Source organism: Chlorocebus sabaeus, chromosome 17, assembly GCF_047675955.1.
Source record: "Chlorocebus sabaeus isolate Y175 chromosome 17, mChlSab1.0.hap1, whole genome shotgun sequence".
Lineage (NCBI taxonomy): Eukaryota > Metazoa > Chordata > Mammalia > Primates > Cercopithecidae > Chlorocebus > Chlorocebus sabaeus.
In genome coordinates, this window is record NC_132920.1 from 11,136,654 (window position 1) to 11,425,011 (window position 288,358).

Here is a 288,358-nt window from a genome sequence, read left to right on the forward strand (position 1 = left end):
ATAACTACCAAAAATTCTCAAATGGCATTCAGTATCTAATTGTTAGTAGTAATATTGTCACTGTTGCTTGGAAACTGTTATATGAATATTCAAACTGTTACTTTGAGACTGTTACATGACAAATAATTATATTACTCTTAAAAGGAATCAAGGTTTTCAGTGTACAAGAAATGAGATCAAAGGATAAAATAAAAAAATAAGTAAAACTTTATTTTTTAATTTAAGTTAAAAATATAACTATGAAGTTGTGGCTTTTCCCTTTTATAAAATAACAACACCACCGTCTTATTTCCTAGCCTTGTCAAATATAGGATCTAGATGCAATAATTACTCATAGCACTGGTCACTTCTAATATCCAGATTGTGGTCTCTCAGTACTGTTTCCAACCTAAAGGAAATGAGTTTTTGGGAAACTGAATGATCCTAAATCTGGGGCAGGAAAACACTAGTTGGATCTAGGGGCACACTATTGTGCCAGAAAGTGAGGAAGCAATCAAAGACTGGTGTGATTACATTAAAAGACCATAGGAATTAAGTAGAAGCAGCTCCCACTGGCCAAAAAATGGGAGAATTTGAGGTCACAAAGAGAATAATGACTGCGATTGATAGAAATATATCAAATATCTAAAAATCAGTAAGTTCAGAAGAGGACAAGGATATCACTCTTTCCATTTCCACATTATACCATAGAACAAAAAAAAAAAAAAAAAAAAAAAAAAAAAAGGGAAGGAAGGAAGAGAAAGAAGGAAAGAAAGGAAGATTGACATTGGTAAGTAAGAAGTAAAATTATTTATATTCACAAATGACATGATCTTGTATATTAAAAAGATCAAAGAATCTACTAAAAAACAATTAGAACTGATACACAAGTTCAACAGATCAATATAAAAAATCAATTATATTTCTATACAGTAGTAATAAATAGTTTGAAAATGAAATTAAGAAAACAATTCTCTTTACATAAGTATCAAAATGAATAAACTACTTAGGAATAAATTTAACAAAGGAAGTACAGAACTCAAAACTTGTACACTGAAAACTACAAAATAGTATTGAAAAACATTAAAGAAGATTTAAATAAATGGAAAGATACTCCATATTAACAGATTGAAAGACAATATTGTTGGGATGGCAATATTCCAGTTCATCTACAGATTCAACACAATTTCTACCAAAATTCATATGTGCATGGAAGGAAACCAGAGTGGCCCAATAAATCTTTAAAAAGAACAAAATTGGTTACTCATATTTCCTGATTTCAAAACTTACTACAAAACTATAGAAATCAAGACTGTTTTTTACTGTTATAAGGATAGACATATTGACCAATAAAATATAATTGAGAATCCAAAAATAAGCTCATATGCTTTTGGTCAATTGATTTTTGGCAAAGCAGCCAAGACAATTTCATGGGAAAAGAATAGTCTTTTCAACAAATGCTGAAAGAACTGAATAACTGAATATCCACATGCAAAAAAATCAATTTGTACCCTGAAATCCTACCATACAGAATAAAGTGAATCATATGTTTACATATAAAAGCTAAAATCATTAAACTCAGAAGAAAACACAGGAGTAACTCTATGATCTTGAATTAGGCAATGATTTCTTAGTTATGGCAACAAAAGCACAAGTGATAAAAGAAAAGATTGATAAATTGAACTTCATCAACATTAAAAACTTCTGTGCTTCAAAGAATGCCATCAAGAAAGTGAAAAAAAAAAAACACACACAGAAAATGTTCTCAAATCACGTATCTGAAAAGGACTCATATCCAGACTATCTAAAGAATTCTTACAATAATAAAAGACACATAACCCAACTAAAAGATGGGAAAAAGGATTTGAATAGACATTTTTCCAAAGGAGATAATGAATGCATAATGAGCACATGAAAACATGCTCAGCATCATTGGTCATTAGAGAAGTACAACTAAAACCCCCAAGGAAATACTGCTACACACCCGCTGGAATGGCTGTAATAGAAAAAGACAGACAGTAACCAGTGTTAGTGAGGACGTGCAGAAAACTGGAACTTCATACCTTGCCAGTGTGAATGTAAAAGGTACAGTGCCTTTGGAAATGAGTTTGGCAGTTCCTCAAAACCTTAAACATAAAGTTACCATGTAACCTAGCAATTCCACTCCTAGGAATCTACCCAAGAGAAATGAAAACATGTCCACACAAAAATGTGTACATGAATGTTCATAACAGCATTACTCACAATAGGCAAAAAGTGGATCCAATCTAATGTCTATCAACTGATGAATAAACAAAATGTAGCATATCCACGCAATAGGATATTATTCAGCAATAAAAGAACTGAAGTACTTATATATGCTACAATATGGGTGAGTCCCAAAAACATGGTAAGTGTCACAAAAGTCCACCTATTGTGTGATATCATTTACATGAAATATCAGAAAAGATTAATCTTTTTTCTTTTTTTGCTAGACTTTTAAAAGCAAAAATCTTGGTTTTACTCATCAGTTCTACTTTTTGTTTGTTTTTAAATTCCTTTTGTTTTTATCTCTATTATTTCTACTTCGTTTTGGTTGTTTTTTGTTGTTTTTTCTTACTTTTGAGTGAAAATTAATTAACTGGGTTTAGTTTCAAGTTTCTAAATTTCCAGTTGCTTTTCGAAGGGTGCTGTCTTATTTTAAAATACAAATATGAAGACAGACACCTCCTTGAGAGACCTGAAAATGTTATTTCCAAATTCCAAATATGGCACTGTATTATGTTGTTCTATTGAAATAATCAATCTGAGATAATTCACATTAAAATATGAAGTTGGATCTGCAGGAGAGAATATTGTAGTTAGTCTTGTAAATTTAAAAGTTGTCTTTCCATGAAAACATTAAGAAAAGCAGATGGCCATGTTTTCTTTCTATTATTCCTGCTTAAGCCTAGGATTATCCAAATTCCAATTTCCCAAAACTGCTAATACAAAAAAGGTATGTGCCTTCAAGGAACATCTTTCCTTTAAAAACCTCATCCTACTCATCCAAAATCTTATTAAAGTCATTTGACAGCCTTCATTCTTTTTTGACCAACCAGTTCCCCAAGCTCAACCAACTTTGTTCAGGAACGTTTTACATTTCTTATAATGTGGGAAAATGATTCATTTTAATTGAAGAGAGCTTGTTCGGAATTTTCAAAATGAAATTTGAGCTCAGACAAAGAAAGCCTCAGAAAGAAAGCCTAATTTTTCATCAGCTGCTGAAACCAGGGGACATAAAACGAATGTCTGTCTATGCCCTCAGCATTCATGGTTTCTGCCACGGAACTGAATGCCCATTCTTCATTGTTGATCTGTGACTCAGCCCTTGTGCATGAATACTTGCGTAGAACAGAGACACACAGCAGGGTAATTCTTCACTAGTTTAAATTGTTTATGGTGCCTTTTGTACCTATAATTCACAATTTAAACATTCTTTTTAAGTGCATTTGTTTATATGCTACTCAGGCTTAACAATGGGGCTTTTGAAAAGCTCTTATGTACTATTACACTATGAAATGTCTCCTTACCATAGAAAAGAAGGTGATGGGGGAGTGGGGATGGGAATATGACCTTCTGCCCTGAGGACTTGTGCAAAGAACGCAGACTGATTGTGGGAATCTGGGGAAAGAAATGATTCCTCCAACAACTGAAGGAGGAGTGTGAAACAGGTGCTCCAGTATTGAGGCTGTACGGGAGGAAAGGGCCTGGGCTCAGGAATGATGCAGAGCATGAGGTGCTTCATGAATGATGTCGTAGAATCAGGCCGGTGAAGCAAAGGTAAATGTGTGCCAGGCAGGAGAAACAGCAGGAATGATTTAGGAAGGTATGGCAGGTCTTGTGTGTGTAGAGGGGTTTCATGCAAGACTGAAGCAGATGTGAACAATGAGATGCAGGAGATGACGTTCACTCAAGGAGGGTCTTGTAGGCCACACCAAGAGAGGGCATTGGGGTGCCCTTAGGGGGTGGCAGGATCATATCAGAATCGGGGGATGGTCTCCCTGAAGCAGGGTGGAGATCAGATGGGAAAGGGCAGGGTATGTGGAATCGGGGAGGTCAGTTAGGAGGCCCTTGCAGTTGCCCAGCTTGCAATGATGGTACCTGGCAGTAAGGAAACAGCCATGGGAATAATGAAAGTGAGCAGATTCTGTGATGTTAGAGGTTCACATCTATTACTCTTGGCCGTTGGTTGGATATGGGGCCTGAAGGAATGGAATGATTTTCATTTCTGGCTTCATAAGTTGGGTGGATGGTAGTGCCTTTTGCTAGGCCAGACCACACAAGCAGAGGTTGTCTGCAAAATGCAGGCAGAGTGGTTATGCATGCTGGAAGGTGTCGGAAAAGTGGACTAGGCTTGAGACAGATACATAAAACAAGGCAAGCTGATCAAAAGCATGCTCAGCAGTCTGGCTCTAACTGAATATGGAGACTGTGACTGGCATGGTCTGCATGGCTGTAGGATTTCTTCCTGGCTCATGAGAGAGGTGGGTGCTGACTGATGCCCTGGCTTGGGCAGATGTCCCTCAGATCAGAGCCGGACATACTTAGATGCCGAAGTGTCCCATTCAACCATAGTCAGGAGATGTCCACCAATGTAGGAATAGATAAACAAAACATGGTATAAACATATAATGGAATATTATTCAGTCTTAAAAAGGAAGGAAATTCTGACCCATGCTACAACATGAAGGGACCTTGAGGACATTATGCTACAACAGATAAGCTAGTCACGAAAAGACAAATACTGCATGACTTCAGAATTCATAAAGACAGAAGGTGGAATGATGGTTGCCAAGGGCTGGAGCAGCGGAGAGTGGGGAACTGTCTAACAGGTTCAGAGTTTCAGCTTTGCAAGATGAAAGTGTGCTGGAGGTCTGTGGCATAACAACGTGAATACAGTTAACACTACTGAACCGAACACTTAAAAATTTTTACCACAATTAAAAATTTAAAAAAAAAATTAAGAAATGCTCTAAGAAATAAAGAAGTTTTACTTGACTTACAACTATTCAGGAGGCTGAGGTGAGAGGATCTTTTGAAGCTGGGAGTCTGAGGCTGCAGTGAGCTCTGATTGTGCCACTGCACTCCAGTCTGGCGATAGAGGGAGACCAATCTCTAAAACGAATGAATGGGCTGGGTGCCGTGGCTCATGCCTGTAATCTCAGCACTTTGCGTGGCCGAAGCAGGTGGATCAACTGAGGTCAGGAGTTTGAGACCAGGCTGGCCAACAGGGCAAAACCCTGTCTCTACTAAAAATACAAAAATTAGCTGGGCATGGTGGCATGCACCTGCTGTCCCAGCTACTTAGGAGGCTGAGGCAGGAGAATCACTTGAAGCCGAAGGTGGAGGTTGCAGTGAGCAGAGATTGTACCACTGCACTCTAACCTGGGAGACAGAGTGAGACTCCATCTCAGAAAAATATAAAATTATAAATACATAAATAAATAAAACTTAAAAAATTTAAAAGTGTCCTATGGATGCCTCTGAGTGGATAGTCTGCTTCCTACTTGCCTTGTTTGTCTTTGCTGTGGTCCTGAGGCTGGCTCAGCCTGGTGTCTGCTCTCCTGTCACCTGTTGACCGACTTTACCTGGGACCTGGGAATTCACACCTGCCTCGTGCAGAAGACATGGTGTTTTCGGGGCCACTGCAGCACTGACTCAAATAGGGAGGGCATCTGAGTTTGCTCTCCCCACTTGTGGTTGGTGAATGACACCGAGGACTGATTCCTCTTGTTCCCTGCAGAAATCTATCTTGTGCTATTTAGCAAAAGCCAGCTGCCAACGTATTTACACAACACCACGTTTTATTAAGAGCTGAGAAAGGCTCAGTGATGCATTCAGCCTTTTGTAAGTATTTCTTAAGATGAACAAATCGGTACAAGAGGAACATAGGAGAGAAACATCAGGCCAGAGCTGCGATGGGTCCCTCAAATGCACATCGTCCCACATCGTAAGGTCTTGTGCAAGTAGAAGTGAGCCTTGCCTTTGACTCTGAGTGTCCTAGGGATCATAGCAATGAGAAAATCACACATGGAAATTAAATCTACCATGCTCATAAGACTCATTCAATAAACGCTTGTTAGCGGATATCCTATTCCAGGCATTTTTTGACTGTGAGAACACGGCAGTGGAGCAAGGTTTCTTCTCTCGTGAGATCACATGTTAGGTGGAAGTAGAAAGAGAGAAAAAGGCAAGCGATGAGCATTCTGAGACACTCTGGAGACCACAGTGTGCTGGGAGGTGGCTGGAGGGGACTTTGGAGGTGTAGGTGGCTGGGCTCTGGGTGACGATAAGGGGGCTCCTGAGTGTCCGGGAAGGGAGCCGCAGGGCGACAGGGTGGCTGGTGCAAAGGTCTTGAGTGGAATGGCTTTGGCTTATCTGAGAGACCAAGAAGATGCTCCCGTGGCTGGAATGTGGGAGGTGAGGTTGAGCTGAGGTCAGAGGTCAGCGAGGCAAAGGGCAAAGAGGAGGACTGGCCGGGGTTGAGCAGATGAGGTGTGGGATGTGGTTCTTGTTTGTAAAGGCTCTCCTGGCTGCTGTGTGGGACTTGCATTGTATCCGGTGAGTGGGGAAACAAGGAGGCCAGGTGAAAGGCCTTGGCTACTGTGAAGACAGAGACGCCTGCAGTTTGGAGCAGGCTGGTGGATTAGGTAAGCTCTCTTAGGGAGAACAGAAGGGGCCACAGAAGCAAGGCTTGGGCCCTGCAGCAACCAACACAGCCATTCAGGAGAGCTTGGCTTTAATTTCTCAAGGGGGTCCTTAGAAAGAGACACTGGTTTGGCCGGGCACGGTGGCTCACGCCTGTAATCCCAGCATTTTGGGAGGCTGAGGCGGGTGGATCACGAGGTCAGGAGATCGAGACCATCCTGGCTAACATGGTGAAACCCTGTCTCTACTAAAAATGCAAAAAATTAGCCGGGCGTGGCGGCAGGCACCTGTAGTCCCAGCTACTTGGGAGGCTGAGGCAGGAGAATGGCGTGAACCCGGGAGGCGGAGCTTGCAGTGAGCCGAGATCGCGCCACTGCTCTCCAGCCTGGGCGACACAGCGAGACTCCGTCTCAAAAAAAAAAAAAAAAAAAAAAAAAAGAGACACTGGTGTGTAGCTGAATACTTAGAAGCATCACTTCCTCTTCCCTTCTTCCTGCTGCACCTTCCTTGGCTTCTCCCATGCTTGTGGGGTGCAGACCTGGCATATCTTTTGTGGCGTGGTAACCAAGGAGGAGTCAGCCCCCACCACAGCTGATGCAAAACCCAAGGAGGGTCAAAACAGAAAATGACATCAAATTCATTTCAAGGAGGTAGGACAGGATCATTCTGTTGAAGAGCAGACACAGAGCACTAGTGACTGAATACAAACCTAGTGTGAAGGCCAGGATTTGTCACTGAGGCTGATCACATTCTAGTTTGATGGGCAGATAATCAATGAAACAGATGCACCTGCACAGTTGGAAATGAAGAATGAACATGCACATGATAGGCTGGGCACGGTAACTCACACCTGTAATCCCAGCACTTTGGGAGGCCGAGGCAGGTGGATCATTTGAGGTCAGGAGTTTGAGACCAGCCTGGCCAACATGGTGAAACCCCATTTCTACTAAAAATACAAAAATTAGCCAGGTGTAGTGGAGTGCACCTGTCATCCCAGCTACTTGGGAGGCTGAGACAGGAGAATCGCTTGAGCCTGGTAGGCGGAGGTTGCAGCAGTGAGCAGAGACTGCACCACTGCGCTCCAGCCTGGGCGACAGAGTGAGATTCCATCTCAAAAAAAGAAAAGAAAATGCACATGATGCACGATCTTACACCAGAACCCACAGACACGAAAACACTCTGAGTTAGCAAATTACTGTTGGAGCCCAGCCCATCCTGACTTGTACACATAATTCTCTCTATTCCATCATTTGTTCTCTCCCTTCACTGTACATCAAGTAACTGGCATAATGTGACCAGATCTATTGTATAAAGCTATTTTTTTTAACTAAATGGTTAGTGATATCGTTGAATGACAATAAAAGGAAATGAGGTAGAGAAAAGCCTTCTTATAAAATAACCCATTAGGCCGGGCGCACTGGCTCACGCCAGTAATCCCAACACTTTGGGAGGCCGAGGTGGGCAGATCACCTGAGGTCAGGAGTTTGAGACCAGCCTGGCCAACATGGTGAAACCCCGTCTCTACTAAAAATACAAAAACTAGCCAGGCATGGTGGCGTGCTCTTGTCATCCCAGCTTCTCAGGAGGCTGAGGCAGCAGAATCACTCGAACCCGGGAGGCAGAGGTTTCAGTAAGCCGAGATCGCACCACTCCAGGCTGGGTGACAGAGCAAGACTCTGTCTTGGAAGAAAAAAAACAAAAATGCATTAGTGGTGTGCTGGGTGTGCTTGCTCCACTTTTATTTTTGTTTACCATTAAGGTTTTTACTTTCATTGTTTGACAAACAACAGCAATGACAACAGACTCCTTTGCACACTTATTTGATTAGAGAATTCTAATATGTTTTAGTCATCATTGTGAAATCAAGGAGAATCTTACGACTTTTTTGTACATAGCTGTTGCATGTAGGACAATCAGTTTTTAAGGTGGGACAAATTTCTCTAAAGCAAATGAATCCTAGGTAGCTTTCCTTTTAAGTCAAGGGTCTTGCTGTTTAAATCCATTTCTTGTTTAAAATAATAATATAAAAAAGTTCATCACTTTATCAACAGAACAGTGAAGCTATTTCTTATAACAGGAGCAGGGCTGTCATATCATGTCAGAGAGTAAGAGGAGTTCTATGAGATATGAGAGGCCAAGACAGGGTGGTCCAGGTGCAAAGTCATGGGTGGATTAGCTTGATCAGGATAAAGCTTAGCATAGCTAGAGGGATGGATGACTTGTAAATCTTTGCAGAAACCTCTGTGAATGTTCATCACACTTCTTCAATGCAGTCACCTTGACCTGCCATCCACCTGGATGCTTTAGGTATTCATCTTCCTGGAACCTGGGGGATTAACCATGTGGCTTCCCAAAGATGCCTGCAGCTACTTATCCCTGGGAGGTGTGAAGACAGTGCTCACACGCGCCCTGCCGACATGAGGGCTTTCCCGGCCAAATGGCCAGAGACTTTGGGAGCTTTCTAAAGAGACTCTTATTTGCCACAACTCTGCTCTCCTCCAGGAAAAAAATTATTGTAGAGGCCAAAGATAGGCAGTTTTTGCCTTTCCTTTACCACATGTTTGGTATGTAACAAGTCATTCTCCTGTGATGTTTAATTACTTTGCACCCTATGACAAGGCTAGGCCATATAGGATATTATCATATTTCCCCCTTGATTTCCTGAAAGCTCAGTATTATACCAAAGATGTGTTTAGAAGATTACTGAGTAGTTATTTTATCTGTACTTAGTTTAGCTCATTATCTATTTAATATATCTCACGGCTTTTGCAAAAGTGAAATGTCGTGAGTAGCTTAAACTTGTCCACGTTTCCAACCCAGCTTGATCAACTGTACTTGATTCTGCTTGGTCACCCAACAATGAACACACGCTTCATGCTCAATCTATGAAAACGTTGACTTCACATTATTTTAGTCAGTCAGCGGATCCCAAGAGGAAATTCTTAGATTTGGAAAATTTTTGTGTGCTTCTTTTAGAAGTTTTCAATTTCAGAATGGTGGGAATATATTTGTTAAACATTTATATGAAGCTGACTCTGTGCCAGACCCTGTTCTCAATGCTTTGTAAATTTTAATTTGTAAGTTTCAGTCTTCTAACAAGCCTATGATATAGTGACTATGATTATGCCCATTTTATTGGTGAGGAGATCAAGACTTGCAGAGAGTGAAGTAGCTCATCAAAGAGCCAGAGATGAGATTTAAACCCAGGTTCTATTACTGAGGGCAGACTCTTCTAGATGAGAATGAAGTGTTGTTATTTTTTTGACTTTTCATTTGGAAATAATTCCAAATTTTCAGAAAAGCTTTGAGAGTAAAGCTAGCACACACCCTTTGCTGAGATCCACTTACTGTTAACACAGATAAAATTGCTTTTCTAAAACGCACATGCCTATATAGTGACCTTTACCCTAGAATACTTGAGTGCATCTTTGCTAAAAAGAAGAATATTCTCTTACAGAACCACCGAGTATTTATCCACTTGAGTATATTTAACATTGATTTAATTTATTCAACGGTAGTCTGTATTTCCATGATGACAGTTGACCCAGTAATGCCCTTTCTTATTTCCTCTGGGATGGGATCCAGTCCAGGGCCCGGCATTTGGATCTAGTTGTCATGTCTCTCCGGCCTCCTTTAATCAGAAACATTCCCACAGCCTTCCTTTATCTTTCATAACAATGAAAGGCAGCAGAGTAAGTTTCCCTGTGCCTTTTAAGGAGAGAACAAATGTTCTTCATTGTGTTTTTGTCTGACATTTCCTCCTGATGCGGCTAGAAAATGAAATACTGCGAAAGTCATCCTGTGTCTGTCTCAAAAAGTCTCATTTCTGGAGACACTGATGTCCTTTTCACCTCACTGGCGTCGTTGATTTTGATCATTCCTCCCCTCCAGGGCATTGATTTATTTCCCCATGGTGTAAATTACTGCTTTTCCCTTTTGCATCTAATAAGCAGCCTGTGGGGAGCCTGAAATATGTTTCTTGCCAGGTGGAGGCACCGTTATAAGGAGCAGTGTGTGTGTGTGAGGATGCAGAGAAGCCCTTCCCTTCTAGGGAAACGTGAGGAGAGTGGAGGGTGCACTTCCTCCACCTGCAACTGGGAAGTCTGTGTGCCTTTCAGTGATGAAGGCTTACGGATGATGTCGCAGGGCTTTGGGTTAGCGCCTAGACCAGGTTCCAGGTAAAGTATTTGGGGCTTGGATGTTTTCAGGCACCAATAAGTCAAGCTTGCATTGATGATATTACAAAGTGGCAGAGGTGCCTCCTGAACGAAAAAGAAATGGAATTCTAACCCTGACTGCTGTCTTTGAGGGTTAAACATATAAAAACATGTCTGAGGCTAGATTTCTGGGAAGGGCATTGGTCTCTGGAGGGGAGATTGATAATGGTAGAGATGGAAGTCTGGGCTGGTTTCACACCAGAGGCAGGGGGAAGTTGCAAGGAAAAGTTGATTTAGGGTGTGAAATTGCCAACAGACAAAGTTGTTCCACCTGGCACCCTGGTGGTGGATGCATATGGAAGAAAACTTGCTATGAGCCGCAATTCTGGAGCCCTTCTCTTTCTACTCTGGAACATCTTGGCTCAGCACAGGGAGGAGCAGAGCCCATGCTTCTTTATACATTCAGCGAGCATCAGAGCTCTCACATGTGGCTAATCACATGTGATCAAAGATAGTAGCTAAAGGCTAGGCGCAGTGGCTCATGCCTGTAATCCTAGCACTTTAGGAGGCTGAGGCGGGCAGATCACTTGAGGTCAGAAGCTCGAGACCAGCCTGGCCAACATGGCGAAGCCCCGTCTCTACTAAAAATACAAACATTAAGTGGACATGGTGGCAGCTGCGTGTAATCCAAGCTACTCGGGAGGCTGAGGCGGTGAGGAGGCGGAAGTTGGCGGAAGTTGCAGCGAGCCGAGATGGCACCACTGCACTCCAGTCTGGGCGACTGAGCGAGACTCCGTCTCAAAAAAAAAAAAAAAAAAAAAAGGGCTCCTCCAGTGTGGGATGGGTGCAGAGGGGCTTGGGGGTGGATTTATTCCTTTGGTCAGTTAGCCACTCAACAAACATGAATTGAGCTCCTTGTGTGAGCCAGACGGTGAGATGGGGAAGATGAACTCATGGTCCAAGATGCCCTAGATCTGAAACATACAATAGGCTAGGGAGATGTGCAGCAAGGAAGTAATCGTACTTCTACGTGTTTGTGGAGCACTGAAGAATTATTTTGAAAGCTTATTTTCACAACAGCGAGTCAGGTCTGCACTAGCATTCCTAGTTCCCAGGCACGTTAGAGATGAAATCAGTTATAAAAACCCAATTGTCCTCCTCCACCTTTCGTTTCCCATCAGACCACAAGGGGGCGCTGTGCGAGGCGGCTCCTTGAAGGCTCCAAGCGAGCACAGCTTTATATCTGCAAAATGCTGGGCACTGAATGAGGGGCTTCAAAACATCCTAGGCAGTGCCCAAAGACCTTGTTACCTGAGCTGAATGGGTGCTAGCTATTTGCACTGTCAGCGATATAAAGGATTCCTGGTGGCCCCCTTCCAAAGGGAGCCACCTGGGACATGTAAACACCCACAAGTTCACTCCCTTTTGCAAGCCACAGAGAACCCAGTAACTTTTCCCTAGAATGCTCTCCTCTGCACACAGGTGCCTACATGTCCCCTTCTCAGTGCTCCTTGCAGATCTTTTGTTTTCTTGCTTGTTGATTTTTCTTTTGCAAACAGGATTGGGGGACCCATTATTTAACTAAAACCTTCCTTTGTCAAATCATAGGTCCTTTCCAGTGTGGAGTGGATGTCTAGACAGAGAGGTAGAAATAATTGCCCAAGGGCAAGGACAACCTTCACTAAGTTGTCCATTTACATTTTTATATCCTCCTAAAAATACACCCATACCAGCCCTTTGTCTTGATATTTCAACAGTGGGCAAGACTGAAATAAGTTACTTCTTTGACCATTGTTAAAAATGTCTAATTCACAACCATTGTTCTTGGAGACTTCAACTTCTTTAATAGGAATTTAAGTCACAAAGGGCCCAGATGGTTCTGGAAAAAAACCCCGTTGGGCTGCCTGGGTCATAAAGAAGACTCATAAACTGCTCTTGGGTGATGACTGGGTGCGGGGGTGTGTGGGAGACAGACAATGTCTGGTGTCTGGTGGTCTCCTGAGTGCCAGGCAGGCCAGAGACAATTAGGGATATGTTTTCATTTAACATCATTCCCTGCTGACTCTTGTCTCTGGAAAATTGACAGTTAGTAGACAAAGTAAGGTGTCCTTTCTGTTAACTCAGTTTTCTTAATTATAGCTGTTGGGAGATGACTTAAATCACGCTGTGAGGCATGGTGGTGGTTCCTGCCCCTCAATGCCCCCTCCCAGGCTGCAGAGGAATTTGCCTTAGAGATTGGTAATAGTCAAGTCTGAGATGAAGGTCAGTCAGCGTGCTGAAGCTTTTCAGTTGCCCTTGTAGAGGTTTCTCCCCCTGCAGGTTGGCCTCCACTCATTAAAACCCTTTCTTTTTTTTCTTTTTCTTTCTTTCTTTTTTTTTTTTTTTTTTTTTTTGAGACAGGGTCTCACTCTGTTGCCCAGGCTGTAGTGTAGTGGTGTGATCTTGGCTCACTGCAACCTTCGCCTCCCAGGTTCAAGCGATCCTCCTGCCTCGGTCTCCTGAGTAGCTGGGACTACAAGCTCCTGCCACCATGCCTGGCTAATTTTTAATTTTTAGTAGAGACAGATTTCACCATGTTGGCCAGGCTGGTCTTGAACTCCTGACCTTGTGATCCCTCTGCTTTGGCCTCCCAAAGTGCTGGGATTATAGGCGTGAGCCACCGTGCCTGGCCTAGAACCCTTTCAAGGCTGTTTTTCTCTTTTCCTTCTTTTTTTCCAACCATAAAATAAGCATGTGCCTACACATCCACGCCCTAAGAGGAAGTAAAGTGGGCTTAACTCAGCCTCCTTCAGATAGTCTGGAGGTTCATGCCCAGTGTTGCTCCTCCTTCATGCACTTTGCTCAGTGCCAGGGAGGGGGAGTGCAGTCAGTGGGGATTGTGCCCCACGCTGGTTCTGTGGAGATGCAGATACCATTGGCACTTCCTAGCTCATGAATGGATCCACATCCATCCAGATGGTCAGGCAAGAAGCCCTTCCCCGGGCTTCTCATCATGATGCACCAGGTGCTGTTCATCACCTTTCCTACTGACTTGCCCTCCCACATCCCTGGAACCTATTCTCTTCTCTCCATCTCCGCTCCTCCATTCTAATCCAACCTGTCTTCATCGCTTCTCCTAGAACTGATTCAACGGCCTCCTAACTGAGCTGCCGGGATCCACATGGCCCCTCTTCATCACTCTCCACACTGCAGTCAGGGAGCTATTTTCAGAGCAAAAATATGATGATGTCATACAACTGTTTAAAATTCTTCAATTAGGTCAGGTGCAGGGACTCACATTTATAAGCCCAACATTTTGGGAGGCTGAAGGTGGAGGATCTCTCAAAGCTAGGAGTTTGAGACCAGCCTGGGCAACACAGCAAGACACCTGTCTCTCCAGAAAAAAAAAAAAATTAGCTGGGCATAGTGGCGTGCACCTGTAATACTAGCTACTTGGGAGGCTGAGATGGGAGGACTGCTTGAGCCCAGGAGTTCAGGCTGCTGTGAACTAGGGTCGTGCCACTGAACTCCAGCCTGGGCAATAGAGCAAGACTTGTCTCTTAAAGAATAAAAACAAGGCAGGGCATGCTGGCTCACTCCTGTAATCCCAGCACTTTGGGAGGCCGAGATGGCAGATCACGAGGTCAAGAGTTCAAGACAAGCCTGGCCAACATGGTGAAACCCTGTCTCTACTAAAAATACAAAAATTAGCTGGGCGTGGTGGCGCACGCCTGTGGTCACAGCTACTTGGGAGGCTGAGGCAGGAGAATTGCTGGAGCCTGGGAGGCAGAGGTTGCAGTGAGCCGAGATTGCGCCACTGCACTCCAGCCTGGGCAACAGAGCTTTTGTCTCTAAATAAATAAATAAATAAATAATCTTTCAATCACTTAATGTGGCCTTGAAGGCCTTGCATGGCCAGGTACCTGCCACTTCATTTCTCACCATTCTCCCACTTCCCTGCTGTGCTCAGGCACACTGGACTCTTCCTGGTCCTAGAACATAGCAGGATCCCGGGATTCTCAGGGCCTTTGCCCTTACTCCTACTTCTGCTTGGAATGTCCTTTCCCAGTTTTGCTTGGATAAAGTCCATTCACTCATCAGATCTCACATCAAACATCTTTTTCAGAAGAAAGCCATCCCTGCTCTCCACACTACATTAGGATGCGCCAATATTCCCTCTTACGGAGCTATGTATCTTGACTTCATGGTATTTCATAGAGTTGCACATTTCTTTTATTTTTTGACAAAACCAACATTTTTTTTTTTTCCACTCACCAGATTGGAAGTTTCATAAAGCAAGGAATGTATTAAATTTTTATTGCTTCCCCTTATACCCTCAGTGCCAGGTACATAATAGGTGTTCAATAAATATTTGCAGAACAAATCAATGATTGAAGTTGTATTGATAATAGTGCAAACTTGGAGGAAAGGCTAATAAAGCCTGTCCAAAAAATGCCACCCACCAGGTGTGTATAATTTACTCTCTGTCTTTCCTGACTTGTATTTTGAATGTTGGAGATTAAGGTGAATAACAGTGAGTAAATAGGGTGAAAGAAGAGAAAAATCAAAGGTACTCAGGAAAGACTGAGTGGCTCAGAGAGGCGGTTCAGGAGAATTCATGAAAGGATATAGTAGGAAATGAGAGTGAAAGGGCCATTTGGGGTTAGATCATGGTGGGCCTTAAAAACCACATCACGCACTTTAAACTGTTAGACTTTAGAGAAAAGAATAATAGCACATAAGGGATGGTGTACTAGAAACAAGCTGTGGTCTCACTATATTTACCATAAAGATGATATGGCATGATGCTGTATGAGTCACTGTGTTATAGTAACCCGTTATGAAGACCCTGGTGAGAAATCTTTCTGAGGTCTCAGTATGGGAAAGAGTGGGCTTGATTTCAATTTATGGATACTTATAAATCATATAATGGACCTGATGTTTTTTTTCTTTTTTGAGATGGAGCTTTGGCTTGAGTCGCCCAGGCTGGAGTGCGGTGGCGTGATCTCCGCTCACTGCAACCTCCGCCTCCCGGGTTCAAGGGATTCTTCTGCCTCAGCCTCGCGAGAGTAGCTGGGATTACAGGCGCCCACCACCACGCCCAGCTAATTTTTGTGTTTTTTAGTAGAGATGGGGTTTCACCATGTTGGCCAGGCTGGTCATGAACTCCTGACCTCAGGTGATCTGCCCACCTTGGCCTCCCAAAGTGTTGGGATTACAGGCGTGAGCCACCGCGCTTGGCCGGATCTCATTTTCTTTATGTCATGGGCTGTCCAGAAAACTCAAGGCCAAAGTTCACCGGCCTTTACAACATGCATTTTGTGTATGAACTACATTAGCAGTTACGTCTTAGTTTTTTACCTTTATTTTCTTTTTATTCAGTTGTCTTCTTCTAACACGAAAATATTGTATGCACCTTAGTCTTTGTGGGGAGAGAGACTAGTTATATGAATTAATAAACAATGTGAATATTTTACTGTTAGGAAAATTAATTGCAAAGAAGACCATATTCAAAATCACATACAAATGTCATAATATTTAAAATTGCATGCGAATATCTTTTGTCCATGCCTCTTACCTGATTTGGGGTAACACGACCAGCTAAACCCCCTTCAGGTCATGACTAAAATGCAATTACCCAGAGAATATCCTTTGTACACTTTCCTACCTGCAGCTCGTGGAATGCTTGTGTGGTGTAGGAAAAGGGCTACTTTCATTTGCCAGCCTTGAAACTTGGGCCAAGTTGTTTAATTCCCTTCTAGCTTCAGCCTCCTCCTCTGTAAAGTGAAAATAAGAACTATCTAAGAGGTTTGCTATGAGGGCAAAGATAATGTGCTTGATATAGTGTCTGCTGACTCAAACTAGACACCAATAAATGGTGGAGATTGATGTCATTTATACAGTAGCACATCTGTTGATCTTATGCCTTAACATAGCTGGGGTTTAACCACTTAATACATATTTTTTCAAAGTATGTATTTGTCCTTATCATTCTTGCCACCTTCAAAAGTCTTTCCATGCATCAAGCACCTCTTCTTAGATTAAATTTCTAGATGGGCCAGACAATGTGTCTCTGACTCTATTTATCTTCCCATTTATATGCATTTTATTTTTCTTCCACTTTTTTTGGTTCTCTTCTTGCGAGGTGAAGCCGCCTTCACCTTTGGTTCTCTTCTTGCGGCTTCTTGCGAGGTGAAGCCGGCTGGGCTTCTGGGTCGGGTGGGGACTTGGAGAACTTTTCTGTCTAGCTAAAGGATTGTAAACACACCAATCAGTGCTCTGTGTCTAGCTAAAGGTTTGTTAATGCATCAATCAGCACTCTGTAAAAACGGACCAATCTGCACTCTGTAAAGTAGACCAATCAGCACTCTGTAAAATGGACCAATCAGCAGGATGTGGGCAGGGCCAAATAAGGGAATAAAGGCTGGCCACCAGGGTCAGCAGTGGTAACTGTGGGGTTTTTCAGAGGTTGGGTTTGAGCGTATTTTGGTTATTTGCAGTAAATCTTGTTGCTAACTCTTTGGGTTCGATGTACTTTTATGAGCTGTGACACTCACTGTGAAGGTCTCTGGCTTCACTCTTGAAGTCAGGGAGACTAGGAACCCACTGGGATGCAGCCAACAACTCTGGACCTGCCACGTTTAAGAGTTGTAGCATTCGCAGTGAAGGTCAGCGGCCTCACTCCCAAAGTCAGTAAGACCACAAACCCACCAGAAGAAAGAAATTCTGGACACATCTTAACAGCTAAAAGAACACGGTCTGGACACGCCGTCTTTTAAGAACACTCACTGCAAGTGTTTGTGGTTTCATTCTTGAAATCAGCGAGCCCAAGAACCCACCGGAAGGAACCAATTCCGAACACATCCTGAGAAAGATTTTTATTTAAAAACTTTTCGTATAAAATTGGGCTTTCCAAAGCATTCGTACAAAAAAAAAAAAAAAAAAATTCTAGTCCCAAGTAGTCGATTATTTGGGAAAGCTCATGCATATTACTGACTTGTTTCATCCTTAGGCTAAGACAAACTCACATAACCAGAAATAAATAATAAATGGAGGAAATAATGGAGTATCTTAACATACTTATTTAGACGCTTTGTACGAATTCAGGGTAAGTATGGGTGCTAAAGGTCAGAACAGGTGCTGCCCCATAGTTTGTTGGTTCTAAAAGGTTAAGACAGGATTTGACTTTGATAAATGTAGTCAAGAACGATGAGTCTGTGAGCTGAGTCACAGTGGCAGTCCTCATCCTTTTGTTGGGGGAGGAAAACGAGAACCAGCTGAATATCCTAGACCAGGTTTTTATAAATGTTGAGAGAAAGCATTTCTTAGGGTCAAAATAATTTTATGAAATAGTAGACAAGGCAAGCTTTTATATTGTAAGACTTCTTGGTCCTGCCCGCATACCCCCCAGCTTCTTTTTTTTGGGGGACAGTGTCTCACTATCACCCAGCCTGGAGTGCAGTGGTGTGATCTCAGCTCACTGCAACTTCCGCCTCCCTAGTTCAAGTGATTCTGTTTCAGCCTTCCGAGTAGCTGAGACTACAGGCCCCCACTACCACGCCTGGCTAATTTTTGTATTTTTAGTAGATACGAGGTTTTGCCATGTTGGGCAGGCTGGTCTTGAACTCCTGACCTCAGGTGATCCACCCACCTCGGCCTCCCAAAGTGTTGGGGTTACAGGCGTGAACCAACGTGCCCGGCCTAGAGCCTTTTATAGTCTCACGAGTAGTAGGTCTCTCCGAGAGAGACACACGATGTGATATTTTCAAAATGACAGTGCCACCCTGTTTTCAAGTTATGTCTACTGACTGTTTCTGACTGTATCTTGAGAACATAGATGACCAAAGAATATAGCATTTTGCTTTAGCAATACTGTGTCTCTCTTGCAGTCTGTTACTTGTTTCACTGACTCTTTTGTAATAACCGTGTGTCAGGGTCTTTCTTGCTGCTTTTCTCTCTCTCTCTACTCTGCTCTTTCCTCTCCTCTGCTCTCCATCCCATCCCTTTTATCCTTTCATAGCTTCAGTGTCTTTATCATCTTTGTCTCATCCAGGCCCCTCCCCCACCTTCTCTCCTTTCTCTTCTTTGAAAGAATATGATGCCATCTAATGCCCAGTTTCGTTAGGCCGATGAATATTTGGTATGTCTATTCTGAATGAATTATCTGAAAGTACAAAATGCAAAGCTGAAGTCACTGTGGTGTGATTCTAGAGAGCCCCTCATCGCCCAACCTCTCTGCATCTCAGAGGCATGCCTTCCTGGCCACCAGCCTTTGCTAGGCTTTCCTCTGCCATCCAGTTAGCCTTTCTGGTATGGTCTGACTGTATCCCCCGAAAAGCATGTGCTGGAAACTTAATCTCCATTGCAACAGCGTTTGGAGGTGGGGCCTATTGGGAGGTATGGAGAGCTCCACCCTCATGCATGGTTAATGGGGATTATAAAATTTGGGGCTTGAGGCTGCCAGTTCAATCCCTTGCTCTCTCATGCTCTCTTGCCTTTCTACCTTCCGTCATGGGATGATGCAACAAGAATGCCCTCATTGGATATGAGCCCTCGACCTTAAACTTCTCAGGTTCCAGAACTGTGAGAAATAAATTTCTGTTCCTTATACATTACCCAATTTTTGGTATTCTGTGATAGCAGCACAGTATAGACAAAGACACCTTTCTTTATGATCAACCTCTTCAACCCCACCCCTGGCAAGAGGCTGTTTCTCACCTGCCAGATCACTTTGATTTTACTCATTCTCTCTAAAGTCTGCCTGTAAATGACATAAACATTTGTCTGTAATCTGCCTTAAATTGTTTAAAGGACATGTTTACTTTTTATTTCAAACAAAGAAAGGCAGAGTCCACGTCTCCTCTTCTTTTTCTGTCCCTTTGGTCCACAGCACGTTGCTGAGCACACACAGACACTGTCTGTGAGGTGGGGCCCACTCCTCTGGCAGAGACAGCTGGGGCCTTATTGATACGCTGGGCAGATTTGCCTGCTCTGGCTGGCCAGGCAGGAAATGTTCAATGAATAAGCGAATCCTTGTTTTTTACGTTCTTTGGTGAATGACAATATCTCTTTTGTCATAATCCCTTTGAATCACATTGAAAAAATATAAAGAATGTAGATGTGGTTGATGGGGAAGCATCTAAAACCCAGGCAGGCTTTCACTGACTCAGGGTTAGGAAACCACATTTGTCTTCCTGGTGGGACATGAACTAGCTCAATATCATTGACTCTAAAGCAATAGCCTGCTGTGGACTTAGAAGCTTGGCTTTTCAGTTTGTTCTCTTTCTATGGAACTGCAGATGTTTCTGTGAACTGATAATACTGACTTGAAAAATTGGAGCATTAAAGTTAGTTGGGAAATGCTTTGCCTCTTTTTAAAATCAACTTTATTCAGGTAAGGCTTATATACAATAAAATGCACCTATTTCAAATGTATTTTATAGTAAGTTTTGACAAATTTATGCATGCACACAGTTACTGCAACAATCAAGATATAGATACTGTGCTGTCCAGTAGAATAGCCACTAACCACATGTGGCTATTTCAAGTCTAATGAGTAAAATGAACTAAAATGAAAAACTTCCTCAGTTGTGCAAGGTGTGTTTCAAATCCTCAATAGCCACATGTGACTGATATTCAGTATATTGGACAGTGCAAATGAAGGACATTTTCACCATTGCGGAAAGTTCTGCAGTGTTGGACGTGATGAAATCAAATCTCTCCATGCTACCAAAAGGCTCCTTCGTGCTCTTTCCCAAAAAATCACCAACCCCTACCCCTGGCCTTAGGAAATCACAGGTCTAATTTTTGTCACTACAGATTAGATTCCTGCCTTCTGAAGGTTCATACAGAAGTCCTCCTTATTTGCCTGGCTTTCATTCAGCATGTTTCTGAGGTTGATCTGCTCATGTTGTTACATGTCTAATTTGTTCAATCATTTTCTTTGCTCAGTAGTATTCCGTTGTATAAATAGACCACAATTTACTTATCTACTCAGCTGTTGATGACATTTTGATTGTTTCTAGTTGGCACAATTACGAATAAAGAAATTAGCTTTTCATATGGATGTATGTTTTCATTTTTTGGGGGGGGGTAAATACCTGTTGCGGGAAGTCAGGGACCTCGAATGGAGGGACCGGCTAAAGCCGCGGCAGAAGAACATAAATTGTGAAGATTTCATGGACATTTGTTAGTTCCCCAAATTAATACTTTTATAATTTCTTTTGCCTGTCTTTACTGTAATCTCTGAACATAAATTGTGAAGATTTCATGGACACTTACCACTTCCCCAGTGAATATCCTTGTGATTTCCTATGCCTGTCTTTAATCTCTTAATCCTGTCATCATCTTTGTAAGCTGAGGAGGATGAATGTCGCCTCAGGACCCTGTGATTGTGTCAACTGCACAAATTGTTTGTAGAGCATGTGTGTTTGAATATGAAATCTGGGCATCTTTTAAGAACAGGATAACAGCGATGTTCAGGGAACAAGAGAGGTAACTTTGAACTGGCCACCGGTGAGCTGGACAGAACAGAGCTATATTCCTCCGCTTTCATAAGCAAATAGGAGAAACATCGCTGAATTCTTTTTCTCAGCAAGGAACATCCCTGAGAAAGAGAATGCGCCCTGAAGATAGGCCTATAGACAGCCCCTTTTAAGGCATCCCGTCTTTTAAAGCCTCGGTCTCCTATTCTGCTCCCAGGCTTACTAGGATAGGAAAATTCCCACCTAATAAACTGTGGTCAGACAGGTTACCTGCTCTCAAATACTGTTTCCTGATAAGATGTTATCAGTGACAATGTGTGCCCGAAACTTCATTAGCAGTTTTAATTTTGTCTCATCTGGTGGTCCTGTGATCTCGCCCTGCCTCCTTTGCTTTGTGATATTTTATTACCTTGTGAAGTATGTGATCTCTGTGACGCACACCCTATTCGTGCACTCCCTCCCCTTTTGAAAATCGCTAATAAAAACTTGCTGGTTTTGCAGCTTGGGGAACATCACAGATCCTGCCTCCATGTGATGTCTCCCCCGGACACCCAGCTTTAAATTTCTCTCTCATGCTCTTTCTCTTTATTTCTCAACCCAGCCGAGACACTTGGGAAATAGAAAAGAACCCACGTTAAACATCGGTAGCGGGTTCTTCCAATATTACCTATGATTGGGATTGCTGGGTTATGTTGAAAGCATATGTTTAACTTTATTAGAGGTTACTAAACCGTTTTCTAAAATGATTGTACCATTTTACACTCCTACCAGCAATGGAGGAGAGTTCCATTCTTACCGATTATTAGTGGTTTTGTTTTGTTTTGTTTGCTTGTTCTATTAATTACTGAGAGATGAGTGTTGAAATCTCTACCTATCATTATAGATTTTCTATTTGTCCTTTCAGTTATATCAGTTTCTGCTTCGTGTATTTTGAGACTTTGTGATTGGTACACACACATTTAGGAATGTTTGTTTTGTCTTTTTTATGAATTGATCCCTTTATCATGAAATGCCTCTCTTTGCCCTTGTTCTGAATTCTACTTTGTCTGTTAATAATATAGCTGCTCTGACTTTTTAAGGAAAAAAATTAGAATGTGCATAGTACATCTCTTTCTAGCCCTTTGTTTTTAATTTATCTGTGTATTTTTATTTAAAGTGAGCATCTTTTAAATAGCATATATTTGGTCTTGCATTTTAAAATCCAGGCTTGAGAATCTCTAACTTTTAATGGGAGTGCCTAGGCCATTTACTTTGAAAAAATTAATGAAGAATAAACTGCACATATTTAAAGTGTACAATCTGAAGAGGTTTGGCATGCATACACTTGTGAAACCATCACCACAATCAAGACGGTGGACATTGCTTTCATTCCCAAGTTTCCATGGACTCCTTTGGAATCCATTCTTTCCACCATTTCTCTCTAGAGAAGAACTTATGTACTTTTTGTCCCTATAGATTAGTTTGAATTTTGTAAAATTTTGTATAAATGGAAACATAGCATATGTATTCTTTTTGTCTTGTTTCTTTTTTGCATCAATAATGATTTTGAAGTTCATTCATGTTGGCTATTTGTTGCAATATTTTTCCTTTTGATTTCTGTGTAGTATTCCATTGTGTGGATATGCCACAGTGATTTTATTCATTCACATAGATGAACAAACATTTGGGTTCTTTCTAGCTTTTGCTATTACAAAAAGTGCTGCTATAAATATTTTTATGTAAGTCTTTGTATGGACATATGCTTTTATTTCTTTGGGGTAAATACCTAGAAGAGAAATTGTTAGGTCATAGGGTAGACATAGATATAACTTTTCAGGAAATTGCCAATCTGTTTTCCACAGTGTTTGTATCATTTAACATTCTTACCAGTAATGTACAAGAGCTACGTTTGCTCCCCTTTCTTGCACCAACACGGGGTATCATTAGTCTTTTTAATTTTAGTGATTCTATTTGGTGTGGTGTTTATTTACTTTTTCCATTTACCTACATATGTCTTCTTTTATGAAGTTTCTTCTCCAAATTTTTGCCATGTTAAAAAAATTTAGTTTTTTGTCTCCTAAGTCTGATATAAGTCCTTGGCTGATAGATGTGATGTATTTTCTTCCATTCTCTGGCTTGACTTTTGGTTTTTTAATGGTATCCTCAGAAGAATAAAAGTTTTAAATTCTGACGGAGTCCAATGTATCATATTTTTCTGAGTTAAGTTTTTAAAGTGTTTCAAATATGGAACTTTTGTCTACTTAAGATAACAAAGATTTTCTCCTATGTTTTCTTCTAGAAGTTTTAAGTTTTACATTTAGGTCTGTGATCCATTGGGGTTAATTTTTTGGGTAGAACGTAAGGCACGTATTCATTTTATTTCATAGATCTAGTTGTTCCAGCACCATTTTTTTTTCAGAAGACTTTCATTCCCTTATTGAAGTGCCTTGACATTTTGTCAAAAATAAGTTAATGCTTATATGTGTGGGCAAAATGGTACATGATACATTTAAAAAATGTGTCTGTAAATCTCAGTGGGATACCTGAATGAAAGAGTGAGCAACCATTAAAAATGATAATTACATGGTTACAAATCTCTTGTTTTCATTAAATACAGTTTGCTTTAAATTATTTCTTTATGACTATTCCAAAAAAAAAATAGAAACATTTTCTTATGGCCGGGCGCGGTGGCTCAAGCCTGTAATCCCAGCACTTTGGGAGGCCGAGACGAATGGGTCACAAGGTCAGGAGCTCAAGACCATCCTGGCTAACACAGTGAAACCCCATCTCTACTAAAAAATACAAAAAACTAGCTGGGCGAGGTGGTGGGCGCTTGTAGTCCCAGCTACTCGGGAGGCTGAGGCAGGAGAATGGCGTAAACCCAGGAGGCAGAGCTTGCAGTGAGCTGAGATCCGGCCACAGCACTCCAGCCTGGGCGACACAGCGAGACTCCGTCTCAAAAAAAAAAAAAAAAAAATTTTTTTCTTTGATTCTAAAAACCACATGACTGGTAACATCCATATTATGAAAACAAATCATCCTACACGTTACTGAATGTGTGGGTTTTTTGGGGGAACACAAGCCTTGTTCCAGATATTTGAATTAGATAGTGTTCACAGGTTCCAGAATTTTCTTTGAATGCAAATACACTTGGAAGAGACACATATACAAAAAAAAAAAAAAAACCCTCAATTTTCCTAAAAAAATCCAGACCTATAGCATTGCTAAAATAATCGTAATTTAACTTTTTATATTAGGAGTACCAAAGTAAGCCAATATTTAATTCTGTGACAGAGGAGTATGAAAAAGAAAACCCAGTGGCTATGAAAACAGAGATCTAAAAATTTAATGATTTAAAAATAGCCTCTACATACAAGATGGCAAAGAGTAATACAGATTGAACATTTTGGTTTTAAAAACGTGAAATGTCTCTACTTAGCGTAGATCAATCAAGTCAGCCATCTCCTAAGAAATACACATTATACAATGAAATCTACAAAGACGCACTTTAAACTTCAAGTGTTGTTGATTTTCAGCAACCCTCTTCTCACATAAACATTTCCTTGTCATGTAACTTATAACTTTTAGTCTTCTTTTGGCAGAGTAGGACTTTGAGAATTGTATTAGCAGTGGTTTTGAAAAGCACCTTCTATGATCATTTATTTCCACTGATTTTTTTTTAATCACTCTGAGATGCATTCTTGTTTTTTAAATCCTTTTCTGTTCCAATGATTTGGTTGTTTAAAACAAGCAAGCTTAATTCAGTCAGGCATATATTGCAATTAAAAACATGTTTCCAAATAGGCTGGAATAAAAATGCTAAATAAGAATTGGACCAAAAGATCATAGATAATGCGCTTCTTCTCTTGGTAATATGTAAATACGTTTACCCATGGGGTAGAAGTATTTCGCTTGCCCCATGAAGAACATGATGGCTTGTGGTGTTTGTGCTGTGTCAATACTAACAGGTGTGAGGAAACAGACTATAGAATGGATACTGTGACTACCTGTGAGATAGTGGTAGGGGTTATACACATCGGCCACAGGAAATTGTAAAAATTAGATGGACGCTGTGTGGCTAGCCACTCTTGAGTGTCAGGTCTGCATATGTGAGTTTTAAAGAAGGTGCAAGACAGCAATAAATTCCCTTAGAGAGCAGGATACATCCTGGTAGCTCTGTAGTTCCATGATCAAGGACCTGGCCAGTTTCCCTCAGGTAATGGGGGTAGTAGCACCAAAGTGAATATTAAGAGTCAGAAAGGCCTCTACTTGTAACTGGCGGATCAAAGCATTCCCCTGTTTTGGTGAACCATCATAGTCTGATATGCGTTTGTGAATCCTTGCTGCAAATATGGTTTTTACAACTCTAAAAACATCTTTTGGAAAACCTCATGACTGAATCACTCACAAATGCAGAAGATCGAACAGCCCCAGGGAGGCAATTGCCCTCCTTTTATTGTAGCTGTCTCTCAGTATTAAAACAATCCAATCCTAACTGTGGTCCTGGCCTCTAAACACACAGGTCTCTCCTCCCTCCAGCACCTGAACTGTCAGAGCTTAGATTCACATATATATTCTGAAATTTGCTCTGCAAAAGGGCTTTGGGGCACTTGGCCATCATGTGTTTAAGACGATCAATTTTGAAAAGAGTTTTCAAAACAAGAATAAGTCGTGCTATGTCTCATGATTTGGAAGGTGAACATTTGCAAATATACTATACTTCTCAGATTTGGGAGTGCCAGGCTCAGAATCACAAGGACATGGAGAACAATATTATAACCGGCTGGTATGTTTTTAACAACAAAAAAAAATGCAGCATTAGAAGGTGCTTACTAAGGTGCTTCTTAATTCATTTTTTTTTTAATGAAATGCATCAGACAAACATCTACAAACAAACATGAATACACAGGCATACAAAAGCACGTGGACAAGTCTCTGTACAGTTTATGTCTTAGATACTTCTATGTATACATAAGAACCACTCAGGGGGGAAAAAAAGATTTCCCTCTCCAGCTCCCTGAATTTCTGAAAGTTGTCTAACCCTTAAAATGTTAAAATATTCCATTTTCATATAAAATATCTACAAAAATAGATAATTTACAAAAACCAGATAGTATTTCCAGTTTTCCTTAGTAACCATTAACGCAGTCCCCTTCTTCTTTTTTTCTTCTCAGAACGTTGCCATCTCCAGCAAAGAGCGCTTGAACAGCTGGGCATTTCTAGAAAGGTCTGTCACTTGGTGCACCATTTCCTGCAGGGCCGTGGTACTCGGGTAATGGAGGGCGGCCATCTTGGTCGCCATGACTATAGTCTTGAGCTGCTCGCAGAGCTGGTTGCTGGAGTTCATGACTTTGTTGCGAATGTCCTGGGCAGTCACCTGCCGTGTCAGCGTGTCTCCAATGAACACCAGTTTGTGTGCACTAAGGATGACAAACTTGCTGTGTGCCACGAAGATTCGCGGGGGCTGGGCTGAGCTGACACAACTGAAGAGCGCGTCAATGGCGTTGAGAAGGGAAATGAAATGGGTCTCACATTGGTCATAGTAGAAGCACAGCAACTGTCGATCCTGTGCACTCACGCCGCCGTTTGTGGTGGGTAGGCTCTGAGAGGGCTTCCACTTCGAGATGTCATTCTCCACGGGCTTTGTAATCTCTTGTTCCAACAGCTGGAACTGGCTCAGCTGCAAGGAAGATGAAAGTAGATCTCATTAGAGCAAGGGAATGTGTTGCAATGGAAATTAACCAGGGCTTGGAGTTAAGAGACAGGGATTTTAGTCCCTAATAACTGTTAGATGCATGTGAACTGTGCAGCCTGGGTCAAGCTGCCGTGCTTTCCTAAATTGTAAAATGTACACGTTGGGAAGGATGATCCTCAAGCTTAGATCTTTTATGATTGGACCACTGGTCTCTTGTAACCTCTGGCTAGAAGGCAGCATAGGGTTTAAACCGCAGCCCTGTTACCTATACCTTTATGGAGGTAAAATAGTTAACATTTACAAAGTGCTTAGAATAGTTTGGTATGTAATAGGCTCTATGTAAATGTTTATTAATGTTGAGTGGTGGCAAGGGAAAACCTTATGTAGTGACCTCCTTGTCAAGTAAGTCCCTGACAGTTTGCTCCTTCTTGGAGAAAGCCTCGACTATCTCAGGATTCTCAGATGAAATGGCCATTCATGACCCCTTTCTGTTTATCCTACTCTTTCTGTCAAGATTGATAGACATGTTATGATCCAGCGCTACAGGAAGATTAATGCATATAAATATATGAGCACTTAAGGAAAAAAAAATTTCTAAAGGAGTCTGAATGGGAATTGTGCATCATAATATTTAGTCCCCCAGAGCTGTTAAAACAAGGGGGTCTCACCCAGAGTCAGATGCATCAGGTGCTGGCTTTCTTCCTTCTTTCCTCATTGCTCCCAAATGGTGTATTATTTAAATTGCAATATAATAATTTCTGGGGATTCCACTAAGACTCAGGAGAGACCTCTCTTCTGCAGGTAAGGACTATCTGTGACCTGAGCTTAGGACTCAGTTAATCTCCCACCTGGAGGTAGGGATGAGCTGGAGCAGTGATCACCTCACCCAGCTTCTCTGAGAAATGCATAGCCAGCTTTACTTTTCTAGAATCCATTTTCTTCTTAGGGATTGCTATGGTTTCAACAAGTTCCCCAAAGCCCTGCAGTCTTACCTTGCCAGATGCCATGGCAAACAAACAGGTACAAGGTGATATTCCAAGATATTTAATCATAATGGATTATATTTTATATATCTTAGGCTTTATGCAAATATGTTCATCAATATATCATGCCATTAGATGGGCAGGGGGTACTTTCCCATTTTATAGAGTAGTAACCGAAGCTTGGGGAGGTTACCTCACTTGACATAGTTGGTTGGCCAGAAATGATTAGAACTCAGATTTCCTAAATACAACATGCCATTTAATGTCATTACATGCCATTTCCCTTCATTTCATCTTGAAAGGCTTGTAAATAAATCCTCAGTCCATCTCTCTTTATTTTTATGCCCTTGTCCTACCAATACTCATCATTATCTGCCCTACTCATACCCAACTTTTGAATGAACATGCCCTGCCCAAAGTCCTCAGTAGATGGGCCTGGATATATGTTGAAAACATTGAATTCTGCTCTCGTACCCTTAGATTGGACCAAGGCCAGCCAAACCACAGGCTTGTGTTGTTGGCGAGAGAGAGGTAGAGACACACACACACACACACACACACACACACACACACACACAGAGAGAGAGAGAGAGAGAGAGAGAGAGAGAGAGAGAGAGAGAGAGAGAAATGGCCCAATCAAAATGGCCCAATCAGACTCTTCCTTAGGAATCTGATGAACAAGAGAAGGGAGCTAACCATCAGAAGGGGAAGCTGAGATGAGAAGCCATCTATAGAAGTTCTAAGTGGCCATTTATGGGTTCTACAAAGTTACAGGGGAGCCAAATGAGTAGATAAGCAGAGAAAACTAGAAAATAGGGGAGAGTGAACAGATTTATAGAAAAAAAGCAAAGGAAGTACAAGAAGGAGAGAGAATGTACAGTTCTAGTTCTCACCAGACCTGGCTATATCTTCATTTTCTGTTACTGAATTCGCCTCCTCTGACTTTACTGTAAACTTGCTTGCTTAGGCTAGCTTGAATGGGTCTTGTTTCTTGAGACCAAATGCCTTAACCCAAGTAGTCCTCATATGTTAGATACGCAGGTTTAGCCTTTAAAAAATTGCTGTTTAGATGTAACCCAGGTACACCCAGATGAACTAGCAAGGTCATAAACCTTCTCTTTGCTTTTAAACCCTATTCCGTGCTTTAGAGCTGATTCTGGCCAGTAAGCTGGAAGAATCGAAATCATAATCTCTTGAAGTTGCAACTCTCCTTAGTACTAGGTGGGAAATCTTTCCAACACCAAGCAGCTTTTGCTCTGATTGAACTTACTTGATGATGTTCCAGCTGCATCTTGTTTTGTTTCATGATATTCTCTTTTTCCAATAGCTCTTTCTGTTGCCTCTCGAACTCCTCCTTACCCTGTTAATTTTCAACATAAAGAACATATTATGTCATCACTGTGATTCACTTATGCTAACAATTTCATTGACAGATGAGTAAATACTCTTTATTTTCCACTGCCTTGGCAACATCTCAAATGCTCAGTGAGGCACTGTGAACCCTAGACAGGGGTGGCAGAAAAATAAAGCCCATTGCCATATAGGGTGCCAGCTTTCTGGAGCACCTTACAGTTTTCAGAGAGCTACTCATGATTCCCTTGAAATCTCCTATATAAATGTACTACTTCTCTGAGTTCTTTTCTCATAGATTATATGTGAACCTGTAAACCCCCAAATGCAGGTCTAAATGTGGTCCACCTCTCACTTCTAGTTCCCTCAAATCATCTATAGATTTCTGCTCCAAGGCAGTATTTCCCACTGTGCAGAGTCAGACAGTGAGTAAGGTGAATGTTCAATGCCTCCATCCTCTCTCTCCACTCCCTTCCTCAGCACCAGGTGAGGCTCAGTTCTCCTTGCCACACTTTCTTGCGCTCAAGGGAATTTGGCATAATAGTTACATAGTTCTCAGTATAATCTGTGACTCTCAGTCAAATTAAAAGAATGGCAGAATAAGGTAGTAAGCTAGTCCTAAATAATGGGTCTTGGTAGTTTTTTTTTTTTTTCTTTTTTTTTGAAATGGAATCTCACTGTGTCGCCCAGGCTGAAGTCTAGTGGCGCAATCTTAGCTCACTGCAACCTCCGCCTCCCAGGTTCAAGCGATTCTTCTGCCTCAGCCTCCCAAGTAGCTGAGACTACAGGCATGCACCACCATGCCTGGCTAATTTTTGTATTTTTAGCAGAGACGGGGTTTCACCATATTGGCCAGGCTGGTCTTGAACTCCTGACCTTGTGATCCACCTTCCTCAACCTCCCAAAGTGCTGGGATTACAGGTGTGAGCCACCACACCTGGGCCACCGCGCCTGGCCGGTAGAATGTTTTAATCCCTCAAAGTGGAAGGGAAAGCTGTTGGAATCCCAGGTCAGCTTGGAGCTTGGTGGAATTCCCAATTGTAGGAGGCCAACATTGATTGTCCAATGTCCCATACACAGATTAAGCTCCTAGGACAACTAGCTAATGCCCAGTGGTCCTCCAGGTAAGTCTGAGATGGGGCTAAGTTTTAAAGCAATTATACACACACACACACACACACACACACACACACACACAGAGTAGGGGTAGCAGGGGCCTTAGAAATTCTCCAGTGCAAAGGTTTTCTATTCTTTTTCTTAATGATGAAAACTTTTTTTTCAAATAAACTATTATATGGAACTATACCTAAAACACAAATAGAAGTGGAGGTGGTAATATCATTAGAGGGCCTATTATCCTACTTGGTGAGTCTCCTCTTACCTGAGGTATCAATGGGATCTAATCCAGCCCCTTATACCGTTCATTTTGCAAATGAGGAAATTAAGGCCCAAGGAGGTTGAATAAGTTGGTCACACAGTAAATGTCAGAGAAAGGGCTAGAACTGAGTGAGTACTCAGGACTCTCAGTCCAGCGTTCTTCCTACTCTACAACACTCCCTCCAATTTGTGAACCATGTGGATTAACATTAATCGTGTTCTCTCCTTTGGTAGTCCAACCCGACATCCTTACAGGCATCCATCTGTCTCAGGCTCCCTGCATGTGAGTGAGCGTAGGTGTTTTATGAGTTTGGCTGTTTTACCTGTAGGTGGACATAATCGTAGTCATCCATCCAGCTCCTCTCAGAACCATCACTGCTGCTACAGTCAGGGGCCTGCTCCTTGCTCAGACCTGGGGGCAGTGCCTTGTTGTGGGCCTGGGCCTTGTGGTCACCAGGATGCAGCAGCTGCCCCTGGGAGCCACCGTGTGGGTACTCCGTTGAGTTCATGATGCTCTCCGGCCCGTTCTTCAGATGCAAGCTGCCAGGGCCGGGTCTGAAGAGGGCCTCTGCGTTGGTGTTAATGGTTGTGGTGAGCTGCTTGGCGTCATCGGGCACCGTCTTTGCCACCATCACAAACCGGTCCAGATCGTCACACTTGTTCTGGGGCTTGTTGATGGCCAAGATATTCAGGGACCAGCTGCACTCATTTAAGTCGTGGCTGGTTTGACTCAGGATCTGGTGGGAATCTTCGACTCGCTGCAGCTCCCGCTTCATCTTGTTGTGGAGGATGAGTTCCGGGAGGCAGGCAGCATTTGCAACAGCTCCCTTAACAAAGTGGAGGTACTCCTTCAGGAACAGCTCCACCTTGTCCACCGCCGTGCGTATCTCGTTGATGTGTCTTTCCATATATCCGTAACACCGCCAGTCGGTGGTGACCAGTGCCATTAGGCTGGAGACACCCGTCTCCAGGGCCTGCTGAAGCCGCTGAAGTCTCTCGATAGCTGTGTCTGGATCCAGTAAGAGCCTTTTGTCCTGAGCTGGGGAGGCTGACAGTGAGGACTCCTTGGAGGAGGTGGAAGACGTGGACATGTTACTCCGGGTGCTGCCTGTACTGGAGAAAGACAGTCGGTTGATCCCATCCACCAAGTCCCGAGAGCCTTTAGCGTCTGGCGGGTTATGCAGAGGGACATCATAAACACCATCCCTTTCTTGGGCGTTTGCTTTCTCACTGGTTTCTGCTGGTGGCTCAAGAAACTGAACGCCTCGGGGGACATCATACGCGTCGTTGTGAGAGCCCACTGACTGTCCCAGTTGCGGGGGTGGGTGATTCGGGGACAGGCTCTGGTGCCGTCGAGCTACGGGTTCTGCAGCTCCTGGAATGTCACAGTTGTATTTTACATGAAGGTCCTTTCCTGCCGGCTTGGCACTGGTTGGGGGAATGTCATAAACCCCCTCAGGTCTGAGGTCTGCCCTTCCAGCTTGTCTCATGGGAGGGGGGAAGTCATAGTCCTTTTCCCTAAGCCCTGCTTCATCCCGGCAAGCAGAGGGTGGAATGGCATATACCTGAAAAGCGAGTAGAAAGCGAAATGCTATTTATTGAGTTGGCTCGTGGGAGCATGCGGTCCCATGTGCTCAGTCCTATTTGCTGGCACTTTTTCGGTCGCCTTCCCCCGCCCCCCATGTTAGGCACTTCCAAGGTTCCCCGCTATTCTGCTGCCACTTCCCTTGTCCTTTGACAAGTGTGTCCACCCACATGTTCTTGGTGTAGACATGTGCAACCCTGCTGGTTAAATTGCTCACCCCTGTGTTCCAGTCCTACATTTCTGACCACTTCCTGGGTGTCCTTTCTCTGCTGATCTGTGCCGAGCAGCAGAGTAAGACCGGAGGTCTCCCCTGGTCTCTTCGGTTATTACACCAGCTGTGTGATGCTGAATGAGCTGCATAGGTGTCTGAAACACAGTCCCCTTGTCTGTAAAGTAGGGATTACCGTGCTCTGTGCAGGCATACCCCAGAGGGTAACAGAGTGAGTCAAATGAGTTCACCCAAACATACAGACTGAGAAAACTGTCAAACCCTCTACAGGCCAGGCTTGGTGGCTCATGCCTGTAGTCCCAGCACTTTGGGAGGCCAAAGTAATAGGATCACTTAAGCCCATGTGTTCAAAAACAGCCTGGGCAGCATAGGGAGATGCTGTCTCCACAAAAAATAAAATTAGCCAGGCATGGTGGCATGCACCTGAGGTCACAGCTACTTGGGACACTGAGGTAAGAGGCAGCTACTTGGGAGACTGAGCTGGGAGGATTGCTTGAGCCTGGGAAGTCAAGGTTGCAATGAGCTGTGATTGCACCACTGCACTCCAGCCTGGGTGACAGAGCGACACCCTGTCTCAAACAAAGCATAACAAAACAAAACAAACCCTCTACAAATATATAGTAGTACTTGCCAAACTAATTATCTTCCCTGCCAAAGGGTTCTCCTTATTGGCCTCCCAGTGTTTTTTAGTTGCGGCTCCTCAATATGAAATCCCTAGAGCTATCTTTAATGGGCCTTTCCTTTTTGGCTTCCTTCCTTTACTCTCACCAAGACTACATTTTCCCCTTTTGGGTTTGCCTTTCTTGTTTTATTCCAATAAACTACTTACCCACCCTCCTCCCAACCCCATGCCCCTCGACACACAGACACACACACACTCACACTCACTCCTTTTTGCTGCTTTGTAGTCACTCACTTACCCCTTTTGTAGGCGGGATGTCATACACCCCTTGAGGTTTTATCTCTCCCACTGGAACTGAAAACACAGGGCCTTTCACTGATGAGGGAGGGATGTCGTATACCTGGAGAGAAACCCATGAGTTACCCAGAATGGAAATGTCTTATACTTGTCATTTTTTGTGCTCCTAAGCACTTAATTATGGATTTATTTACCAGGTTGTGTACAAGCTTGATCTTTAGCAGTGCTCCATGTTATAACAAATTGATTACCTTTTTTTCCTTTGTACATTTTGTGGTTTTTAACTTGGACTGAATATAAAAATGATTTTGGCCAGGCGTGGTGGCTCACATCTGTAATCCCAGCACTTTGGGAGGCTGAGGGGGGCAGATCACGAGGTCAAGAGATCGAGACCATCCTGGCCAACATGGTAAAACCCCATCTCTACTAAAAACACAAAAATTAGCTGGGTGTGGTGGCGCGCGCACCTATAGTCCCAGCTACTCAGGAGGCTGAGACAGGAGAATCGCTTGAACCCGGGAGGCGGAGGTTGCAGTGAGCCAAGATCGTGCCACTGTACTCCAGCCTGGTGACAGAACGAGACACTGTCTCAAAACAAAAAAAAAAAAGAAAAAAAAAAAAGATGATCTTATGTGAAATATCTACACTGCCTGTACTTTGAAGTGTAGTTTAAATTTTCTACTTTCCGGCTGGGCACGGTGGCTCACGCCTGTAATCCCAGCACTTTGGAAGGCTGAGGTGGGCAGAACACTTGCGGTCAGGAGTTCAAAACCAGCCTGGCCAACATGGTGAAACCCTGTCTCTACAAAAATACAAAAATTAGTCAGCTATGGTGGTGTGTGCACCTGTAGTCCCAGCTACTCGAGAGGCTGAGGCAGAGGCAGGAGAGTTGCTTGAGGCTGGGTGACAGAGGTTGCAGTGAGCTGAGATCGAGCCACTGCACTCCAGCCTGAGCAACAAAGAAAGATTTTGTCTTAAAAAAAAAATTCTACTTTCTGAAGTAAAATTGTAGAACATAAGCTTTCTTGGGTGAAATACTAGGATTTCCTGATAAAGCAAATCCAGAAAACATAAATAGCATTGGCTAAAGTGGCTACTGGATAGACAACCTAAATAAAGCTTTATATGACATATATTAATACATAATTTGTGAACTCCATTTTCTCTACAGCCCTGAAGGAACGCTACCCTTAGAAGCTCTTCTCCTCTTGTGACCTTGTTCTGGTACGCACCCCTTGAGTGGTATGGGAAGGAGGGATATCGTAGACGTCCTTTTGGTATCTGGATGGGTACTCGTATACGTAGCCATGGCCTGTCCTTATGGGGGTTATCACCTGTGGGAGAGAAGGCACAAAGATATAAATTTCCAAGCCTGAGTCATTGAATCTCCTTGCCTGCTAACCAAGTACTCATCCCTCAACTCTCCCTCATAAAAATATAGAAAGAAACAAGAAAGAAGACACAACAGGAAGACAAGTAGACACCAGGTCAGTAAACTTTTTTTTTTTTTTTTTTGAGATGGAATTTTGCTCTTGCTGCCCAGGCTAGAGTGCAGTGGCATGATCTCAGCTCACTGCAACAACCTCTGCCTCCCTGGTTCAAGTGATTTTCCTGCTTCAGTCTCCTGAGTAGTTGAGATTACAGGTGCGCGCCAACACGCCCAGCTAATTTTTTTGTATTTTTAGTAGAGACGGGGTTTCACCATGTTGGTCAGGCTGGTCTCGAACTCCTGACCTCAGGTGATCTGCCCACCTCGGCCTCCCAAAGTGCAGGGATTATAGGCGTGAGCCACTGCGTCTGGCCCAGGTTAGTAAAATTTTAAATCCCTCTTGAATCCCAATGAGAAACATATCCCTGAAATATCTCTGTCACCCTTCCTTGTGATCATCTCAGAGTTCGTCAGATAGAGTTGATGCACTGTAAGCATATTTCTAAAATATACTTTAAGGGATACTTGCGTGTAACTTATGAAAGTCCTACAGGAGCATTTTGCATGTAAAGTACTGCATACTGAAATTTGCTTTAAGATTCTGAAACGATTTGTAAAATGAATAATGCAAATAGAGTTCAGCCACTTAAAATTCCTCTCATGCCTTCCTCAGTCTGCCTCTTCATTGGACATTATGATGATGATTATAACTGTAATTCCACAGCTCACCAGAGTACTTTTACAAAGCCAATGCTCCAACTGTGCTATCCTTAGAAACCTCTGGGAGCTTTCGATCTAACTTATCAAACAAACAAAATACTGAGCCAGGGAGGCACCGGGAACAGAGTTCAGATCGCCTGACCTCTGGTCTCTAATCATTTTCCCATTTCCACCAGGAAAGAAAACATCCCCAACAGTACCTACGTCAAGGGATGTCAGAAGTCAAATAGCGTTCATCACAATGCTGGCATCTGGAACCAGTGCCAGTAAAATGAATCTTACCTAACAGCCTCCTGTTTTTCATATCTACATATTTCATTGGTGTGCTAAGCACCAGCAAAAAATTATTTGAACTTAACTCATTTTGAAACATATGTAATCCTCCAAGGGCTTCTAAATGTGCAGGGTCTTGTTTCTGCCTAACCCCCACCCCGTCAGGTCATTAACAGTGCCCATGTCAAGCATTGCCCACGACATCTTTGAGGAGACCAGACATTGCAAATTAGGAAGAGTTGGTTGTTCCCTAAGAAACCATCAACTTGTTATCCTTTCTCTGAAGTGAAAACTCTGGCGTCAGGCTGCCTACAAAACTATGTGAAAAATGCTCCACGTCCGTCTTATGCTGAAATGGGTGGAACTCAGCCAAATGCACCAGTGCCCTTCTCCCCAGGGGCTCTAAAAATGCCTGAGTTCAATTTGGCTTTAAATCCCTAGTGCTTACAACTGATTATTTCTTGCAGTGAAGGTAAAGGAGATTAGTATGCACTCAAAATTTCCATTAAGTCTCTCCACTGTCTTGGGTTTAAAAAAGGAACCTATTGCTTTGAGGTCTGTTGGCATGGACCTCATGGAGCATACAGAACCACTTTATAGAGTGGCCACTGTATTGTGCATAGCAAAGTTTCCTTTTTAAAGCAGGATGCCCTTTGCTAAAGAAAAACACACTGTGTTCCTAATGCCCTTATATGATTGGTTTTTTTTTTATACTCACTATTGTCCAGGAGAGAAATGAAGATCTCCCCTTAGTCTATTTCACCAGCCCCTCTACTTAGAGGACTGTTTTGGCTTTATCATAGCACCTGCTCATAGTGCAGCTTTTGTTCAGCTTAAAAGTTTCCAAGAGTGGATTTTATCCAACGTTGCCAACTTAGCAATAATGCTAATGGAAAACCAAGGCTGGTTATGCTGAAGTCCAGCTTAACTGTTCCTCTTTCGTTTAAAAAACAGAAGGGGGCATGTCGGGCGCAATGGCTCATGCCTGTAATCTCAGCACTTTGGGAGGCTGAGGCAGGAGAATCACTTGAATCCGAGAGGTGGAGGTTGCAGTGAGCTGAGATCGCGCCACTGCACTCCAGACCTGGGCAAATAGAGTGAAACTCCATCTCAATAAACAAACAAAACAAACAGACGAGGTGCGCTAGCTCACACCTGTAATCCCAGCACTTTGGGAGGCCAAGGCGCATGGATCACGAGGTCAGGAGATTGAGACCATCCTGGCTAGCACGGTGAAACCCCGTCTCTACTAAAAATACACAAAATTAGCCGGGTGTGGTGGCGGGCGCTTGTAGGGGAGGCTGAGGCAGGAGAATGGCATGAACCTGGGAGGCAGAGCTTGCAGTAAGCCAAGATTGCGCCACTGCACTCCAGCCTGGGCGACAGAGAGAGACTGTCTCAAAACAAAACAGAACAAACAAACAAAAAACCCAGAAGGGGGCTGGGAGCTAGAGTGGGTGGCATTGGTGTCTGAAAATAGCTCTAGGTGACATATAAACACATAGCACGACCTCAGAAAAGGAAGGCAGGGTCACCGCCAAAGTGTTTCCTTGCCTTTGTGGATCTTCCCTGGCAGAGAGCGCTAAAGCTTCCCGGTATTTAACATTTCACGTCCTGACAAATGTCACAGAACCCCAACTTGCTCTCTCTTTCTCATTTAGAGGATGCCTGTGGTCATCTGGTTTTTTAAAACTCTGCATTCCAAACCAGTCATTTTCCTTGTTTATGCATTCAAAGAAACAGATGGTGAAAACCACAGGGGGAAAAAGCCAACTAGATACAGCAGCCCCTGCCCCCCTCCAGCCTTCCTGACATTACCATCTAATTCACGTTGGTCCACAAATGGCATTTAAATGGGACCAGCATTTTGCATCTGGTCAGACAAGTCCAGTGCAGCAATCCGCATTGTGACGTATGGAAGATCAGGGAGCTGGAAGTTTTCTACTTTTGGACATTCTCTGCCTCGACCTGTTGCTTGGGTCACTTTCATGCCAATTGTGTGTTCTCTCCTCAGAGGAAAAGTGCTGACTGAGCTGTACCTTACAAAGTCTCCAGTTTTGTGGTTCATTAAGGCTTTTTCTTACTGCTTGACATAAGTACACAAAAACCTTCCTACAATCTCTCCTCATTCCACCTCCCAGAACTACCGAACTTCAGTCTAAGAGGCACGCCAAGGTCTGGTTAAGGGGACCTCAAGTTTGGAAGAATTCTCCTAGGCATTTGTTCGGTGAGGCATTAAAGGAATTGCTACACAAAGGGCATTTTTAAACTAATTTTCTCAATGAAATCAAGTCAGGTTTTCATTTCCTTTCCCCCTCTGTTTGCTTTTTTTTTTTTTTTTTTTCCTACATTCCTTTCATTCTATGTATTTATTTATAGTTACAAAGGCTTAGCCTTTGGAATTACCAAACTGACCTCTTAATTCATTAGTGTTGCCAGGAAGGGGGCTAAACTGTGAGGTCTCCTGGGGCTCTATGACCCAAAGCTACTGCAACTATTTTAGTGATTACTCGGCACAGGATTTGCACTTTCCATATGTGGATTTTCTGTCCCTACGAGGAATTCAACCTTTCTCAGATATTAGTATGCCATTCTCAGTAACTAACGGGAGGGTCCAAGACAGAGACTTTGAGAAGAGCTATGAAGTCAAGAAGGGCAGATTGCAAACATTTAATTGCAAACATTTAGAAAAGGAAGAATCCATTTAATACATCTCCAAGTCTGGGTCCCGGCAGGATAGGATCAAAAGCCCAAAGACTGGCGTTATGTTAGTTTTCTAATTAATCTGCTTACATAAAAACAAGAAAACAAACTCGGATTGCCCCGCCCCACACTTTGATGGTGTTTGATCCACACTGTTTTGAGTCTCAGATCCTGGCGGCATGAGTTTTTGGAGATGCTTTTGACACTTTCATGCCTCATAATTTTGAAAGCCAGGCGTGCTGAAATTTTAAAGAAGAGGGTCTGTGTTTGGGTAGCAGAGAGAGATAGGGAGGCCTGAGAACCAACATGATGACAGTCAGCAAGCTGGATGAGAGGCCCTTAGGGTTCTTTCTGATGTTTCTGCATCTGTGTTCCCTGAGCTGGTACCTATAGCAGAGCAAGGGTCCTATAGTCAGATGCTCGAGGACTGAGCAAGTAGAGTGTAGGGAAGAAACAAGCCAGGCTTGGGTGCTGGGGAGACAGAACCCCCTGCTACCGAAAGGAGGAAGTCATCGTGCCTTGTGTTGCCAGATCTTTCATGTTTTCAGGAGAAGCCAGAAATTTGGAATTTTATGTGAAACCTGGTTTTCAAAATTGGCTTAAATTTTAAAAACAGTGTCTTGGCCAAACTAAACATGTCTTTGGCCTCTGGGCTGCCAGTCTTTGCCTTCATCTGTGTATTTTTGCCCTCCTTCCTCTTGGAAATCCTCTGAAGGCAGGGTCCCCATGCTCTGCACCAACTCCCTTCCTCGGCGAGAACTGAGCTGTCCATTTCCACAGATGCCCTGCACGCCCACACCTCTGTGTCTTCATCCATGCCGTGTCCTTGTCTGAGACGCTCTTTTTTCTTTCCTCATATTCAAACTTTAATTGATTTTCAAGGCCTGGCTGAATGTCCTTCCCCCTATCAAGCCCTTCTCAAACAGATAATATGTCTCTGTCCTTGGAACTCCCTGAGCCAGTGATCCACACATCTCTAATGGCACTTAATCACTTGTGGTTTGACAGTCTCGATGCATCTCATCTCTTCTTCCAGCATTTTAAAGTCAAAGATCATTCCTCCTTCATTTAAATATAAACCACAGGGCCTAGTACAGTGTCTAGCACAGTAGATCTTGCATAACTCTATTGAGTGATACATTAATCAACTAAAGGAAAACTGAAGGCTATTAAGCAAGATGGTGTGAGGTCTGCCAGTATAGAATAAGCTTGGTTTCCAGGTAAGCCAGCTCTGGGTTAAGTAGAACCCATGGGATACGGGGCAGAACGGTGCCCTATCAGCCATGCATGGTAGTATTGGGCAAGAGAGGGAGCCAAGAAGGCAAGGGAATGTTAGGTGAAGCTGAGAAATCAGAAACTGTAGAAGAATGCACCTCAGATTGGGTGAAGCCACTATTGGAGGGCAAGGAGAGATGCTGGATGGTTTCCTTTTCCCCAGTTGAGCTCGTATGTGACATGAACACCTGGGTTCTTCTTAACCACAAGCCAGAAACATGTGGGGGAGTGTTTTGGAAAAGAAGAACCAAAACAAGCCCTGCTTTTTACCTTGACATCAGAAGGAACATACGCTTGCTTTAGTTCTGGGGATGTGTGATAGGCTCGTTCATGAGAAGCTGTGTGCCAGAGGCCATGGCCCCACTGGGTCTTTTTCTGTTGCTTATTGGAAGAATTAGGTCTGAAGAGGGAAGTGATTGACAAACAGAAGCTGGACTCAGGCAGAACTGGATCTAAATCCCGGTTCTACCACTCTCAAGCTATGAGAACCAAGGTTCCATTCTAAGCCTATTTTCTCATAAGTAAAATAGAAATTATACTTCCCTCATAGGCTATATGAGTATTAAATGAGATCAAGTACATAAAGTACCTGGCATAAAGCCATAATAAGCCTTAGCTATTGTTATTGTAGTCACCTAGGCTATATAGATTTTACCTTTCGACTTTGACTTCCAGAAATCATGAACTAGGTAATTGAATTAACCATCTTGCTGAAGACAATTTAGAAAAATGAAGAAAAGCTAGAAAAGATCTTCTTAATAGTGTCAAGAGTTAAAGGATAATAACTAGGTCAAACTTTGGGAGAAGAATTAATAGACGTTAGATTGCTTTTCCTTGGGGGCATGTGCTAATTTTTGCTGATCTGAAACAGGTGCCCGGGAGACTGTGTTGGGTTTTCTACAGCTGCTTTGGGTAAGGGGGAACATTGAACTATAGGGCTCACCAAAGTAGGGACCCCAAACCACCCCCGACTTTGGGTTGGAACCCTAAGGACCGTATCCAAAATAAGGATTAACTGGAAGTAAACCCACCCTTGCACAGGCTGAAGACATCAGGGTTGCCAGAACATCTCAAAGCATGGAATCAGATGTATGCTTGCCTATGAGACTGGCAGAAGGAAAGAAAATTCTCTCTGGAGGCAGAAAACATCTTTATAGGCTTCACGTTATTTCTACAAATGTATTAAAAATGCAATGTCCCACATACAATCAAAGATAAACAGGAATTCAGGGGACAAGACAAGAGGAACAAGAAAAGCAACAGTCAATTCTTGCTTTCTAATGCGATAAGAATGTTATGTATGTCTTAGTAATCACAGATCTCAAGGCTGTTTCCTTTCAAAATGTTTTATGATCAAATCATGGGAGAAAACATTAATCATGTTTTAATCATTCCTAAATTTAAGTCAGATAGAAAGAAATTAATCTTTAGGAATGTATAGTGCTCAAAGTGAGATCTAAGAGGCCATGAGAATTTCAAACCAAAGCAGCAAATGGTAAGAGACAGTGGTCCTTGATGATCATCTGTAGAGTTCTTTGGGTTACTGTTTTCTGCTATTCATATCAGTATTGGCATTATTATGGTTATCACCAGAGCAGCTCAAGATACACCAATGGGAAACCCTAGGAGAAAATGTGTTTTTCCAAGTCTAGGAGATAAAGATATTTATCTAAGAGAAAGATGGCAAGGCTTCAAACTCAGGACACTTTATTAAAATGCTCGTCAGATGAGATCTTTTCAGTGGAGGTTCACAAGCTGGGTTTGTTTAGAGGATCTCGCCAAGAAGTAGGACACTTGCCTATCTCTCTGGAATGCCTAGAAACAAAGCATTTTCTATCAAGAAAACTTCTGCTCACATTGTGTCACTTGTTCAAGGTCTCAGCAAGTCTCCTTGGGGGCACTTCTTTCCTTGGGCATCCACTTCACCTCCTTAATGCAGAGCTGGCTAGGTGCCTGGGATAGGGGCAGAGCAGTGGCAGCAAAGGCCATGTGGTCAGGAGAACTTCAACTTCTCAGCTGCGTGCTGCTAACTCAATGGAGCACTAAGGAAAGTTGGAAGGGAGCAGACGGCTGTCACTCACAAAGGCCAATCCTTCTCCCCACAGCAATCCTCATATCCACCATGTTTTGCTATGTTTCCTTCTGATGCCAGCCCTATGGGTCACCCACTTACTTATCATGACTTCTTATCACTCCCCTCCCAACACTGCCTTGTTTTAACTATTTCCCTCCTTCCATGTGCTTCCAGCAACCCTAAGTAAGAACAAAGCAGTAAAAAAATCAAGCAGAAAAATCCTAGTCTTTGAAAGGAAGAATTGGGTGGAGTGGATGAGAGACAGAGAGATGGGATGGAGAGGAGACTGGGTAACTTCGCTAGTTGATCATGCTCTAGTGACTTATTATTATTTATACTTCTACATTATCTATCTATCTGTGTCTATCTTTGTATGCATCAAAAATTTAAAAATTATAAAAATATATACATTTTGTCATTTTAACAAGATTTTAAAAAACAATAAGAAATAGTACTTGAAAGGTTTTCTTCTAAGAGAATGATGGAACACAGACCTGTTCTAGAGTCTATGTCCCATGATTCTCTAAGTCTCTACAATCCAAAGCAACATTACAAATAGCCTGAATTGTGCAATTGTTTGCCTCCAATATAGATAATGCCTTGATTATTGGCCAGTGGAGTTTACCCATGAATTTAGTAGAGCAGTAATGTGTGGAATCAGCTTCTTGTGTCCTTCCCTAAGGCCTAGTCAGGAGCTAGGTAACCCAAGAGGTGCTCAGGAAATAACAATGGGTAATTGGTGAGAAGTTAAAAAGTGTCCATATGCCATAATGATTACAGATTTATAACCTCACCATTCATAGTACCTACGATTCTCTGAATTTAAAAGTATGTTTTACTGATTAACAGCCATGTATTTGCACTTTTCTTGGCATATGTGTGAAGTAAAATTTGACTGCTTCCTGTCTATCTCTAATTCCTTCCCAGCCCCTGATTTATTTATATTATCTCTCTTTGTGTTTCATGAATTAACAAGAGTGTTTAGCTTTCCAAAACTGCCTGTTGGAAAGGACTTCTTTCACTTAAATGCCCTTGAAAAGCATTAACAGAGCTACCACAGTATTTATTAGACTTTATAATAACCTCTTTGTCTTAAATGAACTATTTGATCCCTTCCCTTTAAAGAAAACCCGAGGAAAAGAAACATTACCATTATCACTGCCTGCCCATAAGAACTGGGATCCAGTTTTCAGAAACTGTACATCTTCAGTGGTTTGCCTGATTAAAATCCAAGAGTACTGGTTGCTTTTCTATGACCAGAGGAAAAGCCACATGTTGCCTACCCTGGATTTATTAATTCTCTGTAAATTTGTTCTGCCCAGCTTGGGTGTAGCAGTGAGCTCATTTATTTACTTGCATAGCAACAATATAATGAAAACTGAGTCTGGCCTTAAAAATACACCCTCGTAAGCCGTGTCCGTGGTTAACCCTTCCAAATGCTTCCCTTGTGCTCATGAAGTTTTTTTCCTGTGTATTTTGGGGAGGTGATTTACTTTCTTTCGAAGTCGTTCTGATGCCTGATTTTATGCCAGAACCAAACCTTTTGCTAGCCACATCTAAATCACAGCCAGCTTCTTTCCCCAGCGAGGAAAAAGTCACCACTGGAAGCTCAGAAGTGGAGCAGTGGCGCTCTTGGGTCACTTTCATTTGACACAGCATTGGGCAGCAAACCCGCTCAATGGAAACAGTGCCCCGATTGTTAAGCCCCTAGCATGTCTCCCCTGCTGCTTTCAGGAAGCTTTTTGTGTAGCAAGTGCTAAAGCAATATTTAGTTATAGAGTGACCAAGCACCAGTGAGCAGCTAGGAGCATTTAACATGAAAGAACACGACGGGAAATGACGTCTGGGTTTCACAAGTGGTTGAGGTCTTTCTCAGAACAATGCCAAATACAAGCCTGTGACAAGCTGGATACAGCAAAGCCATTTTTTTTTTTTTCTGTCTCATGGACTGAAATGTTCTTTGAATGAAAACTGTAAAAAAGCAAAGGTATTTTGGCTCTTCTGATGTCCAAATAAATTCAACAGGACACTGAGCACTACATCTACACTGGGAAATGGATTTTAGAGAGATGCCCACAGACTGCCCTAAGGGGAATGGGACTACGGAGAGGAGGTGAGAGATGAGAATTTTGGGATCCAAATGCCGATTGGTATCATTTCCTCCTAAATAGGAGAACTCGCATGGTTTTGCTGGAAGAAGAGAGGCAGTAGCTGATGAGGCCAACCACTCACGAGGCAGAACTCGGTGCCTGCTCTGAAGGTGGTTGTCATGTCCAGAGACACCAGGCCTAAAATGTCTTCTGCAAAATCCAATAGGATTAAGTAGGGGAAAATGGGCAGAAAACAATGAGTTCCAGGATGAAGTGCTTTCTTAGCTCTTGGTAACAAAACAGGGATGAGAGTGCTCCTTAGTGGGGAACTCTGGAAGTTTTTTTGGGTACAAGACCTGGGTCTGTCAAAGACTGATTCTCACTGGCTCAGCAAACTCCAGCCCCTGCCTCCTTGTGTCCCTGCCCTCTCCTGCTGGCTTTTGACACAGCTCTGTCTTCCAAAGTGCACTGTGGTTCTGGATGGGATGGTGGGCTGGATCCTAAAGGAAGAGTGGGAAAAATCTGCAAAACCTTAAGGGTCAAGTTGAAATTTATAATCAATGCTTGAGTATCTTTTCTTTTAAAAAAAAAAAAAAAAGACTCTTGATGTCAGGCCATTTTTATTAAACTGTTAAAGTGATTCTGAGAAAGAATCAGATAAGGATATCTGCATCATAAAATTTTAGCAAAGATCATTAGAGATAATCGAGCGTCACTTGCCATTTCACAGTTGAGGGAACTCAAGTGGAGTTAGTTACTCAGGCTATTAATGACAGAGAAGTGAAGGAGACCGTTGGTTAGCTGGGCCAGCAGTGCAGCAGTATACCTTTCTCAATGCCCTGCGGCCTACACTAGCAATACATGTTAGACATTTTCCAGAAATCTACTACTTTTCTAATTTCACAAGTAAATTCTCTTTAAAAAATTTACTTCCTTATATGACAGCCACAACTTGAAAACTGGGTAACTTGTGTTTTGGGAGGTGCCCCCACCTGGTTAAATGAAGTTACCCATTTGGAGGAATTTGAAGTCATTTGGAAAGACAGTCTTAGACCAGGCGTGGTGGCTCACGCCTATAATCCCAACACTTTGGGAGGCCGACATGGGTAGATCACGAGGTCAGGAGTTCGAGACCAGCCTGGCCAACGTGGTGAAACTTCATCTCTCATAAAAATACAAAAATTAGCCAGGCATGGTGGTGCACATCCATAGTCCCAGCTACTCGGGAGGCTAAGGCAAGAGAATCACTTGAACCCAGGAGGTGGAGGTTGTGGTGAGCCAAGATTGCGCCACTGCACTCCAGCCTGGGCAACAGAGTGAGGCTCTGTCTCAAAAAGAAAAAAAAAGAAAAAAAAAAAAAAAGAAAAGACAGTCTTTCCACGTGGCAGAGAAAGCCAACATAGCAACGTTCTCAGTGGTACTGGAGTCTAGACATCACCCTAGTGACCTGCTCGGGACTCCTGGATCAGCCCACTCTGAAGCTGCCCACTACAGCTGGGTGGGAGGAACTTCCATGCTCCTTAATTCAGATTCCCTCAGCATTGAGGCTACTCCCTGGACCTGAGGTGGGAGCCCTGGGCAGCAACTTTAATTCATCCTGCCAACAGGGTATGACTTAGCACCCAAATTGCTAATGAGGTGTCCAAATACGCCCTCTTCTTTAAGGGCCTGGCAACATCATCCTTCAGCCGGGATGTAAAAATCATTAGCATTGGAGTCAGACAGACGTGGGCTCAAATATCAATCCTCTCACTGGAGGCAGCAAGTTAACTTCAGCAAGTGAATTTCCTTCTCAGACCTCAGTTCCCTCCTCTGAACAGTGAACGCTGTGAGGTGCACCGCACGAGGCTATGGAGAGGATCAGGTGGCAGTACCTCTCTAGGATCCCTGATATGGAGCCAAGGCTTGAGCTGCCTTGGGGTCACCCCCACTCTGGTTCTAAAACTATCTTGCAAAATGAGACAGAAGCATGGGGTAATGACACCAGTGAAGGCTGCACATTCAGTTGGTGGTGACTTTGAAAACAAAAACTCTTCCAATAAATAACTGGTTTAAGTGTGCCATGCTTTAAGAAAACCAAGTATTACAAAAATTAATCAAATAAATTAGAGGTGATTGTGGCATTGCTAAAGGCTTCTTTGCTTCAAAAAACTGATATACTATGGGATCCCTTTAAAGAGAGGACTCCTTGGTACTCTTCAAATGTTACTGGAGTTACATCCCACTTTTTTTTTTTTTTTTTTTTTTTTTTTTTGAGAAGGAGTTTTGCTCTTGCTGCCCAGGCTGGAGTGCAATGGCGTGATCTCAGCTCACTGCAACCTCTGCCTCCCAGGTACAAGAGATTCTCCTGTCTCATCTTCCCAAGTAACTTGGATTAACAGGCATGCACCACCATGCCCGGCTAATTTTTTTATATTTAGTGGAGACGGGGTTTCATGATATTGGTCAGGCTGGTTGCGAACTCCTGACCTCGGGTGATCCACCCACCTTGGCCTTCCAAAGTGCTGGAATTACAGGCATGCGCCACCGCGCCCGGCCTACATCCGACTTTTGAGGAACACACATTGTCCTATGTGAGTGGCACTGACACACTTTAAACAGGAGCAGCACGTCTCTCTAGAAGTTATCTTGACAATGTTTAAGGCACAGTTAGAATGAAGTGCTTTTGATTGCTGACAGTTTCTAGTTCTTCATTTTGCAGGATATATTCAAGCAAGTCTTTTTTTAAAGATTTGTACAACCAGGCCTGGCGCGGTGGCTCATGTCTGTAATCCCAGCACTTTGGGAGGCCGACGTGGGCAGATCACCTGAGGTCAGGAGTTCAAGACCAGCCTGACCAATATGATGAAACCCCATCTCCACTAAAAATACAAAAATTAGCCAGCATGGTGGTGGGCACCTGTAATCCCAGCTACTCAGGAGGCTAAGACAGGAGAATCACTTGAACCCGGGAGGCAGAAGTTGCAGTGAGCCGAGATTGCACCATTGCACTCCAGCCTGGACAACAAGAGTGAAACTTTGTCTCAAAAAAAAGATGTGTTCAACCAATATTGTTTGTTTTATCATGAAATTAAATAAATAAATTTATTCGGTTCTCTCCCTCTCTCACAAATACAGTGTTCTCCTACTTAGCCAGATGTCATATTAAAGCAGTCTCTTACCTCTTCACTCTGATAAGCACAGTCACTTAGCATGAAATCATTGAAAAAGGAGGGTTAACCTCTGTTTGCTTTGGTGTGGGTTTATAAGAAGTTACTAATGCACTCTTAGAAATATGCATTATCTATAAACTTTAGAACGAAGTGCAACTGAGTTTGAAGGCTTTGGCACTGGCCAAACAAAAAGGACCTTTGTTAATTTTTAAGGAGAGGTGTTACAGTTTGCTCATTGCTTTGGCTTTGGTGACTTGTCTGAGAAAAGATACTTCTCATTTTCAAAGTGAGCTCATAAAGTCCTGCCCTTCAAGTGCTGAATGACCTCCAGTTTTGTGTAGTATTAAAATGTATCTTGAAACTTCAGGGGTGACATTTAAATGGCAAGTCCAGTTCTCTGCATAGCCCCAAAAACCATGTATCGAGGCAAACAATTCATTTAAATTAGGATTATCTTTATGTAGAAACGTACAATTCTGGAACATAGTTGTATTTTATTGATTTATAAATGAAGAAACTGAAGTACCCTCTGCCCTAGAAGTATTTTTTGGGTGTGTATGTATTTTGTGTGTGTATAGGCAGGGAATAGGAGAAAGTGAGGTGAAGTCAGAGTTTAACTTTTCTGGAAGCTTTCATTTCCTCTAAACCTATTTTTTGCTTGTTGTTAGACAAGTCATGCTGCTAATATATAGTACTTAGTTGGCTAGTATCTGAGTGTCGCTCTGGGCAACCAGATTTCACAATGCCTCAAATTCCAATAAGGGAAGTCCTTGTTCCTTAGCCAACAGCTTATGGGTGTCTGCGTGTGTGTGTGTGTGTATGTGTATGTACGTGTATGTGTGTAATTTGTGATGACTCAGTGTCTAGGAAGGTACAAACATTGTAGCTAATCTATTTCTGTTTCTTACATTACCTTTCAGGAATGAGCCTGGAAGACCTGGCTAAAACCTTTGAATCATTTCCTACCAACATTTGGCTGTGACCCATTTTGGAAGGTAGAAAATGGTCCTTAAAGATGATGTCATAGGATCTTGGTAAATCTGAATATCACTTGAGTTTTCCAAGTGCCACCTCAAAGCAATACTTACCCCAGTCTAGACCATCACACGCATTGCTATGGCAGACCATTCCATTTTTAAGGAGGCCTTGAGATCAGTGAAATATACAACATATTCTGGGACCATAGAGAAGGGAGAAACTTCTGGGTTGCAGAGAGGAAGCTTCATGAAGGGGATGAACCTTGGAGTGGGTTTTAAAGAATGGATAGGAATTCACTGGGAGAATAGACAGGAAAGGCATTCTAGGTAAATCATAACATATGGAAAGGAAGTTCTGCTCCTCAGAGGAAAAAGTCAGGCCGGGCACAGTGGCTTATGCCTATTAATCCCAGCACTCTGGGAACCTGAAGCAGGCATATCACTTGAGGCCAGGAGTTCAAGAACAGCCTGGCCAACGTGGCAAAACCCCATCTCTACTAAAAGCGCAAAAATTAGCCAGGCTTGTAGCGCATGCCTGTAGTCCCAGCTACTGGGCAGGCTGAGGCATGAGAATCACTTGAACCCAGGAGCCGGAAGTTGCAGTAAGCCAAAATGGCGCCACCGCACTTCAGCCTGGGTGACAGAGCGAGACCCTGATTAAAAAAAAAAAAGGCTAGTTTTCCTCCTTAGGTGACCACAGAAGAGTTAACTAATCTCGTCTAAATTGGGCAAAATGCACAGAAGTTAAACTCTCAGATAAACCCAACTTTATATCACTCATGCTTTGCTTCAAGATACTCATTTATTGTGTATGAATAATTACGCTTAGAGTACACAGGCAGTGACATTCTGAAAGGTCCTTCAGCGAGGGAAGTGACTGTATATAATCTGACACCTCTCATACCAGATGGTAATGAGCTGGACCATGGGATTGGAGCAGCAGCGTGTGAGGGTGGATGTGTGATAAGATCAGAACCACCTTTCAGTTAATTAAAGGTTAACTCTAATTTAACACTTTGATTCTCGCTTCCACCTTGTTCATTGGTTCACTGGGCTGCTATCTGTGGGCTGATGCTCTACTAAGTGCTTAGCCTATAAGCAGTCAGGAGGCAGCCATGGCCCCTGCGTTGATGGAACTTGTAATTTAGCCCCAAACTGATCTTCAGAAAGAGGTACAACAAATAGTTCCAGCAGTTAGAATAAAAGCGACACATCCAAAGAATAATCAGAGAAGCACACATAATTTCCCTTGCAGACCAACCGTGAAATGAATGAGCTCAGGTGACAATTTCACTGATCTTTGAAGCAGAGAAATGAGACGATTTTAGATCTTTTTAGGCTTTTGGTTTTGAACATTTGTAGGTTTCATTTACCCCAAACCATAATCCCAGATTAAGTAGAACTTTTGCTGTTGAAAATTGGAAACTTTTTTCTTCTTTTTTAATTCAGCTTTTCAAATTATTCGACTATGAGTAACTCATTTAATTTAGGATTGCCTATGGGTTCTTGGCAATCACGATGCATATTTAGAAATCTTTGCAAAGTGAGAAAAATATAACCTACATATTGTTTTCTAATATGATGAAATAGTTATGAGCCCTAAATAAAACAATTAATGGGGTAGACATGATATGGTTTCCTAGACATTGGCCTAAATGTTTATTAATTTCTGTTTTGCAGTTTTTGTGTTTCATATTTTGGAGCCAAAAGATCTTTTATTCAGCTCTCAAACATTCTTATAGGCACTGGGCATGTTGCCTACAATGCCTAATGGATAAAACGGCCCTGTGCACAAAACCCAGAGTGAAAACGACCAATGAAATTAAGTAAAGGTGTCAACGTATATGGTTTTCAGATAACTTGGAGAGTTTTTTTTCCACCCTTTGCAGAATTCTTGTAGAACCAAAGAGAAAGCCACACACTCAAAAAGCACAGCATATGTGTTAGCAAGAAAGCACTTGTACCTTCGGTGTGTAGTAAGAAACACAACAGGGCTGATGTAGTAGAAAATAAACTCTGAGAAAGGAAACGCAAGGTGAGGGGAATGCATTCTTTTAAGTCCCTGCCATGCTAAGCACTGAGTCAGGGATTTTCTATGTATACTTCCATTTAATTCTCATGACAGCCCTATGAAGTAGTTAGGATCGTTCCCATAAAACAGATGAAGAAACCAAGGCCGGTAACTTACCAAAGGATATACAGCTATGGAGAAACAACCCGGCATCAGCTGAACCCTGAAGGCCTTACTCTCTCCACAGTTCTCATACTGTCTGCTTGTTTCCTGAAAGGGTGGGGATTTTATGACATATTTCTTTCTCTAAATGCTGATTTAATAAGTGATGAATGTCAGTTAGTGTGGAGGGGATAAAAGAGGGTGGGTAGAGGTTGGACTTCCAAGAGAGCAAAGTTGAAGTGATAGAAGGCAGAATTCACTGTCTCTTTTGTTTGTTTGTTTGTTTGTTTGTTTTTTCCTTAAGTGATTCATTAGTAGAACAAAACAGTGCTGGATAAAACTTCCCACAGTCTGTAGCAATATCAAGGGAATTTTGAACTATGGAAAGTCCCAAATCATAATCAGATTGGAACATGTCCCAGCTCCTTCATGGTCCCTTTACAGTGTTTCTCGAGATCTAGTCCTAGGCCACCACCCCAAAATTATGCCAGGAGCTCAATAAGATGCAGATTCCTGGGCCCCAAACCAGACCTACTGGATTAGCTTCTCTGAGGGAAAGACCTGGGAATCTTCATTTAAACTCACTGTCCCTACCTCTGGGGTGATTCTATGCCCATTAACATTTTTAAACCCCACCCCGGTGGTTCAGAATAAGATTCCACTGCCTCCTCATTTTCTTATTCAAGAGCTTTTAAAGACCGTAGCTTAAACTATCAAGCATATCTAGTTTTGGGCTCACCATTATCTTACAGATGAAAAATTTAAAGAGAAAATGAGCAAATTGCTTCATTAAGCAAGTCAGTAAAACTGCTAAAATGCAAACTCAGAAAAATGAATAAGCCACGCCTGATCCCCAGTGCGCTGGGATTATCGCTTAGGGCCTAGGCTTAAGTCATTAGAACGATTCCCACCCACTGAGAATATCCTATACCCAGGAAGATGTTGACAGATGTTTTTTAAAGCAGTTGCAATTGCCAGGAAGGCTAAAATCACCTCCTAGCAGATAAGCCATCTCCACTATGAAAGAAAGGAAGGAATGGAGGAAAGGAGGAAAGAAGGAAGAGGGAAGGAGGGAAGGAGGGCGGGGGGGGGGGGGAGAGAGAGAGAGAGAGAAGAGAAGTGCGGAAGAGAGTGAAAAGAAAGGAAGAGGCTACCACACTCCCACGGGTGTGAACCACTGGTCTAGAGTACATGGAGAGAGGCAGCCTAGAGACCCAGGATCAGGATACTGTGGAGAAGCCCTTGGTATTTGGCAGGGAAGGTGCCAGGGCCACCCTCTTGCCCTCCCCATCCTGGCCATGTCACTACCCCAGACCCTGACTGTGCGATGCTTCAGGCATGACCTACTCTTCAGCCCTGGCTGCAACTCTTGGAAGGGCTGGCACAGGGCATTTTCAGAAGCTGATTTCCTCCTGCAGGACTCATCTACCTTTTGCTAAACAGAAAATGTTCTACTGAGTGTAGACTTAAAAAAAGTAAAACAAAACATGGAATGTGAGTGCCTGAGGGTCACCCCAGCACCCAAGCCCTTTGACATCAATCCAAGGGAAGATGAGTCCAAATTTCTGCCCTCTGGAAGGACAGGGAGCCATGGGGGAAGCCTGTAGGGCAGTCCCAGCAGATGCAAGGGGAAGAAGTCTGAAGGCTTAGGCTTCTCCCACTTGGAGCTGAAAAGGTTGGGTCTAAAAAGGAAAACACGCTACGTTCCTGCCAAAGTCAACCGTGATGAAAGTTTAGAGCCCACCACCTCTCCGCCAAGCATTTCCTGTTCTGGCCTCCCCATCTGCCTCACTGGCTCAGATGTGGGAGAGCTATTTTTAAGGTGCAAACAACCAGTACTAAGAATGAGAGAAGTTATTTATTTATAGTTACACCTTTCAACTGTTTTTTTCCCCTCTGGAGATAGAGGCCAGGTTTCGTTTTCCCTTTGAATCTACAATTCCCAGGACAAGGAAGACTGAAAAGCCACAGGTCAGTTTATCACCTCTAGGCAGGCATCATTGTCATGGGCAGTACAAGTCTAAAAGCTGTGCACCACCCTTGAGGAATCCCTCTTAAGGAACATACACTCAGCTCATGCCACATGTGTGCTCTTGAGAAGGATTTTGTAAAACATGCTTTTTATATAAAAGGTGATTCAAAAATGCATTAGTGCTTTTGTTGTTTAAAGGAATCCACCCTCACAGTCAGGGTCTGGGGTGGTGACATGGCCAGGATGGGGAGGGCAGGAGGGTGACCCTGGCACATCCCCTGCCAAACACCAAGGGCTTTCGGCACTATCCTGATCCTGGGTCTCTAGGCTGCCTCTCTCCATGTACCCAAAAATGCATTAGTGCTTTCGTTGTTTAAAGGAATCCTTTGTTTTTTCAACCGAGGATTCTAATAGCATCAAATAGATACTCCCTAATTTACAGAGGTTTGTAAAATCAAACTTCATATTAGATTTACTTGGGACAGGGCAGATCTATAGCTAGTGTTCTAAGGGTCAACAAGCTCTTTCTGGTTATGTAATTGCATCTTTCCTCTTGTAATTCAGGGATATCTTCTTATCCAGTTAAATTGGTTCATTCCTAATACCAAACCTTGCAGGACCCATTGGAATTTGCCAGTAAATGAAAGAGGAAATCCCTCCCTTGTGATGTTCACATAAGCATCATCTTGGTTGTGGATATTACCCCGATCAGTCCACTGACATTATTTTCCTGATAGCACATGTCCCCACCTAACATTCTCTTGGTTGCTTCTGTCTCCCCCACGGCAATGTAAGTATCACCAGGGCTTTGTTTATCTTTAATTAATCACTGTATCACAAGCATCAAAAATATATTAGATGTTCAACATTCGTTGTTCAATTAGTGAATTTCTATTCACTAATTGAACAATGCTAAAGTGTTTTGGGATTATACGGGGTGTCGCAGAGCCCCCCCACCACTGTATTTTTAAATTAATTTCTTCTTAAATATCCAAGTTCCACTGTTTTCACCCACTGCCTCAGGCATTATTATAAGAATGACTTGAAGGACAGGAGGATGGCTTCATTCCAATTCCACTAGTATCTATGCATTTTAAATGAGTCAAACTAAGCTGACAACTCTACAGAATGAGTTGGTCAGCATGACCTACTCCCAGTTTCCTCACTCTCACTACTTTGGGTGGGTTCCTTGTTCAGCCAGGCCACCGAGGTCATGATTCAGCTTTTGGCCAAGGGAGGATCCTTGTTGCATCATCAGGCTTGTACGAGATTTGGTGTCTGTTCCACTCCATGAAGAAACAGAAAAGATAGGAAACTATTTGAGCACAGAATGAAGGCTTAGAAGCTAATGTATGAGAAAGATGGAAAGAAACAGTTTAACAACCCATGTAACCCAGGATGACACAGGAACTTAGGAGGGCTGGAAATCAACCATACTCAGCACGTGGTAGTTCAAAGAGGTTTTGCTGAATAGTGGATGAATGGCAAAATCATGCATACATGATACCTGAGCTAAGGTATTGGTTATATCTACTTCTTGGCAGCTTCAAGTTATTATTTTGGGAACATTTCCAAATGCTCCAAGTGCAATGGGAAAAAAAAATAAGTAGGAACAAAGATTTAGTTAGTCACTTACTCACCTTTTTACCCACGTGGGGCCCACTGGTTCCCCCAATGCTTCTCTGCACTGATGGTGGCACCTGATATACCTCTTGTTCTTGGGTGCCATGGCCAGTGGGGACTTGGTAAATTCCCTGATTTTGGTAGGAAGGTGGCACTTGGTAGATGGTGTCTCGGGGAGCAGCCTGTGGGTTTGGCACTTGATAGAGCTTCTGTTGGCCAAAGGTCTGCTGCATCAGTCCAGAGGCAGGCTGGTCGTGACTGGAGGTGGTCTCCTGCACAGGACCAATCAGAAGCTTCACCCGGTTGCCTGGGACAATGCCTTGTCGACCATGTAAGGAGCACAGCCACCATCCTTCCAGTCCCCCTGTGTTCTGCTCTATGACGGTCAGGATGTCTCCCTTGCGAAAGGCCAGTTCCTCGGCACACTCTGGGACATTGTCATATAAGGCCCTTGCCATAAGATTCTAGGAAAGAAGGAAGAGAAGGAAACCGTGTTAGAATATTGGGTCGATCCCTTTAGCACCTAAGGCCTGTGCTCTTATGGAAAGGCACACTTCCTGGAAAGAGAGAAGCATAAATCTGAACAATAGACTATAAGGAGAAAAACAGATGGTGCAGACAAAAGACAGATACATACACACTGCATCTGCCACCGGTGACATCAGACTGCCTCCTTGGAAAACTCAAAACACCAGAAGAGTTCTTTCCTCTAGCAGGAGATGCCATGCCAAGGAATTATGAGTAGCACTGTTACAGAGTTAGAGCATGGTTCACTATACAAAATGTTTTTCTTCCTTTTTTAAAGTGAGCTTAAGGAAAAAAAAAAATCCCAAGATATTCAGATGTACAACAATGAACATTTCTCAATATTATTCTATACTGGAGGTGAAAAGAGTAAAAGAAAAATCCCAAATAACACAGTACAAATAGCATTTATATTTGGAGTTGAAAAATCAACAGAAGTCCACATATATATGCCTTGGCAGGGCTTAGAAATTCTTGTTCTCAGATGACAGGAGCCTCGGATCCAGAGAGAATCCATAAGCAAGGCCTATAGACCTGCCATCAAGCATGGAGCACAGGCCGGCAGTCTTCTACATCTCCAGCTTTGACAACGAATTTATTAACACGTAGGATGATGCCAACTCCTCTCTTTCGGTCTTTTATGCATACCTTTCCTGAGGGCCCCTCCTCGCCCTCCCCTTTCGTCACCTACTTCTTGAATCTCGCCATTCACATTGGAAAAGCTGTGCCTTCCCTTTCATGGGTCCAACACACTCTCCGTCTTTGTATGAAGGCCTGTCTGGCACATTCAGTACTAAGCAGACAGCCAAAGTAGGCATTCAGCAGAGAGTGGGCAGGCGGTACGTGCTGACATTCTTGGAGGCCTTTCAAAGGCTGGGAAGATTTCATTTCTTGGCGTTAGTAAAGTTTCCCAGCACACGGGCAGCCATTCCCGCATGCCTGCCCCCTTCCCAGAGCACAGAGAAGTCGGGGACGTTGTTGATTCAGCACAAGCCCTCAGAACACTAAAAGTGATCTCTAGTGCTTTGTTAAGATGTTTGGATGCACTTAATGTCATTGAGGTGGGGCTCATTTATGGAAGAAGGGATTGCGGATTGGATGGGGCAGGTTCGTGACTTTATTTCATACCATGACATATTCGTGGGATTTTCGGCTGAGGTTGTCTGGACTTTTGCCCTCTGTTTTCTTCTCTAGCGACGTGGACTTGATCATTCAGCCTCGAGCTTTTCATTTCTTTGAGGCTGACTTGCACCACTCACGTCCCCCTGTGCCAGCCCCATTGCCACGGGTTGTGCGCATTTTCCACTCTGGAGGGCTGTGCAATGGAAGGGATCTGCCCTCTATTCAGTAGTTGGGAAGGTCCAGTTCTACTGCTGTGAGCCAGGTTCCTCTTAGCCAGGAGAATTAAAAGAGATAAACATAGAGGACAGTCCTCAGGAAGCTTTGTGATACTCTTCAAGAATAAGGTTGAAGTCCTTTTTCTTGATAGTTACGAGATCCAGGAAGTGTGGGACACAGAGAGGTGCGTGGCCAGGGAAGCTAAAGGGAAACTGAGGACTGTGTGTTTCAGGAAAAGGATTCACCGGGTAGTTAATATTCCAGGAGGTGTTGGGTTTCATCTAACAATTAAAAGTTCACATACATAAAGATAAAATCAGGCAGCAGTTTATCCTGTTTGTGGAACCACTTAAGGATGGTGTCATAATCCTAAAATTGCCTCTGTTTCTCTTCTCCCATCTTTTGGGTGTTGTGTATTTCACAAGAGAAATCATAGAGTTATAGAGGACAAGATTCTGGTCCTTTTACTAAAATGACCTCCAGGAAATGATTCCACCAGAGTTGTACTGAGATTATTAAGTGGGGAGAGAGCTGGCCACTCTGGCCTCTGTCTGCCCCTTTATTCTGGGCCCATTCAGCAATCGGGAAGCCCCTACATGAAATCAGAAGTAACAGAGTCGGGCCAGTTCTATGAGAGCTGGGGGTTGGTAGCTGTGCAATTATATTGGCTACAAAGAAGGGAAAGAAGAGAAACAGAAAACAGTAGAAAGGCAAAGGGCTACAGATCTAATCAGCATAAATCAGCTCAAAGCATTCGGAATTCGGCCACTTCCAACTCCAAGAGCACCATGAGGTACTGAAGTGGATCACCGGAGCATGACTGATCAGAGGCAGATAGAAATCCCCGTGCGAGAGTCGTCCTGGGCGTTCTTTGTCTCCTGTCCCAGTAACCTTCTTACCACCTGGTGAGCAGCCAGCTAATGTTTCTACACTGGCCCGTGAGCTGCTTTTCGGGGGAAACTCTCAGAGCCCCACAGTCTGGCGTCTGGCCTGATGTAGGCACCGCAGGTGAGTCCTCCGGACGGGTTGTCAGGACTTCCCAGCGGTCCTCCTCAGTGCCCATAGAGATTAGGTTTCAGGCACAGCTTGACACTGCTGTTAGTAGCCAGGACCCCGGCACTAGTCTCACACCTGTTCACACACTGATACATATTCTCGGCCTTGGCTGAACAGGAGTATGAGTTATTTAATATCTGTGCAAGCTACAGAGAGTCAATGTCTACATCCAACCACTCTGCTAAACTGAAGCTTACAGCTCCAGAGACCTTTAGAGACACCTGGACACAATGCCCTTGAGTCACAGATGATGAAATGGGGCTGGGGAGACCTATCATTTGCCCACGGCCACACTGTTGGCAGTGATGGAAAGAGAATTGCGCTCTTTCAGTTTAATCCTCTTTCCAGAACTTTAAGCCATCTTAGCTCAGCCACACAGCGTCCTTGTTACTGGGCTCAGTTCCATTATATGATAAAGTACTGAAGAGGACCGGTTCTTCTTTTCATGTCTATGGAATAAATTGGATATTTGGGGTCTTTGGTTCTAGCTGTGTTACTTTGCCAGGCAAAAGCTCCCCTTTGGGCCTTAGCTTCCTGGTCCTTGGTAAGCTATGGTGATGTTTTAATTAATTGCTAGATAGCCCTTGGGCTTCAGGCTCCCTCCCCGCCTTGCCTCCTCTCCATTCGCAGTCCAGGTTTGGTCCTATTCTAATGATGCTATTATGTATGTTTTATACCTATCTGATATTTATCTCACTCACGATTACATTTCAGAAGAACTGTTATCTCAAAGCAGTATATTTCTGAATTATGAATGAGTTCTTGTCACTGCAACCTCTTGTTGAGTATCTGCCTACAAACAGCAATAGTGAAACCATTGGTTGCATTCAAGGGAACTTCTAAGACAACATATTAATAATGATACTACTTGATAAATTATGGATAAATCTCATCAGATTCCAACACAGACAATACATAAGCAAGCAGGGAAAGGCATGGGGCAGGAGTTGGGCTTTTGAAAAGATATGGTGTTGGCGCAAGGTTTCAGTAAGACCTTAACAGTCAAATGAATTTCAGCTGGACCATAAACCATCTCATTCAAAAGTGCACATCACTCGTAAGTAGGAAAATCAAGAATGAATTCTTCTGGCAAGGAGGTGGAGGGACCCTCTCCTTCAGTGCAAAGGTGTGATTCTTTGAGGCCATAAAGTCAGAAACTGATGATCTGCTATCTTAGAAAAACCCCAGAGAAGCAGTTTCGTCTACTCAAGATCTACGCTTTCTCCTGCCTGCCCCACCACCTTGGATATTTATCTCCAGGGTAGGGAAGGTCAACACAGAAACAAATCAAGGAGAGATAAGAGAACTATGTAACTCTATATTCAGTTGGATGGTTAAGTCTCCAGCGGCTGGCAGTTAGCAGTGCAGCTAGAGCTTGGCAAAATGCCAAAACAGTTAGGGCACAGAACTTGAAAGCCAGAAGGAACTTTAAACAATTACCGTCCAACCCTTTTACTTTACAAAAGAAAAAAATGAGCCTCAAGAAGTTAATGATTTGCCAAGTCACCTGGCAAGAAAGTCTTAGAGCTGAGACAGGAATTCAGGCCTTTTGTCTTCAGGTCCAGAATTAGGACAGAATTTAGTCAAGTGAAATGCAGGTGCAACACAAGCTGTGGCTCTAATCAGGATTGGAAACCAGCATTTGGGATCATGAGCCCTATCTGAGGGAACGCTGATTGCAGCAGCCTCTAGCCTTGATCCCCACCCCAAGCTTCCTTGAAACTGTCTTCTTCTGACCTCCACGATACTACTTTTTAGTTCTCCCTCTTCTCTTGACCACTCTCATCCTTATTCTCCATCGGAGACTAAATCTTTTTCCCATCCCTAAAGTGATCATGTTCCAAAGAGATTTGTCCTTTGCACTTTCCTCTTCTCAACTATGTGCTTACTCTCTACAGGAAATCTCATCTATGGGATGGCATCTGAACACACAGATATTTCCTAAAGCCATAGTTTTTGCTGGATATTTCTTCTGCACTCCAGTCCCTTATATCCAGTCTAATGGGCCTCTTCCTCTCTAAAAGCAAGTGCAAACACCTTTTTCTCCTGCTTTGCTTTGCTTGGTTAACAGCATGCACACAGCTGCCCAGAAGGAGCCACAGAGGTTTGTTATGTCTCTTCATGACCTGCAACCCATCAGTGGGGCCCTGCTTTCCACCTCACTGCCACCCTTCATTCAGGTTCTTAGCAACTTTTTTTTTTTTTTTTTCTGTAGCACAGAGATTGCTTCCCAATTGGCTTTCCTGCATTAAACTTCTTCCTCCCTCAAAACCCATCTTCCATTTAACCAGACTGCGTATCTATCCAAAGGCTGTTTCCCTTCCCAGTTCTTGATCATACTATTTCTTTACAGTACAACTTGGATTGTCCTGTTCAAGACTGTGAACTCCTTAAGGTCAGAGATGCAAATTCCTTTTGCATTTCCAGAACTTTACCCCCGTATCCAAAACGAAATATAGACTCATTAAATGTTTACTAAGTTGAAATAGATTCTGGACTCTGATTTCCTCATTGTCTGCAGGGAGGGTGAAATTATTTTACTTAAAGAATTCAGCAAGACATTTGGTTAGAATTTTCAGATGGAAATGGGGAAAATGAATGAACCAGAAAGAGAAATGTCATATCCAAGTCACTCAAGCCTCACAGCCAGAGACTATGGGAGACAGACAGCAGGAAAGTGCCTGCCCCTCCCTATTAAAACAGGATAATGACGCAGATCGGTAGCCTGACCCCCCTGAAACTAGTGTTTGCAACTACGGAGCAAACAGGAAGGCCAAGAGGAACTGACCATCCCAGTGAGATTAAGCACAATGGTCTCTTTTAAGAGCTTTTCTCCCTTCAGTGTAGCAATCTGCTTTTGGCACTAGGTGACAGAGCACCATTCAGACACTTTGCCAGACCACTTGGGTTCTGCTGTTCCTGGTTCCCAAGCTATGCCTGAGGAGAAGGAAGAAAATACTGTACAGTTGACCAGAATGTGGGTACAGAGAGCTCTAGGTCACATGATGACTTCTACCCCTCACCCCACCTCCAACTGCTCCCTGCCTTTTTTTTCCTTCCCTCACTGCTATCAAAATGTCAAGAAAGCTTATTACTCCTATGTCAGAGAAACAATCTGCTTTTCCATATATGGAGAGGTGTGACTTATAGTTTCCATGACCACTCATGCGGTCCTTTTAAGAGAAATGAGACACTATGTCTGGTGTATCAGCCCACTAAGACCGATAGCATCATCAATGGCCTGGCTTCCTCTGATTATTTTTACTTCATTCTATATTTGTCATGCAGGAGATCCTGCCATGGCTTCAGGGTTGCCCCATTCTCAATGACATTATTTTCCTGTACCCAATCCCCCAGAATTTTAGCCTGGACTTTTGTGGGTTTGCGTGCCTGCACGCACAAATGCATGCAGAGGACAGACCCTGAGAAACAGACACGTTCAAGGAAATGGCCATCGTCAAGGAAGTCAATCCTAAGGCAGGCGGCTGAGGGATGAACATTGTCAAGGTCAGTCTCGGGGCACAACGGGGAAGAGAAAGGCTCACGTGCTTTTGTGCATACTGATGAAAACCAGCTTTGGTCTGAGGACTGCAAACCATTTTGGCTACATTTCTCCTCTCCTTCCCATCATCACCTTTGGGATAGAGGGGGATGTGGGCTTTCCCCAAAGAAGGAAACAGCCATAGTCAGAAAACATGGATATCTATAAGTATCAGGATTTTAATTCTCAGAATACTTGGTTTACACTTAGGTTCTTGCATCTGAAGATCTGGAATGTTGAATTTTTTGAGTTGGTTCCTGTTGAGATTATGAAGTTGCAGACATGAAACTTTCACATTCAGGAGACAGAAGATATGATAAGTTATGATATGATATAAGATATGCTATGATATGCTGATTTTTTTCCCAGTACTATTTGCTGACTGTGTTCTGACACACTTTTCATTAGGTGAGCTGAACGAGCTCACAGAAAGGCAAGAGCAGGACCCCACTTTGTCCCACTAATCCCCGTCATCCTTCTGCCCACTGGTGAGGGGTGCTCAGCATTTCCCACCAAGGACTCCTCTGTCACTCAGATTGCATTTCAGGCAGTAATTTTTATTTTCTGTAAAGTGCTTCTTTTAGACCCCTATGATGGTTACAAAGCTTACGTGAGTATCTTGGACCCTCTCTGAATCTTGACATCATTCACTTTGTCCTGAGTTCTCAAGTTTTCTTAGAGTTTCCAGCTTTGTGAACTTTAGCTATAGATTTCTCTTTTGAGCATGTCTGAGTGGGAGAAGGTTTGAGAAATGTGACATTAGATACCTGCCTCCCGAAGGTACTCTTTGGCATGGCAAGAGACGCTGTTAATACTCCCTGGATGTGCTATGGGACAGCGCCCTGTGTGTGGTTGTGGATCCAGGGTTTGGGAATCTTAACATCTCTTCCACACTGGCCAATCCAATCTAATGAGGGATCATTTGGAACCCAGCACTATTTTGGTGGCTGATATACCAAAGTGAAGGTACTTTTTGAGAGCTGATGAAAAGATCCGATGCTCATTGCAAATCTGGATATTTGGATCTCAGAAAGAAATCTCTATCTGACGAGATTTGGTAACGTGATATGGACAACATAGCTGTGCAATTAAAAAGGGTTTCCTCAAAAGCTGGGTTTCTCTCCTTCCCCACACTTGAATGAATGCCATGAATTCTTGCTTGATTTAGGGTTCATGCTGGACAGACGCATTCATATGCTAGGATTTGTTTACTATGTAACCAACAAAATCTTAGGGTAAAAAGTTAGTAGGCAGATTGCATATATGTGTGTATATGTGCAATGTTATAGTCAACTTCTATTATTTCCTGGCCCACAATGAAAGACGAATTTGACTGCTGAGTTCTATTTTTCACTCGTCTTTGGGTTTACCGAAGCAACTCCTGAGAGTCTTAAAGAAGGTGGAGGCCGGGCATGGTGGCTCACGCCTGTAATCCCAGCACTTTGGGAGGCCAAGGCAGGTAGATTGCCTGAGCTCAGGAGTTTGAGACCAGCCTGGGCAACATGGTGAAACCCCGTCTCTGCTAAAATACAAAAAATTAGCCAGGCATGGCGGCATGCACCTGTAATCTCAGTTACTTGGGAGGCTGAGGCAGGAGAATTGCTTGAACCCAGGCAGCAGAGGTTGCAGTGAGCCGAGATCGCACCATTGCACTCCAGCCTGGGTGACAGAGCGAGACTCCGTCTCAAAAAAAAAAAAAAAAAAAAAAAAAAAAAAAAAAAAAGAAGTTGGAAGAATACCTAGGTTTTTTACAGGTATTAGAACCAGAAGTCACCCATACCTTGAGCAGAGTTGATTAGTAAGAAGGAACCATTCTAACCCAGTCTCCTTATTTTACAGCCCAGAGGGTCTCTTATTAGATTAGCAGCAGAGCCAGAACTAGCATCTTGCTCACCTCTTAATCTAGAATTTTTTCCCACCAGACAAGGATGCCCTTCCTGAGAATCTTCTCCATCTTAGAAGTCAGCACTGTTGCTATGAAGCCTTGGAATTTTGAAGCATTTGTCCCAGGTTGCCCAGTTCTGATAGATTTCAGTACAGTATCTTGGCAAGGGGTCAAAAATGCAGGGCAGGCACAAGCTCTTTTCAGGGTTCCGTCCATAGATAAATCTGACAGGCACCATATAATGATGAAGGCCTGACACCCACCCACCCCCAAGATAGATTTTATTAACAATAAAACAACCATCTGGATTTCAGCCAGCATTACAGTGTTGGCACTGGATCATATCTATCTGCCTGTCTAGACAAATCCCTCTAACATCCAGGTACTAAGGGAAGAGAAATAAGAATTAAGTTTTAATGGAGTAGGAGACTGCAATCCACTATATTACAATATACTTCCAAAAATGATGTCATTTCTCAAAGTCAAAATGCACAAATTATAACATCTGATAAGGTGTTTGAAAGAAGAGAAGGAGGTTCCTATTTTCCATTCCCATCTCTCTTATCTTCCTTCACCAAGCTATGCAGCCCAAGGTTATACCTAAATCTACCAACACAGATGCATACACATCCTGGCAACTCTTGTCCATCTTCCAGCCAGAACCGAGCTGATGGAAATGGGATGCCACCCTCCCTGGAACTCTTTTAGATGTCACCTGACCTGGGTTTGGTGCCTGACTGGTATTATCTACTTCACTTGTGAGGTCCTCAGAGAGTTTTAGAAAATAGATTCACACACTTGGCTGAGAGGTGTGTACAGTCATACACTGTCAGCAATGTAGCCGCTAAGCTCTCTCCAGGAAGAATTTTCGAAGCTGCAGCTTCTCAGAACACAGGGGAAAGGTGGCAGGAGCAAAGGGAACAAAAAACCCTCACTGTGAAATTGTTCAGTGCCGAGGTGGAGAGACAAGCTCTTACACGCACATGTTTTACACCAGTTTATGAGAATAAAATAGCTTTCTTAAAGACCCAGCTCTAAATGCATGTTCCGTGATGAGGTACATATTGTAGAGAGAGATGCCAGAGAAATACTTTAAAGTTGCCTTAGAGATGGTTTGATGGGTTTTACATTTGACTTGAATGAAACTGTGCTTCTTAGTAGTTTGTGGTATTCGCTGAAACAAACTGGGGCTAGGCCCTGTATGAGGAAGTTGCTTGTTGGTTAGGACCTGTTACATTAAGCTCAACATCAGTAATGATAAAATTATGGCAATCAGTTCTATGGGGGTATTTTTGTTCTTCTGTCACATAAAACCAGTAGGGCAGTTATTTTTTAAGCAGAAGGAGTAGAAGAGATTAGACCACTGCTTCTCAACTAGGAGATTTTTGTCCCCTCTGGGTACAGGCAATGTTTAGTGGCATTTTTTGGTTGTCACCGTGTGTGTGTGAGTGCGTGTGCGTGTGCATGCACACGTGTGTTACTGGTATCTAGTGTGTAGAATGGCCAGGGATGTTGCTAAACATCCTACGGTGCACAGGACAGCCCCCACCACAAAGAATGACCTGGCCCTCAATATCAGTAGTGCCAAAGTTGAGAAACCCTGGAGAGAGGAATGGACACCAGACTGAATTAGGAGGGTCTAGCTTCAGACTTCACGTTTTAAGACTAATGGACCACCAAATCTCTACCTTTTGTGTCTCTGTTTCCCTGTCTGCAAAATAAATATTAATAGACACGTTCTTCTTTATACAAGTATGAGGAATCATGAAATTATATACTCCAAATGCTCTGATTTCTTCAAAAAAAAAGGGTCTCTGTGAAATCAAAGCACAGTTATTATTAGTATGCCAAGATGAGCTCATGAAATTGTGTCTTAAGAACTGTATTCCTCTCCCTGGAAAAAAAAATTCCTCCAGGAAAAACAAAAAAACAAAAAAACCAGAAATGATCTCATCATGATTACACCTGCCACACCAAAAAACAGACACACTTCAGAGAAATGAAATTCTTTCCCTTCAGCAATGAACTAAGCTGAGTCTGTAATTAAGATCTTAATAAGGGAGGCAGGAGGCTCGATTCAGGTGCCGCGGGCTATGAGGCAAGAGCGCCCATGCCAGGTTTAAAGCAAGAACAATTGGATGCAAATCCCCCGCACTGCTTGACACTCTCAGGTGTTCCAAACAAGTCCATATTTCAAAATGGACATGCCTTTATTTCTGAAGATGCCTATTTCTGTAAAGAAAAGGAAAGGGAGCACCTTGTTATTTACAAGTCAATGTTAAAAAAAAAAAAAACACAACATCTTAGATAGTTTCCCGCAAAAGGCTGCTGTAAGGGAGATGGGATAATGCCTTCGACAGTGGGCTAATCTCAGGAGCAGCTCTTGATGACGACAGTCTGTACAGTGACCATGTGTTTCCGGACTCTCCCAGGCAGTCCCCAGGTTCAAATATCCTTTCCTTTGTCAGACCATATGTCCCATTTTTTTTAGTTTGTAAAACATGGATACATACTCACAAAAAAGAAATAGTTTTGAAACCAACAACAAAGGATGGGAATGCAAGTATTTTTCTTGATTATGGATCTGCCATGGTTGAATTTCCGATTTGGGAGAAAAAGAGCTAGGCACTGATAAGAATCTTTGATTCAATCAACGTATGTGTTCTCTAATTGACAAGGTGATCTCTGTAAGGAAATGAGATCTATTCCAGGGCCTCTGGGCCTCTGTGAGATTGCCTAGAAGTCCAGCTCCACAGTGACAGGGGTTATTAAGAGAAAGGAGGCTATCCGGTTGCATGCATTTCTGCTATTCCCTTCCTCGAGACCATTTAAAGGTGTGCTTGTCATGCTAGGCTCTGAGTGGAGAGGGTCAGGGAAGCGGCAATAACACTGGACTTCTTCCCCAGGGGAGCACGCAAGGGAAAGAGGGCTTGACATGTTGCTAGGCCCACGCTGCTGTGCTAGCGCCGCCGCACTGAGGGTCCACGAACCCATTTCCTGCCAAACTCCTGGTCATGCCACAGTGACTCGTAACAAGAACCAAAGAATAAAAGGAGAAAAAAAACCTCATCGACAGATGACTGACGTGTCCTGACACTAAAGACTCAGAAGTAGCTGGAGTGTCTAGAAGTCCACTTTACTGCCATTTTCTGTGTGCTGGCTTTGCCTGTTATGGTTATTTTGGGAGGCAGAGGGTGTTGGGGGGCAGATAAGCCCAGCTCATTCTTAAAGAGTCCTCTAGCTGAGTCCTCAGTTAGCCTCATCTCCTGTGGGAGTAAGGCATTCAATTAAGGAAAACAAATGGACTGTTATGAATCATTGAGATTAAGGCTAACTCACAGTTACCAAGTGATAGCACAAGGTTTCTGCCTAACCAAAAAATACTAGGAAAAACATGAATGACACATCATGTTATCTAAATGCATAATGCCTTAATAAGTAGACAGGAGATCTGGTTCAAATGTGAACTTTACTTGTGTTTTGGTTACTGCAACTTTCTATTGGATTTCACAGATAATACATCCACCGCCCCCACGTCAACCACCCACACACAGTAAAAAAAGGAATTAAAATTAATTTCAAAATAGCTATCAAATATTTTTGTTGCTTGAAATGGTTTCACTTTTACATATTCATGGTTGCTCAATATTTGTTTCCGGTGGGCGTAAACAGAACATCTCACATGAGGGACGTTTTTGGCAACATCATGTAACTATTACCTTGACATGTGAGACATATCAGGGGAATTCTAATTCGCAAGACTGAGATTTGCCAACAATCGTGACACTTGCAAATCACTGGACCCAGGCTTTGACTGAGGCTCATGAACTACCTACCTAGACACCATTTAAGCACCAGTAGTGGTTAGGGAGGGGGTTTTTTTTTTTGTTTTTTTTAAAGAATAACTGGGATTTGGTAGTCCATTGTGGGGCCCAGGCATATGTATTGGACACTGGCGACTTTTAATATCTCCATGAGAGCTGCCTCCACTCCCTGCCTCAACCATGAAAAACTGCTCTCAACACCACCACTATCCATATTTCTGGAGTGCCTGTTCTATCTTCCTCACATTCACCTAGATCTCATTGTTTAGTCAAACTGTCTTCTAAGAGAGTCACCCTTTCCAGCGAAGGGTAGAAAAGGTCACCAACAAGGTCACTTATCTTAAAATGCAGATTGTTCTGGAAAATAGGCCTTTGCAGGCTGTCATGTTCCCTAGCTGTGTGGAGTCCTCATTAGCCAGCAGGAATTACTGCAGAGAGATGGCTGGAATGTTCAAAGTAAATAAGATGGAGGGGGTGTTGTTGGCAAAGTATAAACAGGGTTTTTTTTGTGTGTGTGTGTCCCCTTTTCATGCCCGTACTCTTTGCAATCATCTATCACCTAGGAAACCGTCAGTTACTCTCTGGCATTTTAAGTTAGAAATATAGTATTTCTTCCCAATGGTCCTGTTTTATTTGTCTTGGTGAGAAGTCCTGGTAATTCAGCCTGTATGTTCCTGCAGAGTATTGCCTTGGTCCTAGTGGTTGGCATTTCAAACCAATTTGTTTCGATTTCTTTCTGACCCTAAAATGATCTAAACAGACAACCAAGACCTCTTACTTTACATTTATGTCATTCTAATTGACCGCGGTTGGATAAGAGATTTTACCCTGAACTTCTGATCTACTCCCAACTTACATTCTTTGGATTTTACCTTTGGTTTTTCAAATTGATGCCTTTCTCTTTTCCTCACGGATACTTGTGTTATGGGTAAACAATTCTAGTGAATGTTTCCTCTTAAACTTTTATCTATATAAAACTTCCATATTTATGTATCTATATATCTTTGTGTGTATGTGTATATAACATCCTATAATAGCTGCCATTTATTAAATGCCTACTACCTGCTGGAAAGGACAATTGTCATATATCCTATAACTATCTGATAAGACAGGTATTATTCCCATTTTATAAATGAGGAAAAGGGGGTTTAAAGTAGCTTGCATAAAATTATACTGTTAGAAAGTAACAAAAGTGGGATTTGAAACAAAGTCCATTTTTTTTTTTTTTTACTATGCCATATAGTGTTAAGATCCTCTTAAATGGCTATTCGTGTATATATTTTGACTCCTGTGAGCAAAGGCTTATAATTTCAGGAATATTGAGTCCAATGAACAATAATGAAGGAACCAAGGCAAAAGAATTTTGGCAAGCGGGGCTATATGCTATTAGGGTCGTATGCTTACAATACACATCCAGGCCCAGGGAATACTCAACAATACTCAGCCATCACAAACTAGCAACTGGGATTTTGACATAATTCTGTCACCAAGTCTTGAGTACACACTATCCTTTCAACATGTATTGAGCATCTACTATACAAAGAGAACTGGAGCCAGCTAGCATTGTCTGCTTACTATACGCCAAGAGCCATAGTAAGTACTTCATTCATATATTATCTCAGGTCTTGGAACAATAGTATGAGGCAGTTATTCTTATCCCTATTTTACAGATAATGCTGTAAAATGAGGCTTAGAGAGCTTAACTTGCCTAAGGTCACAGAGCTATAAGCCATAAGGAACAGAAATGCCTTTCTCCAAAGCCCATGCGCTATCATGTCTCTAATACAAGAGCATAAAAGACCAAGTCTCAGCCCCCTCAAAACCTCACAGACCCTAGATCATGCTTTTTATTCAAGGACTTTTCGATCAATCTGCCTCTACATACAAATAAAGGGTGGGTCTCTCATATTCAGTGGGGTTTACTTAAAACTAAACAGGCCCAGTAGGCAACCTATCTGAGTTACATGTATCCTTTAGATAATGATTTGATTGAAAGAAGTTAATAAGTAAGGTAGTGCTAACAGAGTAGGGCAGAGGAAAAACATAACAGCCTATTTTAGGGATTATAGGACAGTCCAGGAGACAAAGGTTTCAGAGTTTGATTGTTTAAACAGAGTGGCTGGATGAGGAGACTTTACTAGCAGGACTGACAGGCCGCTCAAGTCATGCAAGCACAAAGAGACAGGCAAATGAATGCGGGCAGCGGACCAGGATTTCCCATAGCAGAGTCTAAGGAGAAGGAAAAATGAGGGCTACAGGATGTGCATTAAAGATGTCACATCCATGTGTTGGGGGCGAGGAGGCAGCAGTAGACAGGTGGGGGTGAGGGGCCTGGGGAGTACGGGGTTGGAAGTAAGACCTACTGAAGTCAGTATTAAAGAAGCATAAGGAAAGCCTGAAAAGAAGAAGCAGAAAAAAAGAAAAAAGAAGAAGAAGAACCAGTGAGGTTATAAAAGCACGAAAGAGGGAGGAAATTTGCGAAAAGGCCGGGCGTGGTGGCTCACACCTATAATCCCAGCACTTTGGGAGGCTGAGGCAGGTGGATCACCTGAGGTCAAGAGTTCGAGACCAGCCTGGCCAACACAGTGAAACCCGTCTCTGCTGAAAATACAAAAATTATCCGGGAATGGTGGCGGGCACTTGTAAACCCAGCTACTCAGGAGGCCGAGGCAGAGGAATCGCTTGAACCCAGGAGGCAGAGGTTGCAGTGAGCTGAGATGGTGCCACTGCACTCCAGCCTGGGCGACAGAGTGAGACTCAACATCAAAAAAAGAAAAAAAGAAAAGTGGAGAGGTAGGTGTTTTTTTCAGAAGACTGGAGTGAAGGGAGAGACAGGGAGTCACTGAATTCTGAGAACAGGACTGACGTGTATCCCAGCAAGGAAAGGATGCTAAAGGAATCCTTGGTATGTTACACACTGTGCAACTTGCTAAATTTGGTATTATCAGGCACCTTCAGTTCTCTAAAGGTTTTTATCTCTGTGCAGTTAAGCCATTTAGCTCTGCAAATGGGTTTGCTAAATAAATAAATAAATAAATAAATAACCAATTTGATATTTTTCAAAGCATGTTTTAGTGCTTTTAAATCCATAGATCTCATACAAGGTTTAAAAAGGAAAAGGGCAGGAGTCCTACATTTGGATGGGTTGCAAAAATCATACAGAGAAAAATAAAACATTTTAAACCAAAATATCAAAGCAAGGAAATAATTGGGAATTTTATAGGTTATACATGACCATATTGACTAAATCAAAGACCCTCTGTCACTATTTTCCTCAGTCTTGCTTAAGAAAATACGAATACTTTCAAAGTCCCTTCCAAAGCACACGGTTTCTCAGCACGCCGGTTCTCCTTTCCCTGACCTACTCCATTCAACCAGAACACAGGGCTCTGACTTTCAGAATGCAGCTTTCTTCATGGCATTGTAAGTTCCGTCTGTAATTTTTCTTCAGTCAAAACCTTAAAGAATGAATTTGTTGTATGGTAGACGAGATAACTAATTTAGAATTTTAATGTAGGCACGTAAGGGCTCAGAAATTTGGCAAAGCCACAAAAGCATCTCTGCTCAGCCATGAGCGGCCAGGCCAAGTGGGTGCTGAGCCCCCGCCAGGGCTGGGCCTGAGGTGGGCGGGGCTTCGGGCCTGGCAGGCACAAACGGGGCGGGTTCTCGGGGCTTCTGCTCAAACACAGCTGCTCAGAGACCCTTCCATCACCCTCCCACAAACAGCACAACCATCCACCTCCAGGCCCTAAGGAGCAGCCTTCACTGGGTAAGCAAACCAATGCCATCGAGGCAATCCCCTAACCCCCCAGCCCCTGCCCAATTCAGAACATGCTCTGTATATGAAGGGGATTTTGTAGAAAACTCTTAATAAATGAAGTCCCCATAATTTACTATCACATAACCACAGACTGAATCCCTTCTAAAAGAAATGGAAAATCAAGTACATATGACAGTGACTGCAACCTTCCTGTGGACAAATAAAAAACATATAGGGAAATAAAGACAGACTAGACACGTACTAACCAGAAATGTCTGTCCGGAGTAATAGCTTACGTTCCACAGTTCTCAGGATTGTTGCAAGTATGCTGCTGCCTGGCCTGAAGCTGTGTATGTTAAGTGCAAAATAAGTGAAGGTTTGTTGTTCCATAGTTGTGATCCCTGGGGCAACCAAACCAGATAATCAGGTTAACAACGAGAAAAAATCTTATAGGGCCTGTTTCATAAGTCTTTCAGTGAACATTTTAAGATCTGTGCTAAATTTACAGTGCATAGAGCAATGTGGTATTTTAAAGATAATTCTTGTCTCCGGGATTTTACAATCTAATAATTATCTGGTTTTATTACCTAAGCGGCTCAAGTTAAACAAATAACTGCCAAGCGTGCATTTCATTTTACTTTGTAGAGTTACTGTCTTAAAAAGAAATTATCCTGCAGGAATACTTGGGATGAAATAGTCTTAAACTTTCTGGGAAAAGAAAACACTAGCCATATTTTAGAGAGGTCAATGATGGTTCTTTCTCTTAATAGTGGTTCAAGTCGTGAGTTCTGGAGCCAGATCACCTTAGTTCTAATCCCAGCTCACCACTTTCTAGCTGTGTGGCATTAGATAAATTACTTAGCCTCTCTGTGTCATTTGAAATTGAGTATAAAAATAATGTCCACCTTATAGAGCTATTGAGAGAGTTGAATATGACAGTCTTGTATTGTCACAGTAAGTCTCAATTAATGTTACGTCATTACCTTTGTGTCTCTCCTCTACTTACAATAACAAAATCCTTTCCTGAAGTAAAGTTGTTCATTATTAAAGAGAGAGAAAGAAAACTTTATAAAAAAGGAAAGTGGATTTCTTCAGTTGTTGGTTGATACAATAGTCATCATAGGGCGTAAGTCATTTGACTGGTCAGAGAAGTTAGCTTCATTGCCGGTGAAGTTGCCCACAGGCTAATAAAAATCGTGTGTTTACATCATTTGGCGTAGTGTTCAGCACCAGTAAGGCCCAGTGGAGAAGCAGGTTTCTCCATGAATGCCAATTGCAGTTTACATTGTCAGTCACTTTATCAGTTGCCTTTAAATTTTCTTTCCATAAAGAGTAAAGCTAAACACGATGAGATCATTGAACAAAAGTGACTTGAGACTTTGTCACTTTCGTCACTTTCTAGATTACGGCACTCAATGTTAATTTCAGCCATTTATACTTTCCAATAATAGACACATGAACATACTTTCTCTTTTATTCTGCAAGCCAGTTCTTATTCAACAACAAGGAAAGGAGGAGCAAAAAAGTCACTCCAGGCTGAGTAATATCTGGTCCTATCATTGTTCTAAATAAGGAAATATGGGGTGACCCACTTTAAGAAAGATAACTTTCCTGCCAGGTAGAGGGATTTGTTTCTGGTTGCATCCTAAAGTCAAATATTAATAGCCTTCAGGATGACCCTTTCCTCTGATCTTCCCTACTGAAGAAGATAATAGCTGATAAAACAGATACCTGTGTCTTCAGACAGTGGTAACATAGGCATTACAATAAAGACTTTCGACATTTAGATTTAAAGTTTTTGAATAAGATTCACAGTTTTTGAACAAAAGCTTTATTATTAAGGCTAGTCAGTGGCTATCAGCTAGACCAAGTATTTACAACCTTACATCAAAAAAGGATGGACCAGAAAAATTTAGAAAAAAAGTGAAGTAGCTTCCAGCGAGTGTAAAGTTAATATAAATTGTCAATCCAAAAGCCTAGCACCCTTGCCCAAATCCATCTTAATAATAACACTTTTGTTTAAAATAGCATAAAATAAAATAGTAGCACTAGCACTCATGTCTATTCATCATTCAAGAAAAATCCATGCCCAATTCATTGCAGTCAGCTTTCTTTGTGTCCCCTGGAAGCTGCTTGCCTCCTTAGATGGGAGTGACTTAAAAAAAAAAGGTGGAGGGGGGGAATATATGGAGCAAGTCAAAAATCCTTTTGGCAAGAAAAATACACAAACAACGGTGTAAAATGCACTGGAAAATAACGCTGCTGAAGTACTATGACTGTGACACTCGGTAAGCTTTCAGGCACAGTGAGCCTGCCTGAACCTTCACACTCTCACCCCATTCAAACTCCAATAAAAATGTTTTCAAGAAATGGCTCATACTTATTTATTCCTACATCCAATATCACATAAGGATGTCAACCTTTTCCATCCTCAGCTGTGTAATCTGGGTTTTTAATTTCTCCCACCAAAAGTGCATATGGCATGCTCCTTCCAAGACCAAAGGATTAAAGGAAAGGCTGGAAAACTTTGCACTAAGAGCCAGTCTGAGAGAGACGACGCAGTCCTCATTCCTCCCTTATTACGGCTCCCCAGGGCAGTGGAAGCCAGGCCTGGGGAAGCTGAGGAGACTTGAGCCAATGCCTGCCGCGATTCAAGTCAGACACCCTCTGGTCTCCAGTGGCTGCTGTGAAGCGGCTCCAAGTCTTAACTTCTCACCGAGGTATTTCCCCGGCAACTTTCAGAGCAATTGGACTCGGGTGTACTGCGAACCCCTGGAGTGGGTCTCAAAGACCGGGTCTTTGCTTGCCTGCTTATATGCCAACCTCAGTGACCCAGACCCATCTTAGAACTCTCCGGGACACACAAGGGACTGTCACAGTAGGGAACACGCACACACACGCACACACCCGCAGACAGCCTTCAGCTTGCAAGGAAACCTGTAAAAGGCACTCTCTTACCTTATACTTCATTTCGGCGGCGTTGAGTTGAGCCGTTTTCCTACACTAGTTAGACAGCATTAAGCACTGCGGTGCCCGCCCCTCCATTGAGTGCAGCGCTAGAGGAAATCGAGAAGGTCCCGGGCAGCGCCGCTTGTCAGTCGCAGCGCCTCCCCAAAGTCTCTGAGCTCACTGTTGTGACTGAGGCAGGCTGATCGCGGACCTCATTTGCATGCCGCCCCGCCATTGGCTAGTGGGACAAGGTAATGCTCAGGCCCTGCCCACCCCTAATTCTGAAAAACTGACAAAGAACTTGTAATGTGATCTCTTCTTTTTGCTTTATCAGAGGGTGGAAAATAAAACAGAAAGTGGGGAGCCGTCTTGAACCTTAACTCTGTCCCCCCGCCGCCGCCAAAGGAGAAGACAGAAAGAAAGAGAAAGAACAGGAAAAGGAGATACATTCTTTTTAAGATTAACCCAAATTTTAAAGAAACTGAATTCACAAAAGCAGTCTGACAGTCGCGCTTCCTGTGATCTAGCAACTCCTTCATAAACCCATTTCGTTTCAAAGCCATTCACCTCACAATCTCTACATGAAACGAACTCCCGGAACAAAAGGTTTTCTGTCTCCGGGCCCCTTTTTACTAACCACCCCTGCTGATACCTCTCTCTCTCTCTCTCTCCTGTCCCTTTTTCTTTCCCCCTCCTCCCGCCTCCTTTTTGTGTGTGTGTGACTGTTTGCTTTTTTTGTTCTTTTCAACGTTCAAAGTACTTCGCGATGTCAGTCTACAAGGAGCTGGAAGACAATTCCCCCTTAGTGAAAAGGAACCCTCCAGCACACGCACCAGCGTTTTCCTGGACAGCTTCTCACCAGGGCCTCAGAGTTGCAGGTCACACATATTGAGCGACCTTCAGTGGCTTTGCTGAGGATAAAGTTAGATGTGACCTCTCAGATGGGGTTGGCCAGTGCACGCCCTATACATCATCACCGTCCACTGAGTTCTGTGTTTTTTGACGGCTGGCATTTCTAGCTCCAGCTTTGAACGCTGCAGTGTTTTTCCTTCTGACCTCTGTCCTGAGGATGACCCATTAACCCACCAACACTTCTTATCCAGGGAAACGAAAATGCCCACTGTTTGATGAGCCTGGTTTAAAAGACCAGTCTCTGTCCAGTGAAGCACAGAACATAGTTTCTATAAAGGTTCCACTTTAGGATTTCTATAGAGAAAGAGAATCACCCAGAAAACAGAAATGGTCACCTTCTGCAACTCTTCTCAAGGATAGAGCAGTGAGGCAAAAAATTCCTTTTTCCTGGGCAAGACTGAGACTTGGTGAATCCAGACAATAGCTGTCCCCGAGTGGGATGCACTCCAACCAGACTACATGACTTGGATGGAGAAATCAGCCCTTATTATTATTATTTTTTTTTGCTGACCAAGTTGGATCAGAATCTGATTCCCTTTGCCTGTAACACACAAATTCCCAATGGATGAAAACTCTACTTTTATGATCTAAGCAAAAGGAATGAGAGAGCAGCTGTCCTACAAAAGTGGTTTCCAGATGCAGGGTTGGCAAGTTCGTTTGCAGTTCAAAGTGGCACCGATTCCAGGGACGTGACCCCCCAGGCCATCCTAATGAGGTTGACATACCTGTTCCAACCTGTCTTAGGCCTTACTTTTCCTCTTTTGTCCTTAGAGCAAAAATAAGCCTGAGCAATTGTGCAAGGCCTTTCTGAACACATATTAAGCATGCAGCATGTTGCATTGTAAAGATCTCCCTAAGAATCCTGCAGGCTGACTGGAGAGTCATTAGTTTGCAGGAAATCGTTTTTGGTGTCTGCCTGGACAACGGAGGACAATGATTCAAAGCCCTTCCCATCTGTAAGATGAGTCTGGTGGCCTCCAAGAGATCTAGATAACATTCCTTTGGCTTCCTAAGTGGTCAAGCTGAATCCTCTTTCTGTTTTGTTTGATGAGTATCATTGAGTAAATGAGTGCTGTCCTATTCTATTTTAATGTTTTCAAACAGTTTCCAAAAGTCTGTGCTGTGGGTTTTTGTAATTTCATTCTCTAGCTAGAAGGCTTAGTTCCCAACAAGTGGCCCTCCTGCTCTCCTGTTTCTGTCCTGTAAGGTAATTAAGACATATGTCCCGACATTCATTTCAAGAAGGTTTGGGTCAGTATATAGTGAGTTGCATAAAGGAAAGCACAAGGGTGTTGGAATCAGGTAAACCTGTGCTGTGCTGGAACCTCAAAACATTTTTAATTTTTTTTTTTTTTGAAACAAAGTTTCGTTCTTGTTGCCTAGGCTGGAGTGCAGTGGTGCAGTATCGGCTCACTGCAACCTCCGCATCTCGGGTTCAAGCAATTCTCCTGCCTCAGTCTCCCAAGTAGCTGGGATTACATGTGTCTGCCACCACGCCTGGCTTATTTTTTGTACTTTTAGTAGAGACTGGGTTTCACCAGTTGGCCAGGATGGTCTCAAACTCCTGACCTCAGGTGATCCACCCGCCTCAGACTCCCAAAGTGCTGGAATTCCAGACATGAGCCACTGTGCCTGGCCAGTTGAACTTCTTAATTTTGATGTCCTTCACTATGAAACAGAGAAAATAATACCTGCTAGCCTCATAATGAGGATTAAATAAGATAATGTGGATAGAATTTAGTAGTACTTGTTACATTATAAGACTGTAAATGGTTGCTTATTCTTATTACTGCTATTAGTTATTTTAATATTAATATCAAATTTATGATATATTATTTTGTTAATATTTTATATGACAGTGTTATATTCTATTGTAGATTATTATTTAATTATTGTATTAATTATAGCTAGTATTACTACTAGACTACTGTTGATAAGTGTGGTAGGCATTGAGAAAAAGGTGGAGGAACCCCCTCCTCCGTGTGCCATTCTTTCATACAGCAGCTTTCTCATTGAACTATTATCACTAGAGCACCTAGCATGTGCCAGGTACCTTTCGAGAAGGGGAGGATACAGCAGTAGCCCAGACAAAGTTCCCATCTTCATGGAGCTTACTGTCTAGTGAGAGTTGAGGAAAATAATTAAATGAATGTATAATATGATTTGCAGTGATACATGCTATGAAGAAAAATTAAGCAGGGAAAATGGCTGGAGGAAAACAGACCCAGGTGGGACAGGATGTGTATTATTTTAGATAAAGTGGTCAGGGAAGCTCCTCTGAGGAGGTGATATTTAAGCAGAAATCTGAATAATTTGAGGGATCCAGCCTCTCAGAGATCTGGGGGATGAGCATTCGTGACAGAAGTGACCCAGGGAAAGGGCCCGCAGTAGGCATGAGCTTAGTGTGTCTGAGAGCAGCAAGCTGTCCGGTGTGTTTAGCATGGTGTACACAGGGCTGGATGGAGAGGATGAGCTCAGAGAGGTAGGTGGTAGGGAGCTTGGATTTTTTCCTGAGTGTGACATGAAGCCTCTGCGGTGTTTCGAGCAGGGAGTAATCTATTTCTCTCTGTTTTGTTAAACACTCAAGGACAGCAGGCTGTCTTAATGCAGCTTAAATAATGCAGATAGTTGTTACTTTATTCATGTCATTTAGTAGGTTTCCCTCAAAACTCTTCAGGGAAACACAAATTGTCTCAGTGAATACGGAAACAATTCCCTTCCTCATTGATTACTATCCGATGCAAAAATGATATTTAAACTGGGCTATGTAATTGATTTATGCAGCAGCCCTAGTATTCCCATAGAGACCCTCCTAAAATTGGCTAGAACTCTGGGGCTCCGGCTCCACCTCCTGCACTTGCCAGCACTCTGGCGGGCATCCCCGCCTGTCATCCTTGCCACCTGCTTGCTCCTCGACCAAGCACTCTTCCTTCCCGATGCTCGTGCAGGCAGGAGCCAGGGAAATGGCACCGGATGCCATTCTAGTGATTTTCCAGCTGCGACTAGACACTGGCATAAATACAGCAAAAAATCAAGAGGAAGCTAGAAGGAAGAAATATTTCTGTTGACAACTTGGAAGGAACCCATGTGACTGCTCTCTAAGAGTGAAGGGCAAAGAGTGAAGAGCATGTGAGGGCAGGAAGTGACTTTGGAAATCACCTAATCCAGTCACTCATAGAGAGGGCAGAGCTGTCGCTCAGAGAGGTTGAGTGCCTCACACAGGGCCCCACCAGCTTGAGTTATAACAGCAATCAGTGGTGAGGTCAGGTCCCTGAATCTCTTGGTCTGGTCTATTCTAATGATTTCTTTTTAGTGTCTGCCTAACTCCCTGCTGTCATCTATCTTCCACATTGATCACTACATGTTTAATTCCTAGAATACAGAGCCGATCACATTACTAGCATGTTTAAAAACCTCTAATGACACTTCAGTGGCTTAGCAAGCAAAATCCGGACACTTTGGTGTGGACCGCCATCTGAATCCACCCTTTCTTTCTCCCTCTACCCCCCACCCCCATCCCACACTCTAGCCATACTTGGGGGTGTGGGGCTGGGGGGAACTTACTGATTCCAAGACCGGCTTGCACCTTCCTGACTTGCACAGGCAGGTCCTTCTGCTGAGAATGACCCCCCTTCACTCTTCTGCTGTCAAGTTTGGCCTCAACACTAACTCTTTTGTGTATCCTTGTCTACAACCCCCACCCTACCCACCTCGCCCTTTCAGAACTAACTCCTCCCTCCCTTCACTATGCCCCCATTGTACTGGAACATGGCTCTATTATAAGGGCTTTCCACGTTGTCTCATGATGATTTGTTGATGTCTGTTTCCCCAGCTCTGATACGTGCTCCTGGGGAACAGGGTGGTATCTTGTTCATCTCCGTGTCCCCTGTCCTGTTGTATACCTTCCAGGTATATAAATGCTTGCAGCATCAATGAGTAAGAAGATAAATGTAACTTCAAAGAATGTATGTTTATCATGAGGTTCTGTTTGGTGCCCAGGAAGGGAACAGGGAAGACATACTCCCCTGTGTGTTTGAGTTTCGCTGTGAGTTTTCCATTTATTTAAAATGGTGTTAGGATGCACCTTTTCAGAGTCAACTCGAGGCCTGTTGCTAGTTCTGCATCTATGAGCCAAGAATAGCTTTTACATTTTTAAGTGGTTGGGAAAAAAACCAAAGATGAGACATGAAAATGATGTGAAATTCAAATTTCGATGTCTATAAATAAAGTTTTATTGGAACACAGCCATCCCTATTCATGTAGGGATGTCTTTTGAGCTGTAATGGCAGACTCTGAGCAGATGCCACAGAGATGGCAAAGCCCCCAAAGCCAAAGAAAAAGTATTATATGGTTGTCTCTAGAAGTTTGCCGACCCACACTCTAGATTAGTGCAAGGTACATCTATGCCTGAGTTCAGAATAAAGTACAGATCTTTCCACATCTACAGGGGAACAATCTGGAAGCTGAGTGAGTGCTAGACCAGAGGAACAAGTCCAGTCTTAAAAAGGAACCATTCTAGGGCCATGTTTTATTATTTCTAGTTTGACATTAGTTTTCAAAAATAATCTACATATACCAAAGTTATTTCAAAAATAATTAGAGGCAGCAACTTTTCCAGTCTTTTGCAAGTCTCCAGAAACCACCCCAAAGACCAGCCATTGAGAGTTTTCTCCTTCAATCCAACGGATCCTTGGTTTTCTCCTTTCATCTAACTGAGCCTTGGTTCATTCAGCCTTCACTGAAACCCTCCCAGGTGCCAGGCCCTGTGCCAGATGTTTACAAGCATGAGTCCATTTAATATTAATCTCACGTAACAGCCCTGTGAGGTAGGTTGTATTGCTCTTACTTTACACTTCACAAAACCAAGGCTGGAGAAGTTCTACAACATGTGCCAACTTACAGGGTGATGGCACGTTTGGTTTATGAACCCAGGTTTTCTGGTTTCTGAGTCTGTGTGGCCCTGACCATGGAGCCATACTGCTGCCAAAGGCTTCCTCTCTTCATATGAATGAATGAATTAATGCACTTCATTATCTGAGCACATGTTTGTCTGCTCAATAAGGTCAAGTCTCCACCCTAGTGGGACTAAGCTCAACTAAGAAACAGCAGGTATTGCTCTTGAGTTGTGAGGAGGGCTGATGGAGCAGTGTAAATACAAATACACACACCCCTTACTTGCACGTTCGAGCCTGTGTGTATGTAGTTCTTCTTTCATCACTCTGCCACCCTTTGTGGCTCTGCTTACCTACATCCCATTATGCCTCCCACTTGTACCCCATCTTCTTTATAGAAGCTTTCCTAGAAAAATCTCTCCATTGTTGCTCTTCTCCCTCCAATCTTCCTCTGTATCTCTGGACTCTCATCACCTGTGGCCTAAGTCAGTGCTTCCCAAATCCGATTTCCCTTAAGAAACAATAAGGAATGCCTAGGCCTCTCTCCTTTAAGTATGAGCCTTAGTAGGCTTAGTATGAGGCCATGGAATCTACCCATTTAAAGTGATCTTCATCCATACTGCACCCAGCGGTAGCTCACACTTTGTAATCCGCGCACTTTGGGTGGCCAAGGCAGGAGGATTGCTTGAGCCCAGGAGTTTGAGACCAGCCTGGGCAATATAGTGAGACACCATCTCTTCAAAAATAAAAATAAAAATAAAAATTAACCAGGTGTGGTGGTGCATGCCTATAGTCTCAGTTACTTAGGAGGCTGAGTGGGGAGGATCACTTGAGCCCAGGAGGTCGAGGCTGCAGTGTGACGTGTTTGTGCCACTGCACTGCAGCCTGGGAGACAGAGTGAGACCCTGTCTCTAAAAAAATAAAAATGAAAAAATCTGCATATGATCTCCAGTCAGCTTTATGTGTATGACACACCATTCAGTGCTTGGTATTATTGCCTTACGCGGTTTCCTTTGTGAGTTGCTTCTCCACAATGAGATTCTGAGCAATTTATAGAAGAGGGTTCTGTCTTTTCTTTTGTTGTATCCTGTTTTGCACCTATGTCGGTGACTGAATCCCATCTTTTGTCCTCTCAAAGCCCTGTGTCTTTTCTGTGCACACGGCCCTCACTGAATTCAACAGGGGGAAAAAATAAGCCACTTCTCAGACGGCAAGGGAAAGAGCTCTTCTCACTTCAAAGCAATAAACCTCTTTTATCTGCTGAACTGGTCAAGCTCTTGGAATGAATGAAAGCCTATTATTAGAGAAAAGCCTAAGAACAGTCTTAATGCTTGATTCCTTATATGCTGTGAAATGGGGCTTTCATTCACTTTCCCTCCACTAATATTTTGGCACAAGAGACCTCATGAAGGCTACCCGACCTTACCCTCAGCTACTTCTTTAGCAACAGTGTCCTAGGAACACATTCTATTTTCTGAAAGACTTGTTAAGGCAATATTAAAAAAAAAAATAATAGGCCAGGCACGGCAGCTCACACCTGTAATCCCAGCACTTTGGGAGGCCGAGGTGGGCAGATCACAGGGTAAGGAGATTGAGACCATCCTGGCCAACATGGTGAAACCCCATCTCCCCTAAAAATACAAAAATTAGTTGGGCGTGGTGGTGCACACCTGTAGTCCCAGCTATTCAGGAAGATAAGACAGGAGAATCGTTTGAACCCAGGAGGCGGAGGTTGCAGTGAGCCAAGATTGCGCCACTGCACTCCAGCCTGGGCGACAGAGTGAGACTCCGTCTCATTAAAAAAAAAAAAAAAAAGAAAGAAAAAAAAGAAAGAAATTTGTTTCTGCAGATGGAGGGTAGTGTTTTCTAAAAAGGCTCCTTGACTCATGATCCCTGAATTTCTTCTCATTTGGTTCCTTCCTAACTAATTTCGCTCTCAAGGACAGGCTGCCTGGGGAGGGTGGGGCACTAGGCAGCAGAGAATGGAAGCGGTTTCTCTAGATCTTCTAGGTTACAGCAATGTGGTGGATCTCCACGCTGTGAAGACTTGACGAGGGCCTGGTGCCTCTTACCACTCAGCCGAGCTTGAGCAGGCTATCGTTGTACAGCGCCTTACAACCACCACTCCTACTGAGTCCTCTTCCTGCTGCTCTCCGCCTTCTATCTCTTTGAGGTGGCTTTTAATTCTCCCAAGAGTGAAGTGCTAAAATGGGATGTCTTAGGCCCCTCCTAGCTCTTGATAAACCATGAAATAGTACATGTAAAACCGTGTCACTACCATGCTACTAAAAACCCAGTCAGACCACCTAAAGTGGAGGGATTATGGGTAATATCTTGACTTGATGTTTAAAAAACTGTGCGATTGTGAAGTTTTGATGTTTAGTGTTATTATAACTGTGGAATACTTAATTACTACCTTTTTTCTTCAAGGAATTGAAAAACGTTGACAGATTAAATTAGGTGTTAAATAGATGCACTCGACTCTAGTGAAATGTGACAAGCAATTGTGAAGCTCCATTTTAGCGTTTTCTTTATATGAAGGACTTGGAGAAATTAACTTAAAGGTGAAGTGATAAGAAAAATTAGAAACACATAAAGATTTAGGCTTATTTATCTCCATAAATGTGCAAGGTTCAGATTTCTACTATTTATGTACCCCCAGCTAGGTAAAGGCATAGAATTCAGTGGAAAACAAGGAGTTTAATAGTAAAATTTTGCAGACTGCCTGCACAGCGCCTCTCCTGTTTTCTCTAGCCGTGAGATGTTCTGTTATTACATGCTTTAGTGTGTCCAAATAAACAACTTGTTATATGAAACTGTCATGGAGATCTTTTCTGCTGATAGAAACTTCACACTGTGGATTTTTACAAAGGTTGAGGTGATCTGTCAATATCAAATAAACAGGAATTCCATGGCTGAAATGAGAGTGGCTGTCCCGTCTTTCCGGAAGCACTGCCCAACACAATCATCTTGGTGCAAAATACCTATTAAATGATGGGGAGCAAAGGCATCAGGTCTTCTTCTTGCTAACCCTTTGTGCTTCCTCTGTATGTTCTTATGTTTGAAAAGTCTTCCTGCCTTCTCTGGCATACATGTTAGCACTTTCTATGTGATGTCATGTGGCATAAGACATGATCTTCCCTTCTTGCCATGGCATGACGTCATGGGATATGATGGGACTTCGTAGCCCTCTTCCACTCTCCACGTCTTGCTATTGTCTAGTTGGACTAAGCAGAAAAGGCTTATGGATTGCGTGCCTAAGCTTCCTGGGTGGGTCGGATGTTCTGTTTTCAGTCTGCTTCTGAGCTTTGCCATTCTCCAGTGCACACTGGCCTCCGGAAGTCATCTTCCACACCAGGCATCTAGCATAGCACCAGGGGCGGAGGTAGGGACGGCATAGAGTGGGGGAGAAGGGAGTATTTTAAACACCGAATGACCACTAGTAATGCTCAGGGTACATCATTTCTTCAGGGGCTGGAGATGCATTTTCTCCCCTTCGTGCCCTAAAAAAGCCCAGCTGACCCAGCCCTCCAAGAAGATTTCCCTCCCATGCCCGGCTTCTCTCATTGGCTGAGGCCGGACAATCTCCAGCAGGCCCCGGGTCCTGGGCCTCTGGCCTGTCTGGCCAGCCCAAGCAGCCGCCAGCTGGCGCTCATGAGCGCATAAAAGGAATCCGGATAATACAAGGTCTGGTGGAGAGGCGGGTGAGAGGAATGTGGTGGGGAACACAGCACACCCTGCACAGTTCAAGCCAAGCTTTTGAAGAGTTTGACTCGTTTTAGAAAACAAAGTGCTCCAGCTATCAGCTGGATTTTGTCTGCTAGAGGAATGCCTTGCCAGAGTGGGCCGAGGACTGGGTGGTGGTAAAGACACCAGTGTCCACCCTTGACTTGCCGAACGGAATATGGACGGAGCATTGCTTTTTGCCCACTAAGCCCGGAAATAAAGAGCAGCTCTTTTCTTTATACAAAAAGCTGAAGGGGGGCCCGGCAAGGAGCATGCACAGGGCTTGAAGTCTTGCTCACTGGTACCCCTGAGCTTTACAGGCGCTAAGTGTAAGTTCTCTTAACTTGCTGAAGGCCTGGCACCCTGTGATTTCAGACTTGAGGATGTAGACAAGGGAGTGTCGCAAGGGTGCTTTTGAACCCAGGGCATGCAGTTCTCCTGATTCGTGCTCTAACCCGCTTTTGGAGCTTCTGGTCTTAGGAGGGGTGGAGAGTAGTGACAAGAAGCAATGCTGTACCCTCCTGGGCCTAGCTGACAGAGGCCATGTCTTCCCCCCAGTTTTCATTTTGTCATCTTAAAATTACTCTACGTTTTCAAAAGTCATCACCTGTGCAGTTCTGGTCACCAGGCAAACAAAAACAAACAAACAAAAAAAGTCCTTCCTTTTTATCCAGATAGCTCTGTGCATTTTTTTCTCTCCTCTCAAGCCCACTCTGGGACTCAGCTCCCCAACCATCCCCTCTCTCATGTGCCCCCTAATCTTTCCCACCCTTCTCTCTGCAAGTAAGTTCAGGTCTTCCTTACCCTGAAAACAGATTCACAGTTCCTTGTTCAAAAAGCTGGAGGCCAGACGAGCTTGTGGAATTCAGAATATTTCAGATTTTAGAAAGAGATTTAGAGCATATACCACATATTATAAGACACTCCCAGTGAAATCCATGGCTGCGTCCCATTAGCAAAAGCATGCATGTTTCAGCAATCGAATCTACAAAGAGTCATGCCAAGTGGGTAAAAGAATACACATCACCTCGGGCCAACTCCAGTCAGGCTGTGTTGCTGAGTGAGCTATCAAAATACTCCAGATTTTTACATTTTGTAATTGTGGATGAGTGAATATGAGCCACAAACAATGTTCCTCTGGGTCTTCAGGATCTTCCCTTTGCCATCTCTCCTTCCCCGACACTGACCAAGTGCCCTCTATCTTTCACTTGCCATGACCAGAGAGTGGGTGGTCCAGCATCCTGGCCTCCTGCTCAGTCCTCCAGGCATCTGCTTCTCACCCCTGTTCCACCAATAACCATCAAAGCCAGATGCACAGAATAGGAGTAGTGTTGGAATTACTAGAAAAAAGAAATGAAAAAGACTTGCAAAATACCAGCCTTGATGCTGCTGATGATGAGCATTATGATAATTGAATTCAGCTGATAAAAAATCACTCCTCTCTAACGGCTGTCAGAGCTTCTAAGCACTAGTTCGCCATTTCTGCACCTACCTGTTGGTGAGCCTGTCCAGTGTGTGGCCTGGTGCAGGTCTGCAGGTCACATTTGAGGAGTCCTGCTTGCCTCCCTTGTCTAAGCTGGGGACTGTTCTCTGCCTGCCAACTCTTTGATCTCCCCTCATCTCCTGAAACTCCCTGTTACTTCCCTTGTTATGAAATCAGCTCCTTTGGTTTCCACAGCAGTGGGCTCTTCTGATTCTTCTACTTCCCTTGCCAGTATGTTTCAGTCTTCTTTTCCGGAGCCTTTCTTCAAGGTTCCATTCTCAGCCCCTTTTCCTTGTGTATTTTCTCCCTCATCTATGTCATGCTCTCCAATGACTTTTACTCTGATGACAATCACATCTCCTAACCTGTGTTCTGAGTTCCAAACCCTCATTTTCTACTGCACCCAAATATTCCAGAGGCGTCTCATAAGCTCCTTGTAGTCAAATATTGGGATGATTAATTTTATATATTAACCTGGATAGGCCATGCATGCTACCCAGATATTTGATCAAACACTAGTCTAGATGTTAAATGTTGCTACAAAGGTATTTTATAGATGAGATAACATTTAAATCAGTAGACTTTGCATAAAGTAGATACCCTCTACCGTGTGGGTGGGCCTCATGTAATCAGATGAAGGCCTTCAGGGAAAAGAGACTGAGGTCCCCTGAGGAAGAGGGAATTCTGTTCCAGCAGCCTTCAGACTCAAGCTGCAACATCAACTCTTCCCAGGGTCCACATGCTATGGGTCTACCCTGCAGATTTTGGACTTGGAGCCAATTCCTTGAAAACAAACCAATCTTTTACTTTCTTTCTCTCCAGACACACACACACACACGTGCATGCACGCAAACACATGCATGCATGCAAACACATGCACACACACAGACACACACATGTCCTGGAGAACCCTGATTAATACACATGTGAATGGTAAATTCCCTTTGAAACAGTGTCTGTTTTAAACCATTCTCTTTCCATTTATGACCCTACCAGTCACCTAGAATCAAAACCTCAGACTGATCTTTTATTTTTTTCTCTCAACTACTTCCCACATCCAATCAGCTGCCAAGCCACATCAATATTTAAATATCAATATTTAAGACATAACTCACCTCCTTTTCATTCATCCACAAAGGGAGAGTCAACCACCACTCAGGCCTGGTTGGTCATAGAATACATCCTCTTTTCTATAGTGATTAATCCGAGAACTTGACATGTAACTCAGAGTCAATCCGAGCTCTTCTTTGAGATTTGTATATGAAGCCTGGGAGAGAGACAGCTTCTCTGTCTTTGGATCATAGACTGTAAATGCGTGTTTGGTGGTGAATATCTTTTTCCCCTTGTAGAGACAGTCAATAGCAAGAGAGAATGAGTCCATGTGCAAAAAGAAGCAAAGACATTTAGAGTGGAGAGATGGAGAGAACCCTAATCCTGTTGTCTGTGCCTCTGGATCCAGCCATGCCTGAAGTCTACTCTTAGACAACTCAATTTAGAAGGCCATAAATACACTTTCCTGACTAACCTAGTATGAGTTAGATTTCTTTCACCTGCAATGACAGCGTGCTGACTAACCCTCTACCAGGAAGTATTTTCCTAGAAGGCAAAGACTATACCTTATTCATTTGCATCCCCTGTGGCAGCACACACAGGGTCTTGGAGATTATAGGTACTCAGTCAATATGCTGTGTTGAACTCCCAGCTTGTCTTTAAGGTATTAGCCACATTGTGAACTTTGTGTGTGGGAGGAGAGGGAGACATGACCAAAAGGAGCATTTTCCATGGCTGCTATGATGGCAGAAATAGAAATGAGACTTATGTATTAGGAACATTCCAGGGTGATGGTGGTTTGGAGCACGGTGACCCAAAGGCGAAGCAGATCCAGCCTTTTATTTCAAGTTCATTGATTTTAATCCACAACTTTAACAATGAAAGGAAAAGCAACACATATTTTCACTATTATGTGTGGGACAGCAGCAGTGTTTTGTCTACCTGTAGATCTGTATAAATATTTATATTACATTTCCTTGCCAATTAACTAGTACTTGTTAATCCCTACTGAGATGTCATTCGCCCATCCACCAATACTTACTAATTGCCCAACATAATGCTAGGCACCTTGGGAGCTACAAAAATGAATAATACCTAGAGGCTGCCCTACTTCTTAAATACCTATTACAGTAGCAGCCAACGCGGCTGCAGGAAGATAAACTTGTGTTGGGGGAAAAAGAAACCACACCATAAAGTTATGTAAGTTTCTATTTTAAAATCATCTGGTTCTAATTTACTAAATTTAATGCTTTAGAGCCAATGCCAAAGTGCTACATTTGATTTGTGGAAATACTTTAGCACATTTTTCCATCGTGCTCTTGTACAATATATTTACCACCCTTTTGTTATGGTTAGAAAGATTATGGACCTTAAAAAAAGCCCTCTTTATGAGCTTGCTGATATTTTGTCATAAAATGCCGTAAGATGGAATAAGTCTAGTAAACAATAATATTCACTTAGGAGCATTCCACATGGTTTAGTTTTTTTTTTTTTTTTTTCTTTTTCTTTTTAAATTTAACAAGGATATCCATCTGGAAAATGGATATTTAAAAACTTTCACTATGCCAAACCACTTCTTTTCAGAGCAGACAGAATTTTTTTTTTTTTTTTTTTTGGGTGGGGGAACGGGCAGGGATGGAGATGGATATTTAAATAGCAGTCATACTGTGCTATACTGCTAACACAATAGTAATGTTAATATCAAAGGATAAAAGGATGTCATGGACCCAGACTTCCAAGAGGGGGCTTATAGAACATTCCAGCAAAATGAACTGAATGTAAGATATCAACCTAAGTGCCATTTCCGTACTGACTCGGGGCCTGGCACAGGGCAGCAGGGAAGAGGCACAACTTGCCTCAGGTTGAGGGAGTTCCTGGGCTGCTTCCATCTCTCTCGTCCTCCCTGACAGGCTCAGTCCACTGCTATCATGGGTTCCAGTGACAGGCAAAGGCAGATGGATCCCAGGTACCAGGAATGAACCATCATGATGTAGTGCCCCGGGCTTCACCAGTTACCTGGCAGGGCAGTACGGCCGCTATCCTGTGGCCTATTATAGAATAATCAAGATCTCATGCCAGCATTTTTTGCTGAAGCCTCCCTGACAGACTGCGGTTTAGCCAATGAAGCCTGCCTTGAATTTTCACAGTGGCATTTAAAGTTCGAGTGTGGACCCATTTTGCTCCTGCTTTCGGGCTTTGCTCAGCTTACCAAAAATGAGAGGTTTTTCACTTCACACCCACAGAAAACAAGATGGCAGCCTGGGAAACTCCCCCTCTGCCTTGCAGCATTCTATGTCCTTAAAACGAAGGAACCTCATTTGTTTCAAACAGAGCTTAGACATCTGTTACAAAGGAAAGGCTGCAAAGGCTGGGCCAGTCAACATGTTTCCTAGGCAACAGGCTCTCTTGGCCTCCAGTTACGTGACTTAGGATGCAGAAGTTCAGACGTATCAGAATGAACGATGTGTGACTGTTCATGGCTTCCGGGCTTCAGATGACTGTGTCCTGCAACCTCCTACATCAAGATAAGGGTTGCTTGTGAAGGGACATTCTAATGTCGCTCTTCCCTGCCCAGCCAAACAAGATTTGTGCTCCCAACTCCCTTGCCTAGAAGTCCAATCTTCCCATCTCCCCTTGAAAACATTGCAATATGAAATGAAAGTTTAAAACAGTAACCAAGTAAAGACAGCATCATGATCTCTCCCTCCTTCTGAATTCCTCTTTGGAATATCTCTTACTTTGCTCTTCCAGTCAATTCATTCCTCCCTGCATACTCAGCTCACGTCTGTAAGTCTGTCCTCCTAAAATTGACTCCAGCCTCTCTAGATGAGTCCTTTTTCCTGAATTTGTACTATGCTTGAAGTCAGTTCTACTGGTTCAACGCTGGGGTCATGGCACCACTGTCTGCCATGTATGAATCCCTAATGGTGCTCCGCCTTTCATAACACTTAACCTTAGAAGTAGGCAATCCTCTATTTGACCCAAGCAATAGAAACTTGTTTATATTGGGATATAATTCACCTACATAAAATTCACAATTTTAAAGTGTACTCTTCAGTGTTTTATAGGATAGTCACAGAGTTACAGCAACATCATCACTATCTACTTCTAGAACGTTTTCATCACTCCATAAAGAAACACCATGCCCAGCAGCCATCACTCCCCATTTCCCCCCATGCTCCCAGACCTCTGGCAAATAGTCATCTCATTTCTGTCTGGCAATAGCAATTTATAACTGACTTCATGCATTTTTATTTTCAGCCTGATTTCAAAGGCTAACACAAACATGAGATTGGCTGTTAACATTTTTGTATGTATTTCAAAAGATGACTTCAGTTGCATGAACACATGTATACATTTAACACATGCAAGGGAACATGGAGTGATAACAGCCAAAAAATGGTAATAAAATAGAAAAGAAAAGCAAAATTTGGGGTGTGTGTTGGTGATGATTTAGAAGGCTTTTGGAAAGAAAGGAGAAAGAAGGTCCCACGAAGACGGGAGATTATTCCTTTGTAGGCTTTCCATTGGGACACATCTAGTTTTCAGATTATTTTGATTTAGGCCAGGTATATTATCTTCATTTTTAAGAGTTTTTTTTTTTAACTCATAAAGAGTTAAAAAAAAAAAAACCTCTTCATTTTAAAGGGTGTTTTAACTCTTGAAAGACAATTTTTGGGATATAGAGCTGAAAGTTTCAGGGTGCCATTTTTTTTTCTATAAGATCTTCCCAAAAGAAACATTTAAAAAGATGATGTATATATATACCACTGCTTACTTAAAAAATATAAAAACAGTAGATTTGAGAAGGAAAAAAAAAGAAAGAAATAAAGGACAGCCTTTACCATGTAGAAGTCATGTGCCAGATACAGCTAAGTGCACCATCTCTTCTCTTCTCCATAACGATGAATCAGGGAGGGGTTAGTAATCCTACATATGGAACCTGACCCTCAGGGAGTGACTGCCTTGCCCAGGATCACAGCAAAGATCTAACCAAGGCCCATCTGGCTTCAGACCTCATGCTTATAACCTTGTTATTGGTTTTGAACAACATTGCAGTTCTATCTATTCTCAAACTGGTTCCCCAAAAGTATCATAATGAGAAAATTGATGTTGTACAGAAAACAGCAATAGGCATTATTACATCTTCTGGTCTTGGAGAACAGCTGGACAGGGAAGCGGCTTGGCTGTTCTGCTGGTTGTTCAGGGTCCTCCTGGCTTCTGTGGCCCTCTGTTCTTAATCGTAATATCAGAGCCTTTGACCTGACACATACCCAAGGCCGGGCCCATCCAGAATGGTCAAGTTCTGGTTGGCACTAAGCCCCCAGCACACCAGTGCTACCCTGATCTCACTTGGCTCTGAAAACTTGCTCGATGGGAGACTGAGGCCCCACCTTGGCCCTGGGATGGCCATGCTACCTGCACACAGCTCTCCCTACAGTATTGGTCTCTGAGGACTTGGTGAAGTGTCAGCCATCTCTTTTGCCAGCTACCTGCCCTCTCCTCCATCTGATCATTGAATAGTGATGCTCCTCAGTCCCTGCCTTCTTCTTTTCTCTCTCCTCAGTGTCCACAGTCATTCCAGCTATTCACATGCCAATGACTCACTAGTTTTCATCCCCATGATGGGTAGTTTTATATGTCAACATGACTGGGCTGCAGTGCCCACGTATTTGGTCAGACATTATTTTGGATATTTCTGTGAGGGTGTTTTGGGGTGAGATTTACATTTAAACCAATGAACTTTGAGTAAAGAAGATTGCCCTTCATAATGTTGGTGGGCCTCATCCAATTAGTTGAAGGCCTAAATAAAACAAATATATATTGAGTCCTATAGGGTTAAGTTTGACTGTGAGTAACAGAAAAACCATAGAAGAATGAGTTTAAAAAGACAGAAGTTAATTTTCTTCTTATTTATTAGAATTTCTGGGTTTGTTCAGGTCTCTATAAAGTCTGTAGAGACCCAGGTTTCTCCTCCCATGTGCTTTGAAATCCTCAGTACAAGGCCCAAGGCAGCTCAAATTCTAGACATCACTTCTAAATAACATCTTCCAGCCAGCAGGAAAGAAGGAGGTGAAAAAAAAGTGTCTCCTCCCTGAAAGGTGCTCCTAGAACCTCCATTCTCATCCCATTAGCTGGATCTTGGTCACATGGTCACAGCTAGTTGCAAGGGATGCTGGGAGGTGTAGTCTATATTCTAGGTGGTCATTTCATGACTAAGGAAGAGGAGACTGGGTATTAGAGGATGACTGCTAGTGTTGGCCACAAGTACCTACTAGGTAAATATGTACAGTAGATCCTCCATAACTGTTTGATACATGTACATGTGCCACGTTTTATCTGCCTGTTTGGATAGACCTCTGCTCATGGTAGGTAGTCATGCTAGGGCACTGGGTAATAGAGTGCATTTCCCTCTTTCTGCCTATAGGTTATGTTCTGTTGGCTCGCGTGGGCTTCCTTCTAGCCCCTGTGTCTGGATCTGCCCTCCTGGTACACACATGGTGAGTGTGGAGATCATGGTGAAGGCACCCAGAGATTCCTGCCACAGGCAGGTCTTTTCCAGCTTTCTCCAACCCACAGCAGTGCCTGGACCATAGCAGTCTGGGTCCTGAAGTGGGCGGTGAGCCCCCTCACTGCCTGTCACTCCATAGGAACAGATGTGCAAATGACTGGCTGTGGCCAAAGACGCAGTCAGACATCCACCCCAGGAGCACAAGTTCCAGAAAGAGGGAGGGGGAGAGAGGTTGAGACTAGAGGAGGAATGGGCCTCTGCTGGTCTTTCTCCCCACTGACCCCTGTCCTTGGAGGTCAAAGTCAGTGTAAAGTCATAAAATGTTGTGAGATGCTGGCCCTGGGTGAGAGGTAGAGCCCCCATGACAAGCACAGTAGCCAAAGCCTAAATCTAATTCGACATACCACGAAAATGAGGCAATTGTATGTTGGCCTTGCTGGAATCCCCATGTCACTGTCCATTAATTTCTTTGTCAAGGTAGTTTCCAAAATCTCTTTTCCTCAGCATCATAAATGCTAAGGGAAAACATCCTCAAGTGTTCTTAACACGCTACTGGGGAGAGAGGCTGCTAACTGCCCAGAATCATGTCCTGAATCTACCGAAGACCCTTTTGCTGCCTGTCCTATGACCAGAGAGTTCTCTGGCGTCCCTTCACCAGCATGCCATTCTCTGCTAACGTTCATCCAGTGGGAAACGTTCATCCAGTGGGAATCGCTCCTCCCCAGATCCCCAGGAGAGACCTGGAAGCTGAGTCCAGCCTTGGCTTTTGAGCTTGACAATGACTGTTCCTTTGGGATAAAGGAACTGGAAATGCACCGTGGCTTGGGCACAGCGCCCCACATCCCATCTCTCATTCCGTTACACTTTGCCATTCCAGGATGTTTCGAAGTTCCCATTTGCAAATCAATTTAACAAGGTTCCAGGCTGAACCCACTGGTTAACAACATTAAAATGATTCTTCTTACTAGACTGGGGGAAAAAACTACACACCTGCAAATTCCTTACTACTTTTAATCATGAACTTTGAGCCAGTGTTCCATATTTTAATTTCTCTAGGTACTGGGCCTGTATTTTCCACCTATGAAAATGTCTCCAAAATTTTGCTGCTGTAAGGAGATTTAAGGAGATGATGGGGTATAGGATAAGTGACTGTTTAATTTGAACTTTAAAGAAATATAACCTACAATGGAAAGAATACATCTTATCCTTTAAAAAATGTTGTTGTGTAAAAACTGGCTGGCTATTATTTCATTCTCTTGACCTTAATTCTCTCGACATGGAAAAGTCAGATCAAATGTAACCAATATGGTCAACCTCATACTAACATTTCAGGAAAGATAGTGGTTACAGGAATCAGTAAAGGTGTTTTGCTGTAGGGGTGGTGGCTGTTTTGATTAAATCACCTTTATCTCTTGTCCTCTACTAATGAGATACCTATGGTGGAGACATTTCAGAGAGCTTAATATTAAACAGATATGGATACTGGAGTCCAGGCTGGTTAAGTGAGGAGCATAAATCCGTACTGCAGAGGAAATTGACAACCTCCCCTGTGCGGAAGTTATGTCCTGAGGCATCTTCCTCCATGATGGTCATGGTTTTCTCTCTCCTCTCTAACGTGGGCAGGACTCACATCAGGATCTCAGTTTTGGAGGTGAGAAAGCTGAGGCCCACTCATTATCTGTAGGAGTGATTTGCCAAGGTGGCAGTCCAGTTCAGACCCAACTCCAGCTTTCCACGTTCCAGTCCAGTTCCTCCCCCTCACTAGGCTCTTTTCTAGTGACCCACGAAAGCTTCTGGCCTCAGACACGGTGCTCAACCACTTTAGGGGTTTAGGAACAGTGCTACAAGAGGAAAACAAAGCAAAACAAGGAGCAGGCAAGGTTTAGCTGGAGAATATGGTCCTTTCTCTGGTGTATCTAAAAAGAAATGACCCTTTGTGTTCTAGCTGCCCTCAGGGTCTTTGACTGATTTCTCTGTGTCTCAGTGCCAGGGGTGGCTGAATGCTGGGGTCTCTGTGCTGCTTCATGTCCTGCCATGACTCTGTATGTGTGTTGCGGGGGGCAGATGGTGAGCGATGGGCAAAATTCTCCCCTCACCTCCTGCTTGCACTTCCCATCAATGCAAAAGCATATCTGGGTGCTTTCGTTCCACCTCAGGGTTGAAGGCTGTGTCGATTCCTGTCAAACACAGATTATATTTTGCTGTTCCATGTGAATCAGAGCTTGTGTTAATATCTTCTAGCTGGGCGCTGTGGTGCTCTCTCAGCTAGATCTTCATTTCACGTCTGTCCTGGGGCTCTTAGCTATGCCAGCGGAGCCCTCTGGAGAGCCGACGGGTGTTCTCATTTTCTACCAGCCTGAGCATGTCATGAACTTTCTGGCTCACTGGGAGTTGAGAATACAGATGAACATAAAAATTGAGAAAAGCCATTGGAGGCTCTAAGAGGATGCCAGTCAAGCAAAAGAATAGTAGGTTCCTATTGCAATATTGGAACCAGCTCTCACATCCCAATTTCATAGTAACTCATGTATTATCTCTGTTTATTTTGAATGCTTCAGCAAAATCTATGTTAATAGAATTCTTTATGGATCTGAGTAGGCTATCCATCCTTTAAACAAATTAACACTGCCCACAGCCACCTCCCATGCCTCCTGGAAACACTCCCTTCCATGGTCAAAGAAACCCTGTAGACAGCAGAACAGAGCTGGTAGGAAATAGACATTTTAGGTCCATGTCACTTACACTATTGAGTTATATAGAGCCTTCTGCACAAGCAAAGCATTATTATCTTAATCAAAGCTGAAAATGACAAATAGAGGACAGAAACGAATTCCTAGCCTGTAGTTTCGTTTTCCCAGGGAAAAAAAAAAAAAAAATCTCTGTCTCTTAAATATAGGGTTTGTTTTTGAGTAAATTGGTTGTATGCCCCAGGGCCTAACTATTCTAAGAAAATACATATTTTACATATTCTAAAAATAAATAAATAAAAATTAGACACAGAGAAATGGAAGTGATAGGAATATATTTTTTTTCTCCTAAACTTCAAACAAGAAATCATTCTTTTGGGAAAATTGAGCTTGAGCTAGATGTTTTTAATGCTTTCCCAGCAGTTGCTTAAGAACAAAACATTATCTTGTGCGGGAACAGTAGGGGCACGAGAATGTTTGAGTATGTCTTAATGATCTAGGGGTCTTGCAAACATCTGAGTCATGAAGAAGTCAGGTCATAGTTTTTTAAGAACCTCTAGACAAGGATGAGGGTACAGTCAAAAGAAAACGCTTGGATTTTAGTCCTAACAGGTTCCCATCTCTTTGGCACTTTCATGAATGTGCGCCGTCATTGAACTTACAAAACGTTGTCAAATCAAGCGGAGTTTCAACCCCCATTGATAAAAAAGAGAAAGTATCACCTTGCAGGAATGTAAAGAGGAAAAGATATAATGAAATCAAACAAGGTCTCCCTGCTTGTAGGAATCTGGCCTCCTCCATTGAGGTTGCGGGGAGTAAGTGTCCTGTAACAGTGAATATTTCTGAAGGTAAAATTTGATCGGGGATATGTCTCATTCTTCACTTTTATTTCCTCTTACTTGAAAAGTCATATGTCTCCAGGAAAATTGCTGCAGAATATATACCTTTTCTTTCCCTGCACACCCCCGTGCCCTGGGACAAACGCATGCATACTGCATGGGAATGAAAACCTGAACTTTTTTGTTCACTTATTTCAAATGTTCAAAACTGGTTTCCACGTTTAAATTTTACGGTGTTTTTTGAAATGGGAAATTTTAAGTGTGGGAAACTCTGGTATCATTTTGGAATTTAAATCTTCTGTGGGAACATTATAAAAACTATTACCAAAGTCCATTCCTTCTTCTGGACATCACAAGCAGCAACACAAGTATGCTTTAATTGCGTATGTGAATGCAACATCAGGATTCTATAAAAAGAATAAAATAGATCCAACATCCACCCTCTAAGACAATAATGACTCAGGCAGTGATATTACAGACATGCAGACAAACAAGGATACAGTGAGAAGGAATTACACACATCAGGTCATTTTGTACTTTTTTTTTTTTTTTAATGACTTGTCGTTTGGAGTCACCAGCTTATGCTAAAAGCGTGACATTACAGTTGTCAGATAAAATACAGGATGGCCAATTACATTTGAATTTCAGATAAACTATGAAGAACTTTTTAGTAAAAGTACATCCCATGAAATATTTGGGTTATATTTGTGCAAAAATGTAGTTGTTGTTTATCTGAAATTTGTTTTTTTTTTTTGTTTTTTTTTTTTGTTTTTTTTTGAGATGGGGTCTCACTCTGTCACCCAGGCTGGAGTGCAGTGGCGTGATCTCAGCTCACTGCAATCTCTGCCTCCTGGGGTCAAGTGACCCTTCTGCCTCAAACTCCCGAGTAGCTGGATTACAGGTGCGCACCACCGTGCCTGGCTAATTTTTGTATTCTTAGTAGAGACAGGGTTTCACCATATTGGCCAGGCTGGTCTTGAACTCCTTACCTCGTGATCTGCCTACCTCGGCCTCCCAAAGTGTGGCATTACAGGCGTGAGCCACCATGCCTGGCTGTTTATCTGAAACTGAAGCTTAAATATAACTAGGAGCCCTGTATTTTAAAATATTAATTATTTATATTTTAAAAATTTTATTTCAATAGTTTTGGGGGACAGGTTGTGATTCTTTAGTGGGGATTTCTGAGATTTTGCTGCACCTGTCACCCAAGCAGTGTACACTGTGCTTAAAGCCCTGTATTTTTATTTGCTCGATCTGACCACCTTATATGCAGAGAAATAGTTACTGCCATGACAGCCATCTGGAGCAAGAGAAGAAATCCCACTGGGCCCCAGAGGTGGTGGTAACTTACTGCTAATTAGAAAACTCTCACAGCATTTCTAGCTTCTCTCTCCCCACAGAGAGAGACCCTCTTCCCAGCTACATTCTACATCCTCTCTTAGAAGTCGGAATGAGTGGATTGAAAGTGGCACTGGTATCTTGGTGTGATCTTAGAATTGTCCCCCGAGATTATTCCTATCACCTGAACTTTCACAAGTGGTATTTCAGTTTCACAAGTATTTATTAAGCACACGCTGCTTTGCAGAACAATATGTTGGGTTGGGTCTCTTTTCTCAAGAAGTTCAGACCCCCAAAGGGAAGACTAGCGTGTGTACAGCTGATGCTATTCAAGACAAAGTGTGGAAAAATAGAGAAAATGCAACAGGATTCATAGAGTGAGACAAGTAAGTTCTCTGAGGAGTGGGAGATGAGAGAAGAGTTCATGGAGAAATGAGTGGATGAATGGGATTGGCCAGAAAGGGAAAATCTTGCAGGCAGAGATACAAATCAACAGCTCCCCGTGCTGAAAGGACAGAATCACCAAAGAGATGGAAGAAGAATGTGTGGTCGGAGGGATTCTCTGTTCCACCCCAGGAGGGGGTGATTCATTCATTCATTTGCTTATTCAGTAGGTATTTATTGAATCCCAATGCATAAATTAATGTAAAATTGCAATCGTGTGAAGAACTATGTAAAAGAAATTCGTGTTGCCATGAAAGGTGGTGTAGGAGGCATGATCTGGTGAGGGAGGCTGGCCAAGGCCTTTGTGAGAGAGGTAAAGACTGAGGAGAATAGAATTAGTCCGGTGACAAGAGGTGGTGAGGGCCTGGGAGCAGGAGAACTAAGGCAGCTGAAACAGCATGTGTGAAGGCCCTGTGGCAGAAGGAAGCACAGGGCATCCAAGGAACTGAAAGCAAGCTTGGCGCACAGGGAGCATGGTGGGATTTTAGCTTGAGAGGCACACCATTCTTTAACAGATCCCAAAAGGCCTTGCATGGATCCACATAGCCACTGGAGCCATACAAGGCCTTTTGAGATCTGTTAAGGATTTTTCTCTTAATCCCTGAGCACTATGGAATCGTTTTATGTATTTAAGCAGGAGTGTAACATAACTAGCCTTCAGTGTGAAGGAATCCCTCTGGTTGCAGAGGAGGGGAGAGATTGGAAGGGAACCAGAGAGCTATAAGGAGACTGGTTAGGAGGCTACTACAGAAATTTGGGCAGAAGTTGAAGGGGCCCTGTATTCTCCTGCTCTCCCTGTGTCTCTCCTAATACTATTTTTTTTGCTATGGAGGAATGCAGGAGTAACACCACTAGGCCCCCATCCGCATGCCTACACAGCATCTGGGTTTTGGCCGAGCAAAGTGAAAAGAATTTCCCAGGTCACTACGTATGGTTTTTGCTAGAGGCTGGTAGGGCATGGGGTATCATAACTGAACAAGAGCAACTCTCTGGAGCTCTGAGGGGATATTTCAAGCCTCAAAGAGTTAGGGGAATGTAGGCAGATTCACAAGCCACCTGGCCTTGGCACTTCAGAACCACCTTTCCTATGCCAAGCACCTGCTAAGGCAGGGCCCTCATCTGGCTGGAATCTTCCCGGTGAGACCATCTCCCATTGGTTCCTCTCGTGCCAGGTGTATGTGCAGCAGGAGGGCAGAATATTTCTGTAATACTTGGCAAACTTGTGGAAACGCTCCGGCCCACTCTAGCACCACCACAGACGCACCTCTGCTCTTGTTGGCTGTATTCACCAAACCATTATCAAGAAGTGTAGGTGGTATCTCTTTCACAGTATTTATTAGTATTTAATTTTTTTTTGAGACAGATCTCACTCTGTCACTCAGGCTAGAGTGTGGATCTTCTGGCTCAAGTGATCCTCCCACCTCAGCCTCCTGAGTAGCTGGGACTATAGGTACGTGCCACCATACTTGGCTAATTCTTACATTTGTTTTTGTAGAGACAGGGTTTCGCCATGTTGCCCAGGTTGGTCTCAAACTCTTGGCCTCAAGCGATTCTCCTGCCTTGACCTCCCAAAGTGCTGGGATTACAGGCGTGAGCCACCCTGCCCGGTCGAATTCTGATATACTTATTACAAACCCTGGATTCAATAGAGCCTTTGCAGTAGGCTGTTTATATCAATAGATGTGAATTGATTTAGGTGACATTCTGTCTTTTGTGCAAACTCAGAGCAGCCCCACGTGGATGGCATATTTGCAGGCTGACCCACTCGCACTCATCTTTTAACTTGACTGCAGACCAAGCCTCTCTTGGAGAAGCATTTTTCAACCTCCCATGCTCATGAACGCCAGGAATCAGGGTGACAAAGTGACGATAAGGATAGTAGGTCACTTTGGCACTCAGGCCCTGGAGAAATGTAAAGTATGGCCATTGGACTCTTGGTTCCAGACCGATACTCTTCTGGGGGACCATCAGTCACCTGTATCAGATCCTTCAAACGGTGGAGCCAGGGTTCCTCAACTTTGGCATGATTGACATTCTGGGCTGGATAATTCTTTGTTGTTGGAGAGTATCCTGTGCATTTCAGGATGTTTCGCAACAGCCGTGGCCTGTACACATTAGATGCCAGTAGCATCCACCTCCTTCAGTTTTGACAGCCAAAAATATCTCTACACATTGGCCAATAACCCCTGGGAGGTAAAATTGCCCCTAGTTGGTTGCCCTGGTGTAGTCTTCCATCCTCATTGATCTAACAGGAAGACTAGGATCTGGAGAGGGAAGAGAGGGAAGAGTGCCTTCTGAGGGCCCATGAGTACATGGAGGCAACCTTGGAATTAGCCTAGTCCAGGTCTGTGTAACAGCCCCCGCAAATAGACCTTCTTTTGCTGAACTTTGCTTCTTTTGTCAATGTTCTCATTCTAGATACTGCTCCTTCCTTTTTCCTTTTTGTTCTAATTTTTTCTGGGGTCCCCTTTCTCCCAAGGTCTACCTGGAAACACTGAGATTTGCAAAGTTGAATTCCAATGCAGCAGAAGAGCCTGGCCCAGGGAAAACTCTAAACAAGATGAGCGCTGAGGCTTCTCATTTCTGTCTTACAGGTGCCCGGCAGAGTGACAGAAACAATGTAGATTCTTTGTGTGTGTGTGTGTGTGTGTGTGTGGTGTGCACCAAAGGGTATCTTGTCTTATATCTTGTCTCTTTTTATTTCTTGTCTCCAGTTATTTGTCCCCTACTCATAAGCACATGTCCTTATATCCATCTCTTGTTTTTTGAAACTGACTCTGAAGTCTTCATTTACAGCAAAATATAAATAGCTGATCATAATCACAAATGATCACCTTCCATAGAGTTGGAATATCCCCAAAGAGGCAAAGGCCAGAAGAAAGAGGGCTCAATTCTGTTACAGCCATGGAACTGCACTCTTGAAGTACACAATTACGGACTGTTTTCTAAATGAACCAAAGTGCAAACTGAAAGTAGAGAAACTCAAATTTTATCACAGCATCCCATAGCATACTTAAGAGTTGATTTCCCATCGTAGCTGCATTTTTACAGGGCTCAGAGCATTCAGCTATGGATGTTCTGAGCCTGGCATGTGCCTACCAGGGAGACTCAGGGGCTGAACCAGGCCAACAAGCCTTTCCCATCAGCATATTTCTCAAGAGCTGGGCCCCAGCACCCTGGCTGGCTGGCTCTTCTCTCAGAGGTGTGAATGCTCTTCTCTGAATTTTGCTTAGAGCAAGGTTCACTTAATACTGTAACATGTTCGCTATCAAGAATTTTAAAGGAAGTGGTTTTGTGGGTTTTAATGCATTTTTTTGCATTTAAATTTCAGGTCACTCAGCTATTGGGCTGAAAAAGCCTTTTCTTTTTTTTTTTTTTTTTTTTTCTATTTGGCCTTCTTTCGAAGCCAGTTCATCATCTGAGTTCTCCTGTAATCTCAACTAAAGCTTGCAGGTTCTGAACTACCTGAAGCCAGGCAAGTCATAACACATCATTACTGACTTCTGGCCCTTTCCTTCAAGCCAGTGTGAAGCTGAGAGGGGTCATTAAACTCCCCCAGAGGGTAATGTCTATTGGGTTGGAGGACACAAAGCCATAAACTTGTCAGAACTGATTGCACCTCAAAGCCAGGTAGTGCTTGTCAAGGACTGGGGGAAAGGTTGTTTATGACTTCACAGGTCTCTGGCATCGCAGATGTTGTTTCTGTCATCAGAAGAGCAAGAAGAGCTGCAATGTGAAACCAGAAAACAGACACACTTCGTCTCTCTCTGCTGTTGGTCTTTTCTGGGGAGACCAGTGGAGTCACTCTGGGCAGGACTGAGGGGCACCCGGGTATCGGGTATATGACCAAGCCCCGGACAGTTCACGTGAAGGGGAGGACCCAGCTCCAAGATCAGGAGGGAAATGTGCCTGACCTTTGTGCTGCTCTGCCAGGTGAGGTGTTCTTTCGCCTCCTCACCCGGTGGCTGCAGGCAGGCTGAGAAGCCTTGCAAAACAAGACACTCTGGCAACAGGAGGGCTCTTTCTACTGCCTTTTCTCTGATAACCTTGCAGGGAGTGTTGTTTTGGCAAGCGAAGGTATCTTGGAGTGTACCCTTCACCTGGAGCCTGCCTACTCAGAAATATTCTCCAGCTCACTTAGCCTAAAGACTTTTCGCTTCCAAAGGCCAACCTGGAAGGGGGCAGCAATGGCTAATCTCAAGTTTTTAAAACAGCAGATGATTTCAGATTCCTGCAAACTAAGCATTTGATTGTATCCTTGGAAACAGCAGGACCCTACAAAGGCTTGAAGTTACAGGGTTGACTTTGAAGATGGGTTCTGTCTGTACAGCATTACCAAGGAGTATCACTGTGAATAATTTTATTAGTATGTGTAATAATTTAATCTTAGTGCTTTAGGCATGTGTTATTATTAGCAAAATTGACTGCTTATACAGTGGAATTTTGTTCATATGCTCTCAATTCGAAGCAAAAGACAAAAACCACCTTACAAAACCAAATAATACAGAGACATGTATGGTCTGAAACATATTCCTTCACTTCCCTTGGAGTTAGAGAAACAAATTGTATCTTTAGGAACAATCGATATAATTTCTATTTTTCCTAATAACAGAAGTAGGTATTGTTTTAAGATAGAGTCACCAAATATTAATATTAATTAGCAATTTTAAAGTGTAGGATGAGGATATTGAGAATGATGCCAATACTATCAAACCTTTTGAGAGACCAGATTAGATGGCTGTCTGCATGGTATGGTATGAGTAGTGCTGTGCTTGACTGCACCCTTAACACACACACACACACACACACACACACACACACACACACACACACCCCACCAGAGAAACAAAGGTCCTTCTCCATCTGCTTGTCTCAATGTCAGAAATCGTACCATTAGGGATTCGTTCATTTGGCTTATAGCATATAGCCTTTCTTTTAAAATACAAATAACCCTAGAAAAAGGGAATTAAATAACTAGTAGTCACTTACATTATAGAAATAATTGTTTTTAATATTCCTCCAGGCCTAGCATCATTGGCCATATATAAAAAAGGGTTCAAAAATATATGTTGGTATATAGACAAAAATAAACAGAGTAGAGAATGTACATTGAGAAGCTCCCAGAAGGCCTTTCCAACCTCTGTCCTAGCACACCAAAAATTCTGTGATAAAAACACTCAGCATTACAGTGAGGTGGTTAAAAACATGGTCTTTAGAATCAGGTGGAATTGGTTTCAAATCCAGAGTCTGTCACATTAGGGTGTGTGCCTTTGGGAAAATGAATCATTCTGAGTCTCAACTTGCCCATCTGTAAAGTGGGGTTAATAGTATATGTTTCATAAGGTGTTGTCACGATAGACAGAGATAATGAATGTAAAGCCACATAGTAAATGTTCATGAAATGATGAAGATTATGCATAAAGATGGTGATGAAGAAGATGATGATTTCTCATCCCACCCATTGTCACTCCAGTTCTGGGCATTGAGTGAATGGGCTTGAATTAAATGACTTATAGAAGTGGTAGAAGTTGAGCAGCATGTATGCTGGGGCCTAAGTAACTTGAAGATCCTGGACATCTGGGGTAAGGATGGTATTGAAGAGGAAGATGATATAGAAAGTGTGTTAGTCACAGAAATAGTCACACACTATTTCTCAGTTTTCTGTGCATGAGTCTTCACACCTATTAACCATTCTCAGTGCTGAAAGGATGTGATACTGTGTGTGAGCATGTGTGTGTGAGCACACGTGTGACTGTGTGTGTGTGTGTGTGTTGCAAAAGAATTCTTTCTGGGGTTCATGCTCCATAATTCTCCGCATTTGATCATGTCCTGGTTGGCTTACTAGGGACAAAGAATGACAGGTTTTGTGTTATTTTTTAATGACTATAAAAATGAAGCCATTTTGGAAAGTAAGCTCACATGTGGCACGAGATGTTTTGTGGCTTCCAGCAGTTTTCTTTTTGCAAGATTTGAGATGACTGAGCATCCCTGAGTACCAGAGCAGTGATGATTAGCAATAATAACGATAATGATGAAAATGTACATTGGTTCGCATCTTTTCAGATTACCAATCGTTTCCACATTCAGTGTCTCAGGTGGTTTACATAACAACTCTATAACATAAGCTAAGTAAGGGAAGTTATTAACCCCATTTTCTATATGGCAAAACGAGTCTTTAGAGGATTAGTAACTTTCTCCCTGGTATTCTGCAGAATCACAATTAGAACCTATGTCTTTGCATTCTTGGTGTATGTTAAAATCAGTCATAGAGGTAAAACAATGATGCTTAATACAATAACTATCCTCCCACATTTCTGTTGATTTTCATTAGTATGTTTATGTTTCAATTCATTCATTCAACATAAATTGAGCTCTTTGTCATGTGCAAGTCATTAGAAACACAAAGATAAATAGGGCACAATCATTGCTCTCAAAGAACAATAAAGTTGTATCTTATCTGTTATAAACTATACCAAGTTTATGCTTTTAACTTTTCTAATTCAAAACTGGCGAGCATGACTGCCTTTATGGGAACAATCAGAAAGATTATATGGATGTGGATCATGGAAAATCCAGAATATATGACTGTTGTGACAACTTGTACCTTGTTTTTACCTTATTTTCTCTCTTCGCCTTGTTTTTGCTCTGCTAAAATCTCCAAACAACTGAAGTCTGTGTGCAGTGAAAGACCACTTCGACCCAGCGGTGAAGCTTGCAGACCACCAGACAGTCATTATTGCTATGATGTGTTAGATTCTTGTCTTACTCTGAGGATGTCAGATTTGGAACTCAGCTCCTTGGAATAATTATTCCTAGTGGAAACCTCCACCTTAAACACCTTTCAAATTCCTTAACTTTATCTGACTTTGGAGCATTTCTTTTAAAGAAAAAGAAAAATTGAAAGCCGTATGTATTTTGGAATATGCCCCAGTGGAGAAAATTGGTGCCAAACATGTGCCCGGACCTGACTTGCAAAGGGCTGTGGTTTAATGAGACCCTTTGCTTTGCAGTCTGCTGACCCAGCTTCTATTTGCTGAGAGTTGATGGTACAAAAGCTCTAGCTCTCAGATTGCCAGTGAAGCAGCAGAGCAAATTAGCAAGAAACTTCCAAAGAGAAGGCACAAAGAGGCTTTGCTTTAAAGACTTACTTTCTCGGCAATCTTAACATTTTGGCAGCTGCGTTGGTGACAGATTGTTAGCAACATTCTACTGGCCTAGCTGAACATTTGCTGTCCTTACCACCCTATACCCTCCCAGACTGTGCAATCAAGAGCATGCGGTCTAAATTCCCTCCCTGTCCTAAGGTGCCAACACACAACCCACCCTTCAGAGAGTAGAAGAGGGAAAACACAGGCTTTGTTCACTTCCCAGATTCTCTGTGTGAAGCGAGTTTAGGAATTTATGTGTGGTTGGAACGGGGAAATATGACTATTCTGGAAGCCGTATGCCAGTGTGGCTCTACATTTCCAATTTGGCTTCCCTATCCCAGAATAGGGTTCTTAGAGAAAAGCATTTCCATCCTCACATCTCAGAAAGCTAAAATAGAAAACTCTGAGTTAAACACAGTATACATTCACTAAAAGAATAAAACAAGTTAAAACCCAGTTAAATACATGGAAAATGGGTATGTGGATGAACAAAGAAGAGAGCTATTCATGGAATTCAGGTAAATTATGACATCTGGTTAATGTGAATGTCACAAATAAAATCAGGTGACATTTAAAATGCAAAATCCTACATTAAAGTGTAAATTCTGGGCCAAATTCTCACCCAATACAATTTGATGGAAATTGTCTTATAGAAAATGAGTTATTCAGTTTTTTTTCCGATTTCCTGATGGTGAAAATCTGGGGTAACCAATGTTTTAATAGGAAATCTAAAGGAAATGAACAGTATGACCTTGGCTAATTTTTAATTCTGATGATTTCATGATATGCATGGTAATTGCATTTTTGGTTTTGTTTGACTTCATTTCAAAGCTATTAAATATATGTTCGATGCAGGGGATATGTTCCAGATAAACCATTGTTTGAATGTTAAAATTCATGTAAATCATATAACCAGGCAGGATTTTGTAGCTTTTTTGTGTGTGTAAGGGGGAGGATTCTGATTAAATGTGAAACAACTCAAAGAGGTTCAAGAGTCTGGCGTTCATGATTAATAGTCTGCAGTAGATATTAGAAATCCAGACAGACTGAAGGCAAAATGCCTTCTCTTTGTAGACAGACTGTATTCTAACCTCCAAGGACTCTGCATATTTAGCCACTCTCAATTCAACTGCCTTTGCCAGCCCAGGCTTCACTGGATTAGAAAGTAGTGGAAAAAAACCCTCCCAGGAGTGATCGTCTCAAATTCCTTTAGTGTTTAATCTGTCTGGCGCATGGATGGCCCTCTTGAACTGCAGGGAGCACATGGCAGAGAGAAACGTCTTGGGCTGGCTGGCTTGTGCTTGGAAAGTGAAAGCAAGCTGTTATTTTCGCCTTCCCAATTCACATTCCTGGCCTTTGACATCATGAGGTCATTGTTTGGTTGGCTGGAAGGGTGTCACACGTGGATAGGTGCCATTAGGTCACATGTGCATAGGTGCCATTTTTGTCTGGGACATTTACACAGGGTACTTATAACCTCTTTTGGGAGACTGAGCCCTGTTGCTCTTAAGAAAGGAAGTTTTTTCTTAGTCCTAACCCACATTTTAATGTATGCTTCTGTAAGCCTACATCTTTGCAAACCTTAGTCAAGATAGAGTCCATTTCCCTCACAATAATCCATGTAGATATCAGAGCATCTCTTAGTCTTCTTAGGTTCAAGTTTAGACTTGAGGCTTATTAGCTATCTGACCATGAGCATAATCCTTAATTCCTCTATGTTTCAGTGTCCTCATCTTTAAAGTAGGGACAGTAGTAGAACCTCCTTCATATGGTGGTTGTAAAAATTGAACAAGACCACTTGTGTAAACAACTTAAAGCAGTGCCATTCACAGGGAAACACTCAGTTAACATTGATTATTATTATAATCTTTATCCTGATCTTACACTTATTTTTGGTATTTCCTTATGCATCCTTTTTTTCCCTGTAGCCCTGGAACACATTAATAGGGTTCTCAATATGGCCTCTTTATCAATAAATATTTACTGAAGACCTCTGTGGAGGATATTCTATTTTGAGAAGCTTTTTGTCACAATCTGTAACTATTCATTTGGTCCAGTCTTTTCATGTGCTAAGACGTGTAAAACTGACTAAAAATACAAGTAACATTTAGGAGACAGAGTAGGCAAGAGCACACTGGGTGATACTTCTTGAAAAAGTTCGAGATGTCCATGTCTAGAAGGGTATGTACTACTTAATCCATACTAGAATGTACATATGGAATCACGGGATAATTAATTCTGGGTTATTTGGTATGTGCTTTTTGGAATGAGTATACATTAAGAATATACAAAAGGACTTCTTTCGTACCCATGAAAGTCACTACAAGTGCGGTAGGAAGCAGGACTCTGGAGGTGGGGCTCAGACACCGGACCAAACTAAGGACTAGCTAAAACAAGGATGGGGCAACACTCCGTGGCAACACTCCAACCTTACCGCCCCTTTCCATGGTAAGGACTCGATGACCCAGAAGTTACTGCCCTTTTTCTAGAAATTTCTGCGTCATTTGCTCCTTAATTTGCGTGTAATTAGAAGTGGGTATGAATTTGACTCCAGAACTGCCTCTGAGCTGTTACTGTCAGCACACTGCCTATGGGGTAGCCCTTCTCTGCAGGACCAGCCATGGAGCTGTAACTGCCATCTCAATAACGCTATTTTCTTCTACCATCTTCTACTACCGCTTGCTCTTGAATTCTTTCCTTAGCAAAGCCAAGAACTCTCCCGGCCTAAGACCAGATTTGGAGCCCCCTGCCCTGCATCACAAGCACTCCATGGAAAGCGTGGAAGAAGGGAAGCGGCAGCCATCAGAGTTCCCCGGATCATGTCTGGGGCAAGGAAGGAGGGTCAGCCTCTGCTGCCATTCTTGTAGATGGAGAACGGACTTTGCAACCGGCTACCTCCCCGCCGGAAATGCAGATTGAGCCCAGGGGCTGAGGGGGCTGAGCCGTGGCGAGAGGGCGCCCAACAAGAGCTGGACCCCCATCGCCTCCTCGAGGTGACAGGAGCATGCCCAGGCTGCAGTCTGAGTGAGATGGCGCCCCCAGAGGAGGAATCAGGGCTCTGTAAGGAGCCACACGCCCCAGCATCCCGTGCTCATAGGTCACTGCTGGGGGAACCACCAGGGATGGTGGAGTAGTGTCTGTAAATATTGAGCATGAGAAAGGGTGATCAAGAATTTAATCTCTAGCCCAATTGTTTCTTGAGTAAGAAAGCAGGAGGCAGATAGTTAGGAACGAATCAAACCTCAAGAAATACAGCATCCATGGGTTCTTTTTGCAAAAAAAAGTGTGTCTTGAAAACCAATCCAGCCAAATAAAAAATGAATCAAAATAAAGAACTCAGAAACTGAGAGGCTATGGATTCGTTTAAAATAGAACTGAGACCAAACAATTTGGAGAGTAAGGCTGAAAAAGAGAATTTAAAGGTCACAAGTAAGTATTTTAGTATAACTAATCATACTGGTAATAGAAGAAAAAAGGTTGAAAAAAATATGTTAACTGACTTCCTCATCTTTCCTGTCAAAGAGTCAACAGTGAAAAGCACAGTTTAAAAATAACAATAAGTTCAGCTGTTTTAAGTTTTTCTGTTTGTTTCTTTAGAGATGGGGGTCTTACTATATTGCCCAGGCTGGTCTCAAACTCCTAGGCTCAAGTAATCCTCTAGCCTTGGCTTCCCAAAGTGCTGGGGTTACAGGCGTAAGCCACTGCTCCCAGCCAGCTCTATAGGTTTTGCACATTTTCTTAAATTATAGGGACCTTTTAAGAACTAGTATCTCTAGCAGTGAAGAAATGTAGAAAGTTCATCAGATTCTTCAGTTTTCAGTTTTTTTAAACCTGCTAATTCAAAGAAAATTAAATCAAACACTTCAAGTTTAAAATTGCACGAGTATCCTCTCATTGTTCTAAATGTCGATATGAAACTGCAGGATAATGAAACCTGGGTTATTTCGTAGAACTTCTGTGTATCTACCAGACTTTATATCTGTTATATGGACAAGGAGAGATAAGTGGAAAAATGTTCACCAAATATCAGCAATGGTTATTTCTGTGTGGTTTCAGGTGAAGATTTCAGATGAGTTTTAAATTTTCATTTTTTTTCTGGTTTTCTTGATGACTTGAATATTGCTATAGTATTTTCTGGACTTTAACTTATTTTATTCTTTCAATAAATCTATACTTAAAGCTTTCCAGCATGGATGGATGGAAGCACTTTTCTCTATCCTGAAATAACAATTGGATCAATTAATGTATTGTCCTTATGACTAGTAATATTGGCAGAAAAGTTGTTCAAACTAAGACTGGTCACCTTTTTACAGAAGAAAAAGGCAATTCTTTTGGAGGGAATCTCTTTTGGAGAGCAAGGAATCGGGGGAGAGGTGTCATTGGCCCAGATGAAATGTGTTTATTAAATATCGCCCTAAAGATAGCTGTACTTACATGTTTATCACAGCACTATTCACAATAAGAAGGATATGTGATAAACTTAAGTGTCTATCAGTGGAGGATTAGATAAAGAAAATGTGGTGTATAAATGCAATGGAACACTCTTTAGCCATACAAAAGGAATAAAATCATGTCTTTTGCAGCAACATGGATGGAACTGAGGCCATTATCTTAAGTGAAACAAGCCAGACACAGAGAGTCAAATACCACATGCTCTCACTCATAAGTGGGAGCTAAAAAACCATGTATGCATGAACAGAGAGAGTAGAATGATTGACAATGGAGACTTGGAAGGGAGAGGGGGTGGGAAAGGAGGGGACCAAGAGAAATTACTTAATGGGTACAATGTATAGTTTTCAAGTGATGGATAGGTTAAAGCCCTGACTTGACCTCAATGCAATGTATGCATGTAACAAATTTGCTCTTGGACCCCGTAAATTTATACAATAAATAAATAATGCCCTAAAGCAGTGGTTCTCACCTGTGGGTGATTTTGCACCCCCCTCCCTTACTCCAGGGAACGTTTTTCCATATCTGGAGACATTTTGGATTGTCATACTCAGGTGGATTTGGGGGAGGGGTGACATAGTGCTATTGGCCTCTAGTAGCATCTGGGAATGCTGACAAGCGTATTGCAATGCACAGGGAAACTCCACAACAAATAATTATTTGGCCCCAAATGTTAATAGTGCTGATGCTGAGAAACCCTGCCCTAAACTCTTTAAAAAGAAGCCATTATCTGCACAATTTCCTTCTAAGAGTGAGCCTGGAAGCAGATCCTATTTTAGCGATGAAAGCTGAGATGCTAAATTTATTCTATCTGGCCACTAGAATTTTTAGCCAGGTGTATTTATTATTATAAAAGCAACTTTTCTGCTTTTTATTGGTCCTTTGTCTTCAACTACTTTATGGGTTTATATTTGTCACCTAGGAATGGGAGGTTGTAACCAGTGGTTTAAGTCTAAGCTAGAATAGTTGTAGTTTCCAACGGTGCCTCCAGTGACCTTGATGTAGGGGTCTCTGATCTCAACCCTACTGGCTGAACAAGCCAAGTCAGGCTATTTGAAGTCTCTGGAAAACCAGCCAATGGTCCGGATCAATTGCATTCATCAAGAAGTTAATGCAAGAAAACTGGGTTCATCTTGGTGTGTGTGTGTAGGGAATGAATTATCCTCTTCTCATTCACTTTAAGGACCATTTATTGCTGTGAATCAGTAGCAAAGTATCAATAGATGGGAGTGAGGATTGCTTCTGTCAGGTGGAGATTTTGCTTTTAGCCCAACAGTTTTCATAGCACCATGTCAAAGAGAATCTGCACATGCTGGAATTACCTGCTGGCCTATGATTACAAACAGCCCTCATATGAAAATCTCAGCATTTCTGGCTGCAATTGCTTTTTCTGAAATTGGTATCCCTTGATGTCAACTATTTGATTTCAGTCAGTCATTTCTCTCTGGCAGCACTCCCTGCAAATGTGTCCTTTCAAGAAAACTAAACCTGCAAGTGGATTGTAATGTACCATGACCTTATCATGTGAAGGACAAGTGGCTCTTGTGTTATTAGATAGCAGATGAACTGATGAACTGAATTCTTGGTCTGAAGCTTTGATAAGGTCAGATGTCTTTGTAAAAAGAAGCCACCACTTCCTTGGCTGCAGGGATGTAGTTCCCAAGTATCTTTTCATAATACCTTATGATTTATACTTAGACTTTATTTTATATGGCTTAAGAAATGACTTATTAGTAAAATAGAATATTTTGATATTGGAAGAGAAAGCTGGGCTTTCAAGGCTCTTGGAGACATTGGTTTTCAACTAAATACATACGCTGATTGCTATATATATTAGTAATTTTCAACAACGATCCTAGGGAACAAGGGTATGGGCAATTCATTAGACATAGCACTAATCAGAAAAAAAAAAAATTAGGAAGCTATTGTCAATGCCTGTGGAGATATGAGTCTTATCTGGGGGAGAAAAACGGCCTTTCTCCAGTTCTCCAATAAACTATTTAGAAAATGGCCTTTCTCTAGTTCTCCAATAAACTAATTACCTTTGAATAGCATATCTAAGACTTATAATAGAAAGTTTATTTCTAAGTACTATGCCGTAAGAATAGATTGAATTTAAGTAGAGAAAGGTAAAAGGGGGCACCAAACTGACCCTAAGGCTTCACCCTACAACAGATTTAGACCGTAGCAGAGTTGGGCCTCAGCTTTGCAGGCTCTGAAACTGGATGTCAGTGAGTCAAAGTAAAAATGGCATCTATAATATACTTTTACTTTTTTCAGACAGGGCCCCAGTCTGTTGCCCAGGCTGGAGTGCAGTGGCGTGATCTCGGCTTGCTGCAGCCTCAACTTCCCAGGCTCAAGAGATTCTCCCTCCTTAGTCTCCCTAGTAGCTGGGACTACAGGCGTGCGCCACCACGACCGCATAACTTTTGTATGGTTTTTTAATAGAGTCGGGGTTTCACCATGTTACCTAGGCTGTTCTCAAATTCCTGGGCTCAATTGATCTTCTTATCTTGGCCTCCCAAAGCGCTGGGATTACAGGCGGGAGCCACCACTCCTGGCTGAAGTCAGTGTACTTATAGAAGCATTTATTGAAATACAAGAAGAATGAAAGAACAGATATATACAATAAGACTGAGTTAAAATTGTTGGCTTTTAATGATAATAAAGAATTTACCGACTGGGTGCAGTGGCTCGCGCCTGTAATCCCAGCAATTTGGGAGGCCGAAGTGGGCAGATCACCTGAGGTCAGGAGTTTGAGACCAGCCTGGCCACCATGGTGAAACCCTGTCTCTACTAAAAATACAAAAATTAGCCTGGCGTGGTGGTGGGCACCTGTAATCCTGGCTACTTGGGAGGCTGAGCCAGGAGAATCACTTGAACCCAGGAGGTGGAAGTTGCAGTGAGCTGAGATTGGGCCACTGCACTCTAGCCTGGGCAAAAAGAGCAAAACTTTGTCACACACACACACATGTGCACACACACGCACACACACACACGCACACACACTACCAATATTTGGGGAAAAAGGGCTAAATTTATATTTATTTCAACTGGCCCAAATGGGAGAATTATATTATATCATAGGTTTTAACCTAGTTTCAGAGGTATTTAAATCTGCTTGAAATTAGGAAGAGGGATTTTACTTATCTGTAAGAAATTTCAGTAAAGATGAAAATTAAAATGGGAATTTGTGAACTTAGAAAAAGGTCAAGTATCTGAAATTTCTCATTACATAAAAGTGGTATTTTCCTCTCGTCTTAAAACATTTAACAAAAAACCCAAACATCTGAGGTTAACTGCAATTCAGTGAAGTTAAGCCATTCACTACAAACAAAGTATCTGTTAAAGGTTTTGGGCTGGAAATGAGTGATGGCAGTGCAGGGTAGACCTTCTAAGAACTTCTGCTCCTCCAGCGCTGCTCTGGACTTTATCTGGTTAGGTGACAGGTCATTCTAGCTGCTGTGACAATAAATTTCTGACTTTCTCTGATGTCTTAGGCTATTTAGGGAGCTACAGAGAATTTGGGGATGAGGATTGACAGAATTATAGCTATGCTACTTGTTTTGGTCTTTTTTTTGTAGAGCGTGGAAAACCTTTATTTTACAACACTATTACCAGATTTATAGTCAATCTGGTTTATGGACTATTTCATTCACTAAACACTAATATCTAAGTTGAGATTGGCAGAGGGGATGTCACAGACCTCCTTGGGTGTCTGAATAAAGTATGACTTTTCTTTCCAGAAAATGCATACACAAAATTGCATACAAATTTAGTTAGAGGTTTCTGATAGCCCCAATGGGGCCATGCACTCAATTAAATAACTCTTTTTTTTCCCTTTCTTGTGATTTCTTTCCTTTTTAATTCATACATAATAGATATGTGTCGTTTCTGGGTTGTTTTGGTCTGTCTTTATTTCTAAAGATAAATTCAGTTTGTGATAGTAAAATGGATCACTTATTAATTGGGTTGTGCTGGGTTAAATACCCAAGGGTGTTCCGAAGAATAATCTCTTTGCTTCCTCTGAATTAAACCTAGAGTAAACCATTAAAAAACAACAACAACAAAAACCAACAAACTCTCTCGGGCAGATGCGGTGGCTCACACCTGTAATACCAGACTTTGGAAGGCCAAGACAGGTGGATCACCTGAGGTCAGGAGTTGTAGACCAGCCTGGCCAACTCTACTAAAAGTCCAAAAATTAGCCAGGTGTGGTGGCGTGTGCCTGTAATCTCTCAGCTACTCTGGAGGCTGAGGTGTAAGACTCGCTTGAACCCGGGAGGCAGAGGTTGCAGTGAGTCGAGCTTGCAGTGAGCCGAGATCGCATCACTGCACTCCAGTCTGGGCAACAGAGTGTGACTCTGTCTTAAAACAAGCAAACAACAAACCCACTCTCTTGTTGATAAACAAAGATAAAACACTCCCCTGATGAAAGGGGTTTGCCATGGGGCGCTTTCTCACATTCTGTCAACTTCAATTAGCGAGCAAAGCTACAGTGTTCATTACCTTAGATTACAAAATAGTAAGTAGTGATTAACTGTAATTAAAGGGAGCTAGAATTACAGTATCACCAAATGCGGACTATGTGGTTTCTCTCTCTCCCCCGCCTCTTTTTTTTTTTTTTTTTTTAAATGTTCCAGTGATCTCAATATATCCTCATACAGTGATTTCTTGCCCCAGGCTTTTCCTGCCATCCCAGGAATAATAGTAACACTTATCTACCTAAAATAAACAAGCAGGCACTTTTATGACAGCTGGAGACCTTGAACACACTTGGCCATGGCTTATCAGCCTCCAATGACGTAGTTGTGAAGCAAAGAACCTCTTGGGCCCTTAACTTTATCACTAATAGCAACATCCCCAGCAGCCTCACGTCCGCCTACAGGAGCTGGCAGAACCCTAGAGAGCAGCTGCTCTAATGCTCTCATCTGGTTCAGTGAAGTTACTTAACACAGCACTTAGGAAGGGTCCATTTCCATTCCACGCAGATACTCTCATTAGTTATTTGCATTCAGTCTAGCAGGACAGACAAACCCAAAGAGACAGTTGAGGCTCCAAAGAGGGAAGTCAAAGAAAGAGAACAGATTGAGGATTTCAGGGAAGGCTTCTAGGAGGAGGTAATGCCTTAGCTGAGTATTGGAGGAAGCAGAGGAGTTAGATGACTGGAGAAGGGAACTGGGGACGAGAAATGGGGCATTCCAATCCCAGGTGACGGCACAGGTAAAGAGGAATGACAGTCAAGCATCAATATTTTTTGGTCCATTCTTCAAGTTCAGATTCCTTTATTTACTTTTTTCGAGATAGGGTCTCACTCTGTCTTCCAGGCTGGAATGCAGTGGTGCTATCACAGCTCACTGCAGCCTCAAACTCCGGGGCTCAAGTGATTCTCCCGCTTTAGCATCTCAAGAGTTGGGACCGTAGTTGCCACCACACTTGATTAATTTTTTTAATCTTATTTTTTGTAGAAATGGGGTCTCATTTTGTTGCCCAGGCTGGTCTTGAACTCCTGGCCTAAAGTGTTCCTCCCATCTTGGTCTCTCAAAGTGCTGGGGTTAGAGTAGTGAGCCACTGCGCCTGGCCCAGATCCCTTTGCTGATCCATTTCCCCTGCTTCAGCTGCCTTTGGCAGAACAGAAAGGTCTGCTCAGGCAGTGTGAAGCTGGCCTTGTTGCAGAATGATTTGGTAGCATGGCTGAGTCTGGTCTTAACACTTAGCAGGTGCAATCTGAGCTCCTGCACTTCTTGGAGGGCAACTTTCCAGCAAGAGAAGGGCCAGTAGGTTCAGTCTAAGCAGCTACAAGGGCCCAGGGTGGGGAGGGGGTAAACATATCCAAGGAATTGAAGAAATCAAGATAAAGTCTTGGGCCTCAATGGCTTCATCTTCATAGTCCTGCTTTAAGCTTACCCCATACTTCTGTGTTTGGAAGGAAAAATGCAGTCTTGACATGGCGACATCAACTACATGTGGCTGAATCTGCAGCTTCATACATCAGGGAAGTTGTACGTCATCCATTCCAATGTTTTGACTTCCTCTCTACCTCTGCTCCCTCCTCTCCAATCTCAGCCATTTTCTCCAGCTGTTATTGGTAAAGAAATGATAAACATGCACATAACTAAAGTATGACAATATTATACAGAGCTGCATTTGGGCCCCTGCTATGTAAACTAGGCTCATGTATTGAAAAACCACAATAAGCAACAAGACGCATCCTTTCTCTGAAAGCATGTTTCTGTCTAGTTCTCCTATCAAGATCTTTTCCCAAGCACTTCTTAGGTGGCCCCACCACAGAAGACAGCTGTCACATCAAAGGACAGCCTGGTGCAGAACTGGTGTGCCAAATCAGAGGACTCTCTCCCTCTGCTCCTTTCCATGGGTGCTGAGCCTGAGGACTTGGTTTACCTTTTCTCTCAATGCTGCAGATGAGGATCTCTGTGTCTGAAGGATTACTCATTATGTGCAGAAAACAAATCAGGTCTTGTCACTCCCTCCACCTGCAAATCTTTCTTCGTCCATCACAAATGGTAGTTCCTCTTGCTTGCCAATGTCCCATAGAAGAGAGGGGCGACTGGGTACAAGATGTAGTATTCACAGTCAGGACCTGACAGATGTTATACTTTTTTAAAAATTCAAACAAAACAAAATGATCACCTTCTACTTTTAAGGTTTCTGGCCACATGCACATTTGAATGCAGCTTGGTCTGGATTTGCATTTTAAATTTCTCTTTCATTGTAATATTTTAAATTAAAGTAGGATGTGTGAGCAAAAGAAGGGGCAAAAGAACAAGGAGAACACTATTATCTGATGAATTTATTTCAAGATCGGTAACTGGGAAAATTCTCATTTTGCACTAATAGTAGAAGGTGTGTTTCCTTTCCTCCCGTAACCTCAGATTGCTCAGTTCCTTGCCTCCCCTTCCACTGGCCTTGGTGTGCACAGACCCTGGAGGTATAGGATGAGAATGGAGCTACAGAGGAATCTCCAAGGGGCAGAAAGAAAAGCCATGACTGCGAGCCACAGTTGGAAGGATCATTTCTTTGTTTTCAGCTTCATCCTGGTAACACTTCATTGCATTCTCCAGTGTGCAAAGCGAGCGTTGTATACTCATACAGATATTGGGTGGTGGTTGTTTTTATATGCTCTTCATGACTGTCTGCTGGATTTTCCTCTGTCTTCTTTCCAGTTGGATTAATCACTTCCCTCTTGACCCTGAAACCATCAGCCTATCTGTGCCAAAACACCACCTCCCACAGAGATAGGGCCTGGTGAGTATATCCGTTACGCAGCTCTGCTTGTCTTCCAGTCTCCATGATTAACGGGAACAAGTGGCTCTGTGCTGGCATCCGAAAAAAAGACACTCCTATTGCTTAACCGTTGCCCAATTTAACTCATTTGACGAAGTGATTTCTTGGGAATTGGCTAGGTGAAGGTTTATTGAAAGAAGTGTCCAAGATTATGATATTGGGAATTAAATAGCCATACAATTAACCATCTACTTTTCCTTATGTGAGTTTACTTTACCTAATAGCTACGTTCTTGAAAATGTCTATCCAAGTTGAAATTTAAAAAAATTATAACTAGCACAGAGGTGCTTAAGACTTAAGACTCTGGTTAAAATGAGCAATTCATTTGTAAATGAACAATCCCTTTCTAATTTAGTTTCTATAAGAACAAGTGTGCAAAAGGGTTGAATTTGCTAAAAGCAAGGACAACCTGAATCATGACAAGTGCCACACAGTGCCACCAATGCTGAGGTGCGAATGGTCGGGAACTGCGCCTATCTGTGTGCGTTCACCTGTGTTGCCCTCGACACAGTCCCCGCCTATGGTCAAGCCTTCTACTCCCTTTCCTGCCAGCAGATTCCATCCTGCCAGTGGCTTGATATGACTTCATTTATTTGAGGTTGTGAGTCAGTGTTATCAAGATCCAAATTACCCTGGGCATTGTTCATACAACGGAAGGCAGAAATGGACACCCATGACATGTAGGGCAACTGGGAGTAGAGCCTCACTCAATATGAAATTGTTCCCTGGAAAATTCCTCTGTTCACCCAGACAGCAAGTGATTCAGATGTCAAGATTAAGGAAAATGACTACGGGGGTGGACAGGCACTTTGACGTGCTCTGACCTCTTTTTATATGATTGGTTTCTTCTTCATTAGCATTTTCCTAAGTCGAGCAAAGACATGCTGCCTACCTGAATGTCACGTCAACATCCAAATGTGCTTTTCCTCTTTCTAATAATAGAAATCAGCCAAGGCTGCAATGAACATGCTTACGAGATACTGTTTCCAGGCAAACTCCAAAAGTTGTTTTGAGACCAAATCCTTTTTCCACTCTCTCTCCCTCTCTATGTCAAGCACAAGAACCAGATTAGAATTGGAGTTAGTATTTGTTAGGAGCTTTTCAGAACATACTTTCATTTGCACATATCCCAATTTCCAAGTTTTATGGAAGTAATAGTGGAGTATTTTGTTATAAAGGGGTATGAGATAGGGCTAAATGACCTGGGCTGTGTCCCTGTGGTCAGGGAGTGTCCATGTCTTATGTTCTGAAGGATGATGTGGGCCCCACTCTTCAGACCCTTCCTTGGACCTGGAAGGGGTACCCAGTCACATCTCACTCTCCTGGCCCTTGGTGCAGACAGGGCTGCAGCTGGTGCCACACTCCGGGCCCCTTTCACCAGGTTGTGAATGCTGTAGATCAACCTTGGTTTCTCACAAGCACCCCTAGGTCTATCCTTGCTCTCTGGGAGTATTAATGCCTTCCTTATTTCCCAGTAATCAGTATTCAACCAGCTCATTAATCCACTTCTGGGTCTGCTGGGCACAGAGCACTGTACTCTCTGTTGGGAACACCAAGCTGAATGATACCTACTGCATCACAATAATATATGACCTCAGACCTGTTAGAATGGCTATTACCAAAAAAATAAAACATGAAAAAACCAACGATGTATGTTGGTGAGGATGTGAATAAAAGAACCCTTATACACGACTGGGGAAAATGTACACTAGTACAGTCTAATGGAAAACAGTAGGGAAATTCCTCAAAAAATTAAAAATAGGACTACCATATGACCCAGCAATTCCACTCTGGTCTGGATATATACCCACTTCTAGGTACATATCTACAGGAAATGAAATCAGTGTGTCAAAGACCTCTCTGCACCCCCATGTTCATTGTAGCAGTATTGACAAGAGCCAAGTTACGGAATCAACCTAATGGATAATGGATAAATGAATAAATGTCGATGAATAGAGAAAATGCAGGACATACAGATAGTAGAATACGATTTATCCTCAAAAAAGGCCATCCTGGCATTTGTGACAACATGGGTGAACCTGGAGGACATTTTGCTCAGTGAAATACACCAGACACAGAAAGACAAATACAATATGATCTCACTTATTTGCGGGCTATAAAAAAGTGGAACTCATCGAAGTAAAGAGTAGAAATGTGGTTATGAGAGGCTAAGGTTGGGGACAGGAGGTACAGGGATTGAGGAGATGTTAGTAAAAGGATACAGAATTTCAGTTAGACAGGAGGAGTAAGTTCAGCGAGCCTATTGTGTATCATGGTGACTATAGTTAATAGTAAAGTATTGCACACTCAAAAATTGCTAAGAGAGCGGATTTTAAGTATTTTTACCTTAAAAAATGATATGTGAGCTAATGCATATGTTAATTAGCTTGATTTAGCCATTGCACAAACATTCAAAACATCATGCTATACATCATAAACATATGCAATTCTTATTTGTCATTTAAAATACATATATATACACACACACACACACACACACACAAAATTTTTTAACAGACCCCCTGCATGTTCTCAGCTAGTAAATGGTCTAGCAAGGAGGCCGACGTGCCCACAGGCAGCAAGCTCAGCACCTTGTCAAGGGTGCTAGGGTAGAAACAAGCACAGAGCAAACAGAGCAGGTGTGACTGATGAGTTAATGGTTTACTTGTATTAATGCTCGTCAGTATAAGCTGCAAGCCGGGAAATTCTTCCAAACCACTCAAATCACTCAGCATTGGACTTTTTCTTTCTTTCTTCCTTTTTTTTTTTTTGTATTTTTTTTTTTAGTAGAGACAGAGTTTCACCATGTTAGCCAGGATGGTCTCAATCTCCTGACCTCATGATCTGCCCGTCTCAGCCTCCCAGAGTGCTGGGATTCCCGGCTTGAACCACCGCGCCCAGCCGGACTTTTCCTTTTCTAGTGACACATCTACTCAAACTAGGGGAGGATGTTCTTGGAGTTATTGACTTTGCTAAAGCAGAACCCACATTTAAAAAAATGAGAACCGAAGATAGGAAGCACATATTTCAACCTCCCCAAACGGGAAGTTAGATTATACTTTAGATAATCACTACTTCAAAGTGTTTTGATCATAAGAAATAATCTCAAGACATCATTAGATACTGATGGATCAATCTATAGTAAATTGGTGGAGATGTCATAAATTCAAAATTTCAAACAATATGCTAGATTTGGAAGTGGGAGACATCTTTCCGCTGTGCAAATAGAAACAGAGATAGATTAAGAAATCTAATTTAAAAACCTCCACCAATACCGATTAAAATGGAAACTACCTGGGAGAAAATGAGTCTTGATTAAGAAAAATGCCTGTGTTATATATTTTTAAAGGCAAGTTAATTATTATTATTTAGCTACTACTTAATTGGCATTCATCATATGCTAGCCTGCATCATTGGCTCTGTATGTGTGTGTCTGTTGTGTGTGTGAGTGTTTGTGTGTGGGTTGTGTGTGTGTGTGTGCGTGTGTGTGTGGTGTGTGTGTGTGTGCGCGCGTGCGTGCATGCTGAGTTTTCTGTCCTTATCTAAAATGTAAGTTCCTTAAGGGACTAGAACAGGAGTTTCCAGGGAGTGGGTACACAGAGGGTGCTGCTGTTGCTGCTACTCACGCTTTTGGCCCACCTGAACCCAAATCAGTGCTTAAAATCCTACCAAGTCAAATCTCATTAGGGCTTTTTTAAACTTCAACACCAGCTGTTTCTGGAGGTCCTGGTTCTCTGATTCTGATGCTTTTGCAGAAGGGCATCTGAGCACTGAGGGGAACAGGATTGATTCCATCTTCTCTCTTTACTCAGGAGAGCACAGTAGGAACATGTGCCAGGCTTCCAAGAGAAAACAGAGCCAAATAGTGGCCATTACTATAGCATAATGCATATGTGATGGGAAAGAGGGATTCAAAGGAATTTGGAAGGAACATAATGGAGTGACAAGGATGAATAGTTCAATTAGATACTAGTAAAGGAATATGTCTCTGGTTATAGGATGATCTGGGAAAAAAAAAAAAAACTAATGATGAAAATGAAAATGAAGTCACTGCAGAGTTTCTAAGGCAGCAAAGCAAGTGTACCAGCACAGTACGAGAGGGCTCCAACGCCCAGGGGGTGCATCTGGAAGTGACTAATTTTCATTTGTAATATGGTGTAGTGGCAAAGCATGGGGCAGAACTAGCACACGGCATAGACATCCACTGGGAAAGCCAAGTCACTCAGCAATGCCTCTTGTCCTTACACTTAAAATGGAAGCTGCTGGAAGAAAAGGGTTTCTGCCTCTACTTGCACCACTGAGTACTTGATAGGTAATGAGACTGGTTTTGGAGAGCAAATGGAAAAGAATGGCTACTTAAGCCAATCGTGGGAGGTTGGAAGAATGAAGCTTTTATTAGACAAAAGGTCAACATTCATGAGTGAGGAGAGAGGGGTGGCGTTTGGGGGTGGGGAAGTGGTGGAGGAAGAAATTCCAAAGCATGCTGCAAATGGGACTCAGGAATGTGTTTCAATTAGCAAAGGAAGTGAGCTAGGAGGTCTGAGTTCTGACAGGCATGGGCAGGAGATGGAAAAGAGACAGAGGCAAGCTGGTGAGAAAAGGCTCAGAGAGCAGCATGAACCAGCCCACAGGGATGAGGCACGTTGCCTTCAGCCCTGAGATTCTCAAGGAGCCTAGGACATCTTTAAAAATTGGACTTTTGCCCATAGCAGTGTTGAACCATCTCAGTTTGGTGCTAAAGGTCTGTGGTGGAGGCACATTTCTTCCAGCATGTGGGGGCTTGAGGGGCAATTCTCTTTCTGATTCTACAGCGGATGTTGTGTAGCGTTCACCCACTCTAGGGCAATAGGGACTTTCTTTGGTGACTTCCCAGCTACAGAATGATTAGTAATAGCTAACTCAGCTGGTTCTTCTCCATTTGCCTCCCTGCCACCCACCCATATTCATTCTCTTTCTTCCCTTGCTTTGCTGTGGGAGTGCGTCTTGAGAAGCTGAGCCTGAGGACCACTTCTTTTCCACTCCCTGGCTTCTCACTGGGTCCAGCCAGGGGGAGAGAGGCTCCTGCAAGAGGTCAGAGGCTGGAGGGAGAATGAGAGTCAGGTGCTTCCTCTCTGCTCCCTCCCTGCTTCTCTCCACAGCCTCAGCTTTCCCTGGGATCTAATAACACAGCTTCTTCCCCTCCCCCTTCCTGCCCAGGCTAGTCAAGCTTCTCACTGTTGCCAGCCTCTGGGGACCACAACAGAATTGTGCTCTGTCCACACCTCTGCCTCTCCTCTTTGATCATCTGAAGTGAATTCTGTACCCTGCCAGACCCTGCTGGCTGTGCTGAGTGTTGTGATGTCCCCGGCCCTGTCCCCAGCCCTCTCTGTGCACTGACCCACTAAGTCCTTCCAACACCTATAGATGAGGTTGGGGTTCAAAAAGGTTAAGATACTTGCCCAAGGCCACAGAGTTGAGGTTTGAACCTAGGTAATTGAGCTCTAGACCCCAAGCACTTAACCACTGGTCCATCCTATCTCTCTCCTAGCTTGAGGTCACGTTGCTGAGGCACAGCTAAGAATGAGAAAGTTGAAGAGTCCAAGAGCTCAAAATACATGCCAAGAAGGTTTATACACTAAAGCTTATTTGTAGGAAAATCTCTCAGATCATATTAACTCTTATTTTGTGCATAATTCTAACAGATAAGATACTGGATTTCCCATCTCAGTGGTTCTCAGCCTTGGCTACTCAACACAGTCACCTGGGGAGTTGCAAACTGTCCTCATGCCCAGGCCATTCCCCAGGCCAGTGAAATCACAGTTCTGAAGATGGAACCCAGGAGATTTCAGCATGCTGCCAACATTCAGAACCACTGTCCTAGCCCATAGCAGCAATTACTAGAAGGCAGGGATTACAGACGGACAGGTTGGGAGATGTAAGTAGAGAGTAACAGCTGACAGCTATACAAAGGGAGGATAAAGAGTTAAAAAAAAAAAAAAAAAAGCAGGGGGAAAAGGGTCTGATCTGGGTTCATTTAATGTCTGGACAAACTATCCCTAGGTCTGCAGACATCTTATTATTTTTACTACAACATTGTACTCATTATTCTGAGCCAGTTAGAAAATAGAAATATTGCCAATAGACTTGATTGAAGTAAAGGCAATAGATACCTTTTGGAAAGTAGTCTTTATCCTAAAAGGCTACATCATTAAGGATATTCTTAAATAGGGTAAACTTGACCTATCTGGAAGATTCACTTAAAATATGATATTTCCAACTGATCTGTTGATGCCAAATAAATGAGGAATTACTGCGGGACTGCACATGTTTGTCGGAATACTCACACCTGCTGACTTTCAGCAGATGAGAAGTTCACTTGCTCCTGATTCATGCTCACAGATGACATTTTCATATTTCTTGGCCCTAATGTGGGTGCTTGGACAAACACGAGAGCTCCCCAGGCCATGGCAAAAGCAGAGGACGATGCCAGTGGCGCATTCTGCTGGAAATGGTCCGCGGCACCGGGAAAGGGAAGGCTTCGTGTGTCTCAGCGTGGGCTGCGGTCTCCCGGTTGTTATTGTTGGTTGTTCTTTTTGGACTGGGGTTGGAATATTCCAGCAATCTGTTCCTGACAGCAGACCAAACAACTTTTATTTCTTTCTTCTGTTTCTCGTGGCTGGTCTTCTTGTTTACATGCTTGCCTGCAAAAGCTGATGTTGTGATGTGAGGATGGCTCGCAGGATATCAAGGCTGGCTCAGGGCTCCCCCTTGCATTAGTTGAGAAGCCGGGGCCAGGCAAGGGGAAATTCAACAATCGCCATTCCCACTGCAAACAAATAGCTCTCGTTCTCCTCCTGCTCCCTGTACCCCTGAAACTCCACTGCTGCTTATTCCTTCCCTCCAGTTCTTCAAGGACTCTAGCACTGTTTTGCATTAGCTCACCTTGAAAACAAAGATGTTTCCAGAGGAACATTGGGGGTGGCTCCCGGGAAAGGTCTTGCAGCTACAGGCTTGTCCAGGCTCAACTCCTGCCTGGGCGGGATTCTCATCCTTGGCCTATTGACATTTGCGGCCAGATCGTTCTTCGTGGTGGGGGCTGCCCTGTGCATTATAGGATGGCAAGCATCATCCCTGGTCTCTACTCTCTAGATGTTAATTGCGTGCCTTCCCCCATTTTTGACAATAAAAAAAGGTCTCTATTCATTGCCAAAGTTTCGTGGGGGATACAATCACCTCCAGTTGAGGAACAACATGCCAAGGGGAAGATGTATGGAGACCTTAGCTTTTCAACTCCATCAGACACTGGGCACCCTGGGGCCAAGGAACTAAACTAACATCTCAAGGACGTTCACTCCACCACTTGACTGTGAGGTGTATGGGCTGCTGTCCTCTCTCTAAAGTATTTTCATATAAGTGAAGAGTTAGACCTGTTTTGTATGGACCCTGGATTGACCTGGAACTTTCCAGCAGTCAGAGCTGGCCAGGAAAAATGAGCAGCCTGAGGACTGGCTGGCCCCCACCATGGGGAGGACTGGGTGTCTTCCATTTGCTTCTCCAGGACCATCTTCACCCTCTTCTCCCCTGCTTTGCACCCCAGAGTCTGATCTGCAGGTATTCCATTAGGCGGCTCCTTTGCCCTTTGGCTTCCAGTTGGGTGAAGAAGGAAGTAAAGTCTGGATATTTTCCCCCGCCTCTCTCATCCCTACAAGGTCACTGTGGCCTGGCTGTGTCCCTCAACCAACGGTCTTGACTCTTGTTGGGGGCTCCATGCTTAGAGCCCTCTTCTGCCTCTTAGGCATGGTGAGGGAGGCTTCCCTGATACTAGCCCTGGCCACTGCATTGCCCTTTGGGTTTGCCGCACCCTGGCCTCACTTGTAGCTAGTCCTGGCATCAAATCCTCTGAGTTCCTGTTACATTAGGATAATCTGGGTGTGTCCTATATTTCTTTCTGGGTTCTTGTCTAATACAGGACGTCATGGGGATTTTATATTGAGGATACATGGATCTTCAAGGTCTCTTTGAACCCACAGATTCTATGACATGTATAAGTGTTCAATGGTTGCTCAAACACTAGCCTGAGAAGAAAAACCTTATCCTCTTGGCTGAGAGATAATGAATATTTATTCATAACTTCCTATATTTGTATCATTACTGTGGAGGAAAGACAGGCATGTTTATAATGCCAAATGCTTGTGTCACAGATAGTATCGGTTGTTGAACCAAGAACTACCCTTTTAACTCTTCTTTCTTGCTTACAGAACCCTGACTTCTTCCACCTTCCTCAGAGTAGCCATGTCCTTTGAGAAGCTCTGGGCTCTTCCCCAGCCCCGTGTAATATTGATTTCTATCATTCTCCCTTCCAGGACTGTTGCAGACATGGGTGCATGGTATAGTTCTGGGTTCGTTGAAAAGAGTATTATGCAGGAGGTTGCTGGTAAAGTTTTTTCACTCTTAGAAAGAGACACAATTAAAGGCTATTCCCTTTATTCCGCCTCTGGACATTGGTGTGAGAAGATGTGATATATGGAGCTACAGTAGTCACCCCTTATTTTCTTTTGCTTTTATCTTTTTAGAGACAGGGTCTCCCTGTGTTGCCCAGGCTGGGCTTGAACTCCTGGGCTCAAGAGATCCTCCTGCCTTGGCCTCCCAAAGTGCTAGGATTACAGGCATGAGCCACCATACCTGGCCAACAGGGAGGCAGAGCCCAAAGATGAAGAAACCTTGGTCCTTGATATGTTTGAGCCAATGACCTAACCAACCTCAGGCTTACTCTTTTTTTTTTTTAATTTTTTAATTTTAATTTTAATTTTAATTTTTTTTGAGACAGAGTCTCGCTCTGTCACCCAGGCTGGAGTGCAGTGGCATGATCTCGTCTCACTGCAAACTCTGCCTCCTGGGTTCAAATGATTCTCGTGCCTCAGCGTCCTGGGTAGTTGAGATTACAGACGCACACCACTACACCCAGCTAATTTTTGTAGAGACAGGGTTTCGCCATGTTGGCCGGGCTGGTCTAGATCTCTTGGCCCCAAGTGATCCACTCACCTTCGCCTCCCAAAGTGCTGGGATCACAGGGATGAGCCACTGTGCCTGGCCCTCAGAATTACTCTTCTCCAAGAATTATATTATGTGATATCATAAATGCTTTTACTGCTTAAGCTGTTTTTAGTCAAGATTTCTGGTACTTGACCTGTAGCACAAGGTACCCTAATACATGGCTTCAGGTGTTAATCTCCTTTAATTCAGTAATAAATTGTAGAGATTAAAAACATCATCTGAACCTCTCGGTGGCTTTTGCTCACTTCATCCTTGGAGCATTTTTACAGTTTGACTTCCATGTTACCATGTTTTCCAGATACTCTCTTGACATCCCTGGCTGTTCCCTCTCACTGTCTTTTCTCTGATGCTCCTCTTCTCTTTTCTAGCAAGTCACTACATGGATGACCTTATCCAGTGCCATGGCTTTAATGGCCATGCAGACAGTGATGACCACAAATGGAAATCTCTCTAGCCTTGACTCTTCCCCTGAAGCCTAGCTGTGTGTATACAACTGCCCACTCAACACGAACCCTGGATATCTCATAGACAATGCCAACTGCACATTTCCAGAATAGACTTGCTCTCCTTCCTGCAACCTTCGCCTTAGTTCTATATCTCAGTAAATGGCATTCTCCTTTGCTATACCCAATATTAGAGTCATTTTTTACTCTTTACGTCTTTCATGGCATGGAACCTAAACCCTACATCCCATCCTTCAACATAGATCACATATCTGTTTCTTGCCTGTTTCACTACTACCTTCTTTGTTCATCTAAGCCACCAATCTCTCTCTCCTGAGCTACGGCAACAGCTCCTCACTGGCTGTTCTGCTTTCCTCTGGCTCCCCTGCGATCTGTTCTGGGTATATCGGCCCAAGTGATTTTTCTAAACAAGGTCAGATCTTCACTTTCCCTCTGGAACTCTGCAGTGGTTTCATATCTCACTTGGAATATACAGAAAAGTCGTTATGATCACCTACAATGCCCTATATGGTTTGGCCTTTGGATGCCTCTCCAACGATCTCTTTATTGCAACCATATAGGCTTCTTTTATTTTCCTCAAACACCGTGAGCAAACTTCTACCTTATGACCTTGGCATTTGCCGCTCCCATACCTGGGATGTTCTACCAACTGGCCAGCTGTCGCCTCACTCACTGTTCTCAGGTCTCTAGACAACCATTGCAGCCTCAGAAAGAACTAGCATTCCCTGGCATTCTCCATCTCTATACCCTATTTTATTTCTTATTCTTGAAATCCCTTACTCCTTCACAATCTATTAGAACTTTTGTGTTTATTTGCTGATTACCCATCTCTTTGGCTTGGATATAAGCTCTGTGGAAGTAGGGATTTTGTTTTGTTCACTGTTGTGTCCGTTGTTCTTTTTTTTTTTTTTTTTTGGAGATGAAATCTCACTCTGTCACCCAGGCTGGAGTGCCATGGCGCAATCTCGGCTCACTGCAAGCTCTGCCCCCTGGATTCACACCATTCTGCTGCCTCAGCCTCCCAAGTAGCTGGGACTACAAGCGCCTGCCACCGCGCCCGACTAATTTCTTTTTGTATTTTCAGTAGATACGGGGTTTCACCGTGTTAGCCAGGATGGTCTCGATCTCCTGACCCCGTGATCCGCCCGCCTTGTCCTCGCAAAGTGCTGGGATTACAGGCATCCCCTGCTCTTAAAACAATACCTGACCATGGTGAGAGGGTGGTGAAGATTTGCTGAATGAATGAATGAATGACTCAAATGCCATCCTGTTATTGTAGATCACGGAACTTGAGGAGAATCTTGGTTCCCCTCAGAGGAGGGAAAAAGGCATTTGAGATGATTAGATTCCAGAGTTTTCCTCTCTAGCAATAGTTACCATATGGATGACCTCACCCAGTGCCATGACTTTAATGACCATGGCAACCTCCTCTTGCAAAAGAGGAAAGATTTAGGAGCTAATAATCTTGAATGCCTCTTTCTTGAATCTTGAATTCTTTTCTCTTTCTATTACTTTAATACTGTCTCCTATACACAAAGGTTAATGATTGTTTTTCCTTCAAAGGTAATTCATGTTTTTATAGGGAACAAAGTCAGCAAGCACAGAAATGGATTTCCAATTAGACAGTTTGTGTTACCAAGCCAGGAGGGAGAGTTCACGTGTGTGTGCAAGGGTGGAGGATAGTAGTGGTGAGTGATGAGAGGCACGCAGAGTGTTCCTGGGTTTGGAAATCATATCACAACATAAAACCAGTCTAGTTTATATGAGAGGTGATCTGGTCACTTCTTTACTCCAGAGCAAGGGCCAGGGTTAGTGTAGATGCATCCTTATGAAAATGTCAGCTCTCTAACGATTGCAGGAGGAATGAGGAAATATAATTCATACAATCTCCTCCAGGGTTTTAGACCCCAAGATAGGCCAGAGAGAGATTAAGGAAGCCAGTAGTAAAGCTAATTGTGGTGGAGATTTGCCTATCCTGGTGAGATCCTGCATAGAGATGTCTGCCATAGCATCTTAAATACAGCATCCAAAGAATGGAATGTTCCTGTTCAGGGTCAGGCCTTTTAAGAATAAACCTACTGGCCGGATGCAGTGGCTCATGCCTGTAATCCCAGCACTTTGGGAGGCCGAGGCAGGCAGATCACGAGGTCAGGAGATCGAGACCATCCTGGCTAACACGGTGAAACCCCGTCTCTACTAAAAATACAAAAAAAAAAAAAAAAAAAAAAAAAAAAAAATAGCTGGGCTTGGTGGTGGGCGCCTGTAGTCTCAGCTACTAGGGAGGCTGAGGCAGGAGAATGGCGTGAACCCGGGGGCGGAGGTTGTAGTGAGTTGAGATTGTGCCACTGCACTCCAGCCTGAGTGACAGAGCAAGACTCTGTCTCAAAAAAAAAAAAAAAAAAAAAAAAGAACAAACCTACTTCCAGCAAATTCAGTTCAGCCTTGGTTATTCAAAACAGTTGAGAAGCATACCTGAAGGTGTTAACCAGGTGGTCTAGTTTGCTACATAAGCAAATAATGTCTACCCTTTATTGGATACTCATTATGTTCCAAATGCTGTGTTAAGTGCTATGAAAATCAACAATGATTGCTAATATTTATATATTAATATAATATAAAAATTGCTAATATTTATACATTAATATAATAACTAATATATATTAGTTATTATATGACAAGAATGGTTCTAAGTCTTTAGTGAGCTTATTTTATTCTTATGAAGACTGTTCTGAGGGAGGTGCCTGTATTTTCTGCACTAAGCTGATCAGAAAACTGAGTTCTAGAGAGACTGTGAGTTTCCCAAGGCCATTCAGTTATAAGTGGTGCAGCTGGGATTTGAACACAGGCAGTTTGCCTTCACAACTGGTGCTATGTTAAACTGCATAAATGTTAAACTCACTTAACATTCATGACTTTAGGAAATAGGTGCTATCGTTTCCTTTTTATAGTCCCTGAACTGTGTTGCTGTAAGACGCCTAAGCCTCTGGTGCCTTTAGCTTGTCAGTCTTGAAGGGGAAATTGATCATTTTCCTGACAGTCTGATACTGAGAAATGTTTACAGTTCTCTGTACACCAAAAACCAGAAAACCGCTGTTGAGAAATATTAAAGAAGATATAAATAAATGGAGAGATATAATGTGTTCATGAATCCAAAGACTTAATATTGGTAAGATGTCAGTTCTTCCTAAATTGATTTATAGTTTTGATATCACCCCAATCAAAAGCCCAGTAGGCTTTTTTTTGTAGAAATGAACAAATCGATTCTGAATTTCATATAGAAACACAAAGGACCTAGAACAGCAAAAACAAAAAGCAAAACAAAAATCCTCAAAAGCAAAAATCTTTATTAAAGAAGAACAAATGTGGAGGATTAATATCGCTGGACTTCAAGAATTGCAAAACTATACTAATCAAGACAATGTGATATTGGCTTAAAGACTGACAAATAGATCAACAGAATAGAAATAGGCCTACACATCTATATGGACAACTGACTTTTGACAAAGGTACAAAGAAACTTTAGCAGATAAACAGTTCTTTCAACAAATGGTGCTAGTACATGTGGATATCAGTATACAAAATAGTGCATTTCAGTTCATACCTTTCATTATATAAATATTAATTCAAAGTGGATAAGAAATAAATATAAAACCTAAAACTATAAAAATATAAGAGAAAATGTTTGTGACTTTGGGTAGGCAAGGATTTCTTAGTTACCACACCAAAAGCATAATCCATAAAAGAGCAAACTAATAAATAGGACTTCATAAAATTTAAAAACACCTGCTCTTCTAAAGACATTGTTATTAGAATAAGGAGACAAGCCAGACACTGGAGGAAAATGTTTACAATATATAAATCTGACAATGTGATTGTAGCCAGAATAGATAAGAAACTCTTAATACTGAATAATAAGAAAACAAACAACCCAAATAGAAAATGGACAAAATATTTGACCAGACATTTTATTGACGAGGACATACACAGATGATAAATAAGCACATGAAAAGATGCCCAACATCATTAGGCATTAGAGAAATGCAACGTAAAGCTACTAGAAGGCACCACTACATACCTATTAGAAAGGCAAGAATTAGAAAGAAAATCTGACCATAAAATGTGTTGGCAAGGATGTGGAGGAACTGGAACTCTCAAACACTGGTGATGGGAACACAGTTAGGCAGTTTCTTAGGAAGTTAGGAATACACTGATCATATAATCTAGTCATTGATTCCTAGGTTTTTATATAAGAGAAAAGAAAGCCTGTGCCATACAAAACCTTTTACATAAATGTTTTTAGAATTTTATTTCTGATTGCCCCCAGTTGGGAATAAACCAAATATCTGTCAAAGGTGAATGGATAAACACACTGTTGATCCATCCATATGAAGAATACTACTCAGCCATAATGAAAATAAATGAACTATTGATACATATTACAACATAGATACAAATCAAAATAACTATTCTGAGTATAAGAAGCCAGAAAAAGGGTATATAAGAGATGCATCATTTATATAATTTTCTGGTATATCCAAACCGATGTATAGTGACAGAAAGCAGATTAATGGTTGCCTAGGAATGGGGATGCGGGTAGGAAGCAGCAGAGGTGGGATTACAAAGGGGCATGAGAAAACTTCTGGAGGTGATGGATGTGTTTGTTATCTTGGTTTTGGCGATGGTTCCACCAGTGTGTATATATGTCAATATTATCAAAATTTACTTTAAGTGGAGGCTTCTCTATTTAGTACAATTATCATTAATATAGAACTTTTCATGGTTATCTGGTTGGACTCACACAATTTTTTTTAAAAAATAAAGGTATAATTACAGATTAAAATAATTTATATTTTAAATATGTATAGTTTATTGTATGTCAGTTATGCCTCAATAAAGCTATTTAAAGAAGCCAAGTAGGCTGGGCATGGTGGCTCAAGCTTTTAGTCTCAGCACTTTTGGGAGGCTGAGGCGGGAGGATCCACTTGATATCAGGAGTTCAAGACCAGCCTGGCCAACATGGCAAAACCTTGTCTCTACTAAAAATACAAAAATCAGCCAGGCATGGTGACGTGCTCCTGTAATCCCAGCCACTCAAGAGGCTGAGGCAGAAGAATTGCTTGAACCTGGGAAGTGGAGGTTGGAGTGAGCTGAAATCGTGCCACTGTGCTCCAGCCTGGGTGACAGAGTGAGACTGTCTCAAAACAAAACAAAACAAAAAAGTAGTTAATGTCTATGGACATAGGTTTATACATTTCTGACAAGCTGGTATGAAGGCACAGTAGTGCACAAATCCACACACACACACACACACACAACACACAAATAAAAAGTGTTAGAGGGGCTACAGATAATGCTCTTGAATTTTTAGGCAATATTCTTCATCCCCTTCATCCATACTCCTCTACGTACTTTTCCTACACATTCCTATTTAACGTTCTGTTGTAAAGCCTTCTGACTTGGTTTTGTGTGAAATCTACTGCCTCAAGTGCACAAGCTTCCAGATGGGGTTGGAGTTGGGGGCAGAGAGTAGCAAAGGGATAAGGCTAAGACACTAACCCATCACCCAGCAGGTAAGAGGTGTCACTTAACCTTCCAGCTTCTGGAAGCTGAATTTTGTAATGAGCTGTCACTGTCTTTATCACCTAACAATTACTGCAACTAAGTAGGGTGGTATAAAACCTGGAAAACATTACTCTGTCAACAGTATTGATACCTTTGATGAAGCTGTCTATGGCAGGGTCCCAGGTACAACTGAAAATCAGCACATGGCCTGTTAAATGGTTTAGGTTCTTTCCATCCCTCCACTCTGCAGACTGCTCCTGGCTTGTGATATGCCAATTGTTTGGTCAGATCACTAGAGGTGGTCATGTTGTTAGAACATCCTGATCTTGACTTTACACGTGGCTCAGTCAAAATTACACAGGCTGGTTCAGCCACAGTTCAAGAGGGGTATGGCGTGTGGCCTGGGGTGTTGCTGGGCAACATTACTGCCTGTCTAGCTGCACGCCGTAGGGTGGTGTTTACCTTAAAGAGTACACCCTGGTCTAAGGTCTGTTAGGCTCACAAAAGTGATTTTGTTGGCATTCTTAGGGTGGAGTCAGCACACCACGTCAGATATAATTAAATTAGTTTAAAATACTCTATACAACTGACAAATAGACCAGAATGTGTTGAGGCAGAGCTGCCAATAGTTTCACTATATGAGGAGTCAAATTACCACAAGGTTGCTTGGTGTCCACAGGATCAGAACAAGTGCTCCTAATAGATCTTAGAATTGTGCTGTCAATGGCTTGAGGCTCACAACAGGGAACGAACGTCTCATAAAGGGAACCATAATACTTCTGATCAATACAGCCAAGACTACGTTTTTTTTAGATGCTTCCATGTCCAAGGGCTATGCCATCCAGAAGGCCTTTCTGACCCTCTGATTCTCCCTGTTTCCTGCTTCCTTGGCTGACCAACACCTTCTGTTCACATACCTTTCATTCAGTTAGGCACAATGCAGCCACTTGGCATTCTGCTCACTGACTTACAACCATATACTCATCTTCCTCATTACTACACCCTGGATCAGTAGGACTGAAGTTTAAGAAGTTCCCACACTCTTCTATTTTACAGATAGATGGATGATTTATTGGCTTACGTCCATAATTAGCTAATTGCAGCCATTTTGTTTCACAAGTGTGTAGGTATTGAATGTATGCATTTTGCTAATTTAACTGAAAGTTTCCTTACTTCCAAGTCCTTTGGAGGTATCTAACCAGCTTGCGTCTCCTCTCCTGCCATTGATTTGAGTCCAGATTTTGCCATAAACTAACCTATACTCAGTAAACCCATTCATCTTATTGGCTTCAAACAGGCTGTTAATAAAATGGGTACAATATTTCTGACTCACAAGAACAAACATTTTTTGAAGAGGCGGAACAGTTAGCTTGAAAAGAAGAGCTTGAGATGAAAAACTGAACAATAAAGGCACATGTCATTGAATTCTTCCGTTGTACTCTTTTGTATCTGATCTGTAAAATCTAGGAAGTGTGATTATATTTTGGGAAGACAGCCAAATTAAGTAATATAATTCTGGTACTGCTATAAATCTATTTTCTATTATTATTATTTGATTTTATGTGGTAATATTTAGGTTAAATCAGCACCATACTTTGCAGCCAAATGGCAGGTTTTATTTTATTAATTTACTAATTTATTTATTTTTTGAGACAGAGTCTTGCTTTGTCGCCCAGGCTGGAGTGTAGTGGCACGATCTCGGCTCACTGCAGCCTCCACCTCCCGGGTTCACGCCATTCTCCTGCCTCAGCCTCCCGAGCAGCTGGGACTATAGGCACCTGCCACCACGCCCAGCTAATCTTTTGTATTTTTAGTAGAGACGAGGTTTCACCGTGTTAGCCAGGATGGTCTTGATCTCCTGACCTCGTGATCCGCCCGCCTTGGCCTCCCAAAGTGCTGGGATTACGGGCGTCAACCACCACGCCCAGCCGGCAGATATTATTTGTATTTATTTTCTCTCCCTAGCTGTTATAGGTCAGGGGTGGGGAGGATAAGGAAGGAGAAAAGGAGATCTCAGACTATTAAATCATTTGTCCAAGATCCTTAAGAATAAGAGGAACAACACGCAGCCTTTAATTATTCAATGCCAGATCTCCAGGTGGAAATTTTAAAATTTAGGCAAAAAATCCTATCGGTATATAACCTCTGTAATGGTAAAATCAGAGTTAAAAAAAATAGGTATGTAACTAACTGCTCCATTAACACTGGTGTAGACGGTTCCACGGGGGCAAAGATGCATGAAGGTTTTCACACAGGAGTTCTTTCCACTAGCATTACCTCCTCCAGACAGCCTTAAGAATCCATTAAGGAGACTCCATTGGCCTATTTGCCTGTGTCCATTTCCTCATTCTTTAGCAGGTATTTGTTGGAAACCTCTGTTGTTTCTCACATTTGCTCGGAACTGCGAGGAGGACAACCTTTCAAGACATATGTTTTCATGAACCACAGAGACGCTTGCAAGTCAGGCTGATACCATCCAGACCTTCACTCCCCCGAAACGCTGTCTCCACCTTTTAAGCTATCTTGACAGAATCCAACACAAAATACAAGCCTTAGTAGGTGACTTCTGGCCTCCAAAGAAAGCATTATGGGGTATTCTGTTTCTATTTTCCTTGACTTTCCCCCAAGTAATTTTATATCCCTTAGGAGCCAAGAAGCATTTCCTGTAATTAGGGTTGGCTACTGGCACTTGCTCCTTGAAGTATTCATCTGTCCAGCTCCCCAGACCAAGAGGCATTGCCCTGGAACTGCTGGTTTTGCAGCAGAGTGGTCATATTCCTCCTCACCCTGGAGTCCTGGATAGAAGAGCAGGAAACAAAGCTCCAACTGTACCTTGAGACCATATGAATGCTTTTATCCATTAATTGGAATTAATAGGGATGGGCAACAGGCCCTTTGGTGAACACCGAGCTGGGCTGTCACTGACTAGCTGTGGGTAACATGTCTTCCGGGTCTCAGTTGCCTCAACTGCAAAACCTTAAAAGGGGGTTGAAAGAAAGGGGTAGCTAACGTCTCTCCAAGGCAGGCACTACCAGCAGCTGTGCTCTTCCCTCTATCTCCCTGCTTTCTTCAGATTTATATTGATGATGTGATTGAGTGCTGGATGATAGAGTGCCAGTGGAAGTGATGTACCCTGCTTTCTAACCTGCTCCCTAAAATGTCCCACACCCTCCCTCTTGAAGAAGAGGTAGTGTTTAACGTGCTGGAAGTGAAAGGCCCTGAGATACTGGAGCCCCATGATGGAAGAGACCCAGATCCCCGAGGTCAGCTGTCTGGGAGAGTCCCTGACTGGCCCACGAGTGAGAACAGTGTGTTGTGCTGAGATGCTGAGCTTGTATGATTTCCTTGCTACTGCGGTTCACTGCAGCACTATCCTCATGAAAGTGCTCTACTGCGTCCAGAATTCTGTGTATCTAGGGGATGGCAGAGCACAGGGCAGAAATAGAATGAGATTTTTAACACGAGCAGGAAGCATTCCATGTAAATCTGCTGTTTAATTGGATGTTGTACTCAAAGGTGCTTCTCTAAATAAGCCAGTGAAAACCCGAGTGGGCGTTGGATAATACTTAACGGATAGGGATGCGTAGTTTGGGCATAACAGTGCCTCTGTGGGTTACAGCACCCTGGTCAAACCTGGAAAAATAGTTCCTTAGAAAAGAATAAAGGCAAACTATGGGGAAATGGTCATGGAAGGCTCTCTCACTAAGAAGAGAACTCAGAATGTCTTGTTATTAGCAACATAGATCTCCGACTAAAGGGTTTACCCATCCCCGCACTTGTGATGTTTGCATAGAGATGGTGAGTACAGGGTTACCTTTGAGTTCTCTGTCATTGTCATATTTTTGCTGTGCTGCTTCCAGAATCTTTTTCGTCATGTAAAAAGTGATTAGGTCTGGGTGGCTATTGATCGTTTGGGGAAAATAGACTTACTTGAATCCTTCTTCAGAATGGATTCCCACAGATAAGGTTTTCATCTAGACTTATTTTTACTGAGTGAAAGTGCCATTTTCAAGAAACTCCCAAAACTTGATATTTTAGAATAAGTGAGGCCCATCTGTGGGAAAAGAAAGCCACAGAGGACACTGAAAAACCACATGACCCGGCGTTAAATCAAGAAAAGCGTCTGGTAGGCCTGGGAAAGCCTGTGTAAGCTTCGAGGTCGCTTTCCGCATCTCAGCTCCTGTTTATTTTCTGGACCTTGGTCAGTGTCGTCTTGACAGTGTAATTTCTGCAGTGCAGCTGGACTTCGTGACCCGTAATCAAAGCCAGAAAGCCTGCAGCAATCCCATCTGGGTGGGGGGCTCCATTTTATCTGGTTTAAATGAAAAAGTTAAATCTCCATCCAGACACGCCTGTTTGCAGGCCCAGTGACTCTTCCACCTGCAGGACACTTGGTCTTTGAATATGCTTCTGATTCTCCAGACAAGCTCAGGGGATCTGCATCCTCCAATAAAATTTCTGTCTGCACAAAATTGCCTTTTAGTGGTGATTTATAACTCAATAAAATGACATCTCAAAAAGGAGAATTGGTTTGAGTCTATAACTGATGTGATTGATGCATGTTTTGGCTTTGGAATACACAGTATTTACACAAGGGGCAGTGGTCTCTGTGATGTGATGTGGAGATGTACATCCACAGAACCCATGACAAGGAGCGAGGTGGGAATCTTCTAAGCACAGGCCTCCCTGGGCTCTAATATAAAGAATATTCTTACTGAGCTCAGCCTCAAGCAGAGGGCTTCATGGTTTTCTGGGTATCAGAAACATCCATGGAACTTGCTAAAATTATACATTCCTGGCCTCCACCCTAGAACCCATGAGCTAGATTCACTAAGAGCGGGGTGGGGTCCAGGGATCTGTAGTTTAACAATCTGTACAGGTGGTTCCAGTCACATACTTGAGAAACCACTTTAAGTTGAGAAACACTTCTAGTTTGTAATCAGTCACCGCAATGAACTATTTGCTGCAAAAAGGGGAAGGGAACAAATGCTTTTAAAATGCCTTCTTTGTGTCAAGGGTTGTTGCTAGACAATCTAAGTCTGTGGGGTTTTTTTGTTTAACTCTTGCAACAGTCCAATAAGATTGGTATTATTATATTCATTTTGGAGATTCAGAGAGGTTAAGGATTATTAGCAAACAGCAAGGTAGAGATTTGAACCCAGACCTTTCTGGCTCCACAGTGCACTTTTTCCACTAACCCATGTTAGCAGCCCAGGGTTGGGCCAAATATTTTCGAGTTCATAGTGTGTTACCCTTTGATCTACTGAGAGATATTATGAGAAATGTCTCTGTTTTCTATGCCCCCCACTCAGCTTTATCGAGGCATATTTGACAAATAAAAATTGTATATAGTTAAAGTGTACAACATAATGCTTTGATACACGTATACATTGTGAAATAATTACCACAACCAAGCTAATTGACATATCTGTCACCTCACACGGAGACCGTCTATGTGTGTGTGTGCTGAGAACATTTAAGATCTACTGTAGTAGCAGGTCTCAAGTATTTATTAAATACAGTGTTTTTAACCATATCACCATGTTATTTATTAGATTCCCAAAACTTGTTCATCTTGTAACTAAAAGTGTACTCTTTGACCAACATCTTTCCAATCCTCCCAGTCCCCCAACCCCTGGTGAGCACAGTTCTACTTCCTGCTTCCATGAGTCTGACTTTTTTAGATTCCATATGTAAAGTGAGGTCATGCAGTATTTGTCTTTCTGTGCCTGGCTTATTTCACTCAGCATAATGTCCTCCAGGTTCATCCATGTTGTCACAAATGACAGGACTTCCTTCTTCTTCAAGGCTGAATAGAATTCCATTGTGTGTGTGTGTGTGTGTGTGTGTGTATCACATTTTCTTTAACCATTCATGTACTAATGGAATCAACACTTAGGTTGACTCTATATCTTGGCTATTGTGAATAATGTTGCAATGAACATGGAGGTGCATAGAACTCTTTGAGGTACTGATTTCATTTCCTTTGGATGTATACCCAGAAGTGGAGTTACTGGTTCATATGACAATTGTATTTTTCAATTTTGAGGAACCTCCGTGCTGTGTTCCATAATGACTATAGCAGCGGATATGGTTTGGCCCTATGTCTCCACCCAAATCTCATGTTGAGTTGTGATCTTCAGTGTTGGAGGAGGGGTCTGGTGGAAGTGTGGATCATCGGGTGGATTTCCCTTTTGCTGTTCTCATGATAGTGAGTGAGTTCTCATGAGATCTGGTTGTTTGAGAGTGTGTAGCACTTCCCCCTTTGCTCTCTCCCTCTCCTGTTCCAGCCATATCGGATGTGCTGACTTCCCTTTTGTCTTCTGCCTTGATTCTAAGTTTCCTGAGGCCTCTGCAGTCATATTTCCTGTAACACCTGCAGAACTATGAGCCAATCAAACCTCTTTTCTTTATAAATTATCCAGTCTTAGGTAGTTCTTTATAGTGATGTGAGAACAAACTAATATACCAGTTTACATTCCTACCAACAGTATACAAGGGTTCCCTTTCCCCATATCCTCGACAACACTTGTTAGTGTTTTTGATGATAGCCAACTGGGGTAAGATGATATCTCTTTATGGTTTCGATCTGCATATCCCTGATGATTAGTGATATGGTTTGGCTGTGTCCCCACCCAAATCTCATCCTGAATTGTAGCTCCCATAATTCCCACCTGTTGTGAGAGGAACCTGGTGGGAGGTAATTGAATCATGGGGGCGGGTCTTTCCTGCACTGTTCTCGTGGCAGTGAATAAGTCTCACAAGATCTGATGGTTTTGTAAAGGGCAGTTCCCCTACACAAGCTCTCTTGCCTGCTGCTATGAAAGACATGCCTTTGCTTCTCCTTTGCCTTCTGCATTGGTTGTGAGGCCTCCCCAGTCATGTGGAACCATGAGTCCATTAAACCTCTTTTTCTACATACATTACCCAGTCTTGAGTAGGTTTTTATTAGAAGTGAGAACAGACTAATACAATTAGTGATGTTGCACATCTGTATATGTACTTTTTGGCCATTTTGTATGTCTTCTTTTGGCAAATGTCTATTCAGGTTCTCTGCCCGTTTTTTTTTTTTTTTTAGCCAGGTTATGTTTCCTTGCTTTTATTGTATGAGTGCATTATATTTTTCTGGCTATTAACCTATTATCAGATGAATGTTTTGCAAATATTTTCTCCCATTCTGTAGGGTGTGAGGAATTTCTTAAGAAGATAATGGTAAGTCCTTACACTCACTTGAGGAGAGTAAATTTCAGATTTGTAGTGGACACTGGGGTCCAAGACCTGAGACCAACTTCAGGCTGAGTAGTCAATCATTCTGTCAGCTATGGAAGGGTTGGCACCTAGCAGCTCACTGCAGAGTGCCCTCTTGAGATTGTCCCCAGCTGAGGCACAGCATGCCTCCTCCCTGGGGTGGCCTGCTTGCAGTGACTGTCCAGGAAGGGGCATAAACTTCCAACTACCTTGCCTCAGTTCAGACAACATGGAAGGACATCCCAGCTTTGGAGGGCCTCTGTGACTTGGTGGGACCTTTATCCTGATTTCAGCTTCTTCCTCTGCCTAGTCCTGCTTCCTCTGCTGCTTTAACAGTTTCCCAAGAGCACTCTCCACAAACTTCCGGCATACCAATCTCCATCTCAAAATTTGCTTCTCTGGGAATGCAACCTGTGGTGTTCAATCAAATTGTCCCTGTAGATGCATTACACTCACATTAGGCATATGATGGACTGAATTGCGACCTCCATCCCAAATTCATGTTGAAACTTTAACACCCAGGAACTCTGAATGTGACTGTGTTTAGAGATAGGGTCTTCGCAGAAGTAATTAAGTTAAAATGAGGTGGGCCCTAATCCAATATGACAGGAGTCCTTATAAGAAGAGGAGATGAGGGCACAGCCAAGCAGAGGGAAGACCACATGGGGAAAAGACGAAGGTCTACAATCCAAGGAGAGAAGTTTCGGGAGAAATCAACCCTGCAGACACCTTATCTTGGACTTCCAGCCTCCAGAACTGTGAGAGAATAAATTTCTGTTGTTTAAGCCCCCATTCTGTGATACCTTGTCATGGCAGCCGAAGTGGATACAATAGGCGGATTTAGAGGTTCTTTATTTTGATCCTGATTCTTTCATTTTTATAGTTAAGGAACAACTCAGAAATCTGAACAGGTTAAATTCTCTTTTAAGTATAATGAAACAGGATGGTAATTCTCACTAGATAGTGTTTCCATATTCTAGGGAATATGTCAGGATAATCATGTTTTTAGAGAGGTGATAAAGAGTATGCATTATCTCTCTTCATCACATCTCTCTGTTTACAGCATTTACCACAAACCTGGGGCAGACGTAAATACCCGGTGTGGATCAGTACTTTGGACCTGCAGTGAACTTGTATTTAGTGGGAAAGAATGACAAAATTTTCTTTCTTCCTTTCTTTCTTTTTTTTTTTTTTTTTTTGAGACAGTCTCGCTGTATCACCCAGGCTGGAGTGCAGTGGCATGATCTGGGCTCACTGCAACCTTCACTTCCTGGGTTCAAGCCATTCTTCTGCCTCAGCCTCCAGAGTAGCTGGGATTAAAGGTGCACATCACCATACTCGGCTAATTTTTGTATTTTAATAGAGACAGGGTTTCGCCATCTTGCGCAGGCTAGTCTCGAACTCCTGACCTCAGGTGATACTCCTGCCTCGGCCTCCCAAAGTGCTGGAATTACAGGCATGAGTCACCATGTCCGGCCTGAAATTTTTCAAATTCTGTCAGTCAACACTTTCTGGTCCTCTGCGAAGCAAGGATATGGTTTGGCATTTTTTCTTTTTCTTTTCTTTTCTTTTTTCTTTTTAGACGAAGTTTCAGTCTTTTTGCCAGGCTGGAGTGCAATGTCATGATCTCTGCTCACTGCAACATCCACCTCCCAAGTTCAAGTGATTCTTCTGCCTCAGCCTCCCGAGTAGTTGGGATTGCAGGTGCACACCACTATACCTGGCTAATTTTTGTATTTTCAGTAGAGACAGGGTTCCACCATGTTGGCCAGGCTGGTCTTGAACTCCTGACCTCAGGTGATCCACCCACCTCGGCCTCCCAAAGAGCTGGGATTATAGGCATGAGCCACCACGCCCAGTCAATTTAGCTTTTTTTCTTTAGATAAACTGTAACATGCCATGTCTGGCTGCCGGCTTCCTGCCCTAATTCAAAGGTGAAAAAGCTTTGTAGTTTAATTTTTTTTTTTAGGTTTTCATTTTTTCTGAGCCAGCTCCTTTATCCTTTATTGTCTCCAGTGGAACATTGGTAAATGTTTAACTACCAGCTCTTTGAAAATGAAATAAAACAGAGCCATCCTGGGAAAAGAATGCTGCAGGATGCCAGCCTCTCTGCAGCCAAGGACAGCTCTCCAGGTGTGAGGAGACCTCTCTGCCTTCCTCCTCACACTGATATTAGTGCAGTTCCCTCAGGGCTTGCTTTTATTTGCTGAGACTTCTTGTAAGGGGTTTAATTTTGAGAGTATTTATGAGTTTAGCACAGGCTTCCCCAGTGAATTTTTCTGTCCATGCCCTCACTCATGATGTCTTCATTGTCACCTCTGGAACCAGAAAAATCACAGCTTAAGGAAGCTCAGGTGAGCAACCAAGTCTAGCTCCATCCAGATTCTCAAGGCCTGTTCTCCCACCAGGCCTTTCCTTATGCTCTGCATCTCTCATCTTCTCCTTCAATGATTTCTTTTAGCTGCACTGACTTGATTTTTTATGTGCTATAAAACTCAGGAAGCTTCTACTGAGGGCTTAGTAGGTGCCAAACACAGTTCCGAGCAACATGCAAATTTAATCATCACAAGCCCTTCGAGGTAGGTACTATTCTCATTCTCATTTTGTAGGTGAAGAAACTGAGGCACAAAGAGGGTTAATAACTTGTTCAAGGCCCTATTACTTGATAGAGGCAGGACTGGGATTCAAACCAGGCAGTATGGCTTCCAGTCCATATTTTTCTTTTCTTTTCTTTTTATTTTGGAGACAGAGTCTTGCTTTGTCACCCAGGCTGGAGTGTAGTGGTGCAATCACAGCTCACTGCAGCCTCTGCCTCTGGGGTTCAAGCAATTCTCTTGCCTCAGCCTCCTGAGTAGCTGGGACTATAGGTGCACACCACTACACCCAGCTAATTTTCCTATTTTTAGTAGAGAAAGGGTTTCACCATCTTGGTCAGGCTGGTCTCGAACTCCTGACCTCAAATCATCTGCCCACCTTGACCTCCCAAGGTGCTGGGATTATAGGCGTGAGCCACTGCACCCGGCCCCAATCCATATTTTTAACCAGCATCCTACCTGAAAAAGAGCAGTAGAAATATACATATGTGTAGTGTGAAGTGATGTGTGTATGTGTGTGTGTGTATCTGTGTGTATGAAAAGTTAAATCAAGTTTAATAATGGTGAAAAATCACCCAGAAGTAATGGAATTAAAGACCTCAAAGGACTTTTTGACTCAACATACATAATTCTAAAGCAAATTAAAAATTTTAGGTGGTGAAATTATGTTTTTTAGGTCTAGAATTCCAAAAGTTGAGGCTCAGCATGTATTGGAAATACCATAGAGCTAATGTTAATTGCAGAGATACAGCTGGAATGAAATACTGACTTGCTTCAGGGAATGTTTTTTCTCCCTGTCTCTCTCTGTTTTGGTCTCAGTTTAGTAATGCTGGCTGAGTAGGTATAAAAAATGAGAAGAGAGACATTTTTTGTTTCACTATTCGTAGAGAAATTGGTGTTTGTATTGAATGGATTGAGGATTCACAAATAAATATAGTTTGTTCCAGTTTGGATTACTAATTTGGTTTGGTGGAAATCTCTGAAGTATCCAGTTCTGTGACAGACTTTTGCCATAGAATCTAGTACTAGGGAGGATTTTTAAGAGGTCATTACCTTGACCTTAAAACATCACAGTGAGTGGGCTATTGTCCAAGATGGCCAAATAGGAACAGCTTTGGTCTGCAGCTCCCAGCAAGATCGACACAGAAGATGGGTGATTTCTGCATTTCCAACTGAGGTACCTGGTTCATCTCACTGGGACTGGTTGGACAGTGGATGCAGCCCACGGAGGCCTGAAGCAGGGCAGGGCATCGCCTCACCCGGGAAGTACAAGGGGTCAGGGGATTTCCCTTTCTTAGCTAAGGGATGCCGTGACAGACTGTACCTGGAGGAATGGTACACTCCTGACCAAATACTACACTTTTCCCACAGTCTTAGCAACTGGCAGGTCAGGAGATACTCTCCTGTGCTTGGCTCTGTGGGTCCCATGCCCACGGAGCCTTGCTCACTGCTACTGCAGCAGTCTGAGATCAACCTGTGACACTGCAGCTTGACAGCGGGAGGGGCATCCACCATTGCTGAGGCTTGAGTAAACAAAGTGTCACAGTGTAAACAAAGAGGCCAGGAAGTACAAACTGGGCAGAGCCCACCACAGCTCAGTAAGGCCTACTGCCTCTATAGATTCCATCTCTGGGAGCAGGGCATAGGAGAACAAAAGGCAGCAAACAGCTTCTGCAGACTTAAATGTCCCTGTCTGACAACTCTAAAGGAACAGTGGTTCTCTCAGCATGGCGTTCGAGCTCCAAGAATGGACAGACTGCCTCCTCAAGTGGGTCCCTGACACCCGTGTAGCCTGACTGGGAAACACTTCCCAGTAGGGGCCGACAGTCACCTCAAATAAGTAGGTGCCTCTCTGGGACAAACCTTCCAGTGGAAGGATCAGGCAGCAATATTTGCTGTTCCGTAGCCTCTGCTGGTGACACCCAGGCAAACAGGGTCTGGAGCTGACCTCCAGCAAACTCCAACAGACCTGCAGCTGAGGGGTCTGTAAGAAGGAAAACTAACAAACAGAAAAGAATAGCATCAACATCAACAAAAAGACATCCACACCAAAACCCCATCTGTAGGTCACCAATGTCAAAGACCAAAGGTAGATAAAACCACAAAAATGGGGAGAAACCAAAGCATAAAAGCAGAAAATTCCAAAAAAGAGAGTGCCTCATCTCCTCCAAAGGATCGCAACTCCTTGCCAGCAAGGGAACAAAACTGGACAGAGAATAAGTTTGACTAGTTGACAGAAGCAGGCTTCAGAAGGTTGGTAATAACAAACTTCTCCAAGCTAAAGGAGTATGTTGTAACCCATTGCAAGGAAGCTAAAAACCTTGAAAAAAGGTTAGATTAACGGCTAACTAGAATAAACAGTGTACAGAAGATATTAAATGACCTGATGGAGCTGAAAACCACAGCATGAGAACTTTGTGACGCATGCACAAGATTCAATAGCCTATTCGATCAAGTGAAAGGAAGGATATCAGTGATTGAAGATCAAATTAATGAAATAAAGTGAGAAGACAAGATTAGAGAAAAAAGAATGAAAAGAAACAAACAAGGCCTCCAAGAAATATGACTATGTGAAAAGACCAAATATACGTTTTTGATTGGTGTACCAGAAAGTGACGGGGAGAATGGAACCAAGTTAGAAAACACTCTTCAGGATATTATCCAGGATAATTTCCTGAACTTAGCAAGGCAGGCCAACATTCAAATTCAGGAAATAGAGAGAACACCACAAAGATACTCCTCAAGAAGAGCAACCCCAAGACACATAATTGTCAGATTCACCAGGGTTGAAATGAAGGAAAAAATGTTAAGGGCAGCCAGAGAGAAAGGTCAGGTTACCCACAAAGGGAAGCCCATCTGACTAACAGCAGATCTCTTGGCAGAAACCCTACAAGCCAGAAGAGAGTGGGGGTCAATATTCAACATTCTTAAAGAAAAGAATTTTCAACCCAGAATCTCATATCCAGCCACGTTAAGCTTCATAAGTGAAGGAGAAATAAAATCCTTTATAGACAAGCAAATGCTGAGAGATTTTGTCACTACAAAGCCTGCCTTACAAGAAGAACTCCTGAAGGAAGCATTAAACATGGAAAGGAATAATTGGTACTAGCCACTGCAAAAACATGCCAAATGGTAAAGACCATTGACACTATGAAAAAACTGCATCAATTAACAGGAAAATAACCAGCTAACATCATAAAGACAGGATCAAATTCACACATAACAATATTAACTTTAAATGTGAATGGACTAAATGCCCCAATTAAAAGACACAGACTGGCAAATTGGATAAAGAGTCAAGACCCATTGATGCGCTGTGTTCAGGAGAACCATTTCATGTGCAAAGACATACATAGGCTCAAAATAAAGGGATGGAGGAAGATCTACCAAGCAAATAGAAAGCAAAAAAAAAAAGGGGGGGGTTTCAATTCTAGTCTCTGATAAAACAGACTTTAAACCAACAAAGATCAAGAAGGACAAAGAAGGCCACTACATAATGGTAAAGGGATCTATTCACCAAGAAGAGCTAGGTATCCTAAATATGTATACACCGAACACAGGAGCACCCAGATTCATAAAGCAAGTCCTTAGAGACCTACAGAGACTTAGACTCCCATACGATAATAATGGGAGACTTTAACACCCCACTGTCAATATTAGACAGATCAACGAGACAGAAGGTTAACAAGGATATCCAGGACTTGAACTCAGCTCTGGACCAAACGAACCTAATAGACGTCTACAGAACTGTACACCCCAAATCAACAGAATATACATTCTCATGCTTATTGTAAAACTGACCACATAATTGGTAGTAAAACACTCCTCAGCAAATGTAAAAGAACAGAAATCACAACAAACCGTCTCTCAGACTACAGTACAATCAAATTAGAACTCAGGATTAACAAAGCCACTCAAAACTACACAACTACATGGAAGCTGAACAACCACTCCTGAATGACTGCTGGGTAAGTAACGAAATGAAGGCAGAAATGAAGATGTTCTTTGAAACCAATGAGAACAAAGACACAACATACCAAAATCTCTGGGACACATTTAAAGCAGTATAGAGGGAAATTTATATCACTAAATGCCCACAAGAGAAAGCAGGAAAGATCTAAAATCGACACTCTAACATCACAAAAGAACTAGGGAAGCAAGAGCAAGAAATTCAACAGCTAGCAGAAGGCAAGAAATAACTAAGATCAGAGCAGAACTGAGGGAGATAAAGACACAAGAAACCCTTCAAAAAAATCAATGAATCCAGGAGCTGGTTTTTTGAAAAGATCAACAAAATAAATAGACTGCTAGCAAGACTAATAAAGAAGAAAAGAGAGAAAAATCAAATAGACGCAATAAAAAATGATAAAGGGGATATCACCACCGATCCCACAGAAACACAAACTACCATCAGAGAATACTATAAACACCTCTGAAAAGATCAACAAAATAGATAGACTGCTAGTAAGACTAATAAAGAAGAAAAGAGAGAAGAATCAAATAGACACAATAAAAAATGGTAAAGGGTATATCACCACCAAACCCACAGAAATACAAACTACCACCAGAGAATACTGTAAACGCCTCTACACAAATAAACTAGAAAATCTAGAAGAAACGGATAAATTCCTGGACACATACATCCAACCAAGACTAAACCAGGAAGAAGTTGAATCTCTGAATAGACCAATAACAGGCTCTTAAATTGAGGCAATAATTAATAGCCTACCAACCAAAAAAAGGTCAGGACCAGAAAGATTCACAGTCAAATTCTATCAGAGGTACAAAGAGGAACTGGTACCATCCCTTCTGAAACTATTTCAATCAATAGAAAAAGGGGGAATCCTCCTTAACTCATTTTATAAGGCTAGCATCATCCTGATACCAAAGTCTGGTAGAGACACAACAAAAAAAGAGAATTTTAGGCCCATATCCCTGATAAACATTGATGTAAAAATCCTCAGTAAAATACTGGCAAACTGAATCCAGCAGCACATCAAAAAGCTTATCCACCATGATCATGTCAGCTTCATCCCTGGGATGCAAGGCTGGTTCAACATATGCAAATCAATAAATGTAATCCATCACATAAATGGAGCCAATGACAAAAACCACATGATTATCTCAATAGATGCAGAAAAGCCCTTTGACAAAATTCAACAGCCCTTCGTGCTAAAAACGCTCAATAAACTAGGTATTGATGGGATGTATCTCAAAATAATAAGAGCTATTTATGACAAACCCACAGCCAATATCATACTGAATGGGCAAAAACTGGAAGCATTCCCTTTGAAAACTGGCACAACACAAGGATGCCCTCTCTCATCACTCCTGTTCAACATAGTGTTGGAAGTTCTGGCTAGGGAAATCAGGTAAGAGAAAGAAATAAAGGGTATTCGATTAGGAAAACAGGAATTGTCTCTGTTTGTGTATGACATGATTGTATATTTAGAAAACCTCATCATCTCTACCCAAAATCTCCTTAAGCTGATAAGCAACTTCAGCAAAGTCTCAGGATACAAAATCAATGTGCAAAAATCACAAGCATTCCTATACACCAATAATAGACAAACAGCCAAATCATGAGTGAACTCCCATTCACAATTACTATAAAGAGAACAAAATACCTGGGAATTCAACTTACAAGGGATGTGAAGGACCTCTTCAAGGAGAACTACAAACCACTACTCAACGAAATAAAAGAGCATACAAACAAATGGAAGAATATTCCATGCTCATGGATAGGAAGAATCAATGTCATGAAAATGGCCATACTGCCCAAGGTAATTTATAGATTCAATGCCATCCCCATCAAGCTACCACTGACTTTCTTCACAGAATTGGAAACAACTACTTTAAATTTCGTATAGTATCAAAAAAGAGCCCGCATTGCCAAGACAATCCTAAGCAAAAAGAACAAAGCTGGAGGCATGATGCTACCTGACTTCAAACTATACTATAAGGCTATAGTAACCAAAACAGCATGGTACTGGTACCAAAACAGATATTTAAACCAGTGGAACAGAACAGAGGCCTCAGAAATAACAACATACATCTACAACCATCTGATCTTTGACAAACCTGACAAAAACAAGCAATATGGAAAGGATTCCCTATTTAATGAATTGTGCTGGGAAAACTGGCTAGTTGTATGTAGAAAGCAGAAAGCTGAAACTGGATCCCTTCCTTACACCATATACAAAAATTAACTCAGGATGGATTAAAGACTTAAACACCATAAAAACTCTAGAAGAAAACCTAGGCAATACCATTCAGAACATAGACGTGGGCAAAGACCACGACTGAAACACCAAAAGCAATGGGAACAAAAGCCAAAATAGACAAATGGGATCTAATTAAACTAAAGAGCTTCTGCACAGCAAAAGAAACTATCATCAGAGTGAACAGGCAACCGACAGAATGGGAGAAAATCTTTGCAGTCTACCCATCTGACAAAGGGGTAATATCCAGAATCTACAAATAACTTAAACAAATTTACAAGAAATAAACAACCTCATCAAAAAGTGGGCAAAGGATATGAACAGACACTTCTCAAAAGAAGACATTTACGCAGCCAACAGACATGAAAAAATGCTCATCATCACTGGTCATCAGAGAAATGCAAATCAAAATGGCAATGAGATACCTTTCACACCAGTTAGAATGGCGATCCTTAAAAAGTCAGGAAACAACAGATGCTGGAGAGGACATGGAGAAATGGGAATGCTTTTGCACTGTTGTTGGAAGTGTAAATTAGTTCAACCATTGTGGAAGACAGTGTGGCAATTCCTCAAGAATCTAGAACTAGAAATACCCAGTGATCTCATTACTGGGTATATACCCAAAGGATTATTAATCATGCTACTATAAAGACACATGCACACATATGTTTATTGCAGCACTCTTCACAATAGCAAAGACTTGGAGCCACCCCAAATGTCCATCAATGATAGTCTGGATTAAGAAAATGTGGCACATATACACCATGGAATACTATACAGCCATAAAATTGGATGAGTTAATGTCCTTTGCAGGAACATGGATGAAGCTGGAAACCATCATTCTAAGCAAACTATCACAAGGACAGAAAACCAAACACCACATGTTCTCACTCATAGGTGGGAGTTGAACAACGAGAACACATGGACACAGGGCAGTCAATATCACACACCGGGGTCTGTTGGGGGGTGTGGACCTGGGGAAGGGATAGCATTAGGAGAAATACCTAATGTAAATGACAAGTTGTTGGGTGCAGCAAATCAACATGGTACATGTATAATTATGTAACCAATCTGCACGTTGTGCACATGTACCCTAGAACTTAAAGTATAATTTTAAAAAATCACTGTGATATGACAATCAAACTTGTATTTAATGCCTTCCAGGGAAATCTTTTTGTTGCTTATCAAATTATTTAAAGAAAACATTTCTCATTATATTTAACTTGGAACCTTTCCCCAGAAGGGAGATGGGGCTGTCCTTGGCTTGATGTGGTGCCCAGAGCTTTTTGATTTGTGTGCAGTTGATGGTTGATTCTCTGAGATACAGAAAACAGTTGATCAATCTCAACAGATAAGGGAATTCGCCTTTTTTTTGAGCACGAATTACTCTATGTGCATTTTCTCATTTCATCCTCTGAACAATCTTTCTGTCACCATTTTATAAACGCAGAAACAGAGATTCAAAAGGGTCAGGTCACTGGCTTAAGGTCAACTCTACTACTAAACAGAAAAGCAAGGACCAAAACTCAGATCTTTGTGACCCTCATTGCCACTATGCCATGCGACGATGCCTACCTCCTTTAGAGGCCAACTAATAGGTAAAATTACACATCATATCTTCTATGAATTTTCATAAAACCTTTAGGAAGCCTTGGTTAGATAGAAAAATTGATTATTTTAATCCTACACTGTACCCCAGGCCAAGCTGATTTTCTTGAGGAATGGCCGAATGGAAGTTGAATGGTTTAAAGGTGACTGGCAAACAGAGAAACAAGGCACTGAAGAACTGGCTATTTCCAAACCTGGGCGATCAGCTTCTGAATGAGTAGTTCAGTGGGTATAACTTCCAGGCTTGCTCAGGCACCATTATGCTAATTGGAATAATCAATCTGCATCCCAGAAGACTGCTTCCCCAGAGATTTCAGGATGGAAGAGGATGCCCTGTGGGCATCAGTGTATCCATGTAAAAAATTCACCTAACAGAGCAAAATCTGGCAGTCTAAACTTAACAGTATTTTCCCCAAATGTTAGTTGCAGGTATGTATGACAAAAAAAAAAACAGCAAAAAAACTCCCCACTATTTGTATTATTATTGCAGGGGCTTTAAGCTGAGCAAACTGGAAAAAGGAGAATCACAAATTGTCTGTTTTTTTCTCTCAGTACTCACCCTTGTCCACATTTTCCCCCAAGGAATGTTGCAGCTCTGGATCTTGGAAAGGACAATTCCGACGTTTTACTCTTCCGACCAGTTTCTTCGTTTTCATAACTCTACTTGAAGAACACGTGATGTTTGCCAGTGTCTGACGTTACAGACCTCACAGCTTACTGAATCTGAAAACAGGAGATAGAGATGGAAAGGTTGGTAAACTCTGAAAAAAATTGAGATTCTTTTCATCATTTAAGGATTGCATCAGAGCAGTTGGAAAAGCCAAATCCATAGTCTCGTGAATGGAATCCATCATCCATTCATTCATGCAATCAAAGAAAGCATTTATGGGGTTCTTACTATGCTTTAGTTGGAACTTCAAAGATGCATAAACTATAGTAATGTCCTCAAGGATCCCACAGTCTCACTGAACAAACAAAAAAATACCGCACAATAAAATGTTACATCATTTCGGGTCAAATGTGCAGTGGATCCGGTGAGGGCACAAAGGAAGAAGGTCAATCTTGGATGGAGTCTTGAGAGACGGGTAGATGTTTGCCAGGTGTTTTGTATGGATAGTAGAGGTGAGAGTGAAATTTCCTTGCCTGTAACCTACAGTTTTAGTCTTGTCATCGATTTCACTGATTGTTTTCTACTCTCCCTTCCCTGTGGCCTCACCATCCCCCTTTAAACCAACTTAATATGTTACTGCTTTTATCATTTTGAAGCCACAAGATGTGCCTGACTCTACCTCTTACCAGCAGCTTGCGAAGGTCACTGGAGCCATATGCTTTTCTTGTTTCCAGAAAAGGAGAAAAACTAGTGTTTTGGAAATGTGGTTTTTAAATAGCTTAGATGCAAAGCCCAGAATGTGATTTTTTTGGGAAAGACATGGACTGGGCTTTCGGTGAGTTAGTACTGGCCAATTTTTCGCTTCTCTTTCAACATCTTGCAGCTGGAAGGCTGTTTTGAGGTGGTGTGTGTGTGTGTATGTGTATGTATTTGTAGGTTATAGTTGGGATGTATATTCTTAGAAAAACCCTCATATTTAAACCACATAGGGCACATGAATATCTTTTTGAGAATTGGTAATGTGAATCTTTGTAAAAGGATGGTGTTTTCCTATCAAGAATAATGTAAGAAGTTGCTTCAAAAGGGGAAGCAGAAAAATAAGAATTGTGCCTGGCACATAATAGAAGCTCAGCAAACAATTTAATGAACCTATGCAGCTGCCCTTAGGAGGAAGAGAAGTCTTCCTAGAACTCTTTTCCAAACAGGATAATTGGGAGTTGGTCTCCTTTCGCTTCTACCAGGATGGGAACAGCCTCCTGTAATTTCAGTTTGATAAACACAGTGTTTATAGTCTTGGCTAGGAGGGGCAAAAAGGAATTTTCCTCTGAGGCACTTGCAGTGGCTAGGGAAGAGGACACGGGCCCATGACTCATTTGCTCTGCCTGAATCCATGTGTGGTTTCCCCAGTATCTTGGCCCCAGACGGGGTGGAGAACCAGAAGGGAGAGTTACTGCGTTTCCAGCGCCCTGTCTATTGCTTCTTTAGGTACTCGCACCTTGAGGCATTTTAACTGCCCAAGGTGTCTGCGCTTGTAAGACAACCTCTCAGAGCTGATTTGTCTATGGGGATACCATAAACTACAGTACCAGAAATTATATATATATACACACACACACACACACACACACACACACACACACACACACGTCATTAATTCTTTACTGGGAAATATAACACACATATAGAAAACTGTATAAAATGAATGTAGAGCTTAATAAATTGTCATAAATTTAACTGCCATGCAGGTCAAGACATAGAGTACTGCCAGGACTCCAGAAGCTTTCCAAGTGCCCTTTCCAATGCAACCTCTTTCTTTCTCATAAAGGAGGTACTACCCGTATCCGCATGCACCGGAGACTCTGTGTTGGGCCTTGTGCTTTTGGGCTTCCATTTCTCCTCCAGCCATGCACTTTCTGAAGGCGAAAGAGGTCTGTGGGACCAAGAGACCACGCCCACCTGAGACCCATGTCTTCCTTTCTAGACCCCATGCCAAGGACCAGGACATTGAGACTTCCTGTTCAAATGATTCCAAACCTACTTCCTGGTCTTTGTGGGCTCGTCTTTACGTCCTTCTTCCTGAGGGGAACCTGGAAGCAGATATTCGTAAAAGGCCACGGGTGAAGTTTAGACTTGAGGGCTCAAGAGTGATATATATGAGCACCAAGGCCCTTGGGTCATGGGATGGAGCAGGGCTGGGGCATGAGGGTGGATGGCTGGATCTAGGGGAGGCTTCTTCCTGTGGCACATGTTCTAACAGGAAGATCCAAGCAGTCCAAGAATTCTAAGGTCCAACGTGGTTTCTCAGGTCACTATGAAGAGATATTTGTCCAACTAGGAGGATGGGACATCTTTTATTTAACAGCTTGTCAGTTTAATTTATAATTTTACAATTTACAATTTTACAGTACAATGCAATATTAGGCCCATAATAGGCAGTTCTCCATCTGTACTTTTACCTTAAGCCTCACAAAAAAAGTGTTTTGTAATGCTCCAAGGAATCCTGTCAATTTATTATTTGGAAGAATATCAGACATTGATCCTTTGTTTTAAACTCATGATAAGAATCAGATAATATATACTTTGAAGTCATGTCAAAAGAAAAGAATAATTCCATATGACATATATTGCAGATTTTTATTTGTATATAAGCAAAGCAGTGTCTAAAGTATATTTATATGTCCTCAATTACTGAATGTGCCAGTTTTCTGTTGAGGGTGGGCCTGCCTACAGGTGACTATCCGGACTCTTCTGGTCATTCCCTCCTTAGTTTTCTCTGTGCTTTACTATGTCACTTGGCACTCCTATACAATAAAGTGACTTCCCCTGTTTTTAAACTTTGTATAAATGGATCACAGCATATGTTCTTTTGTGTGGGCTTCTCCTACTCAGCATTATGTTCGAGTAATGCATCTACGTTATTGCCTGTAGCTGTAGTTTGTAATTTGCATTGCTGTGTGGTATTCCACTGTATGAATATGCCAGCATTTTTCCATTCTATTAATAATGTTCACGGACAATTGTGTTGTTTCCAGTACTAGCCCATTATGAATAATAATGCTATGTAGATCTTTATCTGTTTCTGTTGTGTTTATATGGAATTGCTGGATGATAGGTTTCTGTCCATCCCTCCCTGCCTTCCTTGTTTCTTTGTGTTGTCCAGGCTGCCTCAAGGGATTCTCTTTCCTCAGCCTCCTGAGTAGCTGGGACTACAGGCTCATAGCACCTTGCCCGCTTTGTTTTCAGCTTTAACAGAAAATACCAAACTGTTTCCAAAGTGGTTGTATCATTTGATATTCTCGTCAACAAGGTATAATAGCTCCCATTGCTTCTGACAATATTTAGTATATATTTTTTAAATGTTGACCATTTTGTACTAGGAATAATATTAGTGTGTCACCACCCCTGTAAAACATTAATGTTTTTTTCTCTATTATTTGTATATGAAGATACTGAAGTGAATATGGTAACTTAGAGTTTCAAGTTGACTGCTAATAATATTAGTAGATGTATAGAATAGTAATATCAATAATATTTATAATAATATCCATAGCTTTTATTTGAAATATGGCAGCTAAAGGAAGATTGGTAGTCTTAGAAGATTACAGTCATAAAATCCAAGATGTAAACAGAGTCAGCCCATACAGCATTTTAAAATGACAGAGAAATGAGCAGACTGACCCAGGGATACATCGACGTGCCACTAGGAAGGCAGCTGGTACCAACCTCATCCTTTCACAGGGGTGTGTGTCCCCAGGGCATGCTCTGAGAGTTGTGGCAGCACTGAGCACAGATTGCTGAATTGCCCAGCTGGGACCAGTCAGGACCACTGCAGAAGAGGGAGACCAGCGGGGGAGCCTGTCAGCCTGCAGCTCATTAGTATGCCACATCTGACAGCATCTGTTCCTCCAGGAAGCAGCAACAGCCATGTGCTCCAAAAGCAAGGGGCATGAGCAGGCCTCTTCAGCAGAAATAGCCACAGCCTCCTCACATGCCCACTTCCCTCTCTGCCCACTGAAACCCCTGAGCTTCCCCACTTCACCCTCCTCTTGCCAATATACTCAACCTCCTTGCCGTTTGTCCTTTTAATGCATTGCCCTGGCCAAAGCCCAGCCTTGGATGAGCTCAACTGTTTACTTACTCTGCATTAATCGCCCAGCTATTGAGCATGGCTGGCAAAACCACACACCCTGCAGACGGTGCCACTGCAAACTCACGGTCACCAATGCCATCTAGATCCTTGTTACTGTCAGGCAGCCCTCTGTAGTTCCCTGGCCAGCTCACCTTTCTGTTCCCCTATTTTTCTAATTAAAATGAGAGTAGATTATCTTCTGCAGTGCTACATTGAATGGGGCCTATTCTAGACACAGCAGGCTGTTGCAGTTTATACACAGTGGATGTTTCAAACTTTCGCCACGTTTTTCAACGTCTCTGGTTTTATTGCCTGTCCGTCTTCTGTGCCCCAATCTTAAACCCTGCTGTTAACTTCCGTAGGTAGTCTCCCCACCTGCTCCACAAAGAAAGCAGGGGCCCCCTAAAATGAACTTCCTCAACTTCCCTCCTCCACATCTGCAGATTCACTTCACATTTCAACTCATTGCTTTTTCCTTCCCGCATCCTTATGACAATAAGGAAAATGTCTCCTCTCATGCCCAAGTGAATCCCTCCACCTGTCACTCAATGCCATCCTGTCTTGCCTTCTACGGGACTTTTCTCCGTATATGACCTCTCTCCTAACTTGCTCCCAGCAATTATGCCTTTCCTTTAACACCCTGAAGTCAGGTTTTCCCCTAGCTGACTGAGCCCTTCAGCTCGCATGGCCTTCATCCAAGCAGGGCAGGAGGGTTGAATTGTGTCCCCCCAAATTAATATGTTAAATACCTAACCCCCAGTATCTCAGAATGGGACCTTATTTGGCAAAAAAGTCATTGCAGATGTAATTAGTTCAGATGAGGTCCTACCAGAGCAGGGTGGGCCTCTCATCCGACTGGACTGATGTCCTTGTAAAGAGGAGTAATATAGAGAGGAAAGCTGATATGAAGAAACACGGGCAGATTCTTTCCTCACAGCCCTCTCGAGTCACCAACCCTACCGACCTCTTGGTCTCTTCCAGCCTCCCGAGCTGTGAAACAATCAATTTCTGTTTAAGCCCCACAGTCTGTGGTGCTTAGTGACAGCATCCCTGGGAAACTGCATTAGAATTCTGCTTATTAACTTTTCCACCTTATGCAAGTTAGTGTATTTCCCTCTGTAAGCTTCAATCTCTTCATCTAGAAAAGGAGATACAGGAGCACTTACCGCATGAGATTGTTGTGAACATTAAATAAAAAGAAGGAAGTACCACGTTAATCACAGTGCCCAGCTGTATTAGTTTGTTAGAGCTGCCATAATAAAATATCACAGACTGGGTCGGGCGTGGTGGCTTACGCCTGTAATGCTAGCACTTTGGGTTGGGTGCGGAGGAACTTCCAGTTCTTCAGTTTTCACTGGTGACCGTCTGGTGTTTGTTTTCTCTACCTCACCAAAGGGGCTCTTCCCAACACCCTTTGTTCTAAATCCTTTTTCCTAAACCCAGTGGACCACTTTGAGTCTGACTTTACTTGACATCTCTGCAAAATTTGACATCATTGACCATGTTTCCCCTTTTAAATGATGCTCTTTCCTTGGTGCTAGTCTGTCTGGGTGTTTCTCTTCACCTCCCATCATGGCACTGAGCCTCCAGTTCTGTCCTCAGCCTCCTCTGCTTTCACCACCTGCAACCACAACTTCTGTTTCCACCTACAGCTTCAGGACTCCCACACCTGTCTCTCCAGCCCGGGTCTTCTCTCCAACTGGCCCTGGACAGTTCCCCTTGATGTCCCTCTCCCACCTTGTGCTCCACCTCTCCAAAAGACACACTCCATCTGCTAATCCAAATGGATATTTTCAGCTTTGGTCTCCTCTCAGTGAATGGCACCACCACCCACACTAGATGCTGGGCCTCATCCTAATGGTCCCCATTGTCCATCTTCCCCATGGCTTTCAAGATGTCCTTTCAATGATGCCTCCTGCAGTGCTGTTGTGCCTCTCCCTTCCTCTCTGTCCCTACTGCTGTCATGTTCAGGCAACTTCCATTCTCATCTGGATTACTGCATTGGCCTTTGAGACTTGGCTCATCTCTCTATAATCCTTTCTTCATGCTGCAGCCAGAGCTAATGTCTCTAAAATGTCAACTGTGTCACGTGAGTTACCAATCCCTGAAGTTTTTTAGTCAACTGATGGAATTTTTAATATTATGGAATTACTATGGAAATGTTTTAAGTTTGATAATGGTATTATGATTTTATATTATATATGTATGTGTGTGTGTGTGTGTGTGTGTATATATATATATAAAAGAGTCCTTATCTTTTGAAGATTCACACTGAGTATTTGCAGACCAATAATCCAGTGGGGTGGGGAGAGTGGGGAGACAGTAAAACAAGGTTTTCCATGTGCTGAGAATTATTGAATCTAGGTAATTGATACTACTCTTTCTACTTTTGAAACATTCTACAATAAAATAGTTTTGAAATAAAATCCCTAAACTCAAGCAAAACAAAAAGTACTGCAATGTTTTTCTTATTGTTCTTAAGACAGTGTCCAAAATTCTTAAGATGACTCATAAGGCCATGCATGGTCTGGCCTCTGTCTACCTTTCTTTCAAGTGCAGGACCCCCAGGGCTTATTGAAGATTTGTGAAGTGGATGGATGGATAGATGGATTAGTGGGTAGACAGAGGGATGGGTAGATGAATGGATGGATGAATAGATGGATGGTGGGTGGATGGGTAGATAGATGAATATATAGATAGATGGATAGATCAATGGGTGGATATATGATGGATGGATGGATAAATGAATTGATAGATGATGGGTGGATAGATGGACGGATGAATAGATGAATGGGTGGATGGTTGAATGGATGGGTGGATTAATGAATAGATGGATGGGTGGATAGATGGTGGATGGATGGTTGAATAGATGGATGGTGGGTGGATGGATGGGTGGGTGGATGGATGGGTAGGTGAATGGATGGATGAGTGGGTAGATGGATGGATGGATGGCAAATGAATGAATAGATGGATGGGTGGATGGATAGGTGAATGGGTGGATGGATGGATAGATGGGTGGATAGATGAATAGATGGATGGGTGGGTGGGTAAGTGAATGGAAGGATGGATGGATGGATGGATGAATGGGTGGAAAGAGAGTAGGAAAGGATCCTATGTTCCTACCCTCACTCTGCAAATAACTTTCTTTGAGACGTTTGAATTCTCACTCTTTTTGGATCTCAGTTTCCTCATTTGCAACAGGAAGAGTAAACAAGCTCATCATTTTTTAGGAGAAAGGTGCCAGTTTTAACTATTTTATTATTTTGGAAGTCACAGTAATATTTGTTTTAAAAAATTGTTTCATTGTTAAAAAATAAAAAATTTACATCTTCTGGATTAGGTGACATTTCAGATCCTTCCCAACTGCAATAGACTGTGATTACAGGGAGGTTTTACAAGTTAAAGCATATGGATTTGGTGAACACAGAGCACAGAATTTTCTCAAAAATCCTGATTTAATAAAAGTTATTTTTTTCTAGTAAAGGAGCTTGTTATAGGACTTACTAACACAATTCAATTTGTAAGCCTTTTAAAGACACTCACATAAAACGTTTGCAAATTAGAAAAGCAGTCTTTTCTTGGACCATATGTTGAGATTTGGGGTTTAGAAGTATGCTCACTGTCCACATGGTGCAAGCAAGCACTCTACATAAACAGGACCTTTAGATGAGGAGATCCTTGTGGATTATAACTGTGACTGCTCCATCTTTGTTACCCCAGCTGAGCACCTGGTGCATAGTAAGTGCTCAGTAAAATTTTGCTTTAAATGAGGACCTAGGATGAAGAAGACTCTCAGTGGGGCTCTGTTAGAATTTTCAGTGATAGGAAAGGAAAATAACTTCCTTCCAAAGAAAGGAGAGTGTAGGGGGAAAGCTAGAAATATGGATGAAGGAAGACGTACTCTTGGCTCAGGCATGGGTAAAAATGGCAGGGCTTCTGCTTGTAGGGCAGTTCTCTCTATAGATTGAAATAAGCAGGATTGAGCAATGCAGCTTTTATGCCCCCCTCAAAATAGTCTAGATTCCTGATTTCCTGGCTAATCCACTTCATTTCCTGCACTGAGGCTCGTGGACCATCCAGTCTACGTTTTTTCTCATCCCTCCTTGGGTGTTTCTCTAGTCTGATATCTGACCCTTATATTTAAGGTCCTTAATGGAAAGCTACATGGCAGCTGCAGAGAGACACCAGGTTTTCCAAACTTCTGTAACTCCCATTCAGCCATGTGCAGCTGGCAGCTTGTGATGGTGTTCACAGCGGGAAGAACTGTAACCTGCAAGTCAGGAGACCTGGGCTTTATTCTCAGGTGTGCAACTTTGGGCAATTCAGCCATTCCTGAGTCTCAGTTTCCTCGTGTGTAAAATAAAGAGATCAGACAAAAGTGCATCCTCGGTTTTGTATCTTATTTAGGTTATAACCTGGATATATAATTAGTGGGATACCAGAAAAGGCCTTTATCAGTTATGAATATTATAAATTGAGTGAAGCTCTCTGGTTAGCCTGTCGCCAAATGAGTGGTGTCCTAAGGGAATGGAGACTGATCTAGCTCTGTCTTCCTGATGGTTCTTCCTGAGGGTAATTCTGGGCCCAGGATCAATGCAGCCAGCAGAGCTACTTCCTGGGCTGCTAACAGTATCTGAAGCAGAGGTCCCTTGAAACTACAGAGTCACTGACTTGTCTTCCTTAGCAACTTTATTTCCCCAGGCTGTGGAGCCCTACCAAGATTTTTGCTTGACAGTTGATGAGGGAGTCAGTCCTTCTACCACATTGGGATTCACACAGTTTATTTTGGTAGGTAACTAAGGCAGACAGAGATCATTAAACCCTTCATAAAACAGCCCATCAGCCACCTGCTTGCAGAGCAAAAGGTTGCTCTTGGGCAGCAAAGATCGTGTTCTTCAGCCCGCTCTTGGGTCTCATGCAAGATTCTACCAAGGTTGCCTGGGAAAACTTTTTGGTTATGATATATTTCTTTCCATTTGTATAAAAGCAACCAATAAATACCAGTGATCTTGTCAGGCCATGCCAAAGAAGAATTTGTTGGAATTTAATATCCCAGTGCATTGGACGTACTTGAATTTGGCTGAACAGTCAAATTGGGTGGTTTGGCTCCATTTAACCAGTTTACATGTTGTTGGTGTATAGCTTTGCAAATGACTTTGGTTCTTACTGAATGATCACTGGAGGGGATTGGCTTATAAATGAATTCAAAATCCTCAGGTGTGTTTTAAAGATCTACAAAACAAGCCTTTCCTTTGTTGTAAATGGGCAAGACTCAATAAGGAAAGTGAGATGAAAAGAGCTATTAGTTCATCTGTGAGGGCATCCAAATATGCACCCTGAAGGCATAGCAACACATCATTCATGCTTTAACGTGTTCTACAAACAGCAAGATATTCCAAACTACTGCCAACCACCTGACCAGGAAAAAGGGCATGGTGGTGATCATGAAATAATTGAGGGTAAAAGGCAGGGTTATAAGTCCTTTAAACCCTTTTGAGCTTAGGTAATGTCTTGCTGGGCACATGGCTCTGATTCTTTCTCTGGTCTTTGCCAGCAGATTTTTAGGAATCTCCTGGCAGAAGAGCATTGCTTGTGGCACCTTCCACTCCTCCAGTGCTCTTGGACGCTGACTATTTACAAGGACTTTCAACTGCCTCCTTCACCCATCTGGTATTAATTTTGATTTCTTCATTACTGGGTCTCTGATTCATCTCTACGCAGATCTTTGAGTTTCCTGAAGGCTTTGCTTCCCCAGACAGGGTGCCCCACCCAAGTAAGTTCACTTGCTGTTTGCTTTGAGGAAAGTCAAGATCTAGAGTTCCCCAGCTCAGAGGACAAGACTATGATTCACTTTATTATCAAAGTCAAGATGGAGAGGATTTCCTTCATCTCCCTTTACTCTCACTCCCACGTCTGATCGTCTCATCAGTAATGGGATCTTGGCATTTGTAGCTTGTAGGATCTCCCAGCTCCCTTCATTCTGCCCTGTGTCTCCATCTCAGTTGCCTCTGTCTTAGCTCACAGCCTCTTTCCCGGACTGTTGCAATTGTCTTCACATTGTATCCTAAAGGCAATGGGGTAGGCTTGGAAACGCTTTCATTGGGAATTAACTTGATTACATTTTCTTGCATAAGAATCACACTGAAAATAGTCGCTAATTCATTAAAGGGGCAGTTGAAATGGAGGTGGAGAGAAATCCATTATAAAGCTGTGCTCCAGATGAGAATTATAAGGAAGGTTCAGATTAAGCCGGAGACAGGTACAGTGAAGAGGAGAGGAAACGGATATTTAGCAAGGAGAACCAAAAGAGCATAGTAACTGATTTGAATTATAAGGGAGCCGTTGGTCATAAATGTCTCCCGGAAAAAACCTTTGGAGACTGCATGGATGCTAGTATCATTCTGAGAAAGAAGAAATTAAAAATTAAGTCTGTGGGGGAAATGGCGAATTTGAATGTGGCATGTTAAGTTCCAGTTTCATGTGGAGAATGTCCAATGGGGAAAGAATCTGTAAGCAGTTATATATCCCAAGTCTGAGATTCAGAGAGAGAGAATGTTGAAGACAGAGATTTTACAGTCATGAGCTTAGAGCTGGTGGTTAAAGCAAGAGTGCTTATAACATCAGCCAGACAGAGCTTGTTAAATGAGATAGGGGGCCAGGCATGGTGGCTCACACTTGTAATCCCAGCAGTTTGGGAGGCCAATGCAGATCACCTGAGGTCAGGAGTTTGAGACCAACCCAGCCAACATGGTGAAACCCTGTCTCTACTAAAAACACAAAATTTAACTGGGTATGGGAGTGCGGGCCTGTGATCCCAGCTACTCGGGAGGCTGAGGAAGGAGAATCGCTTGAGCCTGGGAGGTGGAGGTTGCAGTGAGCACTCCAGCCTGGGCAACAGGGTGAGGCTCTGTCTCAAAAAAATAAATTAAAAAAAAAAGAGAGAGAGGAAGATGGCAGGATCCTGGGGACTATCACTCCTAGAGGGCCACACAGAAGAGAGAGGGCTGGAGGAGATTCAGGATGGTGCGTTATTACACAAAGATGAGAGGAAATAACTTGACAATTAGATTTTGGAGATTCTTGAGATCAGTTTCAACAAAATGATGGGGACAGGCACCAACTGTCGCTGGGTTGACTTGCGAATGAGAGATGAGAAACTGCAGACAGAGTCTAGACTTCTCTTTCTAGAAACTTTGCTGTAAAGAAAAGATTCTAAACGGGAAATGGGTGATAGCATGCGTGACCAGTGCACCCAAGAACAGGAAGGCACATGTGATAGTTCTATGTGTCCACCTGACTGGGCCACAGGATGTCCAGACATTTGGGCAAGCATTATTCTGGGTGTTCCCATGAGGGTGTTTTGAAATGAGATGAATGTGTAAATCAGTAGATTGGGTAAAGCGGGTGGCCCTTCCCATGTGGGTGGGCCTTGTTCAATCAGTAGAAGGCCTGAATAGAAGAAAAAAGTGGACCTTCCCCTGAGTAAGAGAGAAATCCTCCTGCTGGGTTGTCTTTGAACTAGAACATTGGCTTTTTCTTACCTTTGGACTTAAATGGAGACATCAGATCTTCCTGGGTCTCAAGACTGCTGGCCTTTGTGCTAGAGCTACGTGATCAGCTCTGCTGGGTCCCACACCCTCAGACGCAGACAGGAACCACACTATCAGCTCTCCTGGGTCCCCAGTTTGCCGACTCATCCTGCAGATCTTGGGACCTGCCCGCCTCCATGATCACATGAGCCAAGTTCTTACAAGAAATCACTTTCTAAATATATATGTGCATCCTATTGGTTCTGTTTCTCTGGAGAACCCTGAGTAATGCAGCACAAAATGGAAAAGAAAAGAGAAAAATAGAAAAGAAGGAAGGAAGGGAGGGTGAGAGGAAGGTGTGGGGGGGATGAGAAACAGAGCCTGTGTGCTTTGCAAGTGTGGGGAGACGGCGGGTCACTGCTTCATTGTCTGTGATCTCTGACGGCATTGATGACTCATTCATGTTACATAATTAGAATTCACCTTCAGACTTTGCTGTCTTACAATTGTGTCTCATAGAAACAAGGCTTCCTAGCTTGGCTTGTTTTCTTGTTACTCAGGGGCTGTTGCTAGCATAAGGTCATACTTAGAAAACTGAACCCTCAATAAGATTACTCAGAGACTTGGCAGCCTTTTCCCTGGCCATTTTGTCTTTAAGTTAAAAAAAAAAAAAAAAAGCTCACTCTTCTAAAATGACATTACATGTCACTTTGAAATATGTCCTGTAGGCCGGCCCTGAAATGTATGGTCTTTCTGGATATTCATGGGAGAGAAGCTTTGTTTTTAAAAATGTAAAAACAATTGTTTTACTCTAAAAAAGTGTCTCTGATAACCCAGTTTTTAGGAAACTATCTGCTGAAAAGAAACAACAGGAGAGGTGAGAATTTGTCCGGTTTATACCTACTTCATTTCTGCCATTATCCTATTCTGGGATAACTTCAGAAACCACTAGGGCCATTTAACCGAGAGATTTATTAGACACTTAGAGTTCATTATGTTTCTGCCTTGTTTTTATAATGTTTTTGTTATAAAATTAAAGTGACAAAGATAAACAACTGTATTTGTGGCTGTACAGATGCCATGTGGAATATCTGCCCAGCTTGGAAAGATTCCCCTGGCTCTTCTGCCCACTCAGAACAGCAGGACCCACATTTCAGCTTGGACAATATAACCAAGTTCTGCTGTTCACAGCTGCCTGGCCCAGGCATGGGTGCCTGGCCCCAAGTTCAGGGCCAACACCCTTTTCTGGGAACGGGAAATCAAAGCAGAAAAGCATCCCGTGCACTCACACTGTCACACACTGACACACTCACATACACACATGCACACTAACATACATGCTCTCACACTCACACTCGTGCACACTCACACATGCACACTCGCACACGCACACTCACATGGAGTCACACACACTCACACACTGACACACTCACATACACACATGCACACTAACATACACACTCTCACACTCACACTCGTGCACACTCGCACATGGACACTCACATGGAGTCACACACACACACTAACATGCACACTCACACACTGGTGCACACTCACACTAACAAGCAAATACTCTCACACTGATGCACTCATGCACACTCACATACACACACACACACACTCACACACAAACATGCACACGTGCACACAAAGTCACTGAGTCTCTCCAACTGTGAATTTGTTCGCTGTGAGCTTCCACCTGTACCTGTTGTAAGGATTGAAGAGAAGACAGGAAAAAATATTTCAAGAAAGAAGACCCAAATAGAAGCAGCAATGGGTGACAGGCCCTGTATCCCCGGCTGTTCTGGGGTCTCCCAGCTCCTAGATGCTGTCCCTTCTGGGAGCATGGCTGCACTCCTGCGTCCAGTACCATGAAATGTGTCCTTCTCCTTACGGTGACCACCCCCTGCCCCTCTTTCTCCCCCAGCCCACCGCTAAGCTGAGTTGAACTGTATTTTGTTACAGTCGAAAAAATCTTAATTCATTAGGTTACAATTCTAAATATAAAAATACATCTTTCTTGGGTTGTATAATAAAGAATCGGGTTTGAGAATTTTGATGGTTGCAGCCATGGGAAGTGAGAGGGGGAACCTGGACTTCCAATTAAATAACCTTCTATACTCTCTCACCTTTTTCTTATCCCAGGAAAGTCTCAGGAACTCATTGCAATAGGGACTGCCACGCCCTGTTGTGCTATTGGTGAAGAGAGGGTCACGCAGTGCCTACGATGAGCGATTTGTTCATATCTATCCAGATTGCACGTGCGCACACCCACGCATCCCCAAATGCCGTCCTCAGGAGTTTCTGCTGCACACGGACTGGCACTACTACTTGCTACAACATTGTTGGTGATAGCCACATATTGGAAGCAACCTGAATTTTTATTAATAAAGGATTGGCTACATAAATTATGCTAATCTATACAACTGGAGTACTAAGATGCCATAAAAAAGAATGAACGAGGTCTTTATGTTTGGAAAGATCTCTAAGACATAATAGTGAGTGGAAAGTGTAAGGTGCAGAACACTGTGTTTTACAGGCTGTCGTTTGGGGGCTGACAACATCTATTCAAATGTACTTACGTGTATGTTGAAAACACTTTGGGGCCGGGCGCGGTGGCTCACGCCTGTAATCCCAGCACTTTGGGAGGCCGAGGCGGGCGGACCACAAGGTCAGGAGATCGAGACCATGGTGAAACACCGTCTCTACTAAAAAATAGAAAAAAAAAAATAGCCGGGCGCAGTGGCGGGCGCCTGTAGTCCCAGCTCCTCGGGAGGCTGAGGCAGGAGAATGGCGTGAACCTGGGAGGCGGAGCTTGCAGTGAGCCAAGATTGTGCCACTGCACTCCAGCCTGGGCGACAGAGCGAGACTCCGTCTCAAAAAAAAAAAAAAAAAAAAAAAAGAAAACACTTTGGAAAGAAAAACAATAAGTCAGTACCAGTGGTTTATTTGTGTGTATGAATGTGTGTATGGCAGGGGTGGGATAGGAGCAGGTGGCTTAGGTACAAGACAGGAATAGCAAAGAGACTTTTTAACCACATACTTCTCAAGAGGTCAAAAAACCTGTTGAAGCATGTGTTGTTAACTATGATAGAGAAAGAGAGAGAGAGAGAAAGAGAGAGAGAGAGGGAATATGAAGGGAGGGAGATAGGGAAAGAAGGAAAAAGAGAAGAAGAAGATACAGAGAAATAGAGGGGCAAAGAAAGGAAGGAAGGAAGAAGGGAGGGAGGGAAGAAGGGAGGCAAAGAAGGAAAAGGAGGGAGGGAAAGAAGGAAGGAAGAAGGGAGGGAGGGAAGAAGGGAGGCAAAGAAGGAAAAGGAGGGAGGGAAAGAAGGAAGGAGGGAGGGAGGGAAGAAGGGAGGGAAAGAAGGAAGGAGTGAGGGAGGGAAGGAAGGAGGGAGGGAGGGAAAGAGGGAGGGAGGGAAAGAGGGAGGGAGGGAAGGAAGGAGGGAGGGAGTGAAAGAAGGAAAGAGGGAGGGAGGGAAGGAAGGAGGGAGGGAGGGAGGGAGGATATTGGCTTCCTGAAGTTACAGCTTAACAAATAAAAGCCAAGGCCACCAGCAGCAATGGTTTGAGCAGTGAAGGACCACGTAGTCATGACTCCGACACAGAAAGCTGTTTAAAGTGCCATGGGCCCGGTGAGGTGTGTAGGACAGACATACAATTGCTTGCAAACAAGTAGCAGGGCAATGAGCTGTGTTTTGTGTTTATCGGCAGGTTTTCTTTGTCTCTCAAGGGAGCTGGGAGAAACACAAGTCTGAAACTCAAACCTATCTCACTCACTCCTTTCCCTTCAACTAGACCTGAACCTCAGGAAATCTGGAGTATGTGCTGAATTCTACTGGGAACTGAGCCCTCTGAATATTATTATTGTTTTGCTAATACTTTTTGCTGGAAAGTACATCAAACCAGGATGTGTTGTACCTCTTGCTTTGCCAGACTATTTAAAAGCAAAAATGAACAGATATCCAACTTAAGGCTGATCCAGGTTTTTCATGATCTAGCCAGCGGAGACAAAGATTCCAGGAAAAGTCTCTAGGGAAGGCCAAGGATTTTAGAAAGCATCTGTGGACAAACAAATGCAATGTTAGTGGGCTAATTTCCATAATCAAATGAAGCTGATGGAAGTGCTTTGTGAATTGATGCCCATCAATGATAGACTGGATAAAGAAAATGTGGCATATATATACCATGGAATACTATGTAGCCATAAAAATGAACGAGTTCATGTCCTTTACAGGGACATGGATGAAGCTGGAAATCATCATCCTCAGCAAACTAACCCAGGAACGGAAAACCAAACACCACATATTCTCACTCATAAGTGGGAGCTGAACAATAAGAACACGTGGACACAGGGAGGGGAACATCACATAGCAGGGCCTGTTGGTGGATGGGGGGCAAGGGGAAAGAAAGCATTAGGACAAATATCTAATGCATGCAGGTCTTAAAACCTAGATGACAGGTTGATAGGTGGGCAAACCACCACGGCTCATGTATACCTGTGTAACAAACCTGCACGTTCTGCACGTGTATCCCTGAACTTTAGAGAAAAAAAAAGAGAACTGCTTTGTGAATTAGTCAGGTTTGCTGATGGGAGCTTGGGTCCTGGCACCTGAGGACTGGGGGAACCCACACCCCGGCTGCCCAAACACACAGAAGTAGGAAGGGTCAAGGGGCATCTCATGGGTGTGGAGTTTGGACATGGTATTGCCATTGTCAGACATGTGGCTAAGCCTGCAAGGACGAGAGAGGAAGGAGGGGACCAATGCCTCTCAATCCTGCATCAGTCTGAGTGCTTTCAATCTCTCTCAGTCCTTCTGTCTTTTCTCTTCTTCCCTGACAGGGCTCCAGGAATCACAGAATAATGGAGTTCAGTGTTTCTCAAGGGGCAGTCACCTGCACCGCCATCACCGGAATTGCTTGTTTCAAATTCCGATTCTAGGGGCCTGCTCTAAACCTGCCTACCAAGGCTCTAGGGACGAGGCCTGGGAACCTGCATTGTTTGCAAACACCCACAGGTGATTCTTACATGCACTTAGCCAGAGAAACATTGATAGAAAAGGTCTTAGATCAGCAGCCAAAAAACCCAAGTTCAAATCCATTTACTACCTGGGTGGTCTTAGGCAAGTTACTTATTAATTCCCAGCATGGGAGTCAATACTATTTTATGGGAACTTTTTTTAAGAGTTATAGGATATATGCTGTTACGTTACAGGAGTTTTTTTTTTTTTTTTTCTCTTTGAGGATTAAATGAGACAAAACATACGACAAGGCTGGCAAACACTGAGCATAGTACATGTAGTACTATAGTAGTACACAGTACCCCAGAGAGTTAGAAAAGGGATGGTGAACTCACAAAAATCTTTGTAGGCCTCAGGATGTATATATTTTGCAGTGACTTTCAAGGCTGACCTAACTCTGTTTGGGTGGACACAGAGCAAGGAGACTGCCCACTGAGTGACTTTACTACACCCCCAGGCCTTACTAACTTGCCCAGGAGTGGGAGATATAGTGTTAGAAGGAAGACAAAGCAATAAAGAGACACTTTCAGAAAAGCAGGCACTGCAAAGACAAAGAACCATTCCAGCTGGAAGAGCATGTGGTGGGAGTGGCGTCCTCTCAGACGTGATCCTCTGCAGGGCTCATGTGCTCGAAGTCACAGGTTCTCACCCAGGGTGATGATCTCCCACAGGGGGCATCTAGCAATGTCTGGAGACATTTCTGATTGTCACACGGTTGGGAAAGGGGGTTGCTACTAGCATGTAGTGAGCAGAGGCCAGAGAGGCCGCTGAACATTCTACGGTACATTGGACAGTCTTCCACAACAGAAAACTGTCTGGCCGCGAATGTTCATGGTTTCAAGGCTGAGAAACCTTGCTCTAAGCTAATGCAGAAGACTTAGTCATGGGTGGTAGAAGGAGGCCCCTAGGTGGCTACACACCTCTGAGGGACAGCCTTCTGCTGCAGTGTTGCAAAGTCTCATGGTTGCACAAGGTCCGGGCGTCCTGCTCATTGGCGGGTCACTATTAACCACCTTGTACATCACATGTTCAACGTAGCTAGTTTCCCGCCTGTTCTCATTATGATAAATCAGGAAAAGTATTCTTAGAACACTGGAAAAGCAGAAGGGTTGCTCTCTACAGGGCAGCGGGGAGGGAGGTTGCCTCACTCCTAGAAAATGTCTTGTTTTTACCAAGAGGGCAGAGGGATGAGAGGAGCTGGAAGGACACGCTGAGGAGCCGCGTCCAGACACATGAAACGTACCTCATAGCCCCACAGAGATGCCGGGGAGGGCACTCAGTGCTTGGGATCAGAGCCACTTGGCCACTGGTTTCCAATGCCCCTTTGCTAGTATCTCGCTGCCGTGATTCCCTTGCCTTCATTTTGTGGATCTCTCCCGATACTGCCGGCTGAGTGTCTTAGTTAACCAGCGCTCTGGCTTTTCTCCTTCCACTTTGATCTTCCTGTCTCTGCCTGTCTCCTCTTTCCTGGCATGCATGTGCTCTCGGGCTGTACCTCTGGTAGTGAATCTCTGGCTGCCCTGGACTCCTGCTGTGCACACTGCCCTGTGTGCAGTTCTGGATGCCCGCAGTTCCTTCTCAGTGCACCACCCGATCCCGTGTGATCTCTTCACCATTTTCATGCATGCTGCCACCCCATGTGCAGGGCCAGCTTCATGGCACATCGCCTGTGTGCTTGCATAGGACTTGGTGCTCAGAAGGACTTCTTGATGAGTTTCATGCTCTGCGGCCACCATATTAAAATTGTAATAATTTCCTCTTTAAACTTGTATTTTGTAAGTGAATTCTGATAAGACAACATGGAAGGAGCAGAAACAGGAGATACGTGTGCCCATCCTTTCTTGTCACCCCATTCACATGGAGCGTTGTCCATGAGCTCAGAATTCTGGTGTATTCATGATGTGTGGGAGTTCATGGAGCTTCTAAGTGACTACAAAGTATGTTTTGTCTATGACTGAGTTAGCTGGGGAGGGGGAGGGACACTGACAGCCCTGAGAGGCCACACTTTCCATTTGAGAACCAAAACTTGCTTCAAACACAAAGGCAGCAATGGTATTCTAAGAAACACATATGACCGAGGAAACTTGGTTTGTCCTTTCTTACTCATGTTACTTCTTTGCATTTGCAAACAACTTACACTGAAAATGAAGACACAGAGAGAAAGGGAAAGATAAAGCAACCCATAGGCCTTTTTTTTTTTTCCCAATTCTTCCTTACTTGTCAGTAAGCCAAAGGTAGAGAGTGTTGATAGAATGTGCATGTTATCAGGCCGGGCACGGTGGCTCATGCCTGTAATCCCAGCACTTTGGGAGGCCGAGGTGGTGGATCACCTGAGGTCAGGAGTTCGAGACCAGCCTGGCCAACATGGTAAAACCCTGTCTCTACTAAAAATACAAAAATTAGCAGGGCGTGGTGCCGGGTGCCTGTAATCCCAGTTACTCAGGAGGCTGAAGCATGAGAATTGCTTGAACCCAGGACACAAAAGTTGCAGTGAACTGAGATCATGCCACTACACTCCAGCCTGGGGGATAGAGCGAGACTGTGTCTCAAAAAAAAAAAAAAAAAAAAGTGCATTATTGAGAAGTGAAATGAAAGCATTGAATTAGTTTAGTGCAGCATTTTCCACTGTTCTGATAAGAATGAAATATGCAAATTACATCATTTTGAACAATTTGGCATACAAATTAAATGCTCTTATATTTTCATTTAAAGCTGGCTTTGCACAATATAAAGATGAAAGGTAAGATTCATGCTAACAATTTAAAATTTTAATTTTCCTTTACTTAGACTGGCATTAAATAGCAAATAAGAATGATTTTAAAAGCCTTGTGACAAGTCAAAAGAGAGACTGCAGAAAAAAAAAAGCAGCTTTTATTTTAGTACCTTTCACAGTAGAGGTTGTTGTTTTTGTTCCTGCTTTTTAAAAAGGGCTCCTACATTTTCAGTTTGCACTGGCAAACCTTTTAATGAAACAGTAAAGCAAGGTTCCTTATATTAAAAAGGAGTCATTTTTAATCTCCCAGTCTACATAGACCCAATTTTCATTTTAACAAGTTTCTCGGCTGGGTGCAGAGGCTCACGCCTGTAATCCCAGCACTTTGGGAGGCCGAGGTGGGCGGATCACCTGAGGCCAGGAGTTCGAGATCAGTCTGGCCAACATGGCAAAATCCTGTCTCTCCTAAAAATATAGAAATTAGCCCGGTGTCGTGGCACATGCCTGTAATCCCAGCTACTTGGGAGGTTGAGGCAGGAGAATCTCTTGAACCCTGGAGGCTGAGGTTGCAGTGCACCGAGATTGCACCACTGTACTCTAGCCTGGGCAACAGAGCAAAAACTCCATCTCAAACAACAACAACAACAACCAAAGACAACCAAGTTACTCCCAAGTCTGCTGGACTTTGTTATCAGAAGGTCTTGTGAGCCGGGTATTTAGCTCTGCTGTGAGTTCAAAGCAACACAGGAATAAAGCACAGCTGCTGAACCCAGGTCCTCCCCTCTCATGATTATAGCTTGCTGTGGGACGCCACCAAAATTGCATTGTGTGTTTATGGCATCTAAGAAATTCTTGAGAGTGGTATTGATCTACCAATTAAACACACTGGTATGTTTGGCCCCATGTGGCAGACAAGGAAAAGGGTTTGGTTTATGTTTTCTTATGGGAAATATTTTCTTTCTCATGCTTAACTTTTATTGTTCACAGAGGTTTTCAAAGTATTGCCAAAGTCTATGAACACCATACTGGAGTCACCTGAACGTTCTGGACTTTCAGAGCTGCATGGGTGGTGTTTTACATTGTAGTGTTTTCTATCCAGTGTGGATTCATATATTTTAAATCATAAAAATTCACCAGCTTCCCTCTGCCCCTCCCAGCCTTTGTCACTGAGAACATAGGAGCACGTGGGTGGCTGTCTGAGGCTTGGGCAAGGCCCTGGGCTTGCCTGGGGCCCAGCTGCCCCTGCCCCTGTACCATCTTCCTTCCTCCTCCACTCAGGAACAAAAGGTCCCATGGTTCAGGCCATCTGGAGTTGGAGCTGTCATTTATAGTCACCCAAATGTGGAGGATGACCTACTTGTGAAAACATAGGAGATGGAATCAGAGAGGAGGAACAATTTTGAGAAGCATGAAAGAGAGAGAAAGAGGTAGAGTTTTGTGGCGAGAAAAGGGATGAATTGGCAATTGGAGACTTGGGTTTTAGGTAGAGTGACCATGTAATTTATTAATCAAACTGGATTTCTTTTGAGAGTGACAGGGATTCTTATTGGTGATGGTACTGGGACAACAGGAGCACATAGGAACTGTCCTGGTGTGGCATGGCCACCACAGTTCTAGAGCACTAATCATCCAACTGTCAGCAAGTCACTTCACATCTCTGGGCCTCAACTTTTGAAGAAAGAGACAATCGGGCTACAATTTCATTAGTCTTTTTACCACTAAGGACCTCTTACTAATCTCTCTCCACAATCTTCCTGATTTCGAAATTATCATATCAGTTAGGTACTGAGTGATATATAATGAGTGCAAGTTCTGTCAATCAGAACTTTTGTCAGCATTGAAATAACCAGTTACTGCACCGTGTTCATACAGTTTTAGGCAAAAGAAAGCTTGACATTTTAATACACCTGTGAGTCCTATTTAAAGTACATTGAACAGTTCTGACACCATTTTTGAAAATGATAATAGCTTTTGAGTCCCCTCCAGTATCTTCACAGTCAATAGACATCAAAGTCTGGAGGTTGAAAGCCACGTTCCTGGATGATCTATTGGTTTATATCCAGTTCTAGACTTCTCTGATCACCTGATAATTTCAGTACCTTGTGCTATAAAAGACAGACAGATAAAGATGATGGAAAATGAATGAGGGCCTGCTGGGAGTCAGAAGCTGTAGTTCATTAATGTGGGTCTAGCAAGAGGGCCTGTATGAGGATGTTAGATGGGGAAATTTTCCTTGGGGCAAATTTCCTCCTGGCTTAAGTCATCTTAATCCACACCTGCGAGAATTCTTAGGGTGTATTCACAATATTAGGAGATGAACAGGGAGCAGGAATGGAACAGCTGTGTAACAGCTACCTCTTTGCTTCTTTTCCACTCATATGAGCTCACTCTAGGGGGAAAATGGGCAGTCAAAAGCCCTCCACAGATCAATAACAGTGGGTAAATCTGAGGTCTGCAGAATCAAAGAGTAAAATAAATAAAGAACAGGCCTGCTGCCTGCTCCCATGGGTAGTACTAGCATTCTAGTTTCTACGGCAATAAGCTTGCAATGTGCTCAGTGGGGGCAGGGCCACCCACCACGTGGTGCCCGGGAATGCGTGCGTTGGTGGGTGGATGGTTGTGACAATGACCAGAGGAGGACACCACTTGCATTTTGTGCCCTGTTGTGTGCTGGAGACACTCCCAGAAGGAAGATTCATCCCACCCAAAATGTCAAAACCATCTCCACTGAGAAATGCTGGATACAAGAATGGGCTTTACATTCATACATATGAGGAATTATTTGGATCCTCTAACAGGGTTAAAGTCATCCTGGACCACTTCCTATGCTTCTAATTGCTCCTGGATAAAAGAAAAGAGCACAGGTCATCTCAGAAGGCACTGGGCAACCCACCCCAATCCTAACATATACTAAATTTTGGGCATAGAGATGGCTTCTCTTTTCTCTCAGACTCGACAGCATTGTTGAACCATTGTCTTCATTTACTTACAAGATGATTGGCATTGTCCTTCGAAGCAGAACAACTTGAGCTAAAGCTAAAGGCTGGTGTGCAGCAGCTGGGCGACCCTTCATTTCTACTTTGCCTTCCATGCTAAGTGTTGACTTCTGCTGAGTTTGATTTCATTCATTTCAGCTAGACGTGTGTGGTGAATAAACTTTTTACCAGTCTTCCCCTGGAATGGTTGAGTCAGCTCTGGTGTGAGTTAGTGGCCCCAGAGGGGAGCAGGCCAAGACGCCCTCTCCATGAGATACCTCCTAAAAGGAAAGAGGTCATTGATGACCCACAAAGGAGTCCAGGACCATAAATATTTCAGAATTCAGTTTTCTTAAAACCTTAAATAATGAAAAACATTTGCTTGTTTAAGCCTTTTAAGTCCTCCCAACTTTGGACTTGAGCCCCTGTGCCTGGCTGCAGAATTCCATGGTGAGGCACAAGCATGACATCATGTTCAGGAGGAATGCGCAGCACATAAAGCCTAGCCTGGGTCAGAGAGAAGTGCTAAGCTCTCAAGAGGGCCCTAAGACAAATACACAAATGTGGTCTAGCACATGTCAAACACCCGTGCAAGGGCAAACATCTTTATGACTTTGGTCCTGGGAAGAGAGACCTGGCCTGGGATTAGAATTTACAGCTGACAAGCTGCTGATGAGGCAGTAATGCCGTTCAGCGTGGGAATGGCCACTTTGGGAACCGGGAGCTTAGCACACTAGGCTGCAAGTCTCAGAGTGAAGCCCAGAGGCAACTCCTTCACCTTGACTGGAATAAGTGAACTCACCCCACAACCTGTCCCCTGGGACCTTCCTCTGCCTTCCTTTGGAGTTATAGGCTTCCCTGCAGTTCTTTAGAGTTTTGACACACATGACAATTTAACATCAAGGGAATGCCCCAGTCGGGGGAAGAATATCTTTCTTGGCTATAAATGTCACTCTGAAATTCTTCTCAATTGTAATGTTTTAAGATCACTTACAATGTGCCTGACCTGCCCTATGCAATGTCCCTTCCGTCTTAGAGCTTACAACTCATAAGCACGCTTACAGACGTCCTCCCTGATCCCCAGAGCTCCAGCCAGCTTCAGCATAGACGTCCCCCAGGGGACATTTGACAATGTCTCGAGACGTTTTTTGATTGCCACACTGGGTGGTGGGGGTGGCTGATACTGGCATGTAGGGGATAGAGGCCAGGAGTGCTTCTAAACATCCCATAATGCCCAGGATGCCCCCACCCCCCAACAAAGAAGAATCCAGTCCAAGATGGCAATAGTGCTAAGCCTGAGCAACCCTGCACTGGGGAAGGCCTTGCCTCTGAGGAAGCCAAGAAGGAAATTATTTAGATTTGTACCATCCAGTGGAGCTTCCTGTCAGACAAGAAATGATCAGTATCTGTGCTGTCCGATGTGAGAGCTACCAGCCACATGTGGTTATTGAGTGCGTCAAATGCGGCCAGTGTGGCTGAGGAAGTGAGTTTTTTATTTTATGTAATTTTAATTAATTAAATTGTAATGGTCCCTTGCAACTGGTAGCTACTCTGTTAGACAGCACAAGTCCATACAATGAGAGCTTAGAAGCACTGAGATCACCTGTTCCTAGTCAGATGTCCTTTCCACTGGTTTATGACTGAAAGTCCACAGTTAGACACTCTTTCTTTAGCTAAGACTTTAACCCGTATTTGTATGACATTATCTGTAGGAGGGAGATGACTTTTAACTTGTAAAGAGCTGTTGCTAATTTAATATGACTCATGGATCTGAAAGATATTTTTGGCGGGAACAGAGAGCACTAAGGGGCCTTGGGTAAAAAACAGGACCCTGTGAGAATAACCAGGGGGTAAGCTTGGGGAGGGGCTAACTAGGATGAGGGGGAGGGGGATGTGGGAGCCGGAGACATAGGCTAGAGATAGCAAAGGCAACTCATATACGCTCTGCTGAGACTAGAAGCCAATTACTCAGCATTCTCATCAGACTCACGTCTGTGAAAACCAGAGCCAACGAGTGCCAGAAAAGACAAGGTCCGTGACAAAGAGCAGCCTGTTTCCTGCTCTCTCTCCACCTCCTTGTGGTTCTTAGTCTAAGTCCCCAAGCACTGAAATATTTTGGTGCCTCCTCCCATGTATAAACCCAAATTAAAGCAATACTAAACCACAAAACATAAAATGATTTTTCTTTTTATCAATTATAAAATTCTGGATAAGTCCATGAAAGCCTCATTGTTCTGATTTCGGCTGGCACCCCAAGCAAGTAAGCACCTTGTTGTTAACCTAGCACTGCTTTAGGGTCTGAGTGTTAGGACTCTTTTCTCTGTAATCCATTGTTTATCTAGTCTATTGTGCAAAGTTTCACAGATGGAATATTCTGTAGATACTCTACTCTAAAGATTCCAGAGAAGAAAGCCACTGACCTCACCTGGTAAGCTCCATCTACCCATGTTTCTTGAGACAGAAAAAAATAGCTGAAACAAATCAAACCAAACCCAAAACGCTCTCTTCCTAAATGTTCTGCGGGGCTCAAATGTAAGTTCCTGGTGGTATCGGTTTTGGTGATCTCCATGGGGAACAATGGAGACTGATCTCAAACAGTGAGTTCACCAGAATTATGGCAGTGAAGGGAAACTGCAGTATAAGAATGGCTAAAAAGATAAAAATTGTTCTGTCCAGAGAGGCGCAAGTTGAGAGAGATGTAGGGCTGAGAGAATAGATAGTTGTGAGCATTTACTCCTCCACAAATCAGGAGTTTTTCTGAAGCAACAGGGTGAGGAGGGGGTGAGGGGTGTGGAGAGGAAGGTAGATAAATTTAAAAGAGTAAACTAGTAAAAGGAAGTATTATATAAAACAGTGTGGTGGTGGTGGTGGGAGTGGGGAGGAGATATGACTTAAGAATCTTTCATCCCAGTGCTAAAGGGTGCAAAAATAAGAGTTCGAAAAAATGTTTAAGTGTAAAATGACAGTTCTAACAAATTATTGACTGGAGAAACTAAAGATGTTTAAAGCTAATCTCATGAGATTAGCATAGGAAGGTGCTCCATCTCCTTCCCGAAACGACCCCTTGCCATTCTCCAAAATGCAACACTTAGTCCTGCCTGATCATGAGTCTTTGGGTTTATTTCATATGGCCACTCTTGTTGTGGAATAAGGTCAACTAAACCTCACGGGTAAGTTTGCAATTTACTGACATTTGACATAAGCAGCTTTTATGAGTTGGTGCTGAAACAAGCTAAGAAACACAATCCCTCCCTGGGTAGAACTGGGAGCTTTCCTGTGGCAGCAGCAAGCCCAGACATACGGGGGACTGGAGGGGAGCTGTAGTTCAAATGCAGTAATAGCTGTTTTTAAACTGATCCCCTCTAAGTCTTTGAGTGCAATGGCTGATTATTGGGCCAACAAACATGAAAAGCATTGTCATTGGCCCAAGTTTGAACCAGAAGCAGCATGTCTTTCATGAGCATTCAGGATGAAAGATGTAAGATTAGAAAAAAATGTTGGTAACAGTGAGCATCATTTGAGGGTCTTTGTAATGTGTGTTTTGCCCTGAGAGGAAAAGTAAGGCAAGATCTATGAAATGTCCTTGATCTTTTTGAAACCTAGAGTTGTAGGCCCTGCATTACCTTCATGTCTCCATTACAAGAGCTGCCAGGTTGGTTTTCCAATGAGCCTTTCAACTCTCAGCTTAATAAGACTGTGACCATGTGGTGCAGTGAACAACGGTTCAAGGACTACTTCACCGAGTGTGAATTTGACTACATTATGCCTATTCTGAAAACACTTACAATTCATCAGTGGTTCTCCATTACCTCCAGGACTGGAAATCTCCTTGCTAGGAGGTACCACTCTCTTCTCTTGCCTCACATTGAGCTACATCCACTTCTCCAAATGCTCCATGTTCTCTTGTAACACCACAGCCTTACACGTGCCATGCCCTCATTTTAGAATCATACATGCCTTCTCTGTGAAACCATCTTACTAAGCAGCTCTCAAATTAGATGCTCCTTTGCACGCTGTGCTTAACTTGTTTACAGCACACATCATGTTCTATTTAAGTGACCTCCCAACTAACCTGTGAGATTCCAGAAGCTGGGGGAAGGCACTCTGGAACTGAGCTTCTGCTAGCTGCTGAGAACATGCAGGCAATGGCACGCTCTCAGCATCTAGCAGCATCCCAGGCACAAGTGGGGCAGAGGTAGATCTGTGCTTGATGACTGAATGGATGAGTTTCAGTGAACAGTGAATGATGGGGAGCTTTTCAACAAAGCCACACCCCATGTTTTCTCTTCAGCAGAATAAATGCTGCATAGAAGCAGTTAATAGTCCTCCTTACGTCAGCTCAGCACATAGATATATGAGAAGTCTCACGGTTTCCCATAAGCCAAATAAGACAAAGTAAAAGCAGTAATGTTCATACACTTCAGAAAAATGAAGGAAGGAAGGAAGGAAGAAGGAAGGAAGGAAGGGAGGGAGGGAGGGAGGGAAGTAAGGACAGTTTTCCCATGAGTCTACTGTCAGTGAAAGATATTATTTAAATAGTACTTTTTTCTGAGGCTTTGTCCATGAGCACAAAGAAGAAAGTGAAATATATTGGATTCCATCCATGAGATTAAAAGAGGAACATCTTTCAGTTCCCAATCAATCAAAAGACACAGGTTGTGTTTCAACCAGAAGCCATTTCTGAAGAGGCACAGGAGCGTAGGAGATTTGCATTAGGCAATGGAAACCAAACTGAGCCTGACATGAAAGCCTGGGTTAATTAGTCAATTTCTTTCCTAATATCTCCCCTAACATTGCCTTTTAAGTTTTGGAAATGAATACGCTTTATTATTCACCTCAGTTGGATTCATTGTGCCTCACAGATATTGACTCCTTTTGCTCTTCCTCCTCTCGCTGTGGAAAGACTGAGCAGAGGAAGTGCTCGGACAGGCATGCCCTCCCAGAATGTAAGAAAGCCATCAGGTGAGTGGCAGGTGCAGAGACCACAGCCAGGGCCACACAGCCTGGAGAGGGCCTCCCTCCTGGCAGGGAAGGCTGTCTCTACTTGCTCCTCTCCGAGAATGCTCATCAGGTGTGGCTGGGGGTTTTGGCAGCCTGCAGCTGTGTTTAGGAGGGCATTTGCTTTATCTGCCACATCCTTTGAGGATTTCATTGCAGGCCATTTTTATCCACTTTAATGAATGCTCTGGCAGCTTGTGAACGTGGGGCTGTGTCTGCACGCCCTGAACGGTGATTATGTTCACCGTTGTTGAGGTTGAATGTAATATATATTCACGGATCCTTCTGCCACCTCCTTTTCACAGAATGGACCCTCCAATTCTGGCCAAAACAAGAAGAAAGCTGTAAAAAGAAGGGCTTTCGCCCAAAAGTTGAGGTCGCTCAGTTTTTTTCCTTTCCCTCATACCCCATCAGCTAATTAATCACCTCCTACTGCTATTTATAATTCCTTCACAGTTTTCAAATCTGTCTTCTAGATTAGCTAAATAAATATATATAGCACAGCAACCAAAAATCAAGTTCTATAAAGTTACTAATAGGGAAATACATAAAGTGGAAAAAACCGTTTATAAAACAGTTTGAGTAAATGACTATATATGCACATAGATATGATTTTGAAAAGAACTTCATAGGATATGCAAACATTAATAAGAATGCTTATTTCTGGATAATTAAGGGGTGATTTTGTTTTATTCCTTACACATTTTAACTTTTTTAATCCAAAATTTTTTACAGTGAGTATGTATTATGTTTTGTCATCTGAAAAAATAAAGAAGTTAAAACAGAATTAACTGAATTTGTACAAATAGGAGAAGATAAGGGTGCCCCTGTTTTCTCTATTCATGCCACCACTATCACAGTTTAGACTATTGGTCATAATTTTTTTCTCACCTGCAAAAATCTCCTTGCCTGTTATTTTCTCTTCAATTTCTTTCCCCATTATTCACTCTCTCTGAAAATACTAGGTTGGAGCAAACGCAATTGCGTTTTTGCATTGTTGGAATTTGCTGTTTGATATTGGAATACATTCTTAAATAAATGTGGTTATGTTATACATCATTTTAATGAGCATTTCTCGCTTTATGTTTTTTTGCTAATGATTCATTACTTGCTGTTTATTTTATGTTTATTTTAGACTATGGAAATGATGTCAAACAAAAAGCAAATTCAAGCAAATTTTTAATTCGAGTTCAAAATGAGACATAAAGCAGCAGAGACAACCCGCAGCATCAACAACATATTTGGCCCAGGATGTACAGTGCAGTGGGGGTACAAGAAGTGTTGCAAAGAAGACGAGAGCCTTGAAGATGAGAGTGTAGTGGCCAGCTATTGGAAGTTGACAATGACCAACTGAGAGCAATCATTAAAGCTGATCTTCTTACAACTACATGAGAAGTTGCTGGAAGAACTCAACGTCCACTATTTTACCATCCCTTTGGCATTTGAAGCAAATTCAAAGGGTGAAAAAGCTCGATAAGTGGGTGCCTCATGAGTTGACCGAAAGTAAAAAAAATCACCGTTTGGTGGTGTTGTGTTTTCTTATTCCACACCACAACAATGAACCGTTTCTTGATCGGATTGTGACATGTGATGAAAAGTAGATTTTATACAACAACCAGTGATGGTCCATTGTGTACAATGGTCATGGTCACTGTGTGGTGATCTGCTGCCAGTCTGATCCACTACAGCTTTCTGAGTACTGGTGAAATCACTACATCTGAGAAGTCCGCTCAGCAAATCAATGAGATGCACCGAAAACTGCAATGCGTGCAGCTGTCATCAGTCAACAGACAGGGACCAATTCTTCTCCACAACAATGCCCAACTGCACGTCATACAACCAATGCTTCAAAAGTTGAACCAATTGGGCTACAAAGTTTTGCCTCACCCACCATATTCACCTGACCTCTTGCCAACTGACTATCATTTCTTCAAGCATCTCAACAACTTTTTGCTTCCACAACCAGCAGTGTGCAGAAAATGCTTTCCAAGTGTTCGTTGAATCCCAAAGCGTAAATCTTTATGCTATAGGAATAAACAAACTTATTTCTCATTGGTAAAAATGTGTTGATTGTAATTGTTCCTACTTTAATTAATAAAGATGTGTCTGAGCCTAGTTATAAAGATCTAAAATTCAGTCTCAAACCACAATGCCTTTTGCACCAATCTAATATCTTTCGAAAAAGGATATCTGACCAAGTGACTCCTCTAAATCTTCCAGGGTTTCCTGGAGGATAAAGAAGTCCCAAATCCTCAGGCTGAAGATAAGATCCTTCAGAAGCTCATCTGCACCTGAGATTTACTTCCAACTCCTATCTCAATTCCTGGTAACCAGGAGTCTGTCTGGGCTCCCTCGCTTAAGATATGACATGCCCCAGGACTCCCTTTTCCCTCCTCACCTCCCCCTGCCCTCACCTCCCTCAGAGTCAGCCTTCCACAGTCAGCTTTTATGACACTTCTCATAGGACACCTTTCTCGGCATCACCAGGTGGAGTTAAGGGTCTTCTTTCTGCCTGGGTCACGGCTCTACATTTACTATAATATATTGATATAATTACAGCCATGTGCCACTTGACCATGGGGACATGTTCTGAGAAATGTGTTGTTAGATGATTTTGTCATCGTACAAAGCACATAGAGTGTACTCACACAAACCCAGATGGTAGAGCCTACTACTCACTCAGGCTATTTGGTCTAGCCTATTGCTCCTAAGTTACAAAAGTGGACAGCATGTCACTGTGCTGAATAGTGTAGTCAACGGCAACACCATGGTAAGTATTTGTGTATGTAAATACTTCTATCTAAACACAGAAAATGTTCAGTAAGAATATGGATATTAAAGGTAAAAAGTGGCACATCTGTATAGCGCAGTTACCATGACTAGAGCTTGCAGGACTGGAAGTTGCTCTGGGTGAGTCAGAGAGTAAATGTGAAGGCCTAGTATATTACGGTACACTACCATAGACTTTATAAATACTGTACACTTAGGCTACACTACATTTATCCAACAATTTTTCTTACTCCAGTAGTAAATTACCCTTAGCTTACTATAACTTCTTTTTACTTTATAAACTTAAGAAAAATTAAAACTTCTTTACTCTTTTGTAATTAAAAAGAAAGACACAAGAACATACATTAGCCTAGCCCTACATGGCGTCAAGATCAGCAGTATTGCTGTCTTCCACCTCTACATCTTGCCGCGCTGGAGGGTCTTCAGGAGTGATGACACAAAGGGACCTGCCATATCCTAGGATGCCTTCTTGGCTGGGCATGATGGCTCACGCCTGTAATCCCAGCACTTTGGGAAGCTGAGGCAGGCAGATCACTAGGTCAGGAGTTCGAGACCAGCCTGGTCAATAGTTGAAACCTTGTCTCTACTAAAAATACAAAAATTAGCCTGGCGTGGTGGAGCGTGCCTGTAGTCCCAGCTACTCGGGAGGCTGAGGCAGAAGAATCACTTGAATCCAGGAGGCGGAGGTTGCAGTGAGCCGAGATCATGCCACTGCATTCCAGCCTGGGTGACAGAGTGAGATTCTGTCTCAAAAACAAAAACAAAACCAAAACAATGCCTTCTTCTGGAATACTTCCGGAAGTATCTGCCTGAGACTATTTTAAAGTTAATTTTTGAAAGTAAGGAGAAAGTGTGCCCTCTAAAGTAGTGACTAAAAGTATACTATAGTAAAAACAAACTAGTAACATAGTAATTCACGATCATTATCAAATATTATAGACTGTACACGATTGTATGTGGTGGCAATGCAGTAAGTTTGTTGACACCAGCGTCACCACAAACATGTGAGTAACGCATTGTTCTGTGATGTTAGGATGGCTACAGTGCCACTAGGTGATAGGAAATTTTCAGCTTCATCATAGTCTTGCGGGACCTCAGTCCTATATACAGTCTGTCATTGACTGAAGCATAGTCACTTGGTGCATGTCTGCATTAATTTAAGTGTCTTTTCTCCAACTGAAGGGCAGGAGGATGTTCTGTCCAGCTCCTTCCCTGGCTCTCAGTGCAGCATCAGGCATCAGTAGGTGTTTAATAAACATTGTTGCGTGCATATGCCTTTAGCTGGCACGGATGGGGAGGGAAGAGCAGGGGATCTGAGTTTTGTTTCATGGAGTTATTGCTCTAACAAGCTGTTGTTCTTAGCGAATCAGGTTTAAGCTCTCTTCTTTCCTTAGAGGACAGTAATGCATTAAAAAATATTAAGGTATTCAATCATACCAGTGTGTACTCACTTTATACATCTGGGGCATGAGGAGATGCATGTTACTACCTGTGCCTCATAGGCACATAGCAAAATACCCGCCCTCAGTAAGCAATTTAACTCTGGGTAAGTGTCCCTCAGTGTCATGAGTTGAGTGCTGTCCCCTCCAGATTCTTATGCTGAAGTCCTAAGCCCCAGTGCCTCAGAATGTGATCTCATCTGGAAATAGGGTTGTTGCAAATGTAATGAGTTAACAAGAAGTCACTAGAGCACACCCCTAATCCAATATGACTGGTGTCCTTATAAAAGTGGAACATTTGGACATAAACACACATGTGCACAAGGACAGTGACATATGAGAATGAAAGCAGAGATTAGGGTGATGCCTCTACAAGCCAAAGAATGCCAAAGATGGCCAGCAAACACCAGAAGTTAGGAGAGAGCCTTGGGTTCTCCCTTGCAGCCCTCGAAAGGAGCCAATCCTCCTGACATCCTTGATCTCAGACTTTTAATCTCCAGAACTGGGAGATAATAAACGTTTGCTGTTTAAGTCACTCAGTTTGCGTTTTTTTGTTTGTTTGTTTGTTTGTTTGTTTTTTAAACAACAGCCCTAGCAAACTAATACTCCCAGGGATCCTTAAGTGAAGCATGAGAAAGAAGCCACTTTCTCCTAAATTTCCCTTATTGAACTATCATTTTGAAAGCCATCATCTGGGAAGATTCTGGAGCCCTTTGCAAATGGGAAAGGAATGGACATATTCCAGCTCTTTTAAAAATTAAATTAAGCCAGGCACGATGGCTCACGCCGACAATCCCAGCACTTTGGGAGGCCAAGGCAGGCGGATCATGAGGTCAAGAGATCAAGACCAGCCCTGGCTAACATGGTGAAACCCCGGCTCTACTAAAAATACAAAAATTAGCTGGGCATGGTGGTGTGTGCCTGTAATCCCAGCTACTCGGGAGGCTGAGGCAGGAGAATTGCTTGAACCTCAGAGGCAGAGGTTGCAGTGAGCAGAGATCGTGCCACTGTACTCCAGCCTGGTGATAGAGAGAGACTCTCTCTCTCAAAAAAAAAAAAAAAAAAAAATTAAATTATGGTTGTTATTTTCTTTTTTCCTATTCTTTTTTATTTTTTTCAAGTGATAAATAAAACTATCTGAATCTAGGTGCATATAGAAATAAATTCAAAAGATATAGACTGAAACATAAGTCTCCTGTTTATCTTTATCTTCAGTCCCAGCTACGCAATTTCCCTCCCCCACAGGCATTCTTTGTGTGTACAACCTTATATATGTGCAAATGTATATTTCATTTTCCTCATAATTGTCATACACTATACAATTATCCATATATTGCATTTATCACTTTATTATAGACATTGGAGATAACTCACTATTAAAATATCAAATATGCCTCATTCTTTTTGATGACTGCATACTATTTCTTTGATGGATGTATTTTCTGCCCATTTAAAATACATTCTCAGCTGACTTTCTCAATCAAAACAAACAGCATTTCCAAGATAATCACTTTTCAGTCTGGATGAGGCTGAGCCTCTCCCCCATTAAATAAATGGATACTCTTTCTACCTGAGGTTGTTGGATATGCCTCAAACTCTATGAAAATCTATTTTCTCATGTTTTATACAGGTGTGGCAAAGCAGAGCAGCTTATGTCTGTTGTGCAACTGGTGCATCCTGCCCCACTAGATCATATTTCACCAAGTTTTTCTCCTCTGATGAACTATGCTAAAAATAATCAATTGGATACATGTTATGCCAGATGCAATGTGAGACAACATAGATTCATCACAACCTTTGATTAGTGTATTGATTGCCTTCCTGTGACCTGTGGGCCATTATTCACTTTCTCAATTCTGCTGCACTGAGATTTCAGGACTTGCCTGGGTTCTCTCTATTTGCTTTTCTAGAACCTTTCCTAAATTCTCATAGAAACAACTGGTAAATGCTTCTTGTTAAACAAGACTGTGCTTGCATTTGTCATCTAATTTCCAAAAATAAGTTAATAAAGCCATTCAGCTGTACGGTAATGATATCCTACTTCATATGGTTGATTCCAAATGTGAGCTTAAGGGGATAATAACCATTTTGAACTCGTAATTTTTCACTTTGAATTTAAGAAGCTCTTTAAACATTAGTGATGGCCGCAAGTTCAGGTGACCTTCAGAATTCCCTTCCCTTTCCACAGTCTCTGTATCTAATCCATTCTTCAAGCCCTAACTCATTGTCTCTCAATAGTCTTCGAAGATCTCCTCAGCCTGAATGAATAATGCCTCAGCCTCCCCTCCTTATGCAAGAGCTGCCAGTGTGGACCTCTACTTGGCTCTTATTTCCTTCAGTCTTGTCTTTGAGATAGTTTTTCTATGCCAGCTGCACATATCTCTTGAGAATCAGAATTGAGTGTGGTACCCTTTATTCACAGAGCAGACCAAGGTCAATGTCCACAGGGTAAAGTAATAATCATCAGACATTCAGCCTCTCAGATAGTGATAGTTAACATTTGTAGAACGCTTACTTCATACGCACTGGGTATCATTTAGAGAATTTTACAGGAATTATCTCATTTAATTGTCATAATATCTTTTACATAATAGGTATTCTTATTATTTCCATTGTATAGAAATAAAGACAGACAGTTGAAGTCACTTGCCTAAAGTCACACAGCTAATCAGGCTTTAGATGATGTGATCTTCCACACTAAGGTACCTGTCTGCTAAAGAGCCCCAAATTCTAGGAAACGGATAAAAACTCAGTCATCGACCTTGAATAATTCAGAATTTTAATTAGATTTTCAAGTTTAGTCAATAGATTTTCTCAATGGCCTTCTAATTCAGCGCCTTGCTTTTGTCCTGGAGGTGTTTCCAAGAGCTAGGGTGATCCTGTTAAAACCCAAATCAGTTCTTGGCCCCAAACTTTCCAATGACTTTTCATCTCACTAGAATGAAAGCTAGAGTTCTGATAATGGCCTATAAAAATCAAACAGTGTCTTTCCCACCACCATGCCTTTCTGACCTCCTGTGCTTCTCTCTCTGTCCTTAGCTCCTGTGCTCAGCTATGTGGCCTCCTTACCGTTCTAAGCCAGGAATGCTTCTGCCTCCCACCCCTTCCATTGACGTCTTCCTGTTTGAAACTCTCTTCCCCTAGCTAGTTATCCCGTAATCTTCTTTGGAGTATGACCTAAAGGGACACTTCTCAGGCTACTGACTGTGATGGAATAACTAGTTTCAGACTATTTCGTCCCCTGTAAACAATTAGAAAACAGGACAAGGTATGTGAAGCAAGATAGTTTTCAGACAATGGAAAATAAACAACACCAGACTGCAAAAATGGGGAGATGGGAGTGTGAGGTGAGCCCCACAGTAGTCCAGCTGTCTGCCTGGAGACTTGAGTTTGAGCAGAGCACAAGACTTTTGCTAGGCTGAAGAGGCAGGGATCAGAGTTTGAGGTAATGAAAAAGCTGGAGTCTGTGCAAAGAGAAAGCCCTAAAAGTCCGTGCATGCATGTGGGAAGCCCCTCTATGAGTCCACGGCTGAGGGCTTGACTGTATATGTGCAGGCAAAACCATCTGAGGCTTGCCAGATGTCAGCTGCTATGAGGTTGAGACTGAAACAATATAACAGAGGTTGAGCAGTTCTGGGGGTAAATATGCAAGCATTTAGATTAAAACTAAAATTGAGTTCCTCAGTCACCCTAGTCACATTGAAGTATTCAATAGCCACATGTGGCCAGCAGCTGTCCTATTGGATGGTGCAGACATAGAACACTTTCTTCATTGCAGGTACTATTGACGAGGGCTGAGCTAGAGCTTCTACAATGTAACATTCACAATGCCCGGTATTCACAGATAAATCACTAGACATAAAAACCAACAAAAACCATACAAGAGTAATGTAATCCATAGTAAAAACATAAAAGCAAATTCTAACATGGACCAAATGTTGGATTTAGAAAATAAAAACATTAAAACATATATATTTTATAATATATAGTCAAAATATATATTAATTAATTGGAGAAAAATGGTCTTAAGTGGTGAGTAAATGAGGAATTTTTAGTAGATAAATGGGAACCATGAAAAGAAACAAATGGAAATTCTAGAATTGTGTAATGCCTGAAAAGAATCACTCACCGGAGGAGCTTGATAGCAGGGTGGAGATGATAGAAGAAAAAGTGAAGTTGGAGACATAACAGTAGAAAATATCAAATCTGAAGAACAGAAATAAAAAATATTAAGGAAAAATGAACAAAGGGTCAAAGACCTGTGGAACAATATCAGACAGTCTAACTTACATGTGTTTGGTGTCCCAGAAGGAGAAGGGGGCGGGGGGGGGAGAGAGAGAGAGAGAGAGAGCAGAAAAAAATATCTGAAGAAATAGTGGCCAAGAGTTTCCCAAAATTTTTAAAAATGACTTAAAAATCCATGAAGCCCAAGCAGGATGAAGATAAAGGAAGCCCCACGTAAGACATCAGTCAAATGACTGAACCCTAAAGATAAAGGTAGAATGTTAAAAGTAGCCAAAGAAAAAGACACATACAGGGGAACAAAGTTAAGAATTATTACTAATTCTCATCAGAAACAGTAGAGGCTAGAAGACAAGGAGTATTGAAGTAAAAATCCTTTTCACACAGAATTCTATACAAATTGAATAAAAATAGGCTTCAAAATCGAAGGTGAAATGAAGACATTTTCAGATAAGCAAAATCTGAGAAGATTCATCATAAGCAGATCTGAACTACAGACAATGCTAAAGGATGCTCTTCAGTATAAAGAGAATGGTACCCGGAAGAAACCACACAAAGAATGAAGAGTATTAGAAACAATAAGTAACTGAGTAAACACATTATAAAGCATTCATACAATAGACTCAGTAATAAAAAAAATGACTGATAAATGTGGTAACATGGCTTAAACTAAGTAAAGGAAGCCACATTCAAAAGACTTAACGTGCATAGTTGCATTTATATTAAATTCTAGGACAGGAAAAACTAACCTATTATGATGTAGATAATATCTGTGGTAGCTCGAGTGGGAGTAGGAGACTAACTATGAAGGAGAAAGAAGACGTTTCAAGGAAATGGAAACTTTCTATAGCTTGATTAGGGTAGTGGATGTATACATTAGTCAAAAGCCACTCATCTGTACACTTAAGATGTGGGATTTTTACAGAAGATAAATTATACCGTGGTAACCCTGGTTGAGAAAAAAAATAAAAACCCTTAAAAAAGGTAACTTTGGCCCAGTGCAGTGACTCATGCCTGTAATCCCAGAACTTTGGGGGGCTGAGGCGGGTGGATCATGAGGTCAGGAGCTCGAGACCAGCCTTACTAACATGGTGAAACCCTGTTTCTACTAAAAGTACAAAAAACTAACTGGGTGTGGTGGCGTGCACCTGTAATCCCAGCTACTCAGGAGGCTAAGGCAGGAGAATAGCTTGAATCTGGGAGGCAGAGGTTGCAGTGAGTGGAGATGGCGCCACTGCACTCCAGCCTGGGCAACAGAGGGCGGCTCCATCTCAAAAAGAAAAGAAAAGAAAAGAAAAGTACCTTTGCAATGAGGCTTTCCCTGAGTACCCTGTTTAAAACTGCATCCCACTACTCCACTACTCCCTAGCACATATCTCTGTCTAACATACTGCATATTTTTGTCTTGTTTTATCTTCCCTCCTAGAGTGTAACTTCCATGTGGGCAAGAACTTTTGCCTGTTATGTTCAGAGCTGTGGACCATACCAAGAACAGTGCCTAGCACATAATGCATGCTCAATACATTTACATGAATGAATGAATAAAGGAATATATGAATGAATGAATTTACCTTCTTTACTGTTATCAGATGTAAGAAGAGTAGACAGGCTAAAATCATACTGTACTAATATGCTGTGAAACTCAAGACACCAGATTTTAGTCTAATTCCAATTTACAGGGCAAGAAACCTAAGTAAAAGGGTATTAAACATAGACTAAATACATGGGCCAACAGTTGGCATGCTATGTAAGGTGCTTCATCTAGGCTCTTGGGTGAACTATAGATGTTTACAATAAAGGTAACCAGATATTTGTCTGTACTTTATCCATTGGAAGATAGGGGTGTTTTAGGGAATTAGGATAAGGGGGAGAGAAGTGATTTCTCAAGAGACAGGGTGAATAGGCTGCTATCTATCACCAAGCAAGCTACTACATTCAGGCCCCTTTTAAGTTCTCAGGGAATTCATAAGTATCAACTCTTAGGTGTAGTGGGCTCATGACACTTGGGTTGCACATATCTCTGGCTACAAAAATATGCTGATAAGAACGCGTGATAGACATAATATTCTAACATGAATGTGAGCGCAATTCCACAGAGTTAGAAATCTCACATAGCATCGAATTCCAGACAGTTACAAAAATTCACCTCGTCCACTCTGTTGGAAAGTCCCCGCTATTGAAGATGTTTATCCTGGAGAAAGAGGGCACCTTCAAAGTGGCCAAAGGCTCAGATAGGAGTGGGGACAAAATATAGCAGCATCCCATGGCAACACATTCCTGTCCTAAGCATCACACTCTTCCAAAGAAAAGATCAAGCTGCATTTAAATTTCAGGTGGGGCATGTTTATTTCAGGTAAGCAGTTGATAAAATAAGATTCCAACCTACAAAGTCATGTGGATGACTCTGCAGTGTGTGACCTCAATGCCACCTCCTTCGGGGCAAACTCCAGCCGATGGCTGATCTCTACTGCACTTAGATGGCACAGCACACACTTTAGCATGTAACTACAACCTGCTTGGTGCTGTGTCCTGGTTGTTAGCCAGCACTGCACCTCTCCTCCCCTGTCCATCATGAGCATCAGCCTCTCCAGCCCTGATGTTCAGAACACAGCTACCTTATCTCCTTATCGCTTTTATTACTAAAAAACCCTTTCATTTATTGTTTTTCCATCTCCCTTTCTTTTCCCCTACTCTCCACCCATTATAGAGTCAGTATTCAAGAAAACTGGAGATCAGGTGTGGAAAAGAGTCGGGAGCACTCATACTTCTCATTCCAAGTCTTTCCGATGGTTAAAATTATAAATGCCAGTAGTCGACCCTTTCAATACAAAGGAAAAGAATTTGGGGGAATTCTTGTGGAAGTAGAGAAGGTATTATGGAAGAAAGGTATTTTTGTAACATCTTGTCTAGAATAGGGTGGCAGAGAAGGGGGCTTAGAAAGAGGGACCGGGGTGAGGCAGGATGAGAAGGGGGCTGAGAGTAAGAGAGAAAATAAACTTAGAGATTCTTAGAGAAGAAGGAGGAAGAAGAAATCCACCCAAGGGAGTATTGAAGATAACACAGCAGGGAAGAGCTGGGGCTGGGGAATGAGAGATGAAGATGAGCTGATCTAATGCTTTAAATCTGAGCCAAGAAAACTGAGTGGCAAGGAACGGTGATATCTGTGACTTATTTTGGCAGTGTCTTGCTTTGGGCAGTGTAAGGGAGTGTCAGGGTTTTGAGTTACTTGTACATGGAGCTGTCTTGGTTCTCAGGATGGCAGTAGAAGAGATGGAGCATCAAGCAAGACAGCAGGTGTGAGAGAGAGTGTGTGTGTGTGTTTGTGTGTGTGTGTGTGCTACATTTGAACACCTTAAAGGAGACTCGCCTCCTGCCAACTATATATGGAGCCAGGATCTCCCCACATCCCTATGCTGTGATAGCCGCAGGGGATCATGGCTTCACATCCAGGGGAACCTTAGGTCATACAAGATGGGACCTGCTCTTAGCTCTCCTGTCTTCTGCCACCAAGTTTCCAAAGAGACTTCCTGGAGGAGGAATGATCTTTTCACCCTCATCAACACTGGTAGAGGACTTTTCTCTGAGTAGAAAGTACGTGACACATCATGCATTGGTTGCAAACACCAATACAGTAGGAAGTAAAGCAGCATTTTAGCTGAGATCAAAGGCCAAGTCAGTGTGAGAGATAGAGCATAAACAATTTCCAAGCTTATCTTGTACCACCATTCCCTGGCTCATGCCTTGCAGGCCAACTGGCCTTCTGGCTGTTCCTCAAACACAACTTCTGCACCTGCTCTGTTTGCATAAAAGCTCTGATCTCAGACCTCCAGGTACTCTGCCTCCAGGACCTCCCTATGTAAGGCATCTCCTACAACACCATGTCTCATTTTTAGGTTCTTCATGGCACTTGCCACTCTCTGACATGGTCTAGTGTGTTTATTTATTTCTTTGGCTTCTTTGTGTCTCCACCATTAGCATATGAACTCCATGATAACAGGGATCTTGTCTATTTTCTCCAGCACTGGGGACAGTGTCTGGCACACAGAAAGTGCTCAGTAGATTCTCTTTGAATGAACAAACATGGTTGTGAATGTAATATTTGTACCTTTTATGTTCCATGGAAGGGCTTTGTTCTGCACCAGGTACTGATTCAGTAGATTCTCCCAGTCCTACTATTCCACGTCATGATGGTGGCAGCCCTTAACTAACTAAAGAATGTGGGAGACCAGTGCCAACAGTTCAAGACCCAGTCAAAAGAGCAACGCTGTTAATTAAGGGAGCGAATGTCTGTGGTTCACTTTCGTTGTGCTGTTACAAGAAGGTCAGAGGCCCCCCCAGGTGAGTTGAAAGCCCTCTCTTTACTGGGTAAAATAAACCCAATTATGATGGATACACTAGAATTCACAGGCAAAGACGGCTTGGCTCTGTCTTTGATTCATCTCCATAGTTTCTGTTTGAGGCTGGCCTGGACTCTCGTCGGGGAAGGAGGGGGCTGGGGAGGACTGGAGTTACAGATAGGATCTGGACTGGCTGCTGGCTGAGCAGCCACCTTCAACTTTTCAAGGCTCTTGACTTGCTTTGATCACTCAGCCAGTAGCTGCTCAGGGCAGGAACCCTGAGTTTGTGCTTAGCAGGGTCCCGGCTCATGGGCACCCATGTGGAGAGGATGTGCAAACCTCTTTTCTCTGTGGGAGCTCATGCTCAGCTGGCTTCGGCCCAGAGCATCTTAATGAGGACTGGCCTGAAAGTTGTGTTGCGAAAGGTCAGCCAGCTTCTCCTGTTACCTGTTCCCCAAACTCCATTTCTATGCTCCAACCCTTTCCCCTTATCCTTCATGTATCCCCATGGGCTAAGAGGCCCCAAAGCACAGCTCACCAGCCTGCTCTCCTCAGCCCTCCCCACCGTCGCCTCCACTCTCCAGCTTCACCTCACGTCGTTGTGTTTCCACCAGAAGAGCAGGCCCAAGAGGTGCGGGGTGGAGAGGAGCACTGGGGTACAAAGATTGGATGTCTGCCCACTTCTTTTTATCTTCATGAGCTGCAATTTTGGGCAAGTCACTTCTCTCTGAGACTCAGTTTCTGTATTTATAAATCTGGGATAAAAATCCCCAGCCTACTACAAACCAAAAAAAGCCCGGGACCAGATGGATTCACAACCAAATCCTACCAGATATACAAAGAAGAGCTGGTTCCATTTCTACTGAAACTCTTCCCAAAAATTGAGGGGGGGGACTCCTCCCCAACTCGTTCTATGAAGCCAGCATCATCCTGATACCAAAACCTGTCAGAGACACAACAAGAAAAACAAAACAAAACAAACAAACAAAAATAACCACTTCAGGCCAATATCCTTCATGAACATTGATGCAAAAGCCCTCAACAAAATACTAGCAAACCTTATCCAGCAGCCATCAAAAAGCTAATCCTCCACAATCAAGTAGGCTTTATCCCTGGGACGCAAGGCTTGTTCAACATATGCATATCAATAAATGCAATGGATCACATAGACAGAACTAAAGACAAAACCCATATGACCATCTCAATAGATGAAAAAAAGCTTTCAATAAAATTCAACATCCCTTCATGTTAAAAACTCTCTACAAACTAGGTACTGAAGAAACATACCTCAAAATAATAAGAGCCATCTGTGACAAACTCACAGCCAGCACATCACTGAATGGGCAAAAGCTGGAAGCATTCCTCTTGAAAACTGGAGCAAGACAACGATGCCCTCTAACACCACTCTTATTCAACATAGTATTGGAAGCTCTGGTCAGGGCAATCAAGCAAGAGAAGAAATAAAGGGCATCCAAATAGAAAGAGAGGAAGTCTATCTCTGTTTGCAGATGACATGATCCTACAGCTAGAAAACTCCATAGTCTCTGCCCAAACACTCCGTGAGCTGATAAGCAACTTCATCAAAATTTGAGGATACAAAATCGATGTACAAACGTTACTAGCATTCCTATACACCAACAACACTCAAGCTGAGAGCCAAATCAGAACACAATCCCATTAACAATTGCTGCAAAAACAATAAAATACCTAAGAATACAGCTAACAAGGGAGGTGAAAGATCTCTACAATGAGAACTATAAAACACTACTCAAAGAAATCAGAGATGATACAAACAAATAGAAAAACATTCCATACTCATAGATAGAAAGAATCAACATCATTAAAATGGACATACTGCCCAAAGCAATTTACAGATTCAATGCTATTCCTATCAAACTACCAATGACATTCTTCACAGAACTAGATAAAACTATTTTAAAATTAGTATGGAACCAAAAAAAGAGTCTGAATTGCCAAAGCAATCCTAAGTAAAAAGAACAAAGTAGGAGGTAACACACTACCCAACTTCAAACTATACTACAGGGCTACAGTAACCAAAACAGCGTGGTACGAAAACAGACACGTTTTCGTACTGCCAATGGAACAGAATAGGGAGCTCAGAAATAAAGCCGTTCATCTACAGTCATCTGATCTTTGATAAAGCTGATGAAAACAAGCAACAGGGAAAGGAGTTCTGTTCAATAAAGGTGCTGGAATAATTGGCTAGCCATTTGCAGAAGATTGAAACTGGATCCATTCCTTATACTATATACAAAAATCAACTCAAGATGGACTGAAGGCTTAAATGTAAAACGCAATACTATAAAAACCCTGAAAGATAACCTAGGCCATACTATTCTGTGCTTAGGAACTGGCAAAGATTTCATGACAAAGATGCCAAAAGCAATCTCGACAAAAGCAAAAATTGACAAATGGAATCTAATTATACTAATGAGCTTCTGCACAGCAAAAGGAACTATCACCAAAGGGAACAGACAGCCTACAGAATGGGAGAAAATATTTGGAAACTATACATCTGACAAAGGTCTAATATCCAGAATCCATAAGAAACTTTAACAAATTTACAAGAAAAAGCAACACCATTAAAAATTTGGCAAAGGACATGAAAAGACACTTCTCAAAAGAAGACATACATGTGACAAACAAGCATATGAAAAAAGCTTAATGTCACTAATCATTAGAGAAATGCACATCAAAACTACAATGAGATACTATCTCACACCAGTCAAAATGGCTGTTAACAAAAAATAAAAAAATAACTGATGCTGGCAAGATTGTGGAGAAAAGGGAATGCTTATATACCATTGGTGGGAGTGTAAATTAGTTCAACCATTGTGGAAAGCAGTGTGGGTAATTTCTCAAAGGCCTAAAGACAGAAATACCCTTTGACACAGCAATTCCACTACTGGGTATATACCCAAAGAAATATAAATCATTCCATCATAAAGACACATGCACACGTTATGTTTATTGTAGCACTATTCACAATAGCCAAGACATGGAATCAACCTAAATGGCCATCAGTGATAGACTGGATAAGGAAAATATGGTACATATACACCATGGAATGCTATGCAGCCATATAACAAAAGGAGAGCATGTTCTTTGCAGAAACATGAATGGAGTTGGAAGCCATTATCCTCAGCATACTAAAGCAGGAACAGAAAACCAAACACGCATGTTCTTATTTATAAGTGGGAGCTAAATGATGAGAACACATGGGCACATGTGGGGGAACAACACACACTGGGAACTAACTGAGGGTGGGGGCGAGAGGAGGGAGAGGAGCAGAAAAAACAACTAATGGGTACTAGGTTTAGTACGTGGGTCACCAAATAATCTATACAAAAAACCCTCATGACATGAATTTACCTATGTAACAAATCTGTATATGTACCCCTGAACCTAAAGTAAAAGTTAAAAAAAAATATTCCTGGACTATTTAGCTCAGAGAGGCTCTTAGTTTGAAAGGGACAATGGATGGTGTGCAAATTGAAGGTCACATTATCCTTCTAGGCTGAGATGTTCACAGTTCACAGTTCTTGAGTAACTGGCCTGGGCAATACAGTTTGATCTAATACACAATAAACTAATTGACAATTGGCTGTTAATGGCCAAAGAGTGCAAGGGTTATACCATTTACATGGTATACAAGCAAGGTAACATGTTTATCTCTCCAATCTTTTCATGTATATCCAGTCCTAAGGAGGAAATTATTGCAGGTACAGGATTTCAGTCTGGCCTCAAAAGGCAACACCTTATGGGAAAAGAGGCTGTTGAACACTCAAGCCATGGTTTTGACAATTATCCTCTTGGCCAAGCTCAAGGGTATACATACAAAGTCTTGTATCATCTGGGCAGGGCCAAAGATGCTACCAGAGGCGACCATCACCATTACATAACTCATTATTTTGCAACTCTTGCCTCATCCAAACTATGTTTTTCTCTCAGTTCGGTTTCTCTTTCTAATGACCTGATTACAAATTGCAAAGGCCAGGCAGACCTGGGCAACCTCAAACAGAAATCTCATCATCTGCTTTGGCAACTTCCTCCATGACTAACTGTGGGAGCAGAAATACAGACTCACAGACTCTCTGAGTGGATAGGATCTTAGAGGTTGGCAGGCCTGGTCTTCCCTCAATGTCACTGGTACATCAACACAATGATTGACTTATTGAGCCCCTACTTAGTGCCAGGGGTCATGGTGGGTGCTGGAGGGGATATGACTAAGACACTGAACAAGGCCCTGCCACTGACTTCACAGTGGGGAGACAGGTGAGTGAGCAAGGGGTCGGGATGCCCTGATACACATAGTGTAAGTAAACACTCAGGGGCTCATGTCAGGGAATGTCACCCAGGGTCGGGGGGGTGGTCAGAAAGCTGTCTTGGCAGAGGTGGAGTCTTTCCACACTCCCTTGTCTTTCTTGATATATAATTGACAAACAAAAATTTATACAGGGTAATGTGTACAACTTGTTTTATGTATGCATCGTGGATGCCACAATGATCAAATGAACCAGCATTTCTATCACCTCACCGAGTTGTCATTTTCTTTTGAGACATGGATTCTTAAAGGGAGAAAAGAAGTGAGCTGGCAAGAGATTCACAGGTGGAAGGGAGATGTTCCAGGAAGAGTTTATAGCATGTGCGAGGGACATGAGCCAGAAAGGAAGAGAGATGGGAAGAAGGAGGGGAGAGACAGAGAGGGCCAAGTGACCAGGACCAGGACCAGGAAAGAAAGCTGAGCTCTTTGCATATTTAGGGAACTGCCAGGAATCCCCAGGCTGGAATGTGAAGTTCAAGGCCAGGAGCAGAGGGAGCTGAGACTGGAGCAGTAAGATGGACCAGTTCAGGAGGGGCTTCATGGAGTTGGGACTTCATCCTGATGGGGTTCAGGACATGCTGCTCCCCAAAATAGAGCATTGGCATTTGAGAAAACAGCAGAAGCAGGAAGGCCACTCTCACCTTCCCTTGTTCTGCCCTTCTCTCAGAGGCAGGTCATCAGTCCCAGGAAGGATTTCCTGACTTTCCCCTGAAGTAGAAAGTTGGATCCTGGTGTGAGTGATGTCCACGTACTCAGAGGAAAGGAGCATCCTTATTTCTGAAGACACAAGGACACAGAGGAGAATGACCTGGTGACATTCCCTCCAGGTTATCACCCGCTTTGCTCGGTCACACCTCTCCATGACTGTCCACTCTTCATCCAACCCAGCATAGCAAATCTGCAGGTTTCCCTGTTTCTCTGAGTCTTCATTTCCTCTCAAAGACTTCTGTGTCATGTAAAACTTAGACTCTGTGTGTTTGTATGTTCTTCTCTTGTTCATCTGTCCTTCATTATAGGGGCCTCAGCCATGAATCTAGCAGTGGGTGAAGACATCTTGCCAGCCCTACAATCCCAAAAGCAACAAGGGACCCTGGAGGGTTGTGAGCAACACAGTCATTGGGGAACACCAGATGGCTACTGAGGTTTCTCCAGTGGCCCATGGGCGCCAACTTCCTTCATTGTAAGGTGGGTCAAGTGGTTCACCCATGTATGTTCAAGGGGAGCCCAGAGCTGCCTCCACACAGACACAGGTGGGGGCCCTTTCCAGTCTCCCTGCTCTTCCACCGGCCATGTTCCCAACCTCTGAAGACTTTCTGAGCCTACTCTGCCCCAAGTTTCCTTTTCTTCAGGGTTAACATGTCTAATCCCTTCTCCATTCTCTAGAAAAGTTAGTTGTCTACACCACAGGCATTCCTTCAGCCTCTGGGTGTAGATGGAGCATACAGATCTACAGATCTTGTCCTTGTGGGCAGTGTAGATGTTTACAGACACCGAGCCCACTTGCTCTGCCATTTCACCATCCAATCTGGACGTTTGCCCTTTGGTTAACTCATTCAGCCACAGCGGCTCGGTGGCTGGCGTCTTTCTCTTCTCTTTTGCCTATTCCCCCAAGAACATACACTTTTTATATTACTTTAGTCAAGCCTCAAGTTTAATCATTTGGTTGCTTTATACAACTTCTTTATCTGAAGCTCAGAATATCCTAATTTAGATACCCTAATGTCCACCAGCAACATGGCATCATGGTAAGGAATGGTACTGTCAGTCAGAAAGACCAGAGTTTAAATTTTGGCTCAATTATGTAATACTTGTATGACTTCAGGCAAGTGACTAAACCTCTTTGAGCTTCTGTTTCTTCATCTCTATAAGGCCATCAATATCTAGCTTTGTGAGCTGTGAAGATCTCAGTTAATATAGGTAACATCCTCGTATACAGTACCACGAGCGATCCAATGGCTGTTAAAAACAGAAGTGGCGGTGGTAATAGCAATGATGATCTCGCTCTTCTACTTACAGGTGTATAATCTGGACTCATTATTTAATCAGAGCCTCAGTTTCTCCATGTATTAAAAGGGAATAATAGCAACTGTTTGGCAGAGTTGTTTGAGGATTCAATAGGATAAAGGCGCATGCGGCACACAGCAGGCTCTTCACGCATGAATGTGTCCTTGCCTTTCTCCCTCCAGTGGATTCTCCTGCCCCCTTGAACAATCATCTTTATTGCTAGGCTTTCGCCTCCATCTCCAGATGTTCCCGTCGGGTCCCAGGCTCTTTCTGGGTGAACGTCCTCTGAGAACATCGGGATCCCCTTTTTGGTTGACCAAGATCAGATTGTTATTTTTCTGTCCCTGTTTTTCTCTTTCCTGGCTGTTAGGGGCGAATTGTGTCTTCCCTCCCCATGAAAGGGTATGTGGGAGCCCTATCTCCCTGCACCTGCGAATGTGACTTTATTTGGAAACAGGGTCTTTGCAGATTTCATCAAGTGAAGATGAGGTCATGAAGATGGGCCCTGATCCAATATGACTGCAGTTTTTGTCAAAGGGGAAGAGAACGCTGGGAGACATAGAGGGAGAAGGCGGCCCTGTGAAGATGGAGGCACAGGTGTGAGAAATGCTGCTACAAGCCCAGGAATGCCCGGGGCTGCTGGAAGCTGAAAGAGGCAAAGAAGGATCCTCCCCGGAAGGTTCAGAGAGAGTGTGGCCCTGCCAGCACCTTGATTTTAGACTGCTGGCCTCCAGAACTGTAAGAAAATCTATTTCGGTATCTGAAGCCACCCAGTTTATGGTACTTTGTAACAGCAGCTCTGGGAAGCTGATGTAGTGGCCCCACTACTAGAGTCCATAGGACTGAAATGTTTATTAGTTTGTAAAATAAACATTTATAAAGTCCACCTTTAACACGGAAAACCTGGTGACTCAAATTGGAGCTGTGTTACATCATTATATAGAAAATGAAATAGATTGGATGGAATCGGGGCAGGGTGATTAAGAAGAAAAGAAAATTGCTTAAAAAGACCCAAGCCACCACCTCGCTCATGGATAAGAGAAAACAACTCGTAAAAGTTGAAAAGGATTAAATGAATGTCAGGGCAGGAAGAGTGATGGGGGACATAATTCAACGGTCTCGGGGAGCTGGCATTTTCATGCTGATTTAATCTAAGATTTCAGCTTGAACAAGGGATAAGGTTTACAGACTAAAAATTAGCCACAAGGTATAACTTTACCTCTGGCTTAACAGAAGACTGAAAGAATAAAGCAAGCAGCTGTGTCAGAACTTGCCAGGCAACATGAAATACTGTGGTTTGAACAAAGCCGAGTTGGGCTGAGAATGAATTACAGGAAGAAAGGCAGGAAGAAAAAGAAAGAGCTCCGGGGCTATTTATTCTTTGTGTACAGGACGCATTGAAGAAAGTACTGAGTCCCACGTCACCAACCCAGCTGGAAAACGTGGGGGCAACCAAAGCACAGAGAACATGAGTCACCGGCTCCTCGCTCTCAGGAGCTCCATATTTGGGAGCCCAGCAAAGGGCTTATCATTTTTCGGATGGAGTCCCGTGGGTTCTGGGGCTGCTGCTAGCTTCAGCTAAACATGGTGCGTGTCTTCAAAATTAGAACTGACAATGATGCAACTTAGTGTTTCAGGGGAAAATAGTACCTAGATCTCAGCAGAGCGGGGACAGAGGAAGGCATGGGCCGCACGCTGTTGCCCGTGCGCCAGCCAATCAGCTGGTCAGCCCTCTTGAACTGTTGAAGACTACCATAGACATTTGCTGTTTTCACCTACTCAGCATCTGTTCCTCCTCTGCTTCTAGGAACCATCTTTGGACTTTCTTTTGGGGGACTTGCATTTCTCTACTCTTAGACCCTGGTGCCAGGGATGGGTGCATAGCCACAGTTTGGACAGTGAGAGTATTCCATTGTCCTGGGGGCAGCAACTGGTTTAGGGAAGGGGCATAGCACAAGTCAGCCCAAACAGAGTCCATCCTAGGGACTTGTATAAAAGCTACTGGGGACGAGATGCCGTCAGCTGGGTTTCTGGGAGGATGGGGGTGTGTGGAGCTGCATCTGACCATCTTGCTATGGGGTCCTGATGAGATGGAGCCCCTGTATCCAGTTGTGCCTGAAGCTCTTTTCTGCTACCTAAGCCGATATACTCCATCCTTTTGTTTTCTTTTACTGGCAAACTAAAGAATTCTGACTAATACACAGATCTCAGTAGGGCACAGTAGGTGCCATAGCAAACATCACACAAATATATGGAAGCTAGAGAGAAAATGCACATGGTATGGTGGGTCTGAAGTCAGATAGAGGAGACATGGACACAGGAATAGTCCAGAGTATTTTAGAATACTTATGAGTATTTCAAAACACATAAAATAAGGGTATTACTCCCTTAAATCCTTCTGGAATGAGGGAATAAAAACAAATATGGTTTTTAAAAGAAAACCATAGTAATTTAGTAAGAACATCTCAAGGGGGCTAGAAAAAAAAAATTAAAAACCAATAGTAATTTGAATTCTTCTCACAGTAACATGGCATAATAGCAACAACAACAACAATAATAAATCAGCCAAAATGCAAGAACTGTGGGTATAGTGAAGTCTCCGACCTAGGGTGACGAATTCATCCTGATTGGTCTGGGACTGTCACTGTTTTAAAACTGAACGCTCTAATTTCTGGGAGACCTTCAGTCTTGGGCAGACCTGAATGGTCAGTCACATGTTTTCAGGTCATTTTACTTTTCTGAGCCTTGGTTTCTTCATCAATGAATGGGGCCTATGTGGCAGGAGAAGGTAGTGGTAGAACCATCCACGGTTTTCATACCATATTTTTGAGAGCTTTAGATTTTATATATACATATATACATTTTGAGACGAAGTCTCGCTCTGTCACCCAGGCTGGAGTGCAGTGGCACGATCTTGGCTGACTGCAAGCTCCGCCTCCTGTGTTCACGCTATTCTCCTGCCTCAGCCTCCCTAGTAGCTGGGACTGCAGGCACCTGCCACCACGCCCAGCTAATTTTTTGTATTTTTTAGTAGAGACGAGGTTTCACCATATTAACCAGGATGGTCTCGATCTCCTGACCTCGTGATCCACCCGCGTCAGCCTCCCAAAGTGCTGGGATTGCAGGCGTGAGCCACCATGCCCAGCTGAGAGCTCTAGATTTTTATAAAGGGCTGCAACGGCCACTGCAGAAAGGAAAGTATGAAGCAACCTCCACTCCACTTCTGCTGCAGTCAAAGGAGTTTCTTTTCTATGTGTTTCAATCGAGATCTGCCTAACGTTTGTTAGGGGTGGGGAAACCTGCTCTCTGAGGGACCTCCCTCTAGAATTGCATGATTTTTTCTCTTTGTTATGGGGCAAATGGCTCTTATAGACCACTGGTTCCCACACCTGGCTGATCCTAAGAGTCACCTGGGAAGCCTTAAAACTAATTACTAGCTACCACACCTGGATATTTCTACTCCGTTGGAATTGGGTGGAGCCAGGGATCTGTATTTTTAAAAAATCTTTGCAGGTGTCATACATATAAATTATTCACAAATGTCGGTATGCTAACTATCATTAATAATATATTACTTTCCACACATCTCGCAAATGGCCAGGACACATCTTTGTTTGAGACACCATGTTCCCACACATCTTAAATTTTCCATGCATCAGGAAAGCTTGTCAAAACACAGATGGCTGGGCCCCACCCCCAGGGTTTCTGTTTCAGTAAGGCTGGGCGGGGCTTGAATTTGCATTTCTAAGATACTCCCAGGTGGGCGTCTGCCACCTTCAGTAGCATCCAGTAGCATCATTTTAGACCACAGGTTCACTTGAGTGTCTTGACTGGTCTCTTTAATCCTTGTCATCATTATAACCCACATCCCACCCTTTCTCCTCCCCCTGGTATAGCACTCAGTAAATTACTGATGAAGAAATGTGTGGATAAATGTTTTATGGCCTTAATGACATGACCTTTCAACCATCTTTCTAAAGAATATTGTGAATTACACCCTTTCGCATGTAAGAAAAGTTTCTGCTGGTATCTAAGGGATATTGTCTCCTGGGACCTCAGCTGAGGACATGGGTGGGGCAACAGGATTTCCCGCTCTCAGCTTTAGAGACTTTGTGCTGAATACAATGAGGCGACTGCCGCCTTCTGTTCTGGAGCCTCTAGCCAAGCCCACTGGGGTCTCGTCAAGGCTCCATTTTTTGGAGCTCCATTTTGCTTCGTTTTTCACTTTTGAAGGCTGGCAGATTTCCTTTTCACCCACCAATTCCTTTCTGGCTTTCTTTAGCGTGTTGTCATATTTAAGTTTTTAAATTGATTTGCTGGGATATTACACAAGCGTCTTCTTGCTGCTCTAACACTTTACTCCTGTGAATAAACTTGTCATTATCCCTTTGGAAGCCCCAAATGACCACTCCAAGCCCTGCGCAGGCCCTGATCACACCCGCATCCTTCGGCTTGTTTTTCTCCTCCGTTGGTGCTGCCACAGCGGCAGGCAGCTTGGCACTGTCTTTCCACACATCTTCAGCAGTCTGAGAAATGTTTCTTGGACTACAGAGACCTATTCATGGCCACAACCCAGACCTCAAGGCGAGGCACACCCCAAATAAAGTTAGAAAGGAAGAGAAAGCCACTGACCATTATTAACCACTAAATAGGGAGCGACCGCTCCAAGTTCTGCAGGAACATTCAGAGGGTGTTTAACTGGCTTTGCAACTTTTATGTAACTACTTGGAATCAGAAACAACACCCAGAAAATAAATACAAATAATAAAGTAACTTTTAAAAAAGATTCCCTCTCTTTTCAGGCTCTTGCTTCCATGCTGATTATGCAGACGGTCGATTAATTAGTATCCAGTCCCACTGCCCCTAAGAAAACAAGATGTGTGCACAAACAGGCAGGAAGCAGGGGGCCTTCCCAGCTCCTCCTTGGAAAGAGAGTTTGGTTCTGACCAGAACATATACTTATGGAGAAGTAATCTTTTCTAAGTCAGTTCTACAAGAACGGCCTAGCTGAATGGCAGTGAGTCTGTGGTGATGAGTGAAAGTAGCCTTCTCTGCCTTTCTTCCACCCAGGCTTTCCCTGTGGGTCCTGCCTCCAGAGGCAGCCATTCAACTAAAGAAGCTACGGGGGCCGGGTGCGGTGGCTCATGCCTGTAATCCCAGCACTTTGGGAGGTCGAGATGGGCGGATCACGAGGTCAGGAGATTGAGACCATCCTGGCTAACACGGTGAAACCCCGTCCCTACTGAAAAATACAAAAAACTAGCCGGGCGAGGTGGTAGGCACTTGTAGTCCCAGCTACTCAGGAGGCTGAGGCAGGAGAATGGCATAAACCCGGGAGGCGGAGCTTGCAGTGAGCCGAAATTGCGCCGCTGCACTCCAGCCTGGGCGACAGAGTGAGACTCCGTCTCAAAAAAAAAAAAAAAAAAAAAAAAAAAAAAAAAAAAAAAGAAGCAGCAGCTATGAGGCTGCACAGTGACTCACGCCTGTAATCTCAGCACTTTGGGAGGCCAAGGCGGGCGGATCACGAGGTCAGGAGATGGAGATCATCCTGGCCAACATGGTGAAACCCCATCTCTACTAAGATACAAAAAATTAGCCAGGTGTGCGTGGTGTGCGCCTGTAGTCCCAGCTACTTGGGAGGCTGAGGCAAGGGAATCTCTTGAAGCCGGGAGGGGGAGGTTGCAGTGAGCTGAGATGGAGCCACTGCACTCCCAGTCTGGTGACAGAGCAAGACTCCATCCAAAAAAAAAGCAATGACTCTACTATTATATAACGTCAGCAGCACTGCAGGAATAACACCCCTTTCCTGATGTCAGAAGCTACAGAAACGCCTGCCCGTGCAGAATGCTCCTCCAGTGCAAACTGTTCTGGAAGGTTTGGCCATGTGTGCCCTGGAAAGTTCTGGAATCTTTTTGGCGTTGGATTAATGACATTCATGTTTCAGAAAACACCTCCAAACCTGGCTGACAGGAAAACTGTGTTAGAGAATAAATAAAATGGAGCGTTTCAAAAGTTTTCCACTGAGAAGCAGTTTGAAGAGTCAAATCGCCCTAGAGGAAACCTGGGTATTTTCTCGTAGGTAGCCTTGCAGGCTTTGTGAACGTGGGAGGTGGTGGTTGACAGGGTGGTTGGAGGAAGGACTAAAACTGACCTGCGTGCCACTCTTAATAATTGCCTGTTGATTTAGAATCAGGACGTTCCCCCCGGGTTTTACAAAATACATGTAGTCTTCCATGTGAAACATTATGGGATGATGGGGGCGGAGGGAGTGTTGCAAGGAGAGTTTTAAACAACTGTTACCATTCATAAAGACCGAGGAAATTCAAATACTGAGAGGGGGCCTAAGGTCACACCATCGGCAGGCAGGAAGAGTGAGAAAGGCAGCCTTGCTGTGCTTAGCTATGTATCTTATCACGGGGGAGAGGCAAACTGTGCAATTCTCAAAGTTCATCTTCTTAATGGTGAGTCAGGAACAAATATTTTGTAAGAGGCACGTTAAGTCTGAAAAGCTTAGAGAGACTTGAGAGAGCTTCTGTATATTATGGAGAGAACTTAAAATTCCTGTTCTACTCTATTCTGCTCTGTTCTCCAGGTAGAGTGGCAAGCGGGCAAACCCCCCAGAAAGGAAAGGCTAGAGGGGTTTCAGAGACAGAGAGCCAGCAAGGGTTTCACATGGGACAGGGTGGAGGAATGTCAGGGCAGAGTATATATTTATCTCTGTGTTAGGAAACTGTTGGAGAAACAAGCTGAAGCTTTCTATAAAGGCTTCCTGTTTACCCTTGAAAGAATCAGAAGCAAATGGGCCTTTGCCCAGGAGGCTACAGGGTCATTTGCCATACTTGGATTTCTCTGAGAAAGCGGATAGAGGAAGCCTCTGCCCAGTGTCCTGGAATTATGAAGACGTACCCAAATGGCTTCAGAGAACAAATGCCTATCTGTCCCTATTTCGCTAGTTAACTTTTTGTAAATTCACATTAATGGAGATAACTACAGATATGCCAGTTCAAAGTTATCTGTAAGTTCCTCTCATTCTCTGTACAAACGTTACTTTTGCCCTCATGTTCTTCCCGCCATCTTCCTTTAGAATGATGGCTGGAAGTCATTACAGCAGCTCCTCGAGGGCTGCTTCCACCATGGTTAAGGCAGAATTGAATAATTTTCTCTTTCATAATATCCCAAACAAGTTGCCACATGTTGTTAACCCTGGACTCCAAGGAAACCCATCCTATAAGATTGGTGTCCAACCTGCGAACCACTGTCTTTGTCATGAAGATGTTCTCTTGTTGAGGGAGTTTAATGTATTGGTGCACCATTTTGTTGCCAGATAGCAAGTCGTTTGAGACCTGTTTCATGCCATGGGGGACAAACCACATCTTGAAGTGGCATGGTTGACAACTGCGTCAAAAAATAAAATAAAATAAGGCCTTATCAAATAATCCTCTGAAATTCCTGCCTGTATCATGAAAGGAGGATGTTTGATGAGCAGAAGCTGGTGTGGGATTCATAACTAAACTGTCCATCTGTGGGAGAATTCTGCAGGCTTCCATCACTAGTGTGTGACACAGCAAAGAGACGACAGTCCTATCCAGCTCCCAAATCTGTGGTTCCAGGGCACTGCTATTGGAACGAGGCTCAGTCTTGGGTGCCACTCAAAAGGGAAAATGTGGATGGATTAAAGAGCGATCAAGCAAAAGAAACCTCCATCAGGGTGAAGAGGGTGTGACATACGAGGAAAGGGGTCAAATACAGAAAGTATTGTAGAGCAGAAGAAGAACTCCCAAAGGAGAGTATGAGTAAGAGTCTACCAGGAATTTAAGAAGAGTCTTAGGGCAGAGCAGAAAATGAATAACCCACACATGAGTGAGAACTGTGTGGTCACCACTTAGCCAGGTGACATGGTTTTCTCTGTGTCCCCACTCAAATCTCATGTCAAAATATAGTCCCCAGTGTTGGAGGTGGGGCCTGGTGGGAAGTGATTGGATCACGGCGGCAGATTTTTCCCTGGTTGCTGTTCTCCTGATAGTGAGTGAGTTCTCATGAGATCTGATTGGTTAAAAGTGTGTGGCACCTCCATGTTCTCTCTCTCTTCCTCCTGCTCCAGCTATGGAAGATGTAGTTGCTCCCCCTTCACCTTCTGCCACGATTGAAAGTTTCCTGAGGTCTCCCCAGAGGCTGAGCAGATGCCAGCATCATGCTTCCTGTACAGCCTGCAGAACCGTGGGCCAATCAAACCTCTTTTCTTTATAAATTACCCAGTCTCAGGTATTTCTTTAGAGCAGTGTGAGAACTGACTAATACATCAGGGAAGGGTACCACTCCTTGCCTGCATGGAGCATTCAAGAAGCAACAATGAGCATTTTGGTCTCCACATTCTGTGGGCAATGGAAGAGAAAGAACAGAAAAGGCATAGAGAGGAGTGTCCACCCAGATCCTAGAGGTGGGCCGAAGTAAAACTAATGTATCAGCTTGTTTGTGTGTATGACTGTATGCGCACATGTGTGTGATGCGTGAGTGGTACTTTTTTCTTATTGCCATTTACTTTTGGGGTACTCAAGCTTTATTCGAAAAGTGAAATAGTGGAGGAATGGTATCCAGAAATAAGCAACTTGTTCTGGAAATAAGAAAACAGCCTTTGACAAGGCTGGTTTGGGATTTTGCTAGAGGACACCTGTGTCCTCAGACAGCAGTGTCATGGGGTCAGAGCTGTAGGGATGGGGGTCCTGGTTAAAGTCTGGCCAAACTCTAGATCATATCCTCTTTATCTCCTGTATTAGGCCATTCTTGCATTGCTATAAGGAAATGCCCAAGACTGGGTTATTTATAAGAAAAGAGGTTAAATTGGCTCATGGTTCTGCAGGCTGTACAGAAAGCACAGAGGTTTCTGCTTCTGGGGAGGTCTCAGGAGGCTTACAATCATGGTGGAAGGTGGAATAGGAGCAGGTACGTCACATTGTGAAAGCAGGAGCAAGAGAGAGAGAGTGGCAGGGGGCAGGGGGGAGGTGCCTCACACTTTCACACAACCAGATCTCACAAGAACTCACTATCACAAAGATAGCACCAAGTGATGAGGGATCCACCACGTGATCCAAACACCTCCTACCAGGCCCCACCTTCAGCGCTGGAGATTACAATTCAACATGAAATTTTTGGGTGGGGACAAAACCTAAACTATATCATCCCTATTCACAGTGGACGGTTAGGAAACGCTTATAGCTTATGAAAGAAAAAAACCATGTCATTTTTATTTAAGAAACTTAGGAGTATACAAAGAACATTTATACAATCTAATTGTGACCCTAAAGAACAACATTCAACATTACATTGGAAGCTCTAGGAGTTTACAGGAGGGAGAAAGCACTGGGGGCTGAGATGGGCTGGGGTGTTCAAGAAGTAGGTGGTATGTGAGCTGAGCCTGGCATATGGAGAGAAAGGAGAAATTAGTCTGAGCAAAGGCAGAGGTACAGATGTTCAAGGAATATTTAGGAGACTGCACACCAGAAAAAAAGTCTTCATGAACTGTGCTGTGCTGGTTGTAATGAACTGAATGGTTATATCACCTCCAAATTTATATGTTGAACTCCCAAGCCCCAATGTGATGGTGATAGAAGGCAAGGGCTTTGGGAGGTGATTACATTATGAGGGTGAAGCCTCCTGAATGGATGTAGTGCCCTTAAAAAAGAGATCCCAGAGAGCTCTCTACCTCTTTTGCTGCCATGTGAGAATACAATGAGAAGGCAGCAATCTGCAACTCCGAAGAGGGCCCTCACCAGGCACCCTGATTTCAGAATGTTAGAACTGTGACAAATAAATGTATGTTGTTTACAAGCCACCTAGTCTATGGTACTCGGTTCTAGCAGCCCAAACTGATGAGGACACTGACATAATTCCATTTTCATCTCTCTCTCTCTCTCTGTTCTCTGTGTTCTGCCTCTTGCTTCGCCTTTGCATGTCTTCAGCCATTTAGTCGCATCCATAGACTCAGCTAGTAGCAACCAGGGCTATCATAAGCACTTTGATCCTTATATTCTATAAGCTAACCATCTTATTTTTTTCTAGATGCCCTTATTTGTTCTTCAAATTATGGTATTAACCACAGTCACACTATTCTTTCACTATAACTCTTGCTTGCTTTTCTCACCAAAAGGAGATGTTTGTGTAGGTGTCAAAATCTGGCACTGCGTTGACTACAGTCACCCGGGAAATAGCCACCTACTCACTTGGGATATGTCATGAGCTGCCAGACCCAAAGATGAAGCTCTTTTATTAAATGGAAGTGCATTCGCATTTGAGTGTTAATGGAGCAGACCTTTAATAAACAGTCACCACGTGTGAATTCTATTCTTGGATCTGTGGGATTAGAAATGACTAAGAAGTTTACAAAATTTTCATTTATTGGAAGGGACAGATGTATAACAACTAACAATGCTAATGTTGAAATAAACAATTGCTCTAAGACTCTGTTTCATCTTACTCTATGGCCATATGGCAATCTGCATTGATGATGCGTATTTTTTAACATAAAAATTGAAAGGATTCTTCTAGCCCTGTTCCCATTTTGAAATCCTTCTTTTTTAAAAAACAAAAACAGAGACAAAACAAAATACTAAAAGGTACCTCTCAATTGGTTGCAGTCAATGACTTCATTTCAGTGCACAGACTTCAGTGGTGCAACTGATTTGACATCTACTACAGTTGCTTAGCGTTCACAGCTAGCTATGGGACATTCTGCTGACCTGCCTATTGACATAACCAAAGACCAGAAAACCTGGAGAAAGGTAAGATAGAGGCAATCCTGTGATTGAAGATATTGACTAACTACTTTGCATTGGGAGAAGTAGGTGGGAGAAATTTCTTCGTCAGAATTTTTTTTAAGCCTAAAAATGGTTTACAATGGGATGATTTCAATTACGGTGAGATGATTAGCACTATCTAGATCTTATGGAAGAAAATTCTTATGGCTTTGCGGATACATATCTAAAAAATGAAGGGCATCAACAAAGTGTGCCTCATGGAGTAGCAGGGGGAGTCTAAAATATGCTCATGTGGGGCATTACCACACCGTAAATGTACTCTGAGTAGGTTTAACCTGAGAAAGAAGCAACCTGATGGTGCTTATAGCTCCAAGAAGCTCTGTCTTCAAAACACAGCTGGACTGAAAGGCTCCATCTGCTGTGAACCTGAAAAGGAAGGGACCTACCAACTCCATATCCAGTTACAGTTTGAAGAAGGATGCTATTTTGCTCATGTTAGAGTGATGTGAATAGATGCATGAACCTTTTTGGGGGAAATGTGAATTCAGATTCCAGTTGGTCCAATTCTGACTGTGTAGTCATTCTAAACCTCAGTATTTTTTTTCCACATAATAGTAAGGGCTAAAAACATCTGTAGGGCTTCCCACAAATAAGGCACTGTTGTAAGCAATGGATCTATATTACCTTATGTAATCTCACAGCAATCAAAAAGTAGCAAGTAGAAGAGTTCACGTAGCAGGCCTGAGACTGCTATCTCAATCCTGCTTGCAAGGCTGGCCCTTGGCTGGCATCTGGGAACATGTGCGGGGTTCCTGCTGGTCCATGATATGAGTGGCTCACTGTGACTTAACTGTGTGTGCAAACAGCATGGTTTATGCTGAACACCTGCTCTCCTTCTGGGAGTCAGGAATTTGTTTATATGCCAGACAGAGGGTGTCTAAGTGACCAGCTCCAGATCAAAACTCTGGCACTAAGTCTCTACTGAGCTTCCCTAGTAGGCAACATTTCATACCTGTCAGAACTCGTTGCTGGAGGAGTTAAGTGTGTCCGGTGTGGCTCACCTAGGAGAGGACTCTTGGTAGCTCGTGCCTGGTTTCTTCTGTTGCTCTCCCCTTTGCTGATTCTGATTTATGTTTTTGAGGTAATAGAACTTAGCAGTGGGTATGACTCTATGATGAATCCTATGGGTCCTCCTAATGAGTCATAGAACCTGGGGGTGGCCTTGGGAATCCCCCCGAAAGGTGTGTGACATTATAATTATCTCCATTTTAAGGTGAGGAAGCTGATTCATGGAGAGGTGAAGTAACTACACCAAGGTCACACAGCAGGTACACGGCACGACCAGGATTTGAACCCAGGCAAGCTGGCTCTGCAGCTTTTGCTTCTAACCCCTAAGGAGGCTCCAAAGTTCCCTCATTAAGTGGTTGTGAATGAAAGCAGGTATGTTCACTCAGTACACATTAAGTGCTCAATAAGACATAGTTACCCTTGTATATTAGGATGTAATCTCCCATCCCTTCTACCTGCTAACTAGAAATCTATCATGAATTTTTCATCAACCCACTAACAAGCAGAAAGTCCCTGAGGCTGAAATATCTTTGAAAAAGAGGGAGAGAAATGGAATGGATGTCATGCTATTTTTTTAAACAACAATATCTATTACAGTACAGTTCCTTTATAAGCCAAATGGAGCCTCTGCATTTCCTCTCCTCTTTCCTTACCTGCTGCCTGGACTCTCTCACCCTGGCACAGGGGTAAGAGCAGTGAGGGTCAGTGTAGCAGCCTGGGCATTCAGAAAGACTGACTGGAGCAAGAGTTGGAGGTAGGTGGGCAGATTTAGGGGAGCCCTTCTCCTGATGGCGACTATGTTTTCTGCCACTCACCCCCCAGATGGGAACATGCTGTCTGACAGAGTACTTAATGTTCTGTTTGTTGAAATCATTATTTCTCAATCACCCTCACCCCTCCCTACCTTTCAAGTACTCTAGTTAATGCAGAAACATCCCGTTTCTTTCCATTGAGGAAACCAAGTGACCCCAGCATTCCATAGACCTATTCTTGTCCTACTTTCAAAGAAAAACAGCTCTTCCTGCTGACCGCCTGCCTATAATAAGTCATAGCTTAGCTGGTAGATCTGAATGTCCTAGTTAGAGATAAGTTGGCTGAAGCACAGTACATCTACGTGTAGAATTTGGAGGAAGGGACTGAAGAAAAATATTGTAATTTAAAAACCTCATCTTCACCCTACACTCCTTGAAATTCTTCTTCAGTGGAGAAGCAAAGCTTCTTATGTATAGTAAGAAATATAGATTAAAAGGGAAATAGCAGAAGAGTAGTGGCTTGGAGTTATATTAATTGAAATCAATGAGACCAAATCCTTCCCTGCAAGCACATTTTGATGAAGTAAAACTGGAAGGAGTCCATGGATATTCAGTACTTTAAAAAAAAGGCTTGATCATAACAAATGCCAAGAAAAAGAAGAAAAAAAAGAAAATGGGGCCGAGAGCAGTGGCTCATGCCTGTAATCCCAGCACTTTAGGAGGCCGAGGAGGGCGGATCATTTTGAGCTCAGGAATTCAAGACCAGCCTGGCCAACATGGTGAAACCCTGTCTCTACTAAAAATACAAAAATTAGGTGGATGTGGTGGCGTGCATCTCTAGACCCAGCTACTTGGGACGCTGAGGCTGGAGAATCGCTTGAGCCCAGGAGGCAGAGGTTGCCATAAGCTGAGATCGTGCTACTGCACTCCAGTCTGAGTGACAGAGCCAGAGACAATGTCAAAAAAAGAAAGAGGCTGGGGTGGTGGCTCACATCTGTAATCCCAGCACTTTGGGAGGCCGGAGTGGGTGAATCATGAGGTCAGGAGTTTGAGACCAGTCTGACCAACGTGGTGAAACCATGTCTCTCCTAAAACTACAAAAATTAGCCAGGTGTGGTGGCACATGCTTGTAATCCCAGCTACTCAGGAGGCTGAAGCATGAAAATAACTTGAACCCAGGAGGCAGAGGTTGCAGTGAACTGAGATGGTGCCACTGCACTCCAGCATGGGTGACAGAGTGAGACTGAGAGAGAGAGAGAGAGAGAGAGAGAGAAAAGAAGAAGAAGAAGAAGAAGAAGAAGAAGAAGAAGAAGAAGAAGAAGAAGAAGAAGAAGGAGGAGGAGGAGGAGGAGGAGGAGGAGGAGGAGGAGGAGGAGGAGGAGGAGGAGGAGGAGGAGGAGGAGGAGGAGGAAAGGAAGGAAGGAGGGAAGGAAGCAGGGAGGGAAAGAGGGAGGGAGGGGAGAAAGACAGAAAGAGAGAGAGAAAGAAAGAAAGGAAGGAAGAAAGAGAGAGGAGGAGAAGGAGAAGAAGAAGAAAGGAAGGAAAGAGAGAAGGAAGCAGGGAGGGAAGGAGGGTGGGAGGGGAGAAAGACAGAGAAAGAAGAAAGAAAGAGACAGAGAAAGAAAGAAAGAAAGAAAGAAAGAAAGAAAGAAAGAAAGAAAGAAAGAAAGAAAGAGAAAGAAAGAAAGAAAAGAAAAGAAAAGAGAAAGAAAGAAAGAAAGAAAGAAAGAAAGAAAGAGAAAGAAAGAAAGAAAGAAAGAAAGAAAGAAAAGAAAGAAAGAAAGAAGAAAGAAAGAGAAGAAAGAAAGAAAGGAAGGAAGGAAGGAAGGAAGGAGGGAGGGAGGGAGGGAGGGAGGGAGGGAGGGAGGGAGGGAGGGAGGGAGGGAAGGAAAGAAGGAAGGAAGGAAGGAAGGGAGGAAGGAAGGAAGGAAGGAAGGAAGGAAGGAAGGAAAGAAGGAAGGGGATTTAGGATGAAAAACTGGTAGTACCAAAGGGTCACTTCATTCTTACCGTAGATTTTCTCATGAGATAGCTATTAGAAGTTAGCACTTTAAAAGCAATGTGTGAGAGTTGGAAACCAAAACAGAAACTGCCTATCTTGAAGTAAGATGCATTTTAATCTAATGAAAACTAGTGTCTTCACACCAATGACGTGTGCTGAAAGGATGCACAGCAAGGAGTTGCCTCGTCATTGAATGAGCTCTAAGCAAATGACTTAGGAGACCCAGGCTTCAGTCCTAGCTGTGTCATCTGATCAGTTGCCCAACTTCATGTGAGTTACCTCATCTTTCCCATCGCAGTCTCCTCAGTTTCACTATCTGTAGAGTGGGAGATACAATAAACATGCCCTAGGACCACTGTGAAACTGAAATAATATGATGTGAGTCAATGTAGTGAGTTAATTGTAAAACAATATCTAAAACTTGGCTGTTAATATTTTGATCCAATGTTGTTACCTAGCACCAAGATTGAAAAGATAAAGCAAACATTAACAAGAAAACCTAGGTTATTTTTTGCTGTACTGAACATTAAGAAAGGAGGGTTACCTCGAGAGGAGAGCCTTATAAAGCTCAGTTAAAAATGGAAAGGGCATTGCAAAGGACTCTATGATTGGTGAAAATATTAGCCTTTCTTCATTAATCCTTCTTCCTGGGTTTGTCTGGTTAAAATCACACACAGTGGTCTAAATGAGCAGTGGGCATCAATTAAGATTTAGGTCACAGCCTCTGAGGTAGCCAGTGATTTAGTTTCTGGGATTAAGGAAGACAAAACCTTACCGATGGCTGGATAAGAATAACATTCCTTTCTATTGTGATCATCCTACATCAAGGAAATGTTTGAAATTTAGGGAGTCTGTTAAAGTTATTATATGGTCGAACTTTTGAAAAACACAGCAGCATAAATGTGTTTTATCAATCTTTACTGTTGGTAAGAATCCTGGAGAAAGGAAATTTGACCAATCTCCCAATCTAGTTTACTCCAAAATGGATCATCAGTCTAGAGGACCAACTGCGTCTATCAGAGTCAGATCTATCTGCCAAGACTCCCCACTCCCCTCACCATCATTCACACGTCCTGTACTTTCTTTGCAAATGATACAGACTGTCATTAGGTTTAGAGTAAGCTGTAATTAACAAGTCTCTCAACTTCTCTTACAAGGAACGTATTTTTCAGTGAAAATTTTTGTAATGGTTCCTGCCTGATGTTTAACTCTTTCCTGGAGACCAAACTCCCCAGCCCAATCATTGACAGTAGGATTCCAGGAGTGAATGGCATCCCTTTGAATGAACTAGTGACTGTAATTTCTTAAACCTAGCTACTAGCCATTTCGGCACCTTCTACACAGCACCTCTTGCAAGTAAGTCCTGCAGAGCTATGAAATTCTGACCTTCTTGTCTGAACTCTCGGGATTGTATAAGACTGGACCTTAGTTCTTAAAAGCGCTCTTCAGTGTGGTCAGAGGGGGTGATCAAAAGCATCAGTCTTAGGGACCTAGTCACATGTGTTTTCATGGGTGAGGCTTGTCCTGTGTTTGCCAAGGTCAAGCAACTCAATTACCAAGGGCCTGCTTGGAAGCTCCTGTGCACAACCTGGCCCTCAGTGGCTTCTCACCTTGCTCTTGGGCCCTGATGGCTGTTTGCAAGCTGGGAAGAAGATACCAGGGCTGGGGGGTAACCAGAAACCCAAACAGATGGAGAAAAGGTTCAAAAAGGCAAAACAATGAAGATTTGCTTAATTTACTGATAAAATAAAACAAATGTAATCTAACCTATCAACTATATTTATTCCTGTGGTTCTTCATTAGCACAGAAAAATTAAGAATTGTTTATATTTTAAAAGTAATACAATGAATCTTTCTTCTATTCCTGAATGAGTCACACTGAAATAGCTACCACAACTCTTGGATACGCTATTAATCAACACACATAAACAAATGATCGCCATGGTTTTCCAACTTTAAATTCACTTGGAAAAAGTTCCACGCTGGTGGGAGCTATGCCACCACCAGCACACATATGTATGGGCTCCACACGAATTTGTTGACTGATGACTGACACACAGAAGGGTCTACAGAATAATGAAGGAAAGCTAACTTTAAAACATCCTCCATCCATTTCATTTGAGTGCTTGTACCTGTCTGCTTATGTTTATCATCTAGTCATGAAATATCATTTTGGCTTTCTTTACAGAGGTTGGGCTGAATTTAACTGGCTCATTTCATGCATCCTATAAGCCTTTGGTTTTTGTTTTTTTCTTGCTCTTTTGGAATTCTTTTTTCTGTCAAACCCTACTCACTCTTTACATCCCTTTTCTTTTATGAAACCTCATTCCCTCTCCTCCTCTTCCTCCCACTCACTAATATGTATTGAGCACTTAATGTGTCAGATACCACTTTAGGTGCTGTGTGTGTGTTGACTCATGTAACACTCAAAGTCATCCATCGACTCATAAAACCTTCAAAACCACCGGTGAGGTAGGGCTCTTATTACCTCCTTTGTACAGATGAGAAACTGAGAAACAGAAAAGTCAAGTAATTTGCTCAACAGCACATGGCAGGGGGTTGGTAGAGGTCAGATTTGAACTCAGGCCATTGGTTCTCTCTTAAGCACACCAGCCTTCTTGAATCTGCTCATTTCCTGAACCCTGATGATCATTTCCCCAACTTACATTGCTTAATAATTGCTTTGTGAATGTTCCCATGCTGCAGAGAGAGAATCTCCTTAGAGAGTCTGCCCATGACTCTTTCTTACATTGCTTAGAACTTTTTTTTTGCTTTGTCAATTTTTGTTTATTTTTGTCAATTATGTATTCACAAAATACAAATTATGTATTCACAAACAAGAAAACAAACCAAAACAAAAATGGTCAAAAGATAAGCCTGATGAGGGGAGAAGAATTATTATTTTTAAGTGAAATAATCTTAAAAACACATTCCTACTGTTAAATTTTATTAGGAACTCCCCATTTCTCCAACCATTGCTTCTGTCTACCACACAATCTGACATGCATGAGTGATGGTGCCCGTGCACGCACACAGGGTTTTTAAAATTTGAGCCAGTTTTCAATCACAAAGCAACATAAACTCATTTTTAAATATCCAAAGACAGACGGTGTCTGCTTCAGAAAGTGAACCTGTCTTATAATCCCAACCCCAAAACATTTAAAACTATTTGGAGGTCTATATTTTGCTAGACTTTTATTCTAAACGAGATAGATAAAAATGGGCTTGTACTGTATGTTCTTTTGCGTCTGTTGCTTCGTATTTGGTTCACATCTTTTCATATCTTTGTGTGTCTCCTCTTTATTCTTTTTCACCAGTAGCACAGTATTCCACAGTGTGGACTGCCAAACTGTCATGAGGACCCTACTGATTGATGGACTTTTGGATTGTGTTCATGTTTCCAATATCATGCTCAACTGCATTTCACATAGCCTCAAAAGAAAGAAATCTGTGCTAGGTTGAACTCAAATAGGCGGTGTTGGGCCAAGTAGCTCTTCTGTGCAATTAAGAAAGAAATTACTCAGCAGATAGAAAGTATGACATAGACGAGGCTAACACTTCTCTAACTGGGTATTCAGGGAATATCGTTAGGGCTGTTAACTGAGGTACATAAAGCATCTTTTCCCTAAGGAATATTTCATTTAATGATGAACTAGACACATCTCTCTGCTAAATCATGCTTGCAGAAACCCAGGAGGCCAGTCCCGGAATCACAGGCCTGCTTAGAAGAAGACACTGCACCGAAGCTCTGCTGATGTTTTCCTATGCTGAAGCAAGCAGTGAGGAACATTGAAAAATGCTCTGACCAGAACCATTCTTTGCTCTGCTATGTCGAGTAGAGCTTTGTTTTTCAATCAGGCTGTTATTCAAATGCTGGAACGGATCCAGATTTGCTTTCCTGAGGAAAAGCCTGCCTTTGCCTACAGCACGCACACACTGCGGGAGGGCGTGGGCTTCTGGCCTCTCCCGGTGCCTGCCGGGCCTGCTCTGCTCCATGAGGTGTGCGAGAGGGATGGCTCCCACCCCTGTCTTCCCCAGACCTGCCTTCCAGTCCAAAGGGTCCCCTCACAGACCCACTGGCTGTACAGGGCTCTGCTCAAGCCGCCTTTTCTTCCCCTTACGATCTCCTCATGCTTTTCTACGTCTTTCCTGTTTTGCAAGGGCCACGGCAGCTTCACTTCTGAGCAGGCTTCCCTGCTTCTTTCTCTGCCTGGTAGCACCCGTCCCTCACGCTCACCCGGTGATCCACTCACTGGCTCACTCACTCGTTCTTCAGCAGATGTCCCTCCAGCACCTCCCATGTGCTAAGAACACAGCAGCGAACAAAACAAAGTCCTTCACCCACCCACAGAGCCAACGGTTCAGAGGAAGAAACAGACCCTAAGCCAGTATGTCAGTCTGCACTGCGTCGGGTGGTGTTGAGGACAGGTGACGATGGGGAGGGTGACAGAGGTGGCCCCGGGGCCATTTTGCATGGCATGTGGGTGGGGGGGGCTGCTGGATAAGGTGACCTGTGGCCCAGAGCAGAATGAGGAAGGGGGCGGAGTCTAGCAGGGATCTCCCAGAAGGTCCTTCCAGGCAGAGGGACTGTCAGTGCAAAAGTCCAGTGTCGGACACTTTCTTGGCCTTTTGGGGAAACATCAAAGAGGCTACTTAGCTCTTTTAACAAAAGACTATTTTTCAGAGCACTTTTAGGTTCACAGCAAAATTGAGAAAAATGTACAGAGATTTCCCACATACCTCCTGCTCCCACACACACACAGGCTCTCCCACTGTCAACCTCCCTCCACAGACTGGCACATTTGCTAACATCAATAAACCTACATTGACACATCATCATGACCCCAAGTCTATAGTTTACAGTAGGGTTTGCACTTGGTGGTGTACTTTCTGTGGGTTTGGGTAAATGCACAGTGACACGCGTCTACCACTATCGTATCATGCAGAGGACTTTCACTGCCCTCAAATCTTCCATGCTTCACCTATTCATCCCTCCCTCCCTGCAGCCCCTGGGAACCCCTGCTGTTTTTACTGGTACTATAGTTTTACCTTTTCCAGAACATTCTAGTTAGAATCATACAATATACAGCTTTGTCAGATTGGCTTCTTTCACTTAGCAACATATTTAGCTATTTTTTAAATGTGATTTTTGTTTTACAAACATATATGTTCTTTGTTCAACTCAAATGTAAGATTTTTTTTAGAGTAGTGGGTTGAAGGTTGTAGATAACAGGTGAGAAATCATGATGATGCTTTCTTAGAAGAATTCCTCTCTTTGAGGTACATCAATGTGTGCTATGCATCCCTGTGTCCTCCAGCCCTTACCTAAAATTTTAATTGGATTATTAGCCCTAGCCTGTGACATGCAAATATTCTAATTAAAGTCTGATACTCATTTTTCTTTTTTAAAAAATTCAATGGATACATAGTAGGTGTTTACATTTATGGGTTGTATGAGATATTTTGATACAAGCTTGCAATGCATAATAATCACATTACATGGGGTCTCCATCACTTCAAACATTTGTCCTCCATGTTTCAAACAATCCAATTACAATATTTTAGTTATTTCTAAATGTATGATTAAATTATTTTCGACTATAGTCATCCTGTTGTGCTAGCAAATACTAAGTCTTACTCATTCTTTCTATGATTTGCACCCATTGTCTATCTCCCCTACCCTGCCCCCCATAATCCCCCTTGAAACACTACCCTTTCCAGCCTCTGGTAATCATCCTTCTACTGTCTGTCTTTATGAGTTCAATTATTCTAATTTTTAGCTCCCACAAGTAAGTGAGAACATGTGAAATTTGTCTTTCTGTGCCTGGCTTATTTCACTTAACATAATGACCTCTAGTTCCATCCATGTTATTGCAAATGGCTGGATCTCATTCTTTTTTATGGGTGACTAGTACTCCACTGTGTATATGTACCACATTTCCTTTATCCATTTATTTGATGATGGACACTTAGGTTTCTTCCAAATCTTGGCACTTGTGAAGAGTGCTGCAATAAACACGGGACTGCAGATATCTCTTTAATATATTGATTTCTTTTATTTTGGGTATATGTGAGTGGGATTGCTGGATCATATGACAACTCTATTTTTAGTTTTTTGAGGAACCTCCAAACTGTTCTCCACAGTGGTTATACCAATTTACACTCCTACTAAGAGTATATCAGGGTTCCCTTTTCTTCATGTTCTCACCAGAATTTGTTATTGCCTGACTTTTGCATATAAGTCATTTTAACTGGGTGAAATGATATCTCATTGTAGTTTTGATTTGCATCTCTCTGATGATCAACGATGTTGAGCACCTTTTCATATACCTGCTTGCCATTTGTATTTTTTCTTTTGAGAAATAAGGCTGATATTCTTTCAGGGCATAAATTAAGAATGCAACCCTCCTCTTCCCATGGCCACATATATCAAGCAAGAGCAATCTGGCATAGATACTCCAATTCATTTTTTTAAAAAATGGATTCTCAGTTCTAAACAACACAAACTAATTTCTTTATTTCTAATGCTTGTCTTTGCTTCAGTCAAAAAACCCCAAAACACAATGAAGGAAGAGGCCAATTGAGTAAACCAGCTACTTAAAGCCAACAAAGAAACAGACATCATCAAGCAGTTCTGTCTTTCCAAATCAATTCTTTTGAAATCAAACACCTTCATTAAGTGGTTCGTTGAACTGTTTTGCCATAAAAATAATAATAATAAAAAATAACCTGGTGAAGAAAATGAAATAACTATGTAGAGAATACCTTTGTCACTTTATTTTAAATACAATTGTATGCAATTTGCTAATCTTCATTGTCCTTTATAACTGAACTATATGTGCTTTTGAAAGCTACATAATGAATAACATGTTGTATATAATTGTTAAATGTGTCTATGGTCATCATATAATTTAGACCTGAAGTCCTCAGTAGAATACGAAGTCCAAGAAGTCAGAACCTCTGTTCCTCTTTTCACTACACCCCAATACCATATGTATATAGGAGAATGGACTTGATTGACTTAAGTTGTATCTGCAGTGCTCCTTGAAGGCATGAAAACTACCGCAAGTGTTTGTAATTACTTGGACCCCCACCCTCCCATAGGTAAGCTCCTTGAAAATAGGAATGTTGTTCGACTGGCTTTCCTGCTGGATCCCCAGCACCTAATGTGGTGCCTGGCCCATACAGAGTCCTTAACAGATGTTCAATAAATATTAATAACTACTAAATTATTTTCTGAAATGAGATACAGTATCTGAGATGGTTAATTTTACATGTTAACTTGGCTAAGCCAAGGTACCTAGATATTGATCAAACATTCTTCTGGATGTCACTGTGAAGCTATCTTTTTAAAAAGATTAACATTTAAATCAGTAGGCTTTGAGCAGAACAAATGACCCTCCATAATGTAGGTGGACCTCCAATCAGTTGAAGACCTTAACAGAAAAAAGAGCGACCTCTTTTTATTTATTTTTATTTATTATATATGTATATATACATATATATGTGTATATATACAGAGAGATTTATTTTATGAAGTTGGTATATGTGTATATATAAGTATATATACACATATACGTATTATATATATAATATATATTTTATATATATTATATATATAAAAAAATATACACACACACACACACATTCCATTGGTTCTGTTGGTCTGGAGAACTCTAATATACCCACCTTACTCCTTTGCTCACTCAATGAATCAATCAATATATGTCATTTGCCAGAGATCACTCTCACCCATCAAGACCTCACAACTAGTAAAGTCAAACCAGTGATACAACCCCTGAAGTACACTCTTGGCTTTAACTTCTCCACTCCAGTGGAGTGACAAAGAGCATTACCTCCTTACATTTCGATTCTTCTGTGATGCAAAGCACCTGCACGAGGAACAGGTGCAGAGAGGACACTGTACTTGCTAAAGCCATGTCCTGATAGTGTGACAGAAGGCACCAGCTTACTATTGTGCTTTGAGAAGAAAATGCTTCCCATGGTGACGTTAAGCTGCTGATAGTCTCACTTCCTCTAAATATTTCCACTCTTTATAAGTGAAGTTGTGGGTGGGGAATTTCAGAGTCATGGAAACTAGTCAAAGGTTACTAAAGGTTCATGGACACTACTATTTGATAACTGTGTGGTAGCTGCATAGTCCCATATGCTGTAAAAAAAAGGTGAATATAAAAAATACATCAATGAGAAGCTTATAGATGAGCACTGTATGAAATCTGGTTCTCTTCAGGATCAAGCAAAGTGATGAACCTTCATTGAACCCAATCTGCTGGTCTGGGGAACAATGCTTTTGTAAATTAAGTATTCATATAGAACTTTTCCCCAAGGGTTTGTCTGGAGGAGAAGTGACAGTGAGAGTGAAAGCCTTAATTTGCCCACAATCAGCATGGGCTGGCCCAGTCACAAATTGTCCAGGGAGGCTCTTTTTTTCTTTTTGTTTTTATTTTTTAATCTTGAGGAGTCACTTTAGCCCTTTCTTCCTCTCCCATTTAAGACCCCTTCCCTCCTTTGATGTCCCCTAGCTAAAACCTGTTTCTAACTTGAGGCAAAGCTTCACTTCTCTGCTCAGGTAGTTTGTGCATGAAACAGGGATAAATTTGGTGGCCACTGTGCCTTCCTGAAATCCTAACTCTGAACCATCATTTTTGTCAATGACTTAGCACTGCCGGCTAATAGAAATGATAGATTGTTATACATTCATATAATAGGATACTATCCAGCTGTGAAAATGAATTACCAACATCTCTTGGCATCAACGTGGATAACCCTCAGAAACATCATGTTCACCCTAGAACAAGTCTTGGAAGAATGTATATATACAATTACATTTACTTACAATTTCCAAACAGGCAGAAATGGACTATATGCAAATTGCATATATACTTATGCATATATGTCTATGCATACACTTAGACCTAGGAGGTCAATCAAAAAGTAAAGTAAGGGAATGACTAACAAAATTTTAAGACAATAGTTCCTTTTGTGGTAGGTGATATAATTTGGATGTTTGTCCCCTCTAAATCTCATGCTGAAATGTGATCCCCAATGTTAGAGGTGGGGCCTAGTAGAAGGTATTGAATCATGGGGGCAGTTCCCTCAAGAGTGGCTTAGCACCATCCCTTTGATGGTGAGTGAGTTTTCACTCAGTTAATGCACCCAAGATCTGGTTGTTTAAAAGACTCTGGGACCTCTCCCTCCTGTCTCTTTCTCCCTCTCTTGCCATGTCATATGCTGGCTCCTCCTTCACCTTCCGCCATGATCGTAACCTTCCTGAGGCTTCACCCGAAGCAGATGCCAGCACCATGCTTTCTGTATACCCTGCAGAACCATAAGCCAATCAATCCTTTTTTCTCTTCCTTTCTGCTTTCTTTCTTTCTTTCTTTCTTTCTTTCTTTCTTTCTTTCTTTCTTTCTTTCTTTCTCTCTCTCTCTCTCTCTCTCTCTCTCTCTCTCTTCTTTCTTTCTTTCTTTCTTTCTTTCTTTCTTTCTTTCTTTCTTTCTTTCTTTCTCTTTCCTTTTTTCTTTTTGAGATAGAGTCTCATACTATCGCCCAGGCTGGAGTGCAGTGGTACAATCTTGGCTCCTGGGTTCATGCCATTCTCCTGCCTCAGCCTCCCGAGTAGCTGGGACTACAGGTGCCCACCACCACGTTCGGCTATTTTATTTTTTTTGTATTTTTAGTGGAGACAGGGTTTCACCGTGTTAGCCAGGATGGTCTCAATCTCCTGACCTCGTGATCTGCCTGCCTTGGCCTCCCAAAGTGCTGGGATTACTGGCATGAGTCACTGCGCCCAGTCCCCACTTTTTTTCTTAATAAATTATCCAGCCTTGGGTATTTCTTTATAGTGATGCAAAATGGACTAACACAGAAAATTGAAAATTGGTACTGAGAAGTGGAGCATTGCTATAAAGATAACTGAAAATGTGGAAGTGACTTTGGAACAGGGTAAGGCAGAGGCTGGAAGAGTTTAAAGGACTCAGAAAAAGACAGGAAGAGGAGGGAAAGTTTGGAACTTCTGAGACTGGTTAAGTGGTTGTGACCAAAATACTGATACAGATATGGACAGTGAAGTTCAGGCTGATGAGGTCTCAGATGGAAATGAGAAAGTTTTTGGGAACTGGAGTGGGATCATTCTTATTATGCGCTAACAAAGAACTTGGTTGCACTGTATTCATGCTCTAGGGATCTGTAGAAGTTTGAACTCAAGAGTAAGGACCCAGGGTACCTGGTAGAAGAAATTTCTAAGCAGCAAACCATTCAAGAGGTGACTTGGCGACTTCCAGCAACCTAAATCACATATGGGAGCAAAGAAGAGACTTAACATTGAAACTTATATTTGAAAGGGAAACAGAGTGTAAGAGTTTGGAAAATTTGCAGCCTGGATCTGTGGTAGAGAAAGAATCCAAGTAGGCTGTGAAACAATCACTTGCTAAAGAGATGAGCATGACTAAAAGGAAGCCAATATCTAAGACAAGGGAAAAAGGCTTCAAAGGTATTTCAGAAATCTTGAGGACAGCCCCTCCCATCACAGGCCCAGAGGCTTAGGAGAAAAGAATGGTTTCAGGGGCCAGACCTGGGGCCCTACTGACCTGCTGAACTTCAGACTCTGGCTTCAGCCTCAGCTCAAAGGGGCCCAGGTACAGCTCGGGCCACAGTTCTGGAGGACTCAAGCCATAAACCTTGGTGATTGCCATGTGGAGTTCAGTCTGCAGATGCTCAGAATGCAAGTGTGAAGAAGGCTTGGTGGCTTCCACCTAGATTCCGGAGGATGTATGGGACAGCCTGGGTGCTCAGGCAGAAGCCTACTTCAGAGGCAGAGGCATCAGAGAAAAACTCTACCAGCGAAATGCCAGGGGAAATGTGGGGATGGAGCTCCCACAGAGAGTCCCCACCAGGGCACTACCTAGTGGAGCTGCGGAAAGGGGGCTGCCACCCTCTAGAACCCAGAATAGCAGATTCACTGGCAGCTTGCACCCTTTGTCTGGAAAAGCCACAAGCACTCAACTTAAACCCATGAGAGCAGCCATGTGGGCTGCATCCTGCAAAGCTGCAGGGCCAGAGCTGCTCAAGGCCTTAGGAGTCCACTGCTATAACAGTGTGCCCTAAATGTGGGATGTGGAGTCAAAGGAGATTATATTTTGGACCTTTAAGATTTAATGACTACCCTGCTAGGTTTCAGACTTGTGTAGGGCCTCTACACCCTTTCTTTTGGCCAATTTCTCCCTTTTGGAATGGTGATGTTTGCCCAACATCTGCACCATCATTGTATCTTGGAAGTAACTAACTTGTTTTGATTTTAGAGTCTCATAGGTGGACAGATTTGTCTTAGATGAGACAGGACTTTGTACTTGATGCTGGAATCAATTCAGACTTTGGAAGACTACTGGGAGAAGATGATTGTATTTTGCAATGTGAGAAGGACATGAGGTTTGGGAAACCAGGGGCAGAATGATACAGTTTAAATGTTTGTCCTCTCCAAGTCTCATGTTGAAACGTGATCCCCAATTTTGGAGGTGGGATCTAGTGGAGGTATTGGAGCATGGGGCTGGATCCCTTATGAATGAATTAACACCATCTACTTGGTGATGAGTGAGTTCTCCTTCAGTTAGTTCACATGAGATCCGGTTGTTTAGGCCAAGTGCAGTGGCTTATGCCTGTGATCCCAGCACTTTGGGAGGTGGAGGTGGGTGGATCACTTGAGGTTAGGAGCTCAAGACCAGCCTGGACAACATGACAAAACTCCATCTCTACTAAAAATACAAAAATTAGCTGGGTGTGGTGGCACGCACTTGTAATCCCACCTACTCAGGAGGCTGAGGCAGGAGAATCACTTGAACCCGGGAGGTGGAGGTTGCAGTGAGCCGAGATTGTACCACTGCACTCCAACCTGGGCGACAGAGTGAGATTCTGTCTCAAAAAAAAAAAAAAAAAAAAAAAAAAAAAAAAAAAAAAAAAAAAAAACCTGATTGTTTACAAGAGTGTGGCACCTCCCACCTTTCTTGCTCCCACTCTTGCCAAGTGATGCTGGCGCCCCTTCATCTTTCACCATGATGGTAAGCTTCCAGAGGCCTCACCAGAAGCAGACGCCGGAACCATGCTTCTTATACAGCCTGCAGAACCAGGAGCCAATTAAACCTTTTTTCTTTGCAAATTACCCAGCCTCAGGTATTTATAGCCACACAAACATAGACTAACCCAGTGGGCACTGGGGGAGATGGATACAATTGTTTAGGGGCACACAGCAGGCTTTCAGGGTTGGGTAGTGGGGTAACAGGTGGATGTGTATTTATGTTTTTATTCCTATTATTATTTAGAATATAGGGATACCTTATATATACTTTTTTGTAGTATAAAATGTTACAATATTTTAAAAATTTCTTCAGCTAAATTTATCTAAATTATTCACCCTCATGTATCACTTTCCTTGGAAAGTAGAGGGTTTTGTAGCTGTTTTTAAAAAATTCTCATTCATTGACCTCTAGTTAAGTGAAATAGAGACCTTCAGGAACCAGAGCTTCTAATCTGAAGCAAAAGTGAAAAGGAATGCAGATCAGCAAATACCTTCACCCGTCCCCTTGGTTCACATTGCTGAGTTACGTCGGAGTCCCATGGATTCTTACTTAGGGTGGAACTACCATACAAGGGAGCTTGCGTTGTACCCATTTTTAAGAGTCTATACCATCCTGCATCACTGCTGGGACATTTGGGAGCCATTGTAGGCAAAGTGAAGTTGTATATTTTGAAGACCAAAAGAGCCAGTGGCTAACAAGGGCAGCTTGGACCCCTGCTTCCTGGGATATCCACAATCCACACAATTCCAGCCCAGTGGCACAGGCCAGGCAGGCCCTGGGTGGAAGGCGCTGGGAGACGCAGACATGCCCTTGAGGAGCCTGCGTTCTAGTGTGGTTTTCCTAGTCTTCTCTTAGTTAAACCCCGTTTTCCAGGGTTTGCCATATTCTATGTGCTGTCAGAACTGTCAGCAATGAGTTTTTCTTTAAATTAACTCACTTTTGGGCTGGGTGCAGTGGCTCACACGTGTAATCCCAGTACTTTGGGAGGCTAAAGTGGGCGTCACCTGAGGTCAGGAGTTTGAGACCAGCTTGGCCAACATGGTGAAACCCTGTCTCTACTAAAAACACAAAAATTAGCCAGGCGTGGTGGTGGGCACCTGCAATCCCAGCTACTTGTGAGGCTGAGGCAAGAGAATCACTTGAACCTGGGAAGCAGAAGTTGCAGTGAGTCACACTGCACTCTAGCCTGGGTGACAGAGCGAGACTTTGTCTCAAAAATAATAATAATCATAAACTCACTTTTTTAAAAACTTAAATACATTTATATTTTAAAAGAAACGTTTATACCACTCCTACAAAAAAAAAAAAAAAAAAAAAAAAACCAGGCCATTGTGGTTTAATATAAGGTAATCATAAAAAACAAGTACAGGAAAATAAAGCCATGTTAATAATTTGTAGCTAGCTACCAGTGCCTGTTGATGGCTCCGAGCCTCAGATGGAGTTTCTCTTTGTTAAAACGGTAAGGAGCCAAGAGCTAGAGAGGCTTTAAGATCAGGCTTAATGTGACTTCATGCTTTGTCTATGCATCTTGTGCTACACAAAATTCTCCTATTTGTGTTTCACACTTCAGAAATTTTGATCAAATGAGTTGTGAAGGTGACAGATAAGCAGGACAAAGTGAAGGTCATTTGCAGTAGGACACATCTTCGTGCTGTGTGGATTTACATGGAGACATGTCGAGCCTAAGGTGCTCTCCCTGAGCTGTGCCTGTGCCCTTTCTCCAAGCCAAATCCAGAAGAAGACAAGGGGGATCCTTGAATGGATATGTGGGAAATCAAAACTCAGAATCTAAGGTCAAATGGAGATGGAGCTGATCATTGGAGAACAGAGTACTAAACTCTTTAAGTACCTACAGCAGGAGGTGGCTGGTGGTCCTAGCTTGGGTTACCCCAGAAGTAGACCCAATGCAGAGTTCGAGGACACGTAGTTTAAGAAATGATCCCAGGAAGCATTGATGGGGAGTGAAGGAGTATACAGGGAAGGAGAGAAGCCATAAAGGGCCCCACCACTGTGCGCAACTGGAGTTTGATCCCATGTAGATTATTCCACTCAGGACTGAGGGAGCTGAAATATTTACAGCCTTTGAGGAGTTCATTTCTGGGAATTTTCGTCTGTCATTTGGGCAATTGCAGTTGGCCCTATGGACTTGGAGAAAGCTCTCAGGTCATGAGATAAAGACTCAGGTTGTCAGCAGCCAGCTCAGTCAGTGAGGCCTGGAGGAGGGAGGCAGGACACTGACTACTTCGGACACCCCTTCTCTGCCAGATGCTTAAATGTTTGCTTTCCAATCTAATCCTTACCACAGCCATTCAATATAGCTCTTTCCTCTTATTTACATGTAGAGGAAGAGACACCGGGAATTACATCATTCGACCCGTACAGCCTGTCCTCTCCTACACCTCTGCTTCTATCTTCCTAGTCTCCTACTTCTTCTTCTTCTCCTTTTTTTTTTTTTTTTTTTTTTTTTTTTGAGACAGGATCTCACTCTGTCACCCAAGCTGGAGTGAAGTGATGCAATCATAGCTCACTGCAGCCTTGACCTCCTGGGCTCAAGCAATCCTCTCACCTTAGCCTCCTGCAAAGCTGGGACCATAGGCACACACCACTGCGCCCAGCTATCTTGTTTAAGTAGTGACGTACAAAGTGACAGCCACTAAATAGCTGTTAAATAAATTAACCAATTAACAAGAAATGGTGGAGCGCTAGCTGAACACTGATTTCATATCCTTTCTTTTCCACAAGCTCTACTTTCCACATTCTTAGAACAGGAATGTCCTTGAGAGTAACCAAGCTTGGAAGAAAACAGAAACAAAGAAGAAAACTATTTGGCTGATTTCCAGGATTCTGTCATGGACAATTGCTCTTCACACCCAATTCTGGGTGGGAAACCAGCTTCTGGGCAGGGGAAGGAGGGCCTCTTCATGCAGGAGTTTACATGACTAGAGTGCCTACTCTCACTTCTCAACACAAGCAAAGGGAAAAGATTGGTGGCCGATCTCTGCATAGCTTGGAACTACATATAACTCTTTCAGAACGATCGTCCCCTTTGTGATTATAGATGGTCTTCATTTTGAAATAATTTCAGCAAGATAAAAAGGTTGCCTCAAGGCCGGGCGCGGTGGCTCAAGCCTGTAATCCCTGCACTTTGGGAGGCCGAGACGGGCGGATCACGAGGTCAGGAGATCGAGACCATCCTGGCTAACATGGTGAAACCCCGTCTCTACTAAAAAATACAAAAAACTAGCCGGGCGCAGTGGCGGGCGCCTGTAGTCCCGGCTACTCGGGAGGCTGAGGCAGGAGAATGGCGTAAACCCGGGAGGCGGAGCTTGCAGTGAGCTGAGATCTGGCCACTGCACTCCAGCCTGGGCGACAGAGCGAGACTCCGCCTCAAAAAAAAAAAAAAAAAAAAAGGTTGCCTCAAGTCCTTCGCGGAAGAAAGGCAATTGAATGAATGAAGGAAGGAAGAAATGAATGAATGGGTTAAGTGAAAGAATAAACATAGAGAAAAGTAAGGATGGAACTCTTGGGTGGCCCACTATGGACAGGGAGAACACAGTGTGCTGTCACTTGTCCTCAGTCCCTTGGAGATGATGCTAATGACTACAGGGATAGGACACACAGAATCCAATTCTCAGTCACCATTTCTAGCCAGTCAGGACTCATGCCCAAAGAGGCTGAAAAGGACGTAAATGATTCTAATCCATCACAAAGAATAAGTGACGGCTCACACCTTGAAGTACTGAAATAATTCAGGAAAAATAAAAGCTTAGTTGCTGTCAGGTAAGCTCTCTGACAACAGTAAGAAGAGGGGAGGGGCCATGTACTTACGCACCAGGAAGCAGCTACCCAGAACAATTTCAAAAGTAGAAATCTTGCGGGTTTGAATGTCGCACTAAAACCAGCACCTCCAGGTCAACTCGGAGACCTGGAGTCACTCATTCCTCTTTTGGGGCACGTGGAGATCCTCCCTGCCCCAGTTGAGGGGTGTTCACAGTGGGGAAACACCACCAGATGTCTGGCACCGACTCAGGAAGTAGGAGCCTGAGTGAGTCCCTCCTCTCCCACAGGCCACGGCAAGTGACTGAGAACTCACCCAAGGGCAGGATGGCACCGTCGGTGGATCATCTTGCCTCCCTGACGCTCTGGCCCTCTCTCTGGGCGGGCGAGCGGGAGGTGACAGCTAGTCCTGCTGCAGGTTCATGCTTCCCTCTCCATGCAGCGAGCAGACTTGCTTCTAAAGGCAGCTGTAAGCATTTCCCTACTGAGCCACCACACACGTCGGATGTGAGTGGCGTATGTATATGTGTGTTTTTCCTTCCGGTTGCTGTGAAGTGATGTTGTCTCGGTTCATTTCCTCTCTGTGCCTCTTCTTTTTTTTCTCTGTCACACTTTCTGATTCGCTGAGGACACTTTGTAGTTTAGGGACAGGTAAGAAAGCTTGTTCTCATCTGGCTTCTTTGCTATTTTTAGAAAGGTAGGTGATCTTTAAATTAGTATTGCAAGGAAATTTGTCAAAATGTATTTTTCTACGTGGCATAAGCTCCCTCCTAGGCTGCACTGAAGCAAAAGTTAGGCATTTCCAAGTCAACTGAATTGGGATTTTACGATTTTATGGACTTCATATGTTGCAAAGGGTTCCACTATTAATTGACACAAAACATTCTTTCATAAGGCAAGTGTTTATTGAGCTCGTACACTGGAATAGACACTATGCTAGGGGCTAGGTGCTCAAAGAGTTTCCTACTTACACTGTGGTATGAAAGCCTGGATCTGTGTATGTGGAAGGGAATTTGAAAGCCCAAACCTTTTGTCTTCTTCATTCTGTGCTTTCGAGTAGCAGACAAGTGGCTCTGAGACAAGCCTCCTGGGTTTGAATTATGACTCTGCTCTTTAAACACTTCTGGCCTTTCTGTGCCACGGCCTCCTCATCTGTAAAATGGGAACAGTCACAGGAGTGTTGTGAGAATTAAGCAAATTAGTACATGTAAAGCACTCCAGGAGTGCCTGGCACAAATAGAGTAAGCACAATGTAAATGTTTGCTATGATCATTAGTGGCAACTTTGTATTATTATCAACTGAGATCTTTGCTATTTTCCTACCCTTCCTCATTTTCCACTCCTTGCTAGCAAATGCCTTAAGGACATAGAGGGTTGAGAGGAAAGAGAGAGAGGTGGTTTGAATAATGGATGTTCCCCAAATGATCCTGTGGTGCCTGATGTTTCTGCTCCAACTCCTTCCTGCTCCATCATGAAGACAAAGAAAGGGTTGCCCTTAGTCCCACCCATCAGACTCAGCTCATGTGTGTTGCACTCTTGTGCCACCTCTTTTGTTGTTACTTTGTTTTGTTTTAATTTTCTGTAAGACTTCTCTGAAATTCATTTAATTTTAAATGTTTGAGCTGGTTCAAATCTTGCTAAAGAATCTTCTGCTCATACAAAGATGCCACACTTAAAGCAATAAACACAGCTCAGTGCCATGTACCGCTGGGTCTTATGAATAAGTCAGTAACAAGAACAACGATATTAATCATCATACATATATTATACCTGTTAAGGGCAATTAACAATATTCATCAAGGTATGCTTTTATTCTTCCTTCTTCTCTTTCTCTCTCCTTACGAAACCATTCTTGAGTACATGCTATGTATCCACATGGTTCCAGATTTGAGTTAGAATTATTCTACTCTGAAGTTTTTATTTTATAGTACAGAGTATTTATAATAAACTGATGGAGGCAGAGAAGTCCGGATAGTACATGTTTTATGAAAATGTCCTTTTATGCATTTCCCATTATACCATATCAGGTAAGGAATTACTTTCTTCATTAGGCATTTAATTAGCACAAATTTAAATGTATAAATTTTAGAAAACATAATTAATAATTTTATAGTATGACTTGAATATTAATGCCATCAAGTTGTCTGCATAAGTCAGTGACACTCTAGAGATATTAAAAATGCTAAGCTTGGACTCCTTTTACATAAAATACTTGAGATTGACAGCCTTATTATCCTGAACTCTGTTCTTTCATCTTCATCCTATGGCTTCATTTCCCACTTTGAGCTGCCTGGACCTCCCACTGCTGAGTTTTTCAGAACACAGAGAGAGAGAGAGAGAGCATGTCTTTCAAGGCAAACTAAGGAATTGAGACTTTGTCCAAAACCAGATCAGACTTATTTTAGAAAAACAAGTTAAATATTTTTCCCATTTGCAAAGATGCCGGTTTTCTATGTCTGTTTTCCTACTTACAGTGCTAGATTTTCTTCTTCTTCTTTGGTTTGTTTTATTTTCTTTTTGATTAGTAGCAGGTTATGCTGCATGTCAACATTTTGGCAAACCACAGAAGATTCTGACAAAAAACAAACAACTTTAATTTCTAATCACTCTGTCCAATGAGGACAGGGCTTACATTTTCATCTTCATTTAAACCAGCTTCTCGATTGCTTTAATTAGCTCCTTCATGCCATCTCAGTTAGCTGGAATCTTGGTTTGCACCACAAAATGCTTTATAACTACCTGTGAAGCAGTAGCCAAACCCCAGGCAACTGTTTTGAATTTGTTTTGGAGGTCTGGTCCAAGGAGCAGCTGTTGTGGAGTGGAGGATGAGGGTGGGAAGGAAAAGTGAGGAGAATTTGAGAAGACTCCAAGGTTGAAAAATCTACGGCCAAAGTGTGTGCACGTGTGTGTGTGCACGTGTGTGTGTGCACGCATGCGCATGTGGGTATTTATGATTCCATTTGCTTGACTCATTCCCCTCCATAATGGAAGACAGTATGAGCCAGGGGGAATCAACTGCCCACTGAGGAATTTAAATGAAAATGCTCAAGGGCTGGTCTGGCAAATTTTAAGAGCAAAGTTGTCTAGTATTATAAAGGATGCCTCCTCCCTTCTTGGGAATGGGAGCTTGTCTTGTGGTTTTTATTTTTAGATGAGGACATCAGAACTCAAAAAGATCCTGGTCATTCTTCCCCATTCATTAACTACCGCACACCTGCGAAGTCTCCTGAGCTTTCCCGGGCATTCTCGATACCTCCCTCCACAGGACGCCCTCCAGAACCCTGTAGCTCAGCGGGAGACAAACCAGTAAGATACTGTTTCTGTTAATTAGTTCATTCGTGATCTTAAAAGCATTATTTAACATGTGCTAAAATAAATAAAACAGAAATGAGAATCAGTTTCTCCCCTAAGAGAGATGACCGTCTGGAACGCATGGAAGAATGAGCCTTATTCACCTTCTTCTTCTGCTCTCTTGCCCTTATAAACCTAGTTTTCTCTCTCCCCTAACAGGACACCTTTGTCTTTTGCCTCTCTGTTCTCCCAGTCCCTCAGCCAAGTCCTGGGCTCTCTAGCCCTCCTACATTGCCGACCTCCATGACCTATTTCAGCAATGTGTACAATGTAGATTTCCTTGTTCTTGTTTTTCGGGGTCTTCACCTTGCCCATTTCTATCCCTGTCCGTCCACTTTCTCTCATGCACCAAAGCTATCCAGACTCACTGGGAAAGTTAATAAAGGCAACTTGTTTCCTTGCAAATTCTCCCCAATAACCTTAACTGAGGCCCTTCTGCTGCTCAAGAATTTTCCTTCTCATCTCCTGCTGTCTGTCAGGTCCCCTGTGGTATCCTTTCCAGACTTTTCTCATGTTCTAAAAGCTCTAAGCCTAGCCGTTGCCTCCTGTCATACCTAGGGTAAGGTCTCCTGATGGGAGCTCTTTCAGGATGCCTTGTGATCCCTGCAGTTTCACCATTTCTTCCATACTGTTCCCCATTCTCTGTTCATTTTCATTCCTTTGAATGACGGCTTCAAGCATCACCACCCAATTAATAACGATAGTAATAGCTACCATTTTAAATTTATATCAGCAGGGGGCAAACAAGATTGGCAAAGATGAAACCATTCTTCTAGTCATAGAACAGCTGTTTGAGAAAACATGGGCAGCTAGAAGAGCGAAAGGAAGAAAGACTGAACACTCTTAAAGACAGAAGTGATGGCAAATTGTAAAGATTTTGACTTATTGCAAGCTTTCACCGCATTTAGGAATCTGGCAAGCACATATTTCTCCATGGTTTACACCCTGTTCGCCTACCTTTCCACTAGATAATAACCATCTTTGACGTCTCAAAAAATGCTTGGTAAAACTTAATTAGTGCTAGTCTCTCTATAACTTTAAGACAAAATTTAAAAATCTACAAGTAATAAATTTATCTTGTAAAGAACTAACATTGCAGATGAAATTCTCCAAAGTGTCTTTGCCCATCAGCCCTAGTTGTAGTTTTCTCTCTTGCTTTGCCCAAAGGGAACCTTCGCTATCGGTTTGAGGTACGTTCTACTAAGACATTTTCAGGCATTCATATAAATATATGTCACCACTGTGAATTTGCAGTTGTGCACATGTGTACCCTTGCCCTTGAGCATGCGTGTGCACACAAACAGAACCTGAGACTGAAACCATCATACCGTACTATCCTCGGTTTCTGAGGGAACTGTATAAACTGCTGTTCTGGTTTCACATGAAATAGCAACTTGAAAACAACATCTTATTCACGAGAATGTAAAAAACAAACCTGCATTGCTGCTTTAGATGGTTGAAGAGGTGAGGCTCCCCAGTTTATCTGAATTTCGTCCATTTGTTTTCTAAATACATAAAAATGTGGATTCACATCCAGCTGATTTACCTCTGGGTACAGATGCCTGGATTAAATACCAAAGGTCCCTTTGCCATTTGATAAAATGATTTTGGGGATTTTTCCTTTTTGCCTTCGCAATCACCTAGCCAAAACATCAAGTCAAATCATAACCCTTCCCTGATACATACATAAGCTGCCCCTGACAATGACCCCAGACACAGGGAGGGATGCCAAGTGCCGTGATTACTTACATCCACTTTTTTCTCCACAATGACTGACTGTTTACCTCTCTCCTCCTTTGGACGCTTCCCTTATCCTGACTCTCGTAGCAGCCTCCATTTCACAGTCCCATATTGTGGGTTAACTACTTTCTAAATTGAGAAATATTTTTTACTGATCCCTAATAGTTAAAACTCCAGCACTTCCTGATTGTTCCCTTTAGTTTTTATACAATTATTTTTTTCTCTAAGACAATAGAAATTTAAACTGGAAATCCAACTTACCCTTCCTCTATTTTCACCACAACTTTTCTTATCTTATAAACAAACACCTATGTCCATATTTTCCTGGCAGTCCTAACTCAGTTCCTTAGTTCCATCTTCTTCTTGGCCTCTTTCTCTTCTTTCTTTCATACTCAGTTGTCCTAAAACATTTGTCTACACTCCATACCTCCACTTCCACACTTTTCATTCCTTCCTTCCTCACTATATTCCTTTCATCCTGACATCTGGTCCATGCCCCCAGCTCTCTGCTGAAATCATCTTTGCTAAGATCACCCTCAGGAACCTGGATGATAAACCAGTAGACACTACAAAGTCTTTTTCTCTGCTGCACTGAAAGTGGTTGACCACTTCTTTCCTCTCAGGCCCCTCTCTACTTCTTTGGAGGATATCTCTTGCCTTGGTTCCCCTCTTACTGGTTCAGTACACTTCACCACTTACTGCTGTGGTGATTCACCCTTGGGCCTCACACATTTTCACTCTTCTGCTTTCTCTATGGGTAGGTTTATCCCATTTAAAAGAGGGGCCTTCTCTTCCCACACTTCCATTTGTCCTAGTTCATTTGCATTGCTATAAAGGAATACTTGAGGCTGGTCATTTATAAAGAAAAGAGCTTTATTTGACTCATTGTTCTGCAGGCTGTAGAAGATGCATGGTGCCAGTGCTTCTGGGGGAGGGACAGGAGGGCCTCAGGGAGCTTTCAGTCATGTTGGAAGAGGAAGGGAAGCTTGCATGTGCAGAGATCACGTGGTGAGAGAGGAAGCAAGAAAGGGTGGAAGTGCCAGGCTCTTTTTAACAACCAGCTCTTGTGGGAACTGACAGATTAAAAACCCACTCACCACCCTGTCAAGGGAAGACACTAATCCAATCTGCACTAATGAAGGATCTGCACCCATGACCCGAACACCTGCAATTCAACCCCACTTTCAACATTGGGGGTTAAATTTCAGCATGAGATTTGGAGGGACAAACATCCAAACTATAGCACCATTCATGTCATTACCATATTCTCAGTCCCTCTGCCCCCAAACACTGAAAATCTTTTCCTCACTGTGTCTTTAAGCCAACCAGTCACCATATTCTGTGTTGTTGTTTTTCTTAATTAAATCTCAAATCAAATCTTGTTGACTCATTCAGTTCCCTCTCTGTGTATCCCTTGCCACTTTCTTAGTTTAGACATTAATTGCTCAGACTGTTATAACAATTCCTAGCTGCGAGGTCCTCCTCTAGCCTCTATAGAGTACTGCTGGGAACATGGTAGGTGCTGTGTTCAGATTTTTGTGTCCCCCTGCAAAATTCATATGTTGGAACCTAATTCTTAAGGTGTTATTATTAGGAAGTGGGGCATTCGAGAGGTGATTCGGACGTGAGGATAGTGCCCTCATGAATGGCATTAGTCCCCTTATGAAAGAGGCCTGAGGGAGCCTGTTGCTCCTCTCATCACATGCAGACCCAGCTGGAAGGCGCTATCTATGAGGAAGAGGGACCTTGCCAGACACTGAATCTGCTGTCGCCTTGACCTGAGACTTCCAGCCTCCACTACTGGGAGCAATCACTTTCTGTTGTTGGTAAGTTACCCAGTCCTAGTTATTTGGTATAGCAACCTGAAAAGGCCAAGACACCAGGTCCTCAGGAGATACTAAGTGAATGAACATCTTCAAAATATTAGATGTTTCCATAGACAAACTTCATATCTTCTCATGTTCACTTTCTGCTTAAAGACTTTGACCAACTTCCTGTTGCCTACAAAGTAGAATTGAAATGATTGCGCCAGTGAATGGCAGTCCACTCTCCTCTTTACATTCTCTCCTGCCTTGTCCACCTCTGCAGTGCCCTTCACCTTCCCATCACATCAAACTGTGATTCACCCTTGGGCCCCACACATGTTCACGCTCCTGCCTTCTCTGGATAAGTTCATCCCATTTAAATCAGGGGCAAGCCTTCTCGTCCCACACTTCCATTTGTCTCAGTCCATTTGTGTTGCTATAAAGAAATACCTGAGGCTGCTAATTTATTAAACATTGAGGTTGCTCTCTGTCCCCTCCTATTCCATAACTTCTCATGGTTAGGGCATTGTAAAGGCTGTTTGCCTGCCTAGAATGCCCTTTCTCCTTGTCTTTCTGGCAACCCCTTGCTATCCTCTGGACAGAATCATCCTTTCCTCCCTCACTGTCACCAGGCCCTCTATATAGCATTAATCACGTAATGTCACAATAGTGTATCTCCATTCCCTGGACTTTGAGGCTCCAGAGGGCAGGGAACTGTTGTTTCTTCATTCTGGAGACCAAACTAAACAAAGTACTTTTACAAATTAGTCAATGGAGGTTTCTTATCAGAATCACCTACGAAGCTGGTTAAATGTAGATTCCCAGGCCCCATGACTGAGCTGCCAAATTCTGTCTGTCTGGGTAGTGGGACTCTCCTAGGTAAATCTTATGCACATAAATGTTTGAGAACACATCTACAGCATCCAACAAATATTTGCTGAATAAAAACATGCTTAAAAATGTACTGAGATCCCTACTCCTAAAATTCTGCTCTATTTCCTTCATTCCTCTGGGATGTAGTTTGGCTGGGGACAGGCCCAGGTATTTGGCTCAGTCATAGATCAAAGTGACCTAAATGGGAAACAGCTGTGCGTTATTCCCCAACCATGTCAGGCAAGTACCTATTGTCCTGTCCAAAACGCCAAATTAGGTTTAGGGCCATTCAAAGTCCGGAAGATGGTTGGCTGTGATAAGAACTAACAAATTCTTGCTCAAGTGGGAACTGGTTTTGCAGGGCATACTCTGCATTTTTAACTCACTAAAGCCAAGTTCTTAAGTTTAAGTGGTTCATAAGTATCTTCTAATGAGCTGCACGGTTCCATTTGCTGTGCTTGTCATCAGTATTGATAACTCTAGTATCAGCTAGTAGCCCTCACCTGTTGACATCGAGTGGATCATGAATGAGCTTTTTAAGCCTTTAGGTGAGGCTGCTGGGAGACTGTAACGATAGGCAAGCCTTATTTGGGCCATAAACTCTCTAAAATGTCCTTTTTAATCTTGAGCGCTAGCAACACAATTTTGAGATCTGTCATAACACACCATACCAGGACCCATGAAGACTTTAAAAACATACATCATCTGAATGACCTCAAGACTACACGACGTATAGACAACACATATTTGTTGTATATATGTATGTATTATGTATCATTACCTACCAACCAATAGAATCTTTTTTTTTTTTTTTTTTTTTTGAGACAGAATCTTATTCTGTCGCCCAGGCTGGAGTGCAGTGGTGTGATCTTGGCTCACTGCAACCTCTGCCTCCCAGTTCAAGTGATTCTCCTGCCTCAGCCTCCCGAGTAGCTGGGATTGCAGGCATAAGCCACCATGCCTGGCTAATTTTTGTATTTTTAGTAGAGACGAGGTTTCACTATGTTAGCCAGGATGGTCTCGAACTCCTGACCTCGTGATCCACCCGGCTCAGCCTCCCAAAGTGCTGGGATTACAGGCTTGAGACATTGCGCCTGGACAATGAAATCTTTTAAAAAGTCCATGTAGATCCAGCAGTCCCACTTTGGGATATATATATATCCGAAGGGCTTGAAATTATGTTGAAGAGATATGTGCACTCCCATGTTTACTGCAGCACTGTTTATAACAGCTAAAATAGGAAATTTTCCTACGTGTCCATCAGTGAATGAATGGATAAAGAAAATGTGGTATATACACACAACGGAATACAATTTAGCCTTAAAAAGAAAGAAATCCTATAATTTGCAACAACAGGGATGGACATGGAAGACATTATGCTAAGTGAAATAAGCCAGGCACAGAAAGACAAATAGTGCCTGCTCTCACTCATACGTGGAGTCTAGAATAATTTATCTAATAGAGAGTAAAGTGATGGTAAAATGATTTTTGCTCCAAATAGTGTAAAAATACCAGAAGCTGGAGGTCAGGGAATGGGGAGGTGGTGGTGAAGGGGTAGAAAGAGTTAGGAGGAATAAATGATAAGTATTCAAGGGGATGGATATGTTAATTAGTTTGATTCCAACATTCCATGTTGTATACATACACCATAGCATCACTGTGCACCCCATAATTATATCTGATTATAATTTGTTAAAAAAAAATAAAAGGACACATAAATATGTACAAACACACTGATATCACACACAGGTGAATACCTATTTGTATCTGAGATATGGAAAATAAAGACACCAGGAGTGATTTGAAATTGCTCTTTCTGGTTCCTTTGTGGAGGAGTTAAGACCTGTCCATGGCATCCAAGAAGAAACAGGATATGGATTGGCAATTAAGCCACCAGCTGGATTGCTCAGATAATGCCACAGTTAGGTGGAGCCTTAGAGGTAATCTAACTTAATTTAGTACCTATTACTTATTCTTTACATTTCCATCATTTCTTCATTATAGAAATAACATACAGTCATTGTTGAAACCAGAAAAAATAAATAATTTGAAAAGATGACAAAACCAGTGTTACACTGGAGAATATATTCTTTTAGACATTTTCCCATGGATAGGTAGTTAGCCATCAGAATGTATTAGTTTTCTTTGCTGCTGTAACAAGTTACTGCAAACTTAACAGCTTAAAACAACACAAATCTGTTATATTACAGTTCTACAGGTTAAAAGTTTAACATAGGTTTAACAGGGCTAAAGCTAGGGTGTTTGGCAGGGCTGTGTTCCTCCTCTCCGGGTCAGGAAGAATCTGCTTCCTTGCCTTTTTCCAGCTTCTAAAGGCAGTTCACATTCCTTGGTTCATGGCCCCTTCCTCTATCTTGAAAACCAGCAGTGCTGCATCTCTCTGACCATTCTTCCCTCGTCACATCTCTCCTTGACTACAGCTGGGAAATTTTCTCCCTGATTGTAAGAACCCATGTGATTAGACTGGGTCCACATGTATAATATAGGACCCCATCTCAAGGTTCATAACTTAATCATATCTGCAGAATCCCTTTTGCCATGTAAGGTAACATAGTCTCAAATTGCGAGAATTAGGACATGAACATGTTTAGGGCTATTATTCTGCCTATCACACATAGAGATGAAACAACTGATGTTCATGGAGGATACGTGACTTACCCAAGATCACAAAGCTGGTAAATATTGGATCTATTAGTTAAACTCTTTCATAGAGTCTGATGCAATTAGGTTTTCTAATGGAAATTCGTGATGAAAGAGATGTAAGGAACTAAAGGAAATTACTGATGAAAGAGACATAACAAAGAAATGCGGAGCTTGAATGGACTTAGTTCTGAGCCTCATACTTTGTTCTCAGTCGCAGATACCATGATCTTGATCTCTCAAAAGCAGGCATTGGCACAGGAGGCCCCTGTCTGTTTCTGCTGCTACTCTTGATGTCTCTCAGATGACCCCTTCTGGCTCCTTTCAACATCCTTTTGCTGTTTGACTTGGCTTCTGCTGTCTCCTGCTCCCACCAGCTGCCTCCTTTCCATGAGTCTCTCGGTTTCTGGATCCTATTGCCACTTGCATTTCTCTCTGTGTCATTTTCAAGTTCCCTAAAAGAAAGTATCTGATATAGTTCATTGTTCGCTACAGGGCACTGGGCAACCCTTATCGTGTAGAGGTTCCCACTGTGTTATCTTCCTGGCTGCCAGCCAGCTTGCTGATGACTGTCTTCAAAGACAACTGCCATTTCCTGGTTCCATCAGCCAAGATCATGGGGTCAAACGTGACAATCTGCACGTACGAAATAACTCACGGTCACCTCCCTCAGCATAGCACCACAGGCAGGGCAGGCACAGGGAGACTTTTCTCCAAATCCTGGGCTGGAATTTTCTTCCTGGCTCACCCCTGCATATACTGAAGCTGAGCCTTCTTGCGGGACCACAGCTAGAGCGATGTAGCTGAATGAATGAGCGTGAGAAGGGGCCAAATGGGAGGAAGACATCAGTCCCCAGAACCAAGACTGAATATGGGCATTTGGAAAACAGTTTAGTTAACTGCACTCAGTACTTCAAGGCTCTAATTGCTGTTCTTTAACAAGGAGGCCACATTGGCATTTGAAAAGTTCTAAAATTATATCATTTTTATCAGTAACCAGGACCTCAAGTTGCTCCCACAAACCACATAGGGCCTTGCAAAACAAGGCTTTGGGAAGGGGACTCTGATGTTTCCAAATTTTGCACCCATTGGTTTCTCCAGTTACATTAGTTCTGAAAGGGGTGCAAAATGGCCTCATTAACTGGGGAAGAACGAGTCTAAATGAGTTTTAGAAGGAGAAAAGGTCTCTTGGGTCCACTGAGCCCTGCTACCACCCCCCGTTCCCCCACCTTCCTAATGGAAGAACGTTGCTGGAAAAGTGTCATCCGATATTTCCCACAAAAATGTGTTCTGTGGCCACAGCTCAGAGATGCCAACACAAATCTCCAACACAGCCACCTCCTGACTGAGAATACATTCTGGGCTGTTTTTAGTTTGAGCCTCGGTAATCGGGGACAAAAGCTGATTTAATTTTAATTAATTACATGGGAGTGAACGGCCATCTGATCCATAGGGGTCATAGCACATAATGTCCCCAGTGGCACTATGCCGGCGGAGCGTTGGGAGGAACTTGTCTTTGTGGTATGCTACATTTTCTCTTCCTGTTGCGCTTTTAGAGAGAATTCTCTAAAAATGATTGTGTCCTCAGCCTCCTACACTTTATAATAATTAACCAAATTCATTCATTTTTACTTTTTTAAAATAACAGTCTTCCTGCTGCCAATCAAAACATATTTTTCGAGCAATAAGCACTGTGTTCGGAGTTGGAATGAACTGGTGAGTAAAAACAGACATGGTCTGGGAGACTACGTAGATTGGATATTTTTACTCCAAATAATGTAAAAATACAACTTATACTGGGTTGAACAATAGATATTTGCTGCCTCATCAAGCAAGAGTCCAGAGGGTAGGGTGGACCCAGCATGGGCTAATTCAATAGTTCCATAGAAGTCTTCATATCAGCTTTGGTCTGAAGTTCTTGGTTCCCTCATGATTGCAAACTGTCACAATAGCTCTAGGTGGTGCATTCCCAACCACATCTAAATGAAAATAAATTTAAAAACCCAAAAGGAAGGCCCACTCTTCTTTGGATCCCTATGTTTCTTTTTGAGAGATGATTCCTTTCCTAGAAACACTCTTCCTCCAAGGCTCACTCCCCAGCAGACATATCCACGAGCCCTAGAGGCAGAATTGCATCCCAAGCCTGTTCCTAAGCCAGTCAACAACAAAGCAAACGAAATGGTCCTAATTGGTTTAGGACGGTCACATTTTACCTCCTGGGGTTAAGAAAAGGCTCAGTCTGTGCCATAAAAAGAAAGGAATTCATGTCCTTTGCAGGGACATGGATGAAGCTGGAAGGCATAATTGTCAGCAAACTAACACAGGAACAGAAAACCAAACACTGCATGTTCTCGCTCATAAGTGGGAAGTGAACAATGAGAACCCACGGACACAAGCAGGGGAACATCATACACCAGGGCCGGTTGGGGGATGAGGGGCAAGCGGAGGGAGAGCATTAGGAAAAACACCTGATGCATGTGGGGCTTAAAACCTAGATGACGGGTTGATAGATGCAGCAAACCACCATGGCATATGTATACCTATGTAACAAATCTGCACATTCTGCACATGTATCTTGGAACGTAAAGTAAAATTTAAAAATAAATATTAAAAAATAAAAGGCTCAGTCTTTCCCAAAGCACAAAGATGCCCCATCCAGAAACACAATTCAGGACCCTTAGCAGGGAGAAAGGATAGTTATTGGATTAGAAACCAGCAGTGGCTGCCTCAATAAGAGACTTTCAGATGACCTGGGAGGGAGGGGAAGATACACTACCCACCCCCAACCCCACTCCCTAGTAAGCGCAGAGTCAGGAAGACCAAAATTTTAGGGTCAGCATTGCTACTTGGTAGTTGTTGGATATTGGATTAGTTATTTGGCCTTGTGGAACCTCAATTTCTGCATCTGTGAAGTGGGAAATTACACCTATATCACTGGGTTGCAGTGAGAATCAAGTATATTAGTATATGCAAATTACCTGGCAGGCGCCTGGCCCATAGATTTGTCCAATAAATACCATTTCTTTGCCCAAAGCCCTTGGGCAGGTTACAGTCTCACTTGCTGGGTAACTGACAGGTCAGTCAGCCCACATTCTGTTTATTAAGCATTATGATAAAGCTATGTAAAGAGGCTTCCTAGGGGAGTAAATACTATCACAGTATTTAGGCGCCACTAAGGTCCTCCAAATGCTTTTCTAGATCCAATGGGTGCTTTCCATTTCTTTCTCTTACCTTACCTTTCTGCAGCATCACTCCTCCTGGCAATTCCTTTTCTTCTTCCCTTTTCTTTGAGATGGAGTTTTGCTCTTGTTTCCCAGGCTGGAGTGCAATGGCGTAATCTCAGCTCATTGCAATCTCCACCTCCTGGGTTGAAGCGATTCTCCTGCCTCAGCCTTCCAAGTAGCTGGGATTACAGGCGCCCGCCACCACATCCAGCTAATTTTTTTGTATTTTTAGTAGAGACAGGGTTTCACCATGCTGGTCAGACTGGTCTTGATTACACGTGTGAGCCACCACACCCAGCCGTCAATTCCTTTTCCTCTAAACTCTATCTTGCCCTCTTGCCCTGTGTTCCACGACAATTTTCTCATGGTTTACTATCTACCTCTCTAGCAACTCCTTTTCATGCTCCCTTCCAGGGTCCTCTTTTTTTTTCCCCCCCCAAACTGTGTTCTCACCCTCTGTTTCAATCTCACCTGTCAATTCCTGAGGTGAGGTCCCATCGTTTCCCACACTTTCAACTCCTATTTATATGTGCATGACACATAGGAGACATTCAATGCACATTGTTTTAATTCATTTTTTATTCAACGAATATTTATTGAGTGCTTACTATATGCCTGGTGCTGTTCTTTATGCTGGTGATAAAGCAATAAATGAATCAGACCAATCCATGCCCTCATGAAACTTACATTCTAATGAAGAGACAGACAATGAATAAATGAAGTAAACATTTCATATGTTAGATGGAGGAAATGCTGTGGAAAAATATAATGCTGGGTAGGTAGGATAGGGCGGCCATGAGCAGACCCTTCTATTCATTATGGGGTCCCTGGGAATGCCTCCTTAATAATGCAACATTTAGGCACAGACTTAAAATAAGGGAGGGATTATACCATGAGGCTGGGCAGGGGCAATAACAAGCACAAATGCCCCGGGGTGGGACCGTGTTTGGCATCTTGAAGGAATCATCATGGGGCTAGAATGAAGGGAGAAAGAGGATGAAAAGATCAGGAAGGCACATCAGTCAGGGTTGCGAGGGCAATGTTAGGGCTTTGGCCTCTACCATGAGTGAAACAGGAGCTGTTGAAGATTCTAAGGAAAGGAGCGATATAATCTGATTTATGCTCCTAGAAGGCCACTGCAATAATCAGAGTGAGAGATAGGGGGGCTTGAATCAGGGCGGTGGTGGTAGAGTAGTGAGAAATGATGAATTTGAGTCATAATTGGAGATGAGACCAACACTGTCTTCTGTTGGATGTGGAGAGTGGAAGAAATCAAGATGGAGCTCAAAGGTTTTGGCCCCAGTAAACAGAAGGGGAGTTGTCATTTTCAGAGATAAGAAAGACCCCGTCTGGGCACAGTGGCTCACGCCTGTAATCCCAGCACTTTGGGAGGCTGAGGTGAGTGGATCACCTGAGTTCGGGAGTTTGACACCAGTCTGGCCAACGTGGTGAAGCCCTGTCTCTACTAAAACTCCAAAAAAATAGCCGTGCATGGTGGCGCACGCCTGTAATCCCAGCTACTCAGGAAGTTGAGGCGGGAGAATCACTTGAACCTGGGAGGTGGAGGTTGCAGTGAGCCAAGATCCTGCCACTGCACTCCAGCCTGGGTGACAAAGTGAGACTCTATCTCCAAAAAAAGAGACAGAGAGAGAGAGAGAGACTGTGGGGGAGCACAGAGGGGGTGAAAATACAGAGATCAACTTGGTGTAAATTCAATTCTACATGGTTATTAGACATCAAAGTGTAGCTGTTGAGAAGGGCATTGGATATATGAATGTAGAGTTTAAGAAACAGGTCTGGATTAAAGCTAGAACTTTGGAAGTCATCAGCACCTAGTGGATTTCAAAAGCAGTGATGCCAGATGAGGTCGCCAAGAGTATGCACTTAAAACAGAGAAGCACACCGAGGACCGAGAATTGGGAATGCCAATATGAAGAAGTCAGGGAGAGGAGGGAAACCAAGAAAGGGGACTAAGGAGTGGCCCTGCAGGAAGGAGGACAACCATGAGTGTGTGGGGTCCTCAAGGGCAAGTGCAGAGAGAGAGGCCAGGAGGAGGTGAAAAGTGTGTCCCCTGCTGATAGAGGGAGTACGATGGAGGCTGAGAACAGAGTGGTGGATTTAGTGATGTGGATGTCATTGATGACCTTGACAAAGCAGTTTCAATAGAGGGTACAAGAGGGAATGGGAAGAGAGAAGGTGAAGGCAGAAATATAGGCAAATCTGACAAGGAGCTTTGCTGTTAAGGAGAGAAGAACGGGGTGATAGCTAAAGGACGGTGTGGAGTCAAAGGAGGTTTTACATTTGCTTTTAAGATAGGAGATTCAATATGCTTGACCAATAATAGAAATAAGCTAATAGACACTGACACTTTTATGATGCAGTGGAGAGGGAACAGAATTACTGAAATGAGGTCCTTGGGAAAGGGAAAAGGGATGAGACTCAGAAAACGAACACAAAAGTTGGTTAGTTTTCATCAAGAGAAAAGGCAGATTATAGGCATGGGAATGTGAGTTCAAGCACATCCTCTTCTCGCTGCATCTGCTATTTCCACGAAATAGAAAATAAGGCCATTAGCTAAGACCTAAGTCTGTGCAGGAGGTGATGAAGGCTCAAGGAGAAAGAATGGGGTGTGACATAAACACTTTGGAGGGTAGGAGAGTAACAGACTCGGGGAACGTGGTAGGATCACTAGTGGGTAAATACTGAGTCAACACTGGCTGCTGCCTGTTAACTCTACAATCTGTTTTGAACCCTGAGATCTCTCCTGAGTTCAGCCTGCTCTTCCTACAGTCCCTGTTTTAGAGACTGTCACTCCCATGCACCCAGTTTCCAAAGCAGAGAAAAATTCCTTCCAGTAAATAAATTATCACTCCAGTTGGTGACCACATTTTGTCACTTCTAGCTCCTTAGTATTTCTTAACTTTTCCTCCTAACTTCAGAGCCTTGCCAGTTCTCACTGGATTAGTTAAGTAGCTGTCACGTTGTTATTGCTTAGGCTATTTCCTCCACTAGACTATAAATTTTTAAAATTCAGCTCAACACTCTTCAATACATGGTGCTGGACAAACTGGATAATCATATGCAAAATAATGAAACGAGACCCCCATCTGTCACATATACAAAAATCAAATAAAAATAAATTAAAGACTGAAATCTAAGACCTGAAAGTATTGAACTACTAGAAGAAAACACTGGGGAAATGTTCCAGGACTTCGGTCTGAGCAAAGGTTTGTTGTGTAAGACCTCAAAAAGTAAAGGCAATCTAAGCAAAAATAGACAAATGGGATTACATCAAGGAAAAATGTTCTGTACAGCAAAGGCAACAATCAATAGAGTGTACAGACAACCTACAGAATAGGAAAAGATATTTGCAAACTATCCATCTGACAAGAAATTTTAAAACAGGATATATATGGAACTCAAACAACTCAAGAGCAAAAAAAAAAAATTAAAAAATAGACAAAAGATCTGAATAGACTTTTCTAAAAAAAAAAAAAAAAAAAAAGAAAGTAAAAACATAGAAATGGTCAATGGGTACATTTAAAAATGCTCAACACCACTAATAATAAGAGAAACACAAATCAAATGAAAACCACAGGAGTTCCATACCAACCTGGCAACATAGTGAAACCCCATGTCTACTAAAAATACAAAAATTATCCACGCATCGTGACACACGCCTGTGGTCCCAGCTACTCAGGAGGCTGAGGGGGGAGGATTGACTGAGCTTTGAAGATCGAGGCTGTAGTGAGCCATGATCGCACCCCTGCACTCCAGCCTAAGTGACAGAACAAGACTCTGTCTCAACAAAAAAAAAAAAAAAAAGAAAGAAAGAAAAGATAAAGAAATCTTGTTATTTACTACAACATGGATGGAACTGAAGGTCTTTCCATTAAACGAAATAAGCCAAGCACCGAAAGACAAATACCACATTTCTCACTCTCATATGTGGGAGCTAAAAGACATTGATTTCATGAAGATAGAGAGTAGACTGGTGGTTACCAGAGGCTGGGAAGGGTAGGAGGGTGGGCGGATGAAGAGAAGTTGATTAACAAGTAGAAACATACAGTTTGATAGAAGAAATAAGATCTAGTGTTTGATAGATCAGTAGGGTGATCACAGTTTACAATTGTTTGTTTATTTCAAAATAGCTATAAGAGAATAATTTGAATGTTTCTAGCATAAAGAAAAGATAAATATTTAAGGTGATGAATATCCCAATTACACTGATCTGATCTTTACAAATTATATGAATGGGCTGTGCGTAGTGGCTGACACCTGTAACCCCAGCATTTTGAGAGGCTGAGGTGGGAGGATCACTTGAGGTCAGGAGTTCGAGACCAGCCTGGACAACATGGTAAAACTCCAAATCTACTAAAAATGAAAAAAATTAGCCAGGTGTGGTGGCACACACCTGTAGTCGCAGCTACTGGGGAGGCTGAGGCAGGAGAATTGCTTGGACCTGGGAGGCAGAGGTTGCAGTGAGCCAAGATCGTGCCACTGTACTTTAGCCTGGGCAACAGAGCGAGAGTCTGTCTCAAACACCCACACATACACACAAAACCAAATTATATAAATGCATTAAATTCTCACAGGTACCCCTGAAATATGTGCATCTATTATATATCAATTAAAAATAAAATAAATTCAGCTCAGCGAACGTTGAGGACGTTCCATATAGGAAATGAAGGTGAATAATACTTCATTTTGTGCCTTTGAATAGCTCACAAATTATTTTAGGACAATAGCTCTCATTTTCTGAGAACACTGGAAGAGAATGGTGTTTCTTGGAGAAATAGTATAGTTCGGTTTTGGACACTGTCAGCTTGAGATGCCTGTGAGATGTCCAAGCGGGAATACTGAATAGTTCAGCCCAAACACACTGGGTAATTGTGTGGTCTAATATTACCCCTTTAGTAATTATGAGGTATGGCCCAAGGCGCGTTCTATTCACCCGGGCTCTTGTTAAAATAGGAATGGGGAGTCAGTAGGTCTGCAGGCTTCAGGGTCTGGAACTCTCAAGAACTCCCAGGTGATGCCAGTGATACTGATCCATAAACTTCACCTTGAGGAGCAAAGGTTAGGAGACAGAAACCCAGGTGGCTAATTTCAACTTCATGTGTAAATTGTTATAATAAAAAGGAAGCTACATGAGCATAGTTTATTTATAGCAAGTGGATTGGGCAAAACCATGCAGGTGGAGGAATGTGTACTTGATTCTGAAAAAAAGATGTAGGACCATGAAAGCAGCACAATTGGTTCTATGCAGAATGCTTTTTGAAAGCCAGTCGTGTGTCAACTGCTATCCAGGCAGCAGAGATAACAACAGTGAACCATGAACAGGAAACCCAGGCAGCTTACATCCTGGAGGGAGGTGGAAAGATAATAGCAAGAAAACAAATAAACAAAATCATCTCAGATAATTGAAGTGCTGTAAAAAAATAAAAATAGAAAGCGTAATGTGATGGATCCTGGGGTGCTCCTCTAGTGGGAGGTAATTGTTGAGCCAAGAACTAACCATGCAGTGGAACCAGTCGTGCAAGGATATGGGGTATAGCGATAATGTGTTCCTTTTCCTTGCAAGGGAAGAGGAAGCCTGCGGCCTTGAAGCAGGAGTGAGCGAGGAGGCAGGTGAGGATCAGTTACATGAGTGTTACTGGACCCTAGGGAGCAGGAGGGGAAACAGTAGGAAATGAAGTCGAAAGATCAGCAAGGACCAAGTCATGCAGGGGCTCTGAAGCTGCAAAAGAGAGTTTACATTTCATTTTAAATGTGGGAACAAAATAATTCAATTTTTTAAAAAGATAGCCAGGATCATAGATAGCCCTTGCTATCTTTTTTAAAAGATGGCAAGCACGATCAGTGCTGTGCTATAGAAACATGAATCTGTCAGCAACATGTGGAACGGCCCGCAGAGGAAAGAGAGGCTCTTTTGAAATGCCTGCAATTGACGCTTAAGGAGAGCCTAAATGGGAAGTCAGACTTGCGCTTCCAAATGAGGCTGTAGGAAGAGACATACAAGATTCAAATAATAACCAACTCTCTTGATCCCAGGCATGCAAGGCCAAGAGCCTCTCAATAAGTCCCTCATTTAATCTCCACGACCCCACAATGCTTGTTAGAAATGTTGGTTTCCAGGGTTTTAACCTGGACCTGCTAAAAGAGAGACCACAAGGCCTCTGGTTGTCAATACATAACTGAGGCAGGAGAATAGGGTCTGGAGCTATGTAAGTAGTTCCTCGAACTAAATCAAATGAAAAACTCCAAATCTCTATGACCAAGTAAATAACTTTGTAACATCACTTCATCCTCTTCATTTGCATAGGGTGTACACCAAGTAACCAATGGGAAACCGCTAGAGGGTATCTAAACCCTGGAAGATTCTGTAACCAGCTCTCTAGAGCCGCTTGCTTGGTCCTGCTCCCACCCTGTGGAGTGCTTCCGTTTTCAATAAATCTCTGCTTTTGTTGCTTCAATATTTCTTTGCTTTGTGTGTTTTGTCCAATTCTTTGTTCAAAACGCCGAGAACCTGGACACCCTCCACCGGTAACATAACTACTTTGGGCAATTTTTAAATTGAGGGGAGGATGGAATAAATGAGTGGGCCTCCACTTCCTTCTGCCAAAAGGGAATGAAAATGCTCATTATTTTCTGAGTGCTAGCACAGCTCTCTCTTACCCTTGGTGCCTTTCTTTAAATGCTGCAGCTCAACTTACAGCCTGAGTAGTGAGATGAGAATTCCAGGATGAATCCACTTTAAACATACCGACTAGTACATGTACCCCTAAACCTAAAATAAAAGTTAAAAAAAAACATTAAAAATGATTACAAAATATGTTCATGTATATTAACACTGTTCTGGTGATAAGAATATTATGAAAGTTAACTACTTGATGTCTCGATTCTGGACAGTGTTACATAAACATTGCTAACATTAAAAAAAGCAACTAGCAGGATGCTGGTACCTCCTGAGGAAGCTTTGCTGCCTCTTGCAGGGGTTGGTTTATTTAAAGCTAAGGCCAACCTTGGGGCAACGCTTTCCCCTGCAATCCTCATGTGTATTTTAACGTAAATGAGTTTCAGATCCTTTTTGAGAGACGATTTTGCCTGGGAAATGGGACAGATCTCGGCCTAGAGTGCCTGGTAATGAACTTGGGGGAATAGAATGGGGAAGGGGATAGGGGAAGGAGGTGGTCCAGGGCACTGCACTTCACTTCCTTCACATATTTGCCCAGAGCCAGGAAACAGCCCTCGCCCCCTTCCTGAGCAGAGGGCTCTTAAAATACTGAAGAAGAAGAAAAAAGTGGGTTTACAGCTTTGCATTATTTGTGCTTGATTAGATTCTAACCTTAAAATACATATTTCTTTAAAAGGAAAACTCTTTGATCTGCATTTTTGACCCTTTTCCCCTTGACTTAGCTGCTAGGCTGCCTTCTGCCATCTCCAGACCAGAAAAGCTTTCCTGGGCACAGGGAAGCCACAAGGCACAGTGGAGAGAATTGTGCTTCAAATTTAACGTCATAGAAATAGGGAGATGACAGAAGTGGAAGGAAGGACAGTCACCACTCACCAGGCACGGGCAGTGTGCCCTGCTCTGTGCGGACATTTCTCCTGTAGATTAACTCAACGGCTCCCCACTTTCCTCCGGTTTTCCTTGGAATCCCCAAGATCGTAGATTGGCTCAAATGGTGACCATCCCTCATGCCGAGTCATCTGTGTAAGTAGTAGTAATACCTAATATTTACCGCCCTGGTAACACACGCCACGTGTTTTCCAAGAATTCCTTCATTGAATACTCTCAACACCTTCAGAGATGGGTCCTCATTTTCAAATAAAATTACTGACCCCTAGAGATACTGAATGACTTGTCCAGAATCAACAGGGCCATGAGTCGATCCTAAGCCACTGGATTCTAGAGATCATCTGTTTAGCTCTTATGTGACAGTGCTTTGACTTGTCAGGAAAGGCACAAAATTATACTTGCTCTGGGTAAAATTCCCTGCTAATTTTATGTTTGAGGTCTTCAGGCTTTTTTTTTTTTTTTTTGGCTCCCTTTTCTCCCTAAAAGCATCTCCTTTTCAACTTAGGTACCCAAAGCCTTGTCATATTGTGTTTGGAACTGGTTCCTTCTGGTGGGTTCTTGGTGTCACAGACTTCAAGAAAAAAGCCGGAGACCCTCTTTTCAGTGTTACAGCTGGTAAACGTAGCAGGCACCCAACAAGTTACACCTGCTGGCTGGGGTGGCCAGCTTTTATTCCTTTATTTGGCCCTGCCCACATCCTGCTGATTGGTCCATTTTACAGAGTGCTGATTGGTCCGTTTATACAGAGTGCTGATTGATGTGTTTACAAATCTTTAGCTAGACACAGAGTGCTGATTGGTGCATTTACAAATCTTTAGCTAGACAGAAAAGTTCTCCAAGTCCCCATTCAACCCAGGAAGTCCAGCTGGCTTCACCTCTCAATATTATATATGTCATATTATATATCCCACTATCACCACCACCTCTTTTCTTAAAAGATTAACCCAATAGGATTTATTCATTCATGCTGCTATACCTTCTAGGCACAAATGTATTTTTGGACTTTTCATCTCCATGAAACATTTTTTTTTCTTCTGAGAATTTTCAACTATCAAGTAGCAGATCCATTTGCCTCTTGACCATGGTTTTGAGATGTCTTGGAATACCTGGGTGTGGAAACCTTCTCTCAAGAGTTTCCTGCTTACCTGGATAGGGTGAGCCTCAGAACCAGCCACTGGATGTATGTTCTCTGGGACATGTTGAGCATTCATTCATTCATTCATTCATTCATTCATCGAGTATGTATGATACTGACTGGCACTGGATACTCTGGAAATCAAAGCAAACACTGCTTCTTCTACCACAAAGTTCACAATGCACAGTCGAAGACAGACATTAAGTAAGCAATTTCGATAAAAAATGTATGGTTCTCAAACTACCTATTGGGTACAATATTTGGGTGATGGGTACACTAGAAGCCAAGATTTCACCACTATACAATTCGTCCATGTAAGCAAAAACAACTTGTACTTTTAAAGCTACTGAAATTTTATAAAAAGGGGATTGTAACAGCCTTCTTGATAAAAAAAAAGAACAGCTCTCATCCCCATTTGTCTTTTCTTTCCTCTTCCTTTCTCCCACCATTGGCATACCTTTGCCCCAAGGCTCCCAGATGCCCTGTGTCTATGCCCTTCTTTCCTTCCTGATGCCAGTATCCTGGCTTGGACCTCTCTATCTCACTTCTGCCTAAGGGATGATCAGCATGTTTGACGCAGCTCATTGTCAGCCAGGAAACCCATAGCAGAGGAAAAAAACCATTTTTCTCTGCTATGAAACTTCTGGTCATTTGAAACATGCAGGACTGGGAACAGCAAAAAGAACAGAGAGTAGTTGGTAGTCAAGATCACAATGCCCATTAATTCATTCATGTATTCATTCAGCAGACATTCATTAAACAGTATCTGCCAGGAATTGAGACATAGAAAGAAAAAACACGTAGTTGTTGCATAGTAGTAAGGTTATAAATGTCTAAAGGTAAGAATCCTCTCTATCATCTTCATGCCTCTGTCCCTGATATTTAACTCTCTCCTTAGCACAAGGTGGGCACTCAATAAATAGTTGTAAAATAAAAGGGTTATGCTTGTCGGCCCCTCTCCCTGCTGTTATTGCCTAGCCCAACCCACTTAACAGCATAACTCTTAAGTATCTTGCTTGAGCAATTTCATGAATGTTTATGTCATTTTTTGACATTTAAAATACTGGGGAACAATCGTGTTTTTGGAGAAACGTTATTAAGTTGTGGATACTGTCAACTGGAGATACCTGTGAGAGACCTAGATGGAAATGTTGAATAGTTTAAATGATACTCATTAGGTGACTGCCTGACCCAATATTATTCCTCTAGTAATTATGGGTGTACATATGGCCCAATTTAAATCGATCAGAGTATCGTCATGCCCAGACCACAATGACTGATTCCTAGAAAAGCCATATGAGCCTCACTGGACCAATCTAATTACGTCTCTTAATGTGAATGGGGAGAACAAATTTTTATACTCTGTTTGCAGAGCTGTGAACCTGTAAGTTCAGAGCTGTTGATGAACATGTCACCTCTATGGGGATGATGTTGGCTTGAAAGATGATGGTACCATAAGGGAGAGAAGAGGCAGAAGAAAAGACTACTGAGAATAGAGGTGTTCCCTTGCTTCTGCCCCTAGCTTGTTTACATGAGCTGAGTTGGTATTTGTCTATTAATACATTTCTTTCTCTGTCTCTGTCTCCCTTTCTCTTTCTCTCTCTGTGTCTCTGTCTCTGTTTTATTTTAGCTAGTTTTCAGTGGTATTTTATCATTTATGATCATTCATGATAGTGCTAGCAATGTAAGTATGCAGTTGGATTTGCAATTTCTCTTACTCAGAAAGAGATTACCTGTAGACCTATTGTTGAAAGTTGTAGATATTGATACAGAATTTGAAGCCAGGGAGTGAATTAGATCACCAAGAAAGAAAGAGGAGTACTGAGGTATAAACTCTAAGAATTCTAACACTAAAATTTCAGGAGAGGTGGATGAATTCTCAAGGAAATTGGAAGAAATGCCTCAAGTCATTGGAGGAAAACCAATAGTGTGGTGTCTAAGAAGCCAAGGGTGTTTTAAAGAGGTGATGGTCAACTGTATAGAATCTTCAAGACAGGGAAAAAGTGCAATGGCAATCAGCCATTGGATTGGGTAGTACAGAAGTCATTGCTGCATTTTCCAAGAATAATTTCAGCAGAGTGGAGGGGTCAGAAGCCAGTTAGAGTGAATTGAAAAGGAAATGGAAGTGAGGAAGTAAAGTCTGAATATGGAAGCAATTCTTTTAAGGATCTTAACTGTGAAGGGGAGAAAATGGAAAGGATGGCAACTGGAGAGGGAGCTCCAGAAAGGATATTGTTTACTTTTTTTTTTTTTTTTTTTGGATGAGAGGGACTAAAACCAAATTATATTTAAAGATCTATTAGAACACAAAGGAAGGAGCAGCTAAGTAGAGAAAGGTGAGTAGAGAGTAGAGAAAGGTGAGTAGAGAAAGATTTCCACAACGAGATGATTTTGAGCTGGGTCTTAAATTGCAAGTAAAAATTTTCAATGAAAGAAGCCATTGGCTGTGTGCGGTGACTCATGCCTGTAATTCCAGCACTTTGGGAGGCCGATGCGGATAGAGCACCTGAAGTCAGGAGCTCAAGACCAGCCTGGCCAACATGGTAAAACCCTGTCTCTATTAAAAACACAAAAATTAGCCAGGTATGATGGTGGATGCCTGTAATCCCAGCTATTCAAGAGGCTGAGGCAGGACAATCGCTTGAACCAGGGAGGTGGAGGTTACAGCGAGCTGAGATTGTACCACTGTTCTACAGCCTGGACAACAGAGCAAGACTCCATCTTAAAAAAAAAAAAAAAGAAGAAGGTATTGCATAGAAAAGGAAGATTGTATGCAAAGACACAGTGGCGTGTTTGGAGGATGTTCAATAGGTCAGGGCATGAAAACCTTTAGCTCTGGACCCTGTTAGGGAGAAAGAAAAATCCCAGAAGACCTTCTGTACCTTTTATCTTTGTTCTTAACTTCATCTTTAAAATAATTAGATCAGGCCAGATTATGTTTAAGGTCTAATCCACTTTTCAAATCCATAGTGACTGTTTCATTAGATTGACAATACTCCCAGAAATGAATAATCCACTGCAGATGTTTCCTGAAATTATGCTGTATAATGTGTGGTGAGAGGCTCCTAGGAAGTTGGAGGCTCAGCCCAAAGTGGCCCACTTAGAAAAAAAAATTACAAAGCATATTTGAAGTTTATTGTGTTTTACCTTAAAAGTTCATGTACATCCTATTCTGGAATAGATCTGGCATGATTTTCTTAATAAAGTGTTTTATTATTATTCATTGATGCCCCAGGAAGATAGGCCAGCCTCACCCTTTGGATTTAATTATTTCCTGGTAGCTACTTACATAAACTCTAAGTAACAATGAAAGTCCATGCCTGGAACCTATTTTCTACTCTGAGTCTTCTCACTTGCCCACTCACTGCCAGCTTCACAGAGGCACAGTCTGAGCACCAGCTCTCTGCAGAAGTGAAATATGGTGGAATATGGGGATGAGAAGAGGAGAGCAGTAAGAGTAGTTTCACTGGGTTAACTGATCTGTATCAACATCCTGGGCTGGAGAGAATCAAATAATGGCATAATGAACGTTAGCATCTTAGCTGCTCACATACCACATTATTCACATCCACTTGACTGTGTGAATTTTCTTTATAAAAGAATAGGAGAGGCCAGGCACGGTGGCTCATGCCCGTAATCCTAGCACTTTGGAAGGCCGAGGCGGGCAGATTGCCTGAGCTCAGGAGTTGGAGACCAGCCTGGGCAACACGGGGAAACCCTGTCTCTACTAAAATACAAAAAAAAATTAGCTAGGCGTGGTGGCAGGCACCTGTAGTCTCAGCTACTCGGGAGGCTGAGGCAGGACAAATGCTTGAATCTGGGAGGCGGAAGTTGCAGTGAGCAGAGATTGAGCCACTGCACTTCAGCCTGGGCAACAGAGCAAGACTCTCGTCTCCAAAAAAAAAAAAAAAAAGAATATGTGATATAAAATCCACGTCATATTGCCTGAAAGAAAAAGGCAACACACATTAATTGGATTCTTGGCAAAAGACTGAAAAAATGTCCCAGAACTGTTGAAGCAAGTTATTTTTAGACAACTTTACTGTAAAATATGTTGATTCCTCTGAATGAGTTCACAGTGTATACTGCACACTCCTTTGGTCTGATCCTCTTGAACAAAAACACCTCCATTTTTCCTTTTTATTACATAATAAAATAAAATGAGCAGTCTCCCAGCGCCATCCCAGAAGCACTCCTTCACTGAATGCTCTTTTTTTGTTGACTTCTATCTACACATTTGCCTTCATGTCAACCCTTTGCCTTACTTTTGTAACCTAAAGACATTAATAGAAACTTAAGTTCTTTCTACCATTCATTTTGTTTTTTAGTTGTCCCCATTTTTAACTCATGAGGTCACTCCGTGTTTCATCAGATTTCCTATACTACAGCCTTCTGCTATTTTTCTAATAAAACAGTCGAGGACTAACACTTTATATGGCATTGCAAGGGAAGAAGGATTAAGCCATTGGTAGTTACAGAGATCTGACTTTGTGATAAGAGATCTGCCAGTGATTAGAAGACCCCACCTAGTTGGTCTTAAAATGGAATTAGTCCAGATGGTGCCAATGGGAATTAAGGGACTGCATGGTCCCAGAGCAAACACAATACCTGTCTTTTGGATGCTCTTAATCTCAGGGGCAAAGGAGGGAAATGGGGCTTTCAGAGGCTGAGCCACACATTCTCCCGTGATTATAGTGGTAAATACTTGTGATTCAAAGTGACTGTTTATCAGATACTAGAAATGTCTTTTAAATCGTCAAAGGAGTATAAAGGTCTGTTTGAGAGTCCCATGTTATTGAAATTAACAGGAGTTTTAAAGTCATTTATACATATTTCTGAGACTGCATCTACAGAGATTTTCAATAATCTTGGTTAAATATATATCTTTGGGAAGGAACACAAGATTAAATATATATCTTTGGGAAGAAACATCTAGAAAGCATGGCTTGCAGATAAATGTGTTTTCTTTGTGTACCCTGTTTGCTTACAGAACCTCTTCTATGTATAGCTGGACAAATTTCAGGCGGTATATGCAAATAGGCATACTAAGAGTGCTTACTTCTTTGTTTCCAGTTTCCTAGAATTTGGCATCAGAGTTAAAGTAGATTCTTGGCAAACGTAGTGTTTTTAGGTACTAGGAAAATCAAGAGGCTCTCTGTACTCACAAGGTTTTTCCCCTTACATTATTCCTTATCAACTTGTCTGATGACAGAAGGGGCATGGTGGCTCACGCCTGTAATCCCAGCATTTTGGGAGGCTGAGAAGGGAGGATCACTTGAGGCCAGGAGTCTGAGAACAGCCTGGGCATCATAGCAAGACTCCATCGCTACCAAAAATAATTTTTAAAAATTGTCTGATGACAGATCCATGCCCAGTCTTCAGCTTTCAGGTCAAATCTTTGGTGAAATGCACATAATCTGATTGAAATATTTTTTGTATTGTTATCATTCATTATACTTTAATGTAAATGAACATTCTCAGAGACTTTGACAACGAGTGGACAAGAAAGCTCAGGGGACTGAGTTGCAGTGGGTGATAATGAGGAAAGCGTCTCTGAGAGTGAAAATGAATACATCCTGACAGCTTGGTTCAACAGTTATTCACGGGTGGCCTTGCTCTCATTCATGAAACTAGTGCATTTCCTTCAAAGAGGAGGAGCTTCCAAACTTTGACATCCTATGTGTGCAAATAGGAATGGAATGTATAGTATCATGGAATCTAAGTCCAGCTGCCATTTTTGGAGGCTCCCTCTTGTGGGCATGCACCAATCTACGTAAATGTGGGCAAATCAAACTTGCCGCCATTAAGAAGTCTTAGATATGTGCATATAATGCACATTCTTCATGGTCAACTTTCTTACTACGGGATGACAGAATTGACTTTTGAGGCTGAATGATGCCAAAACTTCTTGTCATGTTACAGAGTTTGCATGTAGTTTTCCTTTCTTTTGATATCTTTGGTTTTGGTGTCAGGTAATACTGGTCTTACAGAAGGAAGCCTCTCATCATTTATTTTTTGGAAAAGTTTATGAAGGGTTGGCATTCTTCTTTACATGTTTAGCAGAATTCACCAGTGAAGCCACTTGGACCTGGGTTTTTCATTGTGAAAAGTTGTTTTGTTGTTGTTGTTAATTTTTATTACTATATGTGTAAGGAAAAAGAAAGATTAGTGGTTGTCTAGTGACCTCTAGGTAGTGACTAGCTGCCTAGAGATTTCTAGGAGAATCACAGGGTTTCTTTTTGGGGTGATGAACATATTCTATAATTAGATTGTGGTAAGGTTGTGTAATTATGTGACTACTCTAAAAATCACTGAACTGTTAACTTTAAATTCTATGCGAACTAGTATGTGAATTGTATTTTTGTAAAGCCATTTAAAAAACAGATATTGATACTTTTCATCCTCTCTACTGCTTCTCTTTTTTCTATATTATTAATTTCTGCTTTCTTTTACAACTTCTTTGGATTTGCTCTTTCTTAAACTTAATTATGTTTACTTTTTAAATTAATTCACTTAAAATTACATGTTTACCTTTAAGAAGCGCTTACAGCTAACATTTTTATAAGTAGTGCTTTTATTCTGTTGTAAATATTTTTTAATTCTGTCATAAATGTCTATGTCCCTAAAGTCATAGGCTTAAAATACATATGCTATTTGAATATTTTGCAACATTTACTGTGATATCCCTTTTTGCCCTCATAAGTTACTTAAGAAGACATGTCAAAAATTTTCCAGATATATGTTTGTGTTTACTATCTCTTAGTGAATTTCAGTTTTTGTTATTATGTGTAGTTATCTTTACTTTTATTAATGTGTTATGTCTGAAATTCTGTTTTGTCTAATACTGATACAGTTACACAAAATTTCTTTGCTTATGTTAAAATAAAAACTTTAGACTAATTAAATTTGGCAGAGTTTATTTGAACAAAGAAAGATTCATGAATCAGGAAGCATTCAAGCCAGAAGGGGTTCAGAGAGCTCTGCCTAGCAATGCATGCAGCAAGCTTTTACAGGCTGAACACAGAAGCAAAGTAAAGAAATCACCTGATTGGTTACAGGTAAACTTCTGCGTTATTTGAACATGGTGTGATGTGGCACTTTCCTGTTTGGGCATGGCATAGTGAGCTGGCTGCCTGTGATTAGCTGAAACTCAGCTACTTGCTGTACTCATAAATTAAGTTTCAGTTCATTTATGCATTAAGTTAGGTTGCAGTTTGTTATGTAGGAATTTAAAGTATCAACACAGCCTCAGGCCAATGGCCTTCTACTTATTTAATTTAACAATTATTAATTGCAAGTTTCCACTTTTCCCATTACTTTCAATCTTTCTGTGTCATCTTGCTGGAGATTTTGTTTAGTGTTTCTTATAGACATCAAATAGCTGGCGTACAAAGTTCTAATCTATTAGTTTCTGTCATTTATCAGATGAATTTAATTCATTTTCATTGTTATAATCACTGACATATTTGCATTTATTTCTACTACCCTATTTTCCTTTTACTACCCATTTTTATTGGATTTAAAAAATGTATTTCCATGCCTTCTTTTGGATAAAGCTCTGTTTTTTTATAACATCCTCCATGAATATTTCCCCCCACTCTGTTGGCTTGGAAGCATTTCTATTATTTTAATTCTATTATTTTTGGTATTTCAATTACCATCTCTAATCTTCGACTATAATACTTTTCCTAACATCTAAATGTATTGAGAAAATTTCCCAATGTTTCAAAACCTCTGGCTATATTTAACTACCTATTAAATAACTACCTCCCAGAGATTTTAAAGGTTTCCCCCCAAAATTGCTAAAATAGCTTTTAAAATTGTCAACATTAAATTAATAAACTGACATAATTTGTTAATATTATGTTTACCACTCTTTCTTGTATTCTATATGCCTTCCCTCTGGGTCCACTTTTCTTTTTACTTAAATATATCCTTTAATATTTGTGCTCATGAGCATCAATTAATGGTAAACTCTCTTGATCTTTCTTTAAGAGTCTAAAATTGCCTTTATTTCTTTTCTTTTCTTTTCTTTTGGGCGGGGGGGCATGGGGATGGAGTCTTGTTCTATCGCCCAGGCTAGAGTGCAGTGGTGTGGTCTCGGTTCACCACAACCTCTGTCTCCCGGGTTCAAGCGATTCTCCTGCCTCAGCCTCCCGAGTTGCTGGGACTACAGGCATGTGCCACTATGCCCAGCTACTTTTTTGTATTTTTAGTAGAGACGGGGTTTCACAGTGTTAGCTAGGATGGTCTCGATCTCCTGACCTCGTGATCCACCCGCCCAGTCTCCCAAAGTGCTGGGATTACAGGTGTGAGCCACCGCTCCCGGGCTATTTCTTTTCATTTTTCAGATGATAGTTTGGGTATAAAACTTTAGTCTGAGTTAATTTTACTTAGGATTTTGAGCATATAATTATTTTCTGGAATCCTGGTACCTGTAGTTGCTGTCAGTTTAACTGTAAGTCCTTTGTAAGTAACCTTTTCATCTCTAGTAGCTTTGAAGGGTTTCCCTCTATTTGTTCTCAATGATTTGTAGTCTCACTATGTATATCATCTTGTAAAATTACTATCTATCTATACCTCTGGGTGCTTGGACTTTGCTCTACAGCCTCATGTCTTTCTTCAGCTCTGGAAAAACATCAGGAAATATCTCTTCGAATATTGTTTTTCTACCTTTTTGGAAAATTCTATTAGCCATGTATAAGTCAGATCTTTCATTTATCCTCCAAGTCCTTTATTTTGTCATTTTTTTCTCTTTGTCTCTGTGATGCATTCCAGTGAAATCCTCAGCACTGTCTTCTAATGCCCTTGTACTTTCTATACAATCTCTCTGCCAAGATTTTTTCCAATAAATTTTTTATGTTTATATTTTTTACATTTTTTAGATCCACCTGTTTTGTTTAATTTATTCTTATTTTTGTTTGCCAATTTTATATCTTATTTTCAGTGGATATTATTCTTTAACTTATCTCCTTTATTACCCTAAAGTGCCTATTTTAAAGCCTTTGTCGGACTATTTTTGTACTTTCGTCAAAGGCATCTTCTTCTTGGTGATTCATATTGGCTTTGCATAGCATTTCTTTGTTTTTGGTATTATGGTTTCTAGGCTCATTTTAAGAAACAATTAAACCTTTTTGGTTTTTGTTTTTCTTCTCTACCACTCTCCTCTCTAGTTTTTGTGATGGCCTCCACCGAGCTCCCTGGGGCTCCTTAACCAAAACATGTCTTATGTTGCAGATTTGAGCTTCCTACAATTTAAGGATTATGACTCAAAGATTATGATATCAAAGACTAAGACTTATGGCCAGTCTGGTCATAGACCCAGCAGTCAGTTTCAGATCCTGGAGATGAGGCCATTTTATTTCCTACCAAAGCGGCAATATTCCCAGGAAACAATTAACAGAAACTTCCCTAGACTTTTCTGTTTCCTTGGTTAAATTAGAGGGATTTCCAACCCAATCTCTGGCTTGATTCCTGTTGCCATTTTATATAGAGTAATTTTAATTACCATTACTTCAGATGAGCCAAATTCCCAGATGTCTTTGCTTGCTTCCTGCCCCAGAAGCAGGCCCAGAGCTTTGTGTATACACTACTAGACTGCCTTGTTTTCCGGTCCAGGTGCCTGGTGTGGTTCATATAAATTTCTGTCTTGCTTTAAACCTGCTTGTATCATTTTACTTATTTATTCATATTTTCCTGTCATTGTTCTTGTTTGAAGCAGAGTTGGGTATATAAGGCATATACTTACTAATATAATCTTGATGCCCTCTTAGGTGAGTCTTCTATAAATGTAACATACAAATTCCTTTAAAAATTCCTTGGGGTCAACTGAATTAAACACTTTCTTTGTTGAGATGTCAGCAAGATGGTGGAATAAGACTTTCTGATACTTATCCCCAAATAGAAACTTCAATCTGAATAACTATCCATGCACAAAAATACCTTCACAAAAGCTAAGAAAACCAGGTGACAGATAACAGCACCTATTCTGTGTGTAGCACAGAAATAAGAAAAGACTCATTGAAAAGAGTAGGAAGGACAGTTTTACATTACCTGCATCATCCATCCTCCAACACCAGGCAACACAGCGTAGAGAGAAACACCCTCTGCTTGAAGAAAGGAGAGGAGAATAAGCACTGGAGTTTGTCTTGAACTCCAACACCAGGGCTACACCAGCAAAATCCAGTGCTGGGCAGATCCAACAGCCCCAGACTTTAAGCTGGTACCTGAGGACGGAGTCTCCTTTCCTGCCTCAATACCAGCAAGATCCTGCAGCCTCAAGCTCCAGGCTGCTCAGTGAACTTGATCCTTAGCCCTGCTCTACCACCAGGCTTACTCTAACAGTCCCAGACTCTAGATTGGCCCCAGTGTGAGTGGCCCCAGTGGCCCCAAGGTTTGGGTCTGCCCCAGAGCCAGGCCAATCCTCATAGATGGAGTCTCCAGGCCTTCTCTAGAAACAGGACTCCCCAGTCCCATAGTCCCAGGTTTCAGGCCCACTAGACACCAGGCCAGCTTAAGGTTCCAGGTTAGCCCAGAGCCACGTTGGTTCACACAGCCCCAGGCTTCAAGCCCACCTCAACACCAGATTGACACCCCTGGCCTCAAGTGCCAGGCCAGCACCCATGGACACACGTTCCAGGCCCGCCCAGTGTCAGGCCGGTCTCTGCAACTCCACCCTCTAGGCTGGCCTATGCCAGGATCCAGGTTTGCTCACATGGACTCAGGCTCCAGTCTTGCCCCAGCACTACGCCAGACCCTGTGGACTCAGGTTCTAGTGGTCCCAGGCACCAGACTCATCCCAGTACTTGGGTGGCCCCTCCATACTCAGGCTCAAGGTCTACCCCAGTACCAGGTCAGCCAAAGGGGACCCAGGCTTCAAGTCAGGACCCCACAGTTACAGGCTCCAGGCCCACCCTTGCAGATCCAGACTATAAGTACATCCTCTCAGACTCAGTCAACAGGTATATTACATTGGCTACAGGCTCCAGACCTAACCTGGACCCAGGCACTAGGCCCACCTACCTGCTGATCCAGTTACCAGGTCAGCTTGCCCAAGGATTCCAAAAGCAAGCCTACCTGTGGACCATGACAGATGGCATTCCTAGAATCTCTGAGGGGACTGACTGGTGAAGTAATTTCCCAGACAAAGCCAGTTTGCAAAGAATAAGTAGGAGATAAGCACCTACTTCTCCAAATACACAGACACCAACATACAACCACAAGGATCAAGAACAAACAGGGAAATGTCACCACCTAAAGAACTAAATAAAGCACCAGTCACCAACCTTAAAGAAATGAAGATGTATGAAATGGGTGACAAAGAATTCAAAATAATGGTTTTTAAGGAAGTTTAACAAACTTCAGAAAACAGAAACAACAAAAATCAGGAAAACAATAAATTACCAACATAAGAGATTAAAATCATTTTTAAAATATCAAACATAGATTCTTTAGCTGAAAAAAGAATGAAATAAAAAATGCAAAAAATAAAAAGAGAAAGTCAACAGCAGAATTGTTCAAGCAGAGGACTCAGAATTGATCAAGCAAAATTAAAGACAGATTACTTTAAAATACACAAAGGAGAAAATGCAATGAAAAAGAATGAAGAAAGCATATGAGATTTTTGGGACAACATCAAAAGAGCAAATGTTTAAATTTTAGGAGTTCAAGAAGGAGAAAAGACAAAGGGGTAGAAAGTTTAAAGTGAAGTTTATAGCAGAAAACTTTCCACACCTGGAGAAAAAGGTAAATATCCAAGTATGGGAAGGTCAAAAGTTCTCTAATTCAATTCTGCCTAAACAAGACTACATCAAAACATAATAAAATTGTCAAAAATCAAAGACAAAGAGAGGATCCTCCAAGCAGAAAAAAAAAAAAAAAAAATCACATAGGGCATTTCAGTAAGGCTAGCAGCAAATTTCTTACCAGAAATCTTATAGGTCAGGAGACAGTGGAATAATATATTCAAAGTGTTGAAGGAAAAAAAAGTTGCCATCGAGAATACTGTACCCAGCACAGTTAGCCTTCAGAAATGACAGAGATATAAAAACTTTCCCAGACCAACAAAAGCTGAGGGAGTTTGTCACCACAAGAACTATCTCATAAGAAATGCTAAAAGGAGCTCTTCAAGCTGAAAGAAAAGAACAGTAGTCACAGGAAAACATTTTTAAGTATAAAAATCACTGGTAAAAAAAATACAGTAAAATTCAGAATACTCTAATACTGTGATGCTGGTATGTAAATCACATATCTTTTGTATGAAGTTAAAAGACAAAACTATTTAAAAAAATAATGGTTACAATAATTTAAGTAATATGCAATATAAAAAGACATAAATTGTGACATCAGAAACATTAAATGGAGAAGGATGGAGCAAAAGTGTGGTCTATTGTATGAAATCAAAATGAAGTTGTTATCAGCTTAAAATAGCCTATTATAACTAAAAGATGTTATATGTAAGCCTCATGGTGACCACAAAGCAAAAAAAACCTATAGTAGATACACAAAAGATAAAATGTAAGAAATCAAAAAGACTACTAGAGAAAAATAATCTAGTCACAAAGGAAGACAGCAAGACAGGAAGAAAAGAACAAGATTATTACATTAACAACCAGAAAATAATAGACAGAATGACAGTAGTATGTCCTTGACTATCAACAATTATCTTGAATGTGAATGGATTAAATTCTCCTATCAAATGATAGGAGAGTGGGTAATGGGCAAAGAAATAAGACTGAATTGTACACTGCCGACAAGAAACTAACTTCACCTTTAAGGATAGACATAGACTGAAAGTGAAGGGATAGAAAAATATATTTCATGCAAATGGAAACCAAAAGAGAGCTAGAGGGTAGCCGTGCTTGTATCAAATAAAATATACTTTACGTCAAAAACATTTTGTGCTTTCTTAAGCTTTAGAGCAGCACTCTCCAATAGAAATATAATGCCAGCTACATATGTACTTTTAAATTTTCTGGTAGCTATACTAAAAACATAAAACAGGTAAAATTAACTTTAATAACAGATTTTATTTAACCCAATATACTCAACATATTATTATTCCAAAATGTAATTCATATGAAAATTAGTAAGGTGTTTTTGATTTTTTTTATACTAAGCGTTTGAAATCTGGTGTGCATTTTATACTTACAGCACGTTTCAATTCATAGGAGCTACACTTCAAATGCTTCATAGCTACATGTGGCTAGTAGCTTTCATATTAGATTGCACAGATTTAAGAACGTTTATAAAATGATAGTAAATTAAATCACTACCACCACTTTGGCTTTTTTTGGACCTTTTTGTTCCAAGAATTTCATTAAGTGATTAAGACATACAGGGCAAAATTTAAATAACCTCAAAAGCTGTGTATTTCTCTATATTATACTTATAATTACAATGCTAATATATTTGAAGAACTGACCTTAACTTCTCTTTTTGAATCAAGGAAAGATTGCGAAGTCTTATGTGTACAAATTTATAATAGAAACAAGATCATTTATATTATCAATTCTGAAAAACTGGTTTCTGTAAAATCAAGTTTTAGTTTTTCCCAGGTGACATGAAATGAGAATATAAGATTTGAAATAATCATTACATTAATGACTTAATAAGTTAATTAAATACTTAAACTCTGTTTACTACCAAAAAGAATTTGGAAAGGCTGGAAGGAGTTAGAAGGGAGTCAGCAGTGTAAAATATGATGGAGTTTTATGGTTTTGTATAAAATTATTTTCAGTTGAGGTTCATTTTTAAACCCTCCCCGGCTACAGACAAAGGATATTTGGTTTTACTGAACGTTCTCACTAAGATTTTGATACACTGTTTACAGTCTGACATCCCAAGTGTCTCGGGCAGCTAGGTAGATCTGTTTGGATGCAAGAACTCCCTGTCATCTATGTGGGTATTAACAAACCTTGGCACTTCTGGAGAAAGTAATGCTCTCAAAATACGTTGTTTCATTATTAAGTCCCTTGTTTTCTGAAGCATAGGACCATCTTCTCTCAAAGTTTTGAAATCACACTGCTTTACAAAACTGCTAATTTATATGGCTTAGAAACACTGATAGTTCATCAACTAGGTTTTGTGGCCAATCTTTAGAAATGCTCATTTGTCACATCTTTTGAAACCCATCCTTTTATTGGTAGTGGTTTTTCCCAGTAATTTCCAATCACGTCATATTTAATGAAAACAATATCAGCAATCACAGAGGTCCACAGCCCTTTCCTCCTGGGAGTCTCCAAATGGTTTCCAGATTGGTGGGGTGGGAGTCAGTGTTCAAAACCTCCTTATGAAGAAAGAAGGGGAGAGAATTCATTTCCAATCAAGGTAAGGGGAAGTGAGGCTCACAGGATCAAATCATTATCGGCAATCATTCAGTCCAACTGTGCTGTAACATTTCCCTTCTGACTGCATTTCCAACAAGCTGAAACACACCTATTTGGCAGGGACTCCTCTCATGCTGGCTGGGGAGCCATCATATTGTCATCACAGCTGGCTATGACAGGCTGCAGGAGTTTAGAAATTGTTCTTGACATGTTGGGAAGCATTTTTATGTCCTGTCATCACGAATGCATCATTTCCTTGTAAAGAGTACAGCCTGCTCCCCAGTTCTTGCCATCTAGTTCCATGGTTTATTTTTCCCTGTGACACTTATCTCCGTGTAACGTTATATATTTGTGAATGCTCTGCTTCTGTCCACCAGCATATAATGTCCATGACAGCCATAGCTTTGTCTGTTTATTCACAGGTGTGTTTCCAGCCCCAGGCACTTGATAGGAACTTAGTAACAGTTCATTGAATGAAATTATGGATTTATGTACAAGAACAGTTAAGGAGAGTTAGAGAATCCCTTATTTGGACAGGTTGGGAAGTTGAGGACCTGGGGTTGCATTCCTGCACCCCACATTCCCAGCTCCTTTCCACCCTTGCTGTTAAAATAGGAGATTTGGAGTGGCAATAGCTCACTCATCCTGCTCAGTCCCTGTGCTTCTGAAAGACAGATGTTCTTGGCTGGGCACGGTGGCTCACGCCTGTAGTCCCAGCACTTGGGGAGGCTGAGGTGGACAGATCATGAGGTCAGGAGTTCGACACCAGCCTGGCCAACCTAGTGAAACCCCATCTCTACTAAAAATACAAAAATTAGCCGGACTTGTTGGTGGGTGCCTGTAGTCCCAGTTGCTCAGGAGGCTGAGGCCGGAGAATCACTTGAGCCTGGGAGGCAGAGGTTGCAGTGAGCCGAGATTGCGCCGTTGCACTCCAGACTGGGTGACAAAGTGAGATTCCGTCTCAAAATAAATGAATAAATAAATAAAAAGATAGATGTTCTTGCTTCTTCTCCTCAGGCTTTCTGGAGGAAGCACACTTCTGAAAGCAAGTAAGTACTAAATGCAGAATCTTACCAGCTCCTCAGAGCACACAAGGAATATTTTAGCAATAATTTTAAATAAATGGCATTTTACAAATGCAACACTAAACTGATAAGCATTCCTCACACCGCAGGAAGTGGGTATATGTCGCAGCGCTTCAAATGAGTTCATGATATAACATCACAAATTGGGCAAATATATGAAAGCCTCTTTTAAACTGTTTGCACTTTTATACATGTGAGATATTATTGTCATGACTCATACTCATGCTATATTTTTTAGATTAAGGAAAGGGAGGTAAAGGTATTTCAGAGGCAGGGTGTGCAAATAATGATTTCTATTCAAACACATGTGCATGCACAGTCTTTACAAGGCTCTCTCGTGCACTAACTTCTCCCCTCTGGACTCTGGACAGAGAGTGGTCATGTGGGAGCCCTGACCTCACACAAACTGTGCCCCTTCCTAGCTCTGGCCTTTGCTGACCCTCCACTCAGGAATGCTAGGAATGCCCTCCCTCTCATTCCCTGTCCCCAGGCTCTCTGTCTACCCAAATTCTGCTCAATCATTTGGACTCCCATCTTAACACTTGGGGAATCCTTCCCTAAGCATTTCAGTGACCTACCTTCTACTTACTCTAAACTTCTGTGACATGTTTGTGCTACCCTGTTTTTATCAATGGAAGTTTGTTTCTGTAACCAAGTCCCTTCACCCCCCACTTCATTGCTTCCCCACCACTGACCCCAACAACGTAGAGGGTGTGTGTGATTCTTGCACAGAAAGGTTATACTTTCTTATATTCCCTTTTTCTCTAATGGGAGGACAGTATCCAAAATGACCCCTGGAGAGTGATGTACCCAGCAGACAGAAAAACAGCCTTCAAAAGCTTCTGCAGGGCTTCGTGTCATTATCTATGGTTCCATGGTCCTGACTGACCCTGAGTGTCTTAACCAGGTGTTTGTGGTCCAGAGGACCTGGAGTCCACTGGAGGGTGAGCAGAATTGTGGGGTGAGGAAGACTGTGAGGCCAGTGACACTGACACCTTTCAGTATGTTCATGTAAAGCATGCATTCTGTAGAAGAGAATTACACTGTATTAGCATGGAATAGATTATGCTGTATTAAGAAAATGTGCCTATTTCTTGACACTGAAACAGATCGCATGATCTCTAAAAGTAATGCTAGTTTCCGTAATGGTTGTGTGGGGAGTGTGTGTGTGTGTATGTGTGCACATGCACACATGCATTGGACTCCAGTTATCTGTGAGATAATGAACAAGTCCCTCTTCCGTAGCTCATGGTAGGGAGAGACTGCACTTTAGAGTCCCTCCTAAATCCCATTCAGACCCAAAACTTTGAGCACCTGCTCTGTGCCAAGAAATGCTCTGTGGAAACAAATCAGTTCCCACCATCCAGGAGGTCGCAGCCTGCTCAGATGTAAAAGAACCCCATGAAGGCTAAGGCGCAGGGACACACAGCTTTGGGAGGCGTGGGATGGGGGCTGGTAGTTCCAGTTTAGATGAATAAGAAGGTTGCAACATTGATATGAAAGCTAACTATAGAAACAATTCCTTCTCCTGCAGTGTGAACAATTTCCTGTAACTATTTTATTGAGAAATCTAAGCTCATGAGGGTTTTTGTTTTTTGTAGCTCTCCTGACCAACTTGGTTTTTTAGTGTTTTTCTGTTTGTTTGTTTTTGTTTTTTACTATCTTTGAAATTATTGAGTTTAGCTGAAAATCCACAAAGACACCACGGAAAGATCAGCTCTCCGCATACACAGGGCCTGCTTGGGAGAACGCTGGCATAGTCCAGGCCCCACATCACTTCTTCTCTTCCTCACACTCTCTCAGTGCTCAGAAACTCCTAAAGACACACACACACACACTCTCACATATACACATCACACACGCTCCCCCACACCCCTATATACACCCCCAACACCACACGTACACACACACACTCACATCACACATGCACATACACACTCCACACACACACAGCACATACACACACACCCCTCACACCCCATACATACACTCCCCAACACCACACATATACACACACTCACATCACACATGTGCATACACACTCCACACACACACAGCACATACACACACACCCCTCACACCCCATACATACACTCCAAAACACCACACATACACACACTCACATCACACATGTGCATACACACTCCACACACACATCCATACCACATACACACACACCCCTCACACCCCATACATACACTCCAAAACACCACACATACACACACACTCACATCACACATGTGCATACACACTCCACACATCCATACCACATACACACACACACCCCTCACACCCCATACATACACTCCAAAACACCACACATACACACACACTCACATCACACATGCACATACACACTCCACACACACACCACACACACCACATACACACACACCCCTCACACCCCATACATACACTCCCCAACACCACACATATACACACACTCACATCACACATGTGCATACACACTCCACACACACACATACCACACACACCACATATACACAAACACCCCTCACATTCCATACATACACTCCCCAACACCACACACACACACACACACCACACACACCACATACACACAAACACCCCTCACATTCCATACATACACTCCCTAACACCACACACACACACACACTCACATCACACATACGCATACACACTCCACACACACACACCCCGCACATACCACATACACCCACACACAAACCACACATCACACATACACACCCTTTGTGCTGTGAGGCCCCACAGTGCGAAGGCCCGTGCGTACCAGGCCCCTTGCCGTCTTCCTTGCCATGACATGACTGCGAGGCGAGGGGAGATGGGGCGATGGGTCTCCCGCCTCAGACCATTTTCAGCAAGAGCAGTCTCCTGGGGCTCTGAGACCTATCCCCGTTTCCAGTCACATCTTTATATCAAAATTGACTGTAAACATAACAATCCTACGACTCACTTGGAAACATACATGAGAAGTTTGGTTTTTAAGCAATTTTCCCTTTTTCTAAAGGTTAAAATCAGGCAGGAAGTGCAGAGCATCACAATACCAAGCCCGCGGCAATCGGGCCCACCCGGGTCCCCATAGTCGGTCTGGCTCTCTCTGCAGTTCTCCCTGGCCACACCTCTCTGTTTACTCACAATTCTCTTTTGCTAAGGACAGGTGAAGTGGCTTGGGAAGTGATTTCAGATGCCTCCCTCCAGCACGCACTCTCCTGCCCCGTCCACCCCAGCTGACCTTCCTCGGGCTTTGCCCCACAGATGGCCTCTTGCCTCTGACCACCATCTCTCCCAAAAATACCCTGGGTCTCCCAGTCTCCTGGCTCGACTCACCTGAACCCCCTTACCTGAAGAAGTAACCCATTTCCCCTCCCCACTTCCCCCTCCGGAAAGTATTGCTAAATTCCTGCCTTCTTTATGAAGCCTCCCACAGTCACCTAGTCTGGAGTGTCACTTCTCAGCCTGGAAAGGCTTTACTGTCCTCATGGGTGTTAATTTCATTTGTTTATTTGACAAATATTTGTTGAACACTTAGAAGGTACTAAAGACACCATGTTAGATGTGGGAGATACAGTGCTAACAGCAACACCATGAACAAGCTTCCTGTTCTATGGTGAGTCCCCAGGCTGGCTGCAGGTTCTTTGTAGGGTAAAACTGGGTCTAAGAGCTCTTTGCACCTCTCAGAAGATACTAAGAATTCAATGAGATTTATTGGACCGATTAACTAACAAATGAATACATTCTTTTTTAACACAATGCCACGCAGAGTTTGAAACAACACTGTCAATGACCCCTCTAAGTAACTAAGGCTGAATGTGGAATGAAGAGGAAAACATTTAGTCCTTATTTTAAATATCAAGTGATTGTTTTCTGCATCAAATTTAGAATTCCGGTTTTGCCAAACACATCCCAGAGAAACAGGCTGGCCCCTGAGCCAGACAGCAGTTGTAAACATCTCTTCTTCCTGTTTAGAGACAGTACTGAATTCCAGAGCTGGACCTGTGAAATACCAGCTCTCCTCTCCCTCTAGGGGTTAGAAACGAATCCCTGAGGGTGTTTGTGTGTTTAGACATCAGTGATGCCCGGTGCTGGTCCAGCGGTTAGCTCACCACACAAACCACCAGGAAAGGGGTTGAAAACAAGACAGATGGGACTTAGAGCAAAGGGAACACAATTACTCAACGGTCCAGAATCTCAATCCCAGAAGCCAAGTTATGGTTAGCCACATTGCTTCATTATTGACCTTATTTTTTGGTACATATATTCTTACTTGTACACAGTGTCTTTTTCTTTTTCTAATCAGCCTTCTTCCCACCAACATGGATTGTGCTGAAAGATGACAAAAACTTGTATGCTGACAGTTTTCTACAGCTTACGACCCAGTTCTTGATGGAAGAAAAATAAACACCATCAGCTACTTCCTTCCTAATAAGCATACTATTTTAAAGGAACTTGAGATTTTGTTTATAAAACTACACTGATGGTTACGTAACCAATGAGATCTATATTTCTGGCACATTTCCTTTCATGCAGACTCAATTAAAATGTTCAGCCCTCATAGTAATCTTTACATTTTGTGGTTTACTTGACAACCTGGTGAACCTTGACATTTACCTGAAAGTCAGATATGCATTTTAAGGTATCAGGAGAAAAAGAGTTTTCTTCTGAGGTAAAGGAGGCAATGTGAGGTTGGTTTCCTGTCTTAAACTAGCATTAGATCATAGGTTTCTAGGGGTGCATAGAGTGGGGGTGTCCCATGACATCAGGTGACCAGAGAGATGGAGCAATAGCAGCTCATGAATCACCTGACAGCAGGGGGGATATGGAACAATTCTTTCAAGTCTAGCTGGGACTGTTAACACGCATGCCAAGAAGAGCTGTGTCAGTCTTCTGTAGCCCTGAGCTAGGCAAGGCAGTGGATTTCTGGAGAGGCTTCTCTTTGCATGCCTCAATAATAAAAGACTATCTTTGTCTTCGTTTGTTTTCTACTGCTATAACTGAATGCCACAGACAGGGTAATTTATTTTATTTTATTTTATTTTTAAAGATGTTTATTTGGCTCATGGTTTTGAAGACTGGGAAGTCCAAGGGCATGGCTACTGCTTTTGGAAACAGATTTCGTGCTGCTGTACATGGTGGAAAAGCAGGAAGCAGACATGAGCACAGGCGACTGTGAGAGTGAGCTGAGCTTGCTTTTTGAACAACACACTCTCATGAGAGCTAACGTGTTTCTGTGATAATGGCATAAAGCCATTTGTGAGGGTTCTGCCCTCACAGCCCAATCACCCCTGAAAGGCTTTGCCTCTTAATACTGTTTGTTATGTTGGCAATTAAGTTTCCAACACATGAACTTTTGGGGCACACATTCAAAACATAGCCCATCTTAGATAGGTCTCCAATTACACAACTAGAGCCCAGCTAACTGATCACAGGTTTGATTAAATAAAGAAAGAGCAGTTTTGTGGTTTATTGTGATCCAGTCCATGGCACCCAGGTGAGAAATTAGTCAGTTCTGCACCATGCATTTATTTCTCTGTTAGTATCAGTAAAAGCTGCGTTATAGACTGAAGTTTTGTGTCCTCCCAAAATTTACATGTTTATGTCCTAATCCCCAGTATGATAATATTTGGAGGTGGGACCTTCAGGAGGTGATTAGGTTTGGATGAGGTCATGAGGATGGTGCCCCCATGATGGGAATAGTACCCTTAAAAGAAAGAAGAAACGAGCAGAGCCCTTGCTCTCTCCTCCATGTAAAGATGCAGCAAAAAGACAGTCATCTGCCAACCAAGAAGTAATCCCTTACCAGGCACTGAATCTGCTGGCACCTTGATCTTAAGACTTCCCAGCCTCCAGATCTGTAAAAAATCAATTTCTGTTATTTAAGCCACCCAGTCTATGGTATCGTGTTACACAAACCTAATCCGATTAAGACAAGCTATTTGAATCCATTGGAGAGGAAAGGACTCATAGCCAACTCTTTTAAAAACCTTCCTCTCTCTTCTCCTTATTCACTTTTATGCACTTAAAATGTCTAGTATTTAATCAGCATCTTTTTATGCACACTTCTATTCTCTTTCTATCTGTTCCGGTATCCTTTTCCACCCTCCTGCCCATTTCCCCTTTTATGTCATTGCCTGGCTACATCTTACTGCATATGCATCAAGACTCAGCTCAGGGCCAGGCACGGTGGCTTGGCTCACACCTGTAATTCCAGCACTTTGGGAGGCCGAGGTGGGCAGATCATGAGGTCAGGAGTTCAAGACCAGCCTGGCCAACATGGTGAAACCCCTTCTGTACTAAAAATACAAAAATTAGCCGGGCATAGTGGTGCATGCCTGTAGTCCCGGCTACTTGGGAGGCTGAGGCAGGAGAATTGCTTGAACCTGGGAGGCAAAAGTTGCAGTGAGCCAAGATCACATCACTGCACTCTAGCATGGGTGACAGAGCAAGACTTGGTCTCAGAAAAAAAAAAAGACTCAGCTCAGGTGTCTCCTCCTGCATGAAGCCTCCCAGTGCCCTCCTCTCCCTCACCCCTAGCCTGGCCTGGGTTCTGCACATCCCCATAGCACCCTGTGTCACCTCCTACCAAAGCCTCTATTCTCCTGTGCTTTACTTTTCACTCCCTCTCACTAGACTGTGGGTTTCTCATTGAAGGCGGGAGTATGTGCCGAGCTCCAAGAGTAGAATCTAGAGCAGCAGGCATAAAAAAGTGTTTACTGAATAAAATGTGCGTGTCAGTGGAGCCCTTGGAACAGAGATCTTAAGTCATCAACATAAAGGGATGTCATTGTGCAAGAAAGGACCACGGGGAACGAATGCTGGGCAGGGGTTAGGGAGCAGATTCGAGTACAGCATGGATGTTCAAGTCAAAGTGGGGCCCCAAATATTTCTAGAACTGTTGAGATAAAGGCAAGGAAGTAACAGAGGAGTTTGGAATGGAACTGATTTTAGAAGTCCAGAGTGCAGAATGTCAGGAGGAGATGAAACTCAATAAGGACCATCAGAGACTGTAGAATATTTATCCATCTGAACAACAGCTCTTTTCTGGGCTGAGCTGTGTCCTTGAGAAAGTTGAGCTGCTCTCTCAAGTCAAGCTCTCCTCAGACTTTAAGTTGGAAGATAAGCGAGGTATGGGGAGAAAAATGAGAGGCTGGATTTGGTACACACCAGAATTTTTCCTGGGCATTTACTGTCCCCACTCTCTCCTCACCCCCAAATCATGAAGCCTCTTTCTCTTCCGGGTTTGGATGCCCCAGCAAGACTCCCAGATCCAAGAGGGCCATTCATGTCTAACACATCTGCCAACAAGGGGAATAAAAACACTGTGTCCTCGTCCTGGTCACGCCTCTCCCTCCTGGGGGTTTAGCTACCCCACAGTTTCATAGGAAACTCTTGTTTCTTAGGATCTAAAGGTTAACTTGAAATTCATTTCTGATGAAAAACGTAAAAACACTCTGGAAAGCTGAGCTTGGGTGTTTTACCTTAGGTTAACTTCCAAGTCCAGAAACTCTGCAAACTATAAAAACTGTAGTGATGGATTTATGTGGTTCCCTGACCAATACAGATATTTGTAATAATAATAATAATAGAGGAAAAGATAGCACAACCTCAGAATTTTTTCCCTTTACTCAGCTGAAAATTAAACCAGACAGGCAATTACTAAGGTTTTGCCATAATATGTAATATGTGTACACCGCATTTATGGCACATTACATCTTACATGGTTATTATTCTGCATTCTTCATCCAATCATCTTATTCCTTCTGGTGAATGACTACAAGCTGAAAGTCAAGTGAGAAGGGCACTGGTAGTGCAATAAAACACTGACTCAATAAAGAAGGGGCTATTTAAAATGTGGCCACCACTACAGTGGACCACAAATGGGGGTGTTGACAGTGAATTCCTGAAGACTGGAAAAGTACTAAGGTATTAAAGCAAAAAGCACCATCTGTAATACTATTTTTACTGCTCTGACTCATTCTATAATTCATTCTACTATCATGCCACAATTATAACTCATTCCTCTTTCTCAAACGTCAAGATTCAATAGCTTTTTGAGTGCTTTTTAAAAGCTCTCTGCACTTAACTAGAAAAAAAAATCAAAAGAGGAGAATTTCATGTTAAAATAGATATGTCATATTTAAAAATTTTTTTTTAGACCTTGGAGAATGCTATTGTATATTCTGACCTATTATTAGAGGAAAAGGAAACAGTTCTATTAATACTAAGCATAAACTCAGATCCATTTGGAAAGCCCTTTCAACTGATTTTCTAAGTTGTGAGTCACTAGCTGCTTTTGGTGTTTGGTGTCATTTACTGGGAACTAAATTGAATCCTATTTTGGGTATATCAGCAAAGATATAGTGGATTATAGTAAGTCAGGCTTCTGTTCAGATTTTTTTTTGTTCTGTTTCAGTGTTTGGTCTATCTTTTCTTTCTTTCTCAATTCCCTAACTTCCTCTATCTTTTCTTTGGGAGCTAATGTTTCATTTTCTTTCATTCCTTTCTTTCATACTTGTTCTAACTTCCCCCTTTTCTCCTTTGGAGAATTTAAATTATTACCACCCAGCAGTCTGGATTTTTCATTCTAAAGATAGAGTTCTGCCACTCAGCTGAGCAGGTGGCGGGTACAATTCCACTTCTTACGTCTATTCTAAATAGTAGAATTTTAAGAGAGAGGTTTCATATTTTTTCCCCAATGTTAGAGAAAGTAGCCACAAGAAGTATATTAAAACTGAAGGGCCTAAGTACAACTTATTGGCATAGTAACTTATATATAAGTTATCATAACATATATAAGTTATCTATTATAGTTACATATTCAATCGTGTATTCTGACTTTGAGATCTAAAAATCAGCATGCATATGTTATGAACTATTATGTTCTGACCCACCAAAGACTAGTAAATGACAAAGGAATCTGTTGAAATATGTAACTTTTCCATAATTACTAGGTATAGTGAACTAGTTAAACAAAAAATATGAGATCAATTATTTTCACTCTGTAGCTCAATGTATAGTCCAAAGTGAGGCTCCAAAGGTCATACTGAATCAAACCACAAGAATAAACACATGATCAAAATAAAATACATAACTGCCTGTTGGAATAGACTTCTCCCAGATGCATACTTCTCTCACATTTTGGGAGTGTCTTTAGGGCCAGGCTCTTCTTACCCTCTGGGGCATGTGTTAGTTAAAGACTTATTTTTGTCAACAGATTGTAATATTCTGAAGGCAGTGATTATGTTTCCTACTGCTTAGTGTCCTCTATAGGGCTAAGTGGCGAAGCACAGTGCTCTAAAATAGCAGATGACCAGGAATGTTTACTGAATTGGAAAAATAAAACAAAACAATTAAAAGGAGGTGCTGGTGCTTCTTTGCTTTACAATTTTAGACTCAGTTATGGAACCCTGGCCATAATCTCAGCCACCCAAGCTTTATTTCTTTTTCTTTTTTCTTTTTTTTTTTTTTTTTTTTTTTTGAGACGGAGTCTTGCTCTGTGTCCCAGGCTGGAGTCCAGTGGCATAATCTCAACTCAGCTCAGCTCACTGCAACCTCCGCCTCCTAGGTTCAAGCCATTCCCCTACCTCAGCCTCCCAAGTAGCTGGGATTACAGGCACACGCCATCATGCCCAGCTAATTTTTTTGCATTTTTAATAGAGACTGGGTTTTGCCACGTTGGCCAGACTGGTCTCAAACTCCTGACCTCAGATGATCCACCCGCCTCGGCCTCCAAAAGTGCTGGGATTTACAGGTGTGAGCCACTGTGCCCAGCCCCAGTCTTTATTTCAAGAAAGCATTCTCCAGAGGCTATGAAATGCCTCTGAACATTCCTTGCAACCTTGGAGTAACTCGATCTGGAGCCTAGACACTTGATTCTAGTCCTTAATTTTCTTATCACTCTCTGTAAACATTGAATAAATTACTGACTCTGTGTTGCCTTAGCAAACAGACTTTGTGTACATACTGCATCATGGGGAGTTAACAAAACCAACTGATTTCACAGTGGCTGCTGTGATCAGGACAACTAACATGGTTGACTAGAATGGATCTTAGGAAGTCATTTTTCTTTTGCCAGTAACACATGCATTCTTGTGCATGAAGCAATGTATGGCTGACAGCCATCAACTGAATTACTCAACAGCTCCTCTTTGGTGCAATGCACTGTGTTGGAATCTGATACCCTGAATTCTTGTCCTCAAGGCATGGCCAGGACATTGGACTTTAGGTAAGTTAGGAGTTCTTCTTGGCTGTGCTTAGGCACCCAAGGAGCAGTGTGTGGAGAAGCAAAATTCAAACAGGTATTATAACAAGGAATTCAATTCTGTACAGTGTCAGAATCAAAGTGACTCCCACATCATGATCCAGTTTGAGCACTGCTCCTTGTGGGCTATTTGGATACTTCCAGGTGATACTAGAACCCTCTGTAGCTTCATTGAATGGGAAGAGCAAGGAACTTAGAGATAGCCAAACCTGGCTAAAAATTTTGGTTCCAACAATTCCCAACTATGTGAGATTTTGAGCAAGTTACTTAAATTCTTTCAGCATTAGTCTCCTCATCTACAAATTGGAAATTATGAGTTGTTGTTGTTATAGATTAAATGGGATTATGCCAAAAAGCTCTTATAATTCATACCATTTAGCAAACATCAAATAAAAGATAACTTTTTCTCCTCTTCCTTTCCCTCTCCCATCTTCTCCTCCTTCTCCTTGCTCTTTTCCTCCTATTCTTATTCTTATCCCTATTCTTCCTAATCTTCTTATTCTGTGTCGATACTGGGGAAAGTACTCCAGCATGGAAGGCTACATCCATCCTGCATAGAATCAGGTGTGAGGAAGGCCATAGGCCTCTTCATGGCCTTGCGTGCGTGCACACACATATATGTAAAGGCAAGAAAAAGGTTTGAGATAGAAGGGGAAGATGGCATGGATTTTTTAAGTCAGGGACATTATCTCACACAACACAGCACCTGAATAGCCCCTGCCCAACCAGTTAACACTCCTTGAGCAGGGAGCTGGTGATATGCTGATTTGGTCTAATTGTTATCTCCCTGCAGTCTCCTCAATTCTTGTGCCGTAGGACGGTATGTGGAAAGAGAGAGGCAGCATTTTACTAATGGATGGTTCTGCATCCTCATAAAGACCACTCTCAAGTTATCGGGCTTCAGAGGGGTGCTGCCTCCAACCACGCCTCACCCAACCCTGGTCCCCTTCTGCTCACTCCAGGCGCCCTACCAGATGGGCTTTCTGAGATCCACATGGTCCAAGGCCTTTCTCTTGGTTACTTCATACTCTAAATGCTGAGGCAAGGAACACAGTAGACATTAATGATGGAGAGCTTGGCAGACAGGAAAAACAATTCCTGTGCACACCAACTATTTGTAGCTAGGTCACCAAATTTAAGCTGCAAGAAAGGGTAGATAAACACAAAACTAGACGAAGAACACATTCATCTATTTATTCATCTATTTATTTAGTTAACATTATTATTATTTGTTATGAATCTATGAATCTATTATTTAGTTAAGATTATCAGTTAGCTAAGACTGTTTGCTAAATCTCTATAATTATAATCCCTGCTATAACAGGCACTGGGCTAAAAGCTGAGGTTGTAGTGGTAAATGAACCACATAGAATCCCTACACTCATGCATTTATAGTCTGGTCTGGAATTTTATGGCCTTGATGAGTAAACATCCACTTATCTAATAATATTTCAGCTAGTAGTGCCGTGTAACAAATTATCCCCCAACTTAGCAGCTTACACCAACCTTTGTATGATGCTCATGGCTCTGCAGTTCAGGAATTTGAACAGGGCACAGCATTCCCTAATGCCGGAGGCCCAGCTAGCAAGACTCAGTGACCAGAGGCTGAAATTATCTGGAGGTGTCTCTGTTCACTTGGCTGAGTTCTTGCTGGCTGTTATCTGGGAACCCTGTTGAGCTGTTGCCAGGAATACCCACATTATGTGACCTCTCCAACAGGATAGCCTTAGGGTAACTGTGTTTCTCAGGTGGCAACTGGCTTCCCCCAGAGCAAGCATCTCAATAGAAACAGGCAAAAGATGCATGGCTTTTTCCGGCCCTGCCTTGGAAATCATTGGCCATCACTTCTCTCACATTGTATTGGTTATTAAGGCTGAATAGACTCTGGGGATGGAGAATTTGAGTCCTTTAACGTCTGCTCACAGCTAATGATGAAGGAGAGGCAAGGTAGGAGCCCATGTGATAGGAGATACAGCTGTGGGCATCTGTAGAAAATACAATCTGCAAAAATGACAGTGTTAGGGTAGGGGAAGACAGGGGAATGTATGCGGACCCTTAACCCTCATTGGGAAAGTCAATCAATAATTTTTCAAAGAAAATGTCCACCAAGCTGAGGACCAGTGGAAATTAACCAAACAAAAATTACATGTAACATAGTATTTTAAGCAAATGAAATAACATGGGTGAAGGCCAAGGGTCTGCTGAAAGCCTAGGCCATATGTGGAACTGAAATAGTGTCCCTGTGGCCGCCTTATAGGTTATGAGGGTGGTATGTAGTCAGGGAGGGTGTGACAAAGTTGGTAGAAGGGAGTGTAGCATAGTGTAGTGAATTCTTATAATTTTATGTTGCTTCAGCATCCATTTGGAATAAAAGTTGGATTTTTTCATACCCAAGCCAGGACTTCACCACCCTTGACATGGTTTCCAGTTCTTTGTCTTCTCAACTCCTCAAAGTGGTCATTCCAGATATTTGCCTTAAACAACCACCTGCTGGTGACCACCTCCCCGTGGGTCAGCTAGATACAACCTGCTTGACTCCCCCCAGTGACCCCCACACCCCACATGGACTGTGTAGTGACCACCTCTCAGTCACAGTGCAACACCACAGAGCTCATACCTGCTTGCTGTAAACCCACCACTTAGAACTCATCATGGGAAACCTGCTTGGGGAAGGCCCTGGACTCCAGTAAAAGCTTTGGCCCACAGGTCTCTCGGTTTCTTGCTCCCCATTTGCTGATCATGCATGTTTGTCCTGAAGAGCTGCCCTCTTTCCTTTGGCCCTGTGAGACACGCGCTCTGTGCTCTCTGGGATCTGTAAGGAATACACTGCTTCTGGTAGACTGTGTGTTGTTGAGTTGCTTCCTCTGTATCTCACCTGAGAAAGACACCGGAACCTAACTTCTTTCCTTGTCAGAGCTCTCTAGAGCATGGCTATCTTAGCAGGAATAAACCGGACACAAGTTAGACAAGAGCACAAGGGCATCTTCCAGAACAAACGAGTTTCCTGTTTGAGGGACAGCTGGTCACAGGTTGGACACTTAAGCATGAGGCAATGAGCCAGGATAAAGAAGTACCCTGTGAAAGGCACATTGTAAACACCCATAATCAAGTCCCCTGGAGCCCTATCAGCACAGGGCTAGAGTTCCTAGCCACTCTAGAGATAGACACCTCATGACTAAATTAGAGAAAAATACAACGTGTGTGTGTTTTTGGAGGACAAAGAAATGAAGCTAGAGGTAGACAAGGTTTACCAGATCATGAAGTTTCTGGTGAAGCATACTATGGAGTTTGAACAATAGTCAGTTGGGGGCAGAAAGAAAACATTTATATTTTGAAAGTATATTTATTATAGGTAGCACACAAATGAGTACAGGATTCAAATGCAATCAGTCCTTAATTTTCCAAAATTCAAACTCTGTAACAGATAAAGATGCTTATGCTGGCCATGAAGAAGGAAGTGTAAGCTGCTTGTTTGTCTTCTATATTATTATTTTAAAATTTTAAATGAAAAGCCCTCTTTATTATCCTAAAGAAGTATACTTAAAGCTCACAGACTCAGACACTATTAAATTTCCTCCCACTCCTCAACATATAAGATGCACTCATATAAGATTTTTCTGATTCCTATGAAAAGCACTGGTACACCTGAAATATTGCCCTAAGGCCTTATGTTAAGTATCTTTTATTGCTACTATTATTTTTCATAAATATGGAGAAAATCTTCACTCCAAGAGAAAATTTAAATCCCCAGTCACCAATCTCTTCTCTAGAAAGAATCAAACTTTCCTCAAGAAGGGAAGATGCTGAGTAGGAGATGCCATCATCATAAGACATTTGATGACACTGTGGTCTGCATGGCAAATGGCCATTTACTCTATGAAACCATTCATTTCCTACACTGTGGTTCCCATGTGTTTGCCCTCTTGGAACAATGATGGGAAGTTTCCTACCATAAGAAAGACTATGACGACAGCTACATGTTGCTCCTCCTAGATTTGGAAAAGGTCCCATTGTCCTTCATGCATTAGATGGATCTAAAATAAGAAGTCTAGACAGTGGAAAACGTATATAAAACTTGAGTTTGTTCCCTATTATTTAGTATTGTAGAATGGAAATCACTCAGTAATCTTCCCTCTAATCAAAGCAGAATTGAGGAACTATGCAAGTGTATAAAGTACATATATAAAAGTAAGGTAATAAATCTTAGGCAGTTTTCCTAGTTCATTATTAGCTACTTCAAGTATTTTTAGAAGTGGGTAAGATAAAAATTATATGGAAGTGAATAAAATTGCATTTATCAAGTTTGAAAGCAGCTTGTTTATAACATTCGAGACCATTCACTGCCCAATAGACTTTGATTACAGCCAGTAAATATTTAGTGGGTTTAGTCAGTTTGATACTTTGCCAGTTGATGTGAGGTCACAGCAATTCTATTTTATCTTTTACCATATCTGAACACAACAGGTGTTTTACACCCTTTTATTTGAAGAAACTTTGGGAAAACTTACTATTTAGGCTTTGTTCTTCTTCTTACCCTCACTCGTAATATCCTACATTTCAAAACAAAGTAGTAGTGTTCAACTTTGTTCTTCTTCTCTGCATTTTTTTTGGATACTCTAAGTCACTTGAATTTCTGAATGAATTTTAGAATCAGCTTTCATTTTCTGAAAAAAGAAAAGGATAAAAAAAATGCCTCCGGGATTTTGATTGAGATCAAAACAGAGCAATTTGGGGAAAACTGATGTCTTAACAATACTAAATCCTCTAACCAAGAACAAAGTCTCTTCATTTTTTCCCCTCTAATTTCTCAGCAAAGTCGCATCATTTTCAAGGCAGATCTTTTGTCAGATTTATCCCTACATATTTTGTATTTTTTGTGCAATTGTAAACAACGCCATTTTTAACGTTTTTTCCATTTCCAATTGTTCATTGCTAGTTTATAGAAATACAATTAAATTTTGTATATTGATTTTATATTCTAAAATTTGCTAACCTAACTTACTGATTCTAGTAGTTTTTTATAGATTACACTGTGTTTTAAATATAGACAATTATTGCCTGCAAAAGAAAAGGTTTTCTTCCTTCTCAATCTTGATGCCTTTTGTTTCTTCCTCTTGCCCTATTACACTGGCTGGATTCTTCAATACAATGTTGAATAGAAATTGTTGCAGCAAGCATCCTTGTCTTTTCCTTTATGTCGGGAGAAAGCATTCAGTCTTTCATCATTAAGTTTGATGTTAGTTATGGGGTATTTTTTTTTTTGTTGATGCCATTTATCAGGTTCAGGAGAGCCCCTTATATTCCTAGTTTGCTAAAACGTTTTAACAGGAATGGAGGTTGGATTTTTCAGAGACTTTTTCTGCATCTACAAAGATGATCATGATTTTTCTTTTTTTGTTTGTTATGGTGAATTACATTAATTGTGTTTAAAATGTTAAACCACTCTTGCACTCCTGAGATAAACCTCACTAGGTCACGGTGTATTATCGTTTTCATTTGTTGTTAGATTGACTTGTTAAATTTTTCTTTAGGAGTTTTGCATTTAAGTTCATGAAAAATATTGATACACAGTTTTCTTACCTTATAATGCTTTGTAATGTCTTTATCAAGGTAATTCAAGCTTCATAGAATGAGTTAGGAAGTGTTATCTGCTTCTCACTTTCTGGAAATGTTTGTACAGAATTGATATTATTTCTCTCTTGACTGGTAGAATGCACCGGTGAAGTCATCTGGGCCCATAATTTCCTCTGTGAGTTTTAAACTACAAATTTAATTTCTTTTGTAGGTGGAGGCCTATGCAGCTTTGTTTCTTCTTGAATAAGTTGTAGTAATTTGTGCCATTTAAGAAACTTGTTTAATCTAAGCTGTCATGTTTATTGACATAAAGTTACTCCCAATACTCCCTTAATAGCCTATTAAGATCTGATACAGTTTGCCTGTGTCCCCACCCAAATCTCATCTTGAATTGTAGCACCCATAATTCCCACTTGTGGAAGGGACCCAGGAGGATGTAATTGAATCATGGGGGTGGTCTTCCCCATACTGTTCTTGTGGTAGTGAGTAAGTCTTCTAAGATATAATGGTTTTATAAGGGGAAACCACTTTTGCTTGGCTCACATTCATTTTTTGCTTGCTGCCATGTAAGATGTGCTTTTTGCCTTCTGCCGTGATTGTGAGGCCTCCCCAGTCACATGGAACTCTGAGTCTATTAAATCTCTTTTTCTTTATAAATTACTCCATCTTGGCTGGGTGCAATGGCTCACGCCTGTAATGCCAACACTTTGGGAGGTCCAGGTGGGCAGATCACAAGGTCCAGATCGAGACGAGTTTGGCCAACATGGTGAAACTCCATCTCTACTAAAAATATAAAAATTATCTGGGTGTGGTGGCACACTCCTGTAGTCCCAGCTACTCAGGAGGCTGAGGCAGGAGAATCACTTGAACCCAGGAGGCGGAGGTTGCAGTGAGCCAAGATTGCACCTGCACTCCGGCCTCGGCAACAAGAGCGAAATTCCATCTCAAAAAAAAATAATAATAATTAAATAAATAAATAAATTACCCAGTCTCAAGTATGTCTTTATCAGCAGTGTGAGAGCAGATTAATACAACAATTTGGTACTGGTAGAGTGGGGTGCTGCTGTAAAGATACCAGAAAATGTGAAAGTGACTTTGGAACTGCATAATAGGCAAAGATTGGAAGAGTTTGGAGGGTTCAGAAGAAGACAGAAAAATGTGGGAAAGTGTGAAACTTCCTAGAGACTTGTTGAATGACTTTGACCAAAATGCTGATAATGATATGGACAATGAAATCCAGGTTGAGGTGGTTTCAGACGGAGACGAAGAACTTCTGGGGACCTGCAGTAAAGGTAACTCTTATGTTTTAGCAAAGAGAATGGCAGCATTTTGCCCCTGCCCTAGAGATTTATGGAACTTTGAACTTGAGGGAGATGATTTAGGGTATCTGGTGGAAAAGATTTCTAAGCAGCAAAGCATTCAACAGGTGACTTGGGTGCTGTTAAAAGCATTCACTTTTAAAAGGGGAACAGAGCATAAAAGTTTGGAAAATTTGCAGCCTGATGATGCAATAGAAAAGAGAAAAACATTTTCTGAGGAAAAATTCAAGCCAGATGCAGAAATTTGCATAAGTAATGACAAGCCAAATGTTAATCGCCAAAACAATGGGGAAAATGTCTCCAGGGCACATCAGAGAACTTTATGGCAGCCCCTCCCATCACAGGCCCGGAGGCCTAGGAGAAAGAAATGGTTTTGTGAACCCAGGACTTCCCTGCTCTATGGAGCCCAGGGACTTGGTGCCCTGCATCCTAGCTTCTCTAGCCACGGCTAAAAGGGGCCAAGGTACAACTCAGGCCATGGGTTTAGAAGGTGGAAGCCCAAAACCTTGACAGCTTACATGTGGTGTTGAGCTTGCAGGCATGAGGAAGTCAAGAACTGATGTTTGGGAACTTCTGCCTAGATTTCAGAAGATGTGTGGAAACACCTGGATGACTAGGCAGAGGTGTGTTGTAGGGGTGGAGCCCTCATGGAGAACCTCTGCTAGGGCAGTGTGGAAGGGAAATGTTGGGTGTGATTCCCCACACAGAAGCCCCTAGTGGAGCTGTGAGAAGAGGGCCACAATCCTCCAGACCCCAGAATGGTAGATCCACCCACAGCTTGCACTCTGCACCTGGAAAAGCTGCAGACACTCAATGCCAGACCATGAAAGCAGCCAGGAGGGAGTCTGTACCCTGCAAAGCCACAGGGGTGGAGCTGCCCAAGACCATGAGAACCCACCTCTTGCATCAGTGTGACCTGGATGTGACACATGGAGTCAAAGGAGATCATTTTGGTGCTTTAAGATTTGACTACCCTGCTTGATTTCAGACTTGCATGCAGCTTTTAGCCCCTTTGTTTTGGCCAATTTATCCCATTTGAAATGGCTGTATTTACCCAATGCATGTACCCCCATTGTATCTAGGAAGTAACTAACTTGCTTTTGATTTTACAGGTTCATAGGTGGAAGAGACTTGCCTTGTCTCAGATGAGACTTTGGACTGTGGACTTTTGAGTTAATGCTGACATGAGTTAAGACTTTAGTGGATGTTGGGAAGGGATAATTGATTTTGAAATATGAGGACATAAGATTTGGGAGGGGCCAGAAGTGGAATGATATGGTTTGACTGTGTCCCCAACCAAATCTCATCTTGAATTGTGGTTCCCATAATTCCTATGTGTTGTAGGAGAGACCCAGCGGGAGATAATAGAATCATGGGTAGTTCTTCCATATTGTTCTCATGGTAGTGAATACGTCTCACAAGATCTGATGGTTTTATAAGGGCAAACCCCCTTTTGCTTGGCTTGCATTGTCTTTTTGCCTGCTGCCATGTAAGATGTGCTTGTCGCCTTCCACCATGATTGTGAGGCTTCCCCAGCCACATGGAACTGAGTTCATTAAACTTATTTTTCTTCATAAATTACCCAGTCTCATGTATGTCTTTATCAGCAGTGTGAAAACAGACTAAGACAATATCCACAGAATCTGTAGCTATATCACCTTTGTGTTCACAATATTGTCCATTTGTGTCTTCATTTTTCCTGATCAGTTTGGCTAGACTTCTGTCAATTTTATTGCCCTAAAGAACTGAATTTGGGTTTTATTGATTGTATTATTCTGTTCTCTCATGACTATAAATAAATACCTGAGACTGGGTAATTTATAAAGATGTTTAATTGGCTCATGGTTCTGCAGGCTGTATAGGAAGCATGATGCTGGCATTTGCTCAGCTTCTGGGAATGCCTCAGTAAACTTAAAATCATGGCAGAAGGTGGAGGGGGAGCAGGCACATCACATGACCATAGAACAATCAAGAGAGAGAGCAAAGGTGCTACTCACTTTTAAACAATCAGATCTTGCAAGAATTCTCTATCATGAGAACAGTACCAAGGGGATGGTACCAAACCATTCATGAGAAATACACTCCTATGATTCAATTACTTCCCACCATGCCCCTCCTCCAACAGTAGGGGATTACAATTTGATGTGAGCTTTGTGCAGGGATACAGATGCAAATCATATCATTGATCTTCTTTACTGTTTTTTTTTTTTATTTCATTAATTCTATCATGATTTTCATTATTTCCTTTCATCTGCTTGAGTTTCATTTGCTCTTCTTGTTCTGGCTCAATAAGGTGAGAGCTGAGGTTATTGACTTGAGGCCCCTCTTTTTTTCTAAATCAGGTGTGGAGTGGTATAAATTTCCCCTGAAGTATTGCTTCAGTAGCTGCCCACAAATTTTCATCTGTTGTGTTTTCATTTTCATTCTTTTACATATAGTTTCAATTCCCCCCTTGATTTCTTCTTTGTCCTGTGGGTTATGTAAAAGTGTGTTATTTAGTTCCCAAATAATTGTGGATTTTCAAAGATTTCTGTTATTTATTTCTGGTTTAATTCTATTGTGGTCAGAGAATTTACTTTGCATGGCCTGAATTCCTTCAAATTTATTAAAACATGTTTTGTATCCTGAAATACGACCTATCTTATTAAATAGTTGTCACTTTTTTAAAAATGTGCATTCTGCTGGGTGAAGAGTTCTTTAAATGTCAATTAGGTCAAGTTGGTTGATAGCGATGTTCATGTCTTTTATGTCTTCACTAATTTTCTGTCTATTCATTCTCTCAATTATTGAAAGAGAAGTATTGAAATCTCTAGATATAATTGAGAACTTGTCTATTTTTCCTTGTGGTTTTTATCAGTTTTTGTTTCACATATTTTTAGCTTCTGTTATTAGCTTTATAAAGTTTTAGGTTCCATTATTAGCTACATAAAGTTTTGTTATGTCCTCTTTAGGAACTGACCCAAATATCATTATAAATGGACCTTCTTTATCTTTATAAATGGACCTTCTTTATCTTTGATAATACTTTTTGCTCTGACAGCTACTTTATTTGATATTGGTATAGCTGGTCTATTTTTATTTTTATTTATGTTAGTACAGTAAATCTTTTTCTTTTTTTCTTTTTACATATTTGTATCTTTGTATTTAAAATGTATTTCTGGTAGGCAGCAAAGGGTTGAGTTTTGCTTCTCTACTCAATTTGACAATCTCTGTCTTTTAATTCAGGTGTTTAGATCATTTACATTTAATGTGCTTATTGATATTTTTAGATTTAAATTATATTTAAATTTTTTATTTATTATTATAACTATTATTATATTTTTATTATATTATGTTATGTCTATTTGTTCTCTTTTTTTAAATTCCACTTCCGTCTTTACACCCTTTTTTTGGATTAAGTATCTTTAAAGCTTCATTGTATGTTTTTTGTTGGCTTGTTACCAATAACTTCTTGTTTTGTTCTCTTAGTGGTTTCTTTCTTATTCATATGATATATCTTTAACTTAACATATCATGTCTTCAAATAACATATCACTTCGAGTATAAAAATCCTGTAATAGTATACTTAAACTTCTACCTTCCCAGCCTTTTTGCTACTGTTGTCATATATTTTACTTATATGTATAAAGCCTCATACTACATTGATATTATTTTTATTTAGTCAATTATCTTTTAGAGATATTTAAGCACTAATAATACCATATTTACCCATATAGTTAATTTCTTATAGTGTGGATATTATGATGATGCATTCTTCCAGCATTGGTATGTCTGAAAAAGTTCTTATTTTCTTCATTTTTGCTGGGTGTAGATTTCTTAAAAGATATTTTTAATGAGTATAGATTTCTAGTTAGCAGAGTTTTTTTTTCTTTTAGGGTCTAAAGATATTATTTCATTGTCATCTCACATGCTTTGTGTCTGATGAGAAATCTGCTGCTGTCCTTATTTTTGTTCTTTTGTAGGTAATACATTTTTTGTCTATGGCTGCTTTTCAAGTTTTCTATTTATCACTGGTTTTGAGAAATTTTATTATGACACATTGTGTGGTAATTTTATCATGTTTCTTGTGACTGGCGTTTATTGATCATTTGCCTGTGGATTTAATTTTTATCAAATTTTTGTCTATTGTTTTCTTAAATATTTTCTGTCTGTTCCCTCTTCTCATTCCTCTTCGTTGGAGACTCCAGTTACATGTATGTTAACTCACCTAAAGTTGTCCCACAGCTAACTGATGCTTTTCTTATTGTTTTAAATTCTTTTTTCTTCTCTTTATTTTAGTTTCTATTTCTATGCCTTTAAGTTCATTAAACTTTTCTTCTACAATATGTAATGCTGTAAGTCTTATGAAATGTGTTTTTTATTACAGACATTTTAGTTTTCATCTCTTGAAGTTGGGTTTGGGTCATTTGAATACATTTTCCATGCCACTTCTTAACTTTTAAACAGAGAGAATACATCTGACTATTGATGGGGAACCTGTCTCTCTTTGCAGCTCACTTCTCGCCAGCATTCTGTCTTTATTCTCCTGAGCTCAGTCTTCTTCTCCTGAGACTCTCAGCTCCATCCCCTCAACTCAATGAGTCCAGTAGGCTCCCCTTGAGTTTTATCTCCCAGTGGCACAGCCTAAAAACTCTCTCAAAGCTGCATGCTGGGGCAATTATAGGGCTTACCTTATATGTTTCTCATCAGTCAGGATCATTGTACTCTATTTTCTTATATCCAGTATCTCAAAAACTATTGCTTTTGTTGTTTTTTTCTTTTCTTTTCAGACAGGAGGACAAATCCACTCTGTGTTACTGTTCTCGGATGTAAGCTGAATTCCTCCTTCTTTTTTTTTTAAAGCCATAAATGCTATTCCTTTACCTGAACTTAGTCTTAATAATTATGGAAAATTGTTAGCAACCCAATAAATACAGAATTAGTAAATGAGGAAAAAACAAAGAAAATATTCAGAATGTATCACAGGAAAAAAGAAATAGAAGATATGAAGAATTATGAAATGGAGTAGAATGGAAAACTATAGAATATTTTTTGCATTCTGTTTGTTTCTTCTGGGTTTGGTTTTCTTCATACTAGTGTACATCCTTTTGTAGTTCTTTCAGTGATGGAAAGACTGTGAGTCATAAACTCTCAGGTTTGATTCATTTGAAATTGTCTTTATTTTACCATTACTCATGAATAATAGTTTAGCTAGGTAAAACTTCCCAGGTTGGTAACTATTTTCTTCTAATGCTTAAAGACATTATTTTATTGTTTTCTGGACTCTGGTATAGCTAATGAGAATTTTGCTATTCGTCTTGTTGTTTCTTTTGTAAATAATCTAGCTTTTACACTGATTGCTTTTAAAATTTTCATTTGTCTTTAGTAGCCTGCTGCATGCTACTGATCAACATCTGGAATTCTGGTACTTTAATCCTTCTTGCTGCTACCACCGCTTGGGAGTCAGACAAGTAATCTTGAAAAGGCCATATTTTCTTTTATTACTTTGTTTCATATACCCAGGTTCAGCTTCATGGGCCTGCAACCTATGCTATCACAAAGAACTTCACATTTAAGTGGGTCCCAAACTTATTTTAGTGTTCTGCAATTACCATCTTGTAATTCCTAATAATTTGAATTTGTTTAAATTTTATTTTTAATTGTGGTAAGATACACACAACGTAAGATTTACCATCTGTGTTAGTCTGTTTTGTGTTGCTTATAAGAGAATATCTGAACTTGAGTAATTTATAAAGAAAGAGGTTTATTTAGTTCTCAGTTCTGCAGGCTATACAAAAAGCATGGAACCAGCATCTGCTTTTGGTGTGGGCTTCAGTAAGCTACCACTCATGGTGGAAGGCAAAGGGGAACTGACATGTGCAAAGATCACATGGTGAACGAGGAGGAAAGGGGTGTGGGAAGGACCAGGCTCCTTTGAATAACCAGTTCTCATAGGAACTAATAAGCGTGAAAACTCATTAACCCCTGAGCGAGGATAGTAATCTAATCATGAGGAATCCACCCCCATGACCCGAACACCTTCTAATTGGCCCCACCTCCCAACACCAGCACAACGGAAATTAAATTTCAACATGAAATTTCGTGGGGACAAAGCATAGCACTATTGCATCCATTTTTGCATCTATATTCAGTAAAGTACATTAACATTATGGAACCAATCTCCCGAACTCTTTTCACCTTGCAGAACTGAAATTCTTTCTCCATTAAACAACTCCCATTTCCTCTCTCTTAACCCTTGTTAATTCCTATTCTACTTTCTGTTTCTTTGAAGTTGACTACTCTAGGTACCTCATGTAAGTGAAATTACACAGTATTTGTCCTTTTGTGGCTGGCTTTTTTCACTTAGCATAATATCCTCAAGGTCCATCCATATTGTAGCATGTGTGGCATCTCCTTCCCTTTGAAGGGCGAATAACATTCCACTGTATGTATATAGCACATTGGGTGAAAATTCTGAAAAATATTTTTGAAAAAGGGTTCCCACATTTTCATTTCACACTAGTCCAGAAAATTATGCAACTGGTCCTGATTTTATTTAATTATACAAGAATTTTATTTTAAAAAAAACTGTAAAGGAATACAGTACAGGAGGGGAAATTAATCAATAGCGTATGCTTCACAAGACTACTTTCCATAGTCCAAGAGACAATTACACAGAGTTAAACCCTTCATAGATATACACCACATACCCAGCCTTGCTCCCTGACCCTTGGGTCTACCTCCCTCTAAGGAGGCTTTTCTTTCAGTAACAACCAGAGTGTGAGTCTTCATCTTCCCTTTGGAAAAACCCCTCCCCTACTCACTGGTATCAGTCATGTCCAAGAATTCTCATCCTACCCATTTCCACATCTCAACCAGTGCAATCCCTAGGACAATATTTTCTGGTAGGAAGCTTCCCAAGTTAAGCTAGGATATCACTGGGATGTAAGAGTTTTCCTAAGGACAGTCAAGACAAATATTGCCACTCTGAGTCCTCTCTGAGATCAGGTCAGTGCTCTCTGAGATCTCCCTGGTAGTGCAATGTACAAATATGCCTTCCTCAGTCATCTCACAGGTAATTCTTGTCTCAGGAGAGACATTAAGTTCCAGAAACATCACAATTGAGATTTGTAATAAAGATGAGAAGTTTCTCTAATGACAGTCAGTTGTGCTCAGGCTGCTCCCACAGCCGATGACAATATATATTATTTTGTCCACAGGTGATAGGCTGCCCTTTGTCTCCTTTCTAATTCCAAAATTTGAACAGAGGCCCAGAGTACACAAAAATGAATCCTAGCAAATACAGTCATCCCTCAGTGGCCCTGGGGAATTGGTGCCAGGACACCCATGGATACCCAAATCCACAGATACTTAATTCCTTTGTATAACACAGTGTAGTATTTACATATAACCTATGCAAATCCTCTTGTATATTTTAAATCATCTCTAGATTACTTATAATATCTAATACAATGTAAATGTTATGTACATAGTTATACTGTATTGTTCAGGGAATAATGACAAGAAAAAAAGTCTGTATATTTTCGGTGCAGACACAACCATTCATTTTTTAAAAATATTTTTAATCCATGCTTGGTTGAATTCATGGATGTGAAACTCATGAATACGGAGGACCAACTGTAAAACTTTTTCAAATTACAGAGCCATTCACTTTTTGGGGTCGTCCCTGTGGCCACACAAATACCTAGATGAGGCTTTGACCTAAGGGTTTTGCTGCAACTTAGGCAAATCGCATTTTAAAGCAGAACATATTGATACTTTTTGTACTTAAAAAGCGAATCAGAATTAAAGTAGTTTCATAATTTTTAAAGCAATTCCTAAGGTCTAGAGGATGGGATGCTGCAGAGGGCAGGGGAGTGTGTGTGTGTTTGTGTGTGGTGCATGGGGGTGGTGTGGGGGAACGTGATGCTGCTCATAACATGAGTTTAGATGAACGAGCCTGTGAAATTGAATTGGGTGACAAAATAATCCTTAGGGAAAGGCTGTTAGGTGGTTGGAATTATAAGTATAAATGAAAGGGGTCAGACCTCATTATGATAAAAATGCAGTTTTAGCTTCATGATTTCAGCTAGTGCTTTTGATCTGGCTATTAAAAATCCTGTAAAGATTTTAAAGGCAATTTGGTTCATTAAATAGATTGTCTAGACCTGAGCTGACCAGTGGGGCTGCTTTGGGCCATTTAAAACGTGCCATACATGTAAAATTCCGACTTGATTTTAAAGACTAATGAACAACAAGACAGCCAAATATTAAAAATTATAGCATTTTGTACATGTTGGGTTAAATAATATGCTATTATAATTTTAGCTGTTTATTTTTACTTTGATTTTCCTGTGGGGTTTTTCCAGGGAAAACCCAAAAACCTGCTAGAAATTCTAACACTAGTCCTTTGGAATTTAGAATTCTGAATTCTAAAAGAGTTGTAATGCTTCTCTTGAGTTTTCAGATGGAGCTACTACACTTAAAACTGCGCAGTGACTTGGTTTTGTGGCTCGCATCAGGTTTCTATTAGACAGCACAATCAAATTAGAACTCAGGATGAATAAACCCACTCAAAACCACACAACTACATGGAAACTGAACAACTGCTCCTGAATGACTACTGGGT

General features: G+C 42.3%; 1 protein-coding gene across 2 annotated transcripts; it reads right to left on the reverse strand.

The window, feature by feature from the left end:
- Window positions 1-24,569: 24,569 nt before the first annotated feature.
- NEDD9 (neural precursor cell expressed, developmentally down-regulated 9) lies at window positions 24,570-225,349 on the reverse strand. Of its 2 annotated transcripts, XM_007973688.3 has the most exons (8): window positions 225,133-225,349; window positions 147,799-147,962; window positions 53,864-54,310; window positions 34,618-34,719; window positions 33,387-33,488; window positions 30,976-32,217; window positions 29,196-29,285; window positions 24,570-26,927 (listed from the first exon to the last, which is right to left on the reverse strand). In XM_007973688.3, the coding sequence occupies exons 2-8, from the start codon at window positions 147,808-147,810 to the stop codon at window positions 26,418-26,420; spliced, it is 2,505 nt and encodes an 834-aa protein (XP_007971879.3). In that variant the 5' UTR covers window positions 147,811-147,962; window positions 225,133-225,349; the 3' UTR covers window positions 24,570-26,417. The 2 variants fall into 2 exon arrangements, with proteins under 2 accessions (XP_007971879.3, XP_007971878.3); XM_007973687.3 differs by lacking the exons at window positions 147,799-147,962; window positions 225,133-225,349 and adding an exon at window positions 72,734-72,909.
- Window positions 225,350-288,358: the final 63,009 nt, after the last annotated feature.

Excerpts from the sequence above, each read along its gene's own strand:
- NEDD9 (XM_007973688.3), bottom strand. Across the intron at positions 33,489-34,617 it reads CTTCCCATACCACTCAAGGG|GTATACGACATCCCTCCCTC; the intron begins GTGCGTACCAGA and ends GTTTCTCTCCAG. Across the intron at positions 26,928-29,195 it reads TGCAGCTGGAACATCATCAA|CTGAGCCAGTTCCAGCTGTT; the intron begins GTAAGTTCAATC and ends TCTTCCTTGCAG.